The sequence below is a fragment of the Kogia breviceps genome, chromosome 12 (genome assembly GCF_026419965.1).
Source record: "Kogia breviceps isolate mKogBre1 chromosome 12, mKogBre1 haplotype 1, whole genome shotgun sequence".
NCBI lineage: Eukaryota > Metazoa > Chordata > Mammalia > Artiodactyla > Physeteridae > Kogia > Kogia breviceps.
Window position 1 is genome coordinate 101078874 of NC_081321.1, and position 281973 is coordinate 101360846.

The following is a 281973-nucleotide window of genomic DNA, read 5'->3' on the forward strand; positions in this document are numbered from 1 at the left end:
GCCTGTCAGTCGCTAGAGGTCGGTCCCTATGCAGGTGACAAAACTCATGTCTGAGGGGGTGCCAGGCGGTGCAGAGGCTGCAACAAAGCCACAGACTGGGAGGCCACAGTGGAAATTAATTTTCTCCCAGTCCTGGAGGCTGGAATCTGAGATGCAGCTGGGCAGGGCTGGTTCCTCCCGAGACCTCTCCTTGGTGTGTAGACAGCCATCTTGCCCTGTGCCCACACTTGGTCACCCCTATGTGTGTGTCTGTGTCCTGATCTCCTCCTCTTATAGTGATTCCAGTCCTGTTGGGTCAGGGTCCACCCCTGTGACCTCATTTCACTTTAATCACCCTTTAAAGACCCCAGCTCCGGGTTAGAAGGTCAACACATGAATCTGGAAGGACACCGCTGAGCCCATAACGGATGGCGGGGGGCCAGCGAACTAGGAGATGCTCACACCTCCTGGGGAGCTGATGGGAATCCGGCAGGGGCGCCTCGGGTCCTGCTGCAGGACACCCGCCTTCAGGGCCCTTGAAGGACGGCCTCTGAGCCCTAGCTCGGTGGCAGCTCTGAGCTCCATCTCTTGGTTTTCATGCGTTTCCTTCATCATAGTCACGATGTTCTAAAGGGGGTTGGAGGAAAGAAGGAGAAAGCCTTGCACAGATCTTGCCAGGTCGGGAGACAGAGGAGCTGAGACCAGCCAGCCTGCGTATTTCCTGCTGCAGGTCACACTCGGTGGCCCTGGGGGCCCTGCCGTTACTCCCCAACCCCACAGACAACGGACCAAGGATGCCCGTTGTCAGGCAGTGGAGGCGACGGTGGAATCTAACCCCCAGGGTTGACCACCCCACCCGGGGCTGAAGGGCGATGGGGGCGCTGGGGAGACAGAGTATCCTCCACGCACTGGGAGGTCCTGCCTTCGGGGCAGAATGTCCGCATCTCACTTTGGGGCCGCTCACAGGTCTCTGCACCCACGCCCCCAGCCGGCCTCAGCTGTCCGGCGTCTTGTTTTCCTTTTCCACAGGGCCCTCGCTTCCGCCGCCAGCCAGGGCTCTGACCTCAGCATGGATGGGGTTGCAGGGGCTGCACTCTTGGCCCCTCGAGAGATTGTTCCATCGGGGTTGGAGGAGAGGGCTGCAGAGCCTGCTGGCGGAGGTGCTCCAGGCCAGGGCCACCCTGAGGGGCTAGACCCCGGGTTCCCGTGCGCGCCACCCAGGTCTCTCTGTTGGTGATGTCGCCCCTCAGTGCCCGGGCACACCTTCTCTGACCACCTAGTGCCCCCCCACCCCCCAATCACCCCCTGAACCCCAACCCCCTCTTCAGGGAGCTCTGTCCAGAGCTGCCAGGTGGTCTTAAAAGAAGGACAAGCAGGCAGCACAGACCAGTCATCCAAGAGCTGCAACAATGCATGTCAGAGCCCGCACACACTCGTGCCCTTGGAAGGCGGTGAGCTGACTGGCCACCATCTCTACTGAATCTCATGTTTTGCATATTATAAATTAAGAATGGTTTTCAACCTAATTTGTCAGATTATGTCTCCCAGTCTCTTTTGCTCCCAGAGAGTCAGCAGCACACATTTGAAATTTTCTCCAGCCCAGCACTCAATCTGCTGCTTCAATGGCCCTCAGCCGTCAAACTCCTTCCACAGAGGCATTTGACAGAGGAATTGAAACAGAACAGTGGATGAGGCTGAAGAAATTTGGAATAGCAGATCTGCAGCTGAAAACGAAATCTATTTGCACTCACCCAGATAGGCTGTTCCTGCAAGTAATGAGAACAAGCGTTCAGTGCTCAAGAGGCGCCTTACGGACTTCGGAGGATGTTCTCTGTTCTGGGGAAGATTCTGACAATTAGCCAAATCCCCGGCACTCCCGAGATCGATCTGGAGAAGGAGAAGCGGCAACTGCTCCGTAGAGATGTGGACCTGTGTGACTGTCCATCCTCTCGCTGGACGTATCCTGGCCCGCTGAGGTCCAACCCTGGCCCGGTTGGTGGGCAGCATCCGTGGGCACAGAAACCCTGCCTTGGCGGGGGGGGGGGGATCCTCACCCACAAGGCACGAGCTGATTAGAATGAGTGAAGCAAGCCTGGGGAGGTAGCCATCCAGATCCCAGCTGCCCCTGAGTCCTGTGATGCGAGGGACCCCTGAGGGTTCACCGGAGCCTGAACTTCTGGTGCCCAAGGAGCTCTACCTTGAGGCCAGAGGGCTAAGGGCAAGGAGGAGAGAGCAGAGGACCCCTCACTGCATCTTTGAGGCAGACAGTCGAGTCCGGCATATATACTGAGTTGTCAGGGACATGGCTCTGCCCTGAAACCCCAGGGCCACCAATTCTGACAGGGGACAGAATCGAAACCCCCAGCGGGCCATTGGCATTTAGAGCAGACACAGCGAGCTGTGCAGTGAAGTTGTGTCGGGGACTCCCAGGCACGGGGACTCCCAGTAACAGCTCTGTAAGCTGTAGGAGAACAAAGGTCCCGGGTGACAGGTGGGGCAAGATCTGGGGACATTTGGGTTCCTCCCCATCAAGGCATCCGATCTCATATCTATGGCTGGAGAAAGTGAGAAGGTGTGTCTGCAGAAGTGGGGGCAAGCTTTGCTTCTTCTGAGGTCTAGTGAGCGTCCTGTTGGCCCTTGGAGAGGACTTCACCTTGGCCTCCGTCTTGGGCTGTTGCCCTTTACGATGCAAATTGATGCACCACCACCATTAGCTGCTACAGACCCAATGCAAGATGGCACCTGGCAGAGAAGGGCCTTGATCAGGCCAGGAAATCGGGATCTGATTCTGTAGCTAAAATGAGCTCCTGCTGAAACACTGGGTCCCTGAGTCTCCCTGGCAGAAGGTGGGGTCCGCTCAGACCGGAGCAGCCTGCGCAGCCCGACAGCCAGCCAGCCATCCGCCAGCCGTGGCGCTAATCACCCCAGACAGGGCCCCGCTCCCGCTGCACCACAAGCTCACTCTAAATCCAATTGATAAGATGTAAAACATCGCCTCCCCCACCTTCTGTGCACGGTCGGGTCAAAACTAGGTGACGTTCATTGCATTACTTGGCATAAACATGATTTTAATAATTACCATGGGCCAGAACCCATGCCTACTCTTGAATAATGAGCATTGAATCCCATTATCGTTGAGTATTAAATACCTTCCAGTGCAGTTCCTCTCGCCGGCTGGCAAGGAGATGTCCATGGCACAAAGCATCCCTCCGTAAGGCGTGCGGCCAGAGATGAAAAATCTCTGCTGTTATTCTGAGGCACTAATAACACATCATGTTGCAGCCGTAGAAAACCACATCTGAATTATATTACCTCTTTTGTAATCAAGGGGATTTGCTTGAATTTGTTATAATTTCAGGTAGTTTTCTTGTTCACTGAAGATTATAATTATTCTCTACCTGAAGCTACATATTAGTCTTATGACAACATCTTCACGTTGGAAACAGTTTATTTATGGTTCTTACTTGTGCCATCAGCACCAGGAATCCATGCACCTTGGGGAACTGAACCCCTGCATCAGAGCGCAGAAGCCAGGCAGGAGCTCAGAAACCATCATGCAGCCCATCTCCTGCAGCCCCTTCATCTTCCAGATAAAGACAGTGGAGCCCAGAGAGGTTAATTGACTCATCCAAGGTTACCTGAATAATTTAAGACCCTTTGGTAACACGAATTAAGTTTGCATTTCAAACAGCTAACTCCCAAGTGTACTTAACCAGTCAGTTTGCCTCACCAGCCTGCATCTCAAGGAAGTGGAAAAAGCTGATGGGCAGGTCAGGAGCCCCTGAAAGATGCTCGCTGGTAGAAAAGTGCAGAGAATCATCTCCACGGTGTGGTTTTAGAAAGCACAGAGTTTTCTCCTGAGAAAGAATGAGGAGGAATTATTCATTGAGAAGTTCATAAAGTGAAGATTGCTCACACATGGGCACACGCAGACACAAAGTGACGTGACTCCTATCTGATGCTCCTTCATGATGTTGGCGCTACAGCTATGGAAACTTATTTTGCGGATTACACAGTGGTTTCCATAGAATATTCCATTCAATTTCTTAAAAACAATATGGGTAAAGAGGCAGGTGTTACGATGACCATTTTCAAGGAAAAAAATATTGAGATCCGTGGAGTTTGAAGAACTAACTCCAAAACACTAGGGCAGGAGGGACCCTCGTGGGGCCCATGGGCACGTGGTCCTGTTTCATCTCCAGCGTTCCTGCCAGTGTAGCCACCCCCACCCTGCATGAGTTTCTGGAGTTATCCCTGACCTGAATGTCTGCCTGTCTGGGTGCCTGATACACACCATCCAGAAAGGACACATCTCCCACAATTTAGCCAGATGTTATGACATTCTGCACGTTAGGGCTACACCTTCTGGATTAAATGTATTCTTAGAAATATTATGGTTATTTTGTCATTATGGATGGGATTTTCTGTCTACTTCCACTTGAAATTGGGTGTTTCTGCAAAACAATGTTTTTTGTTCACTTACCTTGTACTCCAGCTGTGTTACCACATTCATCGTGTATAATTTTGATGGTGTTGTCAGTGCAGTCTCTTTGGTTTTCTAGCTAAGCAATTGTATGGTTGGCAAATGAGTATGAGTCCTTTCTATGTTAACTGTGCATTTAATAGCATCCCAACCAGATCCTTAATGTGGTATTTTGGGGAACAGGACAAAGTGATTGAAAATTGCACTTGGAAGATAGACTCTCTAAGGATTGCTATTTTTACCACGAAGTATAAATAACTCCTTCAATCAAAACAGGATGACATTGTCACAGATAGACAAACAGATCAATGCAACATGATAAAATGTTTAGAATTAGTCACTGTGAAGGTGAGTTTTCTGTGTCAGCTTGGCTGGGCTCCAGTCCCCAGTCAAACATGAATTCAGGCACCACTGTACAGGTATTTTGCGGATGTGGTTGATATCTACAATCGGTTGACTCTGAGTAGGAAGATGACCGTTGGTTGTGTGGGTGGACCTCATCCAATCAGTTGAAGGTTTTTAGAGCAAAACCTGAGGTTTCCTGCAAAAGAAGAAATTCTGCCTCAAGAGTTCATCATCAACTCCTGCACCTGAATTCCTCACCGGGTGGCCTCCCTACGGATTTCAGACTTGCCAGCCCCTCAGTCACATGACCCTATTCCTCTAAGTGCTCATGTGAGTCCTATTTGTTGTGTTTCTTGGGACAACCCTGACTGATACAGACTTTGATATGAAGAGTAGTCCTAGAGGAATGAAATCTTAAGGATACATTTTCTGAATTGCTTCCAGGCTTTCTGGAATTGGTTCTTGAATCTGATTCAATTTAAAGGCACTACTGGCTCTATTTCTGTGGTGTGACATAGCAGCAGAGACCAAAAAAAATATCAGGACTGGATACTCCTAATCAAACGCTTACAAGGGGCAAGGCTCTTGGTGACCATTGATTTGATGCCTCAGACCATTTTTTCAGACTAACTAGTGTAGCAAGATTGGCTGTTTGTTCCTAATTGTGTTCCACAGAGTGGGGAAAGAGAGGCCTCCCAGCTCACTCACCACACGCAACCAGAAGACCCCACATCTGCCCTAAAAATGGGACCCTTTGCTCCTGCCACCACAGAGCTGAGACTCCCAAAACCAAACTCAGAGGCTCACCCTGCCAGGGGTGGCATTACAACAAAAGTTGAATTCTCGACGTCGCGGAGGGTCTGCTGTTGTTTGGGAAGGTCTGCCTTGCAAGACGCTGCTGATTCTCAGGACCCACCCACTGCCTCTCATGGCCTCCAGACTGAGGACTAGACTCAAGGCACAGCAGACCCCAAATGGTGAGGTTCAGAGAGTAAACCAAGAGGAGGCGAGTTCACTGTACCCCCAAAGAACTGTGCTTCCCAACTTCTACAGACAGAAACTGGAGAGTATGTATGGGATGGAAGTTAAGGGTGTGGAAAATGGTGGAAGGATCTTAAAGTTGGACCAGGCTGAGCTTCCTGATATGGGCCCACTCAGCAGAGAACCTGGAGCCAGGGCTGTAGCCCCCAGGGTTTGCTTGGATGGGTGGCTGAGATGTGGACCAAAAGGTCGCCGACACTCAGAGAGCTTGAAACACCAGGACCTTGGGATATGGCACACGAAGGGGTTCAAAGGCTCAGGGAGATCTCAGAGTGGATCTGTCACTCGAGGCTGCTCACCCATTTGGGAGGGTCCAGAAGACACACCTTTCACCCTGATGTGAGAAGTGAATTCGTGTTGGAGCCCCCAGACTTATGAAGCCCTCTGTTGTCACCCTTCTCTGTGAGGGAGAAATTACAACAAGAACTAAAGGGGGTTCTCAAATGCAATGGGGGTAATTGGATCTTAGGGGGAGGGGCCCAAGTGACATGAGATGTGCTGAAGAGAAGCAGCCTCATGCCTGGCCTCTGTCCCCTTGGACTGGAGCAAAGAGCCTAGAAGCTGTTTGGGTCTGAAAAAGGGATGGGCCTTGAGAGCCAGGAGCAGCGGAGGACACAGTGATGCTGGCTAACACTGAGGTGTGGGATCTAGGCCACGTGCCAGCCTTGGTCTGAGGGCCCATGTGTATATCCATTCCCCTAAGAATGCTCCAAGGTGGGGGCTATCAGGCACCTCCTTTGACCAATGAGGAAGACCAGCTTCCAAGAGATTAGGGACTTACCACTCTCCCCACCCACCCTGGTCTTGTAGGTGGGAAGAGGAAATGCCAGAATTGAAAGTCAGATGGTCTGGCATTAACCATGACTCAATACTGCTGTCTGGTCAAGCAAAGAGAAAGGCAGCTACAGAGGGAGCAGAGAGTTTCTCCACCAACAGGGGACACAGGGCCATGCTTCCCTGGCTCCTGGCTGAGAGCCAGGCTTGAGCCCTTGTGAAGAAGCCCTGCCCCAGGAGAATGTGATACAGAATTGGGGCGGGTGAAGGGCTGTGGGTGGCCAGCAGAGGAGGGCTGTCACACACTCCAGAGGCTGGACTCTAGGTCCCATAGGAATATGCCTAAGGAGCACCTTGTCTGAAAGCAAGTTAACAGAGAGAATACCGACAACCCATCACAGGCCCTGCGTCCCCGGAGCCTAGGCCCTTTGCCCTCTGACCCATTGATTCTGGGTAGACCTAGAAAGGTCTTGAAGAGCAGTTATGAGATGGGGACAGAAAATCAAGCCTGGAGGAGAGAAGACAAGGGCAACTCTCCCCATCATAAGCCACCTGAAAGCCCCACTGGAGATGCCACCGGGGAGAAGATTTACTCTGGATGAGGGCTTGAAGTGAAGCTTTTGGACTACATGGGTGTTGAAGATCTGAAAGTAACCAGAAGAGAGACTAGATCTGCCAACATCTCATCGAGGAAGCAAGGACCAACAGCTGAGCTGTTCATAGGAGCAGCCACGAGGGTGAATGGCATCCACCAAGGCCAGCTTCTTGGTTCCCGGAAAATACTCTGCTCATCCGTGACGGGTCATGCTTTTAAATACACTCACCAGCCTGATTTCATGTCTACATTTTATTGAAGAGTTTTGTATCTAGATATAGAAATGAAATTAACATATAATTATATAATTTGTTTCTTCCTTGACTATTATTATCCGGTATATTATCTGCATTAAGTTTTCCATCTTTTTGTGTGATCTGCAAGAGTTTAAATATCACAGGAAGTAAAGAAGAGCGAGAATACAGTTTAGAGATCATGAGGAGTCATTTATATTAGGCAATACTTAAAACATTCCCTAGCTCCAAAAGTCTATGTTAATATGACCAGAACCATCCAGAGGAAAAGGCAGAATTCTGGATATGAAATTACTGTCAGATGTTGCCTTACAGAGGGACTGGGAGAGAGGGTTAGGTAGATACAAAGATATGAAATTTTCACTGCTCATTTTCTATATGTATTTATTTTATTAAAATTATCTCAAATGTGGGACAAGAATGTAGAGGAAAATAATCAAAATCCTCGGACTGTCAACAAAGCTTTAGCACATCAAAATATGACATTAAAAATAAAATCTCTTCTAACAAGGTTTTGCTGCATAATCGTAAAGGTATCAAAGGGTCTGATTTGCTGAATTTTCACAGACAGAATCCACCCATGGAACCAAAACTCAGATCAAGAAGCAGGACACGGTGACCCCCCAGGAGCCCCTGGTGCTCCCTTCAGGTCACCACCCCATCCTCCTAAGGGGGTACCCCCTTCCTGACTTTTACATAAAGGACTGCTCTCACCTGGCTTGTACTTTAGGTAAATGAGGTCCAACATACATAGTGTCTTTTACATTCAGCTTCCTTTGCTCAAAGTAGTATTTGTGAGATTCCTCCATGTTGCTGCATGAAGTTACGTCTCATCCATTCCAGTGTGGTAAAGGATTCCATCGTGTGAATATATCAACATGTCTGCGCCCATTCTATTCATGGGCAAGTAGGTAGCCACCAACTGGGGGCCACCAGAAGCCCTTTTCTGAATATTCCTGTATGTGGCTCTTGGTGAACCCATGCCTACGTGTCTATCAGTAGCTCACCTGGGCTCCACCACAGAGTGTGTTTAGTTGGGGCTTCAGTAGATACTTCCAAGTGGTTTCCCAAAGGGCTTGGAGGGCACACATCCACTTGCAGCAATTAAGAGATGGCGTTGCCCCATTTCCTCCACCATCTTTGGGTGCTCTGGGTTTTTCCCCATTCTGGTGCACAGATCGTGAGAAATCACCAAAGTTGCAGAGGCCACTTGGAGGTCCACTTCTTGTGAAGTGCTTAATCAAACATTTTGTCCCTTTTTCTGTTGGGTTGTCTTTTCTTGCCTATTAATTTGAAGTTCTTTACATATTGTGGATATGAGTCCCGTGTTGGACACACGTGTTGCAAATATCTCCTCCCACTCTGCTAGATGCCTTCTCATTCCCCTAACAGTATCTTCTGATCAAGAGAGATTCCTAATTTCACTATAATCCAATTCTTCCACTTTCCCAGTTTAGGTCTTGGTTAAGAAATCTGCCTACGCTAAGACCGTATAGATAGGCTCCTGTGCTTTCTTCTAAAAGCTTCTTTGTTCTCACATTTAGACCTGTAATCCATCTGAAATGGATTTTTATGTAAGGTAAAGTGTGGGGATCTATACAGATATCCAACTGATCTCACCCCATTTACTGGAGAGTCTATCCTTTCTTCTCTGCTGCAGTGTGGGCTATGTATCAAATCATTTTTTTAAAATGAAACTCCAGCCTATTCACCAGTTTTTCCATTAATGTCCTCTTTCTGTTCTAGGATCTAATCCATGATCCTGCGTGATGTTTAGTGGTCATATCTCAGTCTCATCTGTCTGTCACAGTTTCTATATCTTTCCTTATTGTTTATGACCTTGAAGGTCTTGAAGAGTACAGGCCATGTACCCTGTAGAATATCCTTGAACCTGGGTTTTCCTGTTGTTTCACTCATAATTAGACTAGGGTTATGGATTTCTGGAAATAATAGTGCAGAGGGGAAGTGCCCTTCTCATCATGTCATATCAGGGGGCACATTATATCACATGACTTATCATTGGTGATGTTGACCTCCATCACTTGGTTACAGTGGTATTTGCCAGGTTCTCCACTGTACAGTTACTGTTTTTCCTTTCCTAGCCTATTCTTTGGAAACCAGTCCCTGAGACTAACCCACTCTTTGGGATGACTCTCTACATGATTATCTACATATAGTGTTTGGGATTATTCTACAACGAAGATTTGTCTCTTTGCTCTCATTTGTTTCTTTATTCAGTCATTCATTTATATCCATATGGACTCAGGTGTATTTATTTTCTATATTGTCACATCTTTAAAAAAAGTTCAGAGTTGATGCTCATTTATGTCAGAGATGGAATAGAGCGGGTCGGATTTAACCTCTTGCCTGAGACAACAACAAAGCCAGACACGATATATGAAAAATTAAAAACAAGTATGGTTTTCAAGATACTGGACATCAGGCAATGAAAGACAGGGATCCCTGAGAGATGGAAAACCAGTGAAGTGATCTCCCCAACTGCTCCAGCTGACTGCCTAAAGAGTTCCCCATCACTGAGAGTACAGAGAAAGAAAACCCACAGGGAGCCTGGCAGATGCTTGAGTTGAGTAGACCAAGCCTAGAATCCAAGCTGACTAAAGCAGCTGGAGTTTGTAGGACAAAGTATTTAAGAGAGTGACACAGAAAGAGGGGGCAGAATATTGATTAGTACATAAGAGTGAGGAAGCTACTTAAGTTCAGGAAGAACAAAAAGAACAGTGAGAAAAATACCCAAAACTCACATAGGGCCAGGAATATTACCTGTTCCTAGAAGTCAGCTAAAAACCTCCTAATTTATGGGACACTAGATAGATTACTCAGAAAGGTCATGCTCCAGTAATAGGGGAAAATTGCCCGAACTCAGTGTTGCTCTGGTCCTGCCTAATAAATGTGGAATAATTACTGAAAGAATAAAACTGTTTCCAAGTAACATAACTATACAATGGAACAAAGCTCAAGAACATTTTAAGAATATAAAAATATTCAACACTCAACAAGGTAAAGTTAATAATGTCTGGTATCTAATCAAGAATTACCAGGCATACAAAAAAGCAGAAATTTCAGTCCCAAATGAAGGGAGAAATCAATCAATGGAAACCAACCCATAAATAACACCGATATTAGGATTAGTGGAAAAGGACTTGAAAATAGTTATTGTAACTGCATATCATACTTCAAAGTAGTAAAGATTGAACATGTTAAGTAGAGACATGGAAGATATTAAAAAGACCCAAATCGAACATGTAGAGATGAAAGCAACAGTGTAGGAGATGAAAAGTGTAGTAAATGGAAGTAATGGTAGATTGGACTTTGTAGAAGAAAATATTAGAGAATGTGAAAATATAGCAATAGAAACTATCTAAATTGAAATGTACAGAGAAAAAAAGACATAAAAAATTAACAGAGCATCAATGGGCTATAAGAAAACTTTCAGCAGCCTAATATATGTGTACTTGGGATCCCCAGAGAGGGCACACAAGGAAGCATACTTTAAAAAATAATGGCTGAACATTTTGCAAATTTCATGGAAACTAAAAGCTCACAGATCCGAGAAGTTCAATGAAACCCAAGTTAAACAAATAAGAAGAAAACTACAAGATGCATCCTCATAAAATTGCTCACAACTATTGATAAAGAGAAAATCTGAAAAGCAGCCAGATAAAAGTCATATGACATACAGAAGAGCAAAGATGAAGATGACATCAGATTTATCATCAGACCAGGCATCCAAGCAAGAAGTCAGTAGGACAACATCTTTAAAGTAATAAAAGAAAAAAAGTGTAATTCTTGATTTCTATATCAAGTGAAGATAGCTTTCACAAATGAAGACAAAATAAAAATTTTTTTGACATTCAAAAGCTGACATAATTCATCACCATGAAATGAATTTGAGAAAGCTCCTTCACTAATAAGTGAGTTTAACAAGGTTACAAAATACAAGATGCACGTGCACAAAATGAAGTACATTGCTATATACTAGCAATGACCATTGGAAGTTGAAATTTTAAAACACCATTTACAAAAGCTTCAAAAGTATATGACACATAGGAATAACAAAACAGGTGAGATACTATTATTTGAAAACTATAAAATTCTGATTAAATAAATCAAAGAAACCTAAAGAAATGGAAAGACACACACTGGTAATGGATTGAAAGACTAACGTAATAAAGATGTTATTCTCCTCAAAATGATCATTAGGTTTATATGCAATTACTATCAAAATGCCAGCAGGAAATTTTGTGGCCAATTCTAAAATTTATATAAGAAAGCAAAAGGACCACAATAGCTAAAAGTGTTTTCCAAAGGGAAGAATATAACTAGAGGAATTGCACTACCTGATTTTAATACTTAAAGACTGACTCTGGAGCTATAGTAATGAAGATGGTGTTTTATTGATATAAAGATATTCAAGCAGATCTATGGAACAGAATAGAGTCCAGTATCAGACCCTTACCTGGATGACCTACTGATTTTTTTTTGACAAAGGTACAAAGAAGGTGCAGTGGAGAAAGGAGAGCCTTCTTTATTTTAACTATATAGAAAGGCAATTTTTTTTCAAGATTAAAAATGTCAGAAGCAATGACAGAACACAGATAATAGAGAGGGAAACGTTTTTCAATACATATGGCCAACACATGATTGTGTCTTAATTTACAATGTGTGTATAAGCCCAAAGTAAAACATGAACTACCCAAAAGAAAACCAGGCAAAGAGCCAAAAGAGATAGTTTTCAGATAAAAGAAATACAAGTGTCCATTGAACACATGAAAAGATGCTCAGCATGATTCATACTTAACAGAATTCAAATAAAAATAAGGAAAAACCTCACCACTTTTCACCCATCTGATTGCAAGTCACAGGAGCTCTCACACCCTGGGGGTGGAAAAGTGAATTGAATTGGTGCTGCCTTGGGGAGGATATTGGTCAGTGCAGGCAACCCACATGTCCAAGAAACGCTAGTCCTGAAAAAGGACACCTCACTTAAAGAAAATCTAAATGCAACCTGGAATATCACAGCAGATTATTTTAAAGTTGAATTTGGGTTTAAGAATATGTGTAAACTATGAATACAATTTTATCTTATATTTTACACAATAAAGTTTATAAGGCAACTATGTCCTCATTTTCCAAAGGAACAATGAACGATTCAAACGTTGACTGTGGGTTTTCAAGAATAATTCTTCTAAACAAATGTTATAAGGGTACGGTGAGAAACCTTTTCCTTTTTTCAGAGCAGGAACATAGCTGAAATTTGACGTGCTATTCAAAGGCTTCATCACTTTTCCCCAGGGCTCTCGACCTGCGGTCTCCTGCTCATGCTGTCTCTGAGTGTGTGCATGTGTGCCCTCCTCCACAACTGAGAAACAAGTTCTCATCTGTCAGTGGGATCCGAGTTCCGCAATGTCACTTCACATCTGATTTGCACTCTCCTTTCTTTTGATGCCGCAGCTCCTTTTCAAGTTCTCTGATATATCATCTGTGCATTTGGCTTTTCATTTTAGTTACTACATTTTTCATCTCTAGGGATGAACTAGTTTTTGTTTGTTTGCTTGTTTGATTACTAAGCTCCCGTTTTTAATAGTGTTTTGTTCCCTGCCCATGTTTTATGTTCCGTCTTACACTGAAACACGTGACGCATATGTATTTATAACCTACACCTGCCAATCTGCCAAATCTGACATCTCTGTGGGGTGGTGTTGCTGCCGTGTGTGTTTCCCTACCTGGTGGTATCCTGTGTCTTTGTGTGTTTGTGGTGTTTTCAATGGGCCATTCGCTGGGCAGGCCCTGAGGTTGGGTTTGTGGGTGTATAATTACACAGAATATTGCGTTTTTTCAGCCAGGACCTTTGAGCCCTCTGAACCTGGGACCATGTTTAAAAGCAAAGTATCAACTACAATGTTGTAGGACTCTACAGAAAATGTGTTCAAGCCATAAACCTTCCACAGAGTTTTGAGATACATGGATTTTCAAAGGAATCTACATTTTTCCTCTACCAAGAACCAGAGTTGATATGACAAGTGTCTGTTTCTCCTCTTCTTCAGGGAAAATTCATCTCCAGACTCCTCCCTTACTGAGCATGTCCCAACCACAGACAAGGACACATACTTGGCTCCTCATTTTGGGTCCTATCTGTGCCACCATCAGACACGCAAACTCCACGTTACTATAGCCGGGAGATGTATATGGGCAACGGATCTCCGATCTCTTTAGAGCCTGGTTTTTTACTTTCTTGTAATTTTGTATTCCTGAATATTTTTATTACCACCTTTGAGTAGAGACAAGCATTTAAATGCTTGTATTTTACACTTTATTCCCCATTCTGAGGGCTATTATAACAGGATATTTCATCCATTATGTTGCTTATCAAAAGAGATCTAAAGTATTTTCAAGTTTGCTTTTTAATATTTAGTATTCAGTCCACCTGGATATAATTATTGAGTATGATATGAAATAATGATACTTTTTCCATATTGATAAGCAATTGCTCATGTATTGAAAAAAAATCTATCTCTTTTTCATTGAGGCTATCTCAGCCCTGCCGTATATTGATTACGTGTATCTTAGGTCTATCCTGGGTTATTGCCTTCCACTGGTTTATTTGTCTGTCACAGGACTCTCAATATATTCTCTTAATTCCATAACCATCCAATATGTGCTAAAACATGGTAAGATAAGCCCTTCATCTTTTTTTTCACAATTAACTCCTTTATTGTCTGTCCTTCTCCAATATATAATAACAAACTTGTCATGCTCTGTGAAAAATACTACTGGAATTTTGACTGGAATTACATTAAATTTAAGGACTAGTTGAAGGAGAATTGACTTGTTTACACCACTAAGACTTCCAGCTCATAAACATATCTAGCCATTTATTCAGATCTATATTTTTGTCCTTTTAATTTTATAATCTATGTAGAGGCCTGGTAACTCTTTGTCACCTTATAGTGTTTTGGGGGGAGATAAATGGGAACTTTTTCTTTTATGTTTTCTATTATTGTTTTGGAAAGCAATTGACATTTTGTAAAATCACATATCCTGACACCTTCTTGGTAGTTTTGTTTATTTGATTGTTTTTTTCTTTGATGTATAAAATCATATCTTCTCTCGGGCTTCCCTGGTGGCGCAGTGGTTGAGAGTCCACCTACCAATGCAGGGGACATGGGTTCGTGCCCCAGTCCGGGAAGATCCCACATGCTGTGGAGCCGCTGGGCCTGTGAGCCATGGCTGCTGAGCCTGTGCTCCACAATGGGAGAGGCTGCAACAGTGAGAAGCCCGCACACTGGAAAAAAAAAAAATCATATCTTCTGCAAACAGATATAATTGTACAATTTTTATCATTTCTGAATTCAATTTTTTTCTTGTCTAATTACATTGGTTTGAATTCAGTGAAAATTTGAAGAGAAGCAGCGAGAGCTAGCTCCTCGTCTTGTTCCTGAATTCAAAAGGAATGCTTTTAAAATGTTGTCTCTAAGTATGATTCTTGTTTATATTTCTGATACATGTCTTTCAGGCTAAGAAGTTATTTTCAATTCCAAGTTGACAAATCATTTTTCATCCAGAATGGATATTGGCCTTTTCAGTACCTTTTTCTGAGTCTCTTGTGATGAATTTTTAAAACTTTAATCTCTTAGTAAACTGGGCAGGAGTCACTGTGGGGAGTTTTGAGATACTGATAGGTCTCTTCAAAAATTCTCAAAAGCCCTCCTGAACCTCCACTTCCCTGACCTTCTGCAATCTGGAGGTTGGTGATGCTTTTAAGAATTATTCCGTTAGGCCTCGACCATTAACTCTGAGGTTTCTGTGTGGTGGTCTCACTTTGAAATGAAGAATTTGCTGTCATGCATCTAATCTAAAGCTGAAACAGGCTCATTGCAGCACATGTCTGGATTTTGTATTTTGGATGACTTCCTTTGTGCTACCTTCCAATTCAGTACTTCTCATTTTGACTGCATTCAAACAGGCTAGAGTTCAACACTTGTCTTCCTTTTTCATAAAGTTTATTTTTTCATTTTCTTTTTTTAGATTTATTTTTATTGAAGTATAGTTGAATTACAATACTGTGTTAATTACTGCTGTACAGCAAAGTGACTCAGTCATGCATACATATACACATTCTTTTCCATATTCTTTTCCATTATGGTTTATCAGAGGATACTGAACATAGTTCCCTGTGCTATACAGTAGGACCTTGTTGTTTATCTATTCTATATATACCAGTTTGCATCTGCTAATCCCCAAATCCCCCTACTACCCTCCCCCACCCCCCTCCTCCTTGGCAACCACAAGTTTATTCTCTATGTCCCTGATTTTGCTTTTGCTTCATAAATGTGTTCATTTGTGTCATATTTTAGATTCTACATATAAGTGATATCATATGGTATTTGTCTTTCTCTTTCTGACTTACTTCACTTAGCATGATAATCTCTAGTTGCATCCATGTTGCTGCAAATGACATTATTTCATTCTTTTTTATGGCTGAGTAGTATGTACCACCTCTTCTTTGAATATACAATGGGAAAAGACTGTCTCTTCGGCAAATGGTGTTGGGAAAGTTGAACAGCCACATGTAAAGCAATGAAGTTAGAGTATGTCCTCTCACCATACACACAAAAAACCTGAAAATGGCTTAAAGACTTAAACATAAGACATGACACCATAAAACTCCTAGAAGAGAACACAGGCAAAACATTATCTGACATAAATCGTACCAGTTTTCTGAGGTCCGTCTCCCAAGGCAATAGAAACAAAAACAAAAATAAACAAATGGGACCTAATCAAACTTCTAAGATTTTGCACAGCAAAGGAAACCATAAACAAAATGAAAAGACAACCTACAGAGTATAAAGTTTATTTTAATGACTCCCTTTTAATCAATATTTAAGGTCTCCCGCTAGTTATTTTTCACAAAAATCAGTTCTGCTAGCATTTTCTCTGTTTTCTTCTTGTTTTTTATATTCTTTTGTGATTGCAGCTGTACCTTCAATTATCTCCGTAAACACCTTCAACATACTTGTTTTGACGCTGCTGTTCATCTCTCTGTGAAGGTCTGAATGATTTTCGCCTAGAGTCCATTTCTATGGCAGGAGTTTCTTTTCTTGGTTCTATTTCTCGGAATTATACTTTTGTAGGCCTTTCTCAGTTTGAGTTTCCAAGTCAAATCTGATGGGTGGAGTTTGGGGCTGTTTTCCCTTTGTTTCTGTGTCTCTCCTGCCTCCTTCTCCCTGCTCTCACCTCCCCCACCTGAGAACCGTGCCTCCACTCCACCTGAGGTACATCCAGATCCAGGTCTTACACAGGATCGTGTGCGGGCCGGCAGGGATGCTGGAGACAAGGCAGGCCCATCCGTGATGCCAGCGGGTACCAGGCTCAGATCCCAGCCACACGGTTATGTCTGTTTCCTCTCATCTCCCCAGGCCTGCAGCTCCCTTCAAATTAGGGTCCTTGGATCTTCGAGCAAGCTGTTTCCAGTGTTATTTCACAGGGCTCCTTCCACCCCTTGGCTATAGCCCGACTCTCATCTCCAGTCTGATATTCTGGTCTCCATGATACAGCAGGTGTCAACCCTTGTCGTCCTTGTGTGGACCCAGAGACCGGTGGCCCTTCTTCACCCCCCTCAACAGTCACACTCCCCTCCCCACCCTGCCCCCCAACCTCTTGAAATGAAGCTCATAGAAGCACGTCTCCTGGTTTCAGAGCCTGACACTGTCTGCATTTTCTCTGTTCACACATGGTTCATCATTTCTATGAGTGCAGAGCAAAGGGAGTTGTTGCAATACAAACTCGCCGCCTGGTCCTGGCCAGAAATCCTTGTGATTGCTTTTAAGTGATAGGATTTTAAATTATTTATATTTTTGTCTTTTATTTAGAATTTTTCGAGCTAAAGCACATTGTAAAGACTATAAAGCGAAAATAATGGTTATTCTCGTAGAATGAAGTAGAAAAAAATTCAGAATTAGTACAAAATGAATGTAAAATAACAAGAATTACACATGCATATGGACAGAGCCTGAGAGAGAACTTAGAAAAAAAAAGAAGACCCTTAATTTGTAGGTGTTATAGGATTCTGGGTAAATTTCCCTGATTTTTATTGTGGCTAATATTACAATAATCAAGAGCGTGTAATAGTTGGGTAGATTGAAGAGATAGAAGAGTGAAATAATAATTGTATTTAATGACTAGGTGATTTTTTTTTTAACTGCAAGAAATAGGTCAAAGTCTACAGGCTAACGGGATCCCAATTAAAAGAATCCTAGCGCTTCCCTGGCGGCGCAGTGGTTGAGAGTCCGCCTGCCGATGCAGGAGACACGGGTTCGTGCCCCGGTCCGGGAAGATCCCACATGCCGCAGAGCAACTAAGCCCGTGAGCCATGGCCGCTAGGCCTGCGCATCCAGAGCCTGTGCTCCGCAACGGGAGAGGCCACAACAGTGAGAGGCCCCCATACCGAAAAAAAAAAAAAAAAAAAAAGAATCCTAGTCTATATAATGAAAATAAAAAGGGTAAGTAAAACATTAGCCTTTGAAAGAGGGGGAAAGCTTTCTGAACAAAACAGGAGGTGAAGCCACAGAGTTCTAAAGAAGCTTCACTGTTCGGGACTTCCAGCACTCAGTGTATGCAGAGGCCACGGAGGGGGCAGTGAGGTCCCACACCCAAGAGAGAGACGGCAACACCGGGTCCCACTGGGGACCACCAGGCCGGGAACAGGGAGCCCAGGCTGAGATGGACGCACAGGAGGTGGTAGGAGGCCACCCTGGAGGAGGTGAGGCCCACGGGGTTGTAAAGGGCGCAGCCGAAAAGCACGAAGAGGTCTCCAGGCATTGATCCGATGAGAGGATCCGAAACTCTATCTTTCATAATCCCAGCGATGATAAAAAGCCTTCTGTTTCTACCCGTGGGCAAAATGAGGATTCCACTTTGTACATTTCAGACAACGATCCCAGGGGGCAACTTGGTCACAAGCCTCACCCCCTCTGTCTTCCCTGGGACCCACAGGACCAGGGCTGATGTCAGGCCTTCTGGTCAACCCCTGCGGCATTTCCCACAGGCTGCAGGGTGGGTGCTGCGCGATCTGGGGGATGAAACTCACCCTTCCAGGCGCACCAGAACCCCTGCCCCTTCCCTCTGTGTCACAGTCCCCCCGGGAGTGGAGGGCGGAGGCCGCACCTGATGTCCCTCAGTGCTGGGTCCCGCCCCAGGTGCACACCCAGGTGTCTGCAGGTGCAGGGCTCGCGTACCCTGGGGCTGCGGGCTGGCCGCTGATGTCCACGCAGTCCTGTGCGGGAGACCCTATGGCTCCTTCTTCACGGGGTCCCACTCTGCTTCTGTGATTTTGTCGGTTGGCCACTTTAAGTCACAATGTCAGCCATAGGACATCTCCAATCCAAGGACCAGCAGATAGGTTTCAAGCGTGGGTGCTTCTAACGTGACGTGTTAGGAAGCTGGCCTGTGTGCCAATATTCTGTTCATCTATCTCTGTTCTTTGCTGACTTACGTATTGAGTGCAACTAGTTTTACTTTCTCGAGGTAGAATCTTATTTTAGGTAACAAATATTAATATACATCAAGGACTTTTTCGTTTGTTTCTTTTGATCCAACAAGAACGTGATGTTGGCAAATAGAAATTCAGTGGATGTGGGAACAGCTTTACCGTAGCCTGAGGTCAACGCACCTGGGGCAGCTCCAGGGCTCCGAGATGCCGTGTAAGGCCCGCTGTTTTATTCCAGCTTTGATGTGTGCCCTGCACCAGCCAAATGGCCCAGCCGGACGATGCTCTGACAGCTGCCGTCCCCCTCACCCCCACTGCACACCCCTTACCTCGGTTATTCACCCCTCTTGCGCACATTGATGGAGCCCAGGTCTGTGCACGTGCCTTGCGATGCATTTCATCGAACCTTTTTAAAGCCCTACGAGGATGTCCTAGTGACCAACTGCTTAGAAACTAAAGCTGAACTCAGAGAGGTGAGGCGAAGACCTTGAGTTCCCACAGCTAATGGTGAAACCATTTTGTCTGACAACAAGCCCTGAGTCACAAGAGAGCGTGTGGTGGGCACGGGGGAGGGGTGGGCAGGAGGGAGGGGGGAGGGGGCAGGAGCCTGGCCGCAGCTGCAGCAAATGGGGGCCCTTCAGGATGGCACTGCTAGGCTGTCAGGGGTGGGCGTAAACACCACAGTCTGGAAAAGCTTATGGAGAAAATCTATTACTGATAAAAGCGGCTGAGTGGGTTGAATGGGGGTCCCTACGTCCTAATCCCAGGCCTGTGCAGGTGACCCTATTTGGAGAAAGCATCTTTGCAGATGTCGCTAAGAATCTCAAGATGGGATCATCCTGGATTACTCAGGGGGCCCTAAATCCGATGACAAGTGTCCTTACAAAAGACTAAGATGCAGAAGAAGAGGAGATGCAGACTCCAAGGATGGATCACGTGACAATGAGGGCAGGGCTGGGTGGTGTGGCCACAAGCCGAGGAGCCCCCCAGCCTCCAGGAGCTGGAGGACCTTCCGCCGGAGCCTTGGGAGGGAGCACGGCCCTGCAGACAACTTGATTGATGACTTCTGGCTCCAGAACCACAAGAAAACACGTTTTGGGGAGGTGGCGGGTTAGAGGCCAGAGCACAAAGAGCAGCCCCGGGGAAGTTGTGTCCGGCTCTGCCCGTGCTGGTCACTCACTGCACGTTTGATGGGCAAATACAGCCATCCAGATGCCTGTTCGCGATCATGCGCTCCCTCCCCGACGGTGGGGCTTGGGCTGGAAGCAGCCGGAGGAAAGGACTTGAGAAGGGACATAGCTGCTCTGAATCGAAGGCGAAGTGGCAGCCTCTTCAGGATGGAGGGACGGAGACGGGACCCTGGGGCAGGGCCCAGGCCTGCCTGTGGCTCATGGGTCACCTTCACAGGCCGCTGGGCCTCAGGCCTGTCCCTGGAATGAGCAGGATGTGGGCCCTGGGTGAGGAGGGACCTGCACTTGCAGGGTCAGCCGGTCCTGGGCAGGGAGTTTTGCTTCCAGCCCCGGAGCTGCGACCACAGGCTGACCTCGCTCCACCCCCGCAAACTCACGAAATGTTTCTCTGAGTGATGTTGGCGAAGCATCTTTTTGTAAGACTTTGATTAAGAAGCTCTTCTCTCCGGACAGTGTCCAACAGCCCAGCAAGGGATGAAGGTGTTTATCCTGACTCACAAAGGAAATGGGCTGTGAGGAGAAGAATTCCCTACGATTTATTCACACCACAAAAAATTAATGAGCATTAGTAAATTCCTTTTTAGTGTAAGGGAAAAAAGATGCAAACAGTGATTTAATGAAGGATTCTGCTCTCAATGCTGCTCTCCACCATCACAAAGAGGACGGTCCTTGTTATTCAGAAAGCAGTTGGGCCCAGAAGGAGAAGGTTTTATAAACAGCCATTAGCATCTTAACTACAGGACCATTCAAAAGGCAGCGCCCCTGAAAACAAAAACAAAAACAACAAAAACTTCAGCCCATAAATCTCTTGGTCTCAAAGTCCAAGAACTGAAACAGACTCTTGAGAATATGCTTCCAGGCCGGGCGGGAGGGAGGGGGGGTCTTCAGGGAGCGGGGTCTCCGGATGCATCCTCCCCGGGGATGGCAGGCAGGCAGGATGGAGCCTGGTTTCTCCTGGCTTGGGTCTCGGGGGCATGTCTCTCGTGGCGGGAATCTTTCACCGGAAGTGGGCGGCCTCATTCAAACCCACTCCTTCCTAAAGGGGTGTGTGTATCTGCGCAGCTGAAAAAAGGAGAAAGGATGGACTGCGCTCCCTCTGAAATGAGTCTGGCTCTGGAGGCCAAGGGGTGAGCGACGTCCCCTGTGGTCCCTCCATGTCCCCCCCTTGGGCTCCGGGTGACACGGGCCTGGGAACAGGGCCTCTCCACGCAACGCCTCTCAGCAGCCTCAGGCATCTGTCCCACGTGTGGAGGCCGCTGTGAACAATTTATTTCTCAGTCATTTCTGCAAGTGCCCGAGAACTGGCTGGTACGAGAACTGATCACTGGTTTGGGAGAAATCCTGCCAATTTGGGGTGAGGGGATGGACCAGCCCATCCCAAACGCACAGGCAAAGACATGGGGGCAGTTCCCTGCAGGAGAATGCAATCGGGGTGATGTCATCAGAAGTAGGGGCCAGGGCTGGGCAGCAAGGGGACAGACAGCCACTGCAGGGTGACTGAGACCTCCGAGAGACACTCAGAGCTGTGGCTTTGGATTTTTCTTCAAGTGGCATCTCAGGGCAACTCAAGGCTCAAAGCAACAGAAGCTGCCCCTGTTGACGTGATAGTGGGAACCCCGGCTGGTCAAATCCATCCCATCTTCCCCTTCCGTGGGGTCCGAGGCCCTACCCTGAACCCGCAGGGCTCTGAGGAACAGGGTAAAACTGGCAACATATCCCTCCCTCCATCGTAATACGAATAAACTGTGACAGAGTGGGGAGGACACCCCAGTCAGTGTCCAGAGAAAATCACCTGGAACTCAGGTCCCAGAGACCTTCACCCGAAGGCCACCCCCAGAGCCGTCAGCTGGGAGCGTCCTCAAACCCTGAGGCCGGCAGCTGGGGGTCTAGAAGCTGGTGATGGGGCTGGGGTCTCTTTTTATCATGTCAAAGAGGAAAACGCACCAATCGATTCTCTCCTTCTATGAGTTGGTTGTGAGTGAGATCATACAGCATTTGTCTTCCTCTGACTGGCTTCACTGAGCATGGCACCGTTCAGGTCCATCCGTGTTGTTGTAAATGGCAGGATGTGTCATTCTTTCTCACGGATGAATAGTATTCCATCGTATTTATATACCACGTCTTCTTCACCCATCCATCCACCAGTGGACACTTAGGGTGTCTCTGTGTCTTGACTACTGTGAATAACGCTACAGTGAACATGAAGGTGCGGATATGTCTTCAAGATCCTGATTCCAGCTCTGTTCGCTATATACTCAGAAGTGGGATTGCTGGATCTTAAGGTAGTTCTATTTTTAATTTTTGGAGGAGCCTCTGTATTAACCAATCTTATCGTGATCACCATCCTGCCATATATACATACATACAATCGCTGCGTTAGACACCTTACACTTACACAGCGTTGTATGTCAGTTCTATCCCACAGAGCTGGAAAAAGCCCAGCAGGAAATATAATTCCATCTACAATAAACCAGCTGTGACTTTCCTGGGGCTGCCCTGACACAGGGTCCCCTCCCAGGCTGTCTTCCACTTACCACAGATGCCTTGTTGTACAGACCGGTGGACAGATGGATAAAAACATAACTTGAAAATACTGAATAAGCTGCTAAGGACATAACACCCGCAGGGATGAGGGTGTACCAAAGGGATACGGGAGCTGCTGAGAGAGCGCCCAACGGCCAGAGCAACAAAATAAATCAGGTAGCTTTAAATCATAACTTGTGTAAATAACTAGCCCCGAGTCCGTGCTAATATAAATACATAATTGAGGAAACAAAGAGGACAAGAGACACATCTCTCTGGCAGAAACATTCCACGTAATTTGTAGACGCTTCATGCTCAAGGAGCCAGGGCTGAACGCCCACCCCTTAAGTGTGGGCCTTGCGTGGTGACAGCCTTCCCAGGAGGAGTAAAATGAGGAGAAGCCCGACAAGCACACCTGAGCCACGTGACAGAGGCCAGCACCGCGTCCATCAGCCAGGTTGACAGCGTGGGCCCAGATGTGACGTGATGAGGACGCCTCGCCTCTGCGGTCCTCCTCCCCAAACCCAGGAGCCCAGTCTAACCCTGAGAAAAACATCAGACAAATCCCAGTAGATGGGGCACCTACACAACAGCCCCCCCCCAGCGCTCCTCAAGGAGCCGCCAAGGTCTTCAACAGCAAAGAAGGTTTGAGAGACTGTCACAACCTAGTGAGCCCAAGGAGACATAATGACCACATGTCATGGGGGACCTCAGTGGGGTCCTGGGACCAAACAATAAGAAAAGCAAAAGGCGTCGGGTGAAAATGAAGCAGATCTGAAGAAAATATGGATTTTAGTGTAAAATAAGGTATCAGCACGGTAACAAACGCACTGCACTAACCGAAGATGTTGACAGCTGGGGAAATGAGTGCCGGGTATATGGGAACTCTGTATTATCATCACCATTTTTCTATAAATCTAAAAGTGTTTTAAAATTTAAAGTTGATGTTTAAAAGTACTTAATAAAAGCAATTTGGGGGACAGAATCCTTGCGAGGCTCTCCACCCATCAGCAGCAGGGCCCGCCAGCCCAGCGGCTTTCCAGCACCATCTTCACACCTCAACAGCTGGATGGCGCCCAGGGCCCCCAGAAGACACGCGCTCAGCTTTGCGGAGCCTCTGGACACAAGCGGGCCCACCTGCTTCAGCGCCGGGGCCATTTCTGGAAAGTGCAGGAAGGGCCTTTAGATAGACTAGATGAACCAAAGTGGGCAGGAGCCCCGTGATGGGAAGGGGCTCACCGAACAGTCCACGTCCGCATGCATTTGGAAATGTTCAAAATGAAAATCCAAGAAGACCAGAAGAGCGGTCGAGAAGTGCTGACCGCCCACCTGAGGCTGGGAGATGACCCACCGCGAAGGCCGTGTGGGTCGAGCCCAGGGGTGTGACCCAGTGCCCGCAGGGGGCTGGTTGGGTGCGTCCAGGTGGAGGCCTCCCAAGTGTGGAGGTGATGCTGTAGGGTCTTGGCCACAGAGAGGAGGACCGTGGGCGGTGGGTAGACGCTCAGGGTCCCTTGTCCTCGGGCCCAGGGCTGGACACGGACCCTCTGAGATGCCGGGCCTGTTTAACGGGCCTGTTCTCTCTGGGCCTGAGACGCTGCATCACTTACCCAGTGCAGCGTGATGGCCCCACGATCTGAGTGGCGGATGGCGGTGTACAAGCAGGGCGGCTGGGCTGGATTCAGCTTCAACACCCATCGACCTATCTACTCCCCTTCACCTGTTTGTTTATTTATGCACGTATTAATTCTTTTTTTCTTTCCCTGTAGCATTTTCTATTAAATCTCAGGTATCCTGTTAATTTACACCTGATCAATTCAGTAGGTGCTTCAAAATAATGACATATTTATTATACAACCGGAAGCCATATCACACCTAACAAAATGATAGCCAAATATTATGAAATATCTAGTCATGATGATGTTGGCTGAGAACTGTCTTCTGACACCAAGCTTAGGGAGACCTGCAGGGTGCGGGCTGCTCCTGAAACACCTCATCCCTGACTCTTGGGTCTTCCTTCAGGCCTCAACCCACCAAACACGCCCTTGGGCACCCCCATCTGACTGTGGGTTGGGACACCTGCCGAAGGCCACTGGGGCCTCGAGGACTAACTCCTAGTTAACGATGAACGAGCTGATGCTTTCACTTCAAGTCCTGCTTCTTCTTCGCACACACACTAAGCTCCAATCTTGCCAAATGATTGACCTCTGCCTGGACATCCCTCTGTCCCTGGGCGTCTGCACAGCTGCTTCTTCTGCCTTCAGTGCCCTCTCTCAGCGGACACCTTCTCATCCATTCTGGAAGCAGCCAGTGCCTCCTGCTCAGAACCCTGCCTCGAGCTGGCATGGCAATGCCTGCCCCCGCTGCTCACCTGTTGGCTGTTGAAGCACCTGCCACCTCTGCTGTGACGGTTCCCCAGGGGCCAGGGGCTGTGCTGGTGCTCTCCCCTCTCCAGGGCTCAGCACAGCATTAAGCACTGAGTAACTGAAAGGATGACTGTTTTATCACATATTTTGCAGGGTAAAGGACTTTTAATTATAAAAAATACAAACAGGAAGAGTTTTGCTTTCAAAAATGATGAACTAACAGTGATAGAATATACCGTCCCACCTGAATCAATCGAAAAGTGGACAAAGTATATGAAACTATGGTCTGCAAGATACTGGTCATCAGGCTACAAAGGACAGTGATCCCTGGAAGAGGCAAAACAAACAAAGGGAGCCCTGGGGCTGTGTCCCAACTTCCTGCCTAGGAAGAGTTGCCAGGCTGCACTGCAGGGAGCAGGACCCAGGTGGAGCTGGGCGGGTTCTCCGAATTGAGGACGTAGGAGCCAGAGCACAGAGGGACCAGGATGGCTAGAGGTCACCCACAGAATGCCTAGGAGGAGAGATCTGCCCAGAGAGAGAACCCAAGATCGACAGAGTGTCCCCCCTCTCGGCTGAGAATTAGCCAGTTCATGTGGGTCGAAACTGCCCCAGGCCAGAGAAAGAACCACAAGAGGATCAGAGGTAAATTAGTGCTTGTTCCTATCACTTTGTCCCAGAGGACAGAACCTCAAGGTTCATGGGGCAATGGGTAGAGTGCTCAAAATCTGGGGCTTGCCGTAACAGTGGAAAATACTTAATTCTTGACTACGTACTGCTCTTGCACCCCCCACCAAATATCTCCAAAAGCAAGACCCAAAAGGATCAAACTGCTTCTAAGTAAATTAACTGCAACCTAGAACAAAGCTCAAGAATATTCACAGAAACACAGAAATATCCAGCATTCGACAAGGAAAACTCATAATGTCTGTTGTCCGGTTAAAAATCACCAGGACTGCTATATAGAGGACATTTCAACACATAAGGAGGAGGTATATCAATCAATTGAAACCACGCCAGAACTGACACACGTGTTAGAATGAGCAGACAAAGCATTTTAAAAGTTGTTAAAACAGTAATGCATATGGTCACAAAGCTAAGCGGAGACATGGAAGATATTTTTAAAAGACCCAAAAGGAAATTCCAGAGATAAAACTATAATGTCTGAGACGAAAACTACACCATTGGAATTAATGGTAGATTAGAAATTAAGAAAAAATGATTAATGAATTTGAAGACATAGCGGTAGAAACTATTCAAAAGGAAACAGAGGGAAAACAGTTTTAAAATTAGAGCATTATCAAGCTGTGGGCTAACTTTAGGTGGTGTGTAATGGTAATCCTCAAAGAATATGAATAGAAGAGATATCTAAAGAAATAACGGCTAAACCATTGGCAAATTTGAGGAAAACTGTGAATGCATAAATCCAGGAAGCTCAGAGAACTCCAAGCACAAGGAAACTACACCAAGACACATAATAATCAGTTTGTTAAAACCACTGTTAAAGAGAAAAGTGATTAACACTTAAAACAGCAGACTTTGAGAAAATAGATGACCTCCCATTACGTGGGCGGGCCTCGTCCAGTCAGTTGAAGGCCTTAAGAGAAAACACTCTGATGTCCCCCAGGAAGAGGGAACTCTGCCTCTGGATGGACTTTGGACTCCAGCTGTGACATCATCTCTTCCCTGGGACTCCGGCCTGCCTTGTCCTGCAAATTCTGGACTTGCCAGCCTCCACACCTGCATGACCCATTCCTTAAATCAATCTCTCTCTCTCTCTCTCTGCCTCTCTCTCTCATCGGCTCTGTTTCTCTGGAGAACCCTGACTAATACACCTCTGTAAAGCTGTTATAAATATCAAAAGATACAAAAGATGGAAACCCATATTCCCGTTGACAGCATATTTAAAATTACAAATGGAAAACTTGGCCCATGACCCATTCAACAGCTGAAAAAAAAGATGTATAATATATGTGAAAGACTGGTAATACCTGTCATTGTCTTATTTATACCTTTCAGTATTTTTTACATTTCAAAAAATTGAAAGAAATTAATTGCAAAGTTAAAAGAGTTCCTACTCATCAATAGTAAAAAGACAAAACACCAGGAGAAAACTTGGCAAAGGATATAAATAGTTGATTCACAAAAGATGTTAAAATGACATATAATGTTAATCTTCATTAGAGCAAGTACATGCAAATGGAAAGAATAATAAGAACTTTTTATCAACTAAGTAATTGTCCAAGTTACTTGAGTCAATAATAATAACCAGGCTGACATGGGTTGACTGAAATGGTTACTGTCAGGTACTGTCCAGAGAAATGTAAATTAATATAACATTATTTGGAAATTCATTTAGTAATATATAGCAAGACCTTAAACCAGTGTCCTTATTTTGACCTAACAATTCTAGTTCTACAATATTTTTCTACAAATAACCATAACTACAGGAAATGATTTAAGTACAAGTGTGTTCATTGCTAAAATTCTTAAATAGCCTAAATGCTTTCTAAATGCTTAGAAATAGTCTAAATGTCCAAAAAAAGTGATTGATTAAAACAAAGGTGGTATTTATGCATTACAGAATTTCAGACTGCATGGAAACAATGTTCTGGAAGAGTATGTGGTGCCATGAAATAACGTCCACTACACATGAAGAGCCTGTTTACTAAAGAGTTATGGACCCAGCAATTTCACTCCTAGGTATGTCTCTGAGAGTGATGAAAACATACGTCTACACAAAACCTTGTTCATGGTGTGACTAACAGCATTACTCATAATAGCCAAATGGCAGAAGGAACCCAATATCTATGAATTAATGAATGAATAAACAAAAGGGGTCAAACCATACAGTGGAATATTACTCAGACGTCAAAAGGAGAGTAGTATAGATGCCAGCCTACAACACAGATGAACCTTGAAAACATTATGCTAAAAGAGAGAAGCCAGTCACAAAAGACCACATATTACATGATTTCATTTATATGAAATGTCCAGATTAGGCAAATCTATAAAGAAATCTGTAAATCAGAAAGTAGACTAGTGATTATCTAGGGCTTGCCAAGATGGTATGGAGGGCTCTGGGCTAACAGAGGGTCTGGGGGTTTTTTGGGGGGTGATAAAAATGTTGTAAAATTGATTGTGATGACTGCACAGGTGTTTAAAATTATTGTATTATACACGATTTAAAGGGGTGAATCATACGGTTTGGAAATTATATTTCAATTAAGCTGATACAAAAAGAAGAAAAAATAAAGATCTACGGAGTGAATGTGCCAAAAGAAGTGCACACGTTACTAACAAAATGCCAAGTGTGGTTCACTGAGTGGTGGAAGGAAGGAACATTTGATTTTCTTTTTGCTTATCTGTCCGTTTTACGAATTTTTCTATAAGTGAACTTCACTGAGTAATGAGAGGCAGGGTAGCAACAGTGCCGAAAAGCGCCCTGTCTGGAGTCAGACTGCCTGGGTCCGGCCTCTGCTAGCCCTTTACCAGCTAAAAATACTGCAGCAATCCCCTTACCTCCTTCCTGCCCCAGCTGTCCCGCTTGTAAATTCAGGAACGGAGTGCTTCAGGGGATGGTCCTGAAGGCTCAGTCAACCATCTCTACCTGCCCAGAGCATGGAACAGAGCCTGGCACAGAGTACAGAACAAGCACCACTTAGCATTATTAAGACTGAATCGATAAAACGGATAATTGTTCATAAAGATGACACATAGATTCCCTCTACCAAGCCCTGCAAAACACTGTTCCAGGGGCTGAGAGTTCCACCAGGTTGCTCTCCATCTCCTTGGAGGTTACAGCCTGCACACCTGTCTAAACTTCCCACTCCTGCTTCTGTATCCTCTGCCCTTTGATGCTTCCTTCTGGGCTGCAGCTTCCCCGTCAGCCTGAAAGCCCACAGAGGAAGCAGCTGACCTCACTTATTTGCCGTCTGCAAGGAGACACCGCTGCCCTCTTCCCAGTTTTCTAGCCAGGATCTTGGGGTCACTCAGGACACGTCCATCCTGCTCGCCCACTTCCCATTTCCCATGGCCGGTCAATCCCATCTCCTGAACAGCTCCTGAGCGCACCTGTGTCCCCTCATCCTCTCTCTCCCAGGGAAGCAGCCAGCCCGCCTCTCACATGGACTTGTACGCCTGCTGCCCACTGACTGCTGTCCTGCCTCCCCTCCCCCACCCTCCCCCCGCACTCACTTTGGAAGTGATGTCTTTCCAAACGCGCACGGGAGACAAGGGTGCCCCAGCCTCAGAGGGAGGGGTCCGCCGCAGTCCAGCCCTTTAGCTGGCTGCTACCTAGACCCACGTGTATTCTTCGCAAAAGAGGACCTGCTTTTTCACAACGAAGTCCCTCCCCGCTGTCCCAGTGGAGACAGCCCATCTCACGCAGTTAAAACATCCTGCTCAGTTCAGGAGCCCTGGGAGCTGCCGGGGAGCCTGGCAGCCCATGACTGAGTGACAAACATGACATTCAGTATGGAGGAGAAAAAGCGAATGGGAAAACCGCAACCATATTCCTGTTTTCAAAAGCAGAGCAGGGAAAACGAGGCATATGCTTATCATCTCTAAGAAGAGCCAAGATTTCCCGCCCGGACTTGGAAGGAGTGCCTGGGTGACCCACCCTCACGAGCCACACGTCCTCCGTGGCGACCGTCCATTCCTGCCTCCGTGGCCCCCTGAGCCATCCACGGTGCAGGGCACCCCTCCCCGGGCCAGCTCTCAGCAGCCCTGTGACTGTCCGCTTGGTGTGGGGTGAGACCCAAGGATCTCCTCGGGGTTGAACACCTACGTCCCTTGTCTCCTAGGCTGGAAGTGAAGGTGGTGGTGTGATTCTCTAATAAACTCACCCGAGTTTCCAAATGTAATGTTCTATCAGTTCTGGCTAGTCATCAAAACCAGCCAGTCAACAACAACAAGCTGTCACTGGGTAGAGTGTGCTTGCATCCAGAACTGAGCTTTCTGTTGCCTAGCAACAGAATTCAGCGCCCGGCTCATCACCACCCTGTTTCCATCTTGGTCTCTCACGGGGCCTCCAGGAGCCACCGGTGTCTGCCCCTACCTCTGGGCTGCATCCTAGCTGTGCCGCTGTGATCAGGTCAGGACCGTCGGCCTCTGGCCAGGAGGCCCCAGTCTCGTCTCTTTTCCCGACACCTTACCCCTTCCGGCCTCACTGGGTTTCCAGCTCTCCATGTCCCTGGATTCTGAGTCATAAGCACCAAGAACTCCATTACTCTTCCTCTCTCTGGTAAGAGTTTTCAGTACAGTGCACGACCTAGTCGACCGCTCCGACTTCCTAAAGTTTCCCACCTGACAAAGATTCTTTGCTCGAGCAATCTTTAGTCAGCCTCCAGAACCTCCTCTAGGCCCTACTTCCTCGTAGGATCCACTTTTACCGAGAATGCTGCTAAGTCCGTTTATTCAGAACGGCTGCCCCCATACCTGACCGGGCTCCATACCCTCCCCCCGCTCCCCCAGGTGACCTCTGACCACGTGGCCTGCCTGCAGCAAGAATCCTGTTGGGTCGGCTTCGCCAGAAGCGCCCCCTCCCGCCCCGCACCCCGTACCCCTGATGTTTCCTCGTAGTCATCCACTGACCCTCACCTGCTCCTCGGCCATGAATGTCCACTCACCCATGCGGCAGGCAGGGTCGAGCCCAGTCTGTTTCCCCCACTGCAAAATCCTATCCCGGTGGTCCCTGTACACATCATGACGGTCCTGAGTGAAGTCTGCCTTACCGTCTTCAACAAGTGTCACTGAATTTTCTTTTTCTTAATACACGTCAAGCTCCTGACGCTGCGGCCACAAAAATCTCCTGGCCTGAGTTTCAGGATGAAGGAGACTGTTTCATTCAGCGTGTCCCCTCCTCTGCTGAGACCACCCTCCCCAACCATCCACCGTCACCATCTCCTGCATCCTTCGCAGGACAGACCCGACTTATCCTTCCAGGTTCAACACAGACCACATCTCTCTATAGAACAGTGTTTGTCAAGCAAAGAAAATTACAGTAAACAAAAATGATTGGGTGGGCAGCCAGCACTTTAAGAAATGAATGAGGATAGAATCGAACATATCAGAGAGTATTGAGGGTATAAGTGTTGTTCTGTGAAACTTTCAAGTGTCTGCGTGCCTGTGTGCCTGTGTGTGTCTTAAAGATGGCACCAAAAATGTTTGAAAAACCACTGGAAGCTTCCCTGGGACGCCCTTATGGAGCCCCACAACCTGATTTGGGCCAACTCTCCTCTCCTCTGCCCCAGCGGGCTCTCTAACGGCCCTCCCCCCTTCACACCGCACTGTAGCGGCTGGTTTCCTAAATCAGCCACACATTTCCAGGAAACAGAAAGCACATGCCCGGTCCACTTTCCCTCCTGCAGCACCTGGCATCTCGTAGGTGCTCAGTAAATTGACGTTGAGTAAATGAATGTCCAGCACAGGAGCTCAGAATGCACAGGATGAGATGCAAGGTGTAACATTTTTACAAGGTACATCCTTTTAACAGGATGAAATCAAATGAATGAATCGTGAAGGTGGATGCAGGCATCCATGGTGGCTCCATGCGCTGCGGTTGAGGGGCCCCCTCCCTGAGCCACAGGCAGAGGAGACAAGGGGTCCTGCCCTCGTGCCCGCCCACCACACACCCCCCCGGTTCTCAGGGGTCCAGGTTCTGCAGCACCTCCCTGCCAGCCAAGGGAGACAGGCAGCTGCAGTTGGGAAGACACTGAGACGGGAAGTCAGAGGATTGTAATTAAACAGGACCAGAAAGTTTATGAAGAAAATCAGCCTGGATACAACCATATTACGACACCAGCCCTGCCCGAGCCCCCCGCCAAGTTACCCACGGAGCCGACCCCTGGGTCCAGACAGACCACCTGGCCCGAGTCTCCTGCTCTCTGCGTGCTTGGTTCCCCCACTGTGTGTGTGTGTGTGTGTGTGTGTGTGTGTGTATGCATGTATGTTGCGTAAATGTGTGTCTACGCTGTGTGCACGTGTGCGTGCACCTGGGAGAGCTGTCCCCTCATGCCCTCATGGCAGGCTCCCTAGTTCCTCAGGGGCCTCCCCAGCCAGGACTCAGGCGAAAGGAGGGACAGGAGTGAACTTCTTGCATCTCTGCTTCTCCCAGCTATTCCATCAGCGCTCAGGCCCTCTAGTGGCTCCTGAGAAAGGGCTCCCAGCTCCGACAGGACCTCATGGGTCCCCAGCTCCCCTTCCTCACGCAGAATCCGGAAGACCCCCTGAACTGGGAAGGATGCGTTTCTATGGCGCGCCCACGAACCGGCAGGGAGGCGGTGCTCAGGCGGATGGCGTGTCTGGGCACCGCAGGGTCAGAGCCTCCGTCTGGTCAGCACGTGGACTTGGGAGCTTGTCTTGACGAGGGGACAGGAGAGGGAGGAGTGAGGATGGGGAAAGTGACCTCAGAGGATGCACCTTCTCCATCCTCGGCATTAACACAGGAGACCAGTCCCGGGTGGGGAATTTAGAGACTCAAGACCGGAGCCTTGTGAATGGTGCGCAGGCAGACGGCTCAGCAAGGCCAGGACAGCAGGCAGAGGTGGAGGCGCTGCAGAGGGCCCGAGGACTGGGCTCCTGGGACGTGTGTCCTGGCCTGGCAGGGCCCGGCCTGGGGAAAGGAGCAGCCTTTCCTGGGTGCTCAGCTGACTCTGCGCGGGTCCAAGGCTGTGCTCTCCGGGGGTTTGAGGACGCCAACAAAAAACCCAGAACAGGGATGACAAGGCCCATCCGCGGAAAGGGTCCAAAGGCCCCTATACTTGGAATAAACTCCGGTACCCCCAGCGTAGCAGGCACGGGCGGGGAAACGATGTGGGCGCCTAGGGCCTGCGGGCCACACAGCCCCAGTCCACAAACTTCACGCTGGCCGGCCCGTCCCCCCGCCCCCCCACCCCGCCCGCGAGGTGCCCAGGCCGCGGGCGCGCCGGGCTGTCTCTGTCGCCATCCAGAGGCGCGGTTCCGGCGCTTGGGCCGCTCCGCCAACGCCGGCCTCCCCAGCCAGCACCGGCGCCCCCGCGGGGCCCCCGCGGCGCCGGGCACGCGCATCAGGGGCGCTCCTCGCATTGGTGGCCGGCGCGCCGAGCCCGGGCGCGCAGCGACGCCCAGAGCGGCAGGGCCGGCGTCCCCGGGCTCGGCGGGCGCGGGCGCGGGCGCGGGCGCGGCGCGGGGCGGGCCGGCGCAGGGCGCAGTGGGCCGGAGCCCGGGCGCGGCGGCGGCGGCGGCGGCGGCGGCGGCGGAGGATGGCGCGCGCGGGGCCCGCACGTGGAGGCCGGCGCGGGGGCGCGGGCAGGGCCGGCTGCTGAGACGCGCTGCTGCCCCCCGCGCGGGCGCCGCGGCTTCAATGGCGCCATCGCCCAGGACCAGCAGCCGGCAAGATGCGACCGCCCTGCCCAGCATGTCCTCAACTTTTTGGGCGTTCATGATCCTGGCCAGCCTGCTCATCGCCTACTGCAGTGAGTACCGCGCGGCCCGGGTCCTCGGCCGGCCCTCCGGTCCCGGGCCCGGCCCCCGTTCCCCGTTCCCGGGCCGCGGCGCCGGCGGGGCGCCCCGCGGGCCGCCCGGAGTCCGTGAGGAGTTGCGAGCTCGGGGCGCGCCGTCCCCCGGGCCCCCGCCGGTCCTGCGCTGGGCCGGGAGGGCGAGGGGCCGCCACTTGGGAGGCCGGCGCCGCCGCTGAGCCTCCCTCCTCCGACTCCGGGGCAGGGCCCGGGCACCAGGCCCCGGGTGGCGCGGCGCGTCCCTGCGCGGCGATGCCCGCGGCTGCCCGGCGTGCCCAGGCCCGCGATCCGAGGCGAGCCGGCGGCTTCCCGGCCGAGCCGAGCCGCGCGCTCCGGAGGCGGCGGCAGGTCCGGGGCGGGCGGGCAGCGCCGCCTGGGCTGTCGGTGGAGCGCCTTGCCCGGTCCGGAGCGGGGCGCCTGGGGCAGGAGCGGGGCTCGGGCTGGGACGCGCGGCTGGAGCCTCTGCCTTCCCGGGAAGCAGGCTCGCCGGCGCTTTCCTAAATAAAGAAGTGAGGGCTGGGGTGCCCGGAGAGGGCTCGCCGCGTCCGCCGGCATTTCGCGAGGAGGGTCCGGGGACCCGAGCCGGTGAACCAGTGGGTCTGGCGCGGGGCCACGGGCTCGGGGCTGGGGGAATGGAGGCTGCTGGGACGCTGGGCACAGCCTAGGGGCTGCGGTGGGGGTGGATGGTCAATGCTCCGGACACGGGTTCGCGGCTCGTTGGATGGGTGGGGAGTGGTCAGCGTCCCGGGCACAGGCTCCGGGCCGGGATGGCGCGGGCTGCTGGGCTCCCCCGCCGACCGCCTGGCACAGGGTCCGGGTCCCTTCGCATCCCAGCGGGAGGAAAGGACGGGCGCTGAGGAACACCTGTCATGGAGAATTGCCATGGGCGATGGAAAAATATGGATTCTTTACAAAAAAAAAAAAAAAAGAGAGAGAGAGAGAGAGAGAGGGAGAGAGAGGCCGGCGCGGAGCCTCGCTCTCCGCCAGCACCTCTCAGCCCTCGGCCACCTAGCTCCCAGCCCGAGCCTTCGCTCTCTCCAAAATGGGACCGCGGCGGGCCATGGAGACGCGGGGCGCGCGCGGTCGCGGAGTCCTGGGACAGCCCAGCCCCCCCATCCTCCCCGAACGGCGGGGGAACCCCGGTGCTCAGAGCAGGAGTCGTGCTGCTGGTCTCGGCCGGGTTGTGCATTTCGCTGCAGTTGCTGGCGACGCGTGGGGACGCGTGGGGAGGGGTCTCCGAGCGGGAAGAGTCCCCGTGGGGCCGCAAAGCCCGACTGCCCAGACTGAAGCCGCCATCCCGGCTGCACCCTGCCTGCCCCTCCGAATGCGTTCGTGCGCTGGCTGCCTGGAGGGGGCTGTTCTGGGGGTTTGAGCGAGGTCTCTGCCCTCTCCCCAGCCCCTCGCAGCCATCTCGGGGCCCTGGGGCAGCGTTCCCGGGGTTCCAGAGAAGCGCCTCAGCCGGCTTCCTTGGCCAAGAGGAACAGGTGAAAGGCAGGTGAGCTCGGGGCTCGCCCAGGAGGTGTCATTTAAGTGCACTTCCTGGTGGCAGCACGGGAGGGGGGCTCGTCCAGCGGTGTTTGGGAAGGGGACTGTTGTGCCCCGAGTCCCCGGGCTGCTGTCCCTCCCCGGCTCTGGGGGCAACATCCTTGGTGCCAAGGCGAGAACCGCAACAACAGGCTGGCCGGGGAGGCAGCCCTCCGGGCACAGAGAGGAACAACCGCTAATTGTTGTTAAGTACATGACACCTCCGCCCCGCCCTGTGGCTTCAACACTTCCCACCCCCGGGTGCGCCAGCCGGGGCCTTCCTTTCTCACCTTCCTGCGTGCAGTCTCTGCTCACTCCACCCCCCCCCCCCACCCAGCTCCTCCTTAACCTGAAGGGGGACCCGCTGTGTCTGCTGTCCTGACACTCACACCTTTGCCAGACTGCTGCCTGCTCCCCGGCGGCGGTCCGGGCCTGCCCGTCCGAGATCCCACTGGACACTCGGGCTGCTTTGCAGAGGCCTCCCTGGCATTCAGGAAACAGCTCTTGCACCAGGACGAGGACATTTGGTAGAAACACGTCCAGTCCACAATGGCAGGAATCATGAAGAGCGGACGCTTGGCTTGACCACATTTTTCTGGCTGTTTCCATGTCCATGGAGCGGAATAACTGACAATAAGATAACGTTTCTGGACACAGCCCGTTACACCAGAAAGGCACTTGGAGAAATTAGAACATTTCCCTAATACACAAAATAGACATATGCACCTGGCGGAATTAAAACACTGCACTAAAATACGAAATAGACATAATAATAATTGACGGCTGGGAACGTCAGTCCTAGAGAAAGAAGAACTTCTTTTTTTAGAATTGGTGAAGCAAATACGATGCAAATGGAACAGTTCCTGTGATTTCATTCTCTTTTCCAGTATATCTGGGGTGAAGAAGAACAGTTATAGCATCCGTGTCTGTAAATTGTCTTTGTTATCAGTAAGGATTCTTAGTACCTCAAATGTTTCTGTGTTTTGGAGCAGATCTGTTTGTATCATTCGTTAGGGAGACTGATAAGCGTCATACAGGATTCAGTTATCCTGCCTATTAAATCTGTGCATTTCTCTGCAGCACCAAAGGTGTTCACTTCCTGGCGCTGCTAGAAGAAAACTGGAATCTTTCTGGGCCTCGTTTTCGGTTAGGGGTGTTCTACTGTTCTTGGCCCCGCGAAAGCCCTCCCTTCTTGGCCGCCTGCTGAGATTCATATTTCAGGAGGTGGGCTCCACCCTCTGGCTGGAGAAAGACCTGCAGTCCACCAATTAAGTTAGTTGCTATAGTGACACAGCCTTGTCATTTTTCTCCTATTGGGGCACAATTGACGGGAGAAACAGAAAGAGGAAGGGGGCCCTTGATGCCTTTCTTTAGAGATGCGTACTCCATCTCTGTGTACGTTCCCACTACAGCAGGGATGGACGCTTGTAAAGACTTATCTTGGGGAGGTGATGAGCTCCGATGAGAAAATGGAAACTCTCCTTCTTTCTGGTCTGGGGAAACCTCTGTCCTCGTGGCTTGGAAAACGCTGATTTAGATCGTCTTCCCCTTAGCGTATCTGGAGAGGAGCGTTCTGCTTGGACCTGGTTCTCGGATGGAGTGGGACAGCTCTGGCGAAACCAGAGTGGTTTGCCTGTGTGCTGCGCTCACCCCTGAGACCCCAAAGATGCAGTCTGTTGTGCTGGCTGACAGCATACTGGCTGGAATAACTGCGAGGGAGGTGGAGAGAATGATGAGCTAGTGGCTGCCTTAGGACACTGAGCCCTGACCGGACTCCTGTGCACGGTGTTTCATTCGGAGTCCGAGAAGGCTGTGCTTTCACGTAGATTCCCCGTCTTCTTTTTGGATGGGCTTGGCGGACAGCTGCTCCTGGCATGTCATCGGTGGGTGGGAGGAAAGTCTTATATTTGAAAGTACCAGGGAGTAGGGTGCAAGAGGCAATGTGACTCTGTTTTTGACTTTTTTTTTTTTTCAAATAAATCTCATCAAAATTGAATGGTAGCTTTAAGTTAAATCTCATGTCACGGTCCTCCTGCAACTACGAGAAGAAATTACAAACAACTTCTGAATTGTGTTTTAATCCCTTAGAATACTAAGGAAGCGTAGGCTTTCTGATGCTGCATTTTCCTTATAAATACAATTTATTGCATATTTAGGAGAGATTAGAATATGCCACTTTCCTGCTGTTCAAATTTGATTTCTGGGCTTTTCCAAGAGGTGAAATTGGAAATACTGGAAACTTAATGCAGTGATGATATTCAGAAGTTTATTACTCATCCTTTTTTGTTCTCCTACCGTGTTTTTTATTTGGTGAATTTCTGGCCGGAGAAGATGTGCTGTGTGTTTCTTTCAGCTGCGTAAAGACAGGTTGCCTGTTTGTGGGATTTGTGTTAGTGGAACTCCACGCCCAAGGATCGGCGAGCTGGGGGAGGTTATGCCCCTGGAAGCCAGCCAGACTGCTTGGTCCTCCCCCAAGCCCCACACCCCTCACCCCCGCCCAGACACCGCGGGGAGGGGCCACGCCCTCCAGGACTCCCCTGGCATCTCACTCTTCGCAGCCAGGCCAGAGGACAGCGCCCCGCAAACGGGGTCTCTGTGCCACAACTCAGCTGGCCGGGTCTTCGGTACCAGGCGTCTGGGCTGAATTCCGCCCTGGAATTTCTCGCCCAGGACCTGCCACTTGACATCCCCGGGAGGAAATATGGAGATGAGCTTTTGTGGCATGAAGTATTTTCAGGTGACTTTTATGGGCGTGATTATGGGAAAATGTTACGATAACGTGGCACGAGAAATGGGAAGAAAAGCAAAACATTAAAAACCACGTTTCTTTATATAGCTTCGCAGCTGCGCTGATTTACAGGGGCTCATTTTTGCATTAAAATGTGGTGCTCTGGAGTTAATGACCTCTAAGGAACGCCACCTGTCACCCAGAGCCGTGGGTGCCGGGTGCGGCCGAGTGTTGGTCAGGAGATGGGTGGACGCGGAGGATGTGGGTGGGTCGGGGTTCCTGCGAGAGAGGAGAGACGGATCAGGTGGTGGTGGCGGAGGGGGCTGGCCGCTGGATCTGCTGGATTTTATTTGTTTGGGCGATTGTCACTGGCTGTCCTCTCAGGGGCCGGGGCTGGCACGTGGGGCTGAGAGAGCCTGGTGGCATCCCTTTCTGCAGGCCACCTTGCACGCCACCCGTGCACCCCAGAGCCGGGCTCGGGCTGCCCCAGGGCTCTTGCACGGCTTCTGGGCAGCGTCCAGCAGCGGCCCGCTCCACCTTCCATGTCCCCCGCTCCATGGTTTCCAGATCTGGGCCCTGGAGTGGTGCTAAGTGAAGCTCCCAGCAGGCAGCACAAGCTGTCTGATGGCTGGGCTTTCCAGAAACGGCCCGGCAGCTGGCAGCAGATCTGGGCAAGCCGCCCCATCTCTCCTTCACCCCGCAGACGTGTGGTGGAGGGCTCCCACAGGCTTTGTAACGTTTACTTATTTATTCCAATGGCTGGCAGGAGTTGAGTGTGGAATCACTTTTGTCTCCAACTAGGCCGGCGGGACTCCTCCGGCATCCCCGGGTCCTCGTGGCTCTCGGGAGGCCCAGCTCCAAGTTGGCGTGCCTGCGGCGTCCTCGGGAATGGTGGGTCTAGGCCCGGTGGGACGGTGGCTGCTTGGTGAGAGGTCCCCTGCGGAAGACCCCGCTCATCTTACGCTGTTCCTGCCTTCCGGTCCTGGGCCCTGGTGTGTCACCTGCCGTGGAGTCGGCCTCCCCCGTGGAGGGGCTGGCCTCTGTGCGGTCCCACCTGGGGACCTGGCCCTCCTTCTAAGTGTGCTGGAGGCAAGAGCGGTGGAGAGGCGGCCCCTGGCGTCGGTGCCTCAGCTTGTTCGTGTGATGAGGAATTAGGACGCCTGGAGACGCAGAGATGGGCAAGACCGGGGCCTCCTGGGCTTGCGTCCCAGTTGCGGGGGGCGGGGGAGGCGCTGGACGGTTCACACAAAGCAAAGGCAGTAGAGGACGGGGCACCCGGCTGGGCCCGGCACCCTGTTCTGCTGGGGTCCTTGCCTGCCTTCTCTCAGGTCACCGCCTGCCCCAAACTCTCGGCCCAGGGTCCGGCCCTGAATCCCCTTCCACGCCTGGAGCCTCCTCTTGCCCTGCCCGGCCTTCACCAGGGCCTCTGCACTGCAGGGCAGCCTCCAGCTCCGTCCCTGCGGCCAGCCTCCTGGGAGCCCTTCTCCAAAACACACCCAGCCATCCTCCAGGTGTGTCTTCCCTGGCGTCACCCGAGTCCCTCCTGCACACATCAGCATTGTCCTTGGTGGCCGCTCTGCCTGCAGACTGGCCCACGGGACATCCCCACGCATGGCTTCCCTTAGAACGGAGCTGGCACCAGTCCTCTCCTCCCCGTCTCGCCACCTCCCCGCCCGTGTCACTCAGGGCCTCACAAAGCCCATCTTGCCTGCCCCGGCGGCCCTCTCCATCCCTCCGTGCTGGCCTGGCAGAGTTGAGCCCGGGGCCGGCACCCCAGGGCTCCCTTCGTGGGAATGTGATGTGATGTGTGTGCCCGTTCTCTTTGGCGTGCCCTGGTCTGACTCCCTCCCATATCCCACGGTCCGCGGGGTCCCTGGCACGGTAACCCCACAGCGCTGCTGAATGCAGCCAGGGAGCCCTGAGCCGGACTCGTCTCCAGAACGTGCCCTGACCCCAGTGCTGGAGGACTCCTCTTCCAGGAAGCCTCCCCTGAATACACTGCTTCCTCTCCCTCTCCAGCGTTCTGTGTGTTCATCTGGATGCCGGCTCTCACGGCTCTGGGCCTTCCGGCATTGACTGCCCCATTCTCTGAGAAAACACTCGTTGGTCCTGGCGCCCTGGGCGTTGAGCAGTGAGCTGGGTGGGGCTGAAGGTCTGGGACCTAAGGGCTTGGGGTGCCCCGAAGGGCTGGGGGCGAGGCCTAAGGGCTAGGGGTGGGGCTGAGGGTCTGGGTGTGGCCAAAGGCCTGGGGGCGGGGCCAGAGAGATGTATTCTGAAAATTGAAGTTGTCGGATCCAGAGCATCAAATCTGGTTCTAACACCGTCTGATTGAAAAGGAGAAAAAAGAGAAAAGTGTGGAATCCCAATGAAACGTTCACTGTTTTCAAAGTGTCCTTGGTAGGCTTTCAGACTGCCAGAGTGGACAGCTCTCCAGACTCTCCCTCACCTCCTTTCCTCAGCTTCTACTTCTTCCTTATTTCCCTTGAATACTTACTTTCTCACGACATCCCTGGGGTTTCTTCCCCGTAGCACTGTGGGCGTTCGGACTGGGCTGCTCTCCAGGGCGGACTCTCCTCACGGTGGGGTGTGAGCAGCACCCCTGGCCACCACCCACTCGGTGCCAGTAATCCCCCCCCCGGGGTGACAGCCGAGCCCTTGCTGTGTGTCCCCTGGGGGTAGACTCCCCCCCTTCCTTGGGACCTCTGGTTCGGTCTGTGGGTCTGCAGTCCGCAGGCTTGTTCTGGCGTTTCCCAGTTTTGTTGAATCGGGACTCCGGTCCTGGCGCTCGGTGCCAGCAGCGTGACAACCTCGTGACCGCGTCTGTGGCTGAACAGCCAGCACGGGGCTGGGAGGACGTTCAGCGGGTCGCCTCCTCTGGCAGGTGCGTCTCCCCAGTCGTGCCCAGACGGGCTGGGCTGTGGGAAGGGCTGTCTGCTGGGAGGGGACAGAGTCTCCCCACGCTTCTGTCTCCAGAGCTTGGAACCCGCCTTAGGGATTGAGGTGGGTCTCAGACTCTTCTCCACATCCCGATTTCTCCATATCTGACGTGTAACTGTATTGCTGATGGTGATAAAGCCATTCGGAGGCAATAGAACATTCCTGATCCAACGGGGACAGGGGAGCCCACTGCCTGTCCGTCATCTGCCCACTGGCTCGATCGTGCTCGCCTTCTCAAGAGGCGTGATTTCGGAGATTTCTGTCTAGAGCCCATTGGAACAAATTCACAAACGCCATTCCCTCCAAAAGCTCCGCTGCCCTTGGCGGGACCCTGGCTGCCTGGAAGCTGCCTTTACTCAGTCCTTTTTGGGGGACGCCAGAGCCCGCTGCCTGTATCCCTGATGGGGCTCCGCCAGGCTCTCTGTTCCAGCCTGTGCCCACCAGGCCTTGTCCCTGGGCCCTGGCTGGGCCCTAGGAGCCCCTGCACGGGGATGGTGCCCGGGGTCAGCAGGCCGGTGCTGTGGCAGGTGGAGCGTGCAGACCCCCCTCTGCCTCGGGGTGAGCCCCTCCCCAGCAGGCAGCGTGTTCTAGGCCCTGGGCGGCCTGTTGCCGCCTTCCTCCGGGAGCCCTACCCCGCGGCCGACCTCATGCCGTCTGTGACCGTGGGGCGGCAGGAAGCAGCTCCCCGGCGCACGGGCGCGGGCTGTGCTGCTGTGTATGTGGGTGCGGCTCGTGACCATGCACATCCCTCCGTATCAGGCGGCCCTCCTGCACACGCACGCACACGCGCACGTGCACTTGTGCGGGTCTCCCCGCAGCCCCCGGCCCCGGCCTGCATGTTGCTTAGTCTCAGACTCACGTGTCATGAGCCAAAGCCACTGACGGCCCCGCCAGAGTCCTAGTCCCGGGAGACCCCGGGTGGTGAGCCCAGGGCGGGGCGGGGATGGGGGTGGCTGGGGACTTGACTATCCCTAGAGCTTTTGCTCACCGGGTCCTTTTTCACCAGAGAAGTGGGATGCACAGGTGTGGCCTGGCGGCTTCCTTGGAGGAAACAGGCCTGGGGACCACGCATCGAAGAGCAGGAGGGGACAGAGCTCAGGGATCCCCTCCCTGTGCCGGCTGCTTCCGCTTCCCTGTCCCTTCGTGCCGTGTCCCGGTTTTTGAGCACGCACGTGTGTACACGCGCCACAGACACGCATCCCTTCTGATGTGGGGCCTCCGTCTCTGCGCTGGGTCAGGGCCTGTGAAGAGCAGGTTCCGCGTATGAGTGAACCCAGGGTTACTGCTGCTGTTGGCCATTTACACGTGTGTATGAAAAAGGCTCTGATGCTGATTGGGCTGACAGGGTGGGGTGGATATGGGGTGGCCTGCCCGTTCGACCCTGACTTGCAAGACTGCCTCTGGCGAGTGTTTTTACCTGGGTGGCGGAAGGGCCTTTAGCAGCTTTCGAATCCACTGACGTTCCAAAAGGAGACAGATCGTCCAGGCCACGGGGTCCTTGTGGCCCGTGCCTTATTTTCCTGCCCAACTGTAGCCCAGACGAAGGCCTTGTTTGCCCCAGGAGTCTCCCCTCTGGGGCGCCTCTCATTCCTGTTCCACACGAGTCCCCACGTCGTTCTGGAATCCTGCCCCCAGGGTCCCGATTGAAGCCCCCCTATTCCCCAACCCTGGCAGACTCCCCCTCTCCGGGCTTCGGTGACCATGCTGGATCTGCTGCCCAGACAGACAGACGTGTGCTGTCACCCCAGGGCTTGTCCATGCAGTGATGCTTCCCTGTCCACGCGGGCCATCCTCGGAGAGGTGGGCGCTGGCCCAGCCATGTCACTCAGCCGCGGTCCTGGTGGATGGACATCCTGCCAGGCGCCCAGCAAACCGTGTCCTCTTGCTCCTAGATCTTCCCGGCAACCCTCCCAGCTCGATGTTTGTTTTCTCTTCATTGTAGAGGGAAGTGAGGCTCAGGGAAGGCAGGGGACGCGCCCAGGGTTCCTGGTGGGAGAGGTGGAAACAAAGCCGGGCCGTCTTCTGGGGCCCCACCCTGGTCCTGAGGGGTTGGGGAGGCTTGGAGAGGAGACCTGTGATGGGACTTGCAGACAGCCTTGGGGGCAGCAGGGGATGGTCCAGACAGCACGCCAAGAGGGGCAGGTGGGTCATAGGCTTCAGGGTCTGGACAAGTTGCGGGAACCTACTGATGACATATCTGCTGTTTCCACGTTAAGTTCCAATCGCAACTTTAAAAAGAGAGGGGAGAGAAAGAGGGGATGGGGGAGGGAAGGGGGAGAGGAGGAGGAGAGAGGGAAGGAAGGGACGAGGGAGAGAAGGAGGTACAGTCACAGGGTGGGGCTCCTGAATGGAATCTCAGAGGCCACTGCAGGGGTCCCTTCAGCTGGCAGGGTGCGGCCAAGGATCTGCACTGGGGAGACTTTGGGTGCTTGGGTGCCTTCCATACCCCACCCCACCCAAGCCTCCTTGTGAGCTCTCTGGGCAGGGCAATCGTGGACACTGTCCCCCACTGTGGGCGTGTCTGCCTGCAGGTGGGGCACACATTATTTGCCTTTGGGATTGAACCAGTTGCATCCTGAATGCTCCCGTGCTCAGGAACCCACACAAAAGCCTGTAGCCCTCCCAGAGAGGACATTTTTTTTTTTTAAGTTTTGTTTCAGTGACTTATTCTTTTTTTCTAATCTTTTTTTTTTTCTTTTTTTGACTGCACTGGGTCTTCATTGCTGCGCGCGGGCTTTCTCCAGTTGCAGCGAACGAGCAGGGGCTACTCTTCGTTGTGGTGCACGGGCTTCTCATTGCGGTGGCTTCTGTTGCTGCGGAGCGCAGGCTCTAGGCCCGCGGGCTTCAGCAGTTGTGGTTTGTGGGCTGTAGAGCGCAGGCTCAGTAGCTGTGGCGCACGGGCTCAGTTGCTCCGCGGCACGTGGGATCTTCCCGACCAGGGCTCGAACCCGTGTCCCCTTCATTGGCAGGTGGATTCTTAACCACTGCGCCACCAGGGAAGTCCCCGAGAGGACATTTCTCGAACCACTGCTGGGCGCCAGTCAGGTGCCAGGCACTTCTCGTACTTTGTGGCATTGAGTCTTCTCAGCAGGAGATGGGATCTATGATTCCCTTTTTATAGAAGAAGAAACTGAGGGTCTCAGAGACCCACAGTGTCTCCCTGTCTTCCCCAAATGTGATGAGCCGGCATTTGAACGTGGCTGCTGGCCTCTTCAGCTCTGGATCTTGCATTAACCTTGTGAAACACCTACTGCCCCATGGGGGTGTGGAATCGGGTGGGGTCACCATCTGGCTGACCAGGGCTGCGCCACGCAGAGCACTGCCTGCAGGCTATGGTGATGTCTGTCTGGGGACTGAGGAAGAACGTTTACCCAAAGGCATCCGGACAGCCTTGGCAATTGACACTGTGTCCACAGAAACGTCATCCTAAGCACACCCAGTGCAGACCATTGCCACTGCCCGTGGGTCAGGGTCTGTGAGACCACTGTCAGATTCAGAAAAGCAGTGACAGTCTCGGGGATGGTTTGTTAGACTGAAAGGAGATTAAATTGGCCAAAGGGAAAGGTTCACAGAGACACAGTCTCCAGGAGACAGACACCAGGCGTGAGCTCCAGGCCCCAGGGGGTGGCACAGGTGGCACTTAGTTCCCCAGTGAGGACGTGTGACAGCCTGTGGAGTGTCACAGAGCAGGGGCACGCCCACGAGCCCTGGGGCCCAAGGTGGATATTGGGGGTCACTTGGCGGGTAGGCTCCAGTCCCCTAGACCCAAACCAGGAAGAAATAGAAAATATGAACTGACCAATTGCCAGTAATAAAGTTGAATCAGTAATTTTAAAACTTGCAACAAACAAAAGTCCAGGACCAGATGGCTCCACAGGTAAATTCTATGAAACATTTAGAGAAGAGTTAACATCTATCCTTCTGAAGCTATTCCAAAAATTTTCAGAGGAAGGAACTTCCACTTTCCGAGCTCATTCTATGAGGCCAGCGTCACCCTGATACCAAAACCAGACAAAGATATCACACAAAAAAGAGAAAATTACAGGCCAACATGATGAGCATGTTTGCAAAAATCCTCAACAAAATACTAGCAAGCCGACTCCAACAATACAATAAAAGGATCATAGACCACCGTCAAGTGGGATTTGCTCCAGGGGTGCAAACATTTTTCAACATCTGCAAATCGATCAATGTGATACACCACATTAACAAACTGAATATATAAAAACCATATGGTCATCTCAATAGATGCAGAAAAAGCTTTTGATAAAATTTAACATCTATGTATGATAAAAACTCTCCAGAAAGCAGGCTTAGAGGGAACTGACTTCAACATAATAAAGCCCATAAATGACAAACCCACAGCCAAAATCATACTCAATGGTGAAAGCTGCAAGCATTTCCTCTAAGATCAGGAATAAGACAAGGATGCCCACACTCACCACTGAATTTGGTAAAGTTGCAGGTTACAAAATTAATATACAGAAATCTGTTGTGTTTCTATACACTAACAATCAAGTACCAGAAAAAGAAATTAAAGAAGCAATCCCATTCACCATTGAACCAAAAAGAATAAAATACCTAGGAATAAACCTACCTAAGGAGGCAAAAGACCTGTGCTTGGAAAACTATAAGACGCTGATGAAAGAAATTGAAGATGACACAAACAGATGGAAAGATATACCGCGTCCTTGGATTGGAAGCATTAATATTGTTAAGATGACCTCATTACTCAAGGCAGCCTGCAGATTCAATGCAATCCCTATCAAAATACCAGTGGAAGTTTTCACAGAGCTAGAACAAATAATTTTAAAATTTGTATGGAAACACAAAAGACCCAGAATAGCCAAAACAATCTTGAGAAAAAAGAACAGAGCTGGAGGAGTCACCGTCCCTGACTTCAGACTGTAGTACAAAGCTACAGTCATCAAAACACCGTGGTACTGGCACAAAAACAGACACATAGATCAGTGGAACAGGAGAGAGAGCCCAGAAATAAACCCACATACTTATGGTCAATTTGTGACAAAGGAGGCAAGACTACACAATGGAGAAAAGACAGTCTCTTCAATGAGTGGTGCTGAGAACACTGGACAGCTACAGGTAAAAAAAATGAAACTAGAACATTCTCTACATCAGATACAAATGTAAACTCAAAAAGGATCTAACACCTAAATGTAAGACTGGATACTGTAAAACTCCTAGAGGAAAACATAGGCAGACACTGTGACATAAATCACAGCAAGATCTCTTTGGATCCATCTCCTAAAGCAAAGGAAATAAAAGCAAAAATAAACAAATGGGACCCAATTAAACCTAAAAGCTTTTGTACAGGAAAGGAAACCATTGACAAAACGAAAAGGCAACCTACTGAACGGGAGAAAATATTTGCAAGTGATATGATCAATAAGGGATTAATATCCATCATATATAAACAGCTCCTACAACTCAACATCAAAAGAACAACCTGATTTAAAAATGGGCAGAAGAACTGTATAGACATTTTTCCAAAGAGGAAATGCAGACGGTCAACAGGCAAATGAAAAGATACTCAACATCGCTCATCATCAGGGAAACCAAATCAACACCAAAATGAGATATCTCCTCACACCTGTCAGAATGGCTAACATCAAAAAGAACACAAATAACAATTGTTGGTGAGGATGTGAAGAAAAGGGAGCCCTGGTGCACTGTTGGTGTATGTAAATTTGCACAGCCACTGTGGAAAACGGTGTGGAGGTTTCTGAAAAAACTAAAAATAGAACTACCGCATGACCCAGCAATCCCACTCCTGGGTATATATCTGGAAAAAAAAAAAGCACTAATTCAAAAAGATACATGTACCCTAATGTTCATAGGAACATTATTTACAATTGCCAATGTATGGAAGCATCTTAAGTGTCCATCAGTAGACCAAGGGATAAAGAAGATGTGGTATATTTATACATAATGGAATACTACTCAGCCATAAAAATGAATGAAATATTGTCATTTGCGGCAACATGGATGGACTTGGAGGGTACTATGTTAAGTGAAATAAGTCAGACAGAGAAAGACAAATACTGTATGATATCACTTTTATGTGGAATCTAAAAGAAAACAACATATAGAGAATATAAAGAACAAACTAATGGTTACCAGTGGGGAGAGGGAAGGGGGAGGGGCACTACAGGGCTGGGGGGGAGGAACAAACTATTGGGTATAAAATAAGCTCAAGGACGTATTGTACAACACGGGGAATAGAGCCAATGTTTTGTAATAACTATAAATGGAATGTAACCCTTAAAATTGTATAAACAAAGAAGAAGATCCTCAGCCCTGAGGGGCCATCGTCCCCAGATCTGGGTGGAGGGAGTGTTGCCGTGTGCGTCCTGGCCAGCACGGGCTGTCGCTGTGCCGGGGGCTCCTGGCTCTGACCGCTCTCTGCTATCTCTGGTGCTGCCTCTCCCCCGGGGGCCACGTGTGTCCTCTGCGTGGCGCCCTTTAGTCTTGTTGGGGACTCGCTGTGCAGACAGTTCGGTCTGTCTACTGGCTTCCTCCCCAGGGATGCTCGGGAGCCGTCAGGTAGGGACGCTTGGTCCAGGCGACCTTGGTGCGGACGAGGGCTCACGGCTGCCGGCTGGGGCGGGACAGAGGGACCCAGCCCTCCTTCCCTTCCCTTCACTTTTGTGAGGCTCAGGTCTCCTGTGTCCGCCTTGGACGCCCCTTGTTGGCCCGTGGTTACAGCCGGCCTCAGCGTCTTCCCTGCGTCCCAGGAGTGGAATCCAGTGCGGACACTAACCCGCTGCCTGTCTGTGTGCACAGGCTCCAGACAGAACGAACACATGCTCTTCTGAAGTTCCAAATTGCAGAATTTTCACCTCAATTAATGTAACAATAAGTTTGGAAAGGTGGCTGTCGGCGCTGGAAAATTAAATGACACCTTCTTGGCGCCTCACGTTGGTGAGAAGGCCAACTGATTATTTTTATGTTACAATCCCCAGGCATTGTCAAATTGGTTAATAAATTCGCCAAAAACCCGTTACCCCTTAATGCGTTTAATTTGGGTAGTTGGGGATAACTTTCCTATGACTTTTGAGCGTGGGCTCTCTGGGCGTCAACGGTGTGCACGTGAGCTGGCGTGGCAGCCACCTGTTGTCCCGCAGAAATGCACTGGAGCCAAGGGGACAGTTCTGTCAGTTACCTTTCCATGGACGTGGCTCAGGGTCTCGAGGCTGCATGGGGAGGGCCCCTTGGATCTCCCCAGGTGGCTTCTGTGCTGGGCAGAGCTAGAGCCTGCAGGGCCAGTCCCCTCACCTGTCAGCCAGGGGACTCATCCCAGCTGAGAATTACCGGCCCAGACAGAGGGAGCTCCTGACACTGAGCACAGAGCTTAGCTCTGAGCTTCCTGGCAGACAAGGCAAAAAGGGAAAGTCCACTGGGTGGAAGGTTCTCAGTGTCCATTACGGACTCATCTCAGAGGCTGAAATGACACCAACAGGACTACTGACTCTGGCCATCACTCTGGCTCTCCTGGCATCTCGACGAATCGTCTTCAATCTCCCAAACCAGGCAAGGTAGGGACTGTCATTTCCACGTTTAGGATGAAACCCGAGAGGCCCAGAGAGGGACCTGCCACAGACCTCCCATGCGGCAGGGTGGACGTGACCCTGAGAGAGGGGCTGGGCTCTCCCAGGGTGGGGAGCAGTGGTGCAGAGCTGCCCTGGGTCGGTGAGACCCCAGCACAGGGCCAGCAGTGGGAACTTCATGGGGCTGGACCCGCCAGACCGCAGCTTCCTGTCCTGCAAAATGGGGCTTTGGGGTGCTGGTCTTGCCTGAGCCCTGCCCGATGACCCCTTCCCCTGGTCATCTCCACCTCTCCCTCCTCTGGCACCTTGGCCTCGGACCAGTGGACCTCAGCGCCCCCACCTGTCCTCTCCTCCCTTCTCGCGCAGGCGTCACTCCCGCTTTCCCGTGGCTCCGTTCCCTCCTTTCCCAGGATCGCACTTGTCAAAGTCACCGTCGCGGTTGCCAACCGCCAGGTCTTCTGAGCCCTCGTGGAGCCGGGGGCCCTGCTCATGTAGCCCCCTCCCCACCTCCTCGCCCCCAGGCTGGTCCTGGCCTGTGTCCTGCCCGCCTCGTTCCTCTGGGATGGTCTCTCTGTCATCTGTCCAGGGAGCGCTGCTCACCCCCTGCCAGGCACTGGCTTCCAGACTGAGGGGAGAAGCGAATCCGGGGCCACCTGAGGCCTCCATCAGCCTGTGCGCAGGAGTCCGTCCTCTAGGGGTCTGAACGCAGAGACCCCCCCCCCCCCCGCCCAGGGCGACCCTGGCAGCCGTGCCGCCAGCACCCAGCCTCACACGCCCGGTCCACCTCCAGGCCCACCACCCGTACCCACCGCCGCATGCTCGGCCGCCACAGCCTTGACCCCCGCCATCGGGTCGAGGAGAAAGGACGAGGTGAGATGCGGCCCCAGCAGCTGCCGCAGTCAGCCCGGCGTGTTCCGTCATTAACTCGGCGGCACGCTACCCGAGGACTAATTAAACCAGATGGCAGTAAAACCCAAGCGGAGGCACAGAGACGTTTTTACATTTAAGTTGATCAAAATTAGGTGCAACGGCATATGCTGGCGGAGATTAAGAATTTTTTAAGCACATATTAACGGCTCTTCTGAACGCCCTTCTTGGTGATCTCAACACAGATCTCTCCTCTCGCGCCGCTCGATTCTGGCTGCTCCCGTTCTCCTGTTGCCAAAACCTCGGGGCCCCTTGGTTTGGGTTTAATTTAAGCCAGCAGCATATTTGGAGCAGAGGTCACCGCCGTGGGTGGCATTCTGGCTGAGGGGACGGACACCGACCCCCAACCCTCATCGGGAGCTGGTGGGCATTTCCCGGCCGGGGCCCGGGGACCCCCCCGGGTGACCATCTCCATGGCGATGTGCTGACCACTTGGACCACTTGTCGGGCACCCCTGTGCACTTAGGTTGCCCCGTTTTGTTTTTGTGGCCCTGGCTGGGGGGCTTTGGGCTCAGGCCGGGCTGGTGCCCAGCCAAGGATGGAGGGGAGGCCGCACCCCGCCGGAGGCTAGTGCTTTCTCGGAGGATGGTGGCTGCAGCCCCGGCCGGGCCCCTGCTGAGCCCCCACCCAGTGCAGCCCCAGGGAATGTGCCCCGGTGCGCAGGGGGTGGGGTGGGCGGGGCCTTGGGGGCTCCGGGGAAGTGGGTGCTCCTTGTCCAGGCCTGATCTCTGGGCCAGGGGACCTCACTCCTGCTTTTTCAGGGAGAGCCCGGCCGCTCCAACAGCCCTTTTTAAAAGTTTTCTTGTTTTATTTCTTTATTGAGGTGAAACGCACACAACAAAACTAACCATTTTTAAGTGTGCATTTTGTCGGCATTTAGCTGCTTCACGGTGTCCTGCAGCCACTGTCACCATCATGTTCTCAGTTTCATCACCCCAAGAGGAAACCCCAGATGCGTTAAGCAGTCACTGCCTGTCACCCCCTCCGCCCACCCCAGAAACCCCCAGACTCACACCTTGGTGAAGCAAAGGCCCAGGGACTCTTCAGTTCCTCTCGGGTGGAGGTTCACGAGAAGGAAAACAAAGATCCTGGCTTTGTCCCGGCTGCCAGGCTCCCCAGATGTGCCTGACCCAGGGAGAAACTCCTGGGCGCGCTGGTGCTGGGGACATTCAACAGGCCAGTGTCACGTGGGCACGGCAGCTCTCCCGGGGGGGTGAGCACGGGCTGCCCGCGGGCGGCAGGCACACAGTAGAAGCGTCCCTCCTCTCTACGCGCCCCCCGCCTGCTTCCTGTCCCCCGTCCCCAGATGTCGAGGGCCTACTCTGTGGGCCTGGGGGCAGCATCAAACTCCGACCCGGCCCTGGGCCCTGGAGCTGGCACCGGGGCTCTGCCTGGCTGGTGAGCCCGGCACACTGACATCCGGGGCTTCTGCCCGAGGGCTTGGCTCTGGGCCACCTGGGGGCCCTGAATCGTGTCCTATTGGAAAGCAGCCCCTCGCCAGGGAGCAGCAGGCCCTGGCCTCCTGCTGCCTGGACACCTGGATCCCTTCACCTGGTGGCGGCAGGGTGGCCGGAGACGTGTGATTCCCGGGTCCGGGGTCCTCTGCCACAGCCAGCCTGGGGGGCCTGGGCCGGCCTCCCTGCCCGGCCTCTCCTCCCTGCCCATCTTCTCTGGGCAGGCACGGTGGGGGTGAAGTCCTGGCAAAGCCCACTCTGTTTTCCAGCCCAGTGGTGCCCACATGTGACAGCCCAGGGGACAGTGCCCATGAAAAGCCCCTTTGTCTGGTCGGGCTAATTAAGAAATAGCAGCAGGCCTCAAAAGGGGCCCAGGCCCAGGTCCTCTCTGGACATCAGCCAGGGTCCCGAGGGGCTGGGCAGGCACGTCCAGGAGTTGAGTGGGATTCAAGGAAGGCCTTCCAGGCCCGTCCGAGCGTCCTACCAGCCCCGGGGGGGCTCTAGGCCGCAGTCAGCATGCTGTCCCTCTGAGTCTGGGAAGCTGACGTGGTCCTGGGAACAGGCCCAGGATCTGAGGCTGCTGCGCCGTCTGTGCTGGGAGCCCAGGCAGGGCACAGCATCTGAGGCTCCGCTCTCTCCTCTGTGAAACGGGGCCGACTCGCCGCTGAGTCCACAGGGCAGAGGCTGCGGAGGCCGAGGCTGCTTCCAGGCCCTCGCTGAACACACCAAGGCCCGGCTCCCCAGATGGGCCGCCATCTCTGCACCAGCCCCAGGGTCGCCTGAAGTGGCACCTGGAGTGCCGTCCCCCTGCGCACCCGGGCGTCCTTCACGCTCCGGTCTGCACGGCCAGTGTACCCGCAGGGACAGGGACCGGAGGCTCCATGCAAGGCTCACACGGGATCCGTGACGGTTGCTGGGTCCCACCCCGTGCCGTGTCGTCTGGGATATGGTGCCCAGCACGGAGCGCCGGCCCGGGGAGCCCCACCGTGCTTGCCCCACTCCAGTCATGGCCAGAGCTGAGGATGCGCTGACAGCTCCTGATTTGCTTCAAGACGAAAGACTTCCAACCTCAGAGAATCCGATGGAGGCCGCACGGGCTCTGGCGTTTGGGCCCCGTGACCCACAGACTCACGGAAGCTGGTCCAGGTCTCGGCTTGGACACGCAGTGACGGGACCAGGCAAGCTGCTCGGCCTCTGGGGCCTCGGTTTACTGGTCTGTGTAATGGGAGCAGGAGCCCACCCCCAAAAGGCTCGTTGCCTGGCCCCAGCGGGTTGACGTAGGTGAGTGAGGGCGTCACAACGCCCCCTCCCACCTGAATGGCAGCTCAGCCGTATCCCCATCGACTGCATCACCACCGGTAACCTTACCGGACACGGGGTCCCGGCGAGGATGCCTGGCTGTGGACGGGATGGCCCTGGGACCCCTCCTGCCCGACGGGCCTCCTCCGTGTCCCCATGAGGTCCCGCCTGGGAACTCCTGCAGCCTCGAGGGTCCTCCGGGGGCCGTCTGAGCTGGGCGCTGGTGGCCAGTGTGTAGATGAATGAGAAGACCGAGGCTCCCAGTAGAAAATGATCACCCCGGGGCATCATAATGCTGAGGGGTGTCCTGCCCAGTGTCCCCCAAGCTCTGTGCAGACGGTCACTCTGAGTCGGGCAAAGGCCCTCACCTCCTTCCCTGGAGCAGTTTTCGCCTGCATGGAAGCCGAACCTGCGCCCACGTCTGCAAGGCAGGCCAGGACGGTGCCCGTGAGGGCCCGGACCTCGTGCAAAAGCGACGGGCTCTTAGGGGCTGACCCCGAGCAGAGAGCTTTAGCGTAGAGTTTAGATTTGAAAATTAACATGAGATCAAAAGAGGCAGAGTAATTTTTCATTCTGCTTGAGAGCTTATTTGCTTTCTCAGCCGATGCTTAGTGCACAGATACGTGCTGTCAAAAGGTAAATGATTTTAAACCAGATTCCATTTAAATTTCATTACACCTTTGTAGGAGATAGAGGCTCCAAGCACCCCTCGCCTCCTCTTGGAGGGTCTTTCGCTTTTCACAACTCTGGCGCCTGAGGCCCTCACCTGTTTATTGTGCAATCGTGTCGCGGGGGTGATGCTCTTCATGAGCCCCGGAACCCCCCTCGAGTGTCTCTGCGAAACGGGCCTGTGTCTCGAAGGGCAGCCGTGCGGGGCACTGAGCACAGCCGGGCGGCCCCAGGGGAGGCAGGCTGGAGAGCCCGGTCCCAGGAGCCGCTCGGCCCAAACGTGGTGTGACCGCAGGCGAGCAGCCCCCTTCTAAGCTCCGTCTGCCCGGCTGCGGCCTGGACCGTTGAGTGGCTGAGCTCCCGTGACAGTGAGGACGAGGAGGGCCCCAGGTGTCCTGCCAGGGTCTGGCCTCGGCTCGGCCACGTAGCAGCTGTGCAGCCTTGGGCCACTTGCTCAACCTGTCTGGTCGTGCTCTCCTCCCTGACACAGAGATGACCACTCTTATCGGCTGAGTAGCATCCTCTCAAAAACTCGTATCTACCCGGGACCTCAAAACGTGACCGCATTTGGAAATAGGGTGTTTGCAGACGTAATTGTTAAGATGCAGTCATACTGGAGAAGGGTGGCCCTAAACCCGGTGACTGGGGTCCTTGGAAAAAGAGGAGTGGACACAGAGACACAGGGAGAAGCCACGTGGCAGCTGAGGCAGAGATGAGAGCGATGCCTCTAGAAGCCAAGGGACGCCAAGGATGCTGGCAAATGCCAGAGCCATGGGAGAGGCCACAGAAGGAACGAGCTTGGCCGACTCCCTGATCTCACGTGAGAGGATGAACGTCCGCTGTGTCGTCCGGGGCGTCCGTGGCTGCTGCCCCAGGGGCAGATGCACACGCCTGGCGTCGGTGCGAGAGCCTGGTGGGCTGGCGTGTGTCAACATGTCCGGGCCCCACCGACCACCCTGGCCTCGGCCAGCCTGGGGCCGCACCCTGAGCCTCATCTGGGGAGTGACCAGCGGGGATGGTCTCTTCAGGTGGCCCAGGACTGCTGAGTGACCGCAGGGGGAGGCCCAGCTGCAGGGCTGCACAGAGCTTTCTGGACGGCCAGGGAGAGGTGGGCAGGACGCAGCTCAAAGGAGCGTACAGACGCCCTGGGTCTGGAAGCTTCCCTCAGGACCCGCCTGCCTTTGCTGCATGGGCTCCCAGAGGCCGGGGCGGACCCAAGGGCGGGGCTGGGCGGGGCCTGCAGAGCAGTGTGGGAGGAGCGGTCCACACCCTCAGCATGCAGCCCCGCCCACAGTGCTGGAAGAACCTGGCGGTGGGGCTTGGGGACCCTACACTCAGGAAGACGGCTGTGTGGGGGGGAACGTGAGTGTGGATGGAATTTTCTTCGGAAATTAATTGCCTGCTGAATTCTTCCCGCCTCGGCTGCAACAGTGCAGAATCCAGGGTGTGGAAACAAGGGCTGTAAATGGGTTTTCTTTGGCCCATTTCACCAATTACTGCCTTCTCGCCGTCCTCTGGCTTTATTTACCCAGCAGGATGCTGCTCTTAAATGCACATCTGGGCACTTTAAAAAAGTAATGTTAGTGCGTCTCAGGAACTCTCTTCCCTGATTTGGGCTTGTTTTATTTTGCAGCATCAAACAGTGAGGAATGGAAGTTTCCAGATCAAGGTCTGCAGGGTGGGGGGGGGGGGGGGCGGGGTTAAGCGTGCAGACTCTCCCCGAGCTTGTCTCTGCCCGACGCCGGCTTCCATTCCCTCTGTCTCTGTCTCCCGTTCTCTGTCCTGTTCTGTGGTGCTAATGGTATCGTTTGTTCCCGGTGCCAACAGGTAAAAAAAGCACAAGATAATCACCCAGGCATTAGTCACCATTAAGTTGGAGATAAAAACAAAGCTATTCTGAAGCTCTGTTTCCAGGATGGGCGTTGTGTCTTCGATGAACGGAGTTTGTTACACATGTGGGGCTTCAGGAATCCAGGGCGGCCCCACGGGGTCGAGGGGGAGCCCGTGTGGCCACGTGGCTCTGGACCGTCGGGCCTGAAGGTAGCCGGGTGCAGAGGTAAAATTGCCGCTTGGAACTGCCCCGGCGGTATTGGGTTTGTCATTAAGCAGCGCATTCATTGCTGGGTGGCCTTGGCCTGCATCTGTGAACTCGGGGTGGCGTTAGAGGCCCCTTCTCGGCAGCTGCTGAGAGGAGGGTCTGTGTTTGCTCCACCCGCTGTGCTCTGCTTCTGCTAGGAGCAAAGCGGGGCCGTGAGCCTGGCCTCAGAGGGGACTGGGACCCATCTGGAGGGAAACTCTGTTCCAGAAACGGGGCCGAGGCTGCGCAGGGGCAGGGGCCGCTCTGAGTCTTCCTTGGCTCCTGTCACTGGCTGCCGCCTTCCTTAGGAAGGAGCAGGCATCTGACCAGCATTGGCGTCAACACCAGAGCTTAGGCTTTTGCACGGAGAAGCGGGTGTGAGCAGCCGAGAGCCGACGCGGGGCTGACGGGGTTAGGAAGACAAGACCCGTCCGTCCCTCACGTCTGTCTCAGGGCCGGCCGGTGCAGGCAGCCTCCCCCTACCCCCCAGGCCACTGGAGCCGCTCCATCCTCGAGCCGTCTGGGTTTCCAGTTCCCCGTCTTGGTGCTTGGCTTCCAGCAGCACGGGCTCTGGCCGATGACGCTCCACACCCCCTTCTCCCTTTGCTGAAATGCTGCTTACGGGGCGGGTGGAGGAGCTGGGGGGTGGGTAGGGCCCAGCCACGCCAGGCGGGGGAGCGCGCATCCGCCTGGGAACGCCACCCCTCCGAGGCCCAGGGAAGGTGAGATGCTCGGGGAGGCTCAGAGATGCACAGGGCGCAGGAGGGCGCCCTGGAAACCACGTCCGTCCTGCTGGGGTGTCCTGCCTTGGACTCCGTGTCCACTCATTGTGGGTGACCTGGTGGAGTTCAGGGGGCATCTTCTAGTCACCCCAGGTGATTTCGTGGCACTGAGACCAGAGCAGGCAGGGGGCCTGGTGAGGCAGGAAGCGCCCTTCAGTGAGCCCTGGGACCCTCCTGGTGCCCAGCCTGTCCTAGGGGATGGACGACAGGGCTGCCTCGGGCCACCAGGGGCAGCCTGAGGTGGCTCAGGTGCCAGAGACCCCAGGAGGGGCTGGAGGGCATGGGTCACCTCCTTCCAGAAGGAGACCTAGAGGTCCTCACAGAGCATGGCTGGGGCTGGACGTGACAGCCTAAGGGCAGCACTTCAGCCCCTGAACCGCAGGTCACCCCAGAGCTGAGATCCCCAGCTCGGGGTCTCCGTCTAGTTCTCTGAAGCTCGAGCTCCCCAACTGCTCAGGGCCTGGTTGGGGTCCGGTTGTCCTGGGACAGCAGAGGCCGCGGCCAGGGGTCTCCTGTGAGCCGCGGGCCATCACAGCCGGGAAAGTGACTGTGGCCTAGGGCACTGGGTGGGCTCACTCAGGGTGGGGCTTAGAGCCTGCGGGTTTCCGGTGGGAGGGGTCTGAGCACCTCCGCAGGGGCATCGATGGCTTTAGGCCCGCTTCCGGCCCTGTGCTCAGGCCGTGGTGTCTGGAAGGCGGTCACTGAAGACTCACCAGCTGACAGCCGTTAGCGCTGTGCTGGGGACGGAAGGACGTGTGACTTAGTGAGTTAAAACGGCTCGTGTTGAAGGCGGAGCTGGCGAGGGGTCTGGGTGGAGAGGGTGACGGAGCACCGGGGCCCAGGCCGGGCTTGCATGGAGGACCCAGGCTGGGGGCTCACTCACCCCGGCCGGGCCGTGATGCCCACACGTGGTCTCGTGGCCTAGCCCTCAGCGGTCCCCCGGGGAGTCTCAGGGGTGCAGCCCCGGCCCCCTTCCCCAGCCCGCGTGTGGGAGACACAGGGCATCGGCCTTTGCACCGAACGTCTTTCCATAGATGAAAAGGTGGCCTCTCTCCCTGTCTCTCTCCCCTCTCTGTCTCTCTGTCCCCCTGTCTCTCTCATCACCATCACCGTCGTCACCCACAGCACCCAGAGTCTTCCCGCCCAGGGATCTTGGCCCGTAGACTTCAGGAGAACCCGACAAATTCAGTCCCTCCCTCGCCCTCCCAGGAGCCCCACCTCTGCAGGCTCCGGGACCCGCTCAGCCCAGTGTTTCTCAGACTGTGGCTCCGGGGCCCGCTCAGCCCAGCGTTTCTCAGATTGTGGCTCCGGGACCCGCTCAGCCCAGTGTTTCTCAGACTGTGGCTCCGGGGCCCGCTCAGCCCAGCGTTTCTCAGACTGTGGCTCCGGGACCCGCTCAGCCCAGCGTTTCTCAGATTGTGGCTCCGGGACCCGCTCAGCCCAGCGTTTCTCAGACTGTGGCTCCGGGACCCGCTCAGCCCAGCGTTTCTCAGACCGTGGCTCATGTGACCCTTTTTTCTTGACGTCGAGTCAGTCTGGTGAGTCGGGGTCCTCTTTAATCATGTAAAATATTTGCCCAGGATCAGACTCCCTTTTTCCGTGAGGTTTGGCCCACGCATAGGTCTTTGTGGAGACCACGAAGAGGACACAGAGGGCGGCCCCCACCCCAGAGCATTCCCTGGGGAGCCCTCTGCGCAGGTGCACTGACCACCGATCTGTCCTTGGTTCCCACGGTTTGCCTTTCCCGGGACCCACGTCACGCCACGTGCGCGGCCGCTGCCCCGCTGAGCACAGCCGGGGGAGGTCAGTGCACCTGCGCAGAGGGCACGCCTCTCTCTGGCCGAGGAGGTTCCGCGTGGGGGCCTGGCCTGTTCGCCCACCGCAGGGCATCTAGCTGCCTCCACTCGCGGCGATTGGAATGAGCTGCTGCGAACGTTCGTGTGCGGGGCTTTGCGGGCACACGCGCTGCCGTTTCTCCAGGGCTCCGGCTCCTTGCTGTGCACTGGCCTCGGGCGGGGCGGGAAACAGGGCTGCGAGTACAGGGCCCAGAAGGGCCGGGGGCGCCAGCCCTCGGGGTTTCCCTGGGCACCCGGAACATGGCCGCTTCCCGTGTTTGAGCCACCGTGTTCCTTCAAACCCGGTTTCCTCTGAGACGTGGACGCTGTAGGGTCTGCCTGGGAGGGAGGACAGAGCTTGTGCGACTGAGTCGTGAGCGGGGCGTCTGGGGTGGGGGAGCACGTGGGATCACAGCTCCCTAATAAACAAGACACGAGCGGGATCTCAAGGGGGGCCAAGTCCCATGTGGCCTGAGGCTCTCCCGGGACCGGGCCACGTTGTCCGCGGAGATGCTCGTTCCACAGACGATTCTGGAGCACCGTCCGTGTGCCCGCGCGGGCGTCCGGGGGTAATCACAGATTAGAGGTGGGCAGCTCATGGGTGTCCTGGGCCGGGCATCGCCGTGACCTGCCTCCGCCCTTCCCCTCTGAACCCCTCTCCTTCCTGCTTCTCTGTACCCGGCACCCTCCAGCCTGGGGCCCCCTCTGCCCTCTGCCGCGGACCGCCCCCTTAGCCCTCCTTCCAGCACTCGGATCCCCCCGCCCCGCCCACCGGGACTCCCAGCTGCTTCCTGCCGCCCCGCCCTCACCATGCTTCTCCTCCCCAGAACCCTCACCTGCTCACATCTGGAATCGGGCACCGCACGCGCTTTCTCTAAAGATCAGAAATACGTGGAAGCTCTGCGGGCCCCGCAGTGTCCGGCACAGCTTCTCTGCTCGGCCGCAGAGCTGAGGAGTTGCCCAGCAGGTGAGCCTGGCTGCCGTTAGGCACGGAGTCGTGGCCCCAGAACTCAGGGTGGGGCCTTACTTGGCAGGAGGGCCCTGGCAGGTGTGACTGGTCAAGATGAGGCCACGGTGGAGCCGGCTGAGCCGTCAGCCAGGGCGACCGGTGTCCTCACCAGAACTCCGCGTGGCACGGCTGTCACTCCCACGGGCAGGTGTCAGGGGACGTGACGGTCGAGGCTGGCCGGGGACAGCCAGATGGCCAGCGAGCCCCGGAGCTGGGAGAGAGGCCTGGAAGAGATGCTCCCTCACGGCCTCGGAAGGAGCCAGCTGGCCGACACCTTGATCTCGGGTTTCCAGAACTGGGACAGGGCACGTGCCTGTTGTTTAAGCTGCACGGTCCGTGGGGCGGGGTTAGGGCGGCCTCAGGAAACGAGTACCTCTTGCGTTTGAGATCAGCTCTTGCGCGATCCCCTCTGATTGGAGAGCAGAGCGTCCAGTCTCTCGAGCGTGGCCCTGGACAAGATGCCTTCCGCTGGCCTCCGTCCACCCGTCCCTCCAGGCCCACAGACCGTAAAACTGCAGTGCACACACCTGGGCCCTGCCAGGTGCCCCGACACCTCCACGGGTTATTTCCGGTGGGTGACTCTGCCCCTTCTGCCCTGTTGTGGGAAGGGCTGACCCTGAGCGCCCACCCGGAGCCCCCCCGGGCAGTTGGCTAGGTGCCGGCCTGCAGGGGTGAGTGGAGAAGGGCTCGGGGCCCAGGGTGCGATCCGAGTCAGCACCCCAAGAGCCACGAGGCAGGGCCAGGGGAGCAGAGACGGGGCTGGGCATCGGCACAGACCGAGGGCCGAGGGGGCACGTAGAGCACAGGGGTCACGGGCGGAAGGCAGGAGGCGGCCAGAGCCACTCCCCGGCCGGCCATAAGCCAGCAAGACAGGAGGGACATTCACACTTGCAACGCACGACACAGCGCACACCCGTGCGGGCACAGACACGACGCACGTGCACGCGCCACGCATGTTCCCGTCCTGACCTTTACCCTCGACGCACGCACGCGCGCGCGCACACGCACACGCACACACACGGGAGGTGAAGCTGGCAGTGGAGACCTGGCATCCGGCCACCTCGGCCAGAGGCACAGCCACCAGCTGCCAGCGGTTGCGTTTGTCCACTTGACCTGCAGGCCCCCGGCAGCCTCCCGACGCTGGTTGATGGAGAGCTGCCTTTCAGCTGTTGGAGGGCCCACAAACCTCTCCTCAGGTGGGGGTGACTGTCTTTTGGGGGCTCCTTGCCCCCTGAGGTCTCAGCGGGTGACCCAGCCTCTGAAGCAGAAACCTTCCCGCTAGGGGTGGATGCACACATTTTAACACCACAACTCGTTTTCCTTTCTTGTGCTTGCGGGGCGCCGGTCCTTGGGTTAATGGCACGGCATTCTGTATGTTTCCCTGCGTCCTGAGCCCGTGCCTGCCGTCACTAGGTGCTTCTGAGGCTGCTTGTTCCGGCTGAGCTCAGATCGCAGCCGGACGGGCGAGAGCACCGGGCCGCCCCAGTGGAGCTTTGCGGGGACCCCTGCACCAGCCTTCCTGTGGCTGGTGGGTGTGAGGGCTCCATGAGGCCGGCCTCCCGGTACAGGTGGGAAACAGGGCACACCTGCGAGGGCCCAGGTGACGGGGATGCCGGCTGTGTGTGCACCAGTGGGGAGGTCCCTGCACCCTTGCCAGGATCCCAGGGCAGCTCCCGCCGCACGGCCCTTATATGTAGGGACGACTGACTCCAAAACCCTCCGTGGAAGGAGGTGCAGCGGCCAAGCCTTCTAAGAGCCGCCGCTCGCAGCCCCGTCTGGGGGTGGCTGTGCAGAGCCCGTGAGCCCCCGGACCCCGATCCCTGAGCTTTTGTCCTAAGGAAAGGAACGGACGTCTGAGGGCCACTCGCTTCCATTAACTCTGTGTGGGCCAGCTTTGCACAGCGGGCTGTGCAGTGTGCCCGCCGCGCCGGGGAGCATCTCCCGTTGTTCCTCCCTCTTGGTCCCGCGGGAGGAGACAATGTCCCGTGAGTGCATTTGCATGTTGATCGAGCTGCCATTATGTATCTCAGAGTTTTTATCGTGAGAAGAATGAGATAATCACGTTGGTATATACTGAATAGACTTTAAAAGATTGCAAGATGGCACTTCCATTGGAAGAGGGGAATTCGTTTAAAAATATGCTGTCAAAATATGTTGTTCTAAACGCTGAGTTGATGGTTCTTTTGTTTTGCTTTGTGTCTTGAATGTGTCATTAGAAAAAATTAACAATGACATCAACTGGGAGATGGGCTGCGCTCCACCGAAAGGGAGATGTTGAGTTGTCCTTGTAATTTTTTTAAGACGATTTCTTTGCCTTTCAATGTTATATCTCACGTGATGAAGGCCCATCCTAACTTTGCTATTCGTTTTGTGAACGTCAGGTGTGTGTGTTTGGAGAACTCAGAGATGAGATGCTGCGAAGGGGCCCCTCCCAGCCTCCGCGCCAGCCTCCCTCCTGCTCCCCAGTGTGGGCCCGGGTCCAGCCCTGGGGGAGCCTGCGCCCTGGGCCGGGCTGTGCTGACCACTCGCCCTGCTGACGTCATCCGAGAGCACTGCGTTTCGGAGCCCAGCCAAGTCCTACCTCTGAGGACACAAGAGTGGACGGACGGACGCGCGTGTGTGCGACGTGGAGATGGATGTGTGTCTGCGGCAGTTGGTGAACCAGCGAATGGATGAGGGATGAATGAATCAGTGAATGCGGGGCCGCCGGGGGAGCTGTGGCCTCCGGCCTGGGGGTCCCCGGGAGCCGTCGTGCGCAGACATCTTCTTTCCGAGAAAGCTCCATGGAGGACACGCTCTTCCAGTGTCGGGCTCCACAGCAGAGCACAGAGCTCCCTGCTCCAGCTCATCGTGGCTGCTTTCATCCAGAACCTTCTCCCGTGAGATCGCAGGATCCCAGAGGCCGAGGGGGTCCCAGAGCAGGGAGGGCAGCGCTCCAACCCGGGCCGGGGCTCTGAGCAGAGGTGGGATGGCCGCTCCCAGCAGCCCACAGGCCATCCCTTCTGCCTGGAGGATTGGCCTCCCTGGCCTTGGACGCCAGAACCTTCCAGAAGGCAGACCAGGGCATGGCTCCGGGAAGAGGGGAGGCAGAGATGGTGTCCAGGCAGGAGGTGAGGGCCTTCCACCAGGCTGGACCATGTGAGTTGGGATTTTCAATCCCAGTGCACCCATGGGTTGGGTGAGGTGTGCGGGGGTGGGGGGGGGGCGTGGGTGATGCCAGGGTGACGGCCCACCTCTCAGTGAGACTGCACGGGACGCGTGGGGGAGGAGTCTGGAAGGAAGCGCGGCCAGGGTGAGCGGGCAGCTAGGACGAACGGGGCTGGCTTCCACGCGTGGCCGGCCGTCAGGCGGGGGAGCCACAGCCCCCTCTGGTGTCGGTGGCCCTGCAGCCACCTCGGTCGCCTTGGAGACCCGAGGGGGAGGCGGGGCCGCACCCGCATTCCTGCAGCAGCCGCAGCGCCGCGGGGCTCCTCTGCCCGTGACGTCCACGTGCACGCGGCCCGCCTGAGCAGCACGCGGCGGACAGCCGTGCGCCCCGCGCGCTGTGCCCTCCTGAGGAGACGTGGGCCCGGCGTCACCGGGTTCGACCCGCTGCCGTGTTACAGAGAGAAGCTGAGCGCCAGGGCAGGCTCGGGGCGGCAGGGCCCTCCCGCCCCCTCGGCCTGCTCGCAGGTGGGACGGAAACCCACAGGGCCCTTGGCTGGCGCCTCTCCTCCGGCCGGCGTGCTGCTCCTGGGACGGGGTGACCTTGCAGGTCCTGAGCAGCCACGCTCGCGGGGCAGTTGCTCGGCTCCATCGCCGCCTCAGGAGCCCTGGACCTGCGACTTCTTCCCTGTCCCCGGGGTCAGAGCAGGACTTCCCTCCGGCCGCCGCGCAGGGGCAAAGGGGACGAGCCTGCCGAGGGCCCGGACGCTAAGCCCTCAACTTTGCACTTGAGCCCACTAGGCTGCCGGGAACACGTGGGCACAGAAAGGGGTGAGCGCCCCCGGGCTGTCCAGGCCTGCCCGAGGATTCATGTCCCCTGGGGAGACCCGGGGGCGACGGAGCCTGGAGACGCGGAGGCCGGGGGCCCCCAATCCCGGGGAGGAGCCCGTCCGTGCACAGGGCAGGCAGAGCAAGGCCGCAGAGTGGCGGGCCAGCCAGTGGGCTATGGTGGGCGGCCCTCTGGTCCCGCGAGCCTGCAGGCCACAGGCTCCACAGCTGTCACTGTACCCCGGGCGGAGTGGATGCCTTTCCCCTGGAGGCCGGCCCAGGCCCGCCTGCACCCCTCCCTCCCCTCCTGCCTGTCCCCTGAGGCCCCTCCTGTCATGACCTCTGCTCCCTATGAAGAGGAGGGTCCCCTCCCCATTTCTTTCCGTCAGAAAGGCTGTAAGCTCGGCCCCGCGGGGCTTTTCCACGAGGATGCTGCTGCCAGCACCCCAGCCTGGGCACTGGGGCCAGAGCTCCAGGAGGCTCGCAGGAGAGAAGCCGAATCTTTAAGTATTTACATCCTTTTGCTTCGTGGCCCCTTTCGGGCCGTGGGCTGTCCCGGCGGCTCCTGCGGGGGCTCGTCTCTGGGTAGGGCTTCGCCTGGGGAAACAGGTGCTGCGTTTTCTCAGGAGACCGTGTCCCTCCCTCCAGCCGCACGCTGGGCACGTGCTCACAGGCACTGCTTGTGTTTCCAGGACCGCCTCTGTGGGGTTTCCGTTTCAGGGGTTAAAGGGTGACTTTGGGGCCAAGGCGACAGTTATGCATTAAGTGCCACTGGCTCGCGCAGGGAGGGGGGCCGGAGACTGCTCTCTGCCCTGAAGGAGCGTCTAGTGGCGGACCGTAAAATCCGCATCCGCGTTCACAGGCTGGCGGTCCCAGGTGCCCCCCGCTCAGTGGCTCGGCCTGGTCGCAGTGGTCCCCGCAGAAGGGGGCGGGGCAAAGGAGGGCGCGTGGGAGAGGAGGGGCGGGCGGGCAGAGCCACATGCCCTCTGGCCACACTCCTTCCCCCAGAGTGACCCCCAGGCCCGGCTCCACGCAAGGCTGGCTGGGAAACGTGCTCGGGCCGTGCGTCCAGAGGAAGCTGTCTGACCTTGGAGCAGGCCGTGCTGTTTCTCCACCTGCCAGGGAGGAGGGGGAGGCAGGCGTGAAGATGCTGCCCCTGTCGCTCGGTCTGTGAGTCTCCCCTCCCCCGCCCCTGGGCTGCTGGGTGTGGGGCTCCCACCCCCTGAGCGTGTGTCCCGGGCAGGGGCACCGCTGGCCAGTCTCCAGGGCCTGGTGGAGCTGATGGCGTGGGGGGTGAGGCCAGAACCTTCCTCATGGAATGTTCTGGTTCTGATTGTGCGTGTGTGTGTGTGTGTGCATGACTCCTGAGAAGTTGGGACGTTTCTATAGGATCGTGTGACAATGACAGGCCTACTCGACCTGCATATGACTCAGAAAAGTGTCTTCTACACACACACATACGTATCCCACGTTATCTGACATGTGTGCGTATGGGGGTGGGTGGGTGTAGAAGATACACATTTACGGGTCCGGTGCACTTCTAATAAGAGCAAAGAGCACGGGGCCACCTTTGTGTGGAGACCAACTATCTGACCTCAGTGCCACCTGGGTGTGTGTACATCACAGACGTGTATCAGAGACACGCATGCCAAGGCTGCTCGACTGCGTCGTGTGTGAGTGCGTGCTGACCCCCACGCACACACACAACAGGGGCCACACGTGTGCACACACGTGCACACACCCTGCTGGGGAGGGAGGCCCCCTGCTCTCTGACCCACGCCCCGAGGCTGACCGTGGACCGGCCGCGTTTTGCAGCGTCCGGTGGTGTTTTGTCTTGACACTTGGCAGAGGCAGTGTCCATAGGTGGGTGCAGGACCGTGTCTGTGTGTCCCCCGCACCCCTGCGCGCGCACACCCGTGCACGGACCTGGACCCCCCCGGCTCCGGGCAGGCGGGCAGCCCAGGCGAGGAGCCTTGTCCGTCCCAGGACTTGCCCTTCCTCGAGCCAGGAAACACGTGGTTTCTTCTGTTCGCCTGCAACTTCAGGTCCACGACAGGGGAGCCTGCCCGGCAGCCGTCCTTGCGGCGCTGTCGCCGTGTCAGCTCAGGGAGCCCCCGGTGACGGCGCGCCTGCCCGCGAACAGATACACAGCCCGCGTGCACCAACGTGACACGTTGGCAGGGACCCGTGGCCGGGCTTGCTGTGCCCGGCGCTTTACTGGAGGAACATGACTCCAGCCTGGTTATCAGCATGTGACATTTTGAAAACCTGCCGCGGACTTGTTAACTTTGGGTTTCCATGGCAGCAGCGTCCTGTCCTCAGTGACGGCCGCTGCCTGAGTGGGTGGACGTGGCCAGGGGGTGGGGAGCAGAGCCGGGGGTTTTGCTGGTTCTGAGAAGTTCCTCATGCTGGTGTCAGGGCTGGGGAGTCCGGACGGGGTGGCAGAGGCTTGGCGCCCTTCCGCTTCCCGAACGGTAGCTCATTTGGTGAGTCTTGGGCACGGTGGGCGGGACCCACGAGGGCAGGCTTGCTGGGGGCGGGGAGCGGAGATGAGGACGGTCACAGCGGCGTCTCTGTGGACTCCCCGTGGTTTCCGGGCAGCACACAGATGTCATTGTCACCTACTGCGTGGCACTTCTGCCTGTGGCCAGCTTTTATATTTCCAGGGAGCTAAGAATGGATTTTACAGTCTCTTTTTAAAAAACTTATTTATTAATTTATTTATTTTTGGCTGCGTTGGGTCTTCTTTGCCACACGTGGGCTTTCTCTAGTTGCGGCGAGTGGGGGCTACTAGTTGTTGAGGCGCGTGGGCTTCTCATTGCGGTGGCTTCTCTTGGCGTGGAGCACAGGCTCTGGAGCGCAGGCTCAGTAGTTGTGGCGCACGGGCTTAGTTGCTCCACGGCATGTGGGATCTCCCCGGACCAGGGCTCGAACCCCTGTCCCCTGCTTTGGCAGGCGGATTCCCAACCACCGTGCCACCAGGGAAGCCCAGGTTTTACATTCTTAGAAGGTTATAACCACAACAAAAAATAAAAAAAAATGTGTGAAGCAACAGGGACAGCGTGTGGCCTGCACAACCTGACTGCTGGTTTTAGGGTGGCCTCTAGGTGCCATGCAGAGGAGCCACTGGGGTCCACAAAGAGAGTTCCTCAATGTTTATCTTCTTTTTTATGTCTCTTTTTTTAGTGTATGTTTCGTGAAGTGTGCAGTAGATTTAAATGCTCAGACATGTATAAATACGCATTTTGGGGGACACACTCATTTTGGGAGACTGAGCAGATGCCAGTGCCCGGGGGTTTGGAGAGTCCTGGACCGAAGCCTCAGCTCCGATCAGGCCAGGCCGGATTCCATCGAGATAAGCACCCCGGGGCCTTCTGTGACCTGCCAAGTAATTGCTGTTTTCAGACCTTGCTTTCTTGGTGCATAATGGCATTTCTCTGTCTCACGGTGGATGCCGGCTCTATGGTAATGAAGGCAAAGCCTTGGAGAGGTGGCCAGAAAGACCCCAGTGGGCCCTCAAATTGGTTTATTTGCCAGGTAATCAGAGGCAACTAGGCACCGTAATAGGACACGGGCTCTTGTGTAGAGTGTGCGCGGTTCGGCCCCCGCGGGACGGGCCTGGCGGGACGAGCAAGGGTGCGTGGCCTCCCTCCAAAGTGGCTGCTACACTTTCCCAGGCGAGAAAAGCTATTTGATTTCCCTCTGGGCAGCTGGTCTGAAACAAAGAGAATTATTCTGTTGACTTTTCCTAAAGACAGAGTTACGTCGAGATGGGTGTAGTTTGTCAATGCAGCTTTTCTTTCCCATCTTCTGCTTTTTTGTTTCGAGCCAGCACAGCGTTTCTGAAGGATGCGAGTGCGTTCAGCAGCAGTAAGGGACGGAGGGTAACAAGCGTTGTGGGGAGGCGGCACAGCGCGTGGTTCCGTGCCGACTGCCGGGCTGTCTGGGCCCGGTCTCGCCGTGACATTGGCAGAGGTTCCCGACAGCCCTTTCGGCGCCAGTGCTCCTGTAAAGCCCAGGGCACCGGCTCCCATGGCCTCACCAGCTGGCACTGGAGCCCCTGGTCCCCGAAGGAGAAGCCAGAAGCAAATAAATAAGTACGCGGCAGATACATCCAGCGGCTGCATGGTCCCTTCAAAGCATTGCGACAGTGGAGCTTGACGGTGGCAGGGAAACTGCAGAGGGCAGGTGGTCAGGGAGGGCTGCTCCCCTTGGGTGACATTTTAGTGAGCACTAGATGACGAGAAGCCAGGAGTGGCCTTCCACGGGGACACGGCGAAGTCCTAAACACTCAGTGAGTCCGGGAGCAAGTTCATTGAGAGAGGCAGCTTCCGAGGTCCCAGATCCTGCAGCTTCCGGCCAGAAAAACACACAGACGTCAAGCAAACTTCTGGGTCCCTGCACACAGCCCCGAAGAGCACGGGGCATTGGCTCTCTCACGTCCCAGGAGGGGCTGGGCAGGGACCCCCTGTCACTGTGTAGCCAGGGGTGCGGGCAGGCAGTCCTGGGGCCCAGGGGCAGGAGAGGGCTTTGCTTTGGATCCATGGGTGACGGAACTTCTGGAGGAACACAGTCTGATTCAGTCCACTAAAGGCTCCCGTGGCTGCCGGAGATCGTGGATTGGGGGGTGGGGAGTGGAACGTGGGCCACTGGGGAGGTGGAGGAAACAGGGCAGATGGCGGTGCTTGGGTGGGGGAGAAAGGGGCCCTGCTGGGTCCGTGCCACTTTATCCCAGCCCTGCTCAGGGCCGTGTGATGCCCGTTGGAGCTGAGCCCCAGGAGGTCGTAGCATCTGAGATGTTATGGCTCACAGGTGACAACGAGCTTAACTCAAACCTGCTTAAACAGCAAAGGGGCCGTTGGCTCCTGGCATGGGGGAGAGTCCAAGTCCGGAGGCAGGTGGGCGCTGGTACCCCTGCCCCGCTCAGGCGGCTCCCTCGTGGCTCCAACGTGCTTGCCAGACACAGCCAGGGCTATGCCTTCCCTCCCAGCACTGGGCCCAGACCTGGGGAGGCCGGGCTGTGTCCTGGCTGGACCGCGAGGGACACCAACCCAGTCTTGAACCTTGGACTGAGGGTGGGAATCAGAGGGTGCTGAGGGGCTGTAGGTGGTAGGGCCGCCCGCGGGGATGGATCCGCCGCCCTGGACCACGGCTGCCCGGTCAGGGGGTGGCCGCAGTGGGAGACCTGTAGACACCAGGAGGGGCTGGGGAGGTAGACGCTGCCTGACAGAGTCCCTTTCCTGGGGTGCCCCATGTGGCCTCAGACATGCCCTTTGTTCTTCCCATGAATCCAAGCCTTGACGTGCTTGCTTTCAGCTCTCTCTCAAGTTACTGTGCTAAAATCATCTCATAATTCACCAATTATTCCTTCTTTACAGAATGGCGTTATTCAGAATTTAGTCACTAATGTCTGGGAACACGTGGCCTTGGTTCCAGCTTCCCTGCGACGTTTGCACGAAGATTTGTGGCACTCAGGGTATGGGTCTGCTCGGTGTGTGCTGTCGGGCCATTTTTCATCACCAGTAATAAAAGCAGCCATTTATCAAAGGCCGGCCAGGTAGTGCCGGGCCGGACGGGTGATTTATCTGTGGATGCGAAGCTCTGGTCCTCAAAAGAACCCTGGAAAGCATCTCCCATGGGGAGAGAGGGAGCCAGGGCTGAAGGATGTACCCAAGGACCCTCAGCCAGGGAGACGCGGGGGCAGTGGTCAGGCCCCAGCGTATACGGCCCACCTGCAGCCCTTCCCCTGCCGGCGCTTCCTGGGCTGTGTGCACAGGGACGGGGACCCTGCCCGTGCTTCCTGGGTGTGTGCAGGGGCCCAGGGATCCCATTACCCTGTGCCTTATGGGTGTATATGCAGAGACCCAGAATTTTGCTTGAGGTCTGTGTGTTTCTCTGGCCTGAAGATGCAGGATCCGGGACCTCGGAGGCTGCATGTGTCCAGGAAGACACCCCGTGTTTGGTTCAGGCCTGTCCTGTCTCTGGCCCAGGTGTAGTCTGGCAGATAGTCTGGTCCACACGGTCACACTTACCTGTCGCCCGCAGGGCCTGTGGCGGCTCCCCTCTGTGCTGTGAGGATAGAGGGTCCCTGGGGGCGGCCTGTGCTGGGGGCTCAGCCCGCCTCTCGTCTTGGCCCCGGGCTCCGAAGCCTTCACGGCGGGGCTCTGCTCCAAGCCTAGGGACAAGTGGCCAGCCGGGCCTGCAGCCCTGCCAGCTCTGGGCTTGGTGAGCTTCTCCCTGTGCCTTGGGCAGCCTGGTGGGGCGCACGGCCCCGGGTTCACAGGCCGCGAAGCGTCCCCCGGCCCAGCCCCGCTTGTTCAAGTTGCCTGGGTGTCCGTCCCGGCCCACCGTCTCCAGCCGTTTCCGGGGGCCTTGGGCGGCGTGTGGGCTTCCCGGGGCCTCTGTAACAAAGCACCGCAAACGGGGTGGCTTCAGACCGCAGGCATTTACTGCCCCACTGTCAGAGAAGAGGCCAGAAGCCTGAGAGGCAGGGCCGGCTTCCCCGAGGAGGCGTCCATTCTCTCCCAGCTTCTGGAGGCTCCTTTGGCGTGTGGCTGCGCCGCTGCAGTCTCGGCCGCCGTCCTCACGGGGACACATCTCTGTCTCTGTGTGTCTCGTTGGGTCCGGGCCCCGGCCCCACTCCGGTGAGGCTTCACCTTCACTAATTATGTCTACAACAGCCCCATATCCAAATGAGGACATTTGGGCACTGGAGGTTTCTGAGGGTCCGGACTTGAACATCTCTTATTTAAAAGGGGATACAGTTCAACCCATAAAGGTAGGCTGACATCTCTGCACCCCAGTTTTCTCATCCAGCGCCGCCCTTTCTGGCTGTTGGGAGGTGACGTAGGTGCATGTTGGAAGGTGGCATCTATTACTTTCAGACAAAGCTGACCCGCCTGGTGGTTAATATCAAGCCGGTGTGACCGGGGGACGGTGACTGGGCCCTGCTTCCCAACCCCCATGGTGCGGGGTGTCCCTATGAGCAGACCGGGGAAGTGGCTGCTTTCCCAGCCACCCCACTGCCAGGAACTCAGTGGGACCCTGGCCTCAGGGCATGGAGGTAAGTGTGGTCCTGGTGGGTCTGTGGTGCTCTGGGCCAGGAGGGGACAAGAGAGGTCAGGGCAGCCTCGGGAGGGGAAAGGGCCTTGAGGGACACGGAGCGGGGAGGCTCGGCCTCGCTCCAGGGAGCGTGGGTGTTCCCTTCCTCCGGTCCCTTCCCCTCTAGGAGAGGACAGCGCCAGCACACGGAGCTAGGCTCGCGTGCAAGGGCTAGACGGAGGGGCTGTGGGGACACGGGGCGGGAGCAGGGACCGGGCAGAGCCCCACCCTGACCTCGGAGGTGGGGCTGCTGGCAGCGCTGGCACGTCTCCGCCCTGCTTCGCGGGGCGCACAGGAGTGACCCCGTGCCCGCCACCGTGCGTCCCTGCCTGGGAGGCAAGCGGGAGGCGGCGCGTCCTGGCCCCTCCGCAGACCCAGCGCCCGCGAGCCTCGGGTGAGCGGCTCCACCTCCCAAGCCCAGGCCTGGCGCCCGGCACCCACCCGTGTCTACTCCTCCCACGGAAGCGGTCGGGGTCGCGTCTACCTGTTTTCGATCCCTCCTTCGGCTCTGCTGCACATTAGGATTTTGAACGGTGTTAACTCTGATTACCAAACACCAAATTCCATCAGTCAAGACACGCACGCTCCCCAGAGCGGTAGGTCGGGCCCGAGTCATTTTTTGCAATAACATTTGTGGAACGTAAAGACACAATGTTCGTCAAAGGATCATAAAATGTAATCCTGGCTGTGAAGCCGGCCTGCGTGGACGGGAGGTGACCTTTCCAGCTACTCGGGAGGAAATGGCGCCCCGGAGAGCGGGCGGTGGGGTCTGATGTCCGAGGAGAGCCTTCCTGCTGGGCGAGCCCCGACCTGAGGCCGCCCTGCCAGACGCTGCCTCTGGGACTGAGAGGTGTCCGGACGGGGACAGAATCTGTGCTACGAACGGGGAGTCTGGCACTCGGGGTGTAGCCCTCCCGCCTCTCTGCCCTTCCCATCACTGGCCGGCTGTGTTCCTGCCTTCCTGGGGGGACGGTGGCCCCATCTGGGCAGAGCGCCTGACTCCGAGGTCTGGACCAGGTGGGCTTTACTCAGACCCTGCCCTCGGTTGGGGGCTAGACAGGCAGGATCGGGGCCAGGAGGGTGGCTTCCCTCCAGGCGTGTCCTGGCTAATGAGGAGAGGTTGGAGTGGCCCCCAGGACTCCAGCCGACCTAGAGCTGCAGGGAAACGGGGCCGAGTGCCTCAGCGGGAGCTGCTCCCTTAGCAACCAGGCAGGGCTCACCTGAGATGCCAGGACCTGACACTTGAGGGGGCTGGGATCTGTCCAGCCGTGGCCTGTGGACACTGGGAGGCCCTGCCCAGGTGACCCACGCCAGGGGGCACCCGACTGTGGTGGCGGGGCCAGTGAGGGCGAGTCTCCTCCAGGAAGGGCTCCCTGTGGGTCCCGAGACGTACCCAGCACCTCCGGGTCCCCGACTTTCCCCAGAACTCCTGGCCCTGGCCCCGACAGCTGCTTCCGTGCGTCGCCCTGGGGGACCCGTCCGGGCTGGGGTGGCACCCCCCCGCACCCCCCCCTTTTCTGGAGTGTTTGCCGGGGACTCCATCGGTGTCCTCGGTGGAGGTGACATCTGAGCGGGCAGCGTTTCACTGAAATACGCAGACCTCTGCGCCGAACGCCAACGTGGGCTTTGCTCGAATGAGCGGCGGTGCCAGGGCTGAGGCTGCACCCGGCGTGCATTGCGTTCACATCACGCCAGCTCCTCCCGGGCTGCGGAGAGCGGGTCCAGCTGTGCTTCCGTGGCCGCATCTCTGCCCACTTTCCTTAGAGCTCCGACTTGCGCTGAGCCCCCGCGCGGAGGATTTGCCACATCCGTGAGGGTCCCGCACTTTGGGCTGTCGTGTGCCTTGTGCAGATGAGAAAGCCTGTGGCCCCGTCGCCCCTCCGGGCCTTGCGGAGACTTGCGTGTCCAAAGCCCTGAGTTCCCGCTTTTATGGCCACCGGCGCGGCATCGAGCAGCCCAGATGCGGCGAGTGTGGGGTCTCAGGTTGAAATCCAGGTGCGAGAGAGCTCTGGGGGCGTCCGGGAGGAGGTCAGGCGCAGAGCTGATAGCCCAAACCTGCCCCCACCGTCCCCCCGGTCCTAAAGGGTTAATAAGCGGAGTGAACGGGATGGAGGTTAGAGGGTCACTTTCAACCAGCCACGGCTGCCCCGAGTGTGACGTCTCCTCTGAGTGGGTGCAGCCCGCCCAGCCCCCAGCGGGTCAGACGGCAGAGAAAAGGCTCCCAGAAGCGATGACTCGCCACCTCCAGACCTATTCCTGAACACTTGGATTCCACAGGAGTTCTCAAGTCCTGAGGCTCTGTTATGTTTTCCAGACGTGCCATCCTTTCTCTCTGCACCCTCGTGCCCGCCTTTCCGTCTGCGCGCTGACCCCCATCACCCTACACACGGCCACGGCCACGGCCACGGCCACCACTTTGCTTAAGGCCTCTGCGTTTCAGGGTTCTCAGGGAGGGCACTCCGGATCTGCCCCTGCCTTCCTGTGCAAGCGTCCTGTGGCAGCCCTGCCTCGGGGCCTGCAAATTCCTCCCCGACTCACTGCGGATTTTTCTCACTGGTGTTACTTACTCCGTGACTAGAGTGGGATTCCCAAGAGGACGGCAGCCCCGAGTCCCTGCGGCCCGGTGGTCAGCCCAGTAGCCAGGGCACAGTGCACAGTAGGTGCTCAATGCATGTTTGTGGGGTTCCAGGGCTCAGGCAGCCCCGGCCGTGCCTCTCAGTCTCTGGAGGCAGCTTGGGCATCACGGATGCCCCTGTGCCGACGCTGGCAGAGGATCAGGGGTTCACAGTCTCCCCTGCTCCCCAGAGGCCTCCCGGAGACACAGGGCCGACACCCAGAACTGCTCACACACTGGAACCGGGGGGGCTGCTAGGGACGCGGGGGGCCAGGCAGGTAGCTGTGCAGAGAGCTGCCACTGGGCGAGGAGATCTGGCCGGGCCCGCAGAGGAGCGGGGGGAGCTGCAGGGGCCAGAGCCCCACCCAGGCTGCTGTGCCGGCCGCCGAAAGAGCCCAGAGCACCATCCTTGCTGCCTGTCCCTGTTAGAGGCGCTTTGTCCCGGGATGCCACCCCAAATCCGGCCAGGCCGAGGCCCGCGGTGTCTGCTGAGCGGGGGGGGTGAGTGGGTGCCCCGTGGCACGCGTTGGATTGTGGGTGGGTGGCTCCTGGTCTGTGGGCCGGCAGGTCCTACCCTAGGGAGCCGTTCCTGGGGCTCCTGGAAGCCCGGCCAGTGTGAGGGTGGGGAGAGCAGGTGCCACCCTGGGGCAGCAGGGCAGACCTGGGCCCTCCGTCAGTGCCTGGGGCAGCCCAGGTGGGCACCTGGAGGAGCCAGGGCTGCGGATGCAGGAGGCAGGGAGGAGGGCTGGCCCGGGCAGCCTGGGGAGGGCTGTCCCCCCGCCACGGGCCGGTGGGCCGGGCCCCCTCCTGCCTCTCCCCCTCTGTCCTCAGCGCTTCCTCTGCACCTGTGTGTCCTCTACTCAGGCCTCCGTCCTTGGCCCTCACTGAGAGCCCCTACGCCCAGCAGCAGGGCGCTTTCCTTCCTCCTTTTGTGCTCACCTGCCCCAGGCTGTGCATGCTCCAGCCAGGTGTGCCAAGTGCTTCACTCACAAACCCCTGTTGTGCACGTGGACGGAGACCCCCGGAGACCCCTCTGCAGCCACCACCCACCCTCGGAGCTCTCAGAGGGAGAGGCACCTGGGATGAGATCCTTCCGGCCGGGGGCATCCTCCAGGCCCGGGCGGGGAAGGGGAGCCACGCGGTCTCTTGTTGTGGTTCCGTAGGCCCGTCTGTGGGCTGCAGGGCCATGCTCATTGCCCAAAGCCCGGCGAGCAGCATGCCCATGCCCCGACCGGAGGCTTCTCTGCGGTTCTGAAAGACCCCCCAGAGGTGGTGCCCGTGTCAAGCTGGCTGGTTCCAGAACCCTGTGGCCCTGGAGGCTCCCAGGAAGCCCCCAGCCTCATGGGGGAGGGCCGGGGCTGCCTGGAGTGAGCTGTTCCAACCAACAGCTCACGAAGGCTGCAAATAGCCAGTTGGCCAGACTCAATCTTCGTCTTGTTTCAGAAGAGTTTGTTTTTCCAGACTCTGTCCAAGTCTGTTTTAATCCACCAAAAGAGGAGCTAAGTTTGATAAATAAAAGAAGATTAAAAATGGTAGAGAAAGATGTGTTTTTCCCCCAGCTCCCAGGAGAGGACTGCCAAAATTGAGGCGTAGAAACCAAAACAGAAATGATCAAAATGTCTGATGGCATCTCTATCTTCAGATGAAAAGGCAGTGAGTCACCCAGCTGAGCCCCTTGCGGCCTGGGAGCCACGCTGCCTCCCGCACCTCGTGCCGGTCGGGATGGGGTCCCCCTTCCTCTGCTGGGCGGGACTGTGACGGGTCCCCGAGGTGTTCGTGGGAGCTTGGGCCCCACGGTTTGGACCTGTCAGGGGAGACCTTGGGTTTGGGGTCCCCCATGTCCCAGCCCTCCCCTTGGTGTCCCAGGTCTTTGCCTTTCGAGACGTGCCCGTGACATTCAAGGCGCTGAGATGTCAGCCCTGGACAGAAGTGCAATGGTTGGGGGTGGGGGGCAGAGGGGACCTTGAACTTGGCCCTGGTCACTCAGCTGCACCTGGGTGGTGCGGAGAACTTTGCTTAAGTGATCACAGTGGAGGTGGCAGCAACCTGTCACCTGGCAGCCCCGCCCGCCACTTCACAGGGACCACCTCCTAGAACCTTCATGACCTCTTCTAAGCAGGTGGTTCTCAGAGTGGGGCCTTGGCCTCGCCTGGGAGCCAGTTAGAAAAGCAGATTCTGGGCCCATCCCAGACCCCCTGAATCGGAGACTCCCAGGTGGGCCTCGTTCCGTCTTTCTCCAGGGGGTCTGATGCACGTGCACGTTTGAAAGCCGCTGCTCTACAGTGGATAATGTGCCCCCCACCCTGTTTTCTAAGTGGGGAGAATTGAGAAAGTTGCTATTTGGCATCTAACTAACTTGCCTGACATCTGACGTCTCGTCAGTGACAGAAACAGGAGCAAGATAAGTGTGCTCATCCGGAGCCGAACCCGGCGTCGCTTGCCATGGGCCGTGCCCACACCACATGCTCTCCCTTCTGGATCCTTCGATGTCCTAGGACAGGTGGGGACCCCGAAGTCTCCAGTCCCAGGGATGGCGGGGCCACCGGGGCTGCGACTGGAAGGGCGGCTTCCAAGTTGAGGAGGTGTCAATAGCGGCCACTGGAGGGTTCCCCGAACCCACCAGCGCTCCTGGGGTGTTGATCTCTGGCGGGCATGCTCTTGCTTTTAGTGAAAAGTACTGAGGAAGGTGTTGGGGATTTGGCTAAGTCTCCGGAGATGATTGGAAATGCCACTGGCTTCCCCACTCTCCCTGCCTGCCTCCCTCCCCGACCTCCCTCCACGGACAGTAAGCTGACGGTTCTTCAGGTCCGCCGAGCTCGATTCGCAGCCCGCGTACATTCGAAATCAAGGGCCTGCTGCAGTTAGCTGCTGCCGTGCAGTGCTGTGTAACAAGCCGGCCGCTCAGTGGCTCCACGTGGCAGGCAGGGGTCCGTGGGTCAGCTGGTTGGCTCTGGCTATGGGTCTGGGGTCAGCTGCAGCAGGGCTAGCCTAGACCCAGACCCGGGCTTCAAGACAGGGCTCTGGGGTTCTGCTGATCTCAGCAGGCTGGGCCCAGGGTTCTGGGCTGCTCTGTGCGTGAAGCACCAGGGCCCAACCTCAGAGGCTCGCACCAGCCCCCGGGGTCACTCGTGCCCCTGGCCGTCACTGCATCCCACTGGCCGAAGCAGGCCACGCAGGGGGTGGGCGTTTCCCACACCGTCCATCGCTGCCCTCATCTCCTTACCCCTCCGTCTAGCTCCCTGTAAGGCCTGTTGTACAGCAGGCGTTTAATGCAGGCCTGGCTGCTTGCTGGCCTGCAGTCAGTTGTGTTCGCTGAATTCATTGTCTCTCTGGGAATGAGATTATATGATGCCATCACACCCACGCTGAGGCTTTGGGCCAAAGAGACCTTCTTTATAGAAATCAAATTGACCCAAAGAAGAGTTTTCAAATGTAAAATGTAAATTAATTGGCATGAAATGGCACCGTCCGTCTCGTCGTAAATTGTCTCCGAAATGGAAATACGAAGAGTAGACACGCAGCCCTCCTTTCCCAACTAGAACCGGGCTAACTCGTTCAGACAAACGCGGGACCCGTCATCCACTCCTCTGCCTCTGAGACTCACTGCTGGGAGTCTGGGATTGGTGGAGGTTCCGCCCTTGCAGCCGGGCCTGATACCGTGGCCCACACGCCAGCACGTGGGCACCCCGGGGACCATCTGTGATACCGGGAACCGTGTGAAGGTTGGGTGGGTGCGTCCCTCCTTGTCCCAGAGCTTGAGGTGGACTTCTAGTTCCAGATGCACGCTAACCCTGAACTTGTGGTGCAGCAGTGCTTCTGCATCGTGCACTTCAGAGAGGGGCTCTCATTTGAATTTAAATCTTATTCATTGTGTTCATGCAGTGGCATTTGGAGAAGGGGACCCCGCAGCCGTACCAAGCAGGCTACAGGAACTCAACCAACATGGCGCCGCCGAGGGCTCCGGCGGGCTCTTGTCCAGCCTGTCCACTCTTCTGGAAGTGACGGCCTCTGACCGGGCATTGCTGGCGAGGGATGTGGCAGGAGCAGGGCCAGGCACGGGCAGCTCTGGGGCCACTGCGTGGTATCAGGATCTGTCTCTGGCCCTCACCGCCCATGGGGCCTTGAGAAGTGGACGAGCCCCAGGTGCCCTGCCCAGGTGTAAGCACTGGACTCAGCCACAGACTGACAGGGCCAGGCCCACTGCTGTGGCCGCTCAGGCTCCGATGTGGATGCTCCCTGGCGTCCAGTCCGCACCAGGCGCCGGTCCAAGTGGTTTCCACGCAGTGACTCATTCACGGCTGCAGCGGCCCATGAGGTGCCATCATGGTCGCGTTTCTCCCGAGGAGGAACGGAGCCGCAGAGTGTTGAAATGCCCCGAGCACTTGGCCCACTGATCTCAGAAGCCGGGCACTTCGGTGCCGACGCTGTGAGGTTGCCCACGGGGCCCACTGCTGCTGGGGCAGCGACTTCTCTGGACCTCCCCGCCTTCCCTGTCACCACACACACGGCAGTGGGGACCACACAGCAGTGGGACCCGCACGCTTGGGGTTATGTGCCAGCCTCGTGTCCTCTTCCGAGCGGCTCCAGGGCCTCCCCAAGCAAGGCTGCGTCCCCAGGGCCAGCGTAGGACCTGGCACTTCGTAGGGGCTCCGCCAGCCTGGGGTGAGTGAGAGACCTGGGTGCTTCCTGATGTCAGGAGTGGATGCTTCTCCACGTGGCGTCCTGTGGTCCAAGCCCCAGGAGGCCAGAACCCCCCAGAGACTGCTGGAATAAAGGAGAGCCATCTCAGCCGAAGGAGACCTCCCCGAGTGTCCGTTCCCGCTCCGGGTAGGCTGCAGGAACAGAACCCTCTGAAAACTCACGCTGTCTCTCGCTAGCCTGGGAGTCCCGGAAGCAGGACTTCAGGTTGTCAGAAAAGCTCTGGCCTGAGTGCGCCCTAGCGGACGGAAGCAGACACCTCTGTGGGCTGTTCCAATCGCAGGCGGCAACCGTGGGTCCAGAGCAGCCTCAACTGCCATTTCTGGATTGACTGGTGGCCAGCCTGCCCGTGCTGAGTGGGGAGGATGTCAGGCCGTGCCAGGGGAGGGCGTGAGCGATTTTGGCTTTTTGTAGCAGGACACACACACACACACATACACACACCACGGGGCAAGGGGTGGGGGGAGAGGAAGTGGTGCACAAGAGGGCGCGGTGGGCTGGTGATGGTGTCCAGGGATGGCGCACGTTTATCTCGTGCAGCCACCAATCATCTCGTCGTAGTTGCCTGACAGGCTCTCTTGAGAAGCGTTCTAGAATCTTCTGGGCCTGGTAGGGGATGGATTAGCGATGTCTGCCGTGGGCACAGGCCGGGAGAATCACCTGGGAGCCTTTGCTACTTCAGGGCAGCAGGCAGGTGGGTCCAGGATCCAGGACAGCACCCTGGAGTCAGGATGAGGTTGTCAAGGCCGCGTGGCGTGCAGGTTTTGACCTCTGAGAGCTGGGAGCTGCCCAGTGGCCCAGCCAGGTGGAGGGATCAGGTCTGGGGCGAGAGTCACGGGCAGGTTGAGCGTCAGCCCTGGCTCTTCCCCCACCATCCACAGCGCTGAGGCCACAGGCGGCGTTGGGCGTTGGGCGTTTTCCATCTGTCCACGCACTTCCTCTTGTCCTGGACCGAGGGGAGCGATGCGGGTGCGGCGCTAGCCCGTCTGCCCCGGTGGGAGAAGGGGGCCTTGGCGGGGAGGACGCGGGGCATCGCCAGTCCCTTCCTGCCTTCTGCTGAGCTCCGGGTCAGCGGCTGAGGTCTGGGCTCTCCCGTCCTCCTGCTCTGCCGGAAGGAGAAATGCATCCGATGAAGGGACCCACCGGCGAGACTTCCCCTTCTGACTTACACACTCAGCTCGAAAGGAGGGTCCTACCCCAAGGACACCCACCCCGATGGTCCCGCACAGTCCCAACGCCTTTTGAACTCGGATGCCTTGGGCCCTCCGTGTGCATGGAGGCCTCGACGGGGCCCTGGAGCCTGCACCACTGGGTCCTGGTCCAGGGCCCTCTGCTTTGACGGGAGCACCTTCTCTGACCTTCTCCCGCCTGCGACTGAAGCGGGATCTTCCAGACCCCTGTGTGTCCGGAACCAGCAGCCTCTCTTCTGTTCGTGCAGAAAATTGCTGTTGCTGAAAAGGGTCCCTCAAGTCTCAGCCAGTGTTCCTGCCTCGGGCCTTCGTGAGGTGGGTCCACGTGCGTTGCTGGCCCACTGTCTCCTGCAGCCACTCGGGCTGCTCTGGGTCCCTGTACAGTGTCATTCTAAGCCCTCCACACCCCGGGATGCGGGGGTCTCGGCAAGTAGGAGGTGCCCCCTCTGGCTTGAGGGCCCCCCCAGTGGAAGGAAGGACTTCTCCTCTCCTCTCAGCCCCAGGGACAGGCAGGGGACCGTCCAGCGCGGGGCTTCCCAGAGGGAGGAACAGCTGAAGGCCCCCCCCCCCCAGAGGTGGGGCAGGTGACAGCAACCTCACTGGTTTTCTAAGCACACGCCGGGTGGACGAGCCCATCAAGAATTCCGTTCCAGAACTCCTTGATATTTGACTTAAAGTTCAGCTCTAAATATAGACCCACTGGGCCACGTCACCACGTGTCGTCTCTGGGGTGTGCGCGCGTGTGTGAGATCACGTGCGTGGTGTAGTAGCAGGCAGGCGGTGCTTGTGCGTCTTTCTTACGTGCGTCCTGCAGCATCTTACAAGGAGAGAGACGCCCGCGTGAGAGGCCCCAGGGACAGGAGGGGGCCCCGTGTGGCCCTTCTGAAGATGCTGGTCCGGCAGAGCCAGGCCACCGCCTCACCGGCTGCTCAGGCTGGAGCGACCCCGCCCCCGCCGGCCCCACCCACCTCTGCTCAGGTGGGAGCCGTCGGGGCAGAGTTGCAGGAGCAGGGGCTTCTGGGCCAGCCGAGGAAATTGGAGTGGACGGTGAGTGGACAGGAGTTAAGAGCACGGGGTCCCTGTGGGAAGGCGGCGCCACTTGAGGAAACTTCGGAGGAAACGAAGCGCTCCGACTGTCTGGCTGACGGCCGAATGGGGTCACTGGGGCAGGGGGGGTTCTTGTGGTCGCAGCCCTCAAGGGCCGTGTGTCCGGAGGCTGCGTGCCGGACGCCGAGCCAAGAGCGCCCACTCGTCTGTGTCCCATCCTGGGAGGGTCCCCGAGAGGGCCAGCCCGCACCTCCTCCATCCGAGGGGCCTCTGGCTCCCAGGCCTCCCCAGGGCCACGGCCAGGACCCTGCACTGCCCGGGGCACCTGGCCTGTGCTCTGCGCATCTGAGATGGGTCTGGGCCGGTGGGAGGCCCCGACCCCTGTGGGCTGCTCTCCGGGTTCCCGCAGCTGGGAACGGGGGGTTCCAGGGATTCACCGGCTCTTCGTGACTCTTCTCGCCACCTTCAGGCCCCAGCGGGACCACCGTGGGATGCTCTCTGCCACCGGGCGGGGGACCCGGAGGCCAGCCGGGCCAGTGCAGCCTCCTGCGGTGGGTGGGGGGGCTGTCCTGGCAGGGCTGGGCTGGAACTGGGGGCCGCCAGCTGCCCTGAGGGCTGAGTCGGGGCCAGGTCATCCTCCGCCCTCACGGCCATCTTGCTGTCCAGGACAGTTCACCTGGGGACACTGGGGGACACTGCCCGGTGCAGCAGGGGCTGGGGTGTGAAGTGGGCCCTGCTGGTGAAGGGGGGGCGTGGCCCCGGGAACGGGGCCTGGTCGTCCCCTCTGTATGGGACCTGGCGCTTTAACACGTGAGGTCTCAGTCGCTGGGGGCCTGGCTCAGGGGGTGTGGGCAGGTCGAGAGGGTCGGCGTGCTTCAGCTTCAGGGCCGCGCTGGGGGCCGGGAGAGACACCGGTGGGTGTGAGCTTCCTCGTGGTCCTCCTGTGTCCACCCAGGGCTGGGACGCACCAGGACCCCCCTCTCCTGGGACGGCGGTGTCTGGAGAGCGGCCACGTACAGGCTGGCCAGGCACCCTGAGTCCTCAGAAGTCCGTGTCCTCCCTGCTCCCCGCCCCCCACGAGGGCCGGACCTCCCGGGCCCCTCAGCTCCACGTCTGGCACTGGGGGACCTCTCCGTGCTGGGTCTCAGGGCCCCACTCTGTCGCCCCAGGTCAGGGCCGGGCCTTAACACCCCCTCGGCTCCTAGGACAGATTTGGGCACACGCGGCGGCCCCTTTCCTGTTTGCCGCCCGCCAACGGCTCCTCGGCCCCCGCGGTGCCGACGGTCAGAGACCCTGCAGGCTGGCACGGTGCCCGGCCTCTGCTCCCGGGAAGCCCGCGTGGGGCTTCTGTGTCACTGTGGGCCGCTGGGGGTCACAGGCCCCCACCCCAGAGACCCCGCATTAGGCCAGGCTCTCGAACTGCTCAGGATCCGGAGTTCTGGCTGCGTGCCGGGGCTGGGGCTTGGCTACAGGGACCTGCCGGCCCCAGGCCTGGGGGACAGTGGCACCGAGCTGAGGGCCCTTGGGGGGTGGAGGGGCCCGGGGTGCAGCCCGTGGGTCAGCCGACCTCCCTGTCCAGCCAGATGGGAAGCAGTTTGGGCCTGGCCATCCGCAGCCCCCATCCAACTGCTCCCCTCCGCTGGAAAGGAGCAGGACCGACGCTGTGCGCGTTAACCTTTATTTACAAGAAGCGGCCGTGGTCCAGTGGGGGCAGGAGGGGACGGGCGCGTTAAATTCTGGTGCAGAAGCACCTGAGGGGCCAGCGTGGCCGCAGGGAGGGGACAGTCGGCTCATCCCCGCGGGTTCCACCGAGGTGACAGCGTGTCGCTGGGTCTGGAGAAGGGAAGGCGCCGGAGGGATTTCTAAAAATCTGCACATCAGATCGCGTGGTTTTCCACCGAACTGTGTTGATTTAACCGAGTTGGTTGGAAATTACCTGAACTCAGCTTGGCCTTCTACAGAGGAAGGCAGGTTTAGGTCAGGTTTGGGCCCCAAGCTCAGCCCCTGCCCAGGGGTGCCTTCGTGGACAAGCCTACCGGGGTCTTCCTGATTCTGCGTCTATATGACCGCAGCCCCGATGCCCCAGGGCTCTGTCCCACCCGGCCAGCCTGGGATCACCTCCTGCCAGGGGGTGGGGGGGTGGGGGGGGAGCTGGTCCTTTGCAAGGCGTCGCCCTATGACTGGAATCTCTCCATTCCTGAGCACCTGTTCACAGTGGACCCCGTCCTGGGCCCTGTCCCTTTGCCTGCTCCTTGCCCTGTGTGGGGACTTGCCTCTCAGCCCAGTGTCTGGAGCCCGTGGTCCCCGGCTCTGGGCATAACCGGAAGCTCACCTTCACCTCTTCTCTGTGCTCTGAGTGGCGGGCCGAGCAGCACACGCCCTCAGGAGGGTCTCCTGTAGATTAACTCTGCTCACTTGGTTCATTGATTTTGTCAGGGGTCCGCTTACCACGCTGACAGCTGCACAAACCTTAAATAAATATTTAGTGCGCACAGTGGGGTCCGCCGGGCTCCGGGGGAAGAGATGGAGCAGCCACATTGCACCCTCTTGGGCCCCCCCACCCCGGGCTCGGCCCTGAGGGAAGAGGCTGAGACCCGGGGGCCTGGGGCCCGGCGCCCAAGGTCGGCCCGCGCCCCCTGCCTGGGGGAGGCTGCCCTCCATGCCTCCTTCTCTCATTCACGCCTTCGCTTAACATCCCCGAGAACCTGGTCTGCCAGGCCCTGTGCTGGGACAGCAGAGGAGTCCAGAGCCGCTCTGGGCGGAGGCCGCCCGGCTGCGGGTGTGTCGGGGGTGACAGTAGTCAGGCGGACGGGGAGAGGAGACCCCGAGGGGAGTGGCCTGGACCGCGGCACATCCTGCTCTGCTCAGGCATCTCAGGGCCGTGGCACCTGGCCGAGAACTTGGCGCTTAGCAGGGGGCAATGCCTGTAGGTGGAAACACTTCACCCGCCCGCTCCTGTTTCCTTTCCTGCCGGGTGGGGACGGGGACGGGCGTGTTCGCCAGGCCGCTGTGCCCCGAAGGTGAGCAGCAGGGGGCATGGGGAGCGAGCCTCAATATGGGGCGCTCCGTGCGCTCCCCTTGTCTGGTGCCCCCACAGCTGGTCCTTAGCCTCAGGGGGCTGCTCAGAGGTACCCCCGGGGGGCTGGGAGGGACCTTTGAAGAGCTGGGAAGAGGCTCATCTTCCAGATATTCTGCAAGGGCCGCCCGCCAGGTCTCGTCTCTGGGGAAGGGGCCCGGGAGCCTGGGCTGCGTCTTTGAAGGGGCACAAGTTTGACGAGTTCGTTTAGTTCATCACTTTTTCCATTAATAAAAATCAGGATAGGAAAGAAATTATCGTAATCCAACGTTGACAAGGAAGTTTTCCCATTTACTTCTCGTTCTGGGTTTTTTTTTTTTTTTTAATCAAAATGATTTATGATGAATACAGTGCATATTAAAACTTTTAATCTGGTACCTTCCTAAGTTAAAAACGTCCCCTACACATTACATTTTTAATCGCAGGCGTTAATTACTCTTTAGGGAGGCTTTGGAAATTCTGGGAAGGAGAGTATTACGGATTTCAAAGACTGAGACTGAACTGTCATTTTAAAGAGAATGCAAATGAGAGTTGTTAAGGTTCAGTGAAGGTCACAGCGGCTTAGTCGTCAAGTTATTATGGCCATTTGTTGCCAGTAACAAATGAATATTAAAAGCTATTGTTTTAACAGATTAGACCTCCAAATTATTGTTAGTTCAAACTTTCCCAGGTGTTTGGGGTATGATTTAAGAATTATGAAATGCTGGGGTCCCCTTCACGCCTAGAATCCCCTCCTGCATGTGGTCATTTTCACAAAGAGGTGGGCGCATCTGTCCCCAAACGTCAGAGTTTTCGGGATGGGCTCTGCAGAGATGCTGTGGGCAGGCGTGTCATCCACCGGCGGTCCTGTCCCCTCGCAGGGCTGGCTCCTCTGTGTCCGAGGCGGTTGCTGGACGGGGCTGTTGGCGAGTGGGCCCCGGGGGGGCCATGTGGCAGTCGAGGCCGGGACTCAGGGTCAGCGGGGGTGGAGGCCGGGGGACGCTCAGGTAGCCGCCAGCATCGGAGGGAGCGGGAGGGGATGGGGGACCCCCCGTCGTGGGACCCGAGCCCTCGGGCAGCCTGTCACCTTCCGCTCACTGCTGACTCCTGGGCCCGGCCCAGGGCGCGGCGCCTGGCACACGGCGGGGGGCGGGGGGCCTCGGTGAGTGTCTGAGGGTGGAGTGCAGGCTGGTGGCACGGGGGGACTGTGGGGTCAGTGCTGTTCGTGGCCCTGCGGCGTGGCTGGCTTCCTGGGCCCCTGCCCCTTCGCATCCCACCGCATAGGCGGTTCACCCCTCCTGTGAGCTCAGAGCAGCCCCTCTGCTCCAGCAGTGCCGGGGGGCCCAGACCCTCTCCCTCTGGGGCCTTGGGATATTGCTCTGAGGCAGGGGGCATCACGTCTAGCTCATCCTCACGGCCTTGTCTTGCATATTTACCTTCATGCAGCGGAAGTTCGAGGGCATCTGTGTCTTCAGAAGGACGGAGGGAGGAAAGGAGACAGCCAGAAGGGAATAGTTAACCCCGGAAGTGCCCAGGGGCCCTGGAGCACCCCCAGGCTGTGGGCACCCAGTGGACTGAGGCCTCCTGCAGCCAGGTGACCCCCTCTCCAAAGGGCTTAGAGGAGGGGTGACCTTTGCTGGGGGCACCTTGTCTGAGCCCCTCCCCCATAGCTGAGGAGGCAGGGGTTGGGGCCCGAGGGCCCAAGGCCGAGGGCCCGGGGTGATGTCCATCTCTCCGGGAGCTGCAGCGTCCTCCCAGACCGAGGCCCCTGGACGGCCAGTGGGGCTGGTCTGAGACACCCCCACCCCCCACCCAGACCGGACCTCCACTCTCCTTGCCCGAGAACTCTCCAAGCTGGGTGTCCTGGTGCCTGGGACTCGTGTGCTGGCTAAAACCTCAATCTCTGAAGGCCGTCTCTCGGGGCGATCAGGTGTGTTGGTAGTTTGGAAAGGGTGACCTAGGGGACCACCCATGGGACCTGGGAGTGGCCCAGAGAGAAGTCTTGGGCGGAGGAGGTGAGTCTCTCTTGGCCAGTGGGGGGCTCCAAGGGGCCTGGGGGAAGAGGCGGGGTCCCTCGGAGGACGTGCTCCCCAGCCCCTGGCCCGAGCCCCCGTCCCTGGGCTGCATGGAGGCTGGGGGGAGCCGGCCAGCCCCTGCCACGGAGCAGCCCCCTGGGGTTTGCAGGCCCCCGCGGTGGTGGGGCAGCGTGGCTATCTGTGCGTCTCAATCCCGCGTACCACAGGGAGAAGTAATTAAACGTAATAGATGCTGAGGCTTCCGAAATTACATTACTTAGGAGCTGCAGCTTGCACACATACACACACACGTGCTAAGCTGCGGATAATTAATAGATTTATTTAGATCGGCCTCTGCCGTCTGTACTCATCCGGGGAGCGACGCGTCCCAGGCAGGCCCACCTTTGGTTTGTGAGAGGAAAGCTGGGAATGCTGAGAGGGGCCAGGGCAGCAGGGCATGCGGGGACCCCAGAGCTGGATCCCCAGCGGGTGTGATGGGGCTGTGACCCTAGACCACTGGATGCTGCTCCATCAGATGGCCGGGTGGGGTGCAGAGTCCGGCGGGTGGACAGGGATGCAGGTCCCTCGGAGGAGCTCCCGGTGGGGGATATAGATCCCCGGTGAGAAGAGCCACAGGGGCGCGGGGGCGCCTGCCCTCTCCTGGTCGGGCTGCAGCCGGGCCCCTTGCTGGTCCCGGCTCCGTGTGCAGCCGCACGGGCCTCACGTTAGGATCTGACGGGAAGCATCTCGGGCAGCTGGTTCTCACCTTCCGTCCTCTGCCCACGTCCCACCTCTGGGTGCTGGTCACTGCCCGGAAGCAGCCACAGGCCCTGAAAGGACGCACCCAACTTCCCGCGGCCCAGACACCAGTCGGCTTCCAGAACCCGGCACGTGGGTCTCCCTTCTGAGCGGCCAGCCCAGGCACGTGCGGCTACCGCGGGTGCAGCCACGGCCTCCCCTGGACCTCACGGCTGGCCCTGGACCGCAGTGGCAGCCTGTGCTGCTGGAAGCCTCTCCTGGCGTCAGGCAGACAGCGTCTGAGTCTGAGGGTCCTGCCCAGCTTTGAAGTGGGGGGGGGGTTGCTGCGAAGGCTGTGGTCTCTGTTGATGGGGGCCTGGGGGTGAGGGCACCGTGGGCCTGGGGCCCTGGACCCCCTTTGGCCCCATGGCTGGTTGTTCGCAGGCAGTTTCTGGGCTCCTATTACGCCTGCTTGCTCCCCCGAATGTGCTAAAAGGATGCAGTGCCAGCAGCCCTGCCCCCCGGGGGGGCGTCTCCATCTCCTGCCCCTCTGCCAGCTGTGTGGGGTCAGCACCTCATCGCACCCCCTGGCACCTGCCATCTCTTCCCTAAGCCCTGATGCTGGACGGTGCCTTGGGCCCTGCTGTGCCCCCTGTTAGATCACGAGCTCTTTCCTCGGGGGCCGGATCGGCTGTGTCCCCACCCAACCCCTGCAGCCATCAGGTGCTCTGTAGGTATGGGGGGGGAGGGCTGAACCGTGCAGAGAAGCTGGGGCGCTCCTAGGCCAGCCTGCAGTGTGTGGGGTACAGGAAGGAGCCCTGCACGCCTGGAGCCTGGGGCTTCTTTGAGAACCAGAGCCTCTGGACAAAAAGGCTGGTGCGTGTGTGCTGTACCGTCCCCATCCTGAGGGTCTCTAGATGGGGAGATTGGCGTGAGAGCGACCCCTGATGCCTCGGGAGGAAGCTGGGGTCCCAGACTCAAGTTGTGACTTAAAATCTCATAAAACAGCCAAAACCCGTTAGGAGTGAGTGTCTCCCTCTGGAGGTGGCCACGGGGAAGTCTGCGCATGCTGTCAGCAGCAGAAGAGGGGAGAGGGGGGTGTCTGTGGGGGGCTGTGGCGTGGCGCTGGCCCCCTGGGCCGTCCCTGTGCATCCCACGTGGGCCCTGGGAGGCGGGGCCCCAGACTTTACCTGGAGGCCTTTTACCCGGTGAGGGCGGAGCTGGCCCAGAGCCTGTTCTGACTGCACCCCTGCGGAGCGCCATTCTGAGGACTCTGCCCGGGCACCTCCTGACCCCCTCTCTGTCCTGCGCACCTGCCTTATGGGGGAACGGTCACGGGGGAGGCCAGGCCTGGACCCACATCCTCCTGCGGAAACCCCGCCGTGACCTTGCGGAGCGACCTTTCCCGCCCGTGGGCACTAGGGGAGCTCTCAGCACGGCCAGGGCCCTCCTCGAGCGAGTGCTGGGTGTGGGGGGGCTCCCTCGTGGGCCTCAGGAAGGCCGCTAGGACCAGAAGACTGGGACGAGTTAGGGAGGCCCGGCGGGCTCAGAGGAAGCCGTCGGTCCCACCTGTCCTGGGGGCGCGGGTCTGGGAGACGCCTCCTTCCCCCGAGCGTCCGACACCGGCGCACAGGGGGTCGTGCGCGCGCTGCTTGCTCTGTCGTGGGGGAGAAGCAGAGGATGCCGCGGTGAACGGGTCCTCGGACGGAGGAAGGCAGCACACGCAGAGCCGGTGTGGCACCTGCACCTTTGGTCACAGGGACCAGGGGCGGGCGCCCGGCTGTGGGGTCCGGGCCAGGTGACAACAGCAGAAGAGACGTGGGAGGTGTGTCGTGGGCTGACCCTGTCCCCCAGACTCACGTGTGGAAGCCCTAATCCCCCAGCACCTCAGTTGGAGATGGGTCTTTACAGAGGCGATTAAGGTAAAATGAGGTCACAGGGGTGACCTCAGTCCCACGGGGCTGGTGTCCTCATTAGAGGGGAGTAGGACACAGACTCACACACGGGGACGGCCACGTGAGGGCACGGCGAGAGGACGGCGTCTACAGCCCAGGAGAGGCCTTGGGAGAAACCAGCCCTGAGACACCGGGATCTCAGATTCTAGCCTCTACGACTGGGAGACAATAAGCGTCTGTGGTTTAGGCCGCCGCATCTGTGGCCCGTGGCGCCCGAATGGGAGATTTGCCCCCCACACCCCCAGCAGCGGTGCCCCATCTCTAACCTCCCCAGGGCAGAGGGTGGAGTGGGGGGGGCCACCTGCCCATCGGAAGGACCAGCACAAGCTCCTGGGGGACGGGGAAGGCGACGGGAACTCCCAGATGGACGGTGGCCGGGCCGGCGCCAGTTCATTCTCGCCACATATGCCACCTTCCTGCCATCCCAATATGGTCATTACTGCGCTTTCGCTTTCTGCGGCTGCATTGTAACGTGAGCTCACGTTCACTTTGCTGGGAGCCGGCAGATCGTCGTCGGCTTCTCCGCAGCACGCGCGCATTCGCTACTCGCCCTGGGTGTTCCTTAAAGTCGCGCATTTTCCACCCAGACAAATGAAATCTCCGTTTGAAGGCGTCCCTCTCCCGGAGCTGACATCGTGTGAGTTTATAGCCATTGCCCCTCTGAGGATGCTGGATCTGGGATCATCTGCATCTTGAAGCAGCCGATTACTTACAGGGACGCAGCCTCAAAGCCAATAAGGAAGTTATCGGTGGAGTCGGGGCCCCTCTGGGTTTTTGCCCCGCTCGTGCCAGGGCCGGTTGAGGTACGCTTTGGGAGCAGTGGCGGTTGGGGGGAAGTCTCTCTCTGTTCCTGCGCGTCTCAATCCGTGTGGCCGACCAGGACATGAGTCCTGAGCGTGGTGGGTGTGCAGCCACTGGGAGACGGGAACCTGGAGGTGGTCCAGGAGCCGCAGGCAGGCGAGCCCCAGCGGGCACGCGGACCGGTCACTGAGGACCGAGCAGGTACTCGGGAGGGCTGGCCGCTCGGGAGGCCCAGCGAGACCCTGGAAGGCTTGTGAGACAGAGTGACGGGGGAAGCGTGGTCCACCGCGGGCATCCACTCTCGGCCACCTGGGCTCCCCGGGAGGGCATGTGAATAGATGCTCAGCGCCGAGTGCACGATTAGCAGGTGTTGTCTGTGGGCTGAATCGTGTCCCCACATTCATAGGCTGCAGCCCGAACCCCCAGTGTGATGGTGCTGGGAGGTGATTAGGTCACAAAGTGGGGCCCCCATAGGACTAAGGGGGAAAGAAGACGGCCGTCTGCAGCCGCAGGAGACCCAGGAGGACAAGTGTCTCCAGAAACGGAGCCAGCAGCGCCTGGGTCTTGGATGTCCAGTCTCCAGAGCTGTGAGAAATGAAGGTCTGCTGTTTCAGCCTCTGTCTGTGCTGTCTGTCCCGTAGCCCAGCTAAGCAGGGCAGCGGGCACTCCGTTACCCGACGTGGGCCCCCAGCAGCGGACCTGCTCTGAAGCCGGTGAGGATGGAGGGCTGCCGGGGATGCTTTGAGAAGGGGTGTCCTGATACCCCAGGGAGCAGAGGCCACCCCCGCCCCCGGGCGAGCGGGTGACTGGCCCTCAGGGCCGCTGCGACCCCTCCCCTCCAGCCCCTCCAGATCGTGGCCTTTCCGTGGCCTTTCCGTGGCCTTGTGGTGGCTGCCCCCCATCTCTGTGGCAGGATGGAACCGTGCCAGGAGCGGGGGCCCAAGGAAGGCGATGTCCTCTTCTCACTCCCAGGTTCTCAGGGCCTCTTGCCGTGGCCCCCGCAGACCACAGATGGGTCTTCTGGGGCCGACAGCTTGGGGAAGGCTGACTTGTCCAGGGAACCGGGGCTGGTCTGAGCTGAGCCTTCAGGAGGAGTAAGGAGCCCCGGGCGGGGTCCGGGCGAGGGCGCGGCGTGAGCAGGGCTGTGGATGTGTGGGGGGGTGTGGTGTGACCGGAGCCCTGGGGGTGACAGAAGAGAGCCCCCAGGGAGGGGGCACAGTGCCTCGGGGCTTCAGGAGGTACGCAGCGTCTCAGCCTCGCAGTTGAGCGTCTGGGCAGCAGCCGACGGCCACCGTCTTCTTTCCTGGGACGCTGAAGCTTCCAGGCCACAGTGCCTTTGCAGTCAGGATGCAGGAACTGTGTCCCCGTGGGAGGGGCGTCCCGATCGTCTCAGCAGGAAGCCACGTCTGTAGTTCTGGCCCCGTCGCCTCCTGGGGCCTTGTCCCCGTGAGCCTCTGGGTTGGTGCCAGGCCGACTCCTCAGCATCTGATCTGTCGGGACCCCGACAGAGCCCCCGTGTTCTCATCCACGGCCCCCAGTCCCCAGAGGCCACAGCCGGGTGCCCAGGAGCCCAGAGGGGTGGGTGCATCAGCAGAGCAGGGGCGGAGGCCCAGGGGAGAGCCAGAGTCTGGCACGGACACCAGGCCCTCATCACGCAGCAGAAAGCACACCTGAGACCCGAGGTGGCCGTGAAAGCCGTGCTGGCAGCTGGCCGTTCTCAGGGGTTCCTGGATGCACAGATTCCATGCTGTGCCTGCCCCTGCGTCCCCAGGGGAGGGTCCGTGTTGTGGGAAAAACTGGGCTCCTGTGGGCGTGGCCATCCCAGGGCCCTGCTTCTCAAGCTCGGAGCGGCCGTCAGGTGTGGGGACCTGGGGGTCCTGGGGGTCCTGGGGTCCTGGGGACGGGAGGAGCGGACGGGAAGGTGCGCGTGTGCTGACGGCAGAGGACACCTCGCCCGCCTGTCCCATCAGGAGAGCTGCCCGGCCAGCGCGGCCCCGGGGCTGCCGGCCCGACCAGGTCACGGCGCCCACCTGCTCCCGCCCTGTGGTTCTACGGGGGGCGCGTGCCGATCGGCGCCTGGCCGGGCGCACCCGTCACAGGCGCTCAGAGCATCCTTGCCACGTTAAAGGTGGGAAGGACACAACGCTCGGAGAGCAGAGCCCTTCCCTCCTGTGCGGCTGCGGGAGCTTCCTCCCCTGGATCCCCGCGGCCCCAGGGCCGGATGCGGGAGTCTTGATCCAGAAGTGAGCTGGGGCTGCTGGTGTGACCTGGGGGTGACAGAAGCGACGTCCCCAGGTCCCCAGCGGGCGGCAGCAGCGGGTGGGTTTCTACCGCATTTAGGTGAAAAATGCACCCAAACTCTCGGTGCCTTGTCTGCCCAGGCCCTCGAGGGCACCCACCTTGTCATTTATGGCCGTGTTCTGGTTCATGACCACGGTTTTCAAGGCCCACCTCGGGTCTCAGGTGTGCTTCCCGCTGTGTGAAGAGGTCCTGGTGTCCGCGCCGGACGGCTCTCCGCTGGGCCTCCGCCCCTGCTCTGCCGATGCGCCCGCCCCTCTGGGCTCCTGGGCACCTGCCCGTGGCCTCCGGGGACTGGGGGCCGTGGATGAGAACATGTGAGCTTTGTCAGTTTACAAACCTGACAGTTTATAAAAAGTTTACGCCCACTTTCTTATTCACTCCTGTCAGTAGCTTGCAGGTTGGCCGGGACCGAGATGATGCACTTTTGTTCTTACCGAGGTGGGGCCGGTGACACCAAGGCCCAGCATTCCTGCTGGGGGCCCGGGAGGGCCTCAGGGCGGGCTTCAGTGATTGGCCTCTGGGGGTCCCACCCTGCACAGCCTCCCATTTCTTTATATCAGCGATTAGTGATAGTAAGTACCCCTTAGGGCCGAGGCAGGGACTGGATCAGCTCCGGGACCAGTAAAGGTCAGCAAGTCACTCCCGCTGTCACTACGGTTAATATCCCCAAATCCTCACTCCCAAGTCCCTTTCTGGAAAGTGGGGTGCGTGGGATACTCCCCAGCAGCACTGTGGACCCCACAGCGTGGCCCGTGACTCTGGTGGGGTGGCCACATCTCAGTGGGGAGGGTGGCCTCTCCCGAAGGGCAGGCATCACACCCGAGGAGGGGTGGCCTGCACGCTGGATGGGGAACCGCAGGGCCAGGTCACAGCCTCGGGGGCCAGGTGCTTCCCCAGCAGCCGTGTGTCTGGTCACTGGGGGTCAGCACAGGACCTGACCCCTCCTCCACAGGGAGAGAGGTCACTCGCAAGATCTGCAGCATTCCCCAAACCCACTGGGGCCATATGCCTGAGGGCGGATGCTGCCTTTCTCTTCGTCTCCTGACCCGGGGGCCCCTCTGTATAGGGAGCGGTGCGGGGGTAGGGGGGGGCCCTGGGTGGACTCCAGGCCAGCACCTTGGACAGCTCCATGCCCAGCAGACAGGGCTGCCTCCAGGCGCGATGCTGGGCTGGATCTGGCCTCCTGCTCCCCTGCAGTCAAGCCACAGCCCCTGACCTTCAGCCCTTTCTCTGACATTTAGCAAACAGTGCCAGCTGCCACCTCCTTCTGGATGCTCAGCCGGGCGTTTGTGTGGAGCCCGTGAGGACTCCTGCAGACGAGTGGCCCATCCTCGCCCTGGGGCTCATTTGTGCATTTCTCCAGAGGGAATATGGCCTGGGCATTTAGGCTGGAAGGACAAAGGGATAGTGTCCTGAGTCTTGAATGGTCTGTCTGGCCTTGCCAGCAGCTTGGGGCGTGAGCACCAAAGTCTTGAGGAGACGGGAGAAGCTGGCCCAGACATCTGAGTCCCTGGATGCAGTATGGTGGGCGGTGATCCTCCCAGCGGCTCCTCCTGGGAGGTCTGGTCCCCGGAGGCAGCCTGCACCTCTGCTCAGGTGAAGAGCTCTTGCTGCCCTGGCGGGTCAGCGCGGGCCCGGAAGGAGCTGCTCCCGGGAGCGAGGGATGCCCGGCTCCCTCCATCTCTCGCCCCCAGTACTGGAGCGGGCCTCACCCATAGCAGGCGTGGCCGCCCTCTAAGGAGCTGTGGTCACGGCGCATTTGGTCCTGCTTCCAGCTCACCGAGCAGGGTTGCAGGAGTATCGGCTCCCGGGTGGATCGCTTCTGCAGGTCCGGGAGGCTGCGGGTCAGGAGCCCCCGGGGCAGCTGCTGGGTGGCGTCCTGACTGCCCCGCCGTGAGCGAGGGCTGCTCTCCCAGCCGCCTGTCTTGGCCAGCGCCCCCGGGACCACGTCGGGCTCCTTCGCTAGCACTGTCCCTCCTGCGCGCAGCCACTCTAGGAGGGCGGCGCAGACTGCTGCCAGCTCTTCTCTTTAGAAAGGTGCCCTGGATGGCACGGGTGCCTCGGCCTGGGCCCCCCAAAGCAGCCCGAGAGGAGGCCGGGCCCGCAGGTGGCGTTTGGGAGTGAGTGGAGGGAATGGCTGTGCGGACGGGCTTCGGGAGTCGGGAGGGGGGCCGTGAACGGGGCGGCGTGGTCTCAAGTCCCCGCTGTGGGCAGCTGGGCTCTGCCCTGGTGGGGGCAGAGGAGGGCTGCCCACAGGAGAATAAGCAGAGACTGTTACCCAGAGACTGGGGCATGGCGGGGGGCCGGGGAGGCAGCTGTACCGGAGAACGGAGGCCGGGTTCCAGGTGCCCGGCAGAGGCCGGGCCTGGGGAGGCTGGGCCTCCGGCCAGAGCAGGGCGTCCCTGGGACTCGCTAAGGGCATGTTTGGCTTCTCCCGGGTGGTCCTACGTTGGGATCAGGGAAAGAAACAAGGGAAGCTGGGGTCACTGCCCACAAGCTGAGCGTCTGCGCTGACAGCTGTAAGGTGGGCTGGGGGTCAGAGTTCCATCGTCACGTGTGGTCTGGCCAGTGTCCGTACAATGCCACCTGCCTCCTGGTGGCCGGGGCAGGACGGATGACAGGGCTTGGGGCCTGCGGTGGCGAGATGGGGGTGGAGCAGGAACCAGAGCCTGCCAGCCTGGAACTTCTCTGGGGGACACGGGCCATGGTCGGGGGCGGCTGGGAGGCTGGCTGGAGCCCCTGGAGGGCCCACAGCCTCAGGCTTGGGGGGGGCCTGGGAACACGTGAGGGCTCACTCGAGGCCAAGTGTTGGGCAGGGGCTTGGGGCCCGAGAACACACAGCGGGCGTGGCCCTCCTCGGGTGCCGGCGCGGGGGACAGGCGAGCTCTCCCAGATGTGGATAGTAGAACAGGAACACAGATGTCCCCAGATCCGGTTCCTGTTCCAACAGCAGCTGTGGGGAAGCCTCCGGTTCTAGCTTGAAAAGCACAAGATGCTCAATCCTAGCAGCATTTACAGAAATGTTCAAAAGGCTGCGGCCGCCAGTCTTTCACCATTTCTGGCTCTGCTTGGCTCAGCCTGGCTTTCTTTGCCTGCTTTGAGCAGAATCTGGCATTTTTCTCCCTCAGATGGAGGCCTTGCCATGTCTGCATAGAAGGCTCGTTATTCTCAGGTCGTAGCTTTGGGAAGTCCTCTGCCACGTTAGACCTCCATCTTGCCACCCACCCAGCCCCCTGCTCAGCCCTCAGGAAGCCCCTGTTGACCCCAATCACAGCATGTGCCTCATGGGGCTGGGATTGGCCAGGAGCAGCATCCATTCCCTCCAGGCACAGGCTTAGGAGAATGGGTCTGGGTCTTTTTCCCTCCTGAATGCTCCTTGCCTGGAGCAGAGCTAGGAGTAGGTAGGGGATGGATGGATATACAGCTGGGTGGATAGAGGGATGGAAAGATATATAGATGGATGGATGGATGGGTGGACGGGTAGATGAATGGATGGATGAATAGAGACGTATGATGGATGTACAGATGAATGAATAGGTGATGGATGGATGTACAGTTGGGTAGATAGAGGGAAAGATGGATAGGTAGATGGATAGATGTGTGGATGGATGGATGGGTGGACAGGTGATTGGATGATGGATGGATAGATGAGTGATGGATGTATGATGGATATACAGATGGATGGATGGATGGATGGATACATGGATGGATGGAAGGATGGATGGACAGTTGGGTAGATAGAAGGAAAGATAGATATGTAGATGGATAGATGTGTGGATGGATGGATGGGTGGATGGGTGGATAATGAATGAAGGATGGGTGGATGGATGGATGGATGGATGAATACACGTGTGGATGGACATATGGATGTACAAATGGGTAGATAGAAGGAAAGATGGATAAGTAGATGGATAGATGATGATGGATGGATGGTTGGATGGATGGATGGATGGATGGATGGACGGATGGGTGGATGGATGGATGGATGGACGGATGGACGGACGGACGGTTGGATGGATGGATGGGTGGATGGATGGGTGGATGGATGGATGGATGGATGGATGGATGGATGGATGGATGGATGGATGGTTGGGTGGCTGGATGGGTGGATGGATGGGTGGGTGGATGGGTGGGTGGATGGGTGGGTGGATGGGTGGATGGATGGATGGGTGGGTGGATGGATGGATGGATGGATGGACGGATGGATGGGTGGGTGGACAGGTGGAGGGATCATGAGTGGATAAGTAGAAGGATGATGGATGGACAGATGGATGAGGAGATGGAGTAGCTCTGAGAATGGTCCAGCCTCTCTGGGGAGCAAGGGCTGGCAGGTGGACCCAGCCCTAGCCCAGCCCTTCCTTGCCTGACTCTAGACAGAGCCTGAGCTCCCCGAGCCTCTGTTTCCTCAGAAGCAAGTGGGAAGCCGTCCTCGGGAGGTCGCTGTGAGGACCACCTGTGACGGGCAACGCAGGGCAGGGCTCTGGCCACGGTCACAGCCGGGCTTGTGAGCAGGGGCCGCCCTGCCTGCTCTTTGGTCACCTCAGTGGTCTGGGGCTCGTGCTTGTTGACACAGCGGGTCTGGATCCTTCCTTTCCCTCTGTCCCGCGGTGTCCCCTCCCATGGCTCGGCGGCACCCATCACCCTTCCCCGTAGGAAGGGGGTCCCGTTGTTTCGAAGGTTTTGCTACAAAGGAGCTGCCCGGCGTCACGTGTGGAGGGCTTTGTTGTACGCATGCAGCCTGCTCTGGGCATATTCTGAGGACATGACTTTCAGATTTAGGGTTGGGACATCTTGAACTTGACTCTATTTCCTCAAGGACTCTTCAACAGGAAATCACTGTTTTTAAACAACACCAGAGTCTGCACGTTTGCTTCCCAGAGGGGCAGGTGAGCCCCGACTTGGACGATGTGAGCCGCCTGCGCACATCCCGCCCTCCGCTGCCCCCGAGGCCCCGCAGGAGGGCAGCGCGTGCACAGCTGTTTCGGGGAAGCGCCAGCAGCCCGCCGCGGGCACTGGTTCCCTCCCAGGCTCATTAGGAGACACTTCGAGTGAATGGGAGGTATCAAGTTCACCCGAAGTGTGAGAGTGTGACTTACTGCTTGATTTCACAGGGGAGGGCGCGGCGGCAGCGGTTGGGGCAGAGAGCTGCACAGGTGCTGCTGCACAGCTGGGCTAGCGGAGCAGGAGAGCCGGCCAGGTGAGGGGGAGCCGCCAGCCCCCAGGAGGCCGGCCTGGGGCGGCATGTCTGCTGCTCCACGAAGCCCTCGCTCCCCTTTGCCCTCCCCTCACTCAGTCCCCACCCGGGCGTCACAGCCTCTGGGCGGGCGAGGTGCTCAGGGTGCAAAGCTCCCAGACGCAGCCCTGCTGGCTCGGAGGCCCGGGCCGTGGCTGTCGGGGTGCGGGCGGGGACGGGGTGCCGGGAGGCGGGTTCAGCACGTGGCTCCTGCCTGAACCTGGCCGGATGGCGAGCTCCAGAAACCGGCAAGGTGGTCCCAGAGCAGGGAGACGAGGGCTCAGCATGGGCTGCTGTGAGCGCCAGGCAGGGCGGCTCGGCAGCGGCTGGTGGGTTTTGCTGAGGTCATCACCTTTCTCTTCTGGGGGTGCTGGAGGGGCCCACAGGAGAAGTGAGAGCGAAAGAGCAAACACTCCCTGCCGTGCGGGTCTGTCTGCGTCTGAGGCTGACCCTCCCTCTGGCCTCAGACATCCCGAGGCACAGCGGGTGGCCAGAGAAACTGACCCGCTCGCCCGTCCCCAGCCCCAGCCTCAGCGCTCCGGCCACCCTCCCTCCACTAGCGGCCACCGTCCCTCCACTAGCAGCCACCCTTCCTCCACTAGCGGCCTCTTCCAGTCCACCGCATCCTCCGTCTCCTCCCGGGCATCTGCTCTGCTCCCTCCTGCTCTAGAGAGAGGAGAGAGCCCGTCTGGAACGCACTCCCCGCCCCCAGCACTGGGCGTAAAGGGCTAATGGCGAGTGAGCCCTGCCGGGGAATCCGCCCTTTACCCTTTGCACAGAATCAAAACTTGAGCTCAGAGATGCCGTTCTGGGGGCGACTCCAGACAAGGGCTGCCTGGCACGTCTTGCTAGGGCTGCGACACGATGAGTCCCGCCCCCAGATCTCCCTGGGGGTTGGATGCTGTCCCTCCCATGCGTGCAGAGGGAACGGGGGAAGAAGAAGTTGCCGGGGGCCAACTCTGTGCAGTGCCCTCTGCCTGATGAGCTCCGATCCAAGTCCTGAGCGCTCACGAGGGGTCAAGGGACGCAGGGACTAACGCTGCCGTCCAGGCCTGAGCTGCGCCTGGGGCTGTGGCCTCCCAGCCAGAGCCCCAGCCCTTTTCTGAACCTCAGGCCGCTGCTGGCTGCTGGTTGGAGCCTTTCCCCTGGCCCCATCGCCCTCTCTGATCTCCTTCAACCGCGCGGCAGTGCTGGGGACCCACCCTCCTGCTCTCGGGGACGGGGCCACGGGTGGCTCCGTGTATCCCGAGCCCCGGTCAGCCTGAAGGAGAGGCAGCCTGGGTGTGGGGTCCATCCCCGCTTGACCCCCGGGGGCATAACTAAGTGGGCACTGATAACAGACAGCCCTGCCCTCGGCGCTCAGCTTTCCCGTCTGTGGGATGCGGACCCTTGCTGCTGTGTGCGCAGCACTTAGCACAGCCCCGGGACGTGGTGAGGACTCAGGGTGGCGCAGGCACTCAGGGAGGGGTCGTGGTGGGAAATCAGTGGGCACGTGGCCGAGCGCGGTGGGTGCACAGACTTCCGCTCCGAGGATTGTGGGGACTTGCGGTCCTAGGAGTTCCTGGAAACCACAGGGCCTGGCCCAGCCCGATGCCGGAAGTGATGCCTGTGGGTGATGGAGGCCTGCAGTCACCGTTGGGGGGACAAGGGCGACGCAAGCAAGACCCTGCCTCGGGCACACGTGGACCCGGCTTCCGTGCAGGATCTAGAGCTCCCGGAGGTGGGCTCAGTCCGGGCTGCGGGATGACAGAGCTGGCTGTCCTGTCACTTCTCGGGTGCTGGGAGAGTGGTCTGGGAGATGCCAGCACCCGCCAGGGTGGCGGGGGGCCGTCCTTTCCTCGTTGACCCTCTGCCGGGTGAGCCCCCTGAGGTCTCCCCTCCCTCCCTGGCCTCTGCCTACTCCGCCTTATCCTCCTTGGCACCTCCTGGAACCCACCCCAGATCTTTTCTCAACTGACCCCCTCTGGACCCAAGAGTCGTGTGGTGTCTCAGCCTCAAAAGCCCCCATAGGGAGGCCCCCACGTTGTCCCCCCCACCCCCCAGGTCTCCTCCATCAATTCCAGACCCTGTTATCTGCCCACTCCCATCTCCCCTTAGATACCTATAGTTGGTCCCAAGCTGAGGTCTGAAACCAAACACTCCACCCGGTCCCGACAGCCAGCCCCTCACACGTCTGCTCCCCGGTACCCAGGCCTCCTGTGGGTCTTTCCATAACTATCTCTAAACCATTGCCCGTGTCTGACCACTTCCGAGTGACTCCCGCGTGGTATCCCCGGTCGTCTGGATTATCGGTGACCTGAGCGGCCTCCCTGCATCCTCCCTGGTAAGCCGACGGTCTCTTGTCTTTAGGACACCCACCCTGGTCCCATTCGAGCTTTGCTGTGGTTCAGCCGCGAGCACAGAGGCCTGTGGATTCGGCAGCACGATGGCTGAGCCTGGGATTCCCGAGAGTGGCCCTTCCTCCGCCTGCCCTATCCTTGCTCACCTGCCCCATTTCACCCCTTGCCCCTTCTATGTGCTCTTGGCCAATTCAGGTAGCCATGCAATTTGAGCATCACAGGTTGGTCTGGGTGCCCTTCTGTTTTGTGGCCTCTGGGATGGCTTGTCTGGGGGTGAAGCTGGAACCTTCCAAGGACACTAGGACCATAGTGGGGAGGCAGTCAAGCTCAGGGTTTCCTTTGTGAGCAGGCTGGCCCCGCCCTCCTGTCCCGCGTACGTGTCTGCAGCTCCCAGGGCACCTCTCCTCTGTGTTTCCCAGTGTCAGGCCCTGCTTACCTGTCACATTAATTAATTACTCTTGCTGACGGGGGGCCAGGTCCTCTAAAGGGACCTGCGGGTGCGGGCTCATCCATGTAAATGACGGTGGTCACCTTCCAGCCGTCCCCACAGCCCTTGCTTTGATCCCAGTGAGGGTGAGGCCCGCAGCTCTGGGGGCTGCCCTCCAGGCCTGTTCTCCTCGCCCAGACCCAGGAAGAGGCAGAGCTATGGTCCAGTGTTCTGGTCCTTCCCAGGGCCTGCAGCCCCCAAGGCTGCACTGGATTTGCCCCAGGTCTGAATCCCCAACTCCTCTCCCTCGTGGCTTCCTGTGCCTGAGGCCTCCAGGAGGCTGCAGTTTCCTTATCTGTCATGCTCACCAGCGAATCGGTCCTCGCTGAGAACCCTAGACTCAGATCCCCTGGCCCCTAAGCCTGCCATCTGGGTCCCCACCTGCTGCATCTTCCTGGTCCTCCCCCTTCCTGGGACACTCCACTGATTCTCTTCCACTTGGGTGACTTCTCCCTATCAGCCAAGGCCAACACTCCTACCCCTTCTGCGGTCATGGCCTTTGGTTGTTGGAGTGTGACACTTATTTAAAAACGTAGCTGTGACAGTCTTTATTTTGTTTGTATCTTTATCTTTCTAGATAAATATTACTGCCTCATTCTCTTCAACAAGTGCAGACTATTACATTATATGGACAAAACACAATGTATTTACAGTATTTTTATGATACTAGGTTTTCTCAAATCACAGAGCTTAAATGACTCACGTCAGAAACCAAAATCAAATAACAAATCAGGGTTCAAAATGAAAAGGAAGATTCTGCGTCTGTCTTCCCCACACCCTGACCTTTTCCCCAGAGACAAAACTGCTCATCGTCTGGTCCTTCCTGCTGTAAATTTTATTTATTTATTTGTACCCAGTGTTGTGGCTGTAAGTGCTGACTTAAATGTTTATTCCTTGACCCACCACCTCTGATCAGCCTGGTCAGGGCCTCAGCACCCCTCACAATGAACGGGAAGAAAGCAGCAGGCCTGCTTCAACACCGTACCTTCCTTTGTTCCATATAAGTTTTTTAAAAAAATCAAGGTTTAAGAACGTATATTTATCTTTCTACTATAAACATTTTTCTGTGCCTTGTCTACTTGTGGATTTAAAAACTTATAAAGAAATCAATGGCATTTACAATACTACTCCATAAATATTATTCAGCAAAGATACTGGATTTGTGACCAGAACTATGAAGAAAGAGATATAACATTTTACAGTGAAGGTTTTACCGAAGATTCTTCCAAGTGTGAGGGCCTAATGTGTTTTTAAGCACATTCTTTACAGCTTATTTCATTTCTAAAGAGTCAAAGATGCTACATTTTCTTTTATCCCATATTCCCACATCTGATTCCTTGATTCCTTTCTCTGCTGGAGTGTCACTCCAGGTCAACTTTTGTCTCAGGTGCATGGCCAGTCAACTGAACTCTTGTGTGCCCTGAAGTGGGAAACTGTGTTGGCAGTCTAGCTGGGTATAAAATTCTAGATGCTGAAACTTTTCCCTTTAGCACCCAACGACCTGCTCCAGTGTCTTCTAGAAGCCGTGTTGCTAATGGAAACCCGGGCGTCTCCATCTGTTTCTGACTTCACAAAACACACCTTATTGGTTCTTTTTATTCTGCCAGCTTCTCAGAGTTTCTTGCATTTCTTGGGTCTCGGTCTGTCTGTTCAACCTACTCTGAGTCTGGGGGCTGCAATCCGAGTATGTGTGTTCAGTTGTCTGAGTTTTCTCCTCTGTGTTGCATTTTTCCTTCTCCTTTAGAATTTCTATAAGTGAAAGTTTGACGCCCAGGATATGCCCTGCATGTTTCAATTTTTACCAAACTCCCCATCTCTCTTTCTCCATGTGCTCTCTGTCTGGGAAGTGTCCTTTACTTTCCACACACCCGTTTCCAGTCATGCCCATTTTACTCCTCGGGGCATCCCCTGGAGCCTAAAATCGGTTAGTCCTGTTGATTCCCAAGACTTTCTTCTTGTTCTCCTGTTATTTCCATGGTACCTTTTTTTTTTTTTTTTTTTTTTTTTTTTTTACTGGTGCCACATTCTCTCAAATTTCTTTGAGAATGATGTTCTTTAGAATTATTATTACTTTATTATTACTTGCTTAACCAGGAGAGTTGACTGTAGGTTCTCTGGGAACGGGCAGGGTGTATGGACAGGTGGGCATCCCTGGAAGAAGCAGGGGAGCTGGTGGGGAAGCAAGGTCCCAGGCTTCCCTGATGCTGGCTGGCTATACCCTGGGGCTATTTGTCCACCTCCCCGCTGGGGGACGGTCCTGCCTCTGACCTCCGTCCCTGCTTGCTGTGGATGGCCAAGATCTCCTCTGTGCCCTGCTCTGTCTCTCTCCTGCTCTCACTTTCTCAGGAGAGCAGGGCACCCCAGGCCTTGTTTGTGCCAGAGGCCTTTTTGGCAATCTGGTGATGCCTGTGAAACCTTTCTCAGAACACCATAAAAATATATAAGATTACTAAGGAAACCAATTATATCAAAATGCAATTTCAAATGTTGGGAAACCTATTTTGATATAGTAATATGTTTGCTTCTTTATTAAAACATTACATAAAAATGTCTGGCGGTGGGACAGCCATAATTTGAAGTCAGGATGATATTTCAAGCTGTCTGCAAGAGCTGTAATGTGATAGGAAGATTCCTGCAATTTCTGGTAGTGACAAAATCACAGTTACACCTAAACTCTTGTGAGCCTGCGTGCTCGCTTGAAGGGAGTGTCAAACTTCAGTTAAAGGCACATTAAACAAAAGGCACATTTGCCCCATCTAGTCCTTACCTCCAGCCCTCTGGGGACTGTCCCCAGGCAGAAGACCCCTCCCTTTTTGGACAGCATTCCTCTGGCTCTGGCCTGAGCTAAACCTGCCTGACAGCAGCTGTCTCCACGATGCCCCCCCGTGAGCACCTGGCCTGTACCTCTTGGAGGCATTGCCTCCCCTTTGGAGTCACAGGTGCTGACGCTGGAGGACCTGGATCTCCTTCCAACATCTCCGGCTGCAGCCCCTCCTCTTCTCTACAGCAACTGGCCCCGGGACTCCCACCCTCACTGTCCTGCAGATTGTCCTCAGTTTGATTCCCGACACCATTATGGCTTTATTGTTTGTTTTAAGCATCTCCCTGATCAGACCCTGGGTGGCCCCTCCCGAGGTACGTGTGCTGCTCCCCCTGCCATCTTAAAACTCACTTCCCAGCGGCACATGGGCCTCCATGGTGTACACGACTAACCCACTCCTGTGGGCACCGGCCACGGGGCCCCCCGGTTGTCACCTGTTACCTCCTCTAAGGGCACAAGCTATGCCACACACGTTTCCTTGCAGAAGGTCTCGGAGCTGGAGGAGGACACGCTCTGGTCCCCACGGCACTGCACCTCCTGTTGCACTTGTTGAAAATAGATTTACACCACGTTTCTCCTTACAAACTTTCTTTTCTTAATTCCCTTTATAGGAGGATCCTCCAAATGGTTAGTTTGTTTGTAAAAGTTCCCCTGGGGAATTTAGAATACTGTAAATTTTCCAAATTTCAAGTAGTAGGCACCGGATCAGGGCCCAGTGGATGTCAGAGGCTGGCCTTGTTTCCTGCTTGAGGTCCCTTTGGGGTCCTGGGTGTGTGTGTGTCACAAGCACTGGGTGACCCTTAAGCCTTCTGAGGAGGAGTGCTCTGCACCAGGTGAGGACTGAACGCCAGTGACCTTGGTGGAGGTCAGGCTCTGTTGTGTCAGGAAGGGCGGCTCTTCTAAGGCTGCTGCAGGTGGGGTTTCCTACAAAGTGCCTGGGGGTGAAGGCCAAAGACCAGGGTGAGGCTGTTACAGGACATGGGGCTCTGAGGGGCTGTGCAAGGGGAGAGAGCCCCCCCACCAGGGCAGGGCCTGAGCTGCTTGGCCTGTCGGAGGCTACAGCCCCTTCTCCAGGTGGGGTCTCAGGCCCGGCATCCCCGTCTCGCGGACTTGATGCAGCTGGAGTGTGGGATCGCTTCTGGGCTGGTCTCCCCTCTGACCTGGGGCTGGCACAGCACCTCAGGCCAGGCGAGCTTGGAACTGGTCCTGGAGGACTTGGTGTCAGTGTGCCCAAGTGTACACGGACGGCCTTGACCTGTCTGACCTCTAGGAGCCCTCCCAGGACCGGCCTCTTTCCCTTCCGGGCACATAAATGTCTGTGCAGGAAGGGAGCAGCTTTCATGTGCACCGTTGGGCCTGCTCTCCAGGCCTGACGCTCACCAGGACCCTCTGAGGGTGGGTCCCGTCCTGTCCTTGTCCTCCACCCACCCCACACACGGTGGGGTTAGGTTCAGCCAGAGGCTCCCACCCTCATCCCCCAGCCAAAGCTCTTTGCTGGGCATTTGGAAATGAATCGGAAATTCAATGCAGGAAAAAACTGCCTTGAGGCCTAGATACTGGCCTCTGGGGCGACTCTAAACAGGACCCAGATGCCCCAGCTCTGGGGCTCAGGGATGGTGAGGAAAAATCGGCCGCAAGCGAAAACCTGCCCTTCCCAGAAGCCGGAGGAGGCCAGGCCAGGAAGGGGCCCGCTGTTGCACGTGGAGCCGCCCAGGCACTGACTGTGCGCCCATGCACGCGGGGCGGCCGCTGGCCTGGAGGATGGATGGCACAGACGAGGGCCGGGATGTGGAGCGAGCGTGTTTCCAGGCCGAGGTGCAGTTTTATCAGAAGCCCCCGCGGGTCAGTCCCGGGCAGTGGCGACGCCTGGGCCGGGTTCCCCTGCCTCCTGGGGCCCTAGGGCGCGGGGGGCTGGGCGCACCGGAGGCCGCGCGATACCCGCTCCGGCCCCCGCCGCGGCCGCCTCTGCAGTGAGGCCCCTGCGCGCCTAGGTGGAGCCCGACCCGCGGTTTTCGGCCGGACCGGCCTCGCCTGACCCGCCGGCGCGCCAGGCGGGGGCGCTGCAGGGCGGCGGGGGTCCCCCGGGTCCCCTCCGCGGCCCAGTACGCATCGGCGGCTCGGCGGGCCGGGCGGAGCGCAGAGGGCGGCGGGCGCGGGCCAGAGTCCGAGCGCCGCGCTGCCCCTCCCGCCGCCTTCCCAGAAGGGCCGAGCTGAGCGGGCAGTGGGCACGCGCCGAGGGCCGGAGCGGCGGCATCCCGTGGGCGAGGCGCGCATTCTCGCCGGCCCCACCTGTCGGCGCGGGCGCCGCGGTCCCGGCCTCGGCCCCGGCCCCGGGCAACGCCAGCCGGGCGGGCGGCCCGCGGGAGCGCCGGCCCGGTCTCAACCGGCCACCGAGGCGGAGGCGCGGGCTCCCGGAGCGCGGAGGCCGGCACCGTCCGAGGGCGACCGGGCCGCGCAAGTTCTCTCCCTGCGGGCTGGGCCCGGCCGCGCGGGCCCCGGCGGCGGCGATGGTGCGGCGGCCCCGCGCCCTGCGCGCAGCCCTGGCCCCGCGCCCGGTTTTCCGCGGCGGCGGCGCGGCCCCCTGAGCCCCGGGCCGGAGCGAGCGCGGCGGCGGCGGCTTTGGAGAGGAAGGCGACGCCGGGCAGCGGCGGGAGGCGACAGGCGGCCAGCGGCCGGGCCGTTGCGCAATCTGCGGCCCGCCGTCCGGGCCCTGCCGGCGGCGCGGCTCCGGGGGCGACGGCGGGGCTGATTCATGGGGCCGCGGCGGCCGTCCCCCCGCGCCCGGGCCCCCGGCGCCCCGCAGCCCGCGATGGTGGCCGGGCGGCCGCCGCGGCCAGAGCCTCGGTGCTAACCTCCCCGCCCCGCCCGCCCCCTCCCCGCTCCCCCGCCCGCTCCCCTCCCCCTGCCCAAAAAGACACAGCCCGGCTCCCGGAGCGGCGCCTCCAGTCGCGGCGGAGCGCGGCGTTGGCGCGGATGGAGGGCGCGAGCGGGCGGCCGCGGCGGCTGCACCCAGCGGGGCGCTGATGCGGCGCCTGGACCTTCGCTGCTCGACTAGGGGGGCGTCGGCCGAGTGGGCACTCCGCGATGCAGCTCTTGAAGGCGCTCTGGGCACTCGCGGGGGCCGCGCTCTGCTGCTTCCTCGTCCTGGTGATCCACGCGCAGTTCCTGAAAGAAGGTAATTGTCCCCCGCGCGCCTGGCTTCCAGCACGTTCCGCCGCCACCGCCGCCGCCGCCGCCGCCGCTCTCGGCCCGGCCAGGCTGGCGCTTCCGCGGGGCCCGGGCGGCCGGCACGGACCCTGCCCGACGTCCGGCCGGCGCGGATTCCGCCGCTCCGCTCACATCGGGGGTCCGAGGTGGCGCGCGGCGGGGTTTTGGCGCGGCGGCCTCGGTGGCTCTCGCGCCGCCGGGGCTCCGGCCCGTTCCCGGGCTGCTGGTCCCTTGCCCCGCACGGCTCGTTGGCAGCGGCGCCCGGCCGCTCTCCGCGGGCCTTCGGTAGATGGCACCCGCGCTCCATCCTGGCGGGCCTGAATCGGGGCCCGGGCGGCGGGAGCCCAGGGCGAGGCCTGCGCGCCCGCTTCCCGCTCTCCACGCCGCCTTCCGGACGAGTCCGGGACCCGCGGGCTCTGGGAGCAGGGACTTGACAGCCAGAGCAACTGGCCCCCGCACCAAGTCCGGCCCCCCTGGCCTTCCGGTGCCTGCTTGAGAGCGGGGCTCTCTTTAGGATCCCGTTCTTGGGACTTGGCTGAGTCGTGCAAGTTGACAGTGGGACCCGCGCAGCGGGAGGAATCTGTAGGAGGGATAGCCCTGCACCAGGGTTCCGGGGCAGGGGTACACGGGCTGGTATGGTCGTGGTCGGTGGGTGGCCGAGTGCCCTGGGCACTCCTGGAAACTTCCTGGCTCTAAGGCCAGCTCTCCTGGAGGAGGGCTCCCCTGGTGCACCGTGGGCTCAGCCTGGCTGGCCTTCGTGGGGCAGCCGACCTAAGCGCTCACGGCCCAGGCAGCACCCACTGCCTGCCTGCAGCTAGCAGTGCCCTTGCCCGCAGGCACCTTGCCCCCGGCGCTGCCTGGTGCCGCGCCTGGCCATCACGGAGCACCAGCCGCGCTCAGAGCCGGTGTGGCAGGTAGTGTGGGCAGATCCTCATTAGCTCCGGGCTCTTACAAAGGAAGGGCTTTTTGCAACGTTCAGCTGCTTCCCTGACTAGTTGATGAGCTGCCTCTGGCTTCCTGGGGAAGCAGGTAGGTGTAGGAGGCCAGCCTCGGTCCGTCACCTGCTCCGTTGGCCTGGCGTCCTTTTCCTTCCCTTGATTTTGAGTCCAGGCCCTGAAGGGAGAGGGGACTGTCCCAGGGGCTGCTGCAGGCCTGGCCTGCCCTGAGAGGGCCTGGTGAGTTTCCGCTGAGCTGGAGGCCAGCCGTCCACCACCGACTGGCTTGCTGACTTGCTTCAGGAGAGGGCAGTTCTGCTGGGGGTGGGGTGGTCCCCTGGGGCTGGCAGGTCTCCCAAGGGCTGATCTTGGCTGTGTCCTCTGCCAAGTGGCCGGGGTTCCCTGCACAGCTGGGCCTTCTTGGGCCACAGCCCCTCACCCTTCCCTCCCACTGATCTTTCCTCTCGGGGGAAATTCATTTTGAAAGGAGGACTCCTGTTTTCACTGCTTCTCAGGTCGAAAGGGCCTGGCTCTGTGGGAGTTCCTGTGATGACGGGGATCTTCCATGATTTGAAAGCCGCCTGCGTGAGAGAGTGAAGCTCCGATAGCCTGGGGCTGGACCGTTCCCTTCTGCTTGCCTGCTGGGAGCTGACCGGTCCTGCTGTCTTTACAGGGCACTGCCGTCCTCCCGAGGCCCCGCATCTTAAGGTCAAGACGTACGTTTTGGTGAAGAGGAAAGAGTGTTTATCTCTTGGATTTGAAGAATCTAGGTGTGGGGCAGGTCAGTGTTTTAGAGACTAGGCTTGCTCTGAGAGTGTGATGTCTTCTGTGGATGGGTTATTGGAGAGCCCTGCACAGAAACCGCAGCGTTTACTCTGGAGGGGCCAGAGGCTTATCACCGTTCTTGAAGATGGTGTGGAAACAGGAAGGTGGGACACGGGGCCAGGAGCAGGTATGCGTTCTGGCGGCGCTCAGGGAAAGTTTGAGTGTTTGCACAACCCTCTAGGATTCTTGGAAGTGCTGTTTGTCCCCCCGAAATGTCATGTCCTTGCTTCCCGGGATGGGGTCCATCCTGCAACGTCACGTTCTCGCTTTCTGGGATGGAGTGCCCTTTGCTCTAGCCCTGTGAAAGGTCAGACTTGGAGCAGCATCCCCGTCCTCTCTGAGCTGCCCTTCCCACCCTTTGGGGTCAGGAGCCCCGGGCAGGCGCTGGGAGGGCGGCGGGCCCACCCTGGATGCAGCGGACACACAGGCCCTGCCCGGCTGGAGGCTGCAGCTTCCAGGCCACTTCCTTCCAGTGGTGTGCTGGCCAGCGAGAGGGAGGGAGGGAGCGAGGGAGGGAGCGAGGGAGCGAGGGAGCGAGGCGGGCGGACAGACAATTGTGACTTGTTGTCTGTGGACGAGTGGAAAAGGGCTGTTCAAATAGCCATTTCCCTGAATCAGGTTTTTTCAGAGGTGAAGAATGGGGGACCCAGGGAGCCGTTTTTCCACACTTTGCCTTTTGTGCAGAGGTGCGGGTCACCCCATGGCTAATCCGTCCCCCTCTGGCCAGCCTGTCTCCCGGCGTTGGTGAAGATGAATAGGGCTGCGGACGAGAGAGAGGCGTACCGTGGTCCCTGGTTGCAGCCTTGGCTGGGCCGGTCTTTGGGAGAGCGTCCTGCCCGCCGCGTCGAGCCTGGCCTGGGCGGCTGGAGGGCTGGTGAGAAAGGCCCCGGTCATGGCCACGGCCACGGTGTGGGTGTGGGAGCTCAGGGACCAGGGTAACTCCTTCCCCTGCTCGCCACTCGGGACACCCTGACCCTCCCCAGAGCCGTCCTTTGCTTCTGGATGCAGCCTGACAGGCCCTGTGCCTGTGAACTACAGTCACGGTGGGCGGCGGGTAGGGGGCAGGCTGGGGAACCGGATTTCAAATACAGCCTCTAAATCGGGGTGGGGGGCACAGCCTCAGCGTGGCGGTGCGCTGGGAGAGGGCAGAGGGGAGACACCCCTTTCTCTCCCTAGTTAGGCCTGGTCTCAGAACACAGCCATAACCAGACGGCCAGAATTAGAAAGAATATTTTCCATCTCCCTCTACCAAAGACTTTCAGATATTTTTCTCGCAGCCTTTCAGTTACTGCACAGATTAAAGCTTTCCCATTGCTGCTGATGTAAGAAGAACAGTAACTACTCTACGGAGAGGCAGGGCGACGGGCCCTTTGGCTTTTTCTCCTGGAGTTGCGGACCTGAGATCTCTCTTGTCTCCTTCACCCCTTTTGGGGGCAGGGGAGCCTGGGCGGTGGGTGGGCGTGTTATTCGCAGCCTGCGCGTGTTCCTGTTGAGAACGTGTTTCAGGAGACGAGCATGTGTGTCTGGCTGCCCTTGCAGTGGACCCGGCCTCGATTCCAGAGGTCCTTTTCTGAATCACCACCGCTGTCTGAATTGGACAGCTGCTCTGAGGGCCAACTGTTGAGCAAACAGGGTTCGACTTTTATTTAGTTAGTTAGCTCTTCCTTCTGGAAGTGCAGCGGAATTCTGGGACCCGGTGGCTGGGAAGGAGCATGTTTAACCATGTAAAGTCCCTTCACGGTCTGCTGTTGACTGTCGTGGCTCCGCGCGCTGGTCGTTAATTGCTGTCGCCGTTACAAGGTCGGTAGTTAGTACAGTGTTACTGTGTCTGTTACGTCTGTGAGTTTACTTTAAGGCGCGGACGGAGGTCTTAGGACTGCCGTAGCAGAGTCCCTGGCACCTTGGAGTCCGTCGGAAATATTTGTTGGATCCAAAGATCGTCCCAGTTGTAACACGTATGGGGGTCCCAGGGGCGCAAGGGGGCAGGTGCGTGCGGGTCACCCACTGTGGGTTGGGAAGGGCTGTGGACCTCATGTCAAGCTTCTGAGAATGGGAGCAGTTTGGGGGCCCAGGCTGCACCCAGATCACTCGCAGAGGCTGTGACAGCAGAGGAGGGTCGGGGACAGATGCTTGGGGCCTGCGTTCCAGATGCTTCCGGCCACCCCCCCAGACCTCCCTGCCGGCTGACGGGTGCCCAGCCTGAGTCTCTGGGCCGCGTGCGGAGGGACCTGATCAGGCTTCCTCCCCTGCCCCTCAGCGGAGTTTATTTGCGAGGCCCGGTGAGTGGGACTGGCTGCCGGGGAGGCGGGGTGGCGTCGAAAAAGCGTGAAAAATAGCCCAGCTCCTTTACCATCATTTACTACCGTTGCCGTGTGACGAAGGATCTACATAAAACCCACGCTCACCGTTGCTGAGGGCCTGACAGCCGCAAACGTGAAAGCAGAAAGGGACTGGACACAGAGGTGACTGTTGAGGCGTGAGGGGCCCCCGCGGCGTGGCCCGGCTGCTGTCACAGTCCCCAGGACCTGGGCACGCGCGCGTGCACACTCAGGAGGGCCGCTGTTAGCCTGACGCCCCCACCGCAGCCCTGGACGTTCTTCAGGCCCCGCCTGGCTTCCGTCCCGAGGGCGCTGGGGGGCCGTGCAGGGGACCACGCGAGTACCAGCTCGGGGGTCTGACACCAGGGTGTCCGCCCATCCTGGGGACGCAGCCCTGTGCAGGGCACCAGCAGAGAGGGGGTGGTGGGGTGGCCAGGTCCCCTCCCTGGTGGAGAGCCGCCAGGGCCTGGAGGAGGCGGGTCGTGGTGGGTCCCTGGCGATGCGTGGAGCACTGCTCACGCTTCCTGTGTGTGAGTGTGTGCGTGGATATGGTGACGATCGCTGAACTCTCACGTGCGTCATACGTGCTGCCCTTCGGCAAGTGAAGTAGGTGAGATACGTTGTGAACTTGATCCAGAATCAATTCAGTGAACTTGATCCAGAATCAGGGAGCCGTCCCCGTATCCCTGCACTGACAGGTCAGTAAATGTTACAGGAAATGCACGGAGTATAACATGAACCTATGTAACGTATAATGTAAAGTATGTCATTATGCATCTGTGTGTAACACGTGCTGTTGTTCACACACACATTTAATAAATGGATTTAGGGCTCCTCTGAGATGCACGTTGACGACGCCTGCAGTCTCTGCCCTACTGTCGTGGTGACCAGCTTGCCCTCCGGTGACTTTTTCCTTTAATCTTTCCTTTCATCAAGTCCGTTCCTGTGTGCACACACGTGTAACATACAAAAATGTAAACACATGCACACGTGGACAGGCACACGGGTGTGAATGGACACGCACGTGCGTGCGCGCGTGCGCGCGCACACACACACACACACACACACACACACACGTGTGATGCAGCCCCCAGCCCGGACGCGGGGAGCAGAGGGCGAGGCCTCCGCCTCCACTTCTTGGCCCCTGATGAACTGTCCCTGCACCCAACGCCCTGCGGGGTGCCTTCCAGAGCGGCCACGTGCTGTTCTGTATTTTCACAGATGAAGCAAGCGAGGCCCGGCAAAGTCCAAGGACAGGCCCAGGTCACAGAGGTCAAGGGGACATGGGCCGATGTGTGGGCTCCCTTTTTCTCTGCTTGGGTCCGGGGGCCAGTGGCAGCCCGGTCTTACATCCACCTCCCCTCACACGTCCTGATGCCTGCCTCACCGACTCAGCGCCTGGCCTGTGGCTCACGTGGGCTTGTGCAGGTGGCCTGTGGCATCAGGCAGCCGGGTGGCGGTGTGATAGCAGGCAAGTCACTGGGCCACCGGGACCCTCAGCCTCCTCCTCGGCAGGATGGAAAGGATCATAGAAACTGTCGCTCTGGGTGATCTTGACAGGGACAGACGGGCCACCCCACCCAGACTCGCTGAGCTGAGAAGGACGTTCGCTGACCTCGGGTGGAATCTCCGCCAGGGGCTCAAGCCTCGGCCTCGGTCCACACTCCTCGGAGATTCCTCCTCCCGCTGTCTCAGCCTGGGAGGCCTCGGCTGTGGCCGCCATGAGGGTCTGGGCCATGTCCCTGGGGGAGATGGCCCAGGAAAGAGCCAGAAGCAGGTCTGGGCCCTGAGAGCCCGGTGGGCGGGGGTGGCCGGGGGCCTGCCGGGGTTTGGAGGCCGCTGACCAGGCTTGACGGAAGCCCTGCCCTCCCTGGCGGAGTTCCCATCTCCACGTGGCCCTGGAGAGTTGGGCAGGAAGGCTGGGAGCTGCGCGCCTCCTCCGCGTTGCTTAGGCCTGAGGGCTGGATGACTTCAGCGCCGGTGTGGGGCTGAGGTGCTGTCCGTGCGGGTGGCCCGCAGCTGCGGGGAGCAGGGCCTCACCCGGCCTCTGCTGAGCTGGCAGCAGAGGGGCTGGCGGTGGGGGGATGTTGCTCTCGGCCGACCCCGTTCCCCAGCCGTGACCTGGGCGGCAAGAAGGCCCGGCGACCCCTTCCTTCCGGGCCCTGGTGTGTCCTTGTGTGGGTGAAGGGCTGGGGGGCTGGACGCGGGACCACCCCTCTGGAGGGGTTTGGGCACACGTTTGCAGGTGGGGAGCAGGGTGGGTTTCCCCCAGAAAAGCCTGGCTTTGCTGGACCATCCTCTTCCTGCAGTCCACATGGCAGGCGGGCGCCTCTGCCACTGGCTGCCCACAGCGCCCGGACAGCCCAGGGCGGAAGCCGGGCCACGTGCTTGGTTGCACTGTCCGGCGGTGCCTCCGAGGCCGCCCTGCGTGCAACCTGCCATGCCCAGCGGTGCGACCTTGACCGTGTCCACGGTGACTTCCATAAGGTCCTGCGTGGATCACTTCACCCCTTTGTCCAAACACAACTTTTCAGGGAGCGGGAGGGAGACCGGCCCTGTGCTCCAGCCCCTCTGGCCCCCGGGGGAGCTCGGGGGGCACTGCCCCGTGTTCCCTTTCAGCACGAATGTCCCACATGTCCTTGGAGAAAGCAGGTCACAGGCTCACATCACTGCTCCGGGGACCTGAGTGGGGCGTCGTGGCTGAGACCCCAGCCCCTTGGATGGAGTCACATGGCTGGCCTGGCCAGGCCTCGGGCTGTGGGTGCATCGGGTGGTCCTCACGGCCCAGCCTTGGGGGTGGGCAACCCCGGGTCCGGCTTTCCCGTCCACAGGCCCATGTTTATTTGCTCCCCGCCCCCCCGCCTCCCAGCGGCACGTGTGGGTCTCATTCTCCTGAGAAGGTGGAGCCTTCTGAAAGCCCTGCAGGTGCGACGCGACCTTCGGCGTCCAGGCCAGGGTGCTCTCGGTGGCTGAGACGGGGGCGGGACAGGAGGGTCAGGGCGGTGCCTCTCCAGCCGCATGCTGGCCGCCTCGAGGGCAGCTGTGACCCCGGGACACTCGAGTGGTGCCTCGGGCAGGCTTTGGGGGAGCACAGTGGGGGCCAGAAGGGCCACTGTGGCCTTCACTGCATGGACCTCCGTGGACTTCTGGTCAGTGATGGCTCGGGCCTTAGAGGGCATGGGGTGGTCACCCCGAGGGCAGCCCCGGAGGCCTCCGTCCATCAGCTCACAGCCCAGGTGGGTACCTCGGGCACCGGCTCTCTGGCCTGGGGGGCGATCCGGGGGCTCAGGCGGGATGGGCGCCGTTCTCAACATTGCCCGTCGGCCCCTGTGTTCCCCACCCTGCTGCATTGGACTTGTGGTGAGACCACAGGGATTGAGCTGTGACCTCTGGGTGCCAGTGGCCGGCTCTGGTCTCTGGTCTCCTGGTGTGACAGCAGGGGCCTGAGGCTGGACCTGCCGAGGGCGGCCCCCTCTGCCGCTGGCCCCCTGCCTCCAGGGCCCCTGCTTTGGGCAGGAGGCTGTGTTCTGGAAGGCTCCCGGCTCGGGCAAGCATGCTGCCCTCTGGGACTCTCCCCGAGGACCCTGCCGAAGTCCCAGGCCGAACACACACGTCCACCCTTGGCCCTGTGTTCTCCCCTACGATTCTGGAGGAGGGTGTGCTGCCTTTACAACGCACACTCTTTTCAAAGTCAGCTTGTGCCTAGAGAAGGCGGATTTTATTAGCCTATTACGTCTCTTCTTCTCTGATCACAGGAGCAGCGAAGCGGGCCCTCCGACGTGCTTCACTGACATAGTAGCCCAGACCTCACTGATAAATAGCCGTGCTTTGCAAACCCACACGCTCCTCCTGAGCCCTCCTTCCCCAGGGAGCTCCCGCCCAGGGACAGCTCCTGGGGCCAGTTCTCTGGGTGACAGACTTGCTAGACACGCCCACACAGTGTGGTGCACGTATTGAGCGCCTGCTGTATGCCAGGCACGGGCTGTGTGCCGGGGCTGGTGGGTCCGGTGGGACCGGATATGTGACAAGCAGGGCAGAAGCTCCAGTGTGTGCCCTTCGAGAAATGCACAGTTGAGGGGTCGAGTGGTGGCCCCCTGAGGACAGGTCCACCCAGAACCTGTGGACGTGGCCAGATTCAGAAGCAGGGTCTTTGCAGGTGAAATGAAGGTCAGATTCTCCAGATGAGATTGTCCTGGATCCAGGTCTGCCCTCTATCCAAGGACAAGTGTCCTTAGAAGAGATGCAGGGAGAGGCCACGTGAAGATGGTGGCAGAGACGGGTGATGTGGCCACAAGCCCAGGGAGGCTCGCAGCCTCCAAAGGCTGTAGGAAGTGGGCAGGGCCCTCCCCCACAGCCTCCAGAGAGAGCATGACCCTGCCCACACCTTGACCTTGAACCTGTGGCATCCAGGACTTGGGAGAATGAATTTCTGTGGTTTGCGATCATTTTTATGGTGACCACAGGAAACGGGCAGGCCACACAGGGGTGATGGAGGGAGCACCGGCCAGGAGGAGCTGAATCACATGTGCCAAGGGTGCAGGGGTCTCACCTCCACCTTCTGTCCCGAGGAGGCCTGGACGGGCAGGTGCCCCATCAGCGTTCCGGCAAAGATACGGTTTCCCACCTGGCACCTGGACGCGCAAGTGTGATGGCCACTGAGTTTCAGGTTGAAGCAGAAGCCGAGTCCCCCGGCGGTGGGGCTGGGGGGGGGGGTGGCCCGGAAGTTCTCAGTGCGCCTCCGTCCATAAATCAGCATTTCCCAAAGCCAGGGCACGTACGTTGTGCATACGAGATGGCTTTATTTGGACTTGGTGGGCATTTTTCATTTTAATGGTCGTGTGTATATTTTTATGGTTACCTTCTATTTACGGCCGTGGCTCTGGCTTCCCACGTACAGGAGAAGGACAGTTCCTTTCCAGCTGCACAGGGACATTCTGCGTGGTGGGTTGCGGTGGAAATGCTGAGCTGCTGGGGTGCATGTTTATTAGACACCTACTGAGTGCCTGCCCCGGCAAACAGGCAGAGCCAAGGAGCCGGGCGCGGGAGGCTGGTGGGTGCGGGTCTGCGTCCGTGCAGGCAGCAGGGGCTCCGGAAAGTTGTGCAGGCGCGTGGGGGTCATCGCAGGCCTGCACCCCAGGAACTGTCGTCACTTCCTTGGTGTCCAGGCCAGCTGAGGACAAAGGGGCCTCCCTCACATGAGGGACGTGGACTCCACGGTGGACCCTGTGATGGAGAGGTGGGCGGTCAGCTTCCTGGGGCTGCCGTCACAAAGGACCACGACTGGGGGCAGGGGGGCTTGAAGAACGGACACGTATTGTCTTCTCCTTCTGGAGGCCAGAAGTCCAGGTCGGGACGTTGCCGGGTGGGTTCCTTCCGGGCCTCTTTCCCGCTTCTGGTGGCTCCAAACAGCCCTGACTTTCCTTGGCTTGTGGCCCCATCACTCTGGTCCCTGCCTGCTGTCACGTGTCATTCTCCCTCTGTCTCAAATCTTCCTCTCGGTCCTTGGACTTAGGCCCCACCCAGATCCAAATGATCTCATCTTGAGAGCCTTCGCTATATCTGCAAGGACATTTATTCCAGATAAACACGTTCTGAGGTTCTGAGTAGACCCATCTTTGGGGTCCACTGTTCGGCTCACCCCGTGGTGGGGCAGAAGAGGATGCGCCCCTGTTCCTGGGCACTAACACCATCACCAGGGCCAGAGGTCTCGCAGCTCTTACAGCAACAAGCACCAGCCGCCTTCCAGTCTGGGTCTTGCCTGTGTTTGGGGCTCTCCCGGGGTCTGGGGGCCAGCGCGGTTTGTAGGAGCGTGGGATGGAGCAGGGCTTCCTCCCCCGCTGAACCGCGTTGCTCCCTGATGGACGGGGCAGCCCTGGGAGACCCCTGCGTCCTTCATTTGGAGGTCCTGTTGTCCCACCCACACTGTGCCTGCCGTCTGCAGGCTGAGCTAACCGCACAGGTCCAGGACGCTGCCTCTGCTCATGGACAGCACGTGTCCATCTGAAAGTTTTTTTTTTTTTTCTTTTCTTTCTTTCTTTTTTTAAAGAAATTTGTGAAAGCCACTTTGGCATTGGTGCCTGGCCTCCCCCAAGGCACGTTGGATTCCATTTGGAATAGTCTGTTGCCAGCTTAACAGTTACCCAGCACGTTATTAAAAATGTGTTTGTAACGTTTATTCTTTTTATTCCCAAGTCATCCTAATGTGTTGACTCACGTTGGTTGAACCTCGCATATTTCTTTTTTATCATGAAGTGTGTGGCTTGGCGATGAGCGCCAAATGCAAGATTCTGGGTATTGAGTTAATTTCCCACTGTGGCTGGGAAGGTGTAGGCAGGAAAGGGGGTGCTTTCCCTGAGGAATCTTCTAGAAGGGAAGGTGGTTCCTCTTGGCTCAAAAGCACCATTAGAGCCAGAGATTCGGGGAGCAGGAGAGCGGCCCCCAGGCCCCATTGCAGGCTGCGCCCCGGGATCCCGCCCCCCGGGCCTCGCATCGGAGGGCATCTGATACGGTCGCCCACCCGGAGGGCGGCCTGTGATGCCTCGAGGTTTGACCATGGGGGAGTGTGCAGACGTGTTGGGAGGTCCTGAGGGCGGCCTCACTGTGGGCAGAGGCCTCTTGCTGGTTTGGGGAGGGGACAGGGACACAAGAGGTGGCCATGGGGAGGTCCAGGTGGGGGAGGGCCAGCGTGTGTCCAGGCGGTGGAATCAGAAGGTGGGGGACAGACCAAGAGCGCCTGGAGGTGGCCTGCTGGGCCAGGGGCCTCCTTGTGCCCTCGGCGGGTATGGCAGCTGCCACGCCTGTGCTGCACGGTGAGGGCTCGTCTCCCTGGGTGCTGGAGCCTTGCCCACTCGCATGAGGTTCCCCAGAGGTCAGAGGTGAGGAGGGTGAGGTGGCTGAAGGGGGCGGGGGGCTTGGTGAAGCCGTGAGTGGGCGCTGTCCTCCGCAGGCATGTTTCTCACTGGCGGGATGGCCCGGGACATGCCACCCTCTGTCTCAAAAAGGACACCCTTTCCATGGGAGCACAGCCGAGCCTCGTGGCCGGTAGCTCCCTTCAGCCGCTGGAGAAGTGACCGGGGGGGAGGCGCAGCACGGGGTCCAGGGATAGCTGGTGTCTGCCTGCACGCGTGGCGGGGGCTCCCCGGGAGGTGGGAGTGCTGCCCCGGGAGTCTGTGGGTCCTGAGCCGACATCCTTCCAGGGACCAGCTCATCCATCAGTCCCTGACCCCCTCCCCCATCCTAGGTGACAGTCCTGGGAACCCGTGGTCTCTCGGTGCAGTCCGGGCTCTCCTCCTCACCGCCTGTGACCTTGAGGACTCGTGTTCTTCGTGCCTGGCCCGGAGGGCGGCGGGGGGCACGGGGTGGGGGGGTGCGGTTAGGATAGCAGGTGCCGCTAGAGCATCCCTTGGCTTTCGGACAGCGTGTGTGGGTAAGGCTGCCCTTCCGTCCTGCCCGGGCCCGGGGTCCACGCCTCCTGCCTCCCAGCCGCTGACTTGGGCTGAAGATCTTTGACACAGCCGCGGGCAGGCGGGCCGGTCTCTGGGCAGCTTCTTCCCGCCTTCCCGTCGTGTCCTCATGCGGATGCACTTTGGGTGCCGAAAGGCCGGGCTTGGCCCCCGGGGCTCTGGGGCGTGGGAGTGTCAACAGAATTTCCTGGAAAACTTAGCAGTCGACGCAGCGAAGGGAGCATTTGTGGTGCCCCCCCGACGCCTACACGTTTTCTGGGACTGAACTTGGGAAGTTCCAGAGGAGGTCGTGGGGCTCGCCGGGGGGGCCCCTGGGGCTGATCACGTGTGAAGTCTGGTCCGTGTGTATGGAGATCCGGCCCCTGGCGTCCCGGGCACAGGGCCTCCCTCGGAGCTTGCCGAGCGAGGGAAGGGTGACGGGACGGCCGAGTTGACCGCCGCCGCGGGGCCGGGGGTGTCCACACGGACCCAGGTAGGAGCCAGAGCGGCTGGTCCCCAGAGCGCGCAGGGCGTCGCCTGTGGAATTTCCCGGAGTGACTCCGTGTGCACAGGCCAGCCTGGGCCCACGCTCGTGTCACTGGCAGGCCTTGGGGTTTGTTTGTAGAAGGAGACTCAGACTCAGAACTGCTGGAGATGGAGGTGCTGGGAAAGCGTCTGGTGTGACCGCCTCCTTGTACCGGGGGACACTGAGGCCCGCTGGGAGACGGAGCCCAAGGCCGCATGGGGCTCAGTGAATGACATCGGCAGATGTCAGGGAAGTGCATCTTCAGGTGGGGAGATGGCTCTGGCCGAAGGCTCACGGGGGCCGTCCCTCCACAGAACAGGTGGGAGCCCCGAGCCAAGCAGGCTGGGGCCTGCGCGGGGGTGCTGATGGGGCTGGTGGGGGGCCTGGCGCCTGCAGGGCTGAGTCTGGCTAGTTATAAAGTCGAGAGAAACATTCCATCTGACCCTCTGATCAGCATCCCAAGTGACCACGGGGGACCAGCTGCTGGAAACGGCACTTTTATTCCCGGGCCTCCCCCCTCCCCGCCGGCTGCACCGTCTCCAGGGCGGCGTGCTCTGCAAGCTGGGGGCCTGACCACAGGGCACAGTGGAGTCCTCGCCGCCAGCCAGCCCGGGCGCTGGCCAGCTGTGGCCGTGGCCTTGCCCTCCTGGCCTCCCCTTCCCAGTCTGCAAAGTCGGGACGCCCCCGGCCGCCCTGCCCCCGGCTGCGATACGCTGATGCAGGGCCCCCGAGATTGTGAGGAGGGGACGTGGGCAGCACATAGCACGGTGCCCGCACCTCAGAAGCTCTCGGTCCACGAGGCTGTTATTTTTAGCTATTTTTGTTACTTTTCTTGTCTACTCAAGACGTGGCTCTTTTAAAGAGCCATGGTTTCCTAGGAGCCTGGTTATGACAAATGCCAGAAAACGGAGGCATCTTACCCGCCACTGTGCGGGGGCCTGCAGACCCTCCCAGGCCCTCGGAGCTGTGCTTTCTGCATCCGTGGAGTGACGTCTGTGTCTCTCGGGGACTCACAGGGCCGACCCTGGGGGTCCGGGGGCTGCTCTTGGCCGGCAGAGCTGCCCCAGCCTCGGGGTGCAGCCAGGACCCAGCCAGGCTTGGGGCCGTGGGTTGCCCAGGAGACGGCAGACCTCTGTGTGTCTGACCCCCTCAAGAGGGCCTATGACGTGGTCCGGGAGCACCCGAGGGGGCCTTGCGGGCCGTACACGTGCGGGGAACCTCCTGGTTTGCTCCCAGAGCCGAGCCCATGTCGATCTGAGTACACGCCGCTGCCGTGGGTCGCGTGGCTCCCTCACAGTCGTCAGGGGCTCCTGTGTGGGTCCCCCATTCCCATCAGCCACCTGCTGGTGGACAGTGCAGCGTAGATGGCCGGGCAGATGGAACGCTCGGCGTGGAGCTCTGGCCACTGAGACCATGGAAACGCGCTCCAGCTCGTCACCGAGCCTCGGGGTGGAGCTGGCGCGTGGGCTGAGTCCCCTCCCGTGCGCGTCTGTCTCCTGCGCACAGGAGCCCTTTGGACCCCGGCCTGAGGGTGATCCCTCGTCCATGGGAGACTCTAGGCTGGAGGGCTGTCCGGATCAGCTGTCCCCACGGCCCTGGGCACACAAAGCCACACGCCAGCGAGTCTGGGATTAAGTGTTCCTTGAGCCCCGTGATGCAGTGAGCGCTGAGCCCGGGTTGCATTCGGAGTTGGGCCTCCGAGCGTATTTGCAGCTGTGCAACCACATCTCCAGGCTTCGCTGCCCCGACCACAGAGGGGTCCTCCTTCCGCCTTCCTGTCTGGGGGGTGGGGTACAACCCTGGGCTCTTGCAAGGAGACCGGCCCCAACTCAGGGGGACTCCCTGTCCCCCAAGCGGTCGCCCCCAGGCTCCTCTGTTTCCCCGGCCTCCAGGTAGCGGTGGTCGCAGTTGTGCCATCAGCTCCAGCTGGCACATGCCGGGAGCGAGGGCAGCCGATGGCGCGGGACTGACCGGCCGCACAGAAAAAGCTGGGGAAGTGGATGCATTTCGTTCTGAGGATCAGGAGGTCCTCACTGGCAGGAATGAGGTCCTCCAGGGCAGGGGAGCTGGAAGCTGCTCTCCAGGCCAAATCCAGACAAGCCGGGGCCGCAGAGACCATAGCGGTGTGTCCTGGGCAAGAGGAGCTGGGCGGGGGGCTCCGCATCGCCGCCGTGGACCCCTGGGAGCCCAGCGAGAGCCCCCGCACCCCTTGTTGGTTAATTAGTGTCTGCAGGGCCCCGAACATCACCAGACACTAATCCTGTAAGAACAGAGACCATCTTCAATAACAGCTGAGTTCCAAGCCGAATACATTAAAACTTCTCCAGCCCGCTATCTGTAGCCTTATTAAGTGGTGAGATTATGCAAAAAAAAAATCATTAAGTTTGATAATGCGACTTTCTGTGAGGTTCCTACAGAATGTTCGTTATCTCCCATTTGGCTCTATTTAAGCTCGATTGCAGGGGAAGTAGTGGTATTACTGTTTAAATCTTAACTTTTGTGTTAAGAAAGCATCTTACAAAGCTTTTGAAATGTATCTTGAAAGCAGTGCCTAGTTTCCTGGGTTTAACAAGGGAGTGAATGCGAGGGGTTTCAAAGCCCGCTAATCTGTAGGTATTTTGGTCGTGTGCCAGTAGATTTTTTTTCATCTCCTTAAAAAAAAAAAAAAAAAAAAAAAAAAAGGTGTTGTTTTCCTGAAATTACTGAGATAAAGTTGTTTCAGAGGCCAGGGGATGTGGAGACGACATGGCCTCAGAGGGCCCAGGCCAGCCTTCCTAGCTGGTCACCGAGGGGCCAGGTCTGGCCCTGGGCTCTGGGGACACGGCCGGGGAGGAGGGGACAGCAGCCTCGCTGGCTCCTTTCAAAGGCATGTTCCAGATGTGCATATGCACAGATGACTGGGTAACTGAGATCTCTGCTTACGAGGGGATATTACTCAGCCTTCAAGAGGAAGGAAATCCTGACGCCTGGTACGACACAGATGAACCTTGAGAACATGATGCCCAATGAAACAAGCCAGACACAAAAGAACTAATTCTGTCTGATCCCACTGACACTGGGTCCCCAGAGGCGTCAAATCCCTAGAGACAAGACAGTAGATGGCGGGGGCCAGGGGCTGAGGGGGTGGGGAGGAGGGTTTGATGGGGACAGAGTCAGTTTGGGAAGATGAGAAAGTTCTGGAGATGGATGCTGGGGGTGGTTGTACAGCAATGTGAAGGGACTTCGTGCCGGTGACCTGTGCGCTTAAAAATGGTTAAAACGGTAAATTTTATGTTAGGCGTATTTTACCACAGTAAAAAAATTAAGGCACGTTCTTCATCGTGTCAAAGGGTGAGAACCATGTAGTTTTATTGCCACTTTGAAAAATTATGTGTCTGCTTTTTAAAAGGGCAGTTTTAGGGCTGGTGGAGAGTTGAACAGATAGCATGGGACCCCCCCCTACACCCCTTCCCACCCCAGGGTCCCCGTTACTCACCTCACATGGGGGGGGGTGTCTGTCACAGGTGACGAGCTAACATCCACGCATTACTCTTAACCAGAGACTGAGGTTCTCATCGGGGTTCCGTCTTGCTGGCATACATTCCGTGGCCCCGACAGGTGTGCAGTGACCCACACACGCTGCTGCGTGTCATCCGGGGCAGTTTCCCCCACGCCTGTCGTCTGTCACCTTCTCATTCTGACCGCGAGCCGTCAGGCCGCAGCTCCTGAGCGCCCGGGGCTCCCCGCGCCTCCCGTGCAGCCATGGTTACAGATGCTCCACCAGCCTGGACCCGGAAGCGGGGATCCTGCTTCGGCTTTGGATCTGGTGTGACCGAGAGCAGGTTGACCCCCAGAGCTGCTGCCACGATGGCAGCCAAGTGCCTCGGGGACTGAGCGTGGGCTCCCCTTGCCCTGGCATTGGCCGTGAGCCTGGGGTCCCCTGCGGTGTGGACAGGAGGGGACTCTGGGCCGCACCTCCTCGGTCACCGGACTGTGGTCTCCATTGCCCTGCTTTGCAGCGTGGCTTTTATGACACAGAACGAGATACAGCTGAGGTGCCAGCATTTTATCTTATCATCTTTTTTTTCCTTTAACACCGGGAAGGGGTGCTCACGTAACCTTGTCCCCTTGTGAAGCACCGGTCGCAGACCCACCTCTCTCAGAAGGAGAGGATGCCCCTCCCCCTCCCCTCTGCTTCTCCATCCAGAGCTCCTTCCGCCCCCGTGCTCCCCCATCGCTGCCTCCGTCCCCTGGGCTGGTGGAGGCTCTGCCCCGCTCTCTCTCTGCTCCACAAAGGAGGGAACGCCACCGGTGGCTCATTCGGCCCCTGGACCCCCAGCATCCTTGCTCGAAAACCCCTCTCCCCGTCACAGACTAGGCACAGTGAGGCGGGGCCCACCCTCCGCCCTTGCGGGTGAGTCAGGGGTCTCCAGGGAGCAGAGCCAGCTGGGTGCGTGCAGAGCGGGGGGTCCCGTGACAGTGGAGACTTGGCAAACCCACATCTGATGGGGGAGCCCGGCAGGCTGGAGGTCCCAGGAAGAGCCGATGCCGCCATGGAGTCTGGCGGCGTCTGGGGACGGAGCCCCCCCGTCGCTGGAGGAGGTCACGCTCTGTCCTGCTCAGGCCCTCAGCCAACTGGGTGAGGCCCACCCACGTGACGGAGAGTAATCCACTTTCCTCTTTAACCTATCTGAATGTTCACCTCTCCCAGAACCACGGGGGCTCCTGTTGGGTCAGATCTCGGGGCACGGTGGCCCAGCCGGCTTGACGCCAAAAGCCACCATTGCGGGAGGTCACGTCCAGGGTGGCAGTGGGGAGGGGTGTGTGTGACAGCACCAGTTGTGTAGATGGTTTGGGGCTGAGGGTGGCCATCCCTAAAGGGGCACCTCTCCCTGGTGCGGGAGGGTTCCGTCAGCGCCTGGAGCAGTGGCCGTCCCGGGGACCTGGTGGCAGGCTTGTCCTCGGGCAGGCGTGCAGGATGCCCTCGGGGCAGGCCAGCAGGTGTCAGGGCCCGGCAGGGCTCAGGGGCGGGTGATCTTGGACTTGTGCTGATGATGCCCAGCCTGTGCACGGAGAGCCTGATGGCTGGGTGCCCCTTGAAAGCCCAGGCGAGGGGAGTGGTCTGGCGGGGAGCTCTAGAGCCTGCCCCTGCCGGGACGGCGTGCTCAGCAGGTGGTCCCCAGAGGTGTCCGTCTCCCAGCGGACGGAGCCCCCGCGGCTGCCTGGTGTCGCTGTGCTCTGTCTCCTCCTCCTCGGGGCTGTTGTTCTTTCGGGGTCCATCCTGCCATCGAGGCTGAGCAGCCCTAGCCCCGACCCTCAGGACCGGTGGCAGAGCCTCTTACCCATCTGCAGGCCTGGCCCGAGGTGCCCTGCTCGCCTCTCCGGGCTGAGAACCTCTGCCGGGGGTGCGGGGAGCCCACGGTCCAGAGTGCAGGTGCGACGCTCGCCCGCCGGCCGTCCGGGCCTCGCTCTCCGCGGCCCGCGCTCGAGGCCCTCCCTCTGTCGCCTGATCTTCCTCATTTGGGGCTGGCCCTGTTGTGCCCCGTTTCTGCCAGAACTCCAGACTCCAGCTAAGATAAAACAGCAGTGGACACGCGCCCCCCCGCCCTTGGGAACCACGCGACACCCCTGGGAATGGCCGGGGGGCCGGGGGGCCTGGCGAGGGCCGTGTTCGGACAGCCCAGAGCCGGGGGAGCCGCTGGGGTGTGTGTAGGGACGTGGGGCCCCCGGGGAGGTGGCAGCCCGGGGTGGGGTCCCGGCAGGACCAGCAAGTGGGGCCCCGGGCACCCATCACCGAGCTTCAGAGCAGGGGCTGCTCGAAGGCTCTGGGAGTTGGACGGGGCTGCTGGCAGCCGTGTGGACACGTTTGTCCTGCCCAGCGAGGCACGTCCACTCTTGGTTTTCACCTTTTTAAAGTTCACGTGTGTGTGTGTGTACACGTCTGCGTGCATCTCTTTACTATGGTGTGTGTGTGTGTGTGTGTGTGAGAGCAGGTGATTTACTGGTGTAGGTAGTGCCTTTACATCGCACAGCGTTCAGAAGAAGGGTTGCCCGGCTGTGCCCTCGAGGTGCCCAGGCTCGCTTCGGGGCGCACCGGGACGGAAGGCACAGAGCTGACCCACACCGGCTCGCAGGCGTGCCGGCCTCGCTGTCCTCCTGGGTGGGAGGTGTCGTTTCCTAAAAAATAGCGCTGATCACAGTTTTCATTCTTGGCTGCGGCCTCTCTCGCAGTTCTTCCTGTAGCCGGGCGGCCTGTCTGGGCAGCAGCAGGCGGGACCCGGAGGGGCTCGGGGCACGGAGGACCCCGGCTCCACGTCCGGCGCCTCAGGACACGGCGGGGCGTGGGGGCGCCCAGGCAGACGGCCGCAGTCCCACCAGTCGTTGCCTCTTCCAACAGGCGGTTTTTACGGTGATGACTCAGCTTCCCAGACGGTCAGCGATGGGCTCGCCTGCCAGGGAGTGGGGCCCTCGGCCCTAGTGATGGACGGCCTCCAGATGTCACCTCCGGAGAGTGCGTTGTGGGGCGGGATATCTCAAGGCCAGGCCCCTCTGCCTCTGGGCTGCTGGGGTCACAGAAGTCCAGAGGTCACCCAGCTTTGGGGGCCCCTGGCTTAGCAGGGGATCTGCCGTCGGTCAGGGTCGTGATACAGTTTGGATGTGCCCGAGGGCACCCCTGGGGTGCGCGGGGAAGTCCCGGCACCTTCCGTCTGTCTTCTCGCCGGAGGCACCGGGACGCTGGCCTGCTGTGGCACGCGGTCCCGCAGGTTGGGGCCCCGGGGACTGGGCACCTGTCTGGCACCAGCAGCCGTCCACAGCCGTGTGGTGCCCGCTGGGCGTTCCACAGTGGCAGGCTGCTTGGGGTTGTCATGGAGACGGCATCTGGGGCCGGAGGGGGATTTGGCTGTGGAGTCTTCGGGCCTGGGATGGGTGGCTTCCAGGCAGAGGGCCCCCCCTTCTCCCCTCTCGCTCCCCTCTGTATTGACAGCATGCCGGGCACAGCAGTCGTGAGCTGGGGCCTGTCCGGCGGAGACGCTGGGGGCCGTGGTGGGAGCCAATCTCCATGCTTCGGTGTCCTGCACCCACCACCTCCTCTGTAACCCGAACAGCCCTCGCGGGTTGAAGGCAAGTATTACCTCCAGTTTACACGTGAGAGTTTTGAGATCGTAGAGGTGACCCAACACGAGTGACCTGGTAGACCTCACATGTAAACTCGAGACTGACTGATTCCAGAATTGGGCCCTGCCTTTCTCACTCCAAGGCACACGGTGGAAATAATTACCATCTGTCTGTTGAGTCGGCCTGAGTAGCTCGAGAGGCTGCCGGCGTCTGGAGCCCTGAGGGCTGAGGTGTCAGTACCCAGGCATGGCTGTCCTGGCTCCCTGCCCACAGCTGGGGTGGGCGTTGCTAACCCAGGGCTGAAGGTGCCCACGGGGTGAGGCCTAGGGAGCCCCGAGTCCCGCCTGGCTCGGGTTCTGGGTTCACAGCCCAGGGCAGTGTGACAGGGCGGCCTCCCTCCAAGGGAGGGTGCTGGGCTCTGCGTACGGAGGACAGGACGAGGTGGTGATCGGGGGCACTCGGCCCTGCGAGCCCGGCAAGTCTGCACAGGGTCAGACCTTAGGAGGCCTCGGAGCTCCTGTCCTGCTGGGTCACATCTGGGCAGCCCCGGATCACCCTTTGCAGACTCGGCTGCAGATCCCCGGGCTCAGCTTCTAGGGCGTGTGTGCCCTCTGGTCTCAAGGGTACTTGCACCCAGAAATCCCACCTCAGGGAATCTGTCCGGGGACACACGGAGAGCTATCCTGGGATCTGACGAAATCGCGTGGGGAGGGACTGGGGAGCTTGTCCCGGGGCAGATGGAGAGGGTCGCCCGGCATCTCCAACGTGGACAACACCCCCAGCCACTGAGGTGGGAACATCAGTGATACTTCCAGAAATGCAGAAAAGCAGGCTTACGCTGTACGTACAACGCTCCCACGGTTGCCCTGGAGTTCCGTGTTTATAGACATAGGTGTTTACGTGAGACAGACAGAGAGGAACACCGGGGTGAGCGTGTGCTGGAGAGCTCACCTTGGCGGCTTCCCGGGGTGGTGCGATTTCCCGGGAAATTTGTTTTCTCTCTTCTCTGATATTCTTGTTTTTATATAAAAACCACATTTACTTTTACGTGCAAAAGCACATCATTAGAAAGCACATTAAGGGCTTCCCTGGTGGCGCAGTGGTTGAGAGTCCGCCTGCCGATGGGGGACGCGGGTTCGCGCCCCGGTCCGGGAGGATCCCACGTGCCGCGGAGCGACCAAGCCCGTGAGCCGTGGCCGCTGAGCCTGCGCGTCCGGAGCCTGTGCTCCGCAACGGTAGAGGCCGCAGCAGTGAGAGGCCCGCGTACCGCAAAAAAAAAAAAAGCACATTAACTGCTGCCTCTGCTCTGGGTTGGCCGTCGTGTTCCCAAGGGGAGGCTCACCCCTCCGCCCTGCCTCTTACCCGTGCACCTGAGCGGACACAGACACAGGGGGCTGGGGCACAGCGATTATTTACTGCTCCGGACCGATGCTGGGCTCGTGCGTGAGCCCTGGCTGTGACCCAGGCGTCCCCGTGGCCGCAGGCACACGCAGTCGCGGCTGGTGGCATCTCCCCAAGCAGAAAGAACCCGGGTCCTGCATCCTTCCTACTGAGGTTGTTTGATGCCACCCCTGTGCCCTGAGGGTGGCAGGATGTGGATGCAAGCTTGGGGACCCACAGAGTGGCCCCCCACCCAGGCACGCTGGTCCAGGTGCCCACTGAGGTGGAATGTGGTGTCAGGTGTGGAGCAAGGGGCTGTGTCGTGGGGGCAGGTGTGCGCACGGGGCCTGCCCATCTTGGAGGCCAGACCACCTGTTCGGCTGCTGCACTCCGTGTCGTGAGCGCCCCAGGGCCAGCTCGGCCCCCGTTGGACAGCTCTGCCTTGCACCCGCCTTCCCCACAGGCTGTCTGCTCCAGTGCCCCAGCCAGGCCGGTGCGTCCTTCCAAATTCCCTGCCGTCCTCCTCTTCTCCCCCTGACCTGGGCTCTGTCATCTCCCGCGGCAAGGGCAGCCCCTCCCCAGCCCGCCCGTCCTGGCCCTTTTAGATGTAAGGGTCCCTTGAGAGTCTGATGCAGGAGGGCCCCCTCTTCAACACAGTGCGGGCCGTCTGTACAGCCCATCCTTAGTGGGTCTTAAAGCGGGAGGAAATCCTGACACGTGGTTGAGCCTCGAGGACGGCACTCTCAGGGAATAAGCCAGACACAGAAGGACAGATACCGTGATTCCACTCGTGTGAGGTCCCTGGAGCCCTCAGAGCCTCAGACACAGAAAGCAGACGGTGGGGCCAGGGTCTGGGGGAGGGGGAAGGGGGAGTCAGTGTGTAATGGGGGTAGGGTTTCCGTTTGGGAAGATGAGAAAGTTCTGGTCGCGATGGTCGCCCGACAGTGTGAATGGACTCAATGTTGCTGAGCTGTGCACTTAAAACGGTTGAGAAAGTGAATTTTGTTATGGGCATTTTACCAGAATAAAAACTAACCAACTAGCTAGAGGAGGGGCCTCTCCCCAGAGAGGCACGCCTGTGTGCCCACAGGGCCATGGGTGCACGGGGTCCCCTCAGCCCCGCAAGCCTTTCTCCCGCTAGTGGGGTACAGCAGGCCCCTCTCAGCTTGGGGGGGCCCTGGGTGGCTGTGGGGTGACAGTGGGTCCTCGCTGCCCGTGAACCCGGAGGCTCCCCGTGGGGTCTGCGTGCCCCTGTGACCCATCCTCCCCGCAGCTCGGTGGGCGCCACCGTGAGGGCCGCTGGCCTGAGATGATGCCGCCTGCACAGCAGGTGCACCGGGCTGGGGTGAGGGGGGTGGAGAGTCCCAGATGTAGCCCCAGGGGGGCTGCGTCTAGGGGTCCTGGGGGCGCTAGTTGTGTTCTTTGCCAGGGGTAGATGCTGGGCAGGAACATCGTGAGCCTGTAGTCCGTCCTGACTCACCCGTGCCCTGCAGAGGACGAGGCGGGTGCATTTTAGAGCAGAGTTCTTTGGGGGGCCTGTCCGGGGATGGGGCCCTTTCCTGTGTGTGTGTGTGTGTGTGTGTGTGTGTGTGTGTGGAGGGGGGGCGATGGTGCTGCTGTGAGTTATGTGACAAAGCGCAGGGCAGGGCTCCCTCTCCAGAAGCCCTGCAGCCTTTCCGTGCTCCTGTGACTCAAGGCGGGACCTCCCTCGGGCAGACGGAAGACTCCCAGCGCCCAGAGCTCTGGGCCCGACGGCCCAGCTTCCCGCGGTCTGGGTGCGGGGGGCCCCGAGCCCCAGCCGCGTGAGTATCGCAGCCTCTGAGCCGGGACCTGATTTCGACGCTCCTTGGAGGGGCGCTGGCAGGCGCTTGTTGTCATGGGGAAAGTGGATGCAGATCCCCGGGGATGTTGGAGAGGCTGAATGGAAGACGTAAGTTGCAGAATAATACATATATCGTGATACCAGGACCGGTACAAGCCCCCAGCTGTCGTCGCTGGTGTCAGTCCCTCTTCTCTTGAAGCGGCACTTGCAGAATCGCAGTGATGGGAGCGGGCTGCAGGCGGCTAATGCCTCCTGAGTGGGAGGTGCCTTCCCGCGCGGAGGCCGAGGCTGTGAGGGTGGACGCTCTCCCCCTCCCCCTCGCAACGCGGGCACTGCGGGAGGGCCCCCTGCAGGGCACGGGTGAATCTGGACGGACTGCAGGCTCACGATGTTCCGGCCCGGCACACCCAGGGACCCCAGGAGGGGTCGCCCAAGCCGGGGCATCTCCGGGCTGGACACGGAGGCCCCGCTGGGTCGAGGGAACGTGGATACACGTCTTCGCTCGCCCCGCGGTGAGCACAGGTGCCCGGCACGCACCCCTGCCCTTGGGTGGCGGCAGGTGCAGGTCAGGGCTCCCAGGTGCCTCCCGTCCTCCTGGACTTCGGAGGCTTTTCCTGGGGCAGCCCCGCATTCCACTCAACCACTGCAGTGGTCACTTCTTCTCTGTCCAGTAAAAGCGCAGCTTCTCCAGCAAAAGCCTGAGGTCTTCTTCTCAGACTCTGGGTTTGAGTCATAGATGGATGGCAGGTACCCCCTCCACGGAGACCCTCTCTCCCAGGGGATGGACCTCTGCACATCTGGTTTCACAGATCGCTGAAGCAGGAACACAGGCCCTAGCAGCACAGCACTGATCTGGGTTTGGGGCCAGCGTGGGGGGCTTCCTGGTGGAGGTGACGTCCAAGCTGATCCAGAAAGAGGAGCAGAGAACCAGGGGGCCCAAGGCAGTGAGGCCAGGAGGCAAAGGGTCTAGCTGACATCAGGGCAGCGTCACTCCCAAACAGGTGGGCACTGGAGACCTGCTGGGGTTGGGTAGCCCCTTGAGCAGCGAACTTGAGGGCCCCCCCCCCGCCGTCCTTCAGAAAAGAACAAGAAGATGTCCAGCGGGGGTCCCGGAGGGAGGGGCACTTGTTGATGGCTCATGTGTGACCCCCCAGCCCGGACAAGACTTCGAGTGCCGTTATCGGAAAATTAAAACCCACCACCGGGAATGCGGAAACGCCCTCAGGAAATCCTGCCGCGTGGAGGGGCGTCAGTTTGATGGGTGTTGAGGCAGGGGCAACCCCGAAAGGGAACAGATGCTGCAGGCCCCCCCTGACCCCAGGAGCGCGGCCAAGGCCGCGAGGGTGGACCCTCCATGCGGGGCTCCTGAGATAAGAACTGTTGTTTACACCTTGAAATGTTTGAACACACTTAGAGAGACTAGCTCATGAAATTCAAATCACAGCGTCCATAAATAAGCTCGGGGCGGGGGGGCGAGCACCCCACATCTGTCTGTCTGTGATTTTCTGGGCCGAGCAGCTGCCAGGGGGGCCCGCAGCTGCAGAGTCAAGGACCTTTGCCGTCTTTGCTCCAGGAGAGGCCTTCGGGTCCCCAAGCCAAAGTGGTGATGACTCGCCGTGTGGAAAGCGCCGTCGCTGACGGAGAGAGACGGCCCCCGCATCATCACCCACCTCGGAGCTTGAGTTCGCAGAGTCTGGGGAAGGCCGAGTGGCGTTCACTCTGTAATGCGGGCACAAGTGTCTGTCCATCTGAGACCCAAGAGCACAGCTGGCTGCAGCCATGACGAGGCCAGGGGGCCTGGCAGGGGGACGGGGTGCGAGACCAGCTCTGGTCCTGTGCTGATCCGTGACCACCACCCCATGACCTTGGCCAGCTGCTCTACCCCTGGGTCCTCCGTGTGGGTCCTTCTAAGGGGGTCAGGGAGGTCAGAGAGAAAGTAGGAGGCGTGATGGCAGAGGCAGAGGTCTGAGTTTAGTGAGGAAGGGGCGGGAGCCTCCAGAAGCCGGGCAGTCAGGGGCACGACCCCCGGAAGCCGCCCACCTGACCTGAGCCCCGCAGGCCCCCGTCAGTCTCTGGGGCGGGGCGCTGCTCCCTGCGTTGCTGGAGACCGGCCCGTCGGAGGTGACATCCGTTGCAGGAGCCGCAGGCAGTTCGTAAGAGGCCTGCAAGTGCGCCCGACCTGGGCCCGCACCGGCCCTGCCGGCTCACTGCCATTGCCCCTCAGGCTGAGTGACCGTGAGAGCAGCTGGGGGATGGCACTGTGCAGCCTGGTGCCCCCCCCCCCCGACCTCAGAAGGGAGGCTGGCGTTCAGGGAACACCCCCCAGGGCAGGCTGCGTGGTCAGAGTCCACCCCACTCCCTGCTGAGTGTCTGCGGCGCGTGTCCGTCGACACTGTACCTGGGGTCATGGGGCCTGCGGGAAGGGCACGTCCAGGACCGGCCCACTCAAGGCGGGGGGGTGCCCTGTGCTGAGCACCTGGTGAGTGATCACCTCTGCCCAGGGTCCTGAGGGCCCCGCCCCGTGGGTGCTGTTTCTGCCCATTTCTCAGGTAGGGAAACCGAGGCAGAGCCAGGATTCGAACCCAGGGAGTCTGGCCTGTGCGCGGAACCTCCGGGCCGCGTGGAAGCGGACGTGGCGGAGGGAACCCCGGCGTTTCTGACAAGGGGCTCCGAGTGGGAGTGGGCTTCCTCTGCCGGCCTCGGCACTGCCCCCACCACGTGGGCCCAGAGCCGCTTTCCCAGGCCTGAGACGCGCTTTGCGAGCGGGCACCGTGTCCACGCGTGGCGTTCCGTGTCGCCTTCCCGTCTCACGTCTTCATATTTACTTCTGCAGCGTCGATTGAATTAGAAAAGGCCATCCGTGCACTTTTGAAACAAGAGGCCTCGTAAATGCTTTATTGGAACAGGCTCAGGATTTACTTGCTCATAAAGATACCCTGGATGGCTCTGCCCGGCGCTGGGTAATTGACCGGCCGGCTTCACGTTCGTCGTTGGCAGTCAGGCCGCTCGTGTGCGTGGGGAGCTGGGCCACGTGGGCTCTGCGGCCCGTCCACAGCCCTGGCTGGCGAGGGGGGCGTCCTGGCCCCTTTGCTTGCGAAGCTCCTTCACGCCCGTCCTGTCCCCCTGCCCCTCCGATGAGCTGCTCTGCTGACCTTTGCAGAGCAAAGGAGTGGTGGGTGCGGTGGACGAGCACGTGAGCTGCTCGACTTCCCGAGGCAGTGATCTTCCTTCAGCCTCGGTGTCCTCCCTCCTAGAAAGAGCTGGGACTTCCTGGCCCATGGTCTTCCTAGATCCAGCCCTGGCACGAGCCCTGGGAGCCCTGGACTCTGTGTTAGAGGCACCGTCTCTCCCACAGTTGCTGGCCAGGTGCACCCAGGGGTGCAGGCTGCAGCTGGACCCCAGAGTCCTAGGCCTCCCATTCAAGGAGGACTTGGGTGACCTAGGCCGACCCTCGCTTTGCAATTCGGAGACTGATGGTTGCTCAGGGACCGGCAGCCCCAGCGTCCACCTGTGCGGCGGCATCGGGACGGAGATACGGCCTCAGCGCCAGCCCGGCCGCACACGGCGGTGGTGGTGCCGGGGGGGCCCTTTGTCTCCGAGGTCAAAACCCACTGCCCGTGTCTCTGAGCTGCACACACCCGAGTCCCGGGCTCTGGGCACGACAGCCTGGGTGTTGGTGGGGTGCAGAGCTGCAGGCGTCTTATTGAAATGCCAATGTCTTCTGATGCACTGACGAGCCATCCAGGGGTCCTGCCTGTGCAGGGCAGGGCTGGGGCCCCCTGGCCACCTGAGCTATGACCGCTGATGGCCACATGGTCCTGGCGGCCTGTAGGTCCTCTCTGAGGAGCAGTGCTTGGTACTGGGGATGGGGGGCGCCCCTGGCCCACATCCCCCCTTTACTCCCAGAACCCCCCGGGCTAAATGCGGCCCCCACCCTTGGTGGCCTCACAGGGAGCCGGCCCATCCTCTGCCCGTACGGCCCCAGGCCTCCAGCCCATGATGGTCACGGGCCCTTGTTATAAAGGGCGAGGAAGTCTTTATTCGGGGCTATTGTAACAGGGGAGCGTGAGCTCAGCTCCTGTGCAGTGAGGAGGGAGTGGGAGGGAGCGGGTGGAAACTTACTGAGAGGAACAGTTAGGTACCAGGGGTTGGGAGGAGTCCAGATAAACTGGCTTAGCAGGATTCTTTGCCCAAACTGGGCTCAGCAGGCCAAGGCCAAGGTCTGGAGCGGAAGAGGTCTCAGCAGAACCTGACTTAAGTTTGGGCAAGGCAGGCGTCGTCGCGTGCCGTGGTGCCTGCAAGGCTGTGGATGCTTGGGGAAGGGTGCAGTCATGGGAGGCTTCCTGGAGGTGGTATGAATGCAGGACAGCTGCTACAAGGTGGCTGGGGGAGCTCCCACTAGAGCTATCCCCTTTGACCTTGACAGAAGCCCGGATGGAGGTGGGCAGGATCCGCACGCCGTTCACCTGCTCCCTTGGGGCCTGTCACTCTCACTCAGTCGTGGCGTGTCTCTCATGGGTGCCACGCTTCGACCAGAAGGTGCATGAATCACGTCCCCGGGGGTGTCTGGGTAAAGAGAACAAGGTCGTTCTCGCTGAGCGAAAGACAGACCTCAAAATCCCAGGACTCAGCATATTCCTCAGGGAGCCTGGAGACAGGCGTGTGTGTCAGGGGTGGGGACAGAGCGGCGAGGCCAGCATGACCCACTTCCCACATCGGATGCTGGCCCGGCCTCCGGGAGCGTCTGAGGGCTCCTCAGCGTGCGCGCCATAGGGGCTTAATTTCCTTCGTCATTTCCATAGGTATTTTAAAGAACTCGTTTTTTAAGTATTATATTCACGGAAGAGTTGTGAAGATAGTTCAGAAAGTTCCCATATATCGTGTGTGCACTTTTCTCTGTTATTAACGTCTTACGATAGTTTGGGGCATTTGTTACAGTGAAGGAACCCCTATCGTATGTCATCGTTAGCTAAGGTCCGTATGTGCTCAGACTTCCTTAGTTTTTACCTCGCATCCCTTTGCTGTCCGGACCCCACTTCACAGTCAGACATCCCGTCTCCTTGGGCTCCTCCCAGCTAACAGTTTCGCGGTTTTCGATGATCTTGACAGTTTGGGGGAGCGGGTCACGTGTTTTGTAGAAGGTTCTCTATTAGGTTTTGTCTGATGTTTTCCTCATGATTAGACTGGGTTGTGGGTTTGGGGGAAGGGGAGATAGCAGTCCTGTCCCATCACATCAGGGCTCACGCCGTCAGCGTGACTGGTGGCTGTGACTCTGACCTTGGTCCCCTGGCCGAGGCTTCTCCCTCTGAGGTTCCTCTTTTTCCGCCCCGTCTTCCCGTTCTCTTCGGGAGGAAGACACTCTGCACAGCCCAGGACTCAGGAGCGGGAAGTCACGGCCACCCCCTTGAGGTCGGGCGGTGCACCTACATTCATCATAGGGGATTCTTCAGCCCTGGAAATGTGCACCTGCTCCCCGTCTGTTACGTGACCCTGTCGCCTCCGTGTGTCAGCGTGGACTCGCAGACTCTCATACCCGGTTTGGCGTCACGTATCTGGTTATTCACCTGTTTAGCTTTGGCCACTGGGAGCTCTTGTGTGCTTTTGACACCCCCTCCCCAACCAGTGATTTTGTTTGTTTTTTGAGCGCTTTCTTCCTTCTTGGCAGTACAAGATACTGCAGGCTATACCTTTCCTAGCAGTCCTGAGAGAAGCCATTTTTCCAAGGAGTCCTGGTTCCTTTAGGGGACAGCGGAGCTGGAGAACCAAATCGGGGTGTTGGGCGCCCTTGTTGCTCCTGGGCCCTCTCCACCGACAGCCGGGAAATACCTGTGTGCACTCGCCTGTGTACCTGCACATCTGTAGGTAACCGCCTGCCTCTGCCTTAGGCTGAACGTGCCTTCAGCTCTGAGCCGTCACCATCTGGGCCATCCCGGCCTCCGCCCCTTGCGGGTCTAACCTCGCTAACCCGAGGCAACACCGAGGACCTGGCTCCATCATCTGCCTTTTCCTGATCGTCGGTTCAGGGGTAGATGTGTAGCAGCGTCAGAGCTGTCCTCCTGTATCCCACGGGAATGACGCCAACAGCCAGGACAGAGCTGTGTGCACCCCTCCTTGGGCCTTTGTTCCCGCAGACTCCAGCATTTCCATGGTGACATAGGGCAGCACCTTCCCCCCACCTCTTCCATTGAGGGGGGGGCACACCTTTCCAACAGGTTAGATGCGGCACCTGATGCCGTCTGAACAGCTTCTGGAGATTCCCCCAACCTCCTAAATGACTTGCTTGTGTACCTTCAGGGTCACTCTGTGTTGTGAAGTGATGCTGGTTCTGAGAAATGCATAGTGCTATGTATTCTCCTTCACAGTATCATCCAGAAGAGTTTTACTGGCCCGAAGTGCCCCTGTGCTCTCCTCTCCCTCCCTCCCTCCCTCCCTCCCTTCTCCTGCTCTCCTGTCCCCTCCTGTTTCCTGTCCTCTCTTCCCCAAACCCCTGGCAACCACTGATCTTTTTCCTGTCTCTCTGGCGTTGTCTTTTCCAGAATGTCCCATAGAGGAACCATACAGAATGTAGTCCTTTCACATTGGGTGTCTTTGCTAGGTAATATGCATTTAGGGCTTTTCCATGTCGTTTTGAGCTCAGTAGCTCATTTCTTTCCAGTACCGAGTAATATTCCATTGTCTTGATGGACCACAGTTTGTTTATTTACTCACTGCTAAAGGGCATCTTGGTTGCTTCCAGTTTGGGGTGATTATGAGTAAAAAGCTACTGTAAACAATTCATGTGTAGTTTGTGTGTGTGTGTGTGTGTGTGTGTGTGTATACACATAAGCTGTGAAATAAATAAGGGTAAATACCTAGAAGCATGATTTCTGGCTGGTCGGAGTATGTTTAGTCTTGTAGGAAACTGACAGCGTTCCCAAGGGGCTGCACCACCCTGCGTCCCTACCTGTAACGCTTGAGAGCTCCCGTTGCTCTCCATCCTCACCAGCATTTGGCGATGTTAGCGTCTCAGATTTTGGCCGTTCTAATAGGTGTGCATGGTATCTCCTGGTTGTTGTAATTTGACATTTCGTGATGAGAAGTGATGTTGAGTGTCTTTTCGTACCTTATTTGCCACTTTGGGGGAGGAGTCTATTCAGATCATTTCCCCCTTTTTCAGTACCCTGGGTCTCCCGAGCCCGAGGCCTCCCAAGATGGGGTCGCGGGCGGCAGGACTGTCAGGACGGCTTCTCCGTCACCCGGCCCTGCGGTGGGCTCACGCCGGGCAGCTGGCAGTCCCAGGCAGAGGCAGCTCCGTGCGCCCCAGGGGTGGTGAAATGGCCTTTGTCTACTTTGTCAGCGCGGGCTGGCCCAGAGGCTGCCCTGTGAGCCCGCGGTGCTGCTGACGGCGTCCCCTGAGATGGTTAGGACGACCGGCCCGCTGAGTATCCCACCCCACCTTCCACAAGCTCACAGAGGTGCCATCTGACCCTCGGGACTAAGCCGCAGAATCAGAATTCCATCTTTGTTGTCTGAGACCCTCTGTCTGGGCTTGTCCCACCTGGGAGGACCACACCCTGGGTGTTGCTGAGGCAGGACCCCAGAGGCCAGCCCTGTCCCACTCTAACTGGCGAGGAGGCTGCAGGTGAGGGAGGGGGTGCAGGGTAGGGAGGCTGCCCACTGAGCCCAGGCTGGGAAACCGAGGCTCTGAGACGGTGGGCCCCTCGGCCAGGCCGGAGCCTGTGGTCCCTGGAGTCTGGACTGGGATGGGCTCGGGGACAGGAGGTGACTGCCACCTGGCTCGGTCTGGCCTGAAGGTCCTGGCAGGGTCAGAGGGGTCAAGGTCGGCCTGGGAGGTGACACCCAGCTGGGACGACGGGGAGGGGACACTCGTCAGCACAGGTTACCATGTTCTACTTCACATCCACCCAGGCGAGACTCATCGGGATGCCAGGCAGGCTGGTCGCTCCCCCCCTGGACCCCCGGCTGCAGCGGGAGCCCCCAGCCCAGCAGGCCCGCCTCGGCCTCCAGCGCTTCCCCCCACTGCGTGGGTCCTCGCCCTGCCCCTGCCCACCCGGCCCCCGCCCAGGGGACGGCTCCTGGCCCACATCCCCCAAGGCCATCAGCCTCCTCCAGGTGCCCCGGCCAGGAAGCCGGTCAGCCAGGGAGGGCGGGATGGAGCCCGGTCCCCTCTGCAGCCCCAGGAAACCTCCCCAGGCCTTCCGCCGATACAGGTGAGAGGTCTGTCCCGAGCTGTCCCGTCCGAGCCAGATGAGCTGCGGATGCCAGCCCGTGTCCTCCCTGGTAGGCGGGCAAAGGGTGTGGGGACGGATACCCCCAGGCTGTCCTCTCTGGAGGGCTGGGCCCACTGGAGGCCAAGCCACTGTCCCCACGCCCTGCCTGGGCCACCTTCTGTCCCCCTGGTGCCGGAGGCCAGGGAAGGCAGAGGGCTGTCCGTGCCCAGCTGACGTCCACGCGTGTCCTTGTCCGTCGGGGATGCTACCGAGGGGCGCCCTCTCCTGAGATAAGGTGCAGGGCAGTGACAACCAAGGGTCTGCACAGGACTCCCAGCACCTCGGGAAGGGGGGCTCGTCCCTGCCAGCCTGGCCTGCGGGTGCCCCTCCTGGAAGAGGAAACACTCGGGACTGGTGGCCACGGGGGCTTTACGGGGTCCCGGGCTGCCTCCCCCGACAGTGGCCTCCGCCCCAGCTGTCCCTGCCGAGGGCTGGAAGAGGGGCCCAGGCTCTGCCCTGACGCCCTCAGCCTCAGGGAGCTCAGCCCCAACTCCGGACCCTAAAGCCTCTGAGTTCACTCGCGAAGGGAAAGCAGGTTTTCTCCACCATCGCCGTCATCCTTCGGGGGTCAATTCCTGCACCTCCTGAAAGGCAGATGGGAGCGAGGACTTGGCGGGTCTCTGGTGAGACAGCACGGGGCGCCTCGCCTCTCGGCCCCCTCTTGCAGCTCGGGAAGGACGTGGAGCCTGGCCCCGACGGTTGAGGCCCGGGAACACGGCTCGGCTCCCTGTCCCACGCCCTCGTGCCGGCTCATCCTGCATCCCCAGGCCCAGGGATGGTCTGAGAGTGAGAGGAAGCCACTTCAGATTGAAATGAGTGTCTGAAAAAGCAGGGTCATAGTTTGGTTCCAAGCCGGGTTCTCATCGGTGGTTCTGGCCCCGGGGAGTCTGGCTGGTCTTGGAGTCATGTCTGGTCTCCACATGTCAGGGGAGCCCAGGGGTGCCGGACACCCTTCAGAGCACAGGATCGCCCCCCCCCCAAACATCCACCTTGCCCCGGGCCGAAGCCCTGGGTTCAAGCCACACAATGGGAGGGGCCAGACAGCCCTTCGGGGACGTCATGGCCCAAAGGGCCCCACCTCCCATCGCCTGCCAGGGACATTTTTGGTCACCAGGGGTGTCCCCGCTAACAGTGATGCGGGGTCACGAGACTGAGAACTGGGCCGGGAGTGTCCCAGACGTGCAGGGCAGGGGTGGCCCCTACTCACAAGGGATGGTCTGGACCGGGCCCGCGTGGACACCACGCCCCACCCAGGAGATCGCCCACCACGACCCGGTGACTCCTCTGGGCTCCAGGTGCCTGGGAGTCCGGGGTGAGGACGGGGCCAGGAGCCTGGGAGGCAGACCCAGCGCCTTCTCTGCGCTGCTGACACAGCAGATGCCGGATTCTCCAATAGGGGCTCCGCTGGCAGCGCGGCGCCGGGCTCTTTCGAGCTGAGGGAGGCTGCTGTCCAGTGCGCGTCTCCAGGCCGTGGCTCTCACCAGCACAGGGTGCCATGCGGGCTGGAGCGGGCAAGGTCTGGGGCGCATGGGGCCCAGAGGCAAGGATCTGCCCGGTTTTCTGGCATCTCTGGCGCAGGCCAGCCGGGCACGGGCTGCTCCATCCCGTGGAGAGAGTGACGCTGGCGTGCCTTTGATTGACTTTGGCGAAGTGAAGTCGTAAACTGCAGCATAATTACCCCGTGTTCACAGAGTTGTGCTAATGGCGTTCCAGTCTAGCTGGGGCCGGGCCCCGGGGCCGCAGAGACCCTCCAGCCACGCTCACCTCGTTCACAGACACGTTCGCGGGATAATTGACAGGGAGCCCAGCTGGACAGGCCAGGCGCTTCATGACGGACGTTTCGGGGCAGCACTTGCTGCCTCAAGGAGAACGATAAAAGCGTTCTGTCCCCTTTACCGTCGCCCCGTGAACGCCCGCGCATCAGCGAAGGAGCAGGGCCCTGGGCCCGTGCGAAACCCCGCCCTGAACCTCACCCGGGGTCCAGCGCCCAGGAAGGGGCAGAAAGTGCTGTCTGCTGGGGAGGGCGCTCTCGGCTCCTTTTGCTCTTCGAGCTGAAGCCAGGCAGCCAGGCACGAGGGCCAGCTTCCCCTCGCGGAGAGAATGAGGCGCCGCAGGGCGGCAGGCTGTGCGAGGCGTCGGGGAGGACGGGGAGCCCTGCGGCGTCCGGGGCCTGCGCTTGGGATACCAAGGGGTCTTGCGCTCGCCTTCAGGGACATCCGGGGAGGGTCTGCGCCCCGCTTTGCTCCGCGACAGGGCTCCCGGAGGCTCAGCCCCTCCTGGAGGTCCGGTGAGCCCAGCTGCCATGGACGAGACCTGCCGGGGCGCCCTCGGCGACCTCTGGGGTCTTGGCCCCTCTGCCGCCGGGGCGGGGGTGAAGCCGCAGCCTCAGGCGCCTGGCAGGTGGGCACCCAGCACAGCTGTGTGGCTCCGGTGGGCAGCAGTACCCCGACACCTGTCCTCCTTATGGGCAGGGCTGGCCACCCCCCCACCCACTGCGTTTCCAGGAGGGAGCTGTCCTGGAAAGGCCGCCTAGACAGGGAGGGCGCCCTCCAGGACCCAGACGTGGGGTCCCTGTTCCTCTGACGCCCCCATCAAGACCCAGAGTGGGGGGCCGCGTGGGCTGTGTTGACTGGCCAGCTGTCCCCGGGCTCCCTGGCCTGGCACCGTCCTTGCGACCACGCCGGGACCCTGCGCCATGCGGTCAGACAAAGCTCCGCAGGTCAGAGCCCCTTACGGCCTCGTTACCGCGCCGCCCGGCTCCTCGGAGCTGCGTTCTCCGCACGGAGGACGGACTGGACTCTGTGCGGGGACCCGGGTGACAGTCGCTCTCGCGGGACCCGAGCCTCTTTCCCGCTCCCACAGTGAGAGGCCCCAGGGAAATCTCACACCTTCAGGCTGGGCTGGCGTGTGGTGGCGATGTCGCAGAGCACACAGTGACGTGTAGAGGGACAGTGGCCGGCGCTCCAGTCTGGGTGCAGCCTCTCCACTCCCAGCACTGTGCGCCGTCCTGGGGGTGGTTGCACCTGGGGGAGTGCGGTGGATCCCTCTCTGGAGCCCTCACCCTGCGCTGGGTGCTGGCAGAGCCTGGCGAGTTCTCTGGTCAGGAGGGGCCTGGGCATCCGTTGCCGGGGGATCTGCCCTGGCTTGGTGGCCGGTACGGGGTCGGCCACAGTGGTGAAAAAGCTCTCCCTGTGACCACAGCAGAGGACACGGCCTCTGGGATGCTGGCCGCGCAGCTCCAGGCAGAGGTGGGCCTGGGTGGAGTCATCGACTGGGATTCCGGAGGCCTGGGTTGGTTCTGCAGAGCAGGGAGGCCTTGACGGACAAGGCTGGTGACCCCGCCTGGGCCCTGCAGGCTCGCGGGGGAGCGTGGAGTGCAGGGGCTGGGGTCTGCCCGGCTCAGCGTGCAGACCAGGGGACAGAGGACGAGGAGCCGCCTGAGGCGCCCAGGGTCCCCGACGGCAAGGCCAGGCCGCTGTGGTCCAGGCTCAGATGTTCTCCTCCAGATGGAGAGGTCACAGGGCCTCTCGGGCGGAGCTGTCTAGCCCTGACCCTGCAGGCCTCGCCCCTCTGTGGAGTCTAGGGAGGCAGCGGACGGCGCTGACTTGGGGGGTGATCTGCGTGGTCAGCGGCGTCCTCACTGCCCCCTGTCCCTCCCAGCTAGAGGAAGAGGACCGAGAGGTGCGGCGGCCCGGTGCACCCCAACAGATGTCCTTTCAGCGGGGGCCTCAGGGCATGAGTGGGGAGGGGCCCTTGTGGACCTGAGCTGCGGAGGGGGCACAGCCCAGGGTAGCCAGGCTCTGACAGCAGGTACCAGGGAGGACAGGCCAGGGGCCCAGGGATAGCGGGTGACGCCGGGCAGGTGGAGGGGCAGCGCTAGGCCTGTGTGTCCTGCGGGATCTGTCCCCGTCCAGCCTTCTCCAGGGCGGAGCACAGCCCCACAAGGTCACGCACAAGCCCAGACCCCTTTGCCCTCTGCAAGCCGTGCCTGGGCCACCTCTAATGACCCTCCCCTCCCCGGGCTGAGGGCCCAGAACCGGCCCCAAAGAGCCGTGGCCTCGCGGGAGGCGTCAGTCTCCCCAGGTGCCGGCAGCAGAGGGTGTTTCCGGGGCTCTTGATCCGTCCCCGTGTTTCCATCTCGCAGCTCAGTTGGCAGCCGGCTCTGAAATCTCACATCTCAAGGACGAGCGTCCCGCCTCCGGGCACTGCCCTGTCCTCCGTGGGTTGATGGCGGTGGCAGTGACAGCAGGGGGAGGTTCCCGACCGCCACGTGGTGGCTTCTGCTAGCTCGGGGCACCCGGCACGTCTGCGGCCCACCCTGCAGCTTTCTCTGTGCAGCCTGGGTGAGCCCGGGGAGGAGGGGAAAGGGACGCTCGGCCAAGGCGGCGGGACACTGACTTGAGCCGCTGCAGGGAACTTAACTAGAGAGGCTTTGATCTCGGTTCCAAGAGACCCTGGAAAGCCTGCTCCATTGCCGTAATCACAGCCATTATCCTTTTCCTTTTTATCACAGTTCCCTGCACCTGCTCTTATCCAGATGAAAAAGCCAGGCTCTCAGAGAGCCCAGGCGAGCCTCTCTCAGAAGGGCCTGCCAGGCGGGCGTCTCTAAGCAGAGGCCTCTCGCTGAGCTGGTGGCCACAAGCGGACTCTCTCCTCTCTCCCCCATGCTTTCCTGGGGCCCTTCCCACGTCTGCAGACTTACAGGAGGCTGCGGGACGAGCCAGGCAGTGGGCGGGGGCTCTTGGCATCTGTGGCAGCCAGCAGAAGGTTCCAGAAGGGGCGCCCGGCCGTGGCAGGGGGCTGCCCCCTGCCCCCTCCTCCCAGCTCATCCTGCTTCTGGGCTTGGGAGGAGGACGTGGCCCGGGTGGGAGGACGGAACAGCCCAGGGTGGGAGAGGGTGCGGCTGTGGACAGGAATGGCGGTGACAGGGCAGGAGCAGGCTGGGACCGGCCAGCTGGATTCTGGGGCTTTGCATGAGAAGATCGGTGACTTTGCTGGGCAGGCCATAATTCTGTTTCACAGTCGTGTCGTTGCGGACAGCCCTTCTCTGCAGCCCAGGGGGCTTGGGAACTGAAGCTCCCAGCTCAGGAGCGCAACAGCTCCGTGTCCTGTGCGTGTCGCTGAGGTTCAGGACGTCACCCCGAATCAAGGCAGCAGGCAGGCCCTCCGGTGGGACCTGACCCCTCGAGGGAGATGATGGGTGGGGAGCCGTCTTGCACCCCGACCTACACCCAACATCCCAGGAAGTCGTGTTGAGGCCAGTGGGGAGAGGTTTGCTGGATGGGTTTAGGTGCTGGCCGCTTGGCTCCAGACTTGGGGCACCCGCCACCCCCGCTCCATCCCCGCAGCTGGCAGCCCTCTGTGTACTCAGGACACACGTGGAAAGGCCGTCCGAGACCTTCTCGAGGCCAGTGGGCCACCACCCCGCCCAGAAAACAAGGGCCCCTGCCTACCCCGGGGGCGATTTGAGTGTGTCTGCCACGCGGACCCACTGGACCTCTTGGATGTGTTGCCATCACTGCTGTGGCCTCCCCTGCAGGAACGGCAGGGCCAGTCCAGGCTGGACCACGGGGCCACGGGAGGAGGAAGAAGCTCGAGGTCATTTAGGCCGGTGGGTTACAATGTCCTGGACCATAAATCTTGGTTAAAAGCAATTGTACGCAGCAGCCGGGGACACACAGCTGCCATCCCGAGCTGTGTGTCCCCCCGACCAAGTCCCGCAGCCCCCGGGCTCCTGTCCTGAAAGCTGACCAGCGGTGGCTCACACCAGGGGTGCAGGAATCAGCAGCGAAGGGTGTGCGGGACTTTCTGGGAGACGGGAGACTCTGCAGGTCGGGGGGAGTGGGTGTGCCTGGGTGGGCGCCTGGAGGACTCACGGCCCGCGCGCTCCCAGTGGGCGCGTTTTACAGCACGTGTCCTGCGCCTGGGACTTGACTTTATAAAGTGCCGTCCTTGGGTTTCACAAGGATTGGCAGGTCCTGACGGAGGCTTTCATAACCGCGCATCTCACCGCCCTCCGTGCCTCGCAGGACGAAGCCTGCTCTCGTTCAGAGGCGTCCTGGGTGTCCTTAGCTGGGAGCAGCTTGTTCTGGATCCAGAGGTGGCGCGGATGAGGGTTTGATTTAGGTCACTGCTGTTGTCATGAGTTCTTGAGCTTTAACCGAAACCTGCTTCCCTGTAACCACTAAGCATCGCCCGTCTCCCCAGGCCCTGACCCACGCTGGCCGTGGGGCACGTGCAGGTGCTAAATGCACCCCCAGACTTGCCAGACCCCCCATTCTGTGGGAGACAGAACGCCTGCGGCCCTTGCGACCAGAGTGCAGGTCCCCTGGTTAGAGGTGCGGTGCGGTGCCCCAGGCGCAGCCAGAGACGAGCTGGGGCCCCTGGGTACTCCCACCACAAGCTCCACAGGCCGGGTGGCTCCCACCTCCTGGTCCCCGTGTGGGTCTCCATGTCCCCACCTACACGGCCTGGACCCTCCTCGAGGGCCGAGCCGCCTTCTCATCTGGGTCTTTCCCTCCTGTTGGGGACCTGCCCGGGCCCCCGTCTTCCTGGTCACGCGTGTGCCTGGTGGTGACCCAGCCTGTGGTCAGCTCCGGGCCCCGTGCCGGCCTCAGGCCCTGCTGGCCTCCTCGGCTGCCCAGGTTTCATTCTCATCCAGGCGCAGGGCTGACACTCGTGGTTGCTAAATACCATCCTCTCTGAGCGTCTCAACCTTTATTCTGTCAGACGTCCTCCCAGACTGATGTCGGCACAGACTGGATTAAATGGCCGTGGTGCCTTCCTGGGAACGGGGCGGGGGCTGCCTGGGGGCCAGGCCCAGCTGAGTCGCCCCAGGGCCTCTTCCCACCCGGGAGGCCACGGGGTGCCCAGAGCCGTCATTTGGTATCCCATCCATCTGCAGCCGGGAGCCTGGACCGCGCCCTCCTGAAACCTACACCCAGGTTCCAGACCGTTCCCTTCACTGAGAAATGACACCTGAGCAGGAGTGTGGATCCCCTCAGCCGTTCCAGTGACTGGGCTCGGGGTCTGGCTGGTGGCCGCCCTGGTTTGGGGGTCGTGCTGGGGATGCTGAGGTGCTGGTATCCGGCCATCCTGCCCGGTCTGGCTCAGGGAATAAATGAAACTAGGCAAAGCTTGACTCAGCCAGGACGTAGCAGCAGGGACTAAGCCCGTGAGTAGTCGGGATGCAGCGGCCCTGCGCTCACAGCCCGCGGGGTCCCGGGGACCGGGAGGCCCCCAAGGGCTGGGTGCATGTCCCACAGAAACTTTCCACAGGGTCCCTTCCCCGAGCCCCAGGCCCGCAGTCAGGATCTCTTGGGCATGGGAGCAACCTCTGTGAGCTGCTTGTGGAAAATCTGTAGAAACAGGGACGCTGGTGGTACTTGCCTTGATGGGGGGGCGTCGAGGTCGTGGCGTGGCCCCCCACCGAGTCTGGTCCGGCCCCTCAGGGACCAGTGCTGTCGCTGGGGGCAGCTCTGCACTCCTAGCCTCTGGGGCTGCGTGGGTGGTAGGAGCCCCCGGCCCCGGATCCTGGGGCACGTTCAGCGGCCTGGATCACTAAGGCACCGAGGCAGTGAGTCCCTTGGGGGTCCCCTCCCAAGCCGGGCTCCCCTCCTCAGGCTCAGCCACCACCAGCCGGGCAGGCGTGGCACGCGCCCTCCGCCGTCCCAGCAGCAGGGACGGGGCCCTGCAGATCCCAGGCTGGGCAAGGCTGCCTCCTAATGGGTGGCCGGGATGGGCGTGAGAGGAGGCGGACCTGACCTGTCCTGGAGGAGGGGTGGTGTTTCCTGCTCTCCTGCGGGACCCCCAGCTGCAGGTAGAGGTGACAGCGTCGAGGGGGAGCGTGGCCAGCTGTTGACGTGGAATGACGTTCCCACGAGCGTCAGGGGATGGAATTGGGCCATAGCACTGGGGGTTTGTGTGACCACCCACGCGGACCCTGACCTCCGCCGTCTAGTGAGAAGCTACAGGCCTGTCTCTGGGGGAAAGTGGGCATCTCTTTCTTTTTTTACACGTCTCTCTACGGCGTCTGGCTTTTGTTAAATGCTTATGGTGCTGCCTTTCTCCTAAGAAGACTCCTCAGAGTTTTGTTTCTTTCCGTCTTCGCGGCAGCCGCCCATCACCCCTCAGGCCCACGCGGGTGCACGCGTGGACACTCTCCCCTCTGGACTCCGGCAGGGCCTGGGGGTCCAGGTGCCAGGCTGGGCCGGGGGGACAGCTGCGGGGAGGCCCGGCCTGCGTCCCCCCTGCCGAGGAGGACGTGGTCAGGTGTGGGCCGCGTGCATGGTGGGAGCTGCTGTTGGGGAAGGAATTGTGATTTCTTGTTTGTTTTGTTTCTGAAGCATTTTTTTTTCTTTCTGGTTTTAAAAGAAATGCAAGTCCTTTGTAACAGAAATACCTGGGGGAGACAGTAAGAATTATAATCCCGCCCCACCCACGCCGAAGAAAACGCCGACCGCGTCTTGTGTGTTGGTGTGCGTGTCTGTGTGTGTGACCCAGAGAGAGAGCAGAGGTGAGACGGGGAGGGAGGGAAGGGAGAGCCCAGACTCTAGAATCTTCCTGGCTGCCCCCTCGCCGAGGGGGAGGGCCCACCGGGAGGCGTGCAGGGACCGCCTGGCCCACCGCAGGCCTCCCCACTCCTCCCGCAGGCCCGTGTCCCACGTGTGCTCCCGGCTGTAACCGCGGTGCTGTCCCAGACCCTGGGGTCCCTGGTTCCTTGAGCTTCAGGAGTGGGGGGTGAAGGGCGGGCACGGCGGGACCTGGGGAGGGTCATTCCTGGGGGCAGGCGGCTCCCAGGGGGTCCTGGCCGGCCTTCAGCCAGGCGCGTGGGTCAGGCCCTGTGGCTGAACTACCCATCGTCACGAAGCCGCTGGCCTGGTCAGAGGACACCGGGGCTGAGGTGCGAGGCGGTGACATTTTCACAGCAGACCAGAAGTCTGAGTGGAACAGAGAGGATTCCAAGTGCAGGGTGGGCGCCTGCCTGGAGCTGGCTTGAGCCCAGGGTGTCCCAGGGGGTGTCCGGGACCTCAGCCCTGGTTAAGGTGGTCAGTGTGGTCCTCTGGGGGCCCAGGGCCAGCTGGCCACCTGTCCTCCCCCCGCCCTGTGCCCCGCACTTGGATGCAGGCCGAATGAGGTGCTGTGGGTTCCTGGGCAGCTGGGTGGGGGGCCTGGGAGCTCCAGGTCAGGTGTGGACAGACAGGGAGGGACCAGCGCCTTGGAGGAGGGCTCCGCCGAGTCCGTGGCGAGTCCGCTGAGCTCCGAGCACGTGGTCAAGTTCTAAGCGCTGTGAGCAACGAGGTGCCGCCCGTACGTTAGCTGTGCAGCCCAAGTTCACTGTCGGTGCCCAGAGCAGGACCGACAGCGCGGGCAGGGCCGGGCGGTCTTCTCCTCGACACCAGGCGACGCCGCGGTGTGGGTGGACCACCCTCTCATACGTGAACCCCGTGTTCAGCTCTGTGACCCGCGGGGAGAGCCACCTGGTGTCTCAGGACGCCGCCTCTTCCGAGCTCCCCGAGCGCCCGGGGTTTCTCTCGAGCCTCTATTCCGAGCCCCTGTGCTGACGCGCTGCCACCCTCTCCCTGTCCCCCTTGCTCTTCACCTGGGCTGCTTGCTTCCAGGAGCCCCGGACCTGCCCGTGGGGACCCTTCACGCGCTGCCGTTGGCCGGCATTGTCAGAGGTGCGGGGCGCTGAACTGCGGACAGCGCGGTGGAGCCCGCGGGCGAGGCAGCCGGGGACGGGAGCGTTTGTCTGTGAGCTCCTCCAGGGGTCGGGGGCAACGTCCGAGACCCAGCTCAGCCCGGGGAAGGCGGTCGTGGCACAGGGCGAGGACCACGTGAAGGCCCTGGGATGAAAGCCCCGGAGGAGATCCGAGTCTGCAGACAGCCAACCCCCAACACGGAATTGAGGGCTGGAGCCCCCAGAAGGGGAGGCCAGGGCGGCCCAGCCGAGGAAACGCGGGTGTGGGGGGATGGAGAGGGGCTGGGCTGGGCGCCCAGGCTGCGAGCTGGTAATAAATTCATAAACCGGGACCCACGGTGTCCCGAAGGCACGCAGAGCCACGCGTGGCCTGCGCCCGTGCACCCCGGTGCTGGCTCGTTCCCTGTTGGGCTTTTCCACACTCTCAGAGAGAGGTTGGTTTTCTTCCTTTCATAGATCGACGGTGTCCCCAAAAGATACATTCAGGTCCTAACCCTGTTACCTGTGACGATGGCCGTATTTGGAAATAGGGTCTGTGCCGCTGCAGTCGAGTTAAGATGGAGTCATTAAGTGAAACCTAATCAACGTGGCCAGCGGCCTCGTGAGACGGGGAGAGACGCCAGGAGGTCTGTGACGATGGGACTAAGGAGGCTGCAAGGCGAGAAACGGCCACCAGGACCCACGAGAGGCAGGAAGGTCCCCCCTCCACGGCCACCCTGAGAGAGCCGGCCCTGCCGAGGCTCCACGGTCAGACTTGCAGCCACCAGGCTGTGGGTGGGAGTTCTGGGGCTTAGGCCCCAGTCTGCGACGCCTCTTTACGGCGGCCCCTGGGCACCGGCTACTGTCGACGCCACCAGCTGTCAGCCACATCTCCACGTGGGTGCACGTGCAGAGGAATCGGGGGGCCTTGGCGGCCTGGCCCTTTCCTACCCCGGCGCCACTGGTCCACGGGGCGTGGTCCAGAATCGTGGCACCTGGGGCGCATGGCGGCGTTCGGCTGACGGCTGCCGTGTGAGGGGTGCACTGGTCGTAGAAGCCCTCTCAGTCCCCCGGCGGGGGCCTTGACCGGCCACCTCCTTACAAACAAGGGTCCAGGCTCCGGAGGCGCCACGTGCCTGGGTCAAGGGTTTCCCATGGCTGGTCCGTCCGTTGCTTAGTTAGTTACCGACCGGGGCTCAGGTTCCAAGGAGACGGACCTCTGCCGGCCACTGATGTCAGCCAAAGGCGTCTGGGGTCAGGGTGGGGGGCAGCGAGGACCGGGAGCGCCAGAGCAGCCCCACGGCCACACGCAGAGCTTAAAATAACAGCCGGGACAGAGCCCACGCGGCTGCCCGACCGCACGTCGCAGAGTCGGACCAGCCCACGAGTCTCAGCGTCTTTGCCCCGAGCTCCGGGACCCCCTCAGGTGCACGGTTGCCCGTAATCACGTCTGTCTTTGGGGCTCTAACCACTGCTGTCACCAGAAACGCACACCTCGTCATCCGCGACTCTCTTCCCTTTGTTGCATTTGTTTATCTACTTATTTATTTACGCGTCTGTTTGTTTATTTTTGCCTGGTTCTTAGCGCAGTGTATAATTTTGTGTGTAATTAGTTAGTGCACGTTCAAATCACAGCCAAAGCCTTCAGGGAGGCGGCCCTGGGGTGTTGGCCATGGAACAGGCTCTGCTCAGCAAGGGGAGGGGTCCCAGCAGGTGGAGGAGGAGGGGCCCGGGGCCCACATCCTTCCTCCTGCGCCTGTGTGGGTCTCCCGTGAGCCGTCCGTGATGGGCCCTGGGCGGCTGGCTTGGGGTCCCCGTGCGCAGCTGCCTTCAAGCCTTGGGCCGGGCATGTCTGGTGGTACCCACTGCAGACACCCTGTTGCCTCTTGGGTCGGTCACACCCAGACATGGCTTCCCCCGGGTCAAGGTGGCCTTGGCAGCTCTGGGCTGATGGAGGCAGTGGCTGCTCCACGCATTTTGTCCTGCCAGGCCGGGTGGGCTCCTGGAGATGGCATCAGTGACAAAAAGGCAGGGCAGACCTGTGCCGTGAGCCTCCTGGAGGACCCGGGGCCTGCCTGGAGGAGGGGGCCAGGGGTGAGAGCAGTGTATGCGGAAGGACACCCAGGGCTGAAGAAATGGCTGCCTGGGAGTCCCAGGGAGCTGCCAGCTTTCCCTCTGCGGGGTGGACACTGCCACCCTCCTCCCCTGCACGTGGAGACCGTCTCCTGGGTGTCACCTCCTCGTTGTTCCCTTGTTTGGAGCTGCAGCACGCACCCCCATCCTCTCTCCCTGCCACCCCCGTGCGTGGCGGTGGGCTGGGATCTGTACGGGGCCGCGTCCTCGAGCTGGGAGGGACCTTCGGGGGCAGAGTGCTGTCCGCTTTCTCACACTGTGGTCCCGGGGCCCAGTGCAGAGGGCGGCATATACAGTGGTGCTTAGGGTTTGCTGAGGGAATGAAAGTGAGGCAGCGAGTGGATGCCCTGATGGAGGCTGTGGCCATGTGGCCACACCGAGGGGCCACCCGGTGTCACCAAGAGGTCTAGGCTCACCGCTCGGGGATGACCAGGGGGACCAGCCAGGCCCGGGGAGGACCCGCAGCCTCCCTGGGGCCAGCGGCCAGGCTTCCCTCGTCGGCACCCTCCGTCCAGCGCCGGCGCTGCCTCTCTGGTCAGTGTTACTCTTCAGAGCATCTTGGTTTTCGGGCAGGCGTATCCCTCTGCTGGGACGCTGGCCCCCTCAGCTCCCTCAGAGCAGTGGGTGCTCTCCCTGGCTTTAGGAGTCACGTGGGGGGGGGGCGTGAGGCAGCCAGTGAAACCCATAGAGTCGTCACCTGCAAACGGGACGGGTCCCTTCTCTGCAGGTTGGGCCGGTCCAGACACAGACCGAGGCCGCTGCAGGCCAGCCTGGCCTCCCATCGCGGAGCCCTGTGCAGCCCAGGTCCCGACTCGTGACCGGGGGCCGTTGCCCCGTGACTCAGCCCTTCATTTCCAGGCGTGACTGAGATGGGGCACGTTTAACGTCCCGTCGCCCAGGCAAGGCTGCCCAAACCGTGCTGTACAAGCGTGGAGGTCGCTGGCCTGACCCGGTGCGTTGGCTTTTACAGGGCGGGTCTGACAGCGTCGTCGGGGGTTTAAGGGGTCCCTCCGGGTCCCTCTGCAGGTGGGCGCCGGGCGGGCACTCGGTGTGGTGCCGGGACGGCTGGTCTCCAGGCGCGTCCGCTCAGCCCTATCTGCGCCTCTCTTGCAGGTCAGCTGGCCGCCGGCACCTGTGAGATTGTGACGCTGGACCGCGACAGCAGCCAGCCGCGGAGGACGATCGCTCGGCAGACGGCTCGCTGCGCGTGCAGGAAGGGGCAGATCGCGGGCACCACCAGAGCCAGGCCCGCCTGCGTGGACGGTAAGAGCCCCGGCCCAGGCGGCCGTCGGGGACCACGGGAGGCTGCGTGCCCAGGGTCCGCAAGATGCCCCCAGCCCCAGGACGTTCCGCGGAGGCGCCCTGCTCGCTGGGCGAGGCCTCGGGCTGCACGGGGCCGCCTGCTGGCCGTGGGCGTGGAGTGCAGGCTGGCGGGGAGCCGGGTGCCCACGGGGCCAGAGGGCATTTCTTGGCCAGTCGGGCTTGCCGCAGGCAGAGGAGGTGGAGGCGGCGCCACCAGCGAGATGGCCCTGATGCCCATGTGGCCTCTGTCTGAGGTGCCAGCAGGGCTCCTCGCCCTGCGGGCCTGTCAGGTGGCAGGTGCCCCGGGCTCCGTGACGTGCAGCGGGGCCGCCACAGGCTCCCAAGACAGCCGACGCGATGTCCCCGTCTGGTAGGCTGGTGGCACCGCTGAGACTGAGCTGGCGGGGGGACGAGACACGTCCTGTTAACGTTCTTGCTGAGTTAATGCTCAGGCACCTTGCGGGAGGTGGTACCTTTGGGGACTGTCCTCAGAAACAGACCCACAAGCCTTCTTTACAAAGCGGGGAGGAGTCCCCGCAGCTTCCGTCAGGGCACCGACGTGGGCACGTCCCCTGGCGCAGGAGACGCCGTGGGTGCTTTGCAGGGGACCTGGGCTTCCCAAGGGCGGATGCAGCAGGGCCCAGCAGGGGTCTGGGGCAGGGCCAGCGGGTGAGTGGGGGAGGCGGCGTTGGAGCCGGGCCGGAGCCCTACCCAGCCCCAGGACTGGAGCAGGGGGGACACCCCTCTTCTGGCAGCCTGGGGGCTCCCGTGGGCCTGGCTGGCAGCTGCCTGTGTCGGTCCAGGCTCCTTGGGGTGGATGGCCCCACGCAGGGGTGTGGGGTGGCTGGAGAAGACGCGGTCACCGCGGTCAAGGTGGAGGCTCCAAGGTATCAGCCGCTCCATCCCGTGGGGGCGGCAGGGATGCACAGGGCCGCCCAGAGCTGGACTTGGACCCTGGCTCTTCTGGTCGATCCCTCCCCTCCCCCACAGCCTCTGCACAGGCTGTGGGGGCCCAGCTCCCTGGTTCAAACTGCTGCCTCCGCCCGGGAGTCCCACCGGCTCCCCTGCTCTGACCTAGGACGTGGGGGGACCACCTTGCCTGCTGCAGGCGGTGCTGGCGAAGGTCACGGGAGAGGTGGCGGGCGTGCTGGGCATAGGGCTGGGGCATCGTGAGCTCCTGGCCACTCTGGGAGGTTCGCCAGCAGTGCGGGTAGGGCTGCATCAGGAGCGAGGACACATCATCCCCGAGGGGGAGGCTTTCTGACAAGCCGGGTGGGTCCCAGTGCAGCCCCCAACGGGAGAAAGGCCCCCAAGGAAGGACCCCTCAGGGTTGGGGCTGATTCAGGGGCCCAGGTCAGTGTCACCAGTGAGCCTGTCCAGGACTGTCTGGGGACCTGGCCGGGGCAGTGAGTCTGCTCGTGGCCCGGGGCCTGGAGCTCTGGCCCCACGTGGCCTCCAGCAGGACAGGGAAGGAGTCGGGGATGGGCCTGGGCTCTTGGCCCGAGGGAGCAGGCCCGGCCCTCACCACTCCAGGCCCCGACGTCCTGTGCACCTTTGGGGCCGAGAGGGCTGCGGGAGCCTCACCCACGGAGCCTGGGGCGCCCAGAAGCACCGTGGAGGTGCACGGGGCTCCGGGACCCCCCGGCCGCCCCCGGGACCCGCCTTGCTTCTCTCAGGCCCCTCGGCCACGTGCCACCTGCCTCGTGCTGCCGGCCCGGAAGGGCTCTCTGGGAATGTCGGGGGCACCTGGGAGATGGTGAGAAAGGACTGTGCCATGTGGGGGGCTGGAGGCCAGTGGAAGGACGCTGAGGCAGCTGGTGCCTTTTGAGGATCTGGAACAAGGGAAGGAAGCGCCCGTGCTGGCGTCAGTACTGTTTCTAAGAAGCTGTTGTCTGTCCTTGTTAAGAGCATCCAGCCATTGACCTCCCACGGCCGGGGTGTCATTGAACAGCCAGATGTTCACGCACAGTGCTAGCATCCTTGCCTTTGGGGACCATCCTCAGGAACAATCACAGACGGTCTTTACAGAGAGGAAAGGCTTAGCGACTCCGAGGCCGCTCCACTGACCCTAGACTCTGTCTGCCTTGACCCCCAGTGAACTGGGCTAAGTCAGCACATCCCTGTCTGCAGCTCCTGTAACTAGAAGTGGCTGGAGCGCCTTCCGGGCTGACATTGATGGATTCTTCCCAGCCAGGAGGGAGGGAGGGAGGGGGTGCAGGCCCGCTCCTCTCCCCCCTGGTCTTTAGCTCTGGGAGCCTTCGGGAGAGACAGGTCAGAACTGATTACTAATTGAATCTGGGTCTGCTCATCCGAAACCGCGTTCTCTCACCCCTCTCCCGTGAGCCTCCCCATGCCTCAGGAGCTGGGTCCCAGAGACCCAAATTAAAACCCGGCCGTTTTCAAGGGAGTCCACACAAATCAGTTAGCTGGCATTTTTTGCACAGTGGGCATTTCCAGGCTGCCATCTAATTTAATTTTTGCTTTTCTATTTTCTTGCTCTGTGCACATAATGTTTCCTCAAGTGTGAATTGTGCCTGCTAAAGAGAAAATTTGGGCTGCATGGGGTTGTTTGGAATTCGGTATGAACGGGGCTTAAATTAGGATGGTTTGTGCTGACCCTGTCATGTTTGGTGAATACGTGGGCTTGAAATACTAGAGCCCAGCTGCATCTGTTCACATGTTTATTCATTTATTTATTAACTTATCGTTCATTCATTTGCCTACTCACTCGTTCGTTTGATCAAATAAGGTGTTTGCTCCTGAGTGGAGGAGAGCTGGAAGGGGAGGTTGACTTTTAGGGTACCTAGAACATGCAGTGCTGGGGGCCTAGGGTCCAGACTGTGGGCCAGGGGCTGGAGGACCCCAGAGTACAGCCGCCACTTCCTGTCCAGAACCTTAGCAAAGCTGCATCTTCAAGGGAGCATTTGAGCAGTGTACCAAAGGATGAATAGGAGCTCACCAAGAAAGTATCTCTTTGTAAAAGGAGGGGGCTGGTGGTGAGAGGGGAGCTCCTGGCCGTGTTTCTGGGTAGACCGTAACCCCCAAGCCTGGACCCTAACCCTCACCTGCCTAGGGTCTTTCCAACTCATGGAACCATCAGCAAAAGAGTTTCTCAAACAAACGCCACTATCCCTGCAAGGCTCCACGTCCTTACACACAAATACAGAACAGCACCTAGCCTCGGGGCTGCCCCTGGTCGTGGACACCTCAGTTAAAAGCCTCCTCCACTGGCACTGCTGCTCTGGAAGGCTCTGAGGGCCCTTCTCCACCAGTGGAAATGTGCGTAGTCCCAACGCCCCTGCAGCACTGCTGAGAGGACCGAGGCCCAGTCCCAAGCCCCACCCTGCCCAGTGCTGCACAGCAGGTCACCCACAGGCAGCTCCACTCTCCCTGAAGTGGCCTCTTTCTTTATAAAGGTAGGCTCTTCCTCCCATCAGCTGAATTCTCATGAAACTCTTGGAAGAGAACAAAGTGAAGAAAGCAGCGTGGTGCCCAGGGGCCAGGCACGGGCAGTCGGGCGGGAGAAGAGAGGGTTGTTTCTGGAGCAGCACTGCCCCGGCCATGGTGGGGGTGGGGTGGGGGTGAGGGCAGGAGTCTTAGGCCGGGCCCGGCAGGGTTCCTGGGAGCCATGGAGTGGGGGGGGCAGGCGGCGTTCTGCACAGGCCCGTTGTGAGGGCCGCTGCAGCCCTGAGGAGGAGGTCGTAGCCTAGGCTGGCACAGTCCAGTCTGGAGAGGGTCCTCCCTGTGTATGGGCTGCCAGGCTCTCCAAAGTCCCTGCCAGGACCTCCTGGCTGATGCTGTTGACCACTGGCGCCTGCTGGGAGCTGGCCTGTCTTCCAGCCAACATGCCTCTGTATTCCTGAGCAGCGAACAAATGCATCCAGGTCACACGCCTGAACAGTAGGGTCAGATCTTGTAATATACCTTTCCTTTCCAGGGGAGCCTGGGATGCAAACAGGGCCCAGGGTGTTGGGTGGAAAGCCGTGGCCCCAGGCCTCCTGGGTGCTCACCAGCTGTGCACACAGATTGGGTAATAACTGAACATTATCCCACTCTTCCTAGAGTGAGAGGAGCTGTGATGCTCAGAGGCCCTCTCTGAACTGATGTACCAACCTAGGGAACCAGCTGTCCCCCATTTACATTCTTCCCAGCCATGTATGAGACATGCGTGTTCCAGACATGGCCTTTGAGGGATTCTGCTGAAGAAGCTGGAGCAGAGATGGCTGTTTGAGAGGGGACTGTGTGCAGATGGCTGCTGTGGTCTGGGATGAGTCTGGGTCCCCGCCAGGGAAGAAGTGAAGACCCAGAAGAGGCACCTCATTAGTGGACGCAAGGAGTTGAGGGCGCAGAAATAAAGGCTCGCGTCGCATCAGCTGATCTTCATCAAGGGCGCCAAGACCAGTGGGGAAACAGTGGTCTTTTCAACAAGTGGCACTGGGACATCTGGATTCCCATGTGCAAAAGAACGAAGCTGGATCCCTGCCTCACGCCATACATACACCAGCAACCTCAACATGGATCAAAGACCTAAATGTTAAGGGCTAAAATGACGAAACTTGTAGCAGAAGACAGGGGTAAGTCTTCATGACCCTGGATTTGGCAAAGGATTCCTACATATGACACCAAAAGCACAAGCAACAAGAGAAAAATAGATAAATGGGACTTCATCAAAATGAAAAACTTTGGTGCCTCAGAAGACACCATCAAGAAAGTGAAAAGACAGCCCACAGAATGGGAGAAAATATTTGCAAATTGTGGATCTGATAAGGGACCTTTATCTAGAATATATAAAGAACTCCTCCAACTCAAAAATGAGAAGACAATTAACACAATTTTAAAATTGTCAAAGGATCTGAGTAGACATTTCTTCAAAGAAGATAGACGTGAATAACCAGATGCCAGCTCTCATGAGTCAGCAGGAAAATGCAAATCAAGCACACAATAAGATACTGCTTCACACCCCGAAGCGTGGCTAGAATCAAAAAGTCAGATGATAACAAGTGTTCCTGAGGGTGTGGAAAAATCGGAACCCTCCTACACTGCTGGTGGGAATGTAAAACGGAGCAGCTGCTTTGGAAAAATGGTCTCGATTAGACAAGAGTTATCCTGTGATCTGACAGTTCCCCTCCTAGTGGAATCCGAGGTATTCCCCAGCAGAAATGAAAACATACATCCACTCTGTCGACCGAACAAAAACGGCACAATGTGAGGGTTGCGAGTTAAGGTTTATCTGGGGCAAAATGAGGACGATAGCCCAGGAGACAGCCTCTCAGAGAGCTCTGAGAAACTGCTCCGAAGAGGCGGGGCGGGGGGGGAGGTCAGTATATATGAGATTTTGGTGAAGGGGAAATACATGCAATCAAGCAGATATTTTTTGCAGAAGGTTTCTGCTGGTCACGAGGAGCAGACATCACCAGGAAGGATTTTAGTGCTTTTCTACCTAAGAGGAGACGCAAGAATTGGGCTCATAACATCTTCTCCTGAAAATATCTAACTATCTGAAGACCGGCTCTGCCAGTTTTTCCCAGAGCACAGAGGGCCTCTTTCCTGACCTCCTTTCGGGGGGGGGGGGAGGGTTTGAAGGTCAGCAGCTGCAGCGGCTCAGGATTTAATCCTTGTGGAGGTAGATGACAGGTGCCAATTTGTAGCTGGCAACTCAAAAACTTGTCCACACACATTCACAGTAGCATCTGCCCTAACAGACAAAAGGTGGAAGCAGCCCAGACGTCCATCAGTGGACACACGGGTAAACTGGGCGTAGTGTGTCCATATAATGGAACGTTACTGAGCTGTAAGAAAGAACGGGGGTTGACACACCTTCATCGTGGATGAACCTGGAAAACATGGCGCTCAGGGAAGAAGCCAGACCCAAAGGGCCCACGGTATGTGATTCTATTTACATAGAATAGGCAGATCCAGGGAGGCAGAGAGCAGATTAGTGGCAACCGGGGGCCGGGGAGTGATAGGTAGGGGAACGGGGTTTCTTTCGGGGGGATGAAGAGGCCCTAAAACGGGCGCGATGGATGCACGGCTCTGGACGCACTGAAACCGCCGAATGATGCAGTTTTAAGTCGTGAATTGTAAGGTGTGTGAATCAAGGCAAAGCCCTTGCCCCCCCCCCCCACATGCACAGAGCTGATGAGGAGGGTGAACCGGTAAGGCCAGATGGGGGGGCCTCGCACTAGGCAGGGGGCGGGGGAGATGGGACGGGGGCGGAGCCGGCACTCCAATCCCGCCTGAGCGGTGAGGACCGGGGGTCAGCACGTGGGCTGTTCCACAGCCTGGTTGGGTTGGAGCTCAGGTTGGAGAAGGTCTGACAGGGGAGGCACGTGTGGACCACCGTTCCTTAAACCCTGATGGCAGGGCCCGGCGTCTGTTTTGTAGGATATGGTAAAAATCACATAACTGGGAAGCAAAATTTCAGAGAGCGTTTGAGTCAAAGTCTGCTTTGTGTTTGATCCAGCAGAGGCTGGACGGCCCCTCCGTGTCACACTGGCCTCGCGGCGTAAGGAGCAGAGTGGACCGCCGCCTCAGCAGCGGGGTCCGCAGCCCCCGCCCAGGGTCCTGTGAAGGGACCGGGAGGCTGGGACCCGGCTTTGAGGCTCAGAAGCCAAAGGGAAGGAGACGTGAGGCCTTTAGATGCTGGTGGAGAGAACGAGGCAACTGAGAGGAACGGGGGAAGCTGGGAGTGGCTGGGAATTCCCAGAAGGATGTTAGGGGTTAGGGGCCCAGGGCTGCCTCGGGGGAGGGGGCAGCTCCCCGCTGTGAGGGCTGGACGGAACCCAGAGGCCCGTGCCTGGGTGGCCCTTAGTTCTCCATCAGGTGGGGGCCTTGGTGTTTCAGCACCTGGCTCTGCAGCCTCACCTGGATCACCCTGCTTCTCCCCAGGGCCATGGCAGCAGCGCTAGGGAGGGTGCAGGGGCAGAAGCATCAGATGAGAGGAGGGGGCCGTCACAGGCAGCACAAACCTGATGGGGGCTGACCCGGCAGATGCAGTAGCAAAAACCCTGGAAGGCTTCCTGGAGGAGCTGAGCCCTGTGTCCCAGGGAGGTGGCCACGCCCCCCTGCGTCGCTCCGTGGCCACGCCCACCTGCATCGCTCTGTGGCCCTGGTCGTGCCCTAGACTCTGCCAGAGTGTCCTTTAGCAGCAGGCTTGAATGAGTGGTCACCCCACGTCCCCGTCCGGACCCCAGACCCCGTTCTTTGAGAGGAACAGGGACAGGATGCAGAGCGGACAGCAGGCCTCAGTCTTTTGGGGCAAAAGCTTTTAGGTGTTTTCATACTTGGAAAAGTGAGTATGCATATTTAGAAACCTGTGTATGCCCTTTATGCAGCTGAGTGGCCTCCAGCAGTCCGGCTAAGCTCTGCGAGCTGTGGGTAGAGGAACAGCAGAGGGGTGAGTGAGGGTCCAGCCCTGCCTGGCCTCCTGCACCACCCAGTGCTTCCTTCGTCTGTGTCACCTGCTCTCTGGAGTCTCTGCCAGACCTGCCCCCGTGGTGGGCCGAGCAGGCGTGCAGGGACTTGCAAGAGTCGTGTTAAATTTTTAGAAATTTTGTGAGCTGACTGCTATATACAGCCGTGAGTGAAAAGTAAGTTATTTAACCTTATCTGCACATAAATTATATTCAAAAGAAAGATATCTGGGCTTCCCTGGTGGCGCAGTGGTTGAGAGTCCGCCTGCCGATGCGGGGGACGCGGGTTTGTGCCCCGGTCCGGGAGGATCCCACGTGCCGCGGAGCAGCTGGGCCCGTGAGCCATGGCCGCTGAGCCTGCGCGTCCGGAGCCTGTGCCGCAACGTAACAAAAAAGAAAGATATCCACCTTAAGTCTCTAAAAAAAGAACACGCTAAACACAAATCAAGTAGAAGGAAGAAAATAACGAAAATTAGACTGGAAATAAATAAAACAGAGACGAGAAAAAACAGTGGACATCAACTAAACCAAAAGTTAATTATTTGAAAGATAAACAAAAATATCGAAACTTTATTTTTAATTAGACTGATCAGAGAAAGAGAGAGAGAAAAGGCTCAAATTACTAAATCAGAAACTAAAGGGAGGACCCCCCTCTTTATTTTTACTCTCCTTCACAGAAAAACAAAGGGTGGAAAGGAATACCATGGACCGCTGTGTGCCAACACATTAGGTAACTTGGATGAAATGGACACCTTCCTAGAAACACACAAACTGACTTAAGAAATAGAAAGTCTGAGTAGACCCATGACAAGTCAAGACAGTGAGTTAATAATCTAATAACATCCTAGCAAGAAAAGCCCAGGACCAGATGGTTCCACTGGTGAATTCTACCAAATTTAGAGAAGAATTAAGGTCAATTCTTCTCAGACGCTTCCAAATAAAGCACTTCTTTACTCACTCCATGAGGCTGGGTTTACCCCAATACCAAAAGTATCAGGGAAAGACATTACAAGGAAACTACAGACCTCATAAAATACAGAGGCAGAAATCCTCCACAACACACTAACGGAGTCCAGGAGAATATGAAAAGGATTGTACATCATGACCAAGGAGGACTTATCTCAAGGGTGCCAGAGTGGGTCAACATAAGAAAATCAGTAGCTGTGATATATGGTATTAATAGAATAAAGATCAAAAGTCACATGATCGTGTCAGTGGCTACAGAAGAAGCATTTAACAAAATCCAACATCCTTTCAAGATAAAAACGCTCAGCAAACTAGAAACAAAAGGGAGCTTCTCAACGTGACAAAGGGCATCCATGAAAAGCCACCAGGCAGCTCCGTACTCAATGGGAAGACTGGATGCTTTTGCCCTAGGGTGAGGAGCAAGGATGTCTTCTCTGGATACTCTGTTCAGCATTGTCCTGGAAGCATGGCCAGGGCAGCTGGGCAAGAAACGTAATAAATAAAAGTCATCCTGATGGGAAAGGAAGAAGCAAAGCTATCTATTCCCAGATGACGTGATCTTTTGCAAAGAAAATCTGAAGGAATCCACGTACACCCTTAAAAGTAATAAAGGAGTTTGGCAAGGTTGCAGGATACAAGGTCAGTATACAAAACTCAATGGAATTTCTCCACCATGGTAGGAAACAATCTGAAAATGATCTCAAGAAAATAATTCCACTTGCAATAGCTTCAGAAAGAATGCAATACTCAAAAATAAATTTAACAGAAGTGCCAGACTCGTGCACTGAAAGCTATAAAACAGAAAGCTAATAACGTCGCCTCCCTCATCTTATACATTTTCATCAGCATTTGAGGATAATCAGCGTGTGGAGAAGAAATATCTGTACAGTGTCTTGGAGGAGATTCTCCCCAGGAACCAGGAGCTGATGTGCCCCGGCGTGTGGTGGGAACCCTCGTGCTCTGATCGCAGCCGTCAGCAGGGACACTTGTGACATTCTTCAGAGAAGGGTGCAGGGGCTGTGCACTGATCAGCAGGCAGACCTGCAGGCCGCCGGCCTCTCGCCCCGCTCCTGGAGCTCGGGGACATTGCAGACGCTCATCGTGGCGGGCGCGTGGGACCCTGTTACACGGGGCTCCGCCCAGGGTCCCCTGGGAGTCCCCGGGCTCTGTCCAGGCCGATGCAGGCAGGTCCGCCTCCCTGAGATTGCTGATCTTCTGTCTCCTTCAGGAAGGAGGGCAAAGGGGGCTCTCAGCTCCAGAGCCCCCGACCTTGGGCGGAGTTTAAATCTGGATGTTTCTCAGGACCCCCAAAGCAAAGCTGCAGTTGACTTGGGCGTGACGGATCTTTGTGAACAGTTCCTAAAGGCCAGCATGTGCAGGTTTACATGGTCACCAGGGCCTTGCTGAAGGCTTTAAATGAGTCACTGGTTTTATTTCCACAGACGCCCATTGAGGGAAGCACTCTTAAAAGACTGGAGACGGGGCCGCATGTGGGATGGAGCTCGCCCCAAGTGGTCCGCTGCAGCCTGGAGGCCCCTGGGTTTCAGTGCCACCCAGGAAGCCGCGGTGCCCTCTAGGGAACACCCGGAGGTGCTGAGAGGCCCAGACCCGGGTGCAGAATGAGAAGAGCCCAGGCTGTTGGCCTCAGCGAGGACCCCTGGGAAGACGGGACAAAAGGTCCTGACTGTGTCCTGAGGTGTGTGGGGCAGTGGAGGAGGCACGAGACCCCAGGGGAGGAAACTGTGGACTCAGCCCGCGGCTACCTGGGAAGACTTCCTGTAAGAGGTGACACCAGCGCTCATCTCTGGGCCACGGTTGTCAGGAGCAGGTGGGCATCAGCGGGCAGCACACCTGGGTGCTTGCTGGCTGCTGGGCAGTGGGTACCGCCATGGGCAAAGTCTCTGAGAGCCGTGCCGAGGACGCAGAGCCCGTCAGAACCCGTGGTTGAGTCCCCCTTCCTTCCTGGGCTGGCGGCTGCAGAGGAGGGAGGCAGCGACCCCTCTCTCTCGTGCACACCTTGCCCACGTGCACATGTGCCAGCACAGGGTCACACTGGTTCTCAGCCTGGTGGCGGGGCCGTCCTTGGCCCCAGTCCATCGCCCGGCTCTGGGCCTGCAGAGGGAGATACCCAGCCGCCGTGGTCTAGCGCCAGGGGGCCCTGCCTGGGGGTCGACCTTGTGAAGGGAGAGAGTGGGTGCAGCCCGCCTGACGTGGTCACGTCCACGCCAGAGGGTGGAGGTCACGGGAGCTGGACACCACGGGTCCCGTCGCTCCCAGTGAGTCCAGCCCCTTTTCAGGGAGTCCGACTTCTGTAGAGCAGACGGCCCCTGGCACCGTTTGTTTCAGGGCAGGCCCAGGAACTGGGGTGTGGTAGGGACCCCTCTGGGAGGAGGGTGGGGCCCGGCATCCTTTACGAGCCTCTCCTTCCCGCCCAAATTGCCGCCGAAATTGCAGGCCTGGTTAGGTGAGGCCCCCGCGGCTTTCCTCTGTGCCCTGGAGCGGCTACACCCACCCGGGGCTGGGAAGGCATCCCTCCCGCGCCTCCTGGCGAGGAGCCGCTTCCATGGGGGCTGAGCGCGGGCCCTGGGGCTCTGCACCTCCCAAGGAGGCCCTTCTTTGAGGGAACCTCATGCTCTTTCATGGGATTTGAAATTTCAAATTCAGTTCAGCAGCGTGGTAAAAACCCCATGAAAGCCAGGGAAATTGTCGACAAGACTATTGCATTTTGATCCAGGGAGCCGGCCTGCCCCCATGTCCTGCTGGCTCCGGGCATGGACGCAGGGGCAGCTCTGGTCGCTTTCAGGACCCGCGTGGAGGGAGTGCCCGCGCAGCCTCCAGGTAGGTAGGGCTACCCCAGGTAGGGCTTGGGGAGGCGGGAGGGGCCGGGTCCTTTGACCAGCTCCCCAGGACGTGGTTGGGGGCAGGGGCTGATCCCCACCTGCTGGGAGCACGGGTGGTGTCTGCCGGCCTTTTGGAAGATCTCTGCCCTGCTCTCTGGACGATAAAGTCAGGGCACTGGGTGCTGGGAGAGGTTAGGCTGGTGATGGAAGCGGCAGCGACGGTGGACGGGCGAGTCAGGAGGCCAGGTGGTGGCCCTCGCCGTGGGGTTGTTGAGAAACTGGAGGGAGAAGCCCTGAGCCCGGCCCTGGGCACGGCCTGAGCGCTATCCCCCGGCAGGTGTGGCTCAGCTGTGGGCCAGGGGGCAGGTGCCCAACAGGGGCCTGGAGGCAGGGCCAGGGGCTCCCCTGGGTGCTGTGAAGGGGAGTGAGGTCGGCAGGGAGGAAGCGCAGGACTGGGATACGGCTCCCGGCCAGGCGGCCGGGCTCCAGGCCGCGACCGCCGCCCCGAGCCCAGGCTGGGGTAGGGGCAGCAGTGTCCAGCAGGGCGGCAATGTCAGCATCCCCTTCCTTGCTCTCCAGGGCTGTACTGGGGGGGGGGCGAGGAAGGAGGCCCCACAGCAGGGAGCTGGAGAGGTGATGAAAGTGTCCCTTTAATTGTCCAGATAACTGGCAGGATCGGGCCGAGCCTGCCTGCCTGGTGGGCGAGAAGCAGCCGCGTTTGCCGCCGGAGCCCGGGGCCTGGCGGTCGGAGGAGCCCTGGGAGGGCCGTGGGCCCTTGGGGTCAGTGAGCCCCCGTGAGGATGGTTCTCTGCATCAGCCCGAAGGGCCCTCCTCACCTGAGCCTCAGCGGCTTTGGGTTTAGCTTTACTGTCCTCATCTTAAGTGTCCTCGGCTGGTAGTCGAGCAGCTGATCCAACGCAGATTTTACCGGTAACTGGGGAAGGTATGGTGTTCACGTTCTGGGTCCACAGCGTCGGGAGCGGGGTGCCACCCCTGAATGTCAGAGTCGGGGCCCCCACACGGCGGTTAAGTACGAGAGTCCTTGCAGGTCCAGCGCCCAGCTGCCCACATGACCTTGGCCGTCACCTCCACCCTGAGCACCAGGGCCCCCTCCAGTGTGGACGTAAGGGCAGAGGGCAAACTGCAGGGCCCTGGACCCAGCGATCCGTGTTTCCTAGGTGACTGGGCTGCACGACCTCTGGGGGCAGCAAACCAGAGATGCAGGTGTGTTTTTAAAGAGATGCATCAGGGCTTCCCTGGTGGCGCAGTGGTTGAGAATCCGCCTGCCGATGCGGGAGACACGGGTTCGTGCCCTGGTCCGGGAAGATCCCACATGCCGCGGAGCAACTAAGCCCGTGAGCCATGGCCGCTGGGCCTGCGCGTCCGGAGCCTGTGCTCCGCAACGGGAGAGGCCACAACAGTGAGAGGCCCACGTACCGCAAAAAAAAAAAAATAAAAAAATAAAAAATAAAGAGATGCATCAGCGCCTTTGAATGTGAATGTGCCTCTGACACCTGAACAGCAACACCAAAAGGAGAAGAAAACAAATGCAGCGCTTCCTCACGAAAGGCTTTCCCTCCAGCATCAGGCATCCCTGGTGGCCGTGGGAATCCAAGTCTACACAGTTACAGATTCATAACGATGCCCGTGTAGGCAGGTTCAGAAATGATTTCATGACCTTGCGTGGGATGCGGAAGTCCAAAATAAGTGTGTATTCTTTTAAAAAATACTTTAATTGAGATGTAACACACACAGGCTTGCACTGCTCGCCCGCCGGAGGCAGGATGCTTCACACACACCCCCAGTCTTACCCCCTCCCGTTGCTAGTGCCCCGTCTTCTGGAACCTCGCATTGATGGAATGAGACAGTACATAGACTTTTGTGCCTGGCTTCTCTCACTCACCATGTCTGTGAGATCAACCTTGTGGTGTGAAGAGACATCTTGTTATTTTCATTGCTGTGTAGAATTCCGTTGCTTGGCTGTACCGTAATCTGTCTGTCTGTTCTAAAGAAGATGGGTGTTTGGGTTAGTGTGAATTTTCAGTTATTATGAGTGCCGTGGCTGTGAACGTGTGTGTGTGTCTTTTCGTAGACATGCACACTCGTTAACTGTGGGCGTATATATAGCCAGCAGTGGCACAGACGCAAATCGGCTGCGGTGCGTCCCCCGAAGCGATTCTCAAAGTGCTTGCACCACCGGAGCTGCCTCCAGCAGTGTGTGGCGCTGCCATTTGCTCTGTGTTCTAATCAGCACTTGTCGTCGCTGGTCTTTTTAGTTTAGTCTTCCCGTGGGGCTGTAGCGTGGCACCTTGTTTGGGTGTGGACGTGCGTCTCTCTGTTGAGCGGTTAATAACAAGTGTGATCCCCCAGGCTTATGGGGCGGGTGGAAAGCATCTCTCGTGAAGCATCTGTCAAAGGACTGGCCGGTTTGTTCAGTGATTCCCAGGAGCGCTTTCTTTATTCTGAGTCTGTGAGGCTTGTACTGCTAACGTCTTCTCCCAGGCTGGTGCGGTCACTGGCTTCCTGGTGTGTTTGGATGAACAGAAATTCCCAGTTTTTTAACGAGGTCTGATTTACCGGTCTCTCCTTTCAGGTCATGTGTTTTGCTGGTCGGGGGCTGGTCCCTCGTGTCCTCCCAAGTCGTCCACGTCACGCGTGCGGGTCTGTGGTCCGATTCTTATTGATATTTTACGTGGTCTAGGACGGATCTCAGATCTCATTTCCAGCATCACTATTGAAAAGTTCTAACCTTTCAAGCTCATAACAATTGTAGGTAAAGTTCTAAAACATGATTTTGAAGCAGAATGCAAGAGCTGGGTCTTTGCCCTGATTCTGTGATACCTAATTAGCTAATTATGTCTTTTACTGTCTAATCAGCTGAGAGCTGGGGCTGAGATCACCCGTGGATTACTATATATACTTACCCCCCCCCCCGCCTGCCCGGAATGCCAACGAAGTCATGGAATCTCTGTTTTCCTGTTTCCTCTTCCACCTTCCTGAACATCTCCGGCTCGAGTTGGCAGGAGGAAGTGACAGGTGCTGCTCTCCACGTTCCCCCCGATGCCCCCGCCCTGCATCCAGCCCAGCCCTGGCCTTGTGGGTCCTCCCACGTGGGTGCAGGGCCGGGCTCCACAGGGTGAGGATGCGGGTCTTGCACTCTTGCCGTGAGGGCAGGACAGACGGACAGGCAGAAGAGGGGTCCGGCCTGCTCCTCCATCCGGAGCTGTCGGCCTGGGGGGTCCTTGTGCCCGATAATGGCCACGCTGCACCCACAGACAGCGGGGGGCTCTCTTCTCTCTGGCGTGGTCCGGCAGCCGGCAGAGGACCCCGCGTCCTGGCTCTCCCAGCTCTGTGCTCTGCGGAGACAGGCCCATCTCTTGTCCTGCTGAAGGCTGGGCCACACGCCTTCTTCCACATTGTCTGGCCGGAGCGGGTGTTTTCCCTTCGTCTGTTTGTTTTTAATTAATAGGCTTTATTTTTAGAGACGTTTTCGGTTCACAGAAAGTACAGAGTGTTCCCACGTGCCCCCACGTTCCCCTTGTTAGGATAGTATTGTTAGTGCATTTGTTACAAGTGAGGGGCCGACAGTGATACACTGTTATTAACCAAAGTCCACCATTCACATCAGGTTCCATCTCTGTGTCGCGTGGTGTCTGGCTTTTGCCAAATACATCGTGTCGGGGACCGTGTCGGGGACGGTATCACACAGAAGAGTTGCGCTGCCCTAGAGCCTGCTGTTGGAGCTGGCTGGCTCTCCACGGCGCTCGGGGGCCGTTCCCCGAGATGGGGGGTTCCCCGTGGCAGGTGGGAGATGGTTCCTGGTGTGGTACGCCTGCCCCTGCCCCCTGGCCGGGCCCCGAGGCCTGGCTCCGTGCAGGGCAGCCCCGAGGCCGGCGTCGCGCCCCTGCAGGTCAGCAGGGAGGCCGGAACGCGGCTAGCTTCTTCCCCTCCGTGCCAGGAAGCCAGTGTGATGGTGAGCTGGGAGGTGAGGAACTGAGCCGAGCCTGTGCTCCCAAGGGCAGCGCCCCCTCCCAGAGCCCGGCCCCACGGAGGAGCCACGACCGGGGGCAGGGGCAGCTGTCGGGGGGCCTGGCTCTGTGCCGTCAGCAGGCCAGGGCTGGAGCAGGATGCCCACGGAAGGGGGACCCAGCGCGTCCAGAGACCCGGCAGAGCACCTGCCAGCCATGGCAGGGGTGGGGTGAGATTGAACCCCGAAGACGGAGCCTGGGCTTCCTGCTCCCCTCCCCCCGAGCACCCACTCTTTCCTATGCCCACCTCCCGCCCGGCTGGAGAGGCTTCTGCGGTCCCAAGCTGCAGAGATTGCCCGGGCCGGCCGCTCCCGGAGAGGCTTCCGTCCACAGTGGCTGCCCTGCCTGTCTGGGGACCCTGAGGAGTCGGGGGCAGAGAGCAGCAGGGCACAGTCCCCGTTCTTGCCCAGAAGAGCTGGGGCTTCTGGAAGGCAGGTGCTGGGTTCCCCGCGAGGAGATTGCAGGAGGGAGCCCAGAGCCGGCACCCCGTGCGGCCAGGCCCAGTGCCCTGGGGCCTAAGAGGGCCGGCCTGGGAGCCAGAATCGCCCCCCACCCAGCCTGGTTACCGCCGCCCGACGGCGCCATCATCCCTCAGCCTCGTGCCTTCCACCCAGGAGATGAGCGCGTACTGCAGTAAGAGCGACCGCAGGCCCCGAGAGTCAGGAGGCGGAAGGAGAGGGGAGAGGCTGGAAAACTTCTAATGAAATGGCATTTCCTGAGACAGCCGGCACCGAGATGGTGATGTGCCCGCCGCCATATCGCTTGTGACACGGGAACCGCGCACACGTTAGCGACGTCTCCCACGTCCATCCTCCACCGGGTCCCCGGCTGCTCTCTCCTGTTGATGTCTATTTATCTCGCGGGCTTTGCTGGAATATAGTGATTCTCTCCGGCATGCCAGCACTGCATTGTAACCCGCCGCCCGCTTAATTCAATTTCTCTTATGTTCTGACTCCGCTGGCAAAAGTAATCGGCTTCGGCTGCCAAGGCTGCAGAGTCTCCACCGAGAGCTGAGTCTCCAGGTGTCCCCGATGTCCCCGGCCTGAGAGGGCTGCACGCCTCGTTCTCGGGACGGGCAGAGCCCCCGAAACCCCCTGCTGCCCTGATTCCCAGCCCAACGAGGCAGACGAGGTCCCACCTTCAACTTCAATGGACTAATCGAGATGACAGCAAAAGCCCAAGTGATCTAACTGGGCATGGATTCATGTCCAAAGCCCTGAAGAAAGGAGAGTGGGACCCACAGAGACCCGTCCAGGCTAAAGGCACCTCTGGGTCCCTGACTCAAGCCTCGTCACTTGCATTCCTCCATCAAGACAAGTCGTGTCGGGAAGGACAGGGTGCGTCTGTCTCCCTCCTGGTGGATCTTCACGCTGGCGCCGCCCTCAGCAGTGGAGGGAGCCTGTCCTCAACCTCACCTGGGTCACTAGCCGCCCGTGAGCCTCAGGTCACCTCTGAGGAGTGAGCATTACTGACCTGCCCCAGGCCAGCAGGGATTCCCAAGGCTCCAGGTGGCAGGTTCCTTGGAGAAGAACCAACGAGAAAGGGTCCTTTTGGGGTCCCTCCCAGGAGCAGTTTAGCACCATGGCCTCTCTTTCGGAACAAGGGAGATTTAAATGGTCCAGAACCGGGCACTGTGGGCTGTGGCATCGTCCCGGAGCACCTGCCCTGTGGCAGGTGAAGCACCCACCCTCGGGCACCTTCCCAGCCCTGTCCCTCCTGGACTTTGCACAAGAGGAGTCCATGCTCACTGGTGGCCGAATAACAGCACATCACAGAGCTCAGATCCCGCAGACCCCCACGCGGGGCTATCTCCTGCCTGAGCTAGCCTCAGTTCAGCTCGCCGGGAATGGAAAATCGGGACCTCCGGCCCCTCCTCCGTCTGGCAGGCTGCCCCGGTCAGCTGTCCAAGCCTGTGCGAATCACGGAAAGATGAAGGATGGCCTTTAGGAGCTAGACGACCCTGTCTTGGGTTGTGTGTTTAAATCCTCTCGGAGGGGGCGGCTCTGGGCTGTGAATGCACCGCGGGGCTGGCGCCTACGACCCCCTGTCCCGTAATTGGCTGCTAACCGCTGCACGCTTCTTGGGATGGCCTCCCTTAATTGTGGCTTTCATGCAATAAATGCAGTATCTGTTACTCCTCCTTTATGGAGGGCGTTCCTGCCCTGCAGAGGTCGTTATGATTTGGCACACGGAGAGGTTTGGAGCTCTCTTTAGTGGAGGGTCTCACTGGAACAAGGCTCTGTGCACAGACCACTTAGAGGTGCTGGGAGGCCCATCCAGTGCACTCTCGATAAACGCGCCCCCACGCGCTCTGTTTAACTTACGTGGCCAAGCCTGTGGCCTCTGTCAGCTCAGACCCAGGAGAGCACTGGCTCAGGTCAGCCCCCCACCCGGCCTGACCCCGCAGAGGAAGTTCGAGGGCCGGGGATGGAGGGGAGTCTGCTGGGGGCGGCCTGGGCAGAACGGAGCCCAGGGTCAAAGCTCCCAGCAGGACGGAGCCGATTCGGAGCCACCGGGCGACGATCCCGTAAACTTGCCAGCTCATCAGGATGTAGGAAATGCAGGGTCGAGGCATTTTGTCACGGCCCTGATGGCGAGGAGGCACCTCCCGTGTTGGATGAGGGCGATTTGTCATGATGGAGACGATGATTAACAGCGGCTTCTCCGCAGCAGGCTTTACGGGCCTCTGGTGACTGTATTCTGTGTAATAGATACGTCAGGGAAGCACCGTCTGCAAAGGCTGGGACAGCCAGTCCTGACTGACCTGTTTGAATGAAAACCCTAAACCTCGTGGAGTCAAACCGTCATCACGCGTTACCCGTAAATCAGGGGGCCGGGGGGACATCAAACAACGTGTATCTATCTACCGGGAGGCACCAGAGATTTTCGTATTCCAGGGGTTGGGGGGCTGGCCACTCTCAAGCGGGTGGGCCGTCGTGATGTTCCAGGACAGCGTGGGAAGGTAGCTCTCAGCCCTCGGCGTGGACCTGGGGGCACGGCTTCCTCTGTTCTCACTTCCCGGGACGCCGGCCCAGCCGCTGTGAGCACCAGGGAGCGAATGAAACGGTGCCTCTCGGGCATTTATTTGTGGCCGATTGCCTCTCCTGCGCCAGCGGGGACGGAGCGCCCTGCCCACCGTGCGCTCCCCGGCCCGCGGCCAAGGCACGTGGGGGCGGGTTTCAGGCCCACATGGGACGTGGCAGTGCATCCTTCCTCAGAGCATGATTCCAGCTCCCACAAAGGCCGCCGTGGCTTTACGGACTGAAGGGCGTGCTTTGCGCGCTGCGCTAGGTCGGCTTTATGGACTGAAGGGCGTGCTTTGCGCGCTGCGCTAGGTCGGCTTTATGGACTGAAGGGCGTGCTTTGCGCGCTGCGCTAGGTCGGCATCCGTGTTCGGGCGGATCCAGGTTAATGCAGTGAAGACACTGCGTGCCGGGCCTTGATCACGGTCTGCCTGAGAGGGCGCCTGGCCCAGGGGGCGGGAGGACCTGGAGCACGGAGAAGCGGGGCTGCAGGGAGCAGGGGCCGCGATGCCGCCCTCCCCAGGGCCCTGAACCATCCCACAGACCCGGCCCTCCCCCCAGAGCCTCCCTAGAAGCCCAGATGGGGGCCTGACCAAGTAAGTGCCTGGTGTTGGAAACCTCCCCCCACCCATCCTGGGGGGTTTCGCGGGGTTCGTGCCCTGTGTCACCTGCCAGCTGCGGCCTCCAGAGCTGGGCCCTGCGTCTTTGCCTGCTGTGCATTCCCTGGCCTCGCTCCACCCCAACTCCCAGATCTGGGACAGGCTGGGGGTCTCCTGTCAGCTGGCTTCCCTGCAGAGCCCTCATGCAGCAGAGAAAGGCTGCAGGAGGAGGGCCTCCACACCCCTCCTCCCCATGCCTGCTGGGCAGCGGCCCTGAGCCCGAGGGGAGTTTGGCTCAGTGAAGGCCTCTGCCCCGTTCAGAGCAGGCCCAGCTTTGCAGAGTTTCATGGGGTCACGTCCACACCCAGCATCCGGGAGGCATCAGGGCCGCGTTTGGGCCTCAGCTGTGAGACGACCTGCCCAGCCGCAAAGCTGGAAGACTTTCTGGCGTTTTCAGGAAAAGTTTGCTGATGACCAAGCCTGCGATAAACTTTTGTTTTATTCTTATAAACATCAAAATGGGTCTTTCCCCATTTGGCTGGCCCGGGATCCCCCATGCCTCGCAGGAGCTGCTGTGAAGCTGGGGAGGGCAGGAGGCGTCTGGGCTGGGCCTGGAAAGGGCCTCTTGGCTTCCCTGAGGTCCGCTGGCTGGGCCACCGCCTCCTTGCAGGATCCTGGGAAGTTCATTCTAGTTACATGTGCAGAAAAAGGAGGAAATGGGTTTTGGAAACTTTGTCCCAAGCCAGTGGACCTCACAGCCGGGGCACCTCCGAGTGACGCCATCGGGGGATTGGGGGGCGGATTAACCCAGAGCCTTCGGAAGCCCAAGGAGAGTGTAGGGGCGACGGACCCGTCCGTTGGGAGGGAATCCGGCCCCTTTCCTCTGACGCTGTTGGGAGCACGGAGCCGGGCCATCCCCCCCAGGCTCTGAGCCGGTGTCCTGGGAGCCCTGGCCCTGCAGCCCGAGGCCCGACACCTGCCCTCCTCCACCCCCGCCGCCTGCCCTCGGCACAGGCTGGAGGACGTGCAGGTGCCCTGGTCCGCAGATGACCCTGGAGGGGCAGACCAGTGCCCCGTGGGCTTTTTCCTCCACGTTCCTGGGGCACTGGGGGCAGGAAAGGCATCTCCCACCTGACGTGGTGGGAAGGTTGCCCCCGCCTTGACTCCCGTCTAAACCCAGAAACTTGCCAAGAATCCTGCTGGCCCTCCCGGCGGCCGTGACCCCAGGCATGGCAGGCTGGCCCCATGCCCGCCCCGTGGCCGCAGCTCGTTCTTGGCCGTGACCGGAAGCTGGTTCCTCCTCTGAACACGGGAGGCGGCTGCCTGACGGGGCGGCGACGGGGCGGGTCGGCGACGGGGCCGCGGAAGCCGCACACATTCTCAGAAGCTTGGCAGTGAGATACAGGCCAGGCTCATAAACTCGACTCACGGGGCCACAGCAGCCAGGCTTGATGAGCACGCCCTGTCCGTGCCTGGTGATAGAAGGAAATGGAAAGTTCTGAAAGAGCAGGGAGCCTGGAGCGGCACCCCTCCCCCAGCCCGGCCTCAGCTCCGGGAGGAGGGAGGGACCTGCCGTGTCCCGCGTGTTAGGGGTCGGGGTGCGGGTGACAGGCAGTGATTCAGGGGCTCTGGGGGCGAGGAGGGAAGGCAGCGTCCTGGGGGAGGGGCTGAGTGGCAGAGGTACCTCCGGGGGCTCGCTGGGGACATTGGAGGATGGCCTGGAGGCGGCTGGATCCCATTCCTGCTGCCCCTTTCCTGTGCTCGCCCCTCCCGAGGAGCACGCAAAGCCAGCCTTCTCACCACCGTGCGTTCTTCTCCGGGGTGGCTGGGCGGCGCTCCGGGAGCCGAGTGCTGGGGCCGTCCAGGTACACCCGCTCCCGCCCAGGGTGTGCGTGGACCCCACGCGGGGAAGGGCGCCGGACCCGGATGCCAGCTGCACAAGCTGGGGGGACCGGGGGGACCCTCGTTCCAGCCTTGATTTACTGGTGTGGACGCTGCGGCCAGGACCGTGGGTGGCGGTCATCACCGGGGCTGAGGGTCGAACCCGAGCTCCAGGCTTTGTCTTTCCACCCGAGGCTGCTGACCTGGAGGGCGTCAGGGGGGTCCTCTGAGCCAGTGTCATCTTTGGAAGGAGGGGGTGCTGCAGCTCCAGCCCCCAGGGCTGTGCAGCGAGAGATGCTCAGAGTGTGTGTGGCCCCCCGCCCAGCCTGGGAGGCCTCGGTCACCCCTGATGGCTTTTGTCACCAGTGGCGCCTGGGGCGGCACCCAGGGCAGGGCCCCCGGCCAGGGCTCTGAGGCCCACAGGAAGCTCCCCTCATCCCCGCGGAGGGACGCCCTCCTGGCGCTCAGCCGCAGGCACTTCTCAGCGTCCTCGCCGCCCACGGCGGTGTCAACAAACCCATATTGAGACACATCTGTCCGACTTGTCTCCTGTGTCCTGCGCAGAGAGCAGTGGCCAGTACAATCAGGCTGCACTGAATGCAGCCGCTCCCGGGCCCCCAGCGGGAAGGCTGACGGACTGCAGGATCTCGTTGTCCCGCCGCCAGCCCGGCTCGGGCTCCGCGCGCCACACCCCCCTCGGGAGCGAACAGGGGCCGGCACAGGTCGTCCCCACGAGGGGGTCCCAGTGCCGGCCTCGCGAGCGCGGCTCTGGAGACGGGCGTGCCAGGGCCCACGGGGGCGGCGAGGGCACCGGGACTACTTGAGCGGGCTGGGGGTGCCGGTCCACACGCAGCGGCACCGCTGCCGGTATTGAGGGGCTGCGCCCAGAGCCCCCGTCTCTCCGCTGCTGCCCTGCAACCCCGCCTGATGGCACAGAGCCCGCACCTCGCGCAGGGCCTGGTCCTGCCCGGCTCCCAGGTGTGTGTGTGGCGGGTGACCTGCTGCCCCTCCGCGGGGGTCTGCCCGCTGGGTGTTTGCTGAACCGCCCGGGTGGGCTGGCAGAGGTGCCGGGCGCCAGGCTCGGCCTCCTGCGGACGCACTAAGCGGGTCAGACGAGGCAGCGACTTGCGATGGCCCAGACCCCGGTCCCCTCCTGTCCCCTTGCCTCCCACTCCCCGGCATGCCTGCCCACCCTCTGAGCTGCGGGGCTTCGGGGGGCCCAGAGCCCTGGTTGGGAAGGACCCTCATGAGGAAACCGAAAGCCGACGTCCGGGCAGGGGCTTCTCGTGCTTGGCAGCAGGCAGCCCGAGCCCAGCCGGGGGCGCAGTGCTGCCTGTCTCTATCTGTCCCTCCCTCCCGCCCCCCTCTAGTGGATATTTCCAGAACCTTCTAGGCACAAGATGCTGTGCCGGGTGTACAGCAGGGGACAGAGCAGGCCGGGCCCCACTGTCACGGAGCTGACCTCTTGTGGGGCTCAGACTCCCCAAGTCCACGCTCAGATTCACATGTCACTGGCCTCGTGAAGGGTCAGGGCGCCCGAGGGAGACCCTGCGGCCTGTGGTCCGTGGAAGGGGCAGGCGAGGCCTCCATCCGGGGGGGAGGTCTGGGTCAGGCCTGAGAGGCGTGGAGAAGGGCGTTGGGACAGTGGCCCCCCTGCAGTGGGGGCAAGGCTGGGGAAAGAGCTGCAGGCAGGCGGCCAGTGGGTATGGGCAGGGTGGTCTAGGCCCACAGTCAGAAAGGGTCTCCGGCATGGCCCACGGGATGGAATCCTGTGCTCAGTGACAAGATGCTGGAGACAGATGTCACGACACGGAAGCAACACTCGAGGTTGAATTAGAAAGAAAGAAAAGAAGCAACAGGCCAAAAACCGCGTGTAGGTTTACGTAGCTCGATGTCATGGGGCGGACGGAAAGGGCAGAGCATGCCCCTCAAAGGTCAGAGGTTGGCTCTGAACACCTGGCTCCACCCTTAGCTCTGCACGGTCCCCGCAAGGCCTCGGGCTGACTCCCTGGGACCTTGGCTCCCCCTTGTAAGCGGGGAGGACGGCTCTGTCCCCCGGAGCCCCGGGGGCCGCAGGAAGCCCAGGCAGAGCCCTCTGGCCAGCTCCCGGCCCCGAGCCGGCCTTGCCTCTGTAGCCAGGTTGGTGCAGCCTTTGTCCCAGAGGGAGTCTTGGTCCAGCCAGGCCGTGGATGGGACTTCATTTCTAAAGCTATAGGCCCGCAGGCTCCATTCCCCAGACCCGGACCCTGGCTCCAGCCTGTGCTTTTAGTGGAGGCAGAGCTATAAATAACTCCCAATTTGCAGCTCTGTGGACACCAGGCAGGGGAGCCATTCATCCTGCTGCCCAGGTGGCCACCAGCTGTTGCTGGATTCTTGAACAGAAAAAGGGAGAGATTCAGAGAGAGGGCTTAGCTTCCAGCCCACCGCAGCCTGGAGCCTCCCTCCTGTGGCCCTGGGCACTTCCTCCCCTTCAAGCCATGGGCGCCCCGAGGCGGCAAGGGTGCCCCCCTGCACTGAGTGGGGCCGGGCAGCCCCCGGCAGTGAAGGAAAGCAGCCCCGAGAGCAGGGAGCACAGAGCACGAGGGGTACAGGTAAGCCGAGGGCTGGTGGCTTTCCCAAGCTGCTGGGAGACCCCCGGACTCATCCTGCTGCATCCTGCATCCAGCAGGAGCCCCACGAGCATGATGCGTGGGGACCCCCAGGCACCGGGACTGCATCAGCCCCAGCTCCCAAGTAGGAAGGGCTGGGGATCCCTGGGCGGGGCACCGAGCCCGTTTCAGCCTGCCACCCACAGTGCTTCCAGAAGACTCCAGCCCGTGAACTGAGGGTCTTAGATTCCTGTATCTCCAGTGGGCGTTTCACTCCCCAGGGCACTTTCTTTCTGACTCAGCAGCCTCACTCAGGTGGTTGGCAGGTCCCGGCCGTTACCCTGGCACAACATCCAGCCTTTGGGCATTTCAGCAAGATTAGTGATGCCAGGCAGGGCCCTGTGCTTCGACCGAACCTGAGCTCAGAGTTATGGGGAGACTTGGGGATGCAGATCAAAGCAGTTACCAAGGAAACCGGATCCGAGTGTCCAGACTCAGTCTGTCCCATTTTGGAGCCTCTCAGAACATGAGGGGCTCAAACCATCGAGCAAATAAACAGACCATCAGGAAAGCCTTCCTTCCCGTTACTTTAAATCAAGCTTCGTAAATCTTGCAACACAGGCGAGAAGCTTCTGTTAGAGACACCTTTCCCAGATTGTAAGGTAAAACACACGTGCAAAACTACTTGATTGGTTGGAAGCAGTCTATCCTTCTTGCAAACACAATAGGTTCTGGTGTGGTGTCCAAACACAGCCTCTCCCTGGTACTCGATCAAACACCCGTGCCCCTCATTTCCCAGGCTCCGTGCTGAGTTCACGTGACCTTGGATTCTGGGCGACCTGCCCGCAGTTCAGTCCACTTCCCAGGGGCCAAGGGGCCTTGTGATATAGTCACTCCTGAGTGTGGGACATGGAACGTGGGATGTGGCCTGCCCCGTGACCGGCCCCCTGTTTTCTGTGCCCCAGGGAGGGCGTCAGTGGTGGGTTGGATTCAACAGAGAGATGCGTTGAAGTTCTAATCCTTGTGCCTGTGAATGTGGCCGTAGGTGGAAATTAATCGGATATAATCAGGTTAAGATGAGGTCCTCGAGGTGGGCTCTGATCCATTGACTGGGGTCCTTATAGGAGGAGGAAATACCGTGTGAAGACAGAGGCATTTGGGGAGCAGGCCACGTGATGATATGGAGGTGGAGCCTGGAGTGGTGTGTCCACCTGCATCCCCGGGAGGCACCAGCCCCCTCCCGGGCCAGCATCTCCCTATCGATACCTTTCCACAGGCCTCACAATCTTCCTTCCCGCAGGGGCAAGGGGCTGGGGTCTCTGAGGCCATCAGGGCCAACTGGCAGGTGCCCGTGTCAGGGAGGAGAGAGCAGAGCTGCTGGAGGGTGGGGAGGTTGGTCTGGAGAACACCCTTCGAGAGCCGCTGGCACCTCTAGTTCCGTGGGTGGAAACTCGACGGTTCCTCACTTACAACGGCGACCCCAAGCCCCCACCTCCGCCCGTCTGCCCCACTGTTTACTTCTCGAGAGGTGGCCACAGGTTGCCTCTTTACAGGTCCTCTCTGGACTAGTCAGGAAGAGCCTGGGCAGAGGCCTCGGAGCCCGTGGGCTGTCCCTGTCTTCTCCCGTCACTGCCGGCCGACCTTACCCGTGGACGCAGGAGAGGCTCAGAGGAGGGGAGAAGTGGGAAGCCCAGAAGGCCTCGTGTTGACTACGCATTGGCCACGCGTGCCTCAGGAGTCAGAGGGAGGCAGGGTGGGGTCAACACAGCCACCGATGCCACCCCTTCCCTCCCTCCTCCTTCTGAAGTTTGCTCCAGGAGGAAGGAGGACAGAGGGGTCCCGGAGCAGTGGGTTCCTTGGCCCTTCCCAGTATGCGTGACACTGTGTGATGCTACCAGGCATCTCTGACCATTGGGGGAAGGAAGTCAAGTTCAGGGTTTCACGGTACTCTGAACGCCAAAGGTTTGAGTGGATGGATGGATGAGTGTGTGGATGGATGGATGGGTGGATGGGTGGATGGGTGGATGGGTGAATGGATGGGTGGGTGGATGGGTGGGTGGATGGGTGGATGGATGGATGGGTGGATGGATGGGTGGATGGGTGGATGGGTGGATAGATGGATGGATGGATGGATGGGTGGATGTGTGGGTGGATGGGTGGATGGGTGGATGGGTGGATGGGTGGGTGGGTGGGTGGATGGATGGGTGGGTGGATGGATGGATAGTTGGGTGGGTGGATAGTTGGATGGATGGGTAGATAGGTGAATGGAGGGGTGGGTGACTGGATGGATGGACAGGTGAACAGAAGGAGAAATGAGTGGACCGAGGATGGTTTTCTAAATATTTCATGGGCCTCACAGTGAAACTTTCTGTGAGAGCTGATAGGTCTGAGTCCTAATTAGAGCCTGAATTCCCTGAAAGCAGCCAGCCTTCTCAGCCTCAGTGCCCCTCTGTCATGTCCAGCATCGCCCCCATGCAGGCAAGACCACGCTCCTGGACCACGGACCTCATCACTTCCTGGGAGACTGACCCACAACCCAGCCCCCACCCCCACGGGCGCCCGGCTGCCACAAGTGGCCTCCCTAAATGAAAGTGTGTCCCAGCTCTCTACGAAGGGATGTGCAGGGTCTCCACACAGTGAGGCCGTGACGCTCCCCTGCTGCCCCCCAGGAACCCTACCACCTCCCGAAACCAGGGAGATGCTTTCCTACCTCAGGTTAAAATGCAAAGCCGGTTGCATCTCCTGTCTGCCCTGTGGCAAGCCGGTTGCAAGCTCCTCCTCTCGAGGAGCTTCTGTCAATTCATGGGAATTTGCCCAAGAAAAATGGAGTGTTTTTCGTTTCCCCTCTACTTACATTTCTTAATCCTAGTGAAATAACGAGACAGGTAGCTCATGACAACTGTGGTTTTTCTCCCTCAATCCAATTTGATTACCTAAATCTGGAGTGTTTTCCACAGGAGCAGGACGCTACCTGATCACACAGGGAAACTTCTCCATTCTTGAGCTCTGGTGGGGACAGGTCCCAGGCAGCTAATGAATCACACCAATCAGAGAACCGTCTCAGAAATTAATCCATTCTACTGTAACTATTTAAAGAAAAAATAATTATCGAGACCGTTCTCCCTAAATTATGCTGTCTAGAAGTTGTCGAAAGAAAATTTTGTCTAATTTTAAAATGTAATCTGGGTTTTGCAGATTTTTCTTTTCTGAGTGATTAAAGGATTCACCATGAATGACCAGGAGGAGAACGTGCCTTTTCCTCACGAATTGTCGGGTCTTGGGTGTGATGTGTGCCAGTCTGGTGTGGCCCACGGCCTCGGCCTCCATCACAGACCCCACCCGGGAGCGTGCATGGCCTTGGGGCCACTGGACCCCAGGCTTCTCCAGGGAAAGTGGGTCTCCCCGCCTGCCCCTTGGTCCTGAGAACAGGCCCACATCCTTGAGCTGGGCGTGCCCCATGGCTTGGGGTGAGTGCAGCCTGAGTGAGTGACATTGGCCCTCTTTGCCCGGGAGGTAGAGGGTGACAGGCCCCTTGAGCTCAGGGGTCGCAGCGGCTGAGCGGTGCCCACTCCCATCCCACGCGCTTCCCTGATGGGTTAATCCCGGTACCAAGGGTGGACGGGGGCCTCCCGTGCTTGGCCCCGGAGATGGAGAAGAACGGGGCAGGTGGCGGCTACACAAGGGCCCTTTAACAGAGTCTGGGGGGGCGGGGCTGCCCCAGGGGAGGGTCACCTGCCTGCCCCCTCAGTGGCCCTGGCACTGGTCCTGGGTGTGGCTGTGCTGTCCCTTGCTGGCCTCCAGAGCCCAGGATGCTGGGACGGAAGGCCTCTGCCCCACACCGACTGCAAGGCCGCCACCCGCCTGCAGCAGAGCAGCCTGGCGCTGGGGGCACACGCATTTCGCGCCACAGCATCCCTTGCGCTGTCCTAGCCCATAATGATGCTGAGAGAATGCAGAACAGTGGTGGGGCGGGGGGCTTGCCCTCAGCCGCGGCCGTTCCGACCGGCTCTTCCATCAGCTCTGTCCTTTGCATCGTCAGCGCCCTGCCCTGTCCCAACACAGCGGCCTTCATCCCACGCACGGGGAGAAAACTGAGGCACAGAGGGGGCAGGCGCCGGACCTGAGGGCCGAGCCGTGAGCCGCAGCGCTGGGGCTCGGACCCCAAGGGCCCGGGCTCCGAACGCCGCCCTGGCCTCCTCTCCCTCCCTGGTCCAGCCACGGTTCCTCCTGCAGGCCGGGCCCTGCCTGCCCGTCCTCTTGCTGCCTCTGGGAGCCCGTTCCCGCGCACGGCCGCGTGGAATCAGGGAGCCCGGGGACCCTGCTCAGGCTGACCAGGCTCAAGCCCTCGCATCACCCCCTTCCGGCAGCTGTGTGAGTGTGGCAGATCTCCTCACCTCTCTGAGCTTCCTTGTCCCCACGTGTGATGTGAAGATGAGGCGCATTGACTCCTCACGAGCAGTGACCAATAGTCAGTCTGTCGACAAAGGAGCATGTGACTCCCCGTGGGGACAGGCCGGCCGGGCCCCACGGTCAGCAGCTGCCTGCCCGGCCCAGCATGCTTGGTTCGGAGCCCCCAAGAGCCACCTGGCCTGCTCAGTCCCACCAGCTGTGCTCACCTGGTGTGTCTGGGCGCTGACGTTTCAAATGGGAGTTTGTAAAAGGCAGAAGCTGCCCCTGGGTGTGTAAGGGCAAAATGGATTTCTCCCGGAATCATGGGTGTGTCCCAGCAGGTGCTCTGGTGGTTTGTGTTTTCCCAAGCCCAAGGCCGCCGATCCCCTGGTGGGGTCAGAGGGAGACCAGAGCCCGCCAGGGGGGCCCAGGTGTCCCGGGTCCTCTGCACACAGCTGCCGGCCCTCCCCAGGCCGTGCGGGGCCTCCCGTGGGCTCACCTGTCCTTCCACCTCGCTGTGCGCTCCTCCAGAGCGCTACTCCTCTGATGCCTCCCGGCCCGGGGGCCAGGCTGCCAGGGAGGGACGGCCTGAGGGTGGCTATTGCCGGGAAGGTCCTCTAAGGATAGCTCGGGGGCTACCCAGGGTGCCCTCTGACCTCCCAGCCCCACGGGCCTTCCTGCCCCTGCTGGTAACTGCTCCCGGGAGGGGCCTCAACTGCCATCCTGAGGAGCACAGAGACGGGAGCCCAGGGCCCTCCTGGGCTCCTCGAAACGTTCCCTGCAGCAGTAGTATCTGGATTACATTCTCAGGGCCTGTGTCAGCTCTTCGTGCGGTAGATTCTTCCAGAACCCTTGATACATCCCAGTTATATTTGACTCCCGTGTGTGTGTGTGTGTGTGTGTGTGTGTGTGTGTGTGTGTGTGTAATTAATATCTGTATGCTTGTATTAAATGTCAGCCGCCCCTTTCCTCATGGGTGTGGATGTGGCCTCACCCCTCTGTCACCAGCAAGATCCGGGGGACTTTGGGGACAGACACTTCTGGGTTAGATGCTTCCAGAGACAGCGGCCTCCCCGCCTCAGACGGACAAGGTCCATTTATGAGCGTATCTGAGAATGTGGCCAGAGATTTCTGGAATCCCACTGGTTTTGTTCTGGATGATTCATTTTTCCAAGCTGTTGAGTAAAGTAAGCAGAATCATGTGTTAATGGAAGTGAAGAAAACAGTTTATTCCAAAGGGAACCATGCAATTTACGAGCAGCAAAGGGTGCGGGCGCTGCGCGGAGCGTTATGGTCTCGGCGATCCCCGTGCATCTGTCCAGACGCAGGCGAGCAGCCCGCTGGTCACCGCGGTTGCTGTCTGAGCGGACGTGCTGTCCGCCAGACCCCGGGTGGCTTCAGGGTCATCCTGGTTGTCCAGTCCTGAGGTTTGGGGGTGGGCGAGGGCATCTCGTTGGGGCGCGTTTCTGAGCTTCCCCATCTTCGGAGCGTGTCTGTGCTGGTCAACAAAGAGGGGGTCCCAGCATCACGTGCATCCCGGTGGGGAGAGGCGTGTTACTGGCGGCAGCGCTCCCACATACGTGCAGCTCAGTCACTAGAATAGAATTTCAGACCTCACACGGGGACATACACACACACACACAAATACTTGCGTGTGCACGTGCGCACACGACATACGGGTGTGCGCGCACGCACACGCACACATATACACAAACACACACAGGATCAACAGCTGGGCACACGGGCTCTTGGCCATAGGAGGCTCCCGTGGCTGGTGAGCTGATTGAACTGGGGTCCACTCAGACCCTCTGTACCTCCTCGGGACGCTGATCTGGAAGGTTGAAAGGAATCAAATAGGGGTGCTTAGCCCAGTCGAGGAGAGCACTGGGGAGAAGCCACAGCGCTAAGTGTCCCCTTTGAACAGGGCGAGTCTGGACTCTGAGGCCCTCCAGCTTCTGCCTTCAGCCCTGGCCCTTCCCGCGTTTTTCCTGCCTCACGTGGGTCGTCTTTTTCCCCCCGAGATGGAAAATTCCAGAGCATTGGCCCTGGAGGGGTGGACACAGCAGCTCCAGGGCTAAGCCAGCCAGAGGCCCACACTGGGCCTGGCGAGGGCGAGGGCTCAGGAAATGTGAGCAGATAAGAAAAAAAGCTTTGTCTCCTGGGCCTTCCGAAGAAAGGTGCTGCTGGTCTCTGCTGTTTGAGACCAGCTCTGAATGCTTTGCAGGCTCCTGAGAAATTGCATATGTAAAGCACCGTTAGCTCTTTGGGGTGTAAATGAGCTCAACCAAAGGCCCCTCTCTGCTTGCTGTCAGATCTGAGAGAATTGAGCCCCAGTCCCTCTGATCCCGGGCCGCTGATCTTCAGAGCCGGACCACAGGGGCTCCTTCTGTCTCTGGAGGACCGAGCTGGTCCCCGAGGCGGGGCCCCAAGGCAGATGAGCTATGTCCCCGTTAGGACCCCTGGCGAGCGCACCGGTCCTGAGGGTCCTCTCTCGGGTTCTTCGTGGGCTGCAGCGCCACCCGGCTCACTTGGGAAGAGCCGTCCTGTCCCTTGAGTGCACATCACTCCGCCTCCTCTTGGCTGTGTCCCCGCAGCCCCCTTGTGGCCCTTGTCACCCTGCAGCTGCCAGGATGTGTCTTTGACTCCAGGCACAGTTTGCCCCACAGTTTTGGCAAGTTGGCCCTTCAGCCGATTGACCCAGACCCACCTGAAACAGTCCGGTCGTGTCCAGGACCTGCACCCCAGCCGGGCCCCCCGCTTCTCAGCCCCCTGGATGCCCTGGGCCCTGCCCTGCTCCCCTCCCAGCCGCCAGGCCCCTGCTGCCTGAGAGCTTGGCCCGGCGCCCTCTGTGTCCCGAGAGGCCTTCTGTTCCGTCCTTCACGAGCAGCTGGGCTGCAGGGGCGGCTTCCTTCTGGGGGGGCGGCAGCTGGGAATGAGCCTCTCCGGGCCTGGAATCACCCGGGTGTCCTCGCAGAGGGGGATTCGGAGAGAAGGGACCCAGCCTCTCCACCCCAAGGCCCCAGCACTGGCCGCTGGTGAGAGGGGGACCCTGCAGGCCGCCGTGCCCACGCGCACACGGTGGACGTGCGTGCGCGTGGGCGTGTGTACGTGCGATGCGGAGGGGGAGGCGTGTGGGCGGGGCCGGCTCCCGGGGCTTCCGCTTCCTCTCAAAGTTTCGAGCTTGCAGAGCTGGTCCACGCTGGGCCCCGAGGCCCGGGACAGGCGCTGGGCGCGTGGCCGTCGGGAGATCCGCGCCCCTGGGCTGCGCGGGCCGAGCGCCCCGTGGCTGTGACACAGGAACAGGCTGGACCGCTCTGCAGCCGCCAGCCGCCATCCCTCAGCACCCCAGCCCTGGGCGCCGCCCTCCCCCGCTGGAGCTGCCACGACGCGGGGGCCAGAGGAGAGGAGGTGGTGACGTGTGAGCGCGGAAGGCCCCTTTGTCCCCGGGACGTGGTGGCCCAGCCCTGCGCCTGCGTGCGCCCCCAGCCGGAAGCGGACCTGGGTGAGACAAGCTCCCGCGGCCTGCGAAAGGCACTGTGTGATGAGCCTGGCAGGCCGGTGCCCTCCGCGGGGCCGGCACCCGCACGCCCAGGCCACCGCGCCGGGGGGGACAGGGCGGTGGCCAGGCAGCAGGTATGGCTATTTGTTTCGCAGACACACCCGCATGCCTGCTGTGTGCCAGGCCAGCCCATGAAGTGGTCCCACAAGTATGGCAGTGAGGGTGTACGCGTGTGTGCTGTTACACACGTGTGGGTGTGGTGTGCATGCCTTTGTGGGTGTTTACGTGTGTGCCTGTGCCTGCACGTGGGCGTTTGCGTGACCTCTGCATTCCTGTGCGTGTGCACGCGTGCATACGTGTGTACGTGTGTGGCCAGGCGGTGTGGCTGCAGCGTGCGCAGGACCTACGCCCCGCCCCCTGTTGAAGGCACTTGGGACCCTGCCCCTCAAGCTTTCCTCCCTCTTCCTGACCGACCCTCAGATGTTGTCCCGTTATGTTTGGGGCTCCCCCCAGGAGAATGGGGGCTGCGTGTTCCCCCACCGCTGTCGCCCCGCCTCTCAGTACAGCGTGTGGGACGGAGCAGAGGAGAGGGGCTGAAGGCTTGGTGACACCCCCTGTGCTTTGGGGAAGGGGGACGGGGCCCGTGTCCCTGACCGAGGGCCTGGAGCCAAGCTGAGCTGCGGCCTGGCAGGAGGAGCCTCAGGAGACCAGCGGGTGTCCCGGCCCCTTGGATGCTAGCTCAGTCTCTGCCAGTGTCCGTCACCTGAGAAGGCCAAGTTCCTGCTCTTGGCTCCACTCCCTGGGCCCAGCTGGGGTCTGGGTCCCCCGCCTCCGTGGTGACAGGCACAGTACGCTGACAGCATTTCCCTGGGTGTGGCCCAGGAGACAGACAGGAGCACAGATCCAGATTTTTTTTTAGCCACTCTTGAGCCTCCTCCCACGCCGTCTGTCCTGGTTGATCCCAGAGAAACCCTCCCTTCGTTCTTTAATTCGTCACGACCGTCTCTAAGCCATGCACATAGGGTTTCTGGGGATTGGCGGGCTGTGTATTTCAATCCTGTTGCTTCCTCTTGCGTTTACGGTTTGCATTTGCTGGTGTGTGATGAGGCTTTTGTGTTGTCGTTTACTGTCACCAAAATGGTGCACCAGGGACGGCGGGGCTGCTCCGGGGACTTCTGTAGGAGCGATGAGCGGATGAGGAAAAGAGTCCCGAGGGGATGTGCTGGGGACTGCAGCCGCCTGTGGCCCGCGGGTCCTGGGAGGGCTCCAGGTGCGGCTGGAGCCGGACCTGCCGTGGCCTAGAGACGTTTCTGGGCAGCGAGACGGCCCGTCCCCCACGCCTGCCGTGAGAGCAGAGCCGCGTCTCCTCTTCCGTGGGAGCCACGCTGACGCTCAGCTGCAGTGTTTCTCCACTCTGACTTCAGTTGGATGCGGGGCATTTCCGCGCTGTGAGGTCTCCCGGGCCATCTCAGCTCAGGCTGCGGTCACAAAGCACCGTAGGCTGTAGGTCTTGAACAGCAGAAATTCATTTTCTCGAAGTCCAGAGGTGAGGAGGCTGCGATGCAGGTGCGGCTCACTCGCCCCCGGTGGGGACCCCCTCCTGGCCCACAGACGGCCACCTGTGCCATGTCCCACGTGGGAGGGGCTGAGCTCTCTGAGGTCAGTTCCTATAAGGGCACCGATGCTGTGGGGTAAGGCCCCACCCTTATGACCTCATTTAACCTCAGGTACTTCTGTAAAGGCTCCGTTTCCAAGTCCAGCCGCGCTGGGGTCAGCATTTCATCCTGCGACTGCAGGGGGCGGGGGTCACAGTTCCATCCGTAGCTCGGCCTAGAAAGGAGCCGGTCTCAGGATGACCAGCTGACTGTGGAGAGAGAGATGCTTGGTGCGGGTCCAGGTGGGCAGCACACGCCACCCACAGGGCCCTCTGCTGTGCCCTTGGCAGGCACCACCGACCGATCCCAGGACACTCCCTGCTGTGCTCAGGCAGCTCCTGCTTGTTTGTCAGAATTGGCATCAAGAGGTCCCCTGCGATGCCGTCCTTGTCTGTCTTCCAGACCACCTCCCAGTCCACTCTTTGTTAAGACTCACCGAGTCACCCTCCCCTGCAGGGGCCCCATGGGGCGAGGCCCCTCCCAGGTCCCCTATCGCCTTTGTAGGGACAGCCACTGCCTGCAGGACTGGTGGCGAGATTGGCGGCCCACATGCAAAGTGGAAATGCTGGGATCCTTTAAAAGTTCTGAAGAATTTCAAGATGCAGGAAGAGCAGGGTGGGGCCGTGGGGGCCGCTGCAGCCACCAAAGCAGTCGAGCCTGCTTTCAAAAGGACGCATGTCTCTCTGCCCTAACTCAAAACGACCCGTGGTTCCCAGGTTCCTTGCTCGAGCAGCTCCGTGCATACAGTCGCTGTTCTCTCCGTCACAAAGGCCCTCCTTGCAGGGTCTCCGTCACAGATGGGTTCCCAGGCCCTCCCGCCACTGCCACAGAAAGGTGGTGGGTTTCCCAGGAAGGGAGAGACGCCGCCCCCTTCTGCCTGGAAGCGTGGGTTTGGAGTCATCAGTGCTTAGCGGCCACGGGGTCTACCTTCCCCGCCCCATCTGACAATGACAAGGACTCGAGTCCTGATGTCACCAGCCCTGGGACGTCCTCGGGGGGGGGGGGGGGGCGGCCCCTTTGTGGCTGAGGCCCCGGGAGGGCCGTGGCCTCCGTGCGATCTGCCAGGAGTGCCCCCGCTCCCCCGCCCACCTCCCTCCCAGCACCCGCCCAGGCCCCAGGATCCCGGCCTGCGGACGGGCAGTCCCCACTGCGTCTGAGGCGGGTCCTGACCGGGAGGCCTGCCCCCCACCCCCGCCCGCTGCTGTCCTTCCTGGCTCTCACGTAGATTCTAGACCAAGGAGAGAAGTACATCGTTGCCTCCTGGAAGGGAGGTCCTTGAAACTGTCCCCAACGCCCTCAGTCACTACTTACTGAGTGGCCAACGGCAGAGCTGGTGGTGGGCAGTGAGCGATAGACTGTGAGGCCAGGGAGGGGGCAGCAGTCTGGCCAGGCCACCCTGATTGACACCAGGCGCTGCCCACTGGACCGTCCCGTCCCTGAATTCCGGTGCCGGGAATCGGGCTGCGTAGGCACCTACGCTCATGCCGCGGGCCGGCGCTGACAGCCCTCTCTTCTCTCCGCAGCACGGATTATCAAAACAAAGCAGTGGTGTGACATGCTCCCTTGTCTGGAGGGCGAAGGCTGTGACTTGCTGATCAACCGGTCAGGCTGGACGTGCACGCAGCCCGGCGGGCGGATAAAGACCACCACGGTACGTACCTACGTACGCGGCCCGCTGGCTGTGCTGGGGGCGTGGGAGCCTTAGGCGCCAGAGCACACTGGGGCAGGGGCACATCCCGCACCGGCGAGGACAGGACAGACAGAGAGGCTGCCGGCCCCTCCTCCTCCCGAACCTCCCTGCTCTGTGGCCAGATCAGTCTGTCCCCGGGCTGCGCAGACCCATCGCACGGTCACTGAGTGCTCGGCGGCCCGAGACGCTGGGCAGGACCCCCTCCAGGCCGGTCAGCCCGCACGAGATTGCTGGGGAAGTTGTCCTGTTTCTGGGCGATGTACTGCCAGCTGCAGGCTGGAGGGAAAGTTAGAGCCCCCAGAAGGGCTTCAGAACGAAGGGCCTTTAAAGAAGGAGGATTGGGGAGGGGCCGTGGGCCTCATGCAGGCCATCCCCTCCCCCCACCAGGCAGACATGGCGGCAGTTTGGAGCAGAGACTCCGAGAGCCGCTGAGGGTGCCTCTGTCCCTCCTGGATCCCACCGAGAGGGACAGTTGCGGACTCTGGGCCCCCCAGGCTGGTCTCCCGCAGGCTGGGAGGCAGAGGGCGGCCAAGTGGCTTCGGGGCTGTTTTCTCTGCGATTCCTTTCCCAAAGGAGAACTCATTAAGCACAGGCTGGGACGGTGTGGGCCAGGGGAGCGGGGCGGCCCGGCCGGGGCCACGGGGACGCGGCTCTGGTGCTCCGAACGCTGCGCCCGCCCAGTGTTGGGCTCCGCTGGCCAATGATCACCTCTCATCCGGGCTCTTCCTCGTGAGGTTGATGTAGACAGCTGAGGACCCGGGTGAGCTGTGGCTCCTGACCAAAGTGCCCGCCTCGATGCTGGGGGACGTTATGTCAGAGAGGTCTGGGGTCTCGTGGGAGGATCTGGAAGTTCTCCCCTGGCATCCACGGCAGAGAAGCGGGGGCCACGGCCCCTCAGGAATTAGTCTAGAGGAAAACCCACCCCTTCCTGCCCTCGCAGCCTCCGCTGGAGAAGTCAGATGGGCTGTTTCAGCAACGTCCTTAAGAGGCCAATTAGGTATAGCTCCTCCGAGATGAGACACGGACGCCCTGGTCCCGTCGCAGGCAGGGAGGTCGGGTGGGGACAAGCCAGGCCTCTGGGGGCACATTCTGAGGACGCGGCTGTTGAGCGGAGACGCGGGCCCCCGGCTGCACCCAGGCAGCCCATCAGATGTCTCGGAGGCCTCTTGTGTTGGCGGGAGTTCAGGCAGGGGGGCCCTGCCTGCAGCCGCCCCTCGCAGGCCTGGGGGCCCGTCCCGAGCAGGGCCGCCCGCGAGGAGCGTTGGGCTGGGCTGCGGCAAGCGCCCCCGGGTCTCCAGTCGTGGAAGCCGCAGCCGTGCGCTCGTCCGAGCGTCAGACGTGGTGGTTCATCCGCGTGCAGCGCGGATGCGAGGGGTCTGTCATCACACCTGGCAAGTGTGCAGATGTGCCAGCTTATCACCTGCCGCCTGCCTCACTGCTCCGGGGGCAGAAGAGCCTCTGAGGTGAGGCTGCTGCCTCCCCGACCGTCTAGGAGGCAGCTGACCTTTCCATGTTTCCCGAAAGGTGGGGACTGGGGCCCAAGCAGACCCCTGGACCCCCGGGGCCACCGTCCCCAGATCCGTGGGGCCCGGGGTCAGCGTGTGGATGCCCAGGGGGCCCGGGCCAGCCCTGGTGCGGGAGACGCTGCATCGGGGGTCTTTTGAATGAACACCCACAGGAGGTGAGGCTTGGAGGGGGCTCCGGGCCATCCGCCCTCCATGGCGGGCCTGGCTTTGCATGACTACGGGCTCAGGCCTGCCCTCCAGGCCACGTGGCCCCAGGCGGCACCCCTCGGTCTCCTCACGGTGAATCGGGGCGTCTCCTCCCGTCAAGCCCCCGAGCCCTTCCCGGCGCCCTGCGCCCCCGCCCCTCGGAGGTTCCGGGGGGCCTCTACGTGCGAAGGGCACCCCTTCGGCAGCCCTAGGGCCCTCTCCCTGCAAGTGCAGCCTCAGGTCCTGAAGTTGCTCTAAGACCTTTGCTGAGAAGGTGCAGACAGACAGACAGTTGTTCCCTTCGGGCTTACAGGTGTCGGAGCTCAGAAGCGTCACCTCGGGTTTCCAGCCGTGAAAACTGCAGCTGGGGTGGCGGAGGGAGGCCACGGCCGGGGTCAGGGGGCCGTGGAGGCGAGGCTTGAAGCTGCCGGGTCCGCCCAACTCAGACGCGGCCTTGGCGCCGCAGAAGGCCCCCGCGTCTCCCGGGTGAGAAGACAGTCTCCGACGCGCGCGTGCTGAGATCAGCCCGCCCTGGAGAGCGCCTCGTGCTGGAGCAGGTACTCCAGGAGAAGCCCACGGTCCGGGCAGGAAGGCCCCGCCACACCTGGGGCAGGTCAGGGAGGGCCGCACCCGCTCAGGGCCCCTTCGCTCCCCCGGCGGGAGGCGCTCACACTCGGAGACACGGCCGAGTGGCCGGACGTGTTCGGTGGCAGTGACCTCCGGCCTGTGTGCTGGCCCGCGGGGTCACATCCCCACCGGGAAAGTGAGCCCCGGGTGCCTGGGTTGGCTGATCCCACTGAGACGACCCTAGGGGACCAGCGAGCTCTGTCATCGTCCCAAGTGTGTGCGGAGTTGACCCTGGCCTGTGTGCGGAGACCTATTTTCAAAGCTTTCTGAAAAGCTTACTTGAGCTCTTGACCCGAACACCTTATAATTGGAGCACGTAATCCCCTTCCACGACTGCGTCTCGGGCCGCTTCCAGACGGCACATGAGCGCCCTGGGGTTTCACATTTTAGCATAAATTGGTTTTCCGTGAGGGGGGCTGTAAGACACCTCAGGATTTCTTGGCCACGTGACTGCTAATGCACCCCAGATGCCAGGGTTTCAGCCCAGCGCCCCTGCAGCCGGGGCCACGTCCGGAAGTGGCTGTCACCACCCCCACCCCCTGGCTGGTCACGCCCCACCCCCTTCTCTGCGTCCCCAGCAAACCATGAGCTGCCTGAGGGCAGACTCAGGCCTTGTGGTCCGCCAGCCCCATTCCCTCATCCGGGGCTCCCGTACAGCCATGTGATAAATTGATTAATTGATTAGCAGAACCCAGACCCCAGGCGCATGCTGACGTTTGCACTTCCTAGAGATCAATCCACCTCTTTTCACAGTGCAGGTCGTCACCCCGTTAGTGGGTCGTGAAATTAACTTAGTGGCTCACGATCAGCGTTTAAAACGAGGAGGAAGAAACAGAGTAAAAACATTCGGGCGCATCTGTGTCTTGAGGGTGAAAGCCGCTTCGGGAAGCGCACACAGGGTCACAAGGTGAGGTCACGCGGGCACCAGGACAGGTTGCAGTGAAGAGCTGGGGGCCCGGCATCCCGGAGGTACTCGGGGCGGGGGGGCAGGGACCTGGCGTCCGTGGCTCCCGTGACCCCTGTTCCAAGGGCTGCCTGTGACGTTGGTCTGCGCCGGGCAAGTTGAGTAGGTGGACATCACAGGCCCTCCCAAGGTCGCAGACAGCATCCCCTCCTTGGCCGCCTCGCGGCCCCTTAGAGCGGGGCTGACTGGGCAGGCAGAGGGGAAGGAAAAGGCCCGGCCCCAGGTAGGCGTGAGGCCCCCGCGAGTGGAGCGCCGTCCTGCCCACGCTCGGCTTCTGTCCAGATGTGCGCAGCTGGGGCGGCGCCCGGGCCTTAGCGGCACTCAAGACAGTCGGGTACACGCTCCGTCTTCCACGTGCCGTGCTTCTGTGTTAAGGACGCTCCACGGTGGCTGCTGTGATGAACACCTCCTAGACCAGAACAAACCAGCTGGTTGAACCCGCCTCTCAGATGAACAGTCAAGCCCCACGTTTGAATTCTGTGCCGCGTAGGGACACCACTGGCGGGGGGGGCAAGGGGTATTCTGGGGGCGTCGAGGAAATTCATGACAACAAAAGCGCTTTCCCGGGAGCTCCCTCTGATCACCTTTGCCCCGGGAAGTGCAAATTCTGCCCAGGCCCAGGTGTCCTGGACCTGGGAGTGCGCAGCAGCGAGGCGCGGCCGGGCCCCCGGGGCGCTCCCTTAGGCCCCGCAGGGACGGGGGAGGGCCCAGCTCTGCCTGAAGCCTGGAGGCCCGCGGCTCATCACTCCCGCCTCCCACGTCTTGTCGTGAACTGGCCGTGCTTTTGGGCCGGGCCGCCCGGCACTTAGGCCAGCGTGCACCGCGCACACTGACCCACGTGGCATCCAGGCCCAGGCGGCTCCTACTGTCACCCCTCCGTGCCGAGCGCCCATCCTCCACGTGGCTGGTCCAGGACTGAAGAGCCAGCCCGGTAGGGGCAGGGGGTGGGGAGGGTGCGGTGCCCCTTCGGGCTGTCCGTCCTCACCGTCCCAGGGCCGGCCGGCCTCCCTCATCCAGGCTGCCCCCGCAGACCCAGCGCCGCCCCACCCGGGAAGCTTGGAGCTTCAGGAGGGAGGAGTCCTACGTCCGACGGGGAGGCCTCTGCGTTCCCGGATTCAGACTGTACTACCCGAGGGCCTCGTGTGTCCGGGGTGGGCCCCTCCCGCCGAGATTCCCGAGAAAGACCAGCCGGGGCCTTCTGTCCAAGGGGTTCGCCCAGCCCGTGGCTCAGGCCTCCACGCTTCAGCCAGGGTCCTTGTGCCAGGTACCCACCCGGGGCTGGACACAGGAGGAGGAGCCTTAGGGGCCCCGAGCACTGGAGCCCTCGCGCCGGGGCTCAGGTTCTCGAAGGGCAGGCACGGGGCACTTCGCAGGTGCTTGTACCGGGCTCCCAGGCGTAAAGAAGAGAACACACGCTTCCCACTTCACCCCCTGGAACGCCCTGGATGTGGCGGGGACGTGCGGGGAGTGAGCGGAAGAGGAGGCAACAGCAAAGCCAAACGTGAGAGGCAGCTGCAGCCGGCAGGTCACGGGGAGCTGAACCCCAGGGGAGCGGCAAGGTCACGCTCAGACCCCAGGACTCAGGAGTCGGGGCGCAGGCCCCCTGCGTGTGCAGTGGAGGCGGGGCTGACAGGGGGCCGGGGGAAAGGCCGCAGGAGGGCTCCCAAGTCCTCCCTACCCAGACCGTGGCTGGGGCCCCCTGTGTGCCCTGCAGGAGCCTGGAGCCCCCAGAGGCTCACGCCGGGGAGGAATCACACCTGCACAACTCTGGACCCCATAAGGCCGACGCCAAGTGTGGGGGAACTTCCTGAAAACCCGTAGGTGGAGGGAAACCCTAGTCCCGAGGTGTGAGGCCCACCCACTCCCAGAGGGTGCATTCAGGACACGGGGGGTCCTTTACCGAGAAACTTAGGCTCTGAGCTTCCCTCGGCTGCTGTAGCAAGTGAGTGCACACTGGGTGCCGTCCGGCAACAAAAGTCACCCCCTCGCATTGCGGAGGCCAGAGGTCCAAGACCAAGGGGTCAGTGCGGCCGCACCCGCTCTGCCTCCTCGGGGAGGGTCCTTCCTGCCCCTTCCAGCCTCGGGTTTGCCTGCCGTCCTGGGGGCTCCTGGGCTGTGGCCACGTCCCGCCAGGCTTGGCCTCCGGCTTCCTTCCTGGGCATCTGAACTTCCCTCTTTCCTCTTACAGAGATGCCGGCATCTCATCTAGGGCCTGCCCTACATGAGGGATGATTTCATCTCCAGGTCCTTAACTAATTGCCTCTTCAAAGACCCAGTTCCGACGAAGGTCATATTCTGAGGTTTCGGGTGGGGACAAGAATTTGGTGGGGGCGGGTATCCCACTAGCCTACCAACCAAGCCTGATGCAGAACCTGGGCGCTGAGAGCTGGGGTCTGAGGCCCCTCTGTGAAACCCGCCATCCCCCCGCCGGGCTTCTAGCATCAGGATCCTCGTCTGGTGGGAGGAGAGAGATGGCAAACAAGCACAAAGCTAAGGAAAGTGGTTATAGGAGCTTAGAGGGGACCAAGCAGCGGAGGCAGCAGAGGGGAGGTGGCACAGACACGGAGATGCACGGCGAGCCCGCCAGGCTCGCCGGCCAAGGTCACTCTCACCCCCAGCTCCCACCCAGAGCGGGGTGCTGCTCGACACAGGGCAGTAGCTTCCTTGAAGGAAGACTTACTTCAAGAGCTGTAAGAAGACAAGAAAGCGCTTCTGGAAATTACACACATGCACACACACGTGATGTGTGTATATGTCTTCGCGGACTCAGTACGTACCTGTATGAGTGTGTGTGTGTGTGTAACAGAATTTGTTAAAACTCCAGCAAATGTTTGGGACGTAAAATTGAGGAATTCTCAAAAAGCCAGGAGCAGAACTTAAGAAAAGAAGTAGGAAAGGAAAAGAAAAAACAGATTAGAAGACCAATTCAGGAGGTCTAAAGAATATAAGATCCAAAAATAGAGACCCATGAAGAAGGAATTATCAAAGACGTATTTCCTAAAGAAATTCCCAGGGCTCAAAGCCCGGGTTTCCTGTGTGCAAGGACTCTGCACGGGCCAGAAATGAATGAAGAAAGACCCATCCTGAGGCGCGTCAGCATGAAATTTCAGGCCACTGGAGATGAACACAGTATCGTAAAAACTCAGAGGGAAAAAATAGGTCACATACAAAGGCTCAGACATCAGAGTGTGTCTGGCTTCTCCGCTGAGGCGCTCCAAGCCAGCAAACAGCAGCCCTGGCCTTCCAGAGTTGGAATGCATTGGCATTCCACGCCAGCCCGGCAGTCCGTGGGGGTAGGGGTCCACCAGCCTAAAATCAGGAACTGGGAGGGTCCTCCCGGGGTCGGGCAGCCGTGGCCCCGCTCCCCGCTCTGGGCGCCCCATCCTCAGGGGGCTACGCGTGAAGTGGTCCAGAGGGCTGCGGATGAAGTGAACCCGGGAAGCCGAGCGGCCCCCAGTGCAGCCGCCGGCACAGCCCCCGCTGGCAGGACGGGCTCCACAGAGGGCTCCTTGAGGGAGGGGCGGTGAGGGGCTCCTGGTGGATGCTCCCCGAAAGTTGTGGGCAAACCCCAAGTGCAGAGGAGCCAGGCAGTGGGGTACCCTGAAGCTTCCCCGGGAACACAAAAAGGGAAATCATCCCAGGATACTACAGGGAATGTCTGGGAGCCTTGGGTCTGTGGCAGCCATGCGGGCATATCAAGATCTCACGCCCTGTCGCCTGTTGGGCGCTGCAGCTGCCCTTGGGGAGGTCGGGCCCCTCGCCCGACGGACACACCCCCTTCCTCGCAGAGCTCACGTGGGTCATCGGTACCACTTTCCAGGGAGCTGAGCTATAGCCAGAAGTCGGGACCTGTCTACGGCCAGCCCCCCAGGCGCCAGCCCTTACGAGTTCAGGGGCCGAGGCGTCACCAGCAGTGTGGGAGGCGGGACCCAGGGCCCGTACGAGGTGTGAATCCATCCTGAGCGGCTTCTGAGGGCTCTCGAGGCACGGGGATAGGCTCGGGCATGGAGTGCAGGTCCCTGAGGCCGGGCGGGGCTGCAGGTGAGACGCTGAGGTCTCAGCAGGAGCGGTGGGACCCCGACGTGCCCGCAGAACCAGGGAGGGGACACGGCCGCACGCGGCGGGTGCAGGGGGGTGAGGAGAGGCGGGGGGGTCAGGAGGACTGGTGACCCCGGCCTGACCCCTCCTGGCCCACACGCAGCAGGCCAGGACCGCACCCAGGTCGGAAGGACCAGGACTTGCTGAGGACAAAGGGGGCGGCCACGTGGCGGGCCCCCAGCATCCGTGTGGAGGCAGTATGTGTGGGTCCCCAGGCAGGGAGGGTAGGGGCTGTGGTCCTGGAGGGGAGCTCAGAGGCGTCCTGGTGGCTGAGATCCGCTGCCGGGTGGCCGACGCCGCGTGGCCGATGAGGGGAGGGTGTGGCTTCAGTCCGGCGGGACCCGCTGTGCGCCCTTTGCCTTTGCCCCCTTCCCAGCCTCACCAGGGAGCCCGTGCTTCCGCTTTCTCCCAGAGCTTGGCCCGGCGGCTCTGGGCTCCCCTCTGCTCCGCAGGGCGCCCCCGACCCTGCCAGGCTCCCTCCCAGGCCTGCGGTCACCCAGGAGCTCCTGCAGCCTTTCTGATGCTCTGCGGTGTCTGGGGTGACACGCCCCCGCTTTGCTGTCCCTCGCGGGAGTCCTTCTGTGTCTTTCTCTGGGAACGTGGCTCCTTCCGCGGCCAAGGTGGCGGGGCCTCCCCCCCCAGGGCCCGGACTTCGGGGAGCCTTTGGGGCGGTTGGCCACTCCCCCTGACCGGCGTCCTCAAGGCCTCACTCCCGTCGCAGCTGAAGGCCTTCTCTCCTCCACCATGTGGCCGGCCGTCCACTTTTGGCTCGGGCCAGCCCTCCCCGGGGCCCCGGGAGCCGTGGGCTCCGTCCCCAGTGTGGAGGGACACACGCTCAGTCCACTTCGTGACCCGGGGCTTGGGGGTCCCCGGCCTCCCTGCCGGCTGCGAGTTCCCACCGACACCAGGTGGGGGGAAGGCCAGGGCTCCTTGGGAACAATTGGGGGGTGTTTGGTGCCTCTGCTCCCAAACGAATGAGCCATCCCAGCGATCAGAAGGGTTTATTACAGACCCTAACCACTTCTTGCTCTGAAAACCAACAGACGATATAACTGATTCTGAGCCGGGATGAGGTGGGGGGTGTGCCCTACTCATCAGAGGCCGCGCGTGGCTGCCTTCTGGCCGGCCTTTCCTGCTTCCTCTGGGAAGAGGAGGTGGACCGTGCTGACGATCTGCTGGGACCTCCCGCCCCGAGGGGACCCACGGCGTCCGCGCTTCCAGCCCCTGCCCAGGCCTCTCCCCTCCTACAGATGATGCCCAGTGGGGCCCTGGCAGGAGGCTGCGGGGCTGGCCCAGGGCGAGGCCACAGCCTCCGGTCACCTGCTAAGCTCTCCGCCCGGCGGGGAACGCGGGGACTCGGCCCAGCCCTTCTCTCCAGGGAGAGTCCTTGACTTCCGTGCTCCCTCCTGGTTCTGGGTGCCGGCTCTGCGCTGGGTCTCTGGCCCGGGGCCGCGTCTGCCCCTTGAGGGGATGGGAGGGACAGAGGACGAGCTGGCCCGACTGTGAGGTCTGGGGCTGAGTCGCGCCCCAGGCAGAGCTTGGAGGCTGCCGTCTGTCTTCTGGAATTCGATCGGATGGTGTTTATGGCGGGGTTTGCTGGAGCCCACAAGGTGCTCGAAGCCTGAACTGGGCGCACAGAGCAGGGCCCTGGAGCCCAGGGGTGAGCTCAGCAGGAGGGCTGGGGAGAGGAAAAGCCTGGAAGGAGCATTGTGGGTGTGAGGACCGCCCCCTCTCACCACTGAAGGGGGCTGAGATGCGTGGACCTCAACCAAGCCGGCCCCTCCGTCTGCAGGGCCACCCGGGAGGGATCTGGATGCTCTGTGTCCACGACGTCCTCCCAAGGGCGAGAGGCTTTTGTGCAGGAGGTTCTAGGGTTAACATGTGGAGGGGTCAGCGGGTGGTGGGTCCTCCTCCAGAAGAAACTCGGTACCTGCCACTCACCGATTCTTCTCCTCACAAACAATGAAAAATACGCTGTCATGACTCTGATCCCTGTCTGCAATCCATGGTGTGTTCTTTTGAATCACTGCTGTTCATCACAGCAATCATAGCTGGACATTTTAATAGATTCTGTGTGTAAACACGGACGTAGATGGCCGGCCTGGCACCAACGCATCGCGAGCACTGACATTCTTCATTTCCTCGGCAGAAGTGAGCCCAGAAACAAAAAACGGGTTTGACCAAACCCACAGTATTTCCATTGGCACTTTTGGCCAGTTTCATTATAGGAGGCGTGACACGCGGAGAGCTGTTTACAGTAATTGTGCTGCATGAGCCTCGATTTTCCTTAAAGCAGTTGTTCTCTGAATCATTTTAAATCCGTAAATGGCAAGGGTTGAAACAGGAGGAAAGGGGTCCAGCGGAGAAAGCCAGTGGGCACTGGACGGGCCACCACGGTGGGGTCGGGTGTTCCTGACACCACAGAGGTGACAGGCAGCCTGCCAAGAAGACCAGGTCAGGGTCAGGGTCAGCTGAGTTCTCACCTGCTTTTCCGTATCTAGGGGTGGCCTTCCCCTTGGCCCTGTGCGGGCAGCTGGGTCACATGAGCAGTACATCAGTATTGCCAGGCCCCCCTGCCCCCTTGCCCCCCGCCCTCCATCCTTTGTGGCTCCATGTGGGGTGCTGGGATGCGGGGATGAAGCACTCACGGCCTCCAGATCTGAGGGGGGCAGCAGGCACGCCTTAAGAATCCCTGGAGGGGCCGCTTTGGGGGCTGCACGGATGGCTATTGCTTAACACATGAGGTCAAGTAGTTGCTGACCCAATAGAAGAGAATGCTTTCTGCAGGACCTCGGCAAGGGGGATGCTGGCCAGGTACCCAAGTCCTACAGCTCGCCTCGTATTCCAAGTATTCCAAATAGTCCCAGATCTCAGCAGTCCTAAGGGAGGCCTGGGGCCCTACCTTTGATGGGTCCCCATAGGGGAAGCCTCAGAGAACAGCGTTGTTGATCCGGACAGCCGTTCTAGAGCGAGCAGACATTGCTACCACCACGCTGTCCGTTTCAGCCAGCCCACCACGCAGGCCAGGGCTGTCCGGGGCCTGCCACCTCCCCCCGGCCCTGTGCCAGGAGCGCCCCTGTGGTCCTGCGGGCATGCAGTGTGTTCTCATCCTGTCAACGTGAGCCTTCGGTAAGGATGCGTGAAGTTCAGAGTCCTCCCCGGTTTCCAGCAGAGCTGCTGGAATGGATGCTCTGTTGAGTCCACGTTTCATGAACTAATTGGGCAGAACTGCTGGCAAAGCTGTTGAAAACACGGTTTTGTCCAGTTGGTTTACTGTGTCCTTGTAATCTTACACGTGACATTTCAGTACCTAGTGATTTATTTTTTCATGAAAGACAAAGGTAAATCTGATGCTTCTTAACTGTACTGTGGGAAGGCAGGTCGTATACCTGAGATGCAAGTTAAGTCAGCGCGAGCACGGCAGAAGGCGCCAGGGCGGTGACGTGCTTCCTAGCCCAGTGCGGCCCTGGCTCTGACTCAGAACAACGGGGCCCTGGCATCTGCCCCACGCACCCCGGCCTGCCCCTCACGCCCCAGGGTCTGGACACCCAAACCTCTCTCTGTGGTTGTGTCTTGCCTCTCCGCCCTCTCGCTGCGTTCCGGGTGTGACCCACGGTCCCCAGCCCAGCCCCTCCGCCCACAGAGCAGCTCTGATGGCTTCTGGGCGCTGCAGAGGGTGTGAAATACAGCATTTGGCGTAGACATTTGTTAAAGATCAGTCCTGAAAAATGAAATAGAAGGATTTGTGTCTCAATCTAAATCACTTTAAATGTCAACTCCCCACTACACTGAGATATACCCGGTGATGTAAGTGCCGGGATGGTACCAAGGCCGGCATTGTCAGCTCTGCAGTTCTGCCCCTGGGTGCCGTCCTCCCGCAACCAGAACGCCATCTCAGGCTCACCTGGACCCGTGTGGGATCGCACCGCCCCACACTGCCCTGTTCTGTCAAGCCCTGTTCTCTGGGCCTCCGGGCAGGGCCGCCCCCTGCCCTCCCCTGCCGCCTGCAGGCTTAACAGGCGTGATGCACACTCGGGTGGCTGGCCTTGAGGGAGTCACTTTCACCTCTCAGAGCCTCGGTTTCCTCATCTGTGGAAGGGGTAAGCGTGACCCCAGGCTGACCTCACAGGTCCTTGGGGTTTAGGAAAAGGGAAATAGTGGACGAGAAGCATTTCTAAAACCCCAGGGGAGTCTCTGTAGGTGAAAGGCTGGTGATTTTCCTCCTGTGGCACCTTCCAGAATATTCTGGAGTGCTCATGTTCCCAACGGCTGCATCAGAATGAAGCCACACCCTCGTTCCCTCCTGAAACCCTCCCGCCCATCTGGCCTTCGGTGCCTTGTAGCAGGGACGCCCAGGCCCCGGGGGTGTCCCTCCACCCTGCGTGTCCGGGCTGCACCTGGCCCTGTGTAGTCATGGCCGTGTGGCTTCAGGGGTTCATAGGACAGATGGGTGTGTGATGGACGAGGAACAGACAAGTGGAGAACTGCCTTTTCCCTCTTGCCCGTGACCCTTGCCTTCCACGCCAGGAGGACGGCACGCTTCCCGGGCCTTTGGAGGAGAGAGGAAGAGTCCGGTCCTCGTGCCAAGTCTGTGGAGAAGTGGCCGTGGCTTTCTGGATTACTGTGGTGACAGACTCATCACACTGGCTGAACAGCCTCTGCCCAGCTTCCAATCTCAAAAGATTTTGAAAGGGCTTCCCTGGTGGTGCAGCGGTTGAGAGTCCGCCTGCCGATGCAGGGGACACGGGTTCATGCCCCGGTCCGAGAAGATCCCACGTGCTGCGGAGCGGCTGGGCCTGTGAGCCATGGCCGCTGAGCCTGCGTGTGCGCTGAGGTCAGGGAAGACGCCGCTGGGTGCTTTGCCAGAGTGGACGGTAGAAACCTTAGGATGCCCCTGCTGTTTTATCCTCTGAGCCCCTGCTCTGACCAAGGCCTCCTGTGATGCACAAAGAGCCCAGGGCCTCCTCCTGGTGCCTGGACCTAACCTTCGGACCTAGAGACCCCTGCAGTGGTCAGAAGACAGGCAGAGGTGGAGCCTCCCTGCACCGCGGTTCCCCCTTCGCTCTGTGAATACGCGGCTCTAGCAGGACCGGGAAAAGATGCCAGCGCAGAGGTGAGCTCCACTGGAAGGGGCAGGGTTAGCAGGAAGAGCCTCTCACCTGGGACAGGAGAAGCCAGGTGACGGGCTCACCAAGGCCATGTTGTCCCCCCTCAGTCTTCCGTTCTCAAAACTCTGCAGCTCAGACAGAACACCTGACCTCCCTGGTGGGATCAGACCCCACTGGGAGCTGCCTTTTGGGTCCCGTGAAGATCGAGCGTCTCTGCACATCACCCCAAACTTCTGGGCCAGCCTGGGTAAGGCGGAGCCTCCCACAGCCCCTGGAACTGAGAGGAAGGATGCTGACTCCCTCCCCCTGAGCCTGCTGGCTCGTTCCTGGCCGGGATTGGCCTCTGCCTGTTTAAAAGGGAATAAAAGAAAAGCATCACAGCCGAAATATAAGCAGGAGCCTCTGAAAGAATGCACACTGTCTATGGAAAGGACACTTTCTGAAGACCTAAAGGCAGGGTTAGCTCTGGAAATAACCCCTGCGGTAAACGTGAGTCTTCTGGTCAGTGTCTGCTCGATGGCATCAGAGAGATTAAAGAGGCTGTGACCTCTGTGACCCGAGGGCAAGAAGCCTGAAGGAAGGGCAGCCTGGGGTGAAAGGCAGGCCAACGTCCAAAGGTTTGCAGGACCAAATAGAGGCTGAACTCAATGGGACCCAAAACATCAGAGTGGATTGAGATGTGTACAGAAGCTGCAGATAACGGACATGCCACTGCAGAGAATCAACACAGGGATGTGAACCGACCTTAAACCAAGAGGCAGTTCATAGGAGACCCAGGAAATGAAGCCAAAGAGAGAGGAGTTATAAGTACAGAAGACAGGGGACAGAAATCCAACCTGGGAAACTGGACACCGCTGTGGGGAGCCACGTGGCGAGAACAAAGAATAACCATGTTAAGGTGAAAAGAGAGTTGCCAAGAAGCTTTCCTGAGCCAGGGAGAACCCCCAATTAAAGCAGAATAAAAGCATCCAGGACCCAAGCATCCATGGCAATATCTGTGAATTGGAAGAGTGAAGGAAAACTCTCTAATCATCCAGGTTGTATTGGAGAAAAAAATTAAGGCAGGAGGACAAGTCCGTAGACCTCTGAAGGCACAGACCAGCCGCCTCTGAACCCAGGAGACCCAGAACCAGAGTGAAGGACAGGACCATCTTCAGGGATTGGTCAAAAAATACTTTTACTTGTGAGTTCAGTCCTATTTCTGGTTGTTGTTTTGGACACAGGGAGTAAACAGGATGGCTTTAAATTTGCAAGGATTTAGAAAGTGTACCACCCACGTACCTTTCCTGAAAGAGTCAATGAAAGATGCTCTGGAGCCAATCAAAGAAGTACAAATGAGTGGCTGATGACCTCGGAAAGGTCATAGGTCGTATGTAAGAAGATCAGTGGTGACTAGATACCAATTAACTACATGGAGCTTAGATATAAATTATTTCTGTAACTGTGGTTATGCAGTTGAACACAAAATTGGCAACACTGTTATTTAATGTACTCTGTATGTTGTGAAGAATATTTTTGTATAATCTGATTTGTAACTTCTGGTTAAATTGACAACAGCTTCAGGGGGGCAGCTGCAGACGAAGAAAAGAGTCACTTAATGTCTCTTCATAGAAAGAAAGAACGCACATCACTAGGGAAATGGCCTAATCATTAAAAGTGCATTTGATTAACATAAAGGCCACCACTAATAGAAACAAGAACATGATTTCTCCTAAACTACAATGGAAGAAAAAGTGAGTAAAACTGTGTGTAAGGAAATGAACCATGAAAGGAGCAGAACCAGAAATCAGTGTGGAACATGCTGATCAAGACAGAAATGCAGCCTCAGTGGTGACAATAAATGTAAATGGGTTAGCCTTCTCTTCTAAAAGGCAGAGACTATCAAATCAGGTTTTTTAAATAGTCTAATATGTGTTGCCTTCTAAGAGCACTCCTACAAACAAACCAACAAGTTTAAAAGCAAATAATAAACAAAGATACTAGGCAAATGGAAAGGAAATCAGTAGGTAAAGTGATTAAATTGGAACAATATGGTGGCATATATTGATACATTTAAGATATGTATATAATTATTGACACATACTGATCCATTACAGTTCAAACTAGTAGAAGTATCACAGAAGCCTTTATGTACTGATTAACATAAGTTTACAGGAAAAAAACCCAAGTACAAATAAACAAATTGATCAGAAACACAATTTTTAGTTGGAATTTAAACAGCTCTTAAATCTATGTTAAGGTCAAGTAAACACCACTGATAACAACAATAAAAAGAACCAGGGCATAGATCTTTTGAAAAATGAAATTTTTCAAATTTCAAATGAAAAATTTTATTTTTCATTTGAAATTTGAAAATGAAATTTGAAAATGAAAAATGAAAGGTTGAATTTGCAGCCACATAGTGAACATTATAACGTACAAATAGGCTGCTTCTAGTTTTCTATTATTTATGAAATTTACAAAAATATCCATAATCCAGGTTACTAACTAACCTAAGAGGAGGCATGTGCCAACTTTCTTTTCCAACCACAGTGAGATATATTTAAAACTATACCCAAAATAATAACCTTAACACTAACAACCAGAACCTTCCTGTAATTTGTTGGTTGAGGGATGAAATAAAACACGCAGACCGACCCATGAGTCACACGTAGGTATGAGGTCAGTCTTTCCAGCTCTGCTCCCCGGCAAAACAATTGTGATCTGCTTAACTCAGGACACGTGACCTTGCTCTCTGTGCCTCCATCTCCACATCTATAAAATGGGCAAAATGCTATTTCCTGCTTCCTAAGGCTGCTGTAAGGTTGACGGAGTTAGAATGTTAACACCATCACGCGGGCCAGCACTTACTGGACGATACAGTGTACGCATCTGACTGACCGTTAAATCTCATTTAAAATGGACGAGAATAAGATAGTGCACCTGTGGGTACAGGGAAGGATGGACTCGTCGGCATACTTGTGTCTTAAATAACTTTATTTTTAACTCAGAAAGAACGAAAATGAAGAACCCAAGCTATGGAAAAAGCCACCTTCAAAAAGATTGGAGAAAACCTGTAAAGATGAAAAATAAATATTAATGATTTTTTTAAAGGCATAGAATTAATCGTTGCATCTCTGGCAAAACTATAAAAATGCATTTTTACTTCTGTCATGTGTAGATTTTTTTTTTATGTTAGAAAATAGTTCTGAAAGGAGGAAGGGAAAATCAGCCTGCATTGGGGCCCCAAATCATTCAAGAGTGCATGCATAGCTAGCCCACTGGTCACTACATATGGAAATTTGATTAAAGATACGATTTTCTGGGGAAGGAGGATTACCAAAAATAAAGGCGTAGAAAAATCTTAATATTCTCCAGTAAAAGTTCCAGACGGAGATGTTTTAACTGGCATGTTCTTGAAAGCATTCAGTGTACAGGTGTCTCTTCCCTGCCAACTGGAAAATATGGAAAATTACCCAGTTCATTTTAGCAACTAGTGAAACCCTGATGCTGGAAAGGTCCCCCAAATTAGAAAAATACCCAGAAAGTCATTTTGTTCAAAAAAGACTTTTGAGTCTGTGCTGTGGGCTGGGATCCCTGCCAGGCACAGAAATCCTTCAGCAAAGCACCCCAAGGCCCTCCAGGACCTGACATTGTTTTCAGGATGCAGATAAATCTCTGGGGTCCCTGCCCCTGGTGGGAGTAGGGATTGGGACATATGTCACCTGCACCTGCATAAAATAACAGCAGACTGATTTCTGCAGTCCTTTAAAAGAACAACAACAACAACAAAAGGCCACCACACAGTAGCTTTATATAAGAAATGTAAATGCACTTTAATATTTCAGAATCAGGTAGAACGAAAAGCCCTATAAGGAGATCAAATAAAATATGTGTTCTGATTCAGAAGATGCTGAAAAACCCAGACAGACCCTGTATTTATTCCTCAGAAAAATATCAAAAGAACGATGGTCACAGACCTCCAGGCTAACCTGGAAGAGAAAGTGGGCCCTCCCTGGAACCCAGTGTCCCCCCGAAACCAAAGCTGCCATTGCACTGAAGATGGACCCCGCCCTGTCCATACCGGGGCTGAGGCCCAGGCTGGCTGTCGTGAGGCTAGCCCGCAGTCACCCGGGAACTTGTTACTTTTTGGAAGTTCTGGCAAATGAACTCACACAACTAGACTCATCCTGACCCCAAAGGCAAATGGAAACTTTTCGAGGAGGAGGGAAGATGGCTCAGGGGACTCACAGGGCTGGAACGTTTCCTTTTGTTTTACAAACGATGCTTTGTCGTGTCCAAATAGCAAGAAAAACCTCCTCCTCACCTCGGAAGATGTGCTTTCCTTGGCCTGCGGGAAGAACTGCCCTGGACGGGCACCCCGGGCGTGTCCACAGCTCAGTCCTCAGACCGGACACTCCCGGGGCTCTCGCCACTGACTGAGAGGCTACCAGGATACTGTCTGTGGGACCCCAGGCCTCAGGGTCCCTGCCTCAAATTGGGGTCACCCTAGGGGACGAGGGAGCCAGTGGTCCAGCGGGGACCTGGGACGGGAGGCTGCTGGACACGGGTCCCGCGACCTGAGGCTGTGATGCTCTGTGGAAACCACACTCCCTGCTTTCCTGTCTCAGTCACTTTAGAGGTGATATTTCCGTGCTGCCCCAGAGCAGAGGCTCACATCGCTTCATGGCTGTGAGCCGGCCTGTTGCGTCGCATATCCCGGGACTCTGGGGTGCTGGGGGTGGGTGCTTGGGACCTCATCAACCAGCACGAACACCCCAGCTCTGCAGCCTCCCAGGGGCTCTGTAGGGGTGGGACACACATGCTTCCATCACTGCTCTGTGCGGTTATGCAGTACCTGCTGTGTACAGGGCACAGTGCAAGACACGGTTAGGGAAACAGTTGGATGCAACCCAGACGCGAGGCCCTGGCCAGCACGGGGCGGAGGACACGCAGCTCACACGGGCAGCTGACGGAGCTCCAGGGCGTGGCCCCCATCGTGGCCAAGGGCGGGGTCCCACCCAGAGCCCAGAGGAAGGGGGTGCCCCCGGGCTGCCCTCTGTGACGGGTGTAGGGTTCTCTTCCAGCACTGGGGTCCGAGATCTAGTTTTTGTCCTCGAGGAAGTCTGCTGGCATCTCTTAAGTGTGCTGTCCGGGCGAGGCCAGCCTCGTGGACGACGATCTCTGGGTTCCCGCCATGCCCGACGGGAGCCCTTGGTGTCTGCGGAGGCTGACGGCTCTCTTCTCTGCCCCTCAGGTCTCCTGACAAACGCAGCCCCACAGGGGCCCCAGGAGTGACTTTGGCTCCCTGGAGAGGCCACAATCCTCAGTCCGTCGTGGATGCCACCCGCCCACCCTCCGTTTCTCTAGCCTGTCAAGGACGGCCTGCTTCCTCGGCCGCCTGAGCTGAGTCTGTCCGGCCACCCCGAGGAGTCAGTCCCGGGACATACAGCAGGGCTGCGCCCCCGGGCGTGCCCGGAACCTGGCCTGGCCACGCCACGCCCTCCTGGCCGCAGACGAGGAGGAGGAGGCAGCTGCAGCCCAGCCAGCCCGAGAGAGGAGGACAGCGCCGGGCCCGGGGAGGACTGAGTCTCGGGCGCAGAAGTGGCCTCTCCTTGTGCCCCAGACTGTCCGAATCGCTTTTATTTTCTTATCCTTTCAGTATATTCAATAGACCAAAGAGCAAAATCTATTTTAACGCGGACTCGTCCTTACCATCAAGAGTCCCTGGGTTCGATTGGGGGGCGCGGGGGCAGAGACACGCTGGAGAGGGACTCACCCCACGAACGCTGCGGGCCCCCCTGAGCAGCCGGAGGATGCAGCCGGAGGACACACGGCCGGCGGGCGACGTCCCCACGTGGACCCCGCGGGTGCGCCTGGCCGGGAGCACAGCCCGCCATGCCCGCCTGCTCCTCTGTACTTAGATGGACTTCCTCGTACTAAAATCACGTTCTGTTTTAACCAGTTAAACATGCCTCTCTGCAGCTCCATTCTGATAGTGGGATAATCCAGGATTCGCCAAGAGCATGTCGGGTCTCCCATGACTGCTGTCTCATCCGATCACCATTTAGCTCCAGAAAGCAAATTAAAGAAAGCGAAAGTAACACTTGTTTGAAAGAGATCATTAAATGTATTTTGCAAAGCCGAAAGTTATATATTTAACAGTTTTTATATGTTGTATATTTGTAGAAAATCCTATTTAACAATTCATGCGGTAGCCCCGGCCGTCCTGAAACGTGGGCCGGGGCTGGGGGTCCGCGAAGTCTCTGGGGTGGGCGGGGGGGGTGGGGAACCGGCATCCCCGACGTAGGGGCGCCCGGCACCGCCGAGGGGCAGGACTCTGCGTGCAGCGAGCCGAGGACCAGGCCTGGGGTGGCGCAGGCGTGCTGCCCGGGGCCGGCGGAAAGGCCCGTTGCCTTTTCCTGGGTTTGGCTTGGGTGGTCCCTGCCCCCTGGGGCTCTGGTGTGGGAGCGTCCAGTCCTCTGATCACGCTTCTTCCACGCTTCTTTTGTTTCCCTTTTTCTTACCCCTCTCACGTTCACACAACTTGAGGGCGGTTGGCGGCCGACCTCGTCTTCTCAAGCGGGCACTCTTGTCAGTCTTCATGTCAGAGGGGGGAGACAGCGGGGGATGGGGGAGCCCCCATTTTCCCACTTCCCTCCTGCAAGGCGGGGTCACCAGGCCCCACGAATAAGGGACAGTTACGTCTTACCTTCCCCTGTCCACCCTGTGCCAGGTCCCTTTATTTTCCTGAGTTTCAGCTGAAGTATATGCTACCTAAGAGTTCAATTAACAGGAGTATTATGCTAGGTCTATGCTACTAAAAAAAAAAAAAAAAAAAGGAAAAAAAAAAACTATATAGTTTATAGTTCCAGCCACCCATAGACTAAAGACAGGAGAAAAAATCCATTTATTTAAGACCCATTTCAGTGTCCACGAGTATATAATTTACCTTCCGACACCACAGATTTATGGGTATGTGTCTCCTGGGGTTAAAGGACCGGCCGAGGTTCGGGTTTCTCATCACAGGGGAGGTGACCTGCACAGCGTGCTGTCCCGAGCTGGCCAGCCCCGAGCTCCGCGACCTGGGCTCACCCGCGGGCACTGAGGGGGGCCCCGGGAGGATCGCCCGGCCCAGCACACCTCTGCGCTGCCCGCCAGCCTCCCCGCCACCGCCCCCCTCGCCTGTTTCTTTTGACAGTGGGTGTGGACACCTCCCGAGGGCAGAGGTCGGGAGACTTGATGTGTTACAGCATTTTTTTCCCTTGTTTTACAGTATTCGGTTTTGTGTTGATTCAGCTAAATTAAGAAAATAAAGAAAAACTCCTTGGATAAGCATGGCTTTCGCTCGCTGGCCGCTGTGTCCTGGGACAGGGCTGTTGCCGGCACGGCTGCTGGAGACGGAGCCCAGAGCACACGTGTTGACAACAGGGCCTCCTCCCGGGAGGCAGGCCCACCATCCGACGATGCTTCGTCAGGGGCCCTCCAGGTTTTCCTGGACCCCCAAGGAGGCGCCCTGGAGCCCAGCCCCCGGCGCGTGGACAGCGTCTGGCCCGTAACTGCTATTCCCTGGGAAGCCGTGTGCTCCTGGCCAAGCCAGTGGGAAGTAGGCAGCCGCATCCATCCAGCCCTCCCCCAGGGTCCGCGAGCCAGGCCCTGCCCGCACATGCCCCCGGTTCCAGGGGCAGAACCCCACTGAAGGGGTCCAGAAGGAGACCCTTGTCTAAAGGAGCCCCTTGCGCGGGAAATCCGCTCTCGTCTCCAAAGGGCACTCTTTGGCATGTCCAGAATCCATCACCTACAGGCATGTGTGGACTGGGGGAGGCCGTGCCTGTCTGTTTCCAACTGCTCTTTGCTGAAATGTCAACCCTGGGACCTGGGGCCTGGGGGCGGGCCGTGGGCCATTCGAGTTCTGTGCTTGATTTAAGGACACTTCACTGGCCTTTGGAGCTGTTAGAGGGGGTAAGGAGACCCCCGCCCTCTGGCACAGAACCGGGCTTGTCCTGGGAGGTAGGGAAAGGGACAGAATGCAGGCCTAACTGCTGCCACAGGGAACCCCAGGTGGGCCCTTCCCCTCTCGAGGGGGCCTGGGCGTCCTCGCCAGCAAAGGCCTTCCCCAGGGCGTATACCTCAGGGAGCAGCTTGGGGGCTTTGCCATGGAGCCCAGACAGGGCAGGGCAGCTTGATGGGGAGAGGGGCCCACCCTCGCCTCCGCCCTCTGTGCACACGGAGAAATGAGCTGGAAGGGGCTGGGCTTCGTGTGCAGGAGGAGAAGCAGCCCCCCGGAGAGCCACGCACACAGCCACTACTCCGGAGACTTCTGGGCAAAGCAGGGGGAGAAACAAAATCGTGACGCTAGAGGAAAGAAAAGAGCTTCTGGGCCACCAGGGCTCGTAAAAGCGGACGCCGGTCTCCAACCGGATCCAAGGGTGTGTACCGGTCAGGATGTGTTGGGCGCGTGGCAAGAACCAACAGTCCGCCTGTCCAAGTCCAACCTTCCCCGTAAGCGGGGCTCTCCGCTCCGGCCCCAAGCCCGTGCGCCCGCTGGGGGCGTCTCCGTGATCGGGGGACACGCAAGCACCCAGAACTGCCTGCAGAGGCTTCCGCGGGAAGCAGCGTCTGCCTCCACCTCCTCTGTTCCCAGCCGCGCCAGACGTCCCAAGTCTGGGGAGGGTCTGGCTCTGCCATGGAAGCTGCGCGTCTGCTGTTTGCTGACCTGAGCCGCTGGCCTCAGTTTCCTGACCCACCAGATTCGAGAGGCATCCTTGCTGCCCACCTCCAGGCTGGGGGAAAGACGTGAGGTCCTCCTCCCCGTGTGGAGGATGGATGGTCACGCACTCCCTCCACGGGCCCGTCCCAGCCCCGCTGAGACCTGAGGCTGAGACGACCCGGTCACTGCCCCCGGGAAGGGGAGGATTCAGACCGTCCTCCCCGACGGCCGGCTGGCCACTCCTGCAGCCCCTACGGGACAGCCTTGCTCGACGGCAGCGTTCCTTCGGCATACGGCCGAGCCCTGTGGGTGGCCGCCCCGCTGCGTGATGGGAAGGGCAGGAATCTGGCGTCAGTCCTGTCTGAGCTGCCAGCAGAGCTGAGATGCGCCTGTTCTCTGGGCCTCAGTTTCCCCGTTGGCGGAAGAGAGGGAATTGGGCCAAGTTCACCAGGTTTCCTGAAGATCAAGGAGACCGTTCTCGGGCGGCACGAGAACCTCCTGGCGCAGAGGGTCGTCATTCTTAGAGAGCGGGGGGCGTGTTTATTTAGCGCCGATTCTGTGATTGGTGCCACTGGGGCGCGGCTCCGTCCCTCGGCACCTGGTCCCGAGGCCGCCTTTAACCTCTAGTCTCCACGGCCACCTGTTGGCCTGCATCCCGGCTCTGCCTCTTAGAGGGTGTTAATGTGAACCCGGGCTGCAGGCGCTGGCTGCGGGGCAAGTGCAGCTCCGGCTCAGGGTCCGAGCAGCGCTGCCTCGTGGGTCCCGCTGTCACCCCGTTGCTACAGTGATCGGGCGCAGCCTCCACGGTCAGTTCCTGGACCGGCCGGCCAGGATGTGTGCACAAGCCTGTGTAGGTAGTGTGTGCACGCGTGCGTACACGTGCCTGTTTTCGCGGTCACCTTCACGCCTGGGCACTTTCTGAGTCAGGGGTCCGAGGAGGAGCCCCAGGTCGTTCTCAGAGGCGTCGTGTCGGTCCCGAGGACCCCTGGGGTGGGTTGACCCCGGTGGACGCTGCAGCTCCCGCGTTGCCGAGGCCTCTCCTGCTGGTGTCCCACGTGCGCCAGTAACTTGTCACGTTGGCATTTGGGAGGGGACCCCTTTGCCCGCCTCGTCCTGAGCTGACCAGCGCCCGGAGAGGCCGGCGCCCACGGGAACTGTGCTTCTCTGGAAGCCCCCTTGTGGGATGTGAGGGCCGGGAGGTTCCCCAAGATTCCCGGGGCGCTGGGCTCAGCGGGAAGGGGCGGTGGCCTCTACCAGTCCCGCCCGTCCTGCCGACCTGACAGATGCTGGGTACCGTGCCCCCAGCAGAACCAGTGACGGTGGCCTGGGTGTGTGGAGGGGACCCACTTCAGGGCTGAGAAAGGTTCCCGGCACGCTGGCCCTGCTCCCTTAGTGGCCTGGGTCGGCCCAGCCCAGGGAAAGGCCACAGTGGGGTGCAGGAGGGGCCCCTGTCCGCTCCTGCAGAGGGTGGAGCTGCTGAGCCCCGGGGGAGGGGCTACAGAAGGCAGACGGGGTGGAGGGGGGGAAGTGGGCTCAGAGCCCCGGGGCGGGGGCGATGTGGAGTGGGGCCAGGACGGGCGTCTGGGCTGCTCAGCGAAGGTGCAGGACCTCAGGACCGCTGGGGACAGCAGCCACCCCCAACAGACACGTCCCCGCACACGCCCACCCGGCACTCTCCTCTCCCCACCCGCGCCTGCCGACCTGGCCCACACGCGCTGAGCTGAAGGCTCACAGGCGCCCACTCCAGGGGGGCTGCTCGCACCCTCCACCCGGCCCCCAGGGGCCACCGCCACGTGGACACGGGGCTCGGCCGCTCCCAGACGAGGGACGGCGTGCGGGCCTCTGCAGGTGCCGCGGTGACGGTGGTGAATCGGCGCCGCCCCGTGTTCCCGGCTGCTCCCGGCGGGTGAGTTGAATGCTCAGAGCCCCTGGTCTGTTTCCAGAGGTCTGCGGGTCTTTCTGTCTCCCAGCCGCACCCCCAGGCCTCAAAGGCAGGGCCTGATCCCCCAGCACACGAGCCGCCACTGCTCCACTCCGGCTGGGGTCCCAGCCTGGGACGTTGGGCGTCCCTGCTGAACGTGGGGGCGTCCCCCCCAGTCTCGTCGCCCCGCAGGACGCGTGCGCCGCCTTCCGGCTGCCGGTCTGGTTTCCTGGTCGTATATATTTTCTCCATGTCGTCGCTGGCGTCTCTAGGGGCCACGCTGCCTGCGAAATATCTTGTATTGCTTCCTTCCGTTCCCAGGGTCATGGAATTGCTTGAAAATCATATTAATTTTCCGCTCTTACAGATGTCACCTCATTTACTCCTTCCACCAGGGCTGCAGGGATGAAATGCGTCTCTTTCCTTGGTGGGCTGGGGGGCAGGGGGCCCTTGCAGCTGGGGCAGCGCCCGGTGGACCCGCGAGTGACGTCGCCCTTCGTCCCTGGGGCAATAGGAGCCTGAAAGTCGCCCATCTCGGCCAGCGGCGCTATCCAGTCCCGTCGTAAAGGTGGGGAGTGGGCCTGGGAAGCGGCATAGGTGCCTTCCGAGGAGGTGCCCCCACCTTACAGTGCACCGGCTCTGCAGAGGGTGAGCGTTGAGGAAAAGTTACTCTGACGCATAGGAAAACGGTCGGGAAGGTTTCACGGAGGACTAGGGCATCAGGGGAGGTCAGGCTCCCCTCCCAAAGCAGCAGACGGCTGGGGATTTACAGCCAAGGAGCAGAGCGGACCGGAGACCAGGACCGGAGACGCCGGGGGCACGGGCTTCTTGCTGTAGGCATGTCGGCGAACGTGGGGGTCCCTCTAGACTGACTCAGTAGGACTCTGGCTAAGATGGGGCCCGTCGAGAAAGCACACGGGATCCCAAGGCCAGGTCTGGCTGAGCGCAGGGCTCCGGGGGCCTCATAAAATTTGGTCGAGGGGAGCGTTTCGCTCATGAGCTCTCTCTAAGCGTAGACATGGTGCCTGCCGGGGAGCCACCGAGACCCACGCTGAGCCCAAGGTCACCGCCGGGTTCTGACGCTCCCCGGAGAGGGGAGAGGAGACTCATTCTCGGAAGCTCCTTTGCGAGCTTGGTCAGGCGCTGCCCAGGCTTTGGCAGGGTTGGCCCCCAGTCCGAGGTTGGCCGTCAACCCTGGAACAAAGCCCCCCCCACCCCCACCCCGCGTCCGGGGAGCGCAGGCGCACTGCCCTGGCTGACGGGCTGCGGCCCAGCGGGCATGTCCAGGCCCGGGCCCCCCTATTCCAAGGATGGGCCCTGCTGCCCCTGCAGTTCTGGGGTCCCACTGCCGGGGCTGCCCGGGACCTTTCCCGAGGGATAAGGCCTCACCAAGCCGGGCAGACAGGCGGCCTGGACTCCCTCCCGAGAGAGGTGGCCGGGCATTCCGTGTCCACTTGCCGAGTCCCGGACCCACGTGCCTGCTCAGCCTTGCCCCGGAGAAGCCACGTCAGCTGACACGCTCAGGCCCACGGCCCACTGGGAGACCGTCTAACGGGGCCGAGGCGGGAGGGCCCGGGTCAAGGCCGAAAGCCCAGGGCCCAGGGCTCCTGCTGACGCGGACGCTGGCGGGAGCCCCGTCAGGCCTTTGCGGCCTCCCTTCAGCCCCGTGGTGGGAGGGAGGAGGCAGAGCAGCCTCAGGGCTTAGGAGTCAGGAGCGTGAACGCGGGACACAAGTCCCCGGGATCCACGTCGTGCGGGAGTAGCTTCGATATGCGGTACGCGTTGGGCGGACGCCGACGTGCCCACAGGGAAAGTCCCCTGATGCTCAGGGGCCCAGCGACTCACCCTCCGTGAGCAGGGGCCCTGGGTCCTCCAGATGCCTCCACGGTCTCTGGGCCCCTGCACGCGGGAGGACAAGAGCAACCGCAGGGGACCCAGGGGCAGAGGGCAGACGCCGCGGGGAGAGCTGCTCGCAGCAGCTGGATCGTTAACGTGCGTCGCTGCCAGCTCGGTGGACGCTCGCCCTGGCCAGTTTCTCAAGGGCTCGTGTCAGTTCCCGGCGCCGAGCTCCCATCGTGAGCTGCGATTATGACAGACCCATTAATGAAATCGATTTGGTCACGTTATCAGTTTAATGCCTAAATCGGAGCCCGATCTCACCCCCAAGGCTGGAGGCTGACGGTCATAAGTTGCCCGGAGAGAATGAGCTTCTGACTATCAAATAATTAAACTTAGTTTTCTGCTTGGGGTTCATAAAATTCCCCTTAATTAGGACTGTGAGAGCCCCTCAGTCATCTGGGGGGCGAGTTGAGGCCGGAGGTGGCCCATCCCTTTGGGGAAAGAGCCTGTGTAATGGGTGTGGGAGGGTTCATGGGGTGGGGGGTCAGCCAGGCTCAGATGCCCTGAGGCTGCACCGTGTGGGGATGGTGTGAGGTCCTGAGGAAGCTCCCAGAGCCGGGCAACGGGGCCTCTCCTCGCTTTGCTGGTCAGTGCTGTTCTGGAGGCCCTTGCAGCGAGGCTCCAGGGAAATACCTGCCGGGGAAGCAATAAAAATGCAAATGTTCCAGAGCGGTGGGTGAAAATTGTGTTCAGACACTAAATTGGGGTGTATGTGAGCCGGATCCTACTCTGCCAGATTGTCGGGGAAATTTTTGCTTTCAAAATTAGCTTTTTCCAGTGGTTGTTTGATCCTCGGAGGGGTCTGCGTGTGTCTGTGCACGTGTGAATGTCTGTGTGTGCGTGTGTCTGGGGCAGCGTCCATGATGTGTGTCACTGTCCTGGTGTCTGTGTCAGGCCCCAGCTGTTGTCCACAGGAGGAGGGGTCCTGGGCCCAGACCCTGCGCTTGGCCCGTCCTGGCGGAGGAGGGGTCCCCTGGGGGCTCGGTGACATAAAAGTGCTCCTGGCCTGGCCCACTGGGTGGCAGAGACAAGCGCAGCGTCCCTCTGCAGGGACACACCTTCCACTCGGCCACTCAGGACCCTCCTGAGATGTCCCCCAAACATGAGTCCCATGGACCAGAAGAGCAGGGACACCCAGGAGCCCGGATCCCAGAAACGTCTGGCGACAGAATCAGCCCCGGAGCTCGGACGGCAGCGTCAGATGTGGACTTCCAGAGGGACTGCGGTTTCTCAAAAAAGGAAAAGAAAATGTGAGGAGGAAAGATGCTGTAGGAACAGGCGCAGGGGAACCCAACGCAGTGGCCGTCGCTCCCCAAGGGGCCACCCCTGCTCCCAGACGCTGCCCTGGGTGCCGCCGCCTCTGGTGGGCCGGCCCCCTCTCACCAGCATCCCCCGCACCCGCCTCCCCGATGACAGGACTCCCCCCCTCACCCGCTCACCCGTGCTTTCCCCGCAGCCCACCCAGCGTGGAGCCCTGGCGCTGGGGGACGGCGGGGAACAGAGCGGATGAAATGTCGGCCCTGCTGGGTCCAGACTCTGCTGCGGGGTAGGGGGAGGCCCGGGGAAGGCAGCCCCCCACCAGGCAGATGGGTAAACGTCGTCTCCATGGGGGTCAGCGTGGGGCGGGGAGGGGAGTCTGCTGCTCGATGCGGGGGTCAGGGCTCATCTCGACGTAAGTTGTCCTCATCTGATTGAGACAAAGCCTTGAACCCAGAATAGCCTTCTTTTCGGATTGGTTGAACTTCGAAGTTTGGGTCTCTGCTTCGCTTTCCTTCCCACTCAAGCTTTTGGAGAATCCGGTCTAGACCTGCACTCAGCTTCTTTGAGGCTCATGGCACGGCCTCCAGACCGGGCCCTGGGTGAGGTCCTGTCCTATGGTGACATGCCAGGCATGACCTGATGTGACTTCTTCGGGGCACGGGCCCTGGTCGCTTCCCCACCCCCGCAGAGCACAGACAGGACACGTGGCGGACCTTCCATGGCCGCTCCCCCAGGGTCACCACCACGCGCTGTGCTGTAGACGCCCAGCACAATCTGGCAGAAACAAGATGCCCGTTCAAAGCATCATCTCCTGGGCTCCGTTCAAGCCTTTCCTTCTTCATAAAGTGACTGGCAACCTGCCTGCACGAGGAACTCTAAGAGAAGACCATCCTCCCGGCCACCAAGACACGGGCCCAGCAGATCACCAGCTGGGCGCTGGACCTGGGAGCATCAGGGTGGCCACAGAGCCCCCGAGCACGGCCAGGGCCGAGGACCCACTCCCTGGCGCAGGTATGCAGAGCACAGGAACTGTGAGGGTCAGCCTGCATCCTGTGGGTTCAAAGCCACACCACAGCATCTGAACAAGAAGCCGGAGAGGCGTGGAGACAGCACCAAGGCCAGAACGCAGCCTCAGCTGAGCCTCAGGACACGGAGCGGGAAGCTGCCTACAGCCCCACATGCGTCAGCTTCCTTACCCGCTTCCCCTCACGTGTCTCAGGTTGATGGCCTCTTTAAACTCTGCCTTCGCTCTCCCGGTCAGATTCCATTTTTGGCTTTGCAGGGAATAAGATTCTTCCCACCTTGAAACGTGGACCCCCCAAGAGTCCTCCTGCCCCGCCCTCTGCCCAGCAAAGGGTCACATGCATCTCCCCAGTCTCCTGGACGTAAAGACCCACAGGAAGGGGCTGCATCTTTCCTTGCGTCTCCAGGGCCTGGTGAAAGTCAGCTCCCACCACACCTGTTAAGTGAATGTTCAAATGTTTGTGGAAGAAACTGAGTGTCTGCACACAGGGCCTTGGGGGCTCTCAGTGTGGGTGTGAGGGTGGCCTGCTGGGATGTTTCTGAAGGTCCTATTTGAAAGAGGAGGGGACAGTCAGCTGAGGCTCCAAGGGAGGGTACAACAGTCCCTGGCCAGGCCCTGGGTGAAGGAGAGGTAGCCCTGTGAGCAACGTGGATTGACTCCTGTGTACTTAAGTTTCCCAGCCAGCTTGTGGGTTCTGGAAGGTTCCATGGCACATGCATCACAACCGTTAGCATCAAGAGTGGAGCCGTACGGCATGCCCTGCCCTGGACACATGCAGACGAACAGTCAACCAGACACACTAGGGGACAGAGAGTGACCCCAGACGGTGAGCTGGAGCCCTAAAGGAAGGAGACTTTGGGGATGGGAATCGTGGGGCCACCATGGTGGATCGTTGCCATGACAGCCACCTTGGCTCACACCCCCACGTCCTCACGCTGATGCTGAGCTTGGTTCTGTGACACCCTTTGGCCAATCAGACAACAGCAAATGTGATGCAGGCAAACGTTTAAAAGGCACCGGCTTCTTAGAATTTTCCCACTCTTGATGCTGTCACATCCTATTACCGTGTGACCCAGTCTAGGTGATGCCACAGGAGGATGAAATAACACATGAGGCCATCCAAGCCCAGCTGACAACCACCGTGAGCCCAGCCGAGATCAGCAGAGGAAACATCAGACAGAACATGTGCCGGACACACAAGGGCTGTGGATAAACAAGGCTCTGTCAACCAGACAGCAGTGGGTTACCTTGGAAGTTCTGGGGGAGAAAAGTCAACCATTCCAACTTAAAAGTCTCTGTCTAGCGGTGGTACACTCTGAAAACAATGGCAAAATAAAGATACTTGAAGAAAAATTAAAACTGAGAGAATGCACTGCGAAAAGACTCTTACTCCAGGAAATACTAAAGGATGAGACAGGAAAGAAAGCACCCCAGGTGGAAGCTTGGAGGTTCAGGAAGGAACAAGGGCTGCGGGAGGTGGGGTGCTGGTAATGGTAGGACGGCGAGGTTCGGCAGCTCTTCCCAAGAAAACAACCGCACAACCCGAATTCAGTTCCCCAGCACAACCCTTTGAAAGCACTGCATAAAGGCAGGAAGAAATGACGAAGAATTTACTTTTGAAAGAATGCTGCTGATCAGGTAAGAACTGCATTTTTGTGGCTTTCTTCCTGGGGCTGCTCCCCAAACCCCAGGTTTGGTGATAGAAAACACAGCTTTGGCGCGTGAGGCAGCAGGAGACATAGCGCGGGGCAGCAGGGCAGCAGGAAATGTAAGGAGGACCCTCGTGAGCCAAGGGCACCAACGGGTCCAGATACAAAGCTGAGCATCCGGTTTGCCCGAGTCCCTGGCTGACCAGTAAGCAGCACAGGACCCTGGGGCAGAAGCCGGAGACATTCTTTGTGAGGATGTGTTTAGGAAGGCCGTGACTTTGACCGAGGACATTCCCCAACCTGCACGGTCCAGGTCACCGAGAGAGGAGCATCTCCGGCTTGAGGTGTCAGAAGGAGGAACACGGGTGGGTGGCCAAGGAAGACAGACACCAGAGACCCAGAAAGTGGGCAGGCCCCCAAACCCGAGTGGGAACTCTGCCCAAATCCTCAGGTGAGCACGAGACCACATAGGTGCAGGATGCACACATGGGGTCAGGAGAAAAATAAGCGCAGCTGGAAACCAAAACAACGCAAAACGAAGCCCTAAGCAGAAACATCAGCTGCTCCGCACTTCGGGGAAGGCAGATTTCTCAGTTTCTGAGGGCAGGCAAAATAATTGCCAACTGTAACAAAAGCCAACAACCCTCAGAAAAACAGCAGACATTTCAGAGTGCCCACAGCATCCTACTTACAACGAGCTTTCCACACAGATTCATCAGGCATGCAAAGGAGCAGGAATGTGTGATGTGTACTCGGGAAAATGTTCAGACATAGAAACCAACTGGAGCCAGCCCAGCTGCTGGATTTAGCAAGACTTCCAAGCAACTCTTATAAAGATGTCCAAATAATTAAAAGACAATGTGGTATTAATGAGTAAATAGATAGAGAATTTCAACAAAGAAATTAAGACAACGGAAAAGCAGTTCTACAGGAGGAAAGTACAATATCAGGAAATAAATTGAAAAATTGACCAGATGGGCTCAACAGAAGACCGCAGCCAGCAGAGGAGAAAACTGGTGAGAAAGCTGAAGAGAGACCAGTACAATGACCCAACCTGAAAAATGGGCAGAAATGATGGAAGAAAGTTGGAAACGCTCCAGAGACCTTTCGGGACAATATGAACCTGCCCAGTATCAGTGGAAATTAGGTCCCTGGAATGAGAGAAGAGAAAATGTGGAGTAGAAACAGCATTTGTAGAAACAATGGCCAAGACTTCCCAATTCTGGTGAAAACATTAACATACAGACCCATCAGGTCAACAACCCAAAGTGGAATAAACACAAGAAACCACAACAAGGCATATGGTATTCAAACCTCTGAAAGACAAAGACAAAGAGGCATCCTTGAAAACAGTAAGAGAAAATGACACGTTTCATGGAGGGTACCGTGATGGGACTAATGGCTGATGTCCCAACAGAAACCAGTGAGGCCATCGACAGAGGAATGGATAAAGAAATATGGTACATATATACAATGGAATACTACTCAGCCATGAAAAAGAATGAAATAATGCCATTTGCAGCATCATGGATGCACCTAGAGATGATCATATAAGGGAAGTAAGTCAGACACAGACAAATATATGATATATATATATATATATCATATGATATATGATATATATCATATATGGTATATGATATATATCATATATGATATGACAAATAAATGATATAGGTGCAATATAAAAAGTGATACAAATGAACTTATTTACAAAACAGAAATAGACCCACAGACGTAGAAAACAAACTTATGGTTACCAAAGGGAAAAGGGGGGAGGAATAAATTAAGAGTTTGGGATTAATATATACATACTACTATATATAAAATAGATAACCTACACGGACCTACTGTATAGCACAGGGAACTATGCTCAATATTTTATAATAACCTATAAGGGAAAATAATCTGAAAAACTCCCCCCTATATATATATATATATATATATATATTTATATATATATATATATATATATATATATATACACAATTGACTCAATTTGCTGTATACTTGAAACTAACACAACATTGTAAATCAACTATACTTCAATTAAAAAAAAAAAGAAAAACAGAGACGCCAGACACTGCAGAGACAATCTGAAGTGTCCAAGGGAAAAAATGTCTGCCAGCTAAAGATTCTATTTCCAGAAAAACTATTCCTCAAAATAGAATGTGAAATAAAGACATTTCCAGTAAAACAAAGCTGAGAAAATTCCCTGCCAGTAGTAGTACTGCAGTGCAAGAAATGCTAAAGTATTCTATAAATAAAAACAAATATGAGTGTGTACACAATCTCATAATTTCTTTAGAATAGATATTAATGGGTTTAAAATGTACAGAGGTTTTATTTATCTCTGTATAAGGACATATAGCCCAAAGATTGTGGTACAAACAGAAAATATGACAAGGTTCCTATTTCGTCTTCAGAAATCACTTAATATTAACCTTAAATTGAGTGTGATAACAATATAATCCATAGTGAAACCTCTAGAAAATAATGCAGTTTTACCTAGAAAGCTGAAAGTAGAATTGAAGTGGTATGCTAAAAATATGTGATGACCCCAGAGTAGGCAGGAAAGAGAGGCTATAGAAACAAACATGAGATAAGAGCATGGAGAAGAAAGAGTGAGGTGTCCCCCAAATCCAAGCACCTCAACAGTTATATTAAATACAAATAGAAGGCGCTCCAATCAAAAGTCAAGAGTTGGCAGATGGGATAAAATAGCAAGAACAAAATATGTGCTTTACCCAGACAAACCCTAACACAAGGACACACACAGTAAAAGAATGGACAACATATACCATGCAGACAATAGGCATGAGAAATTGGGAGGGGATGTGTTGGTAATAATAGTCGAGATGGACTTTCTGACAAGGAATAGTACCACAAAAAGGAACATTTAATAATAATAGTGTCAATATAGCAGGAAAATATAGCAACATAGCAGGAAAATAAAAGAATAATAGATGTATATGTGCCTGAAAATAAATACAAAGTACATGAAACAAAATGGATAGCACTGAAAGGAAAATCAGAGACCATAACCATTACAAATGAAGATTCCATTACTCCGCCATCAGTAACTGATAAAACAGAGACAAAATCAGTAAGTCCATGGAGGAACCAGACAAGATCAGCCAATACCTAATTACATTTCTAGAATATTCCACCAACCAAGAGTGGACCCCTAGTAGTGCTGGAGCCCATTGTAGGGCTGTGTGCTTATATTTTCTTAAATTGCAAAACTCTATTCAAAAGTGGCCATACCTATCTGATCAGTCTTTATTAATTTTAGCCATACTGTAGAATTAATTTTGCACACACTCTTTTCAAGACACATGGAAGATGAACCAAGACAGACCAAGTGCTGGACAGAAAGCAAATCTCAAAAAGTTTCAAGGAATGAAAATCATGTAATATATGTTCTCTGACCACAATTGAATTAAATTAGAAATCAACCAGAAAATGATATCTGGAAAATTCCCGAATATTTGCAAATACCTTCTAAACAATCCATGAGGCAAGACGAGAAAAAAAAGAAAATTAAATCTTACAGATTTAATTAAATTAACTTAACTATTTTGACTTGAATGGGAATTATAACACATTATAGTGAAAATCTCTTCAATGTAGCTACTGCAGTTCTTTAGAAGCTTATATTAGGAAGGGAAAACGGTCTGAAGTGATTGACCTAAGCTTCCTCCTTAAGAAACTAGAAAAAGGAGCAGAGTCAACTCAATGTAAATAGGAGGAGGGAAATAACACAGATAAGAGCAGATATCAGGGAACTAAGAAGTGAATAAGTAATAAAAGCAATGAAACCAAGAGCTTGATTTTTAAAAAGCGGCTTTACAGAATTACTATTGAGGTGTAATTAACTGCACATATTTAAAGCACGCTATTGTCAAACACGTTAGAATTCTGACATGTACACACACCCTTGAAACCATCACCACTGTCTTAGTCTGCTCTGGCTGCTGTAACAACATACCACGGACAGAGTGGCTTTAATAAGGGCGATTTATTTCTCACAGTCCCGGAGGCTGGAAAGTCCAAGATCAAGGTGCTGGTTGATTGGGTTCCTGGGGAGGGCTCTCCTCTGGGGTTACAGGTGGCCACTTGCCCCTCACTGTGAACTCACGGGGTGGGGAGAGGGAAGGAGGGAGCGAAGGAGGGAAAGAGGGAGAGACAGGTAGAGAGAGACAGGGAGACAGGGAAAGAGCCCTCTGGTGTCTCTTCCTAAGGGCACCAATCCCAGAGGACAAGGGCTCCACCCTCATGGCCTCATCCAACCCTAAACACCTCCCAAAGTACCATCGCATTGGAGGTTGGGACTTCAACATAGGAATTCTGAGGGGGCACAGTTCAGCTCCTAAGACCCACAGTCAAGATAAAGAAGATGCCCACCGGCCCCAAAGCAGCCTCTATTCCCTCCTTGCCTACCCGGTCTGTTTTCTGCTCCATTGATCTGTGCTCTTGTCTTTCTCATTTTCTTCCTCCTGCTCTGGGTTTACTCTCCTCCTGTTCTCTGCCTTATTAACATGAAAGTCTGCATGTCTCATTTTAGATTTTCGTCTTTTCTAACATAAACATTTAAAGCTGTAAATCTCCCTCCAAGCATTGGTTCTGCTGCATCGCACACACTTGGGTCTGTTGTATTTTCACTATCATCCTGTTCAAAGTGTTCCTCTAATTTGCTTGGTTATTTCTTTTCGATCCATGGATTGTTCAGAAATGTGTTATTTAACTTCTAAATATTTGGGGGTTTTCTAGATATTTTAGTGTTACTGGTGTCTAAATTAGTTGCATTGTGGCCAAAGAAAGTATTCTGTATGATTTCAACCCTTTTAAATTTATTGAGCCTTGTTTTGTGGCCCACTGTATGATCTGTCATGGTGAATGTACTATATGAATTCGAATAAATGTGTATCTGGTAAATGTTGCATTTGTGCCTTGTAAATATCACCTGTTTATAAATACCACATATCTAAACATATACGTTTTAATTTCAGTTTGTCTAGCTCTACCAAAAATCTTATTAGAATTTTGATGAGATGTGTACTGAATTTATGGAATAATGTGGGAAAACGGACAATTTTCAGGTATTGAGACTTTACGTAAATGAACATAACAGATCTCTTCATTTATTTAGAACTTCTGATTGTGTTTTACAATCATTGCATTATTTTCTGCTTGACAGATTTTTATGTATTAAGACTTTATTCCTTTTGTTTTTACACTTATTATCTTGAATAATATGTCTGTTGATACCACAAAATTGTCTGGCAATAGTGTCAAATTTTTCCTTTTTAATCTTTATATCTTTTACTATTTATCTTGTCTTACTCTGCCAAATCAAAGTATCCTTAACTTGTCCCAGATTTTAAAGAGAGTGTGTCCGGAAGCTTTATACTGAAGTATGATGTTTGTGATCATTTTTCATAGATAACCTATATCAACCTAAGGAAGTATTCTCCTTTTCATAGTTTTTTAAGAGCTTTTATCAATAATGGAGTTAAATGTTTTTAAATGCACTTTCTTGCCTCTATTCGAGTAATTGTATGTTTTTTAAGTGGTGAATTATACATGCGGTATTGAAGCATCCTTTTACTTCTAAGAAAACCCAATTTGATCATAATTTTTAATGGATTACTGCCTTTGAATTGTTAATATTTTGATGGATTTTTAGATCTATGCTCACAAATTATATTGACCTACACTTTTCTTTTCTTATAGTGTCCTTGACTGGCTTGGGATCAAGATTATACTCATCTCATAAAATAAGTCTTTTCATTTTTTATTGTGTGGAAAATTTTTATGAAATTGGAATGATCTGTTCATTGACTATTTGGTAGAAGTCACCCATAAAACTATCCGTACCTCTTTTAAAATTGAAAATATATCATGGGTGGCCTTTATAATACTGGTCCAGTAGGTCTATTTAGGCTTGCTATTTCTTTGGGGGTCATTATTTTGGAAGTTATGCTTTTCCAGGCACTTTTCAAGTTTACTTAAATTTGCACATTTATCAGGACAAATTTGTTTATAGAGTTCTCTCATCTTTGATGTCTTTACTATGAAATGCATCGTGCATTCAATGATGCAAGTAAACAGTTCCAACAATAGTAACACACGAAACACACATCCTTCCAGCATCTCTGTGAAGAGTCAGAGCCTCACCAGCCCTGTTGAAACCCTCACAACTTCACCCTCTATCACCCTCTCCTCAGAGTAATCATCTACTTGACTTTGTGAAAATCATATTCTCACATTTTTAAGAGTCGATAGTCTAAGAATGCGTCCTTACATTCTATCATTGGGTTTAGAGTGGGAGTAATAGACACCAAACAGACTTTATGAGGTCAGAGTGCTGTGGCAACCACCTAGGGAAGGCGCCCACAGAAAACAAACTCAAGAGAGTGTGGGGAAGCCTGATTTCAGCATCTTGGAGGGTTCACAGGAGCCTCCTGCAGAATTCCCTGAGCAGGTCACGCGTGAGGCGGGGACCCAAGGGCTCGCCCTGGCTGGGGCCCCTTCAGGGACTGTCGTGTGGACTGGGAGCTGGGCTGCTCTCTCTGCACGTCCTCCTCCAGTTGCTGGGATTACAGCAGCCCCATCTGTGCGGTGGGATACACGCCCTCAGCCGGCCCAGGATCCCGGCATGGAGAGGAGCACATAGCCAAGGTAAGCCAGAGAGAAGAACCCTGGCCAGCACCCCAGGTGCACAGAGCTTGGGTCAAACAGCTGATGCAGTGGGGGTGAGGACCCAGGTTAACCTCCACATGCATCGCTGGGGATGCACTCCCATCTGGGCGGGGTAACCTCTGCGTCCTGTGGACGGCTGTCCACAGAGGGGCCTCCACCAGCCTCCTGAGGGTGGTGGTCCTGTCCCCCGCGTCACATCTCCAGTGTCCTGAGTCCCCTTTGTGGGCCCCTGCTCTCAGCTGGGTGGACACAGCCTCCCGAGCTTCTTGAGAAGGAGTTTAAGGGAAGCAATGTTTTTGGCCCCTGCCTATCCAAAGTGGTTTTTCTATTATTCTACGTATTTTACTTTATTGCTGAATATTAAAACATATCGAAGGGTTTGGCTGGGTGAAGAATTTTGGTTGGAAACCCTTTTCCTTCTGACTTGAAGGAAGCACATCACTGTCTTCTGGATTTTCTTCTGTTGCTATTGAGAAACCCGAAGCCTTGTTGATTCTCCATCCGTTTAGCCAAATTTTTCTACAAGCAAGATTATAGCATAGTCTCTATTCTGTTGTGCCGTTTCACAATGAGGAGTCTTGGTGTGCATCTATTTTCATTACTGTTCTAGATGTTTACAGGGCTTTTTTAACCCATCAGCCCTGTATTTCTGAGAAATTTTCTTGATTTTTTTTGATGATTTAATCTCTTTTATTTATTTAACTTTTTAAAGTTCTCTCTTGTACAACATCTATTATTGGGGTGTTGGACCTTCTGAACTGGTCTTCTAATTTTATTTCTCTGTTTTTCATCACGTCACCTTTATCTCTGCTAACTTTTTGTAAGATTGTCTCACTATGAGATTGTTTCAATTTTATCTTGCAGACTTTCTATAGGTTTTCATTTTGATCGCCATGTTTTTAATTTCCAGTCACTACTCCGTTATTGTTCTCTGAATTTCCTGTTGTGTTATAGATAACATCTTGTTCTTTTTTATTATTGCAATATTTTTCTTATTTCTCTGGGGTATTCAATGACTTTCTGGAAAGTTTCTGCTCTCTGAAAAGCCCTTGTTCCCTCCAAGTGGCACTGCTCTATTTGTAGCTCTGGGCTCTATGTCCCACGTTGGAAACTTTCCCTATACTTGACAATCCTGAGCCATTGGCTCACGGTGGAGTATGTTTGCAAGCTTTATATGGGTCAACTCACTTTGAATTTTGCTATGAGGACATCTGGGTGGGTCCTTTTGTGGGAGCTCCTCACCTTGGTGACACAAGGTGTCTTTAGGTGGTTTCGTTCTGGTTGGTCCGATTCCCCAGAAAACTTCTTGTTTCTCGCCTAAAAGGTGAGGTTTGCCTGCCAGGTTATGTCTTAGTCTTTTGCATAGGGTACCCACATCTCAGTTTTGCCAAATGTAGAAAATACATCTCCAGACTCCAGCAGGGGTAGAGGAGGGGCTGTGTGGTGGGGGAGAAAAGCTAGAAACACACTCACTCTCCAACAGCAGTTGAGGCTGTTGCTGCCAGGTCCTGGGCATCTTTTTTCCCTCCCTCCCTCCCTCCTTTCCTCCCTCCCTCCCTCCCTCCTTCCCTCCCTCCCTCCCTCCTTTCCTCCCTCCCTCCCTCCTTCCTTTTGAATCCTCTAGGATAAATCAGTTTTGTTCTCCACATTCCTGCTTGATGCTTGGAATTCAGATTTCTCAGACTCACTCTATTAGCTATTTTTCATTGGTTTGTTTCTCAGCTTCAAAATTTTTATTCCTCCTCCCTTCCCCCATCTTTTTAGAACTTCTGAAAAGATTTTCAGGTTAAAAAAAATTCTCTCTTTTATTAATGGAGTTTTGGGGAACTTGCAAAATCTTAATCTAGAAGTTGTCTTATCTTTGGAGATATTTATAGTTACCGTCCTCTTTTACATCCCTAATATTGGTTTATTTGTCCTCGAAGTGCAATGAACTTTTAGTTTTTGGAAAGTTTTCCTAGACAAAGTTCTTGGAGGTTGTCAATTTTAATCATTTTTATTTCCCCACCAAAGTCTAACTTTTAGTTTTGGGGGTGTTCACTAGTTTTAGTTTGGTTTCAATTTTATTAATTTCTACTCTTTTCTTTTAATTACCTTCATTCTAATCTTTTGGTATTTACATTATTGTTTTTGTTTTTCTTATTTTTCCTAACTTCTTAAGTTACCTGCCAAGCCCTTTATTTTCAGTCATTCTTCTTCCCAAATGAAAGTATTTAAGGATGTAAACTTTTCTCTAGTTTTGCATCAGCTGTGTCCAACATGTTTTGATTTATAGAATTTTTTTTATTATTTAGAAATAACTGTAGTATAGTTAAGATTACTATTTATTCTTTAAGCCCCAACTAATTTTAAAGTTTTTTTAATATACAGGTTTTCTACTTGAAAGTTTTATTGAGATAATTGGAGATTCACATGCAGGTCTAAGAAATAATATAAAGAGAATCCCATGCACATTTCACCCTGTTTTCCCCAATGCAAACATCACATAAAATTATAGTACGGTATTACACCGAAGTGGCACAATTCACTGATCTTATTCAGATTGCCCTGTTTTTGCTTGGACTCGTGTGTGTGAGTGTGTGTGTGCGTGTGTGCGCGCGTGTGTGTGTGTGTGTGTGTGTGTGTGTGTGGTGAGGCAGGTGTATGTATGTTTCTCTGCATGCATTAAGTTCTATACAATGTTATCCCCCATGAATCCAACAGCAGTTACAATACCAAACAGTTCGCACACCCATCACCCTCTCACCTCCCCACCCCCCCCCCCTGGCAAACACTAATCCATCTTTTCCATTCCTAAAACTTTGTCATTTAAAACTGTTATATAAGGAGAATCACACACCATGTAGCCTTCGGCGTGGTGTCTCTGCCCCACATAATTCCCTAGAGCTGCATGCAAGGGCACAGTTAGTTTATCTCATTGCTGACTCCTATCCCATGGTGTGGGTGGGCCAGTTTGCTTAACCATTCTAAACGTATGGGTTTTTAAGTTTTTTTCCTGTCATTGATTTGCAATATAATTATGTTCACAAAGTATATTCTGTTTCATGGTAAAATTGGTTTGGGTATTGAAACGCCTTGAGATTTGACTTATAGTCTAATCCAGGTCAATTTCCATAAGTCTTCTGCATATACTTAGAAAGTCGATCCTGCAATCTTGAGGTGTAGACTTCTACAGTCTGCATTTTCATGCGATCTAGTTGTTAATTGTGTTGTTTTACTCTTTCATATACTTATAAATAGTTTTGCTTTCTTGATTCCCTTTGAAAGCTCTATTACAATCTTCCAGATTGGTGGTGGATTTGTCTGTTTCTACTTGCGGTTTTATTAACTTCGCCATGCTAAGATTTGGAGCTATGCTATGTGCATACGTATTTGGACTTTTGAATGTACCCCTATGAATTTGGCTTTTCATCGTCCAGTCACCCTCCTCGTCTCCAGTAACTCATACTCCACGTTTAACATTAGCTGCTCCAAGACGCTATCGTTTCAGCGGCTTCCAAGGCTTCGTCCCTTCCTTTGCTTGCAAAGTGTCTCCTGTTGTAGGCATGTCTCTTGTGTTTGTCATATGACTGCTTTTCTTAAATCCTTCATTTTCTATACTTAATTATATTGGAATATTTTCACTTGTGTACAGGTTGGTGTTGTGCTATTTTTTCTGCCTTATCTGAATCTATTTACTTTTTTCCCTCTCTTTTCTTTCTCCTGAAAGCAGGGTGTGGGTATACCTTTCATGTAGGAAGAGTCAGCTCTACTCCCAGGCACCAGGAGAAGGAGAGCTTGCTGGAATGTGGAAGGAGTTTCCTGGAATGTGGGGAATGCCAGCCACGTGGAGGGAACGGCGATCTTCTGTCAAAGGACACAGCGGCTCCAAGGGACCTGGGGGAGGACACCGAGGAAGAAAACCCCTGAGCCCATTCTCCTTGCTCTCTTGTTGGGTCTGCCTATTGACCAAACTCAACTTCAAGCCAGTGGACTTGGGAGCCGGACGGGCAAGATAAGTTAGCAACACTTCTGGCTTCACAATTATCCTTATTTATTTTGGTAGTCAACTTTATACACTTTAATAGAATCATACTTCAATGATTTGATTTATGAGCGTTAAACCACGTCTGTTGACCTGTACTGAGAAGGATAAGATCCTTGTTTACCCAACGCCCAGCATGCTTCCCCACCCACCTGCTCTTTAGTTCGTTATGTCATTATTTCCACACTGTTATAGTGTATAATATTTATTGCTCGCTCCATAACCATCATTTCTACCCTTGGTTCAGCCTGAGTATTAAATTTATGAGGGTCGATAATGAGCTCCCTGCCAGTTCACTTGTTATAGCTTTTTTATTAAGCTCGGAGCTGACTGGCTTTCGTCCTCTAGGAAATTCTTCAAGAAGGTGACGGGTGTTCTCACATATGAGAAAAGATCTGTCTTTTCGTTTCGTACTCAAGTAATAATAGCTTACCTGGGGACAAAACTCCTGAGTAGCATTTTCTTCCCGTGAATCTTCATGATCCTCACTCTATGCTCTTCTGACATTGAAGGTTCCGACAGAAAATTCCTGAGATGGACCAACATCTCCCCCTAATATCTGAGTAAGTTTGGGGGGAAGAGGTGGATTCTCACAATATTATTTCTTTATCGTTCAAGTCCAGGAATGTCACCTCTTCTTCTTTAGAGCAAACAATCATATACATGCAGAAATCTTTTTCTTTTATGGCTGTCACATTCTTTCTTGTATTTGAAAACTTAACCAAATTTTTCATTTTGTTCAAAGTTTCCACATGCCCCCACCCCTGCCTATGGCCGTCTGTCCTCATGATGCTTCAGAGGGGGACTTTTCTGTGACAGCTTTTTTGCCCTCTGGAATTCCCTTCCAAGTCTAGCAATTTATTTTCATCTCTTTTTTTCTGTTTTATCATTGCCTCATGGTTCTCTTGTTTCTTGGCTCTAAGCTCCTGGTTCACTAAAACTTTTTTTAAAATGAGGACCTTTAGGTCTGTGAGATTTTTTTTTTTTTTTTCCGGATACTATTTTTTATTAACGGCTCCCTGGTCAAGTCTTTCTGTTGTATATTTTTAATCTCCTCCTCTACATCATTCCGATTTTTTCCTGTTACGCTTATATTTATTTCAATGAGAAGGGCTCACTCCTGATCAGGTATTTGTAGAGAGGCAATGTGAGGAATGCACTTATGTGCCCCTGGCTGGTACCTCATCTTCTCCCTCTGACTCAGAGTTAAGCTCTGTGAGATTCAGGGTGTGTGTGTGTGTGTGTGTGTGTGTGTGTGTGTGTGCACATGCAGGTATGCATGTGGCCTATTGTCTGATGTTGGTCTACACTAAGCTTCCACCCAGGACGTCGGTGGTTCCAAAGCTGCTTCTCATGGGCAGGTTTCCTTTCTTCAATCATGTGTTGGACTAACCGTCTCCTGCAAAGATGGCAGACTGTGCTTTTCCTTGTTCGCCCCAATTGTTTGACCCTTTGCGGTGTCAGGAGTTTTAAGGAAGCCTGTGTAACCAGCGCAGGCACCTCTTTGTCCCATGTCAGGGGGGCAGGTGTCCCGCAGAGAGTGAGTGCTTGGGCAAAGGTGTGCACTGTGTGGCTGCCCCTGAAGGTCTGCAAAAGTGGGAGGGCCTGGCCTGGCTTGCTACGCCTCTCAGTGATTAGGTTTTATAGAGTACTGAAAGCAGGAGGTTACGACGTTCCCACTTCTACCCCTCCTCCTTGTTTTCATCTGCATCGTGAGAGAAGTCAGCCCACTGCCATGGTGACTCACAGCCAGGGTGTTTTGTGTCTCGGGACTGGCCCTGAGCAGAACCTCCCAGAACTCGCCTGAGAGGTGAGAGCTCAGCGCTGCTCTGTCCGCCGTATCCTCGGCTCCGAGGAAGCAGCCCGATTGCAGGGACCAGAGCCCACTCCCCACTGAGGCTGACATTGTTGTCAGGTGGCAAAGGCGTGTAGGGAACAGAGCAGATGACGGGGTGGGGAGAGCCTCCCGGGGGAGGTGAGGGTGTTTATGCAAAGACCTGAGGGGCTTGGGAAGGAGACCTGGGGGTTACGGGCTGAGGAGCGCAGACACGACATGGAGGCCTCCGTGAGGCGGAGCCTTCTGTGCCCCCCGAGTACAGCCGGGAGACGGAATGGAGGGAGGTGGGGATCATGGGATGGGGGGGTGTCGAGGCCAGGGAGCCACAGAGCTGCATCCCGAGGCCTGGGGACCCCTGGGGACTCTGGCTGTTCCTCCGAATCAGGGCAGGGCTCTCAGCAGAGCAGCAGCAGCTCTGACTTGGGGTCCACTGGCCCACTGGCCGCTGTGGGACGTCAGATGTGGGGAGACCAGGGCAGAAGCAGGGCGCTGGGTGGTGCGGTCCAGGGTGGGACAGCACAGCCAAGAGGGGGAGAGGGGGCCGATGCACGGGTGGGGCAGGCCCCGAACACTGTTCCCTGTTCCCCGAGCCAGGCCCTCTCTCCCACTGACCAGTGTCCCGAAGCCAGCCCCCACCAGTGATGAAGGGCCCCGGAAAGGCAAAGGACAGGGAGCTGGCCCCCAAGGCAGGACAGCATGGACGCAGGGGCATTACCCATCTGTCTCTCTGGTGAGGTGCCCACTTTCCATGCGGTGGAGGCTGATGCAAAATCATAAAATGGGCCATTTGCCTTTATTTTCTTGTAACCTTGGACATTGCAAACTCTCTGAGCAGCTTTCTTGAAATTTAACTGAAGACCAACCAAATGTCTGTCTCGGGGATGCTCCCGGCCCCACTGGTCTCCCTCCTCTCACCCCGAGCCGTTGCCATTGGACGGGCAGGGTGTGCACCCCGACACAAGCTGATGCAGGGCATCCCGGGCTTCCCTCCTTACCCACAAGATGCCAGAGGGGGCCGGTCTCACCAGAGGAGAGGGAGAGAGGAAGGGATGGAGGAAGGGCACTGGCCGCTCTGGGCGGTGCGGCTGACCGGACCCTCATCTTGTTTAATCCGAGTAACAGCCTCCCAGGCAGCTCCCTGTTTGCACAGGAGACACAGAGAGAGCTGCCGACCCCTGAAGGCCGCGCAGCTGGCTGGGCGCCGTGGGTGTCACCCGGTCAGCGGACCGTGGGGAGGTTCCAGCGGAGGCTAGAACCCATGCCTTCCCCTCCTGGCAAAACTCTACCTGGGCCTCGCTGGGTAGATCAGTCAGGAGTCATCAGAGACACAGAACCAGTGGGATACAGAGCAATAAACAGAAGAGGAGATTTATTGTTGGAATCAGCTCCCATGGTGATGGAGGCTGAGAAGCCCCGAGAGGTGCCTCTTGCAGGCTGGGCCCCAGGACCGTCAGTGGGCAGCTCCCGCCCTAGTCTGAAGGCCTGAGAATGGGAGGGTTAGTCCCAGTGTGAATCTCAAAGCCCTAGAAGCAGGAGCTCCGATGTCCCCGATATCTCTGGGCAGGAGAAGATGGATGTGTCAGCGCTCAGAGAGAGAGAGTTTGCCCCTCCTCTCCTTTCTGTGCTATCCCGGCCTCGAGGGAGTGGATGACACCCTCACCCCCCAACACACACACACACACGGCGGGGAGGGGACCTGCTTTACTCTATCCATTGGTTCAAATGCCCATCTCTGCCAGAGCCACCCACGCAGTCACACCCGGATTAGCATTCGGTCAGCTGTCAGGGCCCCCGTGGCCGGTTGAGCTGACACATAAAACTAACCGTGACCGCTACAAGGTGGCCGGGGACACACTTGAGGGGAAGAGACGGGAAGAGAAAGGTAGAGAAGAAGATGGAAAGGATGGACCATTTTGGGAACCACTGTGGAGACAGTTTCCTAAGAATCAGGCTAAGCTTGAAAGGGAGAGATGGTGCAGATGTATCAGTTTCCTAGAGCTGTGTAACAAACACCCCAGCCTGGGTGGCTTGAACATCAGGTCTTTACTTCCTCACATCCTGGAGGCTGGAAGTCCAAGGTCAAGGTGTGGGCAGGGCTGGTTCCCCCTGAGGCCCCTCTCCTTGGCTTGTAGATGCTGTCTTCTCCCCGTGTCCTCACGTGGCTGTCCCTCTGTGTGTGTCTGCATCCTGGTCTCTTCTTAGAAGGACCCCAGTCACGTTGGATCAGGGGCCACCTGTGTAACCTCATTTTACCATCATCACCTCTTTAAAGACCTATCTCCACATCCAGTTACGTTCTGAGGTCCTGGGGGTGGGGACTTCAACAAATGAAACTCTGAGGGACACAGTTCAGCCTCCTAGAAGGTCAGTGTGAAGGGCAGGCCCAAGTACAGACACTGCTGCCTTGAGGCGTCTGGGGGACCCAGGAGCCAAGTCCCCTCACTAAAGCTTGAGCTAAAATCTGGCTCCAAATCTTCAGACGCTGGACCTTGACCCTGACCTGTGGCTTCACAGTCTAACTCATGGGGCAGGGCTGTCCCTGGAGGCACGAAGCCCCTAGAAGGCAGAGTCGCCCCCCACGTTGTGGTTGGGACAGAGCAGGACGCAGACCCCCTGGAGCCTGGGGTGGAGGCTCCTCGTCACCTGGCCGTTGCCCTGGGGGTGGGAGGGCCCTCCCAGGAATGTCAGCCCCATGCATGGGGCTGTCTGTTCCTCTGCTCTCCGTGTGGCTGTATCATTTTCCAAAATGAAAATGGTTTTGTCTCTCTGATAATCGCAATCCTAGCAAACCCATCTGGCAGTGATTTCTTCAATCCCCCTCTGCCCGCAAGGCAACGCTGTGAAGACCCAAGGCCCAGAGAGGTGGCGATGGTCGCCCAGCGTCGTTCGGGGACACGCGGTGGCTGGCTGTCCCACCGGCTGCAGAGTCCAAGCTTTCAACACAACTCTACACAATGCCTTACGCTTTCTCTTTCTTAACATTATTCCAAAATAAGTTAATTATTCAAGCAGTAAGTGTTTAGAAATGTAAGCGATCTCTAAAATACAGAAGAGAAAATGAAGACCGACCTAGTCCAGCCCCTCCGGGAGCCAGGCTGACCTTTCCAAGGGCAGTGGAGGCTGCGTCCGGCGTGTGAGCCTGGAGACCCCCAGGCAGCCCTGCTCCCGTCGGGGACCCTCGCTGCAGGGGCTCAGCACTGCGTCTCACTGGTCCTTGCAACCTCGAGGGACAAGCCAGAGGCACTTAACAGCAAAATGAATCCGTAACTCATGGTGAAAAGGAATTAAACACAAATCTGGGAAAAGCAGGGATTAACCCTAAGACCGCCCTGCTGCATGGAAGACACTGAAAGAGCGCGTGCATACGCTTCTATTTTTATAGAGTTCCCCAAAAAGGCAAACCCACACTTGTGTTTCAGGGCTGTAGACACAGGCGGTGAAACCGTAAAGAAAAACAAAGACGTTATGTCCATGACAGTAAGGGCACCGGTTGACCCGAGATCGGGAAGGCGGGCAGCGCAGACAGGGGAGGGGGCGCTTGTGTGGGGGCTTCCCCTGGACTGTCACGGCTCCGCTCCCCGGGGATGGGGACGGAAGGTGAGTTAGAACACTGACCCACCCTCCACATCCGCTCAACGACCCTGGGCGAATTCCTGATCCCCTGGCTGAGCATCCCCGCTGGCAAAGTGGGCTGCTCAGGGCTGTGGTGACAACCAGAGGAGATGCTGGATGCGGAAGTGGACGATTATGATCCGGCGTGGATCGAACTATGTCCCCCAGAAAGATGCACTGAAGTTCTGACCGCCCCCCCCCTCCCACCGCACCGCCCACGAATGCAGCCTTATTTGGTCTTTGCAGCTGTGGTCAGGTGACGATCTGGTCATGTTGGAGTAGGGTGGGGGCTGCGTGCGGTGACTGGGGTCCTCGTGGGAGATGTGGAGAAACAGACGCAGGGAGAGGCCGTGCATACAGAAGCAGGGATGGATGAAGTAGCCACAAGCCCAGGGGTGGAAGGCCCCTCCCCTGTAACCTCTTGAGGAAGCGGGGCCCTGCCCACACCTTGAGACCTCTGGCTTCCAGAGCCTTGAGCTGATTCATTGCCATGGTCATAAGCCACCCAGTGTGTGATCATGTGCTCAGCAGCCCTTGGAGACTAATAACCCCTCGTCTTTCTGTGTTTGCTCCTCTTGGGCAAACCGTTGTCTTGCTGTCTTCTGTAAGCTCATCTCCGGCTTTGTCCAGGCTGCAGACGACAGACGGGCACTGGCCAGCTACCTCCACAAGGACCAAACCCCGAGCCCCTGCAGCTGCTGACCTTCAACGCCCCCTGAAAGGAGTTCAGGGTGGAGATCAGGAAAGAGGCTCTCTGTGTTCTGGGAAAACCGTCAGAGCAGGTCTTCAGGTAGATATTTTCAGGAGACGATTTTATGAGCCCAATTCTTGCATTTTCTCGTATCTAGAAAAGCACTAAAATCCTTCATGGTGACGCCTGCTCCTTGTGGCTAGCGGGAGCCTTCATGAGACTAGCAGAAACATTCTGCAAAAATGTGTGCTGGGTTGCAGGTACTCCCCCGTCACCACAATCACTTATATACTGACCTCCCCTCCCCACCTCTTTGGAGCAGTTTCTCAGAGCTCGCTGAGATGCTGTCTCCCTGGCTATAATCCTCATTTTGCCCCAAATAAAACTTAACTCACAATTCTCACGGTGTGCATTTTTTTTTCGATCGACAGAGCACCTAGTAGGCGCTTAATCAATGTTTGCTGTGTTTGCACAGTGTTTTATACGCTGTTTTCCTCAGTCACCTCAGTAGGGTCAAGCCTTGCTGCGCGCCCATAAAGAGAAACGCGTCCTGTTATTTAAAACGTGGGCCCCGGAGTCCCTCCAGCGATGGCAGCCCCTCTGCAGACACACTGATCCGGCACGCTTTCTGCTTTCTGCTTTCTGTTGTGAGGATTGATGCTGCCGTGAACATATTCACGTAAACCCCCTGCAACTCATTTAATCATCGGTTACCCTAAGCGTTAGGAAATCGTTCGGTAATCGTTAGGTGAAGGGTAGAAAAGCTCTGCGAGTTTTCACATTTGCTGCACGTGGCAGGATCGCACCCTGCAAATCGGACGCTTTCAGCAGCCCGCTGACCCGGGACAGGGCCGCCCACACCAGCAATTATCTTCTCTTTAATCTCTGCCGATTTGCTAAACACAAGTTGTTCGGATTTGCATGTCTTTGATGACTATTGAGTGTGAATATCTTTTCACAGGTTTATTGGCCATTTATGTAAACAAGTCCTTAACATTCCCGAAGCCTTCAAAAATGCCACAGATGAATCCTCCGTCAGGGGCTCTAGGACCGGGGGGCCCTGGGCAGGAGGAGGGCGGGGGAGACACCCTCCAGCAGGGCCAGTCACCCCGCTTCAGAGGGCGTCCAGCCTCCCCCGAGGATGTGCGCCGAGCAGCCTCCCCTGGGCTCCAGGGTCCTGTGGATGGATGACAGCAGCTTGGCAAGGCCTCAGCTCAGAGAGATTTGCACGTTAACAGGGAACTCCGCTCCAGGCTAAAGATTTGAAAACCCAACCTGGGCTCTGGGGGGCTCAGCTCTAGAGCCTTTAAAAGCTAAATCAACAATAAACACACACATGGTGGCCAGCGCTTTCCAACACGCCTGCCTGGTCTGCTCCACGGGGGAGGGCGGAGTGGGCCGGTGAAGGGGTGGTCCCTGGGCAAGGAAGTCATAGCCGCGTCCTGCCCACGGAAGGGCCCAGGATCAGGGGGAGCCGCCCCCAGAGTCCTAGAGGTGAGCCGTGTGAGGGACCGGGCCCCAGGCCAGCTCCTGCCCAGCAGAACCACTCCCCGCCTCTGGCCTCTGCAAGCCTCCCTTGGAAGGACACCACCCCCCCACCCCCCCACCCCGCCAATCCTAAACCATCCCCAAGGTCAACTCTGCCCCAGGCAGCCCTCCTAAACTTAATCTGCTACCCTTTGTTCTCCATTCCACCAGCCAAATCATCCTGCATTTTACATTTTATTTTTTGATTAGTTGCATCGAGCTCGTTAAATGGGAGATAGAACTTTTCATAAAATATGTAGCCGGATCTCGGATGATTAATTCCAAAATTTAAAAAATAATAATCAGGCGATGAAATGCATTGTCTGCTCGTAAAACTCACCTGGTATCTGAGGATGGTGGGTTTACAGTTGCAGGGTCCGGAGGGCAGGGTCCCATCTGGCCCTGAAAATGGCCTCTCCCGTCCGGCTGAGCCTGAGGCCATCCTGGAGGACCTGCTCCTGGAGAAGACTGCCTGCTGGCCCCTGTGGGTGAGGGGGCTGACCCTCGGCGGTGGACCCAGCTCCGCGGGGAGCTTGCAGGTTCTAGGGGTTCTCCCCCCACCCCCGTCCCATTAATACATCCTGGGCACCCCCTGTTAGACCATCATTCCCAGCCACAGACCAGAGTGAGGGCCAAGGAGGTAGCTTTCCAACCAACAGGGGGTTGATAAGGTAGAGCTCCCCAGACCCCAGCCCAGAAAGCCCCATTTCCCAGCTCTGCTGGGCCGGGGCTCTGCACGCCGGCAGCCCTCTGGGGCCCGGGGCCTGAGGTCATCGGAAGAGGTGGGGCCCGATGCGCTGGTTTACTGTAAATTAAGGTCTTAGGAAAACAGCTTGATGGAGAGACCACAGGAAGAGGGACAGGTACAAGGAGGGGGCCGGGCAGGCCTGGGTCTTCTGGCCCCCTCCCCCAGTGATGACCTCGGTCCACCTGGGAGGTCTGCAGATCAGAAAAGAGCTTCGGTGTCGCTGTGGGACGGCCCCACGTGGCTAACTGTGCCCTGTTTCCTGATCTCAGGAAATGCACGCTGAAGAACGGGAGGGCAGAGAGGCCCGTGGACGTGGAGGGGAGGTGCAGGCTGGGGGCTCATGTCCTAACCTGGGGCGGGGGCGGGGGCCGACGCCCTGCACCGACTTCTGCTGTCGGTGCAGCTCTTCTGTCAACTTGAAATTATTTCAGGTACAAAGTCAACAATAAACTCGACCTGGCAGGCACACCTGGTGCTGGGCGGGGGTGGGCGTGCGGCATCCTCCTGGCTGCGTGCCAGGAGCTTCTCATGAAGCTGCTTGACTTGACTCCCAGGGGTGGGGTCCTCGGGGGGCAGGGCGGAAGCCCCTCGACTCTTCCAACGCCCCCTCTCTGACTGAGAGCTTCCCTCCTGGCGTTCATCCTGAAGCCGCCGTCTCCCCTGCCTGGCCCTCCTGCCTGTTATGTACGCCCCTCCCCACAAAGCCACACACTGGGGCCCTGACCCCCATGGTGACAATTAGGGTGAAACGGGGTCGTGGGGTAGGGCTCTGGCCCTAAAGGATGGCGTCCGTATAAGAGAGACCAGAGCTCGCTCTTTGCCAGGAAAAGGCACAGCGAGAAGCCTGCCGTCTGCAAGCCAGGAGGACAGTCCTCCCCGGACACCGGCCCTGCCGACCCCTTGATTTTGGACTTCTGGCCTCCAGGACTGAGAAGCAGGTGTCTGAGCTTGAAGCCACCTCGTCTGGGCGGTGCTGGTTGGTACGGTGGCCTGAGCTGATCAAGGGACAGAAGCCACGAGCCGCAGACTCCATCCTGGCCTCACGCCCTGCAGACACAGACACGAGCTGCCTCTGGGCTTGAGGATCCCCCGAAAGTGTCTACAGAATCGGGGGACTGAGCTCACAGCATTTATCCCATTCCCAGGCCTCCCCGTCCAAAGGGGTGAAGCCAGGCCCCCCCGCGCCTCCTGGTGACTTCCTCCTGCTCCACTCAGCCAGGACAGCCGGACACTCCCCAGACCACCTGCCGGGGGCCCGGCCCCTGAGTCCCAAACCCAGTGTCACCTCCCCGAAGCCTGCTCTGCCCTCTGCAGCCCCATTTCCGTGAATGACGCCCGTCCGCCCAGGAAGCCAGGTCAGACGCCGTGAGTCAGCCTGAATTTCCCAGCTGGAGGAGTCGTGTGTGTCTGCCTTCCCGAAAGGGTCCTCAGGGACGGGCAGATTCCTGCCTTCTTTCCTTTCTCCTGGATTCACGGGGGGTCCCGGGTAGGTGGAGGCGACCTTCCCTAGGTCCTCCAGCGCTTCCGCGAGGTCCCCTCTTGTCTCTCCCCTTCCCCGAAGGCCTATGCGAGGCCACCTCTCCTTTCAGCCAGAACTACACGACAGTTGGGCTCTGTTATTCACTTCTTGCAAACGTCCGCCTAGAAAGATGTTCTTATGGAAACAAATTCTGGTTTGGGAGAGGCGTTTCTCCAGACGATGCCTCGGAGCCTGCGTGTCTCCCATGCAGGGGTGGGGGTCCTCCCGTCCCGCGCATCTGCTCTTCAGCTGGGGTTGTAGCTGGCGGGAACCATCATCTGCAGACCCTGCTCCCATCCCAGTGCATCCGAATCCCCGGGGGCGCTTATGAAAAATGGAATCCCCCCGTCTGCACCCCACACTCAGGACCAGAGCCTCGGCATTCGGCTGCGGAGGGGGCCCACGTGGGCATCGTGCTCTAAGACCTTCCCGGGAGATTCTGAGGCTCAGCTCTGTTGGCTGAGGAAGTAGATGTATTCTGAGAACTGACCATCGTGTTACCGGGTTTGTTTGCTTTATCCCTTTAAGTTACGTATTGTATCTGTTTAATTCTATTTTACCTAATATCCATCTATCTATTTTATCTATCATCTACCTCTCATCCTTTCTATTAATTACCTCTATTAATAGAGTTCCCGTCTGAGTACCTGGCCCTGGTCTTCGAGCTCCAGTGCCCCTGGGACCACTGGCACAGGGGACGACGGGGCAGCCGAGACTCTCAGGGGAGGGGGGCAGTGGCCCTGAGCAGGTTGTGGGGTGGTTCTGTGTTCTGGAAGCTCACCTACACCAGGGTTGCAAGCCTGGACAGAGGGACGCTTTGCACTGAAGGGAAGCCCTCTTTATACGGAGAGTATGACCTCTCTAAGCTGAGCTCAGAGCCTCGGACGCCCCTCTGCCATCGGGGGAGAGATTTGGTCCATCACTTTCCTCTGGTTGTTGTAACAAAGCACCCAAATCCAGGAGGCTTAAGCAGCAGAAACCTCATGGTTTGGAAGCCAGCAGTCAGAGCTCAAGGTGTTGGCAGGGCTGGCGTCCTCTGAGCCTGTGAGGGAAAGACCTGTTCCCGGACTTTCTCTGCTTCCGGTGGTTTGCCGCCATCGTTGGCGTCCTTGGCTTGTAGACGCAGCTCCCTTAGCACGGACGGCCTGGCCCTCCAGGTCACAGGGGACCCCCTGAGCAGGGCAGAAGCGGGGAGTGTGACCACGGAGCCTGCACTGCCCGTGGGACAGGAAGCATCTCTTTCCAGCGTCCCTAATACTATTAGGGAAAGCGCCGGGCTCTTTTCATTCTTGCTGGTCCCTGGTAATCGTTTCTTCACAGCTGCCAGCCCCAAGTAGATGGCTGGGTTACGTCTGTGTGGAGGACTGCTTGGGATTCGGCGGGAGCGCCGGGCAGATTAGGGGTTCTAGGTCCAGGCTGCCAGCCGGAGAAAACAACCGTCTCAGTCTGCGTTCCGAGGTCAGAGAACCGTGGGAAGAGACAGTGGGGAGATAGGCTTGGAATACTTATCAGAGTCTGCAGCTGGGGGTGGGGCCCAGGGGCGGCTGCAGGGGACAAAAATGGAGAAGGGCCACCGCCACCGGGAGGGGCCCCCAGTCAGTGCTGGACGTCACCCCGTGGGTGCTCCAGGGATGGAGAGCCATGGGGAGGGGCCCCAACTTCAGAGACGCAGGGAAACTGAGATGGGTAAGTGGGGCCCTGCCTGTGAGGAGAAGCCTTTCATGTAAGGGAGGGAAATGTCTGGTGTCCCGTGTGACTGGGGTGGAAGAGCGGTGGAGCGGAGCTGCAGACCCTGAGCTGCCGGCGGGAGCGGGCTGGCCCCGCCAGAGCACGGACGCTGCCAGAGAACCGGGGGTCTGCCCAGCCCTCCCCTCAAACTGCCAGACCGAAAGGCTGATACAAGCTCGGCTGTGGGCAGCGCAGCAGCTGCTAAGAGAGGAGAGACCTTACGCCCAAGGAGCTGCAGGGCCAGGGATGCACCCCGATGGGGCAAGAGACGGTGTGGAACGTTTCCCGTGGTGAAGGATCGGGAGGAAATCGGAGTTAGGAAAGGAGAGTTTATGGCACTGAAGACACTCCCGCAATGCGGGGTTTAACAGGGACCGGCGTGCAAGGCTACCATGGTGCCAGGAAGCCCCTTGGACACTTGGAAGAGTCGACATGGAATTCCAGGGAGGCTGAAGCCTCCTCACGGACCCTGGTGGAGTCGGGAATTGGGGGCCAGCCTGGGATGACCTAGGCCAAGGCTCGCCCTGCAGGGAAGGAGGCGCATCCTGCTCCGTGGATCCCAGGCCTCGGAGGACAGCTGAGCAAAGCTAGGACCCAAACCAGGTCTGCGCCCCTCCAGGCCATCCAGCGCCTCTGTTCAGGGGCTCTGTGCACATGTGTTTCTTTTCACCCTGAATCGCCCCCTTTTTCGTCTCTGCCTCGCTGCCCCGCCCAGGGACGGCCTGGCTGCCCCGGGAAGGGAAGGAGTCCAGGGCAGGAGGGTTCCCGCCTGGAGCAGGCGGGGGCTGGGCAATACGGGGCAGCGTCTTCCCTGGCCTCCCCGCCCCTGCTGCCACCTGCGGGGAGGGCGCCTCCGGCTGCCACCGCACCCCTTAGCAGTGCCCGGACCTTGCCTTCCCTCGCTCCCTCTGAGCCCACCGGCCCAGGGCCAGGTAGGGGCTCCCCGTAGAACCGGCTGCCAGGTGCCCGGGAGCCCTGCACTGAGGACCCTGGGGACGGAAGCCCTCACGCAAGCGTCCCTGGGCTTTTCACCTGCAGCTCGGGTGGCCCCTAGCCCAGAGTCACTCACAGCTCACTGCGGGACACAGCCCTTCCCCTGGGCTGACACTGCAGCATCTCGGCACCCCAGGAGCTGGGCACTGAGGGGGAGACTGTCAGGCTGGGCACCCCACTGTGCCCTCTGGAAGCTTCTGGAGGAATCGAGGAGGCTGGATGGCGTCTCCCAGGCGCTCAGCTGCGGGGCAGCCCAGTGGGACCAACGCGCTTCCTCTCACCCTGTCGCCTTAGGACGGTTGGACCAGCCCCCGATCCATGGCTGGTAACCTGGCAACCAGGCGACTGTCCCCATCCGTCCCAGCAGATCAGCAAAGCCCTGAACCAGGGCAGCCAGGACTGGACTCCGTGCGGGGTGACGGCAGCTGCTCCTCTTTCCCCAGTGTCGGGAGAGCGTGACCACCGAGCAGACCACACCGTTTCTGGACAGGCGACCCAGCAGATCCTCGCCGGGCACCTTCAGGAACCCCGTGGTCTGCGGCAAGCTGAGCGGCCCAGACAGACCGCGTTCCCTGGGTAACGCAGCCCTGACTGAGCATCTTGGACAGGCCTGCAAAGCGTCCCGACGCCAGCGCCCGGCTGGGCCTCGTCCCGCAGGAAGGGACCGTTCACCCGGCGGGCGAACGGTGCTGGCCCTCGCGTGACAAATGGGCTCATTAACGAGGTGGACGGCTCTGGTCCACCGACTCCACCCAGGCAGGGGCCAAGTGCACCTGAAGCTCCAGATCGGCTGCAGACGGGCCTCCGGGAGGCTGGAGTGGGGCGCTGTCGGGGGCCGGGAGCAGCCTGCGTCCCGGGACCGGGGGCGCCGGGCCCTGTGGGGAGGCCGCGATGCTGCGGAGGAGCTCAGGGCAGTGGCTGGGCGGGTGTGGCCGGGGACAAGGCGGGGGCTCGGGGACGAAGAGGAACGCCGCGAGGTCCTCAGCGAGTCGGTGCTTCTGGACCCCTCAGCTCCCTCCTGCTTCCGCTTTCCTGCAGCCCCAGCTCAGCCCTGGCCACTTCCCTCTGCTGGACTCCCACTCGGTTGTCCTTGAATCCTCCCCGCGACCAGCCCGGGTGGGAGCCTGTCTGAACACCTGCACCCCGGGAGCCTCCACGCGCCACGGTCCTGCCCGGAGAGCAAATGCAGGCGGGAAGGGAAGAGGAGGGTGTGCTGCCCAAGAGCCCTCTGGCACCCTCCTCCAGCGGCATGGGCCCGTCCCGTCCCACCCTCTAGCCCCACCCCAGCCATCTCCCGCTGGAAGCTTCCCTCACCTGCAAGTGTCAGCTCACGTGGCTACTTCCCTCACCTGGTCCTGCCAGGGCCTCGCAGCCATGCCCCCGACTCAGGTCAGAGACTCAGCTTCCCAGGAGCGAAAGGCACCTGGAGCGGCTGTCACACTTTGCCTGAGCCTCTGAGGCTCCCGGTGACCAGGGAGGGCCCTCTGCCTTCTGAGCCTGTGTCCTGGAGCCCGGCAGCCTGCGGTCTCGGAGCACAGGGCCAGGCTTGCAGCCCCGCCTGGCCAGGGCAGGTGGAGCGGACCAGCAGGGCCTGCTGAGCTGCGCCACGTTCCAGCTCCAGCTTGAGTGGGGGCCGTGAACTCCTGGGACTCGGTTTCCCCATTCAGAGTCGGGGGAGAGCCCGGCTGGGGGCACGTCTACCTCAGCGTGCTCCAGGTGCCGTGTCCTCTCCGGAGGGACACCTGCTGACACCCAGAATCCCCACCTCCACTCCTGCGAGGCCAGGCCTGCGTCCGTCAGGACCCCAAGCGCAGCCTGGGCCGTAGGGCCTCTGGCCCCAAGCCCAGCCGGCCCCGTCCTCCTCCACCGAGAACCGGGTTTAGGCCTGCTGGACCCCCGGCTACAGCCCGTCACAGACCCTTCTAATCAAACTCTCTAAACGGAGGATAAGCCGGGATTCAGCTCCTCAGGCGTGTTCATCAAGCGCGGTTTCCAGGGCAGCCTCTTGGAGACCATTAAAAGATTATCTTTTCCTCGAGACATCCATTAACATCCATCCGAGCTCTCGGCCGTAGCTTCAAGCCGGGAAGAGGTGCCCTGTTGAATCAGAGCAGGAAAATAAACCCTCGGACGCCCCGAATCGGCCGGTGAGTTCTCTGACAGGCTGGCAGGAACTGGATTCTGCAAACACTTGAAAGCAGCAGGCAGACCATCCTGCCCTCGCAAGGGTTTCCTGTTCGCGTTTGCCCCTGCTTAGCTCTGATTTCTGTATTTGGAGTCTTGGTGACCTCCAAAAGCTGGGTGACACTGATGGCCACCAAAACCCCAGGCAGCCCGTTGGCAGCCCGACTGCCCTCCATCCCACGTGGGGCTGGATGGCCTCACTGGGTGAAGAGGCCTTGCGGGCATCTTCCCAGGTCGGGGAGGCCCCTCGCCCCGTGCCTGCACCCGGAGAGTGGGACAGGCTGTGGTAAGAGTGCCTGTGTCGGGGCTTCCCTGGTGGCGCTGTGCTGCCGAGGCGGGGGACGCGGGTTCGTGCCCCGGTCCGGGAAGATCCCACGTGCCGCGGAGCGGCTGGGCCCGTGAGCCGTGGCCGCTGAGCCTGCGCGTCCGGAGCCTGTGCTCCGCAACGGGAGAGGCCACAACAGTGAGAGGCCCGCGTACCATAAAAAAAAAAAAAAAAAGAGTGTCTGTGTCGGCACGTGTGGCCGGGGCTTCCCTTAGGGACACGATCAGGCGCATTTAGTTGTATTGGTTGAAGGCAGGGCTGGGAGGACAGAGGGCGCAGTTTGTTCCTGCTGCCTGCAGCCCTGGGGCCACCAGCGCAGAGCTGGGAGGTCGGGGTCTGAGGGCCTGTTAGGTAAGCGGCTCGAGTGGGGGTTTGCCATCGACGTGTGGATGGACCCGCTGCTGGGCAAGGTCACCTGAGACCTTGGCCTCTGCTCTCAGCGAGGCTGGGAAGCAGATCTAGACTCATCTAACCATTGATTCAGTGCTGCGCACCTTCCGAGTCCAGGGGTGGAGAGAAGAGCATTCTGGGAGCTGGAAGCACACGGGGAGGGCGGTGAGATCTGCTGCGGGGAGGGCCCAGCAGGGGCCCCGGAGCAAAGCTGAGGAGGGTCTAGGCCGGCCCCGTGGCCATCGCCTGGCCCTGCTTCAGCTGGAGTCTGGACCCAGGTGGGCCTGTGTCGGCCGTCTTCCTCGGGGAGCAGAGGGGCGGGGCGCTGGCTAACACAGGCCCCTCTGCAATGTGGAGCCCCGTGGGTGAGCAGCAAAGGGGCAGCAGGGCTTTGGCTCTTCTCACTCCCACCCGGGACGGGCTTACTCGGGCCTGGAGGTGGCGGGGACAGCGGTGGGTGTCTCCAGACGGTGAGGCTTCGGGGATCCGGCTCAGGCCTCACAGAGGTTTGGACGAGGGTCAGTCTCAGGTCCCGCCCAGCTTCCCCTCACTTTCTCTTCTGCTTTCCAGCTCTCCTCTGGGAATTCGTCATCGCAGCACAAGATGAGAGGGACACGATATTGGCTGAGTCTCTTGCGCTGGCTAGAGCACGGGTGGGTGCGAGTTCGTGTCTGCCGGAGGCCTCTCCCCTGGGACCCGTGGGCCCAGGTGACCGGGGAGTCCCAGGCGCTTAGTGAGAAAGCCCAGGACCAGAACACGACCTCAGACATCCAAACACAGCGATGGCCAGAACTTCCACGGGTCTGGCATGGCATGGGGTGGGGTCTTTACCCAGCACCAGCCCAGGAAGGCTTCCTTAGCTGGGTCTCAAGAGGTGTTCTCAATTTCTCTTCCCCTGCCGTTGTCCTAATCTCATCTCTGCCTTTTGAGAAACCTTCTCCAGTCTGACCTTCCTCTCACTGGATGGACTTTATTCCACCTTCTTCATTTCTTATGGCTTCAATGCCTATTTGTAAACGTGTGCATTTCTTGTACACACATGAGAGGGTGCACAGCACACATCCGTACACGTGAGAATTACAATAGGGCTGATGTGTTAGGTGAAGGTGGGGCACTGCCCGTGACCCCTCCTGGCTTCCAAGCCCCCCTCACCCAGAGGAATCAGTCTCTCCTGACCTCAGCGGTGCCCCTCTCTTAGGTTTGCAGTTGTGCCACCTGCAAATACGACCCTACATGATGAACTCGGACATTTCTCCAGTGTAAACTTTATAACATGGAGCCACACTGTTTATTTTCTAAAGGGAATGGCTTCTTTCCCTCGACATCTTGTTTTTAGGGCGTGTCGCTGTAGTTCACACACTTTCGGGGCCGTAGGTTACTCTGTCCCATTTCAAGAGTGTGCTGCACTCCTGTGCTCAGTACTCCATCCGACTTTTGTTCACCAGGAGGACACTCCCCAAACCCCCTTCACACCAACAATCTCACGTTGATGGAAAAAATTAGTCTCCAGACTCTAATGAGACTGTGCTCCCAGAGACAGACAACTCATCTGAAGATTAAGTGAGAAAAATTGCCCCTTTTGCTGGTCCCTTTAGAAACTCATTTGCATTCTGTCAGCTTCCATTACAGAGGGGCCCTGCAGATACTGAGGGGAGCATGGGTGGAAGCAGAGGCCCTCTGGCTGGCCTAGGGGTGATAGGCTGTGGGGGATGGGTGTTCTCTGCAGGGCCCCTGCCAGCTCCCGGCTGGTTCTCCTCCCCTCGAGCCTCAGACACCCACCGCCCTCTCCCCCCGCCCCCCAAAGCTCTGTGCAGAGTGGGGTGCAGCTTCCTCGCCCCCTACCTTGCTGTCCTGCAGGGGAAGAGGCCAGGAGCCCAGTCTTCTCACGGAAGCCTTTTCCTCCGTGTAGCTGGGCAGGGGGGCTTTGCCCCTCCTCCCGGCTGTCACTCTTAGGCTCTCTCTATGGTCAGGAGACAAATCACCACAAACCCTGCAGCTCATCACAAGGGCAGTTTATCGTTTCTCACAACCCTGGCTGTTCTCTGCTGGTCGGACCTCTTGGAACTCACTCGCTCCTGGCACTCATTCCACCCGCAGCTGGGCCTTCCCGGGAAGTCCAGGAAGGGTGCAGCCGTGTGCACTGGCCGGGGGTGGGGAGCACAGGAGGGCGGGCTGCAGCGGGGACCATCAGAGCCCACGGAGACAGTGTGAGCTGAGCCGCGCGCACCAGTCTTTCCACGCGGCATCTCCAGCCGGTGCCTAAAATCGCCTGGCTTAGAATCCACACCTCCCTGCCCGGTAAGCCCCACCCTCCCTGCTGTCTTGAATCTTGCACCGGAGGTGTAACGCGGGCAAATCACGATGTCGGTCACCAGAGCCGACAGCTGACACTGGCACTAATTGTAATTAAAAATTAGCATAGAAATGTGCTTTTAGGAGATTGAAATTATTGGTAAGTCCTCACCCGTATGCGTCACCCAAGTGATGGAGGACAAATACGCCTCTCATTAAATAAAGTGCATCTAGTGGGCTTTTGAGAGAGAAAAGATGCAAATGCATTGATTTTCCCTTCTCCTTGGTTTACAGATATGCCTCCCGCGTAGACAAATACCCGTCGGGACTGTCAGCCATCACACTCGGCTCCCCTCCGTCTCCCAAGCCAGAGCCTTCATCAATTTCCATTCAGGTACGTGACCCCAAATAACAGCTTTGTACCGTAAGCACTTTCTATACTCTGTAAACTGCATTACACATTAGAAATATTATCTCCCTGCAGCAAACTATCGGTTAATGATTAGCTGAGTGGGTAAGACGCGTGTCAGGGATGGGATACAGATTTCACAGAGCAATTACAGCACATGGCACGGTATTTGCTTCCCTGGCAGCGCTCACATTGTGGGACACGTCGGGGCTGCTGTCGGCAAGGCAACGTGAAGACAGATGTGCCACTAGGGGCATGGGGCAGCCTCGGACCGCAGAGCTTCTCACCCCCCTCACCCGGGTCCCCACGGCCTCCTGGGCCAGGCGTGCAGGGGTCAGAGTCTTCCAGACCCTTGGAGCCGCACAGGTCTCCCCTTAGACTCAGGGCAGTGCCTGGCTCAGCTCTCTTGGTGCGGTTTAATGAGCTAGGGCGCCTGGTGTGGTCCAAAGCAAGTAGGGGCTCAGTTTACCTACTCAAAACTGTGTGGGCAGCTAGCCCCTGTAAAGGCTGCCAGTGAGGTGGGGAGCAGGGCAGATATGCCCGTGCGCTCCCGCAGCTTACAGGGCAGAAAGGAAAGCGGGTGGACCAGCAAGGAAGTGGATAAGCAAGGACTGGAAGGAGGCCAGGTGCTGGCAAGAAATAGAAATCAGGGGAGGGCTGGGGAGACAGAGGGGCTGGCTTAGATACTGCAGTCCTGGAGGGCCTCTCTGAGGAGGTGAGTTTTGAGAAAAGTTCTGAAGGAGAGGCAAGAGCAAGTCACATGGCTAGATGGGAGAAAAGAGCCCAGGACAAAGGGCACAGACGTGCAGAGTGCTGAGGCTTTGGGGCACGTGCTCTTTCGCAGGGATGACGAGTCTGGGGTGGCTGGGGGGAGGCGGGGGGGAGGGAGAGGTAACGGGTGCAGGCAGGTCCCGGGGCCACGCTGGGATGACATCCGGGGTCCCGGCGGGGCGCGCCTGGTCTCACTGGCTTCTAGGCAGAGAGGAGACAGGCGTTCCCTGCAGAAATCAGGTGGGTGACAGGGCACGCTGGAGGAGACAGCTTGAGGAGGGCTGCATCCGGACGTGCCTTGAGGTCATTCAAATGGGCAGGATCTGGAGGTCAGAGACGGGCTGCAGGAGAAGGAAGAAACAAAGATCATGCCCAGCTCTGGGTCCAGCAACCAGGGCAAGGAGCCACCTATGGGGCGAGGGGAAGAGGGAGGTGCAGATGCCAACGAGTCTCCAGGCAGGGGTGGGTAGGGCTGCGGGCCAGCGAGCGGACAGGTGTGGACGAGGGTGAGGACAGGTGTGGACCAGGGTGAGGACAGGTGTGGGCCAGGTGAGGACAGGTGTGGGCCAGGTGAGGACAGGCGTGGACCAGGGTGAGGACAGGTGTGGGCCAGGTGAGGACAGGTGTGGACCAGGTGAGGACAGGTGTGGACCAGGTGAGGACAGGTGTGGGCCAGGTGAGGACAGGTGTGGACCAGGTGAAGACAGGTGTGGACCAGGTGATGATGTGGGTCTGTAACAGGGCGGGAACACGGGCCCTGGGCTGCTCTCTGCTCCCACAGTTTCCTCCTCATTCACTGCAGAGATTTTTCCCACTACCTCGCTGTGCATTGTCAGTTCTGAAGGTTTGCTGAGCTGGGCAGCCCCCTCCTGGGCTTCCAGGGTCCAGCAGGGCAGACACAAGTGACTCCAGAGGGGCCTGGGCTGGGAAGCCTGGGATTCCCACCCTCCCCTAACCCTGTCCACTTGCCACCCTCGTTTGGGGGCCACCGTCTCAGGAGCTGCTCAGTGCGGAGGTGACTCTGGAGGGCCCCCTCCCATGACTGTTTCTGATCTGGGGCTGTGGAATAGCCCCGGGGGGAGGACCCCAGGTGGGAGAGTCAGCCCCTCCCCGGGAGCCTCGTCTGATGAGAGCAGGTGGGTCCCTGATGGACTGGGTCCTGGTCTCGTGACTAAACATCTCTGGGCACGGGGTTGGGGGGACTTCTGGACTCACAACGCTTAGTGTCCCCCGATCCCTGAGGGTCACTTGGGCTGGACGCCGGGAGTGGTCCTGGTCTGCGTCCCTGGGGACTTAGCATAGAGGGGTGGGGGACTCGCTTCCCTGGCCCTGGCCCCCTCGTGTCCCTGTGGGCAAAGCAGCCGTCAGCTGGGCTTGCTCCAGCAGGAATGAGAAAGCAGGGCCCCTGCCCACTGCGGACCTTCCTTCTAGTGGAGGGCGGGGACGGGAAACAGGAAATACAGGTTCCAGGGAGCAGGGGCCTGGAGCAGACCTGCCCCCTCTCCCTCGGCGCCCCTCCTCCAGGCCGGGTTCGCCTCTCACGGTCTCCCCCATGTCACTGCGGAAGCCACAGCCTCTGCCAGGCCGGGCCAGCCTGCTGGCTGCCAGCTCCGGAGGGATTCACAGCAGCCCCAGGAAAACCGGCCTCTGCCCAGCATGGGGCTTGGGACCCCGGGGCCAGAACTCCTGCAAACAGGCCAATGGAGCACAGATTCTGCCTCTTCCGCCTAAACCCGAGCCCCCCACAGAAGGACGGGTCCCCTGGCCCTGAAGAGGCGGGGAGGAAACGGGGCCACCAGGACCGTCCGGCCACACCGGCCCTCGCAGGGCGGGAGGCTGACCCTCTGCCCCCGCACAGCTCATGAGCGTCTGAAACGCCCACAGAGAGACATGCGGGAGGTGAAACTCACCCCAGACTTCAGACCAAGTGTGAAAAAAGTGAGCTGTCCCAACGCTTCCCCCTCCCGATGACATGTTGAAATGATAACGTGTACACTACATTAGCTTAAAATGATATCAGTAAAGTCTGTCTCACCTGTTTCTGTTTTAATTTTGCTTAACTTGGCGCCTAGAACATTGAGAATCACAGGAGTGTCTGCGCGTGTGGCCCCCACTACAGCTCTAGGGGATATAGGGCAGCTCCGAGGGGCCCATGGGGGGCGCAGCAGGGCTTGGGGGATATGGGAGAGCCGCCCCACTCCCTCCCTTCCTCCAGAACTGGGGGCCAGGCACCCCCGGGCACTCACTGGGGCAACAGACCATCAGACCGAGATACAGAGGGAGTGAGCTTGTGGGGGTTCCGGGGAGGAAGCTGTCCTCCACGCCCCCAAGCACTGTCGGGGCTTGGATGTGAAGGACGACTGGGCAGGTGGATGTCGGGGGACATCCAGGGAGGGTCCCCAGCGGGAACAAGAGAAAAGCAAAACAAAATCCAGGCAAAGCACGGAGATGCAGGGTTGCCACGGCGGGGCCGAGTGGGGAGCGCCCCCCTTAGAATCGGGGACCCTCACCCGCTGTTGGCCGAATCCATGCCTGCCGACCTCCCCCCGACAAGTTTCTGCTGAGCCTGGCTCCTCCCTGCAGGGAAAGCCTCTTCCTGCTGGTGCTGGTTTATGCTTGCGGGTCCTGAGATGGAGGCGTCTCCTCTCCGGTAACAGACTTTTGCATGACGTCTCTCCCCGTTCACGTCCGGATTCGTTCTTTTATTTACTTATTTATTTATTCTTTTTTTGAATTTTATTTTATTTTTAGACAGCAGGTTCTTATTTGTCATCTGTTTTATACATATTAGTGTCTACATGTCAATCCCAATCTCCCACTCTCTCTCCACCCACGGGGAGGAGGGACGGGGCCAAGGGATGCAGGGTGGGAGTGGCCTGGGGGGGTCCCGCCCGAGGGAGGGGAGAGCAGGAGAGGGTATGAAGCCCCAGGGACCTTGTGAGCGAACCAGGTGATCTCACAGCCTTCCGGCCCACCGGCGATTTGTATTTCTATTATGATTTTATCAAGCTTTATGACGAGATCATTGACGAATAAAACTGCAATAAAGTGATACGCTGATCTACCTGCCGTGAAGGGACCCCGCGACCGAGTTCGTGACCCTCTCGTGGTGGCTCCCGTGTGTGCGGGGAGAACATCTAAGATCCATGCTGTCAGCAGCGGTCGAGGCTGTGCACAGAAATGTGAACCATCGTCCCCAGGCTGCGCTAGGGCCCAGAACTCGCCTTATACCTGGGAGCTGGTGCCCCGACGCTTCCCAGACGCCCTGACCCCCGCCCCTGCTCACCGTGGCTCCTCTCTGTCCCTCCGAGTGGGCAGGTAGTTCTTTCCCAGTGCAGCGGGGACGAGGGGGACGGGGAGGGAGCTGGGCCCTGGGCCCTTGACCCGCCCCTGGGCGTCAGCCTTCCTGGGGGAGATTGACTGGTGTTGCCTATCCCCTCGTCTCAGGGACACAGGCTCGCTCGTCCTGGTCGGCGGGGGCGGGAGTCGGAACTGGCCCCCGAGCCTCTGTGCTCCTGGACTCGCCCACCCCGTCTCCGAGTCACTAGGGGAGGGAGTTTCACACAGTATTCATTTACCGAAAAGCAGTGGCTGATAAATGTTAAATTGCAGTTTATCACAAATATGCCAATTATCTCCCAGAAAGCGGGAATCAGCGTGCGGAGCCGAGCGTGACAGAATGTCACTCCGCTGATTGAATTTCCTGATGACTCAAATATTCCCAGTTCCGAAATGTAGTCAGAAGATGGAGAGGTTACCATGACTACAGCTCTTCCCCTGAGGTCGGGGTGGGAGGAGCTGGCCCTTGGAGACCCCGAGGGGTTCGGCTGTGTGCCTCCCGGTGGACAGGCCGGCAGGGGCCACACTGCGTCCAGGTTCACCCTTCCTGGCCCGTCCTCCATACGGACGCTGGGTGGCCTCTCCCCACCAGTCCCCAGCCACTTTGCCCGTCCTGGACACGATCCGGGAGGGAGAGGTCGTCTCAGTGACCCCAGGCCTGTGGACAAGCTGTCCTGCAGCCTCGGCCTCCTGCGCCTTCCTTGACGTTTGTGGCCCCCACTCACCTCTCCATACAAAGTGTGTCCGATTCCCCAAGAGGTGTTTGCAAGTTGCTGAAGCAGAAGTAGCCCCTTCCTTCCCTCAGAGCCAGGGCACATTGAACAAAGCTCCATTTACCGAGGGTCTCCCTCCCCCTCCCCCTCCCCCTCCCCTCCCCCTCCCTCTCTCCCCCTCCCCTCTCCCTACTAGCCCTAAGCATCTGGGGGCCTTGCTGCACCAGGCCTGTGGCTTGCACGCCCGGTTTCCCAGCCACCACCCGCCAGAGCTGGATTACGCGCTGTCCAGGCGCCCAGGGCCTACCCATGCGTGGAGGCTGCCCTCCCAGGAAGGGCGAGTCCAGGGCACAGTCTTGGCCCCTCCCCTGTCCTGTCTCCTGGGGTCGTTCCTCAGTCTTCTAATCTACGTCTTCAAACCGAACCCTCCGGTGCCCTGTGCCTCGAAGCCGTTGAGCCGACGCGCATCTCTTCCGCCTTCAAGACCAAACCAGCCAAGGAGCACCTCCCTCTGTGTTCACCCCGTCCGCACACCAGCCCCTCCGCTGCCCATACGGCCGAGCCCCTCACCGCGTTTTCTCTGTCTCTCCCACCCCGACACCAGCCCAGTCGCTCCGGCGACCTGCTGGGCCACCGTCGCCGGTCACTCTCAGCTCCGGCCCCCGTGACGCTGGCTTCTCTCATGCCTACCGGGACCAGGCAGCCCCCTCCCCAGTCCCCCCAACCAGGCTGGGTGCCGGGGGGGGCAGGACACACAGTGAGCGCGTGGGTCAGAAACCGCAGAGCGGAGGTGGGTAACATGCTGGGTTGGGGCAAAAGAGCGCGTTTGACGCGTGAGGCTGTGGATCTGTTCCGTGAAGCCTCACGTCCCCGCTCTCGGCCAAGGAGAGCCCGTCTCTGCCAGGATTTCACTCATCCGTGTTTATGGAGCACCTGCAGCTTCCCCCCACCCGCCGTGTCCTGGGGCCGGGAACCCTCGGCCACCCTGCAGCCTTGCCTGCCTGGCCTCGCGGGCTGGGTTCTCATCCACTGTTACTGAGGCCTGAGATGTGCTGTGAGCTGTCACCAGCCGGTCCCGGGAAGGCGCTTGGACACCACTTCTTCTTCCCAGGAGCCTCTGTGCGCAGGCCGCGGAGGAAGGCTGGATCGCGCTAGCGGCAGGGCCGAGCGGGCAGGCAGCCGCGCCGGGCACTAGTTCCCGGCCAGGAGGGCGCATTGGCCTCCCTGGGCCCCAGGGCCGTCGTGCTGCGGAGTCTGTGCCGTCCAGGGAGGCCCGAGGCGCGCGAGTGGGCCTGTGCCCTGCCAGCCGGCCGAGGAGTGGAGCTCCGTGCCCGGCGCGGCGAGGTGGCCCCGAGCGGCCTCTCCAGGAAGGCGCCCAGGACTTCGGGAGGGCTACAGGGCGCTGGCCTCCACAAGTAGCGGGCAGCAGAGAACATGGGGACCCCAAGGAAAGGAGGATGGACGCACAGTCAGGGGCCCGAGAAAGCGGCCGGGGGAAGCCATTGAGAGACACAGAGAGAGAAGCAGCGAGGGAGAGACGGGAGAGGAAGAGACAGCGAGGGAGACGGAGACAGAGACAGAGAGAGACAGAGGAGGGAGAACAGCAGCCCCGTGGTGGAGCCCGAGGAGAAGGCGGAAGGCAGCTCCCGGGTCCGTAGCTAAACAGGGTGGAAGGGGGTTTACTGTGACGGGCGAGACAGAGCAGAGCAGGTTAGGGGCAGAGGTGGAGAGATCACCTATAGACACGGGACGCTGCAGACGCGGGTGACGCGTCCAAAGCAGACACCCTCGCCGGATGCTGGGCTCGGGGAGAGGGGGGGGCTGGGTGAAAAACCACAGGAGACAGGGAGAGGGGGCAGGGCTGAGGGCCCCCCTGTGTGAGTCCGGGGGAGGGGGCCCAGGAGCCCCAGGGCGAGGGCAGCAGGGCGCACCCTGGAGGGAGGGGGCTACTGTTCCCTCGGGGTGTCTTGCTCCCAGACGGAGAAAGGGAGGCCCTGCTGCCACGCAACCAGTGTCCCGTGCCCGCCTCCTCTCAGTTAACACTCAAGCATCCCAAGGGGTCCCCACTCTGGATCCCCAGTCGCGGGCGTGCTGGGAGTCGCGGAGGGAGGTGACGGCCACGTCCCCCCGACTGGGGTAGAAGGGCCCTGTGCCGGCCTAAGGGGTGGCACGTGGGCATGAGGTCAGCGGTCGGGGTCGGCTGCGGGCGCGGGCGTGCTCAGCTGGTGGACAGTGAGTGTAGGGCGACGGGGTAGGGACGTCTGGTTCGCCAAAGGGGCTTCTCTGAGTTGAAGATGAAACGTCAGCCGGGCCCAGAGCAGCTGTGCCTGCCTTGGGCTGACCCCCGGCACCAGGGCCCACGTGGCCTGTGTTCTTGGCTCTCGTGGCCATGGCAGCGGCTGTTCTGTTTTCTCACTGACGCCTCCCCACCCCAGCCTTGTTCACTGGATTAACCTTGAGAATGGACAGTGGTGACAGCCTGAAAAGAGCAGTTATTGACCCCAACCTCAGGCGAGGGGCTTATTTACCTCCTGGCAGGGGGAGGCCCGCCCGACCTTGCTTCCCCGTGAATCAATGGAAACCTCCCCGTCAATAGATCTTAATGTTCTTGCAGCAGAAATCAATGTCTCCTTTGCCATTGTTATGGCGGCCGGGACACCGGAGGGAGAGGGAATCAAGGGCCTCCATGGGGTGGGCTTCCCCTCAAAGCTTCACAGGCCCCTGACTGAGATGACCGGAGACCCCTCAGATGGACCTGGGTGTACTTAGGTCATGACAACGTCACAAGACATGAGAGGGACACGGGTGGGGGGTCGGTGGGAAACAAGACGTCATCAGTTTAAAGCCAGGTTTCTTTACATATGAAGGCAAATAGATGAAAAACAATTTTGTGCACTCAAGATGAATGAAATCCTACAGGACCAAAAGTTCAGGAAATTATGAGCCGCTCCGGGGGAAGCATTTGGTTGCATGAGCCAGCCAATTGCCTGTTGGGCCACCAGCAAATGACAAGAACAAGTCGATGGAGGAAGACTTGGTAAAAAGACCAGTTGTGTTGGTTGTGCACTGATTAAAACACGTTTAAGTGTAGAGTGAAGATGAAACAACCTTGGCCGTGACGGACCTTAAAAAAGTAACACAAGTAAAAGTAATATGACTACGTAAACCAAGAGGGAGGCGCTGGGAGCGAGGGGAAGGAGTGTGTGTGCTGATTTCTTCATCATTCATGGCAGATCAGGTCAGCAGGGAGCATCTGAAACGCAGATACACACTCACACACTCACGCACACTCAAATATAAAATCTCTCAAGTCTGTCATTGTTTCATGTATTTTTTTTCTAAAAAAGATCTTTAGAAACTAACATTTCTGTGGTTAGTTCCATAGATCAACAATTCCCTCTGTTTTCACTTCGAATTATTTTTTCATGTTAAATAAAATTAAAATTAAATTACCTAAATTAAAAAATATGTATAGAACGACCCCCCCTTCCTACCTCCTGTTTGTCTCCCACCCACCTGCTTCTATCTGCCTAGGGGACGTTTCCCTCAAGTGAAGACAGGCTCTTTCCAGTTGATGAGATTTGGGGGAATATTTTGCTTTCCATATTAAAATATTTTTTTTCAAGGCATGTACATCATTTTCACAAAAATAATCAAAGCTCGACCACACGGACTTCCCTGGTGGTGCAGTGGTTGAGAATCTGCCTGCCGATGCAGGGGACACGGGTTCGAGCCCTGGTCTGGGAAGATTCCACATGCCGCGGAGCAACAAAGCCCGTGCGCCACAACTACTGAACCTGTGCTCTAGAGCCCGTGAGCCACAACTACTGAAGCCCACATGCCTAGAGCCCATGCTCCGCAACAAGAGAAGCCACTGCAACGAGAAGCCCGCTCACCACAACTAGAGAAAGCCTACATGCAGCAACAAAGACCCAATGCAGCCAAAAAAAAAAAAACAAAGCTCAACCCCAGAGACGCCCCAAACTTGGCCTAGTCTACGTCCCAAGACAAACAGGGCTGCAGGGTGGGGCATGCTCCCTGGATGCTACCCAAGGCGCAGCTTCCTGGAGAAACGGCTGGTACAGGCGAGCACGTCTGCAGCTTCTCGAGGGAGGCGGGGTGAGCAGCAGGGCCTGTCTTCTCTCTCCATCAGTTGCCCTGCCAGGTCCTTGGCAGGAGTCTGGCCATGGAGCACTCAGAGCCGAGACCCCCGTACAGGAGTTTGCGCTGCTGCTGGAGGGGAGATGGGCGCCAGCGGGTCCAGGCACTTCTCTGCACAGGGGACACCAGGGCTCTCGGGAAGCAGCAGGAATACTCCCGGGCTTGGCCAAGGGTGTGTGATGGCCTGTTCTGGCCCACAGAATCCCGAAGAGACGGCCTCGGGGGTTAAGGCAGAGGCACCCGAGGCCAGGCTGGCCGCACTGTGGATTCTGTGCAAGTCCATGAGTGATCTGAGCCGTGAGGGGCTGCACTGCCCCTGGCTGCAGCCCCCCTGACAGCTCTGGGGGACCCTGGGGGGTGGAGGCACCAGTAGGGCCTGCAGCTCCTCCAGCTCTGGGGGTCCCTGCCTTTGGACTGTCTTTCCTGAAAGCAACTGTCTGGCCCGTGTGTGGTGTGTGTGTGTGTGTGTGTGTGTGTGTGTGTGTGTGTGTGTGTGTGTGTGTGTGTGTGCGTGTGTGTGAGTGAGGGCACGTGTCTGTCTACACTCTTGTGTTTGTGTGTATTTGACACTGGGGTGTGTGTATCTGGGGTTTATTGAAACTCTGGCTTTACTGAGTCACTCTAACTGACCGTTCTCTCTCTCTCCACACACACCTGCTCCAGTCTCAGCTTTACCTCCGTCTGACTTGTCAATCTACCTTTTACCAGTCCAGGCTAGAAAGGCCTCGGTGACCAGCCGGCTACGAGGTGGTGACTTTGCTGGCCGTGTTGCTTCCTGCCGGGACTGATGGTTGTGTGATGTTGATTTTGGATCTGGTATGATTTCATCTTGTGTCTGTCTCCTGTCCTCTAAGGATGGGGGCGTGGGGTCTGCACCCCTCTCCCCCTGTAGCACTGAGACCACAGCCTTCCCGCCCACGTGCACAGGGGGTGGCTGGACCCCTCGTCGGGGGACGAGACCAGCATAGGGGCAGGGACGGGCTGGAGCGCGGTGGATGGAGAAGAGGGAACGGTTCTAACACCTCCCGAGGGAGAGACACCGCCTCCTGCTTTACCAACGGGTCCAACAATATCAGGCTTAGACTCATGAGAAAAACAAAGTTATAAATCACAAAATAAGATAATAAAATGCAATCAATATTGAAATAGTGGCAGTAAATGGGCACTTTTGATGCAGTCTGTGTTTTAAGATACAGGGGGAAAATGCCCTCATAAAATTCTAATAAATCACTTTGGTTTAATCACTAGAATATAAGTGAAATTTATAGTGTCATATGTGAGGCATTCTTAGTTCCTCCTCTCTGACAGTTCAGGAAAAAATGGCATTCTTTCAAGCTTGTTTAATTAATTTATTTTAAAATTAATAGTTTATTAATTTTCTATTTTTAAACATTTCCTTAAAGCATTAATCTACTTTCTCTATTTCTTTTCTTCTAGCTTCAGAGGAGATTTTTTTGTCTCTATTTTCTTTCATGGACTCAGATAAAGTCTTTTTTCTGGAAGCATCTGCAGATGGCCCCCTCTCCCCCTTTGCCAAGGTCTTTCCTGGCCTCACGACGGGAAGGCCTGGCCACTCAGGTCTCCATTCTAAACCATCAGTAGTGAGAAGACCCGACCTCTATCTGTCTGTCTCTCTGCACCCGGGCTTGTGGGCCCCCCACGGCTGAGTCCGGCTGCAGGCGGGACGCTTAACCCAGGCTGTTTGTTGGAGGTTGGAAGGGACTCGGAGGCAGTCCGACCTGGGTTTGTGGCTCTCTGGGGCCCTTTCTCCTGGCGCAGACCCCCTCCCTTGACACCCCCGGGGCTCAGAAGAGCTGCTCGCAGGACCGGCCTGCAGACCCCCCAGGGTCCCTGCCCCTGCATCCGAGGACATTAAAGGCGCTCCTTCCATGTCTTTCCCCAGAGATGGGAGAGGGTTGGGACAGTGCACTCGGTCCCTTTGTCACCTTAGCGCGAGGGCGCTGGTCCCTCAGAAGGTGTGAGGCCCGAGCTGGGGCGGCCGAGTCCCACGGTGAATCCGGCACCACAGGCCCTGCTTCGCCGGCGAAACTCCAGACCCACGCCGTCCAAGGGGAACTGGGTACCAGCCAACTGTATAATTTAAAAGTTTCTGCTGGTCCCACTCAATGAGGAAAAACAGGTGAAATACTTAGATTTTAATCATCTCTTTCATTTAATCCAATTATCCAGTTATTATCCTTTCAACTCCAATTATCAATGATTATCATTTCAACATGTTTCCCGTTTAGAAACGGCCGCACGAGCCCATCCAGCTTTCTTGCAGCCATTGCGATCCAGGCTGCGTTTCACACTTGGCGCGCACGCCTCCATTTGGACTGTCCCAGGCTCCGCGGCTGTAGCCCCGCATGCTGCTTCCCCTGCAGAGGTGTGGGCTCAGGTGCCCTGGCCGGGATGTTCTGGGCGTCTCCAGAGAGAGCGGAGCCAGCCAGCAGCCCTGGCAGCCAGCCCCCCACCACTTGCCAGCACCGGGCTCTGTTTCTGAGCTCGGGGGTAATTGTCCCCGGAAGACACCTGTGAGGTGTGGGTGCCCCATTAGGAAGCAGATGGGTTTGTCCTGACACCCAGGAGACCAGCCCCACCCCTAAGAAGCCCCGTGCAGGACAGAGAAAGCAGAGCTGGGGTGTGGGGGCTGTCCTGGAAAGGAGGGGAAGACTTGCTGAGAACCTATGGGAACCAATTCACATAAAACATCAACTGCATTTCATTCCGCTGACATCAAAGCCAGATCCTCCCTGGCATTAAGGAAAGGCTAATGTGTTAATTCACCTGATACCAGACTGTACCCACTGTGCGCCCCACGTGGGCTATACAGACCCAGATGAGACAGGTGCCTGCCTGCCTGCCCTTGGGAAGGTCCCATTCTAGTCAGGCTGTGTGTGCAGGGGAATAATTAAAGACTCTGTGAGGTGGGAGTTGAGGGTAAAGTAGGAGTTTACAAAAGGAATGTTGGGAGATAAGTCTCTCCAGGAAGCAGGATCAACCTGCGACTTCAAGGGCATTGAAAGGACAGAGCATTTTGGATAAGTTGACATGGAGCATAGCTGGGGGAGGGGGCGCGTGCAGGAAGGGCTGGAGGGAGAAGGCGGGGCCCACGGCTGCAGACCCCACCTTCCGGGGAGCGCCAGACACACGGGCTGTGGCCAGGATGCTGGCCTGTGCCCTGCGCTGAGCTTCCCTGACGCGCGCAGGAGCCAGCTGTGCGCATTTTGTGCTCTCGGCACCCTGAACGCCAACGCCGGGGAAAGCTCTTCTGTCTCAGCCAGACTCATCAAAATGCAGATTCTCCCTGTGACCTCTCTATTGCCTTTAAGCACCTGTTGTCTAAAAATAATCTCAGCTCTCCACTCCCTGCAGGCTGATTGCCTCGGGTTTGCCTGTTCTGCCTGTACGGACGAGTGAGGGAATCGGCACCCGTCCAAGTGTCCAAGCACCAGCACGTGAAGACGTGTGGCCCTGCCAGAGTCCTCGGGGTGTCACAGTGTCAGTTCTGTGTCTCACGTGTCACAGAAGCAAATGGAGTTTCCTCTTTGCTCCAGGACCAGCGGGGAAGCCGCAGGCTCGTGTTCGGCAGGCGGCTGGGGGCCCAGTGTCCCCTCACAAGTGCCGGGGTCGGGGGCCTCGGGACCTCTGGGCCTGGCTCAGCCCCAGCCCCATGTGAATTAGCAACAGGGCCGGAGGGGAGCCCGGCGGCTTTCCGCCCACAGCTGAGGAGGGGGCTCAGGTGTCGCCTCCCGAGTGGTCCTTCCTGGAAGGTTCCAGAGACGGATGGACCTCTGCTCGGGGCACGTGGTCTGCGCCATCGCTGGCACATTCCTCGGCCCTTGGAAGTGGATAGTGGGCGGAGGGTGGGGGAAGGTCACCAGTGGCTCCTCCCGGAAATCAGACCTTCGCTCTTAGTTCCAAACCAAATAAGGCCGAGGGGAGAGCAAATCCATACACAGTAGGTCCCCTACGTACGAACCTGCAAGTTGCAAAGCTTCAAAGATGCGAACGTGCTTACCTTCAGCGTCAGGCGTGAGTGCAGTTGCAGCTGGCCCTCCGTCTCCTGTTGCTGACGATCCTTCAGCTCTACCATCTCTCACCTCCTCTCCCTCCTGCAGTCAGTAAGTCTTCTTGCCTGGTCGCTCGATGCCAGCCCCTGGACGCCACCTGCTGTACTGTACTGCTGTACTTTTCAAGGGGCTGGATGGTAAGACTAAAAATGTGTTTGTTTGCTTTTTATGTACCATCTGTGTGAAAAGTATTATAAACCTACTACGGTTCGGTACCATACAGACAGTTGTGTTAGCTGGGTACCTAGGCTACTGTTGTTAGACTTACGAACCCATTGGACTCAGGAAGGCGCTCTCAGAACGGAGCTCGTTTGGAGGCAGGCGACTTCTTGTGTCATTTTTGGAAACACTCTCTGTGCTGGCTGCTTTTAGGTGCCTTGCCTGGATGAAGAGGATGCCCAGAAAGCTGATAAACGGGATCCTGGTGTGTCTGTACGGGTGTAGACTGAGTAAACAGATTGCTGTCCCCAGTGTAGGGGCCCTTATCCATCAGCTGAGGGCCTGCCTGGAAGAAAAGGAGGGGGCAGGAAGGATCCCCCTTTCCCGCTGCACTGCTGAGCTGTGGCCTCTCACCTCTCCTTCCCCTGCCCTGGCCTGGAACTTCCCCCACTGGCTGCCCTGGTTCTCAGGCCTGCAGACTCGGCCTGTGATTCCACACTCGCTGTTCTGGCCTCCAGCTTCCAGGCTGCAGACTGTGGGCCTTCTCAGCCTCCATAATCACGGAAGCCGATTCCTATAACAGGAAACCTCTTTCCGTTTCTCTGGAGGACACTGACCGCTACAGCACCCAAATCCAGGGTGCTAGATTTAGCAAATAAAATTACAGGAGGCTCAGGGAAATTTGAATTTCAGGTATACAATGGGTGTATTTTTAGTATCAGTATGTCCCATGTAATATTTGGGACCTACTTCTACTAAAATGTACTTTTTGTTTACTTAGAATTCAAATATGGCTGGATGTACTGTATTTTATCCCACGGGCTATCCCCAGTACAGCTAGGATTGCAGTGGGGTGGCTTGAGGGAGGTTTCTGGGGGGAAGGAGCTGCTCTGTGTCCTGACCTTGGGTAAATACGTACATGTGTTCTCACACATACAGCCGAGGCCCCGCCAAGGGGCCAGAGCGGTTCTCTGTGCCCTCAGGACTGCATGGGGTGTGAGGCAGACGGGGCGCGGGGGGAGGGCCGTCAGAATTTGGAGGGTTTGGACGTGGTTGGGAGTAGAGTTTGGAAGAGCCAGGCTGGGAGGGAACACGCTTTGGTGAGGATTTATTATGTCTGGTTGTTAGGACCAGCACGGCCCTCAGCTTCCAAGCGCTCGATGATCTGTACTGAAATAGTCACGATTTGAACCCTCAGGTGTATTCAGCTTCTACATTTCCCCTCGCAGGAGCCCTTTGTCTAAAGCCTGATCTGATCATATCAGCTTCAGGCTCAAAAGTCTTTGCCACCTGATTCCTAATAACCTTGAAATTGGCTTGACGTCTTCCCCAGTCTTTTATCACTACCATGATTTGGCCTCTTCTGAGAGGCCACTACTCTGCTTCCCAGACATCGATTCCTTCCTTCCTTCCGTAGGGAGTTGTGGCTTTACATAGAATGGCCATGCACTCTTCTAAAAGGCTACATTCCCAGCCTACTTTGCAGTTAGGCACAGCCAGGTGACTAGGTTCTGGCCAATGAGGTGGCAGCAGAAACGTAGTATGGGATTCTGGAAAGTCCCTTTCTTCTAGGAAAGCAGATATGATGGTTGGAGCACCAGCAGCCATATTGGGCCTTGAGGCAAATATGATAAGGATCCAAAGGCAGGAAGACCAAGGCACCTGAGGCGTTGATGATTCCACATCCACCAGACCTGCCCAGGGCCACCTATTCATTTCATATGACAGGGCAATAACCTTCCATATTGTATAAGCCCCTGTTCCTTTTTGCCTTCTCCTTTCCTGGCACATATGGTCAACCCTAAATCTAAACAGTACAGTCACTTTGTAACTTTTCATTCTCATCTGTTACATTTCTTGCCCATCGCTCCTGGGAAAAGCCCTGCACTGTTTGCTTGTGGTCCTTTGCTTTCTTCTGGGCTCTCCCTCTCAGGAAACTCTTCTTTCTTTCTCCATCTCACCAGGCTCAGCTCAATCCTACCCCACCCCCACCCCCAATAACCCCGCTGCATGAAAGCAATCCTGCGTTCCTTTGTGCTTCTCAAGGCCACATCCGTGGGCATTGTATGCTGAGGCTCCCACCTGGCTAAGTTTCTGCCCTATTTGTCCCCCATTCTCTCATTCATTCAAAAGAATGTAGTCCTTCCTGGGCTGGAGAGATGCCATCAACCGTAACACCACTGTTATTTGTACCGCTAACCTCATGGGGCTCGAAGCTCCTCGAGGAGACAGGGAAAGCGTTTGCCTGGGGCTACCCCTGCCCCAGGGGTAGCTAAGAGTGAAAAACATCAGACACACCTTGGGCCTGATGCTGGGTCCGGGAGAAAGGTCAGGGCTAAGGGCATGCGAAGGGGCTGGGACTCCCCTGGAGGTCGTCTCCTCCGTGCACCGTCCAGCCACCGGCTACATGTCCCTCTCAGCCCGGTTGCCAGTGCGTTTTAAGTGACCTTCCAGAAACCAATCGGCTGCCGTAATGGAAATGCCACTTTGCTGGAAGTCATTTCCCTGCAGGTTGCATATAACACCGAATGTGTGTTTGAGATGGAAAAACAGAGTGCTGTTTATCTGCTTCTAACATCCGAGAGCGGTCAACTGCTACCACCGGATCCATAATTTCAGGCAAAATTTCCATCACAGGACCATGCCCCCGAGATAACGGGGCCGGGACACACTTCCGTCACACTTGTGTCTGGACTTCCTTCCCAGCAGCAGGAGGGAGTCAGTACCCCCAGGACCCCGGCTTCTTGCTGCCGCAAACTAAACCGTTCCCATGGCCAGGAACTGGCATTTTCTTTGGTCCAGATGTGGCCTTTTATTTGTAAACGAGCGCTCCCACCTGGGTCCTCAGCGCACCCATGTCCCAGAGCTGACCCCGGACGGCAGCTGCGAGCTGGCGCCCCGTCTGTCCATGTCTCTCCACAGACTCAGGGTCAGTTTGAGGGTAAGTGCGGGCGAGATCGGGGGTTCAGAAGTTTGAGCCCTGCTCTGGGGCCCAGGGAGCGGATTTCCGCACCCACTCTTCATTCAGTCACTTGACAAACGATCATCCGGCCTCCACAGAGGCCGGCTCCTACCTTCCGGACGGCGACCTTCCCCACTCCGGAGGGAAGGGCTCTGCTCTCGTCCCTGTGACCTCCAAGTTCTCATCCAAACCCCCAGCTTCCTCTCCTCTTGGTGTCCTTGTCCCCGTCTGGCTTCCACGAGGCGGCTGCCCTCCTGTCCTCTGTCTCCATCCCCTCCTGGATCTCACCTGGGGGGTCCCTGGGGAGGCTCTGGGCGTCACGCCCTCCTTCCTCCCCCGGACCCCAGGCGGCCTCCTCCCCCGTGGTTCTCAGGCGCCGGCCGGGCGGCCTTTCAGATCCAGGTGGCCTTGCGACTTCTCCCGGGCTGTCCAATGGGCGCTCACCCTGGACCTTGCCCCGCCCCCTAACCTTCCACCTCACGCGAGATGTAGAAGCGCCCACCCAGGCCCAGTGACCTCCGCCCCTCTTGTTAGAATTGGCACAGCGCATGTCTACACGTGCTGAAAACCCCACAGATGATGCTGTGGTTTTTCTTTCAACCCTTGTACCTACTTTGTAAACAGTCTCCTGCGTTTCCTAGATAGTCACCCCCCCTCCTGCCCACCTCCATTCTCATGTCTCAGGTCTCCTTTGGGAATCAAGTCTCTTCCATCTGAAGAATTTCCTTTAGCTTTTCTTTTAAAGCACTGCCAGCAGTGAGTGTTTTTTTCCCTTTCAACTGAGAACGCCCTTGTGTCATCTCCACTCCAGAGAGAGAGAGAGATTGGATTCCTGCTCCTGGGGTGAGAGCTCCTTTGATCAGTGAGAATTTCCACCCCCTGCCCCCGAGGTTCAGCGTCTGCCTCCCAAGGGCACGGACGCAGAGGTCCCACACTGGGTGGGGGTCTGGGGGAGGGAATGGAAGGGAGGAGACAGGAAAGAGGTAGTTCTTCTACCCTCCTCTCCTCGGGCAGGAAGGAGAGGATTTGTCTTGGCCTCACATTTGTCTATCCGGGGCTCACTTCTGCACTGGGCGGCCTTGGAGTCCAGACCGGGGGATGTGGAGAGAAAAGGAATGACAGCCTCACCGCCGAATTGGTGGCCTTCACATCTGGGTCTCTTTGCCGATGCACCTGTGACCCCGCGCCTTCCTGAGTCATCAGGCAGCTTCCCCTGCCTCTCTCCATTCAGCTGGGTGACGAGGTAGAGCGTGCTGGCTTCGGATACACCAAACCAGGACATCCCAAGTGCTTAATTCGGATGCACTCAAATCCAACATTTTCCCCTTCTTGTGACTTATGCTCCTAAGAGCTTTAAAGGAAGCAGATTTGCCCGTCCCTACATCACACACCTTGGTCTGTACCTTCTTCTCTCAGCTTTCCAGCCTCACCTTACGAGCTCCAACGTTCCTCTCCCTGGATTTAACTTTCACGCAGGAAAGCGGGAGTTTGCGTCACTTTCCTCCAAGCCGGGAGCTGTTCTCCCACCACCACGTGCCCTGCGTGACCCCCCGTTTGGCTGGATCCGTCCCTGTGGTTCACTCATTCTCAAGCTCCTTACGATGCCAGTGGGAGGTTAGACCACATCTTCGGACCATTGGGCACATGGTGGGCCTTTGGGGGGTTTCCCGTTTCCGGTGACTGTGAACGTCCTTACACGTGTGAATACACGCATTTCTGTTGAATAGAATCTCCGGGTGTGGACATGAGTCCCCGGGTGGCCCTAACTTTAGCCTTAGTAGGCTTAACGTTTTGTCAAGGTCTTTGTCCCGATCTGTAATCTCGTCAGCCCTGTAGGAAAGGTCTGTTTGCTACTCAGACTTACTCAGCGTTTTCTCTCTTCCTCATTCAGCCCCCGCTGGGTGTGTCCTGCGGTTGAGGACTTTCCACGTGGTCATCAGCCCTTAAGCCCCCGCCCCTGCCTCGGCCAGGGGCCCGGCCACATCCAGAGCTGCCTGCCCGCTCCCCCCTTCCTGGCCTCAGCGGCGCCCCCCTCTCTCCAGCCTCTGTGCCTTTGTTACTTTAATTATTTGTGTGACTTTATCAGGTCCTAGCACCTGTTAGGTGAGTTGCCGTTCTTTTATTAGAATTGACTCAGCTATCTGTGCAGATTTCATGTACATTGTGGAATGATTTTGAATGATTTTGTTGAATTTCATCCCCAGTTAATCCACATGACATTTTGAACGGGACCGTGTTGAAAGCCTTTTATACCCTTTCATACAACTTTTAAAAATCTTCAGAAAGATCTTGTGTATTCTTTGTGGGACGACCAAAGTCTTTGTTAGACTAGTTTACCTAAAATTCATGGTTGTTGTTTTCGTAAATTATACTTAATAAATTATAATAATTATATAATATATAATTGTATTATGATTATAATTATAATATAATTATATAAATATTATATAAATATATTATGTATATATTATATAAATATATTGTATATGATATATTTATATATTATATAATATATATTATTATATTAATATAATATATATAATATAATATTAGTATAATTTACCAAATTATAATTATTGTAATTTATTATTATATATTATATTATATAACTATATATTATATAATTATTTATAATATAATATATATAATAATAAATTATAATAATTATAATTTGGTAAATTATACTAATATTATATTTTATATATATATATATTTTTTGTGGTACGCGGGCCTCTCACTGTTGTGGCCTCTCCGGTTGCGGAGCACAGGCTCCGGACGCGCAGGCTCAGCGGCCACGGCTCACGGGCCCAGCCGCTCCGCGGCATGTGGGATCTTCCCGGACCGGGGCACGAACCCGCGTCCCCTGCATCGGCAGGCGGACTCTCAACCACTGCGCCGCCAGGGAAGCCCTGTATTTCTATTCTGAATCAACATTTTAGTTGGGTGCTGCTGGCATTGAGGTCCACAGCTGATTGATGCTAAGTTGACCTTGCATCTGAGAAACGAACCTGCCAAATCTTTTGAACAGTTTTATGATTTCACCTCCATTTCTGCTGGGGTTTCTATGTGTATGTTAATCCTCTCTCGATAATGATCACTTTATTTCACACACATGTATGTCCATGGCCAGAGTCTCTGATGCCACAAGTTGTGGTGATGTTAATGAGTTAATTTCATCTCTAGTCTGATTTTACTGGAAATCCATTTAAAATTTCTTTTAAGTGTGGTGTGCTCTGTAGGTTTTTTTATTATATAGTCTTAATCAAGAGAATTCCCTTTAGTTACTCATATTCTGATAGTTTTTTAAAAACCTAAACAGAGTTTGGGGTTTGGTTTTGTTTTCTTTTACTCTAAACATTTTTCCTGGTAGTCATGTAAGTTTAATCTTTCAGTCCATTGGATTGGGAAATCTCATGGTTAGATTTTCTAGTCTTGAAACATGATCACATTCAAGGAAAAATCGTACTTAATCATATTGGATAAATTTTTCCAACACGCATGTGAGTTTGAATAACAATTTGTTTAGGACTTTTGCATCTATGGTCAAAAATAAAACAGGCCTAAAATTTTATTATGTCACAATGCAATTGTCCAGTTCTGGAACCAAGTTTATACTAAGCGCCAAAGTTAGTTCATCAGCTTATTTTCCTGGAAAGGCTGCAGATGACCTTGACTGTGAAGTTAACACTGACTGACACTCCAGGCCTGGAGCTTCCCATTGGGGGAAATTTAATGGTCCCCATCCTAGTCAAGGCTTCCTTCTTCCTTGGTTTAAGTTTTATGAATACACATACACCATTTACCTGGATTCACCAATGGCTGCGTTAACACTGTCTCTGTTGTAATTAACTCTGCTGTAGTTACTGTTTTTATTATTAATATGGCTTTAAAGGCCAATAGCAGAGCCATGATTTTTTTTCCCTTAAATGCTCCAGCCGTGTCACTGGAGGAGGACTTTTGTCATCACCACAAGCCTATCACACCACAGGCAGCCCACAGGCAGCTTCCACTGACTGGTGGCACCGACAGCCTCTGACTTACAGAGCCTGGCAAGGGACTCACACTCACCAGTGACTGTGACCGCTGGACGACAGAGCTAAAAGTAGTGTGTCACCAGCCGTGCAATCAGGCTTCCTAGGGCCACTTCCCTGAGCACACACACCTGCACACAGGTACATGCCCTCATCTGCACACACACACCTGCACACAGGTTCACACATACCTGAAAACAGGTACACACACCTGCACACAGGTACATGCACTCATCTGCACACAGGTACATGCACTCATCTGCACACACACACCTGCACACAGGTACATGCACTCATCTGCACACACACACCTGCACACAGGTACACACACACCTGAAAATAGGTACACACACCTGCACACAGGTACATGCACTCATCTGCACATACACACCTGCACACAGGTACATGCACTCATCTGCACACACACACCTGCACACAGGTACACACACACCTGAACATGCACTCATCTGCACACACACACCTGCACACAGGTACACACACCTGCACACAGGTACATGCACTCATCTGCACACACACACCTGCACACAGGTTCATGCTCACCTGCGCACATATTCACACACTCACTTGCACACATATTCACACACACACACCTGTACAAGACATCTATCTTACACACACACACACACACACACACTAATGTCCCGTGTCCACAAAAGCTGTCCAGGGAGACACGGAAATAGGCCTGGGCCCCTCGTGCCCCACAGAGGAGCCCCTGACCCCCTGATGCAGAGTGTCCCCAGCCAGCCCTGGCCCGACCTTGCAGGTCTCTCTGGCCCTGCACTGCGCCCAAGCCTCCCTCTGTGGAAGGGGTAGGAGCCTGCAGAATTGTAAATAGCCCGTCACTGGTTTTTCCTTGTTCCTGTCAGGACCCTTCATCCCGGCTGGGGTGCCCCAGGCAGCTGCTGAGAGGTGACACTCCAGCTCCCTCCCCCCGAGGCCCCTGTCCACCAGGAGCACTGCTGAGGAGCCGGCTGTGCGCCTGTCACCCGCCTTCCCCCCCTCCAAGGCAAGCCGGGCTGGGGGTGACACGACCCCAGAGAGGGGCCTCCGCCCTCCTGTGCCCACTCCTGTTCATCCCCCAGCTGTCGCAGGGGAAGGGCGGGTGGAGGAGATGCTCAGCCCAGACCCACTGCCCGAGATCCAGCCTTGGGACCTTAGAGCTGCTTTGCCTGTTTTAAACATTTCATTTGAAAATAACTCAGCCTTTAATTATGTCAGATTAAAGGTACACTTTGCGAATTTATGGAGTCATTATCAATGCTACAGAGACCACACTCAGAATCAAACCCACATCGGCATTCTCCGCCTGGAGATTTACGTACAGACGCCGAGAGATTATTTGAACAGCTCAGCCTGGAAATGGAGCTGGTGATCTGGGGCAGCAGCTGGCGGGGCTGGGTGTGTGTGCCAGGAGCCCAGCACGTGTTCCCTGGGCTGGGTCCCCACTGCGGCATCTCCCCTGCTGGTACCTGTGACTCATTCTTGCCGCCTCCCGGGGGCAGAGAGGGGCTCGGGGGTGGGAGGGTCCACGCGCCTTCCCTGCAGGTCCCCCCTCCTCCTCCCCTTAATCCTCTTTTTCTAAATTCAGATTTTTATTGTTCAGAGCAGTTTTAGGTTCAAGGAAAAATTGAGTGGAAGGTTCAGAGATTCCTTGTGTACCCCTCCCCTACTGTCAACCCCCCTCCGGATGGGACAGCTTTCACAGTTGGTGATCCTGCATTGACACTCCCTCATCACCCAGAGCTGGCGGTGTACATCTAGGTTCACTCTCGGTGTTGTCATTCTGTGGGTTTGGACAAACACATAATGACATGTGTCCGCCGCTAAAACATCCTACAGGGTAGTTTCACTGCCCTAAACTCTCCGCCTACTCTTGGGTGCTGGTCCAGGAGTGAGCTGGGGGTCCTGGGAGGAGAGGGAGTGTGTGTCCCTACCCTTGCCGTGCGCGTCCCAAGAAGCTGTCCACCTTCCGCGGGTGATTGCAGGATGGGAAGTGAGTGTCGTCTCTGCTTTACAGACGAGGAGACTGAGGGTCAGAGTGGAGGCTGGGCTTCGTCTCCCAACTCTTCTCCCTGCTTCCCTCCTGGGTGAACCTTCCGTTCCTGCTCCCACAAATCCCGAAACCTGGTGAATAAGAGCTCACCACATTCACCCACATTTGGACACGCTCGACAAGCATTTACAGGTCCATATTATGTGACTGCTCTTTGCGCGGAGGAAACCGTCGTGAGCAAAGCGGATAAAACCCGGCCCCTCGGAGCTGGTCTTCAGATTGAGGTCACAGGAGACAGACCCCAGACAAATGTTATGTGTGACACATCAATGAACCTCCCCAAACCGACCGCTGAGTCATGCGCTGCCTCAGTAAACCGCTGCTTTTATAAGCTCCCCAAAGGTAAGGTTTTAGAAGGTATTGGAAGGGAAGGGATTCTACCTTATGTTTACGAGCCGTCCTCTAGCAAAACGTGTCTGTCGTTTATTTCCAATCTTCCACCAATCCATCCACCACCCGTCTGTCATCGGTCCGTCCTTCCTTCCATCAGCTCCCCCCTCACTCCTCAAGCGCTGGCTGTTTTGAAGAGAAGCCTGCCTGTCTGGGCAGCCCTGGTACAGATCGCAGGAATCTGCCGTGTACGCGAGGCCTTTCCTTCCCTGTCCAGGCGCGTGTTCTAACGAGTAAGGGACTCTCCGGCCTCCGCGAAGCCCGAGCGAGGACTCTGTTCGGGACGGCGTTCGTCCGCAGCGGCTGCTCCTGGGACGTATGTGACGGGTGCTGCCACCCAGGCCACCCGGACATCCCGATTCAGCTGGTCCTGATGTGGCTGACGTCGGGACTGCCACAGCCCTCAGGGGATTCTGTCACATAGCCAGCGGGGAGGGCCGCTGACTCAGGGCGGACCCAGCAGCAGGTCCAGCGGGCACCTGAGTGTCCACTCAGCACAGCCAACTCGGCCCCCAGAAATGTGCTTCTTGTTCACAGCCGGCCTAGATTTAAGGTCCCGTGCTGGGGACGCACAGAGGGACGTGAGTCAGTAATTGCTGGGTGAACGAAGATGTAAGTTAGACATGCGTTCTGCCCCCTTTGCCCTGCCCGAGCCCCAGGCGCCGTCGTCAGTGGCACAGTTAACGGTGCTGTCAGTCTGCATAAACCGTGCGGTGCCGGCCCGACGTGAGCCGGGCCGGCCGGCCGCTAGACCCAGGGAGCCGTGACTCCGGGTAGGTGACCGGTCCCGGCCAGCCTGCCAGCCCCGAGGCCTCATTTCCAGGCGCCGATCCCATAGGCAAACAGTTCGACGGTAGTCATCGAGGGTAATTTTTCACACTTCACGGTAGCTGCTCCGTTTATCTCCAGATTCTGGTGACTCTGTGAGGAATTTGCACAATAAAGCCATGGGAAAACTGCAATAACCAGTGAAGTCAAACCCCAAATCTCATTCAATCAAGCTCTCTGATTAGAACGGGCTAATGGGCTCTGGTCGGGCTCTCCGCTCAGACACTCCCATCCGCAATTCGCTCCCGTCGAGGCCGCGGACTGTCAACCTCTCAACTGTCTTGTACAGGCTGCACCGTGTCGCATTGGCCTCCATTCCTCGCGTTTGGGGCTTGGTTTAGATGCCGTGCATATTTCTGAGCCTCGAGGCTGCGTGCCCCGTGTCATGGGGGCTCTGATCCGGGTTAGGGGGCTGCAGACCAGGGAGGGAGGCCGTGGGGTGACGCCACAAACCCTGAGTTGCCAGGCTGGCGACGCAGCCGTGGGCACGTCCGTGGGGGAGATTTGAGACAGGAGAAAAGGCTCTGGGGGTCCGGCAGTCTTCTTGGTTGAGGGGTGGCCTCCGTGGATGGGATGCAGAGAGAAGGAGAGAAGGAAAAGTGCATCTTTTGCTCTCAAAAGCAGAGGCTGAGGGTGCACCTGCTTGTAGAGGCCCCCACTTGCTGGGTATGGTGGGCTCAATGACAGCCCCCAAAGATACACCCACGTCCTAACCTTCGAGAACGTTGAATGGGATGTCTTTGGGAAAAAGAGTCTTTGCAAGTGTAATCAAGCATCTCAGGGTGAGATCAGCCTGGATTTAGGTTGGGCCCTAAATGCAATGAGATGTGTCTTTATAAGAGAGGAAAAAGGAAGATGTTGAGACTCAGACACGCGGATGCCAGGGGGCCACGTGAAGACAGAGGCACAGACTGGGGTGATGCAGCCACGACGTAGGGAGCCCTGGAGCCACTAGCGGCCATGAGGGAAGCAAGGAAGGGTCCTCGCCCAGAGCCAGGAGGGAGCACGGCCCTGCTGGCATCTTGATTTCAGACTCCGGACCCCTGACCCTGAGACAACGAACCCCTGAGAGCCCCCAGTTCACAGTCGTTTGTGAGGCGGCCAGAGGAGCTCAGACACTAAGCTTGCTTGTTACCAGGCACTGGCTCTGCCATCCCAGCTCAGCCTGAGCTGTCCCCATGTCCCTGAGCTAAGCTGGCACTTAGGATCGTCAAAGCCCAAGGCCACGTCGGAAGGAAGGAAGTGGGTCCTTAGGCTCTCCTTTATAGGGAATTCCACTTATCAAGCCTGGAGAGCTGGGTGGGTCCCGTTCTGTCGATGGGATGATGTGCCCCAGGTCACAGGCACCTGAAAGGTGTGGAGCCAGCAGTGAGGTGCAGCTGAGCAGGGCCGGAGCCCCCATGAGTACAGGGTCAGCGAGGAGGGCACGGAAGCAAAGGAGGCCTTTGTCGGGGGGCAGAGGCCTGAGCTGTGACTGTCAGGGAAGGACAGGGTGACAGGAGGGAGGGACAAGGCAGCTTTGGGGTGGGAGCAGGCTTCTAGTCCGGTGGGGACACTCTGAAGGGTGTCTCCATGGAACAGTGGGTCAGGATGGGGGAGGGTGTGGATTGTGGACCTGTACGTTCAAGTTCATTACCAGGGCAGAGCCAGACTGAGGGTACCATGGGAAACCTTCAAATAGTTTTTAAAATATGTGTTCAACTTTTACTAATTGGGTGTGGGAACAACCATTAATCTAATAATAACCATTATATAATTTTCTCTTTTGTTGAAAGTCAAGGACTTTTTAAAAAATTTCACATGGCCGAAAGTGCCAATATTTTCCCATTTTTGTGGTTCTTTGATTCCACTGTTCCCATGACTCCACGGTGGCACTCAGCGTCTATCGTAGGAGCACAGACTCACGTACGCCCTGGGAACCAACTCATTTGTATTTAAAAGTTCTCTCTTCTTGTCCAGTTCTCATATCGGCAAACATTTTTGTCATTTTAGGGGAAGTTTATGATCCTTCATTTTCACTTCTGATTTTCTGTGTCAAGCGGCTACGTAGAAGGCAAATTGATGGTTCTTATGTGGACCTAGTAAAACCATGAAGTGATGAAAGTTCCTCAAGTGCCCATGGGCTCCTACACCCTCCAGGGCACAGGGCATGGGGTCAGTTCCTACCAAATGAAGGGAATCAAAAGGACAGGGCATTTTGGTCCAAGCTCATTATGCTCTGGTGTCCTTTTACAGTCTCTCCCGTGCACTTGCCTTGAGCTGAGCTGGAATGGAAGGGCTCTGAGACCCTGGGTTGTGAAAGAGAAGCAGCCGGGTCCCTGCATCACCAACCAGAGAAGCCCTGCGCGGGAGTGTAAGCTGGCTTTCCTTGGGGCTGGAGGGTTGGGGTGTGGCCAGTCACCAAATTTCTTGAGAGGAAAGAACAGGTAGTGGTGACAGTGGTTTTGCACTCCCACCTTAGGGCACTGTCTGCACCCTGCCCCTTGTAAACGTCAGAGTGGAAACCTGAGTGAACTGCCAACTTCTTCGGATTCAGTGCTCGTTGGACCTATACGACTTACGGTACCATCTAATCAGGAGTAACCATCAATCCTTACAAAGCAGTGCAAATGTGGGAAGTGTGGGACTGGTGGGGTGACTCTACCATCTCAGCAGGTAGCTTCCAACTCTGGGCCCAGAGTGGCTGCTCCAGCTCCTGCCATCGCATCTGCACTTCAGTTGACTGGAAGGAGGAACAGGGCAAAGTGCACGCCCATTATTTTGAATATCCTTTGCCCCAAAGTGGTGCACATCACTTCTGCTCATGTACGAATACCAAAACTTGGCCACACCTAGCTCACCTCTTACTAGGCAGCCATGTGCCCAGGTAAATTTGGGAGTGTCCACCAGATGAAGGGGGAATGGGAGGCTGGAGGTTGGTGGGGACCAGGCAGACACTGCTGTGGGCTCCCTCTCCGCCAGCCCTGGCCGGCTGGCTCTGGTTCTGACCAGGCTCACGCTGGTCGCCCTGGAGAGCAACAGGGCAGGGTGAAGACCTGAGTGAATTTGTTGGCACTTCTCAACATGGGCATTATTTCCTGGGGGCCAGCCTGTAACTGGTCGGGGGGGACACGGAGCGGGTTTGACCTGGTCTCTTCCTGCTGCCCCTGAGCCTAACCCAGGCTACATCCATCCCAGGCCAAGGGTCCGGGTTTGCGTGACAAAGCGTGCAGTCACCTTCACTATGTCCCCTCCCTGGTGCTGGAGCAGTGGCCGTGAGGGATGCCCACGGATGTCGGTGGCGAGCATGCTGGCCCCGAGGAGGAGCTAAGCCTCGTTTATTAAGTGGCGCTGGGTACCAGTTTTCCCTTTGCCCCGCGGCTCAGAGTGCTTTGTTTTGCACAGAGTCTGGGTCTCCCACCCAGGAGAGCTGGAGACGGGTGTCGTGGTGACCGAGTACTGACAAAGCTGATGTTATAAAGAACGGTCATGGCCTCGGCCTCATGTTCTGCAGATGAGCGGAGTGTGTGGACAGGGCCAGCCCTCCCTGCCCCTCCCCAGGGGCCCAGCCGGGAGCCACTCCGGCTCCGAGACAGCTCTGGGCAGCGGGCGGCGGCGGGAGCCCCCCCTCCCCTAACAGTCATCCAAGCGGCCACTCCGCTGGACCCAGCCGGCTGCTCCCACAGCACGTGGGGCTTCCTGGGCGTGGGGAGAGCTGGCGGACGGAGGCCGAGCCACCCGCACCCGGCTGGCCTCTCTCCTACCCCCAGGGGAGCACTCACTTCTGTTTAAAAGCAGAGCAACAGAAAAGACATGCAGAAAGGTAAAAATTGAAAAGTGAAAGTTTCCCCTTGTCCCAGCTAAAATAAACATTTTAAAGAGTTTAGGGTATAAGGTAATTCGTGGAAAGTGCCTGGGATACGTTAAAAATAAACCCTCAGCGCTAATTATATTGATTGTTTCCTGTTAAGAATACACGAACGTCGATGTTCCTATGTGTGTGTGAAATACTGCCAGCCCCACGGGACCACATTGTTCTGATACACATCATTTGTTTTTATGTCAGCGATGCATCTGTGCTGTTATAACAGCGTTGTGTTACCTGCACGCGCCCGGCTGACAGAGCCAGCCCCCTGGGATGGCGCTTCCCCGTCCTGGCCCTCACACAACGTCAAGGGCACTGGCCTCACACAGGGCCGAGAGCACTGACCGCTCACAGGGTCAAAGGCCGTGGAAGGGGACCAAGGCTGCCCAGCGAGACCCAGGAGGGAGTGCTCTGGAGAGACGGGGCGCTGAGGTCTGCTCCTGTCTCTGCGGGGCCACAGCCTCGGTAGCATTTGGTCCCCATCGATTGGCGATCAGGGCATCTGTGTTCACGCTGCTCTCGGCCCCAGGGCCCCGCCTTTGCCTGCAGCTGCGGGGGCCCCACGCCTGTCCTGCTGTGTCTGCTCTGAGCTCCGTGCTGCCTCTCACGGGCTCACGTCCTAACTGCTGTGCCCCATTCCCTGGGGGTCGTCCTCTCACCCCATGGGTGTGGACGCCCCCGATCAGGTTCTCCTTCGAGAAGTAGCTTTAGAACCTAATTTCTAAGTTGCCTCTGTGCCAACAAGTGAATATGGGGTCTAATGATCTGGGACGCACACAGATACACAACCCGGGCCCTAAACCCCACGGGAGAGCAGCACGCCCTGGGGAACGCCAGTCCAGACCAAGGCAGCTGGTTGGCTCCAGTTAATTCCACTGATTCCAAAGCCTGCGTGGAGCCCCAGCCAGGGGTGGAGTCACCAGTGCACTCGGGTCCCCACCCCCGAGAAGGGGGAGGGGGAGGGACAGGCTTGAGGGTGAGCGCAGGGCCATGGGTCCAAGGTGGATAAGGAGGCGTGAGGTTTGGGGGCGAGGGTGGGGAGCAGTCCAGGCGCCGTGGACCTGGCACGGGGGAGAGGGGACCAGAGCAACGGGGGTGGGGGAAGTGGGGACACCCCACCGGCACAGACAAGGCCGAGAGGGACGTGGTGGTGGACGCGATCGTGGGAGAGATGGCGCTCGAGGAATGAGCAGCCGTCGTGGCGGGAGGGGTGTCCAGGCAGACACTGAAATGACCGCTTAGGACAAGAAGTATGTGAAGATGAAGAACCAGGAGCCAGGATGGTGGATATTGGGCTCAGTGAAAACTGGGACGAGCTCACAGAGGAATATGCCCTCTAGCGCCCTCTAGCGCCCTAAAGGGCGTCCACTTAACTTCAAGCCGCCTGCTGCTTGCGAGGCGGCCGGGGAACCTCTGTCACGCCCTCCATCCAGGGAAGATGTGGAGGCTGGCGGACGACAGAGGTTTCCCCACGGAGGAGACAGGCGCGTTCCCTGTTCTCCTCAGCAGTGGAATGTAAAATGGGAAATTGTCATTTTCGTTCTCTTTCCGAGATGAATGTCCCTACCTAAGAAGGCCTGGGCTCCAGCGAGTTTGGCCGTCTGCCCAGCAATCAGTGACATCCTGAAAGGTCCTCATAACAGAGACATCGAACCTGCAGCACGTGTGGTCCTGCAGCCCGGGCAGCAGCACCTGAGAGCAAGCAAATGGCCAGCTGTGGCAATGCTTTCCCACCACGTCTGGGCCAGCGTGGCCAGCGGTCACTGTTCCCGGGAGAAAAAGAGACAGCACGGCTGCAGGCGTCACACAGAGGGGCGAGGGCCCTCCAGCTGAACGCGGGGGTTTGTAAACCCCAAAGTACCCTCCGCCAGACTCACGCCCCGGCTGCCTCCTGATAGAGCCTGCGAGGCGGGCCTGTGCGTGTGCACCTGCTCAAGTCAGATAATAAATGGCGTTTGAAAAAAATTAGTCCCACGGGTCAAGCAAGAGTCTCCTTCAAATGCCCATCACTTCACACTAAATACTTTCAATTTCCTCTCGAGTTATTATATTCATAGATCTGCGGACGCACCTCAGCCAGAACAAATGTGTGCCATCTTCCCCGGCATGAAAGGCAGGGGGGTAAAATCCATCATGGTTTTTGCAGGTGTCCAGCAGCCTGGTCCCCCGAACCCCTGAGGCTGATGGCTGCCTCTGCATCCATCTAAATGCAGACAGCTGAGCTGGTCCAGGACCGGGCTGGGAGTGAGAGATACACCTCACCCCTCCAGCCAGGCTCGAGATAGGCAGAGGGGCCGAATGGGGTGCGGAAGATGCTGTGGGCTTCCGGCCATGTGCCTGGCAGGGCCGGGGCTGCCGAGGGCTCTTCCAGAGCCAACCTGAATGCAGTGGCCGCAGGCAGCCGCCGGGACCCGCTCTGGCCTTCCCAGGACCCTTCATCTGGTCCCTCGGTCAAAAAGGAGTGAGCACCCCTCCTGGACAGGCGACGGTGCCCGGGAGGTGCCTGACTGCCGCGCCGGGCACAGCATCCTTGTACAATGGGGTCTGTAGGACAGCGTTCAGATCTAGGGCCAGGGTAGCAGGCGAAGGCAGACCCTCTTGCTGTGACGGGCTCGTCTGAAGCCTCTGTCTCTCCGCCGGCTCTGCAAACCGGCGGGCGCCTCCCTCCTCGAGGGCCCCGGAGGAGCCAGGCTGGGAGGCGCTGCAGCCCCATGGCCGCCCACCGTGACTCTGCAGCAGGCGGACGAGCAGGGGGTGGGCGGCGGCTGGAGGTCCCGGGACCAGGAGTCCGGTGGGCGAAGGGGCCCCGGTGAGCCTGGGGGAAACTTGAAGCCTTGCCTCTGCATACACGTGGCCGGAAGAGGGGCTTCATCCCTGCTGTGTGAATTCAGCCCTGGGCACCCGCTCACAGGCACCTTCTCTGAAGCAGGCACCCCGCCCTGCCGGCTGGCTCCTTCTCCCTGGGTGTCCCAAACGCGCTGCTTCTGCCACGCTCTGGGCGTGGGGGCCAGATCCCTGCCGGCGGGGTTCGGGAGAGCTAACCGCATCTGCCTCGCAGCTCTCTCTCTCTGAGTCTTTCCCTCTCTGTCTGTCTGTCTCTCTCCCCCTCATTCTATTAGCACAGGGTTGACCAGTGCTCCCTCCGTGACCAAACTTGACCCTCCATGACCCTCCGTCGTCCTGTCTGCCCCGCTTCCCAGGGCTCAGCAGCATCCAAAACGGTGACTAGCGCCCCATGCTGAGAATGAGAATGAAAATGATTTCAATTTGCGTCCTTTCCTATTAATGTCTCAGGCGTCTCAAATTGTGAGGTGCTACCTTCTCATTGGAGGCTTGTGATCTTTTTATTTCCCAGGCAGTGTTGGAATTCTAATCCTTCGTGTTCTGAGAAACGTGGTGAGATGAAACACAAATCAGTCCGCGTTTAGCGGTGCTCAGTCTTTGTTCCCGTGAACCTGGCTCTTTTTGAGGCAGGTCCGTCCGCAGGTGACAAAGGGCGCTGCTTTTGGTGGGATGGGGACTTCTGGTGACACCGTTTCGGCCCCTGCCCAGCCAGGTGGGCCAGAGCCAATGTCCACAGCCTCGTGGGCCCAGCTCTGGGGACAAGAGCCATCGCTGACCACCCGCACTGGGTGTGGGAGGACCAAAGGGTCCCTCCTCTCCTGGTGGCCCTGGGGCCAGGAGCCCTCCCCTGCGTATGCCCCCTGCAGCCTCTCAACCTAGCGGTGGCCGCCCTCTGCGACTCCCAGACTCAGAGATGGGAGACAGGCTATGAAGTGCCCTGGGCTTTCTCTCCCAGCCCCACGCCGCTGCCTGGGGCCATTTCCCGCATCACGTACAGCACAGCTGCTTTCCTGCCCCGCACACCTGCCTTCCGAGCCCACAGAGCTGGGTGAGCAGAGGCCGGCCCGGGCTCCCCACCCCGGGTGGTCGGAGCCTGGTCTTCCTGAATCCTCAGCGGCCGCTGCACCGCCATCCGTGCCTGGCGGGGCTGGGAGCACAGAGTGACTTGTCCACGGCCACCATGCTGGTGAGATGCGGCACGGGTCAGGCTGCCTGCAGCCGGACGCCCCTCCTGGGCCCCACGGAGGCACCAGGGCAGCATCTTGCTGGGAAACGCCCACACCCAGGCCCCTGGAGACAGCACAGCTTGGGGCCTGGGACATCTGGGCGACACCACACTGCAGGCTGGAATCTTGTCCTCGCTCGCGGGGCATGGCTAAGTCTTCCTGAGCCTCTATTTCCTTAAAAGAGAAAGAAAACCTTTCCCCCCTATACCCTCCCCACCCCGGCTGGCCACGGCGTAAAGGACTGAGTGGACCTGAAAAGTCTCGGGAGGCCGGGGGGGACAGTCCGGGAAGCAGCGATGCCCCCTCCTCCCTGGAAGGGGAACCGAGGCCCACGCCGCCCTTGCTCTTGGCCACAGGCGAGGCGCCAACAGACCCCAAGGCACAGCTCGGGCCTCCGACATCTGCGCTCTCTCCCATCCACGGCCTGGCCTACAGACATCAGAAATGGAAAAACTTTGAGAAAAATATCCCCTTAGGAGAGCCCCCCCCCCCTCCGCCAGGCTCCCTCCATGGCCCACCGGCCACATCAGCCCGGTTTGTCCCACCGGGACCTCTCCGTGGTCGCCTGAGCCATTGCTGTCCTGCCCTGGTGACCCCCGAGGCCTTCTGGAAAGGGAGCTGCGTCTACATGCCCTTGGGGCCTGGAAACGTACACGCACTAATGAGGTCTTAGCATCACGTCTGGCGCCCGAGCCGCGAGCCGACCCATCCTCGTGGCCGTTCTTCGTGCTGCCGTCTCGCCCTGGTCTCCGTCCCTGGTCCTCCCGCCCCATCCTTAACGTGGATACCGATGTCCTTCCTGATGATTCGGCTCTGCTTCTGCGGGGAGCTCCTGGCCTGGCCGAGCCCACGTCCGGGTTAATTAACAGCCTGCGGGAGCCGGTCGCTCAGCGGGTTTTCTGGCCCCTGAAGGGTCCTCTCTGTCCCTTCTCGGGGGGCCGTGGGGTGGCAGCTCAGCGAGGGTCAGGGATCGGGCCCCAGACCCCCGGGACTGTCCCGCCCGCACCCCTGGGAAGTGGCTCCTTCCCACACTCCCGTCACCCGGCGCCGGGCCAGAGCGCTTGTCACATGAGGGACGCCGTGCTGGGTGTGGCCGTGGGCTCACGTGATGTCCCACCTTCAACCAGAGCTGAGTTTGGGGCCCGTTACTGCCACTGATCAGCCGTAGGGCCTGGGGGACAGGGTTAGGGCTGCGGGGGGACACCGGCTTCCTTTTCAGTTTACTTGCTTTAAGTGGGGACATCGGTGCCCAGGTCACTTGAGTGGTGAGGGTTACACAGCATCCTAAACATCTCTGTTATCCCTGTCTCCACTCAAGGACTGAATATACAAACAAAACCAGACAAAAGCCCCACAACCTCCCTGAATTAATAATAATCGACTTTACCTTTTCCCCACTAACCAGCTGGGTAACTCTCAGACTCCCTGTGACCTCACTGAGCTGATAAAACCCCACCTCAAGGGCTGCCTGTGTGCTTGGCCTGTGGGCAAACCTTCCATCTCCTGTAGGGTCTCCTTCTCCGTGTGAGAGGAAGGCATTGCCCTGATGAACAGGACTCAGCATCAGGCACCTGGCTACATGCCCTCGACGTCTCAGGACACACAGGGGTTTCCAGGGTGCCCAGCTTTGGGGAGGATGAACACAGAAAGCTTACTTGCTGGGCGCTGGCTGAGCCAGGCTCCGGCACCACCATGTGTATTTTTCTGATGCGCCCAGCGGCCCGGAAACGTTGGTAAAATGATGCACCGTTCGGGAAGGACAACTGGCTGGGGAGACCAAGGATGGCTGCAGCCCAGCCCCCAGTGTGATGCTGCGTCCCTTGGGAGGGGCCTTGGGCTCTGGGGAACATGCAGAGCTCTTTGTGAAGTGATGTCACCTCCGAAACAGAGGGACTCCATGTCTTCAACCAAGGAAGGGAGCCAAATGCACTGACAAGGCGACAGGCAAGGGGGGCGGCCTCTCTGCCCCAGCTGGGCTGGAGGGGCTGGAGGAGGGAGGGGCCGGGAGGGGAGAGGCTGGGGGGCATTGTGCATCTGCTTCCAGGATTCTGTCCTGCTGGGATCACAGAGCATCCACCACCTCCAGGCAGAGCCTCTGAGGACACACCGTGGTCCCAGTGAGCCCCGGGGGTGGTCCAGCGCCCTGGTGGGAGATCCGGTTACCATGGTGATGGTGCTGCTGAGCAGCCAGCCAGGGTGGGCCTGGGCTGGAGCCCCATGGCCCGTCTCAGGCCGCCCCACGCCCTTGGCTCTGGGTGGCCTCCAAGACCAGGGTCCTCCCCGTCCTCCTCCTCTTCACTTGTCCAGAACCCAGGGGCGGCGTGTGTCCTGCTTCTGTAACGAGGGTCTTGGGGCAGAAAGAGCTGGATGGAGCTGGGCTCACGTTTCCTGAGAGAGACAGTCCGTCAGAGTGAGCACGGGTCTCATCCCTGCGCCACGTGCACCACCTGGGCCCCCCCTGCCCTGGGGTGTGAACTTCCCCATCTCCCTCTCTGGGCCCTCAGCCTGAGGGGCTTGGACGGTGTCCTTGTGGCGCCTGCAGCAGGCCCAGAGCGCTCCGGCCACACCAAATACGGTGTGAAGGGGTGGCTTCTGACCAATCCTTCCCCAGGCTCCACAGAAGGGGCCCCGCGGGGCTGATCCCTTGGGCCACAGCCCTCCGCTGGCATCTTCTTGTGCTGCTCCGCGAATGCAGATTGATTTGGAAGGAAGGTTTTGGAAAAAAATCAAGTTAGACTGAAGCTGTTAGGGTGTACACTAGCCCAATATGACTGGTGTCCCTATAGAAAGGGGAAATTTAGACCCAGAGACAGACACAAAGGGAGAACGACGTGAAGTCGGGAAGAAGGCCTTCCAAGTGTCAAGAAACCCCTGGTGCTGAAGTGGGAGGGGGCGCTGGACAGAACCTCCCCGCAGCCCAAGGGAGCCAGCTCTGCCGACACTGGGGTTCTGGACATCCAGCCTCCAGCGGCGAGAGAAGTCTCTTCTGTGGTTAAAGCCCCTCAGTCTGTGGTCCTTTGTTACGACAGCCCTAGAACACCCATGGGGATATATCGGGGAGGAAACTAGCATGTATAAATATTGTCTTCCAGTATGAACAAGATAAATCTGTCCCTTCGTTTAGGTCGTCTTTATTGTTAATCACGTTTTGCAGTTTTTATTATAGAGATGTACACATCTCTCCTTAGATTTACCCCTAAGCATGCTATGTTTTTAACAAAATTTTAAATAGAAATTTTTAAATTTTCATTTTCCGTTTTTCTGCTTCTAATGTATAGAACTGTAATTGAAATTTGTGATAAATATATCCTATGAAGTTGTTAAATTCACTTATTTTTCTTCTTAAAACTGAGTACTCTGACAGATTTTTAAATTCTTGGTGATGATGTATTACTCTCAGATATATTGAAGGATTTGATTTGCTAGTATTTTGTTGAGGGTTTTCTACCCCATGTTCATTAGGAATATTGGTCTCTAATTCTATTTTCTTGTAAAATCTGCGTCAGATTTTAGTATCAGATTGATGCTGGACTTGTGGGCAAGTGTTTCCGTCTTCTTTATTCTTTGAAAGAGTTTCTGTACAACTGGTATTGTTTCTTAAACATATGTTCAAATGCCCTAATAAAGCATGAGTTTCTGGAAATTTTTTCGGTTGGAAGTTTTCTTTTTCAGATTTTTAATTTCTTCTTTTCTGAGTTTCGATAAGTTGTGCTTTTCACATATTTTTTTCCACCTTAGCTAAGTTGTAAAATTCATTGGCAAAAGTTGTTCATGGCATTTCTTTAATATCCTTTTATTGTGTAGCCAAGTGCTTTCATCCTTGATGGGTAATTTGTGTTTTCTAACATTTTAATTCATTAATCTAGCTAGGAGTTTATCAATTATACTAATCTTTTCAAATAACCTACTGACTTTGTTCATTTCCTCTATTGTCTGTTTTTTATTTCATCAACTGCTACTGACATTTTGATTATTTTGTTCCTTCTAATTCTTTTGGTTTAATTTGCTTTACCCCATAACTCCTTAGGATAGAATTATATATAATTGAATTCAATATTTCTTTTTAAATCAAAAACTTTTTTTCCTGTTAATCTGTCATATTTTTCACTTCACATTTTTTATTATTAATACAGTTTTTAAAGATTACACTTTAACTTTATATCTATGAAATTCCCTTTAAGTACTGAGTTAACATCCCCCCAATTTTTATATGTTTGTGTTCATTACTATTCAGTTTAATTTTCTCTAATATTCCTTGTAATTTCCCTCTCTGACCCATGAATTATTTAGAAGTGAGTTATTCAATTTCCACGTACATGGGTGTATATATATAACAATCTTGTAACTGATTTTAAGTTTAATTCTCTTGTGCTTAGAAAATACAATTTGTATGATTTCAGTTCTTTGCACTTCATTGAGATTTATTTTAAGGCTAAATTTACTGTGTGTTTTGATGACGATTCTGTGAACACTTGTAAACAATGTCGTCTCTAGTTTTGGTTGGTAGTATTCCAGAAACGCTCATCAGTTTGAATGCGTGGTACTGTGGTGACATCTTCTATACCTCACTAATTTTATTGTTATTGTTTTTACCGACATGATCTATTAATTGCTGAGAGAGGACCGGTAAAACCTCCCACTCCGTTGTGCATCTATTTTCTCTTTTAATTCTGTAGACTTTTGCTTCAAGTATTTGAACCCCATTTTGTGTGTGTGCACACACGTGAAAGATTGTTACTGTTTGAATGACTTCACCTTCCTCGCATTACGTAATATGCCCCTCCTTCTATCTGCTACTCTTCCTTGTCTCAGCCCCTCTGTGTCTGATATTAGTATAGTCAATCGTGTTTCCATTGTATTCCTCCTTTACTTGTTAAAATAGTTATTTGTATTGAAATATAGTTGATTTACAATATAATATTAGTTTTAGGTGTACAGCATAGTGGTTCAGTATTTTTTATAGATTATATTCCGTTTAAAGTTGTTACAAAATAATGGCTACATTTCCCTGTGCTGTACAATATATCCTTGTAGCTTATTTACTTGTCTTTACTTGTAACTCACCTGCTTATTTGCATTTAAATTGCAACTGTTATAAACAGCATATAACTTAGTGGTGCTTTTCACCCACTCCAATTGTCCTTGACTTTTAACTGAAGCATTTAGTTCATTTATAGTTAAAGGAATAGTTGACTGATTTGTTTTAATTCGACTATCTATCTGTTTTCTATTTGTCCCATCTATTCTTTGTTCCTCCTTCCTGCCTTATTTTGGATTGAATATATTTTACTATTCTTTTACCTCATTAAGTACGCTTTATATATGATAAGATGCACCAATTTACAGCGTATAATCTCGTGAATTTTGTCATGACCACCACCACCACAATCAAGATACATAACGTTTCTGTCAACCCCAAAGTCTCCCGTGCCCTTGGCCGTCAAGTCACTCTCCCACCCCAGGCCCCCATGAATGCTGATCTACTTTCTACCAATACAGTTCTGATGTCTCTAGAATGTTACATCAATTGAGTCCTACAGCATTGGTGTTTCACATGTGGCGTCCTTCATTTAGCATAATCAGCCATGTAGATATGCAGCTTCAGGAGCTATCATTATCTTATTCTGTTTTATTGCTGACTGGTATTCCATAATACAGGTACAGCACAAGTGCTCATTTGTGCACCACTTGATGGGCATTTGGGTCCTTTGCAGTTTCTAGCTATTCAGATAAAGCTGAGCTGCGTGAATATTGGTGCACAACTCTGTGAGTGGGCGTGTGTTTTCACTTTTCTTCGAAAATACCTAGGATTGGAATTACTGGGTCAGGCAGTAAGTGCGCATCGAGCTTTGTAAACCCTGCTGACCTATTTTCCAAATGCCTGTCCTGCTTCGCATCCCCACCAGCAGCTCTACCTGCTCTGTATTCTCAGCAACACTTGGTATTTTCGGTCTTCTACATTTTCACCACCCTAGTGGCTGTGAAGACGTATATCATTATGGTTCTAATTTGCATTCTTCTAAAGGCTAATGATGTCGAGCGTCTTTTCATATGCTTATTAATCACATGTTTATCCTCTCTGGTAAAGCCTCTGTTCAAATATTTCCCCATGTCTTAAATGTTTTACTTATCATCTTATTATTGAGTTGTGAGAGTTCTGTATATATTCATGAGAGAAACCTTTTACATATGTTTTGCCACTTTTTTCTCCCAGTCCATGGTTTGCCTTTTCATTTTCTTGCTTTAATTTTGATGGAGTCTCATTTACGATTTTAAAAAATGTACAGTTCACGTGTTTACTACCCTATTAAGAAATCTTTACTTAACAAAAGGCCAGTAAGTGTTTCTATTAAGTATTTTTCCAGAAGATCCATAGTTTTGGCACTTCCGTTTAGCTCTATTATCTATTTCAAGTTACTTTTTCTATATGGAGTAAAAGGTTGAGCTTCATTATTTTTTCATATGGGTATGTATTCTCAGGGATTCTTTGTTGAAAATATCAACCTTTCCCAGTGAATTATCTCAGTTCCTCTGTCAAAAAATCAATTAATCATATTTCTGTAGGTCACTTTCTGGACTTTCTATTCAGTTTCATTGATCTATGTGTCTATATTTGCCACATTGACTCTGTTTGCTGCTTTGTAATAAGTCTTGAGAGCAGGTGGTGTGAGTCTTTAAACTTTGTTCTTCTTTTTCAAAATTATTTTAACTCACATAGCTCCTCTGCATGTCTACATAAACTTTAGAATAAACTTATTAATTTCTACAGAACAAAGGTCATTGAGATATTGATGGAGATTTCATTAAATAAGTGAATTTATTGAGAACTCATAATTTAACTATAATTTTTATTCCAACTCATGGTCATGATTTATTTCTTCATTGATGTAGTTGTTTACGGTAGACAGAATTATCCCCCTACACCCAGACGTCCATGCCTTAATCTCTAGAAACTTTCAGAATGTTAGCTTATATAGCAAAAGGGGCTCTGAGATCCTTGAGAAGAGGAGATTATCCTGAATTATCCAGAGGGGTCCTGTCTAATCAGATAAATCTTTAAATTTGGAGAATCTTTCCCAGCTGTAGTCAGAGGGAGATGTGGTCAGTGGAAGAACAGTCAGGGAGACATAGCTTTGCTGGCTTTGAAGAAGGAGGAAGGGGCTGTGAGCCAATGAAAGCGGAGGGCCTGTAGACACTGGAAAAGCAAGAAAACAGATTCTCCTCTAGAGCCTCCAGAAAGGAATACAGCCCTGGTGACACCTTGATTTTAAATAATATAAGCATATTTTAAATATTGTAAATAGCTAGTATAAATAGATTTTTTAAAAATGTCAGCTTTCAGTTATTTGTTTCTAGCATTTAGAAATACAATGGGTTTTGTAAATTGACCTTAAATCCAGTAACCTCACTAAACTCACTTACTAGTTAGAATAGCTTTCTTTTGTAGGTTCCTTGGAATTTTCTACAAAGATGATTGTGTGGCCTGCACATAAAGACCGTTTTACTTCTTTCACTCCAATCTGTAAGAATTTTATTTCTTTTTGTTGCCTCATTGGATTGGCTAGGACCTGCAGGGCAAGTTGTTGAGAGAATGGACATCTTTGTCTTATTCCCAGCCTCAGGGGGACTTCACTCATTCCTTTGTATGTCAGCTGTAGAATTTTTGTGTGTGTCCTTTATCAGATTGAGGAAGATTCCTATTATTCATAGTTTGTGGAGTTTTTATTTATTTGTTTGTTTTATGAATGCCTTTAAAATTTTGGTAAATGTCTCTGTATTCATTTGTTTGTTTATTTGTTCTCTGATAATATAGTAAATTACATTAATTGAGTTTCTAATATTAAACCAACTTTGAATTCCAGGGGCTAATCTCATTTGGTAATGATGTATTATCCTTTTAATATATTGATGGATTTAATTTGCTAAATATTTTAAAACATTTTAACATCTTTATAATGGATGTAGGTCTGTAGTTTTCTTTTCTTTTAATATCTTTGTCTGATTTTGATATCTAAGTCATGTGCCTTAATGCACTTTTCTTCATGTTTCTTAGACGTAGGTTTGTTAGATTTCTTGGATTTGTGAGGTTTAGTTTTTATCAATTTGGAACACTTTTTGCATAATTACTTAAAATATTTGTTTTGTTCCCCAAGGCTCCTAGATATTATCTCAGAAAGTTATTGTTTACTTGTTTTACTTTTTTCAGGATTTTATCCTCTTTGTGCTTCATTTTGGTTTGTTTCTATTAGATCACTAATACTATTTTTGTACAGTGTCTGTTCTGCTTCTAATCCCATTTAGTAAACTTTTCTTTCGAGACGCTGTGTTTTCCACCTCTAGAAGTTTTGTTATTTTTGTATAGATACGTGTACATCTTCCATTTCTCTCCTAATGTGCTCATGCTTTTCTCCACCTTCTCAGATGTAAGGAGCATATTCGTAACAGCTATTTTAACACCCTTGTTTGCTATTCTACTATTTGCATTATTTCTGTGCCTATATTTATTGTTCAACATTTGGTTAAAAATACAAGGTATGCAAAGAAGCAGGAAAAGTGTTAAATGTTAAACATTGTGAATTTTAGGTTGTCTTCTGCTGTATTTTGTTGTGTTCCTTAAATGTTGTTGGAATATGTCCTGAGACGCAATACAATTATTTGGGATCAGTTGTTCCATTTCTTGACATCTTTAACTCCTTCGGCGTGTGCGTCCAGAGCAAGCTCCGGTGAGTGAGGCCTCTGGGCAACATCCTCTGTACTATGAGATCGTTCAGCTCCCGTGGTGGGAATGTAAACTCTGTCCAGCCTCAGGGAACCCCAGGATCTGCCTGCCCTTCCTGTGGGTCCCTTCCTCATATTGTGTGCAGGTCGCTGCTCAGCCAAAGACTCAAGGGGACCCGTCCGTAGATTTATCATATTCTTTCTTTCTGCAGATACCTCTTCTCTGGCATTTCATCTCACAGATTCTATCCACCTTGCTACCCCCAAATGCTAAATTCTGTCTCCTAAACTAAGCATGCCCATCAGTCTCTACTTGGAAATTCCAGGTGGTAAGTTGGGGCAATCGTAGGACCTGCTTTATTTGTTTTGTTTTGTTTTTTACTCTCAGGGGATCACTGTCCTGTGTTGTCACTATCCATGTCTGGAAAATTGTTCGTTCACCTGTTTTGTTGGTTTTCTCATTGTTTAAGATAGGAAATGAAACCAGTCCCTATTATCCCATCATGGTAGAAAGAAAAAATAAACCTCTTGGCTTTTAATTATAACTGTTTTTTTTTTAAATTAATATTTGCTCTAAGGATGACATCCTGAGCTTAGCACAATTGACCTTGAATATGATGACACCACTTCATGTACGATGTGAGTCTTATAGGAAGATGCTTCTACGTACTTCTTCAAATACTCTGTGATAGAGTCACCACGTATTTCCATTCTGTACTTATGAGTCCCATATATTTTCATGAAATCTGCTTAAAAAGATCAAAACTACCCTTCAGTGTTTCCCCACAAGTTCTCATGCTCTGTGTATCCTCCTGTGGGTTGGAATTCTCATCTCACAGTATTTTTCTGTACAAAGAACTTTTTGTATTATCGGTCTTCTGAAAACAAGCTCTCTCCCCTTGTTTACCTGAAAATGCCTTTATTTAATCTTCATTTTTGGGAGACATTTTCACTAGGCAGAGACTTCTAGGTTGACATATATTGTTGGTGACATTGTTGTTGAGAAGTCAGTCTCCAGTCCTGTAACAGCTCCTCTGGGCGTACTGGATCTTTATTCTCTGGGGTTTTTTAATGTTTTTCATTAGTTTTGGTTTTCAGCAATTTTTCTATGATCTGCCTGAGTGTAATTTTCTTTATACTAATCCTGCTTGGAGTTCTTTGAGCTTTGGGGCCTCTGAGTTGATTTTTCTTTTTTAACTTGGAATATTTTTCACTACTTTTTCTTTAATAACTCCTTATGCTCCAAATACTCTCAGCCTCTCACTAGAATCCAAGAACAGAAGAGTGAGATCACCTGACATCATCACACAGACCACCGTAGGCATCCTTTTTGTCTCTCCAATTTGCGTGATTTCTATTAACCTACCACTGATCCTTTCTTTTGCAGAAAGAATAAATTAATTATGATTTCAGGTATTATTTTTATAACTATACAACTTACGTTTTGTTTTATTTTAGTTTTCACTGAATTTCCTTAAGTACCCCGTTCTTTCACCTATTATAGTCATCTTTGCCTCTAAATTCTTTATTTTGTCACAATTTTTTAAAGTGTGCTTTTGCTAATTTCAGTAAATTTGTAATCTCTCAATCTGCTTCTATTATCTCTTTCTCTTTATTAAGGGCTATAAATTCCGACTTTCATTTTGTAGTTTTTATTGTACTACTGTTACGTTGTGT

At 57.3% G+C, this 281973-nt stretch overlaps 1 protein-coding gene and 1 long non-coding RNA gene across 3 annotated transcripts; one reads left to right on the plus strand and one right to left on the minus strand.

The window, feature by feature from the left end:
- The first annotated feature begins 33310 nt into the window (after positions 1 to 33310).
- TAFA5 (TAFA chemokine like family member 5) lies at positions 33311 to 200865 on the plus strand. 2 transcript variants are annotated; one of them, XM_059080906.2, is made up of 4 exons: positions 33311 to 33506; positions 147470 to 147619; positions 182062 to 182189; positions 199974 to 200865. In XM_059080906.2, the coding sequence occupies exons 1-4, from the start codon at positions 33395 to 33397 to the stop codon at positions 199980 to 199982; spliced, it is 399 nt and encodes a 132-aa protein (XP_058936889.1). In that variant the 5' UTR covers positions 33311 to 33394; the 3' UTR covers positions 199983 to 200865. The 2 variants fall into 2 exon arrangements, with proteins under 2 accessions (XP_058936889.1, XP_066866555.1); XM_067010454.1 differs by lacking the exon at positions 33311 to 33506 and adding an exon at positions 103539 to 103899.
- LOC136792331 (uncharacterized) lies at positions 176589 to 178487 on the minus strand. Its single transcript, XR_010835982.1, has 2 exons — positions 178092 to 178487; positions 176589 to 176978 (listed from the first exon to the last, which is right to left on the minus strand). It is a non-coding gene; the product is annotated as an uncharacterized lncRNA (long non-coding RNA).
- Positions 200866 to 281973: the final 81108 nt, after the last annotated feature.

Coding starts and splice junctions, on each gene's coding strand:
- TAFA5 (XM_059080906.2), top strand. CDS start 33,395: ATGGCGCCATCGCCCAGGACCAGCAGCCGGCAAGATGCGACCGCCCTG. Junction 33,507..147,469: donor CCTGCTCATCGCCTACTGCA/GTGAGTACCGCG, acceptor CCTCTCTTGCAG/GTCAGCTGGCCGCCGGCACC. Junction 147,620..182,061: donor CAGGCCCGCCTGCGTGGACG/GTAAGAGCCCCG, acceptor TTCTCTCCGCAG/CACGGATTATCAAAACAAAG.